The sequence below is a fragment of the Chiloscyllium plagiosum genome, unplaced genomic scaffold (assembly GCF_037043375.1).
Source record: "Chiloscyllium plagiosum isolate Xiang-an unplaced genomic scaffold, Cpla_swu_hap1 HiC_scaffold_40, whole genome shotgun sequence".
NCBI lineage: Eukaryota > Metazoa > Chordata > Chondrichthyes > Orectolobiformes > Hemiscylliidae > Chiloscyllium > Chiloscyllium plagiosum.
Window position 1 is genome coordinate 32,156,163 of NW_028270178.1, and position 267,414 is coordinate 32,423,576.

Sequence of the window (267,414 nt, forward strand, 5' to 3'; positions counted from 1 at the left end):
CACTGACCCTGCAACAGTGCGGTGCTCCCTCAGCACTGATTTTGCTGGTGGGGGTCGGTTTCAGCCTCCCATGTTAGATATTGCCATCCACATTTCTGCAGTCAGGGTCGGTGGGCTCTGTGTTGAATTTGTCAGTGAGCTCCGTCAGGCAGGTTTAATCTAACAGCCTGGCTGCCTTTTCCGGTCTCTCCACTGAACAAGCCTCCTTGGGATAGACTGACAGCTCCCTGTTCCTGGAGGGCTGGGAGATTTTCATTAAGATTCTGCCTGCGTTTCCCCTCTCTCTGTTCCCCCCTCTCTCTCTCTCTCTCTGTCTATCTCTGCCTCTTCCTCCCTTTCTCTCGCTCTCCTCTCTCTTCCCTCTCTCCATGGCGGCCAGTAAAACATTTGGATTGAAACCTGTGAAATTCCAGCTGGAACAAGCAAGCGAGTGGTTCATGATTGGATCGGAGGTAAAGGATCGCGTTTCTGTTGGTATTAAACATCACACAGGCAGGCAGTGAGGGAGGGAGGGAGGAAGAGAGAAGAGGAAGGATCTCCATGACCATTTTTGAGCCAGTGTGGAAAACAATGCCTGAGTTAAGCAGTGACAATGTGAGCTGCTTGCAGACCTTAAACCTGAATCTGGCCCCTTCTGCTGGTTTTGCCTGGGGCCGCCGCTAACTCCTGTGTGTCTTGTGTGTGTCTGTGGTTTTGTGTGACACGTTAAACAGAGGCCAGCTACAGGGATGGATCTGGGTCTGCGGTTCTCACCCTGTGCTGGTGCTGCTGCTGCTCCTGTGAGAGGAGGTGGGGGGGGGGGGGGGGGGGGGGTGGTGGGGGGGGGGGACTGTAACCCAGAGCTTTGTTTACTTCCATCCTCCTGCAACATTTCACTCTCCCTTTGCACTGGCTGTTAAAATCCCTTAACAAAACACCGGCTTCCTCTTCAATGGGCTCTGGCTGCAGATGGTCCCAGCTCAGGCTTTCTCTCTGACCCCTAAACGTTGCTGTCATTGTCCCCCGATTTGGTCGTTCTCTGTCTGTCAGGACCACTTTGTGTGTGTGTGTGAGAGGGAGTGTGTGTGTGTGAGAGAGAGGGAGACCATGCCTCTGTGTGTAGTAAGGTGTGTGTCTGTGTTGTTGTGTGTGTGTGTGTGTGTGTGTGAGCACGATGTGATGTGGCCGTGTGTGTGCAATATGTGTGTCTGTCTGTATATGTGTGTGTGTGTGAGAGAGAGAGAGAGAGAGAGAGAATGCCTCTGTGTGTGTGTGTTGTAATATGTGTGTGTCTCTCTCTGTGTCTGTCTCTCTTTCTCTCTGGTTGTTTTTTAGCCCAATGGTTTCAGGGGCCCCGATACACTGGAGATCTCTGTCTGTGTGAGATTGCGGCCTATCTTCCAGCTTCCACCCTCCTCCCCCAATGATACGACAGAGAGAAGCTGAACTGATACTGAAACAAGGAAGACTTGCGTTTGTATAGCACCTTATGTGATTGTTTTACAGCCAATAAGGTGCACACTTTAGAATGTGGTCACTGTTGTCAGAAATGGAACAGACCACAGGAGGACAGCAAGATCCCAAATGTTTGGTTGTGATCTGTTAGATTAGATTACTTACAGTGTGGAAGCAGGCCCTTCGGCCCAACAAGTCCATGCTGACCCGCCGAAGCACAACCCACCCAGACCCATTCCCCTACATTTACCCCTTCACCTAACACTACGGGCAATTTAACACGGCCAATTCACCTAACCTGCACATCTTTGGATTGTGGGAGGAAACCAGAGCACCCGGAGGAAATGGGGAGAATGTGCAAACTCCACATAGAGAGTCGCCTGAGGCGGGAATTGAACCCGGGTCTCTGGTGTGTGAGGCAGCAGTGCTAACCACTGTGCCACCGTGCCGCCCCTCTGTTTGTCTGTGAAGCTGATCGAGCAATTCAGGTTAAACAGCAAACAATGTGTAATCCTCATTCTTTCATTCAACATAATACCATGGATTCTTCTCATCCACAAGCAGTTTAACAGTTTAGAGACCACCAGGCTAGGCCGAGAGACCACCACACCAGGCCCAGGCCAGCACGCTAGGCTGAAACAACCACGCTAGGCCGAGAGACCGTCACACTAGGCCAAGAGACCATCACGCTAGACCAAGAGATCGCGAATCTGGCCAAGAGACTGCTATGCTAGGCCCAGGCCACCATGCTAGGTTGAGGGGCCATCACACTAGGCTGAGAGAACTCCACATTAAGCCAAGAGACCGCCACGCTAAGCCAAGAGACAGCCACACTAGGCCGAGAGACCACCATGCTAGGCCGAGTGGATACGTCACTGGGTCTGTGCTAAGGCTGGGAGATCGGGCCTGTGCTAAGGCTGGGAGATCAGGCCTGCGCTAAGGCTGGGAGATCGGGCCTGTGCTAAGCCTGGGAGATCGGGCCATGTGCTAAGGCTGGGAGATCAGGCCTGCGCTAAGGCTGGGAGATCGGGCCTGTGCTAAGGCTGGGAGATCAGGCCTGCACTAAGGCTGGGAGATCAGGCCTGTGCTAAGGCTATGAGATCGGGCCTGTGCTAAGGCTGGGAGATCAGGCTGGCGCTAAGGCTGGGAGATCGGGCCTGTGCTATGGCTGGGAGATCAGGACGTTGTTGAGAAGAAACGAGAGAGAAACAAAGAACCACAAGAGGGAAGAAAAATGAAACAGACAGCATCCTACTCTATGACACCCCTCCATGCCATAGATAACACCATCTATGTGTAGCAGCAAGGTCCGGAATCAGAGCGACACAGATTAAAAGATGATCTGCAAAAAAGCCAAAGGGAGGGAGGAAGAGGAAAACAAATGTTCATTTACGTTTACGGTAATTGTGGATCTGAAAGATACTGCCTGAAAGGGCAGTGAAAACAGATTCAGTCGGGACGCAGGGGAATGGGGTCGACCACACAGCAGCCCTGGAACGATGAGCTCCTTTTTTGTTGAACTAACTGTTGGAAATTACACAAATGGTTTGGGTGAACAGTCAGAAGGCCTGGCTGTTGGCACAGAGATCAGGAGGAAAGCGAATGGTGAAGGAAACAAACTGCCTCACACATTGCTAAAGGGCTAGGACATTGCTCAATGCAGAATTCTCATCATGTGCCTGGTTCCTCTTGTCATTTGGAGCATTGGGTTAGTTCTGATCAAGAAAGCTTACAGCATGTGGTCATCATAGTGAGGAGAATTAAATGCCAAGGTCATGCAGTTAAACGGGACGTTGGTGAGGTCACAGCTGGGGTACAGTATTGGTCTCCTTATTTAAAGAGAATGTAACTGCACTGGAAGCATTTCAGAGAAGGATTTCCACACTGACACATGGATGGGCAGGTTGTGTTATGAGGAAAAGATTGAACTGACTGGAATTGTATCCACTGGGGTTCTGAAGAGGAAAGTTGATGTAATTGAAAATATAAAGTCCTGACGGTCTTTCCAGGGGAGCAGCAGGAGGCCATTCAGCCCCTTCTCCTGTTTAATACGATCATGGCTGATCCCATCTTGGCCTCAACCCCGTCTCCCTGCCCATTGCTCCCTTTAACCCGTTACTCTAAACGTCTGTCTGTCTCCTCCCTAAATTTACTCCATGTCCCAGCACCCACCGTACTCTGGGATAATAAATGCCTCAGATTCACGAAACCATCGAGTGAATTAACCCCTCCTTGTCTCTGTTTCTAACCTGCTGCACCTTATCCTGAAACACTGACGTCTCGGTCTAGATCGTCCTGCGTGAAGGAACATAATGTCCGCCTCTGCTTGGTCAACCCCTCCTTTAGCATCTCATTGACTTCAGTTCCATCTCCGCCCATTCCTCTGAACGCCAGAGGGTGTCGAGCCAAACTGCTCAATCTCTCTCCGTAAGGCAAACCCCTCGCCTCTGGGACCGACTGAGGGAACCTCCTCTGAACCGCCTCCAGTACAACTCCATCCCTCCTCAAGTAAGGGAATCTGGAAAGGATGTTATGTCTTGAGGGAGAATCTATACCTTGGGAGCATGCTTTCCAAACATCGAAAATCAGGATAACCTTTTTTTTTGAAAATAGAGGGTCATGACCCCTCAGACTCTATTCCTCAAAAAGCTAAGACTTTGAATATTTTTCGGGCAGAAATAAATTGAATTTTGAGAAGCAGTGAGTTGGGGTGGGGGGAGATATTATTGGAGGGTGGAGACAGGAATTAGCTTTGATCTGATAAATGGGGAGAGCAGTCTGAGAGGTCAAGGGATCTACTTCTCCTAATTCATATGTTGGTAAATCATTTTATTACTTAATGTAGTGTCAGGGTCTGTTGTCACTATAACCCATTCAGTTTTGCTTTGTCAACAGTCACGGTGTAATTGAAGGCTCTGGCCATGGGGTGGTGCTATACAGCCAGCGTCTCTCACTTCCCTTGCACACATTCTCCTTATTTTGGGAACTGTCAGGCCATCCTACATCCTTCCACGGACTGAGGCGAACTCTCGGAAGCGTGGCGGCTTTCTTTTCCCCGCGCGGACGGACGCTTGCGAATGTTTTCTCTCTCTCTCTCTCTCTCTGACAGGTGGGAAATTACCTGCGCATGTTCCGGGGCTCGCTGTACAAGAAGTATCCATCCCTCTGGAGACGCCTGGCCACTGTCGAAGAGAGGAAGAAGATTGTTGCTTCGTCACACGGTGAGGGTGAGGAGTTTCTATTCCTCAGCTTCTTATCCTGGAACTGCTGCGGGATTCGGTCTGGCTCTTCCTCCCCCCCCCCCCACCCCATCTGCGGGATTTGGCCAGGATTCTCCAACACACTCCTTCAGACAGTGTCCATGTGACCTTGGTGTTGGGTGGTGGTGCATGTCATTCAGTCACAGGACCCTCTACGATTGAAAAATCCGAGTAACCAATGATGCATGTCTTTGCCTGCCCTCTCTAGATCATGGCTACACCACTCTGGCCACAAACGTTACCCTGCTACGTGCGACGGAGGTGGAAGAGATTCTGGAAGGCAACGATGAGAAGTATAAGGCTGTCTCCATCAGCACCGAGCCTCCGACGTACCTCCGGTAATAAAACCTACCTTGCGGGGTCTTGGTCCAGTCAGCTGCCTTCAAAATGGGGTGAGGGGGCTTCTCCCCACGGTCTTGGACAAACGGGGTGTGGTCAGAGGAGTGAGTAGGTTCGATAACCACCTCCTGCCTCTGAGCCTGCAGCTTGTAGATCAACGAGGTAAAAACGATGACTGCAGGTGCTGGAAACCAGATTCTGGATCAGTGGTGCTGGAAGAGCACAGCAGTTCAGGCAGCATCCAAGGAGCTTCGAAATCGACGTTTCAGGCAAAAGCCCTTCCCCGAAACGTCGATTTAGAAGCTCCTCGGATGCTGCCTGAACTGCTGTGCTCTTCCAGCACCACTAATCCAGAAGCTTGTGGATCAAGTCCCAGTCCAGCCCCTGCCAGGCCCCGGGATGGTGCATTGATATCAGGGGTTAACTCTCGATGTGGGAGATTCCAACGCACGCCAGTGGGAGGCAATGAGAGCCGTGGGGGGGTGGGGGGGGGGGGAATTCCTGGTACAATGGAGAGAATATCAGAGTCTCAAATTGAACTCTCATTCCACAATCTGGGGCCCGTGGCAGGATTCCCCCAAACATGACCCGGGTCTCTGCATTAACAGTCCAGCGATACCGCTAGGACATCGCCTCCCCCCTTGACCCAGGAGAAAGAGGGAGTGGACTGGATCTGTCGACTTTCTGGAGCTTAAACAATTGAGAGCTAATCCCATTGCAATGTATAAAACTGTGAATTTTTGACGGGTTACCTACCGTGATTCATGTCTGTCAGTCTTTCTCTCACTTTTTCTATGTTACTCTTTGTTTTTCTCTCTCTCTCTGTTTCTCCATCTGTCTTTCTCACTCACTCTGTGTTTCTCCATCTCTCTCTATGTTCTCTCTCTCGCCTTCTCTCCTTCCAAATCTTTCTCCCTCGCTGTCCATCTTTCTGGTGTTTCCTCCTTCTTGTCCCTGTCTGTCTGTCTCACTGTTTCTCGCCCTCTGTCTGTCACCCTCTCTCTGTCTCTCTCTCTCTCTCTCTCACACTTTACCTCTCCCTCTTTCTCCATCTGTTTCTCTCTCCTGATCTCCCTTTCTCCCCAGCCTTATTCTCTTTGGGCTCTTTATTTTTCTCTCTCTGTGACTATCTTCATCTCTCTCTCTCTCCCTCTTTCTTTACCTATCACAGTCTCAGCCTGCATCTCCCTCTCTCTCCGTCTGTGTGTCTTTAATTCTCAGTTTATCTCTCTCTTCATTTTCTGTCCCATCATCTCTCTTCCCCTTTCTCTCCACCTATCTCTTGCGTCCCTCACTATTTTCTCCACGACTAATGTTTCTATCAGTCCCTGTCTCTCTGTGTCAGGTTGTCTCTCTGTGTATGTCTCTCCCTCCCTCTCTTTCAGTCCTACTCTCTGTTTCTGTCAGACGCCCTCTCCCTTTCTGTCTGTCTCCCACTATCTCACTCTATTTTTTTCCTACTTTCCCATTACAGGGAACCAAAGTCGAAGAGAAATAACCAATGGGTTCCCACCCTACCCAACAGTTCACACCACTTGGACGCAGTGCCCTGTTCAACCTCTATCAACAGAAACCGCATGGGACGGGACAAGAAGAGGGTGTTCCCCCTCTGGTGAGTTCGGGCAGGTGGATACCCAGACGGCAAGTAACAGCAACTAGCAAAGAGGTGACACTGTCAGAGGGTCAATACTGAGGGTCAGTGCTGAGGGAACGCCGCACTGTGGAAAGGTCAGTGCTGAGGGAGTGCCACGCTGTCGGAGGGTCTCTAGTTTAAAGTGAGAAGGGAAAGCTTGAAAATGCACCTAAGGGGCAACGTTTTCATACAGAGGGTGGAGCGTGTATGGAATGAGCTGCCAGAGGAAGTGGCGGAGGCTGATACAATAGCAGCATTTGAAAGGGTATATGAATAGGAAGGGTTTCGAGGAATGTGGGCCAAGTGCAAGCAAATGGGACTGGATTATGTTCGGAAAACTGGTTGGCATGGACGAGTTGGACTGAAGGGTCTGTTTCTGTGCTGTACATCTCTGAGGCCTAAGTGAGGACTGCAGATGCTGGAAATCAGAGTCTAGATTAGAGTGGGGCTGGAAAAGCACAGCAGGTCAGGCAGCATCTGAGGAGCAGGAAAATTGACATTTTGGACAAAAGCCCATCTCTATGATTCTATGCCCTCTAGTTTTGGTCACCATACACTAGGAGAAAGGCCTTGTCTATTTACCCTATCCATGCCCCTCATGATTTTTATGAACCTCTGTATGATCACCCCTCAGCCTCTGATGCCCCCAGAGGCGAATGGTGCTGAACATTGTGCAATTGTCAGTGAAAATCCTCACTTCTGACTTTATGGCAAAGCAGCTGAAGATGTCTGGGGCACGGATTCTATCCTGAGGAACTCCTGCAGAGGTTTCCTGAAGCTGAGATGACTGACCTCCAACAACCACAATCATCTTCTGCTATGTAGTGTATGACTGCAACTGTGAGATTTTGACCCCCTGACCCCACAGTTTGACTTGGGCTCCTTGATGCCACATTCAGACAAGAACAGTCTCTTCCTCCTCCTTTCTCTGTCTCTCCTCTCTTGTGTCTGTCTCCTCTCCCTACCCTTTCTCCCTGTCTCATTTCCTCTCTCTCTCTTCCTCTCTGTATGCTCCTCGCTCTTTCCCCATCTATTCCTGTCTCTCCCCATTTTTCTCTGTCTTCCTCCTTCTGCCTCTCTCCATCATTTTCTTTCTGTCTTGCCCTCTTTCCCTTTCTCTCTCTCTCTCCACCTTTTTCTCTTTCTTCCTCTCTATTGCTGTCTCCTCTTCTCTCCCACTCTGTCTCTTGCCCTCTGTCTCTCCCAGTTCTTGTCTTCCCTAGTGTCTGTGTCCCTGTCCCCCTCTGTTCTTGCTGTCTTTCTGTTTCCGTCCCTCTCCCTCTCTCTCTCCCTATCCCTCTCTCTGTGTCTGTGTCTGTCTCTCCCTCTACACCCCGTCTCTCTGATTTCACCCTCTCTGTCTCTGTCCCTCTCCTTCTGTCTCTCTGTCTCTTTCTCCCATCTCTCTCCCGCTCTTTCTCTCTGTCTTTCACCTTCTGTCTCTCTTGCGTTCTCACGCTCTCTCCCTCTTCTCTCTCTCTATTCTCACCCCCTTTCTCTCTGTTTCTTGCCTTCTCTATGTACCTCAAACCCTCCCTTCCCTCTCTTGATGTCTTCCATCTCCCACCTTCTCTGTCTCCCCTCTATTTCCACACATCAGTCTCTCTGTTGGACTCTGTCTCTTATTCTCTCTTTGTCAACTCCGTTTCTGCAGTTTTGATGACCACGATCCTGCGGTTATCCATGAGAACGCCGCCCAGCCTGAGCTCCTGGTGCCGATCCGGTTGGACATGGAGATCGATGGGCAGAAGCTGCGGGACACCTTCACCTGGAACATGAATGGTAATGGGACTACAGTCCCAGCTCTGTCTGGGCCAGCACAGGGTGGGACAGGCCTTCCCAGCAACATTCACATATAACTGCCCCACTGCTGACTGTGACTCCGGGGAACTGGGGGGCAGTGAGCAAGCACTGGCAGCAGATTAAGGACTGATCGACAAATTCAGGGGATTCAAGGAGCAAATCAAAAGCATCCCTGCATGATTTGAGGCAGGTCATGCAGTAGACAGCTTCAAAAGGGACAACAGAACACAACAAACATGCACCCTGGATTATTAACCCAGTAACATTACCCGACGCTATTGTACCCTAGATTATTAACCCAATAACACAACCCTACACGGCTGTATCCTGCATTATTAACCCAGTAATATAACCCTACACTGCTGCACCCTGGATTATTAATGCAATAACATAACCCAACACTACGGTACCCTGGCTTATTGACCCAGTAACATAACCCTACACTGCTACACCTCTGATTATTAACCTAGTAACATAATCCGACACTACTGTACCCTGGGCTATTAAACCATCAACATAACCCTGAAACTGCTGTACCCGGGATTATTAACCGAGCAACATAACCAGACATTGCTTTATCCTGGATGATTAACCCAGTTACATAACCCTACACTGCTGTACATAGGATTATTAACCCCGTAATATAACCCTACACTGCTGTACCCTGGATTATTAATACAATAACATCACACCACACTACTGTACCCCGGATTGTTAAACCAATACCATAACCCTACACTTCCGCACCCTGGATTATTAACCTAGGGACATAACCCTACACTGCTGTACCCTGAATTATTAATGCAGTAGCATAACCCTACACTTCTGTACCCTGGATTATTAATACAATAACGCAACCCTGAACTGCTGCAACCTGGATTATTAACCCAGTAACATAATGCTACACGACTGTACCCTGATTTATTAACCCAGAAACGGTGGCACGGTGGCACAGTGGTTAGCACTGCTGCCTCGCAGCGCCAGAGACCCGGGTTCAATTCCCGCCTCAGGCGACTGACTGTGTGGAGTTTGCACGTTCTCATAATGTCTGCGTGGGTTTCCTCCGGGTGCTCCGGTTTCCTCCCACAATCCAAAGATGTGCAGGTCAGGTGAATTGGCCATGCTAAATTGCCCGTAGTGTTAGGTAATGGGTAAAATGTAGGGGTATGGGTGGATTGCGCTTCGGCGGGTCGGTGTGGACTTGTTGGGCCGAAGGGCCTGTTTCCACACTGTAATGTAATGTAATCTAATCTAATCTAATCTAAACATAATCCCCTGCAGTGCTGTATCCTGGATTGTTAGCGCAGTTACACAACCCTATATCAAGGTAATATAATGCTACACTACTGTGCCCTAGATTATTAACCCACCAACATAACCCTACACTACTGCACCCTGGATTATAAACCCAGTAACGTAACCTTATACTACTGTACCCTGGATTATAAACTTAGTAAAATAACTTTACACTGCTGCACCACGGATTATTAACATGGTAACATAACCCGACACTGTTGTACCCTGGATAATTAGCCCAGTAACATAACGCTATACAGTTGTAGTTGAAAAATGTGGTGCTGGAAAAACACAGCAGGCCAGGCAGCATCCGAGGAGCAGGAGAATCGATATTTCAGGCATAAGCCCTTCTTCAGGAATCGCTATATGATTGTACCCTGGGTTATTAACCAAGTAACATAATCCTACAGTGCTGTACCCTGGATTATTAATGCAGTAATATAATCCTACACTGCTGCACGTCGGATTATTAACCCAGTAACATAATCCTACAGTACAGTACCTGGATCATTAACTCAGTAACATAGCCCTACACTGCTGTACCCTGGATTATTAACCCAGTAACATAACCCAAAACTACGGTACCCTGGGTTATTGACCCAGTAATATAACCCTACACTGCTGTTCCTTGGATTATTAACCCAGTAACATAACCCGACACTATTGTACCCTGGATTATTAACCCAATAACACAACTTTACACAGCTGTACCCTGGATTATTAGCCAATCATATAACCCCACATTGCTGTACTCTAGATTACTAACCTAGTAACATACCCCTACACTGCTGCATCCTGTATTATTAACCCAGTAACATCACCCGACAGTACAGTACCCTGGAGTATTAACCCAATAACATAGCCCTACACTACTGTATCCTGGACTATTAAGATCGTATTATAACCCTGCACCACTGTACCCTGGACTATTCACCCAGTGACATTACCCTACAGTACTGTACCCTGGACTATTGACCCCCGAACATAACCCCACACTATTGTACTGTGGATTATTAACACAGAAACATAGCTCTACGCTACTGTACTCTGGATTATTAACCCAGTAACATAACCCTACATGGCTGTACCCTGGATCATTAAGAAGAAAGTGAGGTCTGCAGATGCTGGAGATCAGAGCTGGAAATGTGTTGCTGGAAAAGCGCAGCAGGTCAGGCAGCATCCAGGGAACAGGAGAATCGATGTTTCGGGCATAAGCCCTAGTTTATGCCCGAAACGTCGATTCTCCTGTTCCCTGGATGCTGCCTGACCTGTTGCGCTTTTCCAGCAACACATTTCCAGCCCTGGATCATTAGCCCAGTAACATAATGCTACACGACTGTATCCTGGATTATTAACCCAGTAACATAATCCTACAGTACTGTATCTGGATTATTTATCCAATAACATAACCCCACACAGCTGTACTCTGGATTATTAACCCAGTAACAATACCCTCCACGGCTGTAACCTGGTTTATTAACCCAGTAATATAAACTGACACTACGGTACCCTGGGTTATTAAACCAGCAACATAACCCTGAAAATGCTGTACCCAGGAATATTAACCCAGCAATATAACCCAACGTTGCTGTACCTTGGATTACTAACCCAGTCACATAACCCTACACCACTGTACCACGGATTATTAAACCAATAATATGACCCTACACTTCCGCACCCTGGATTATTAACCCTGTGACATTACCCTACACTACTGTACCCTGAATTATTAATGCAGTAACATAACCCTGCACTACTGTATTCTGAATTATTAACCCAGTAACATAACCCGACACTGCTGTACCCTGGATTATTAACCCAGTAACATAACCCGACACTGCTGTACCCTGGATTATTAACCCAGTAACATAACACGACACTGCTGCACCTTGTATTATTAACCCAGTGACATAATCCTACACTTCTGTACCCTGGATTATTAACCCAGTAACATAACCCTACTCTGCTGAACCCTGGATTATTAACTCAGTAACACAACCCAACACCATTGTACCCTGGATTATTAACCCACTAACATAACCTACACACTGTACCCTGGATTATTAATCCAATAACATAACCTTACACAGCTGAACCGTGGACTATTAACCTAATAACATAACCCCACATTGCCGTACCCGAGATTATTAACCCATTAACATAGCCCAACTCTGCTGCATCCTGTATTATTAACCCAGTAACATAACCCAACACTACGGTACACTAGATTATTGACCCAGTAACATAACCCTGCACTGCTACACCCGGGATTATTAACCCAATAACATAACCCCACACTGCTGTCCCCTGGGTTATTAACCCAGTAACACACCCCTACACTGCTGCATCCTGTATTACTAACCTAGTAACATAACCCACCATTATGGTACCCTGGATTATTGACCCAGTAACATAACCCTACACTGCTGTACCCTGGATTATTAACCCAGTAACAATACCCTACAAGATGTAACCTGGATTGTAGCTCGACACATTGTACCCTGGAGTATTAACCCAGTAACAACTCTATGTGGCTAGACCGTGGATTAATAACCCAGTTATTTAGCCCTACACATTGTACCCTGGATCATTAACCCAGTAACATAATCCTACACTACTGCACCCTGGATTATTATTTCAGTAAAATCGTCCAACACATTGTACCCTGGATTATTAACCCAGTAACATAACGCTACATGACTGTACCCTGGATTATTAACCCAGTAACATAATCCGATAGTACCATACCTGGATTATTGACCCAGTAACATAACCCTGCACTGCTGTACCCCGGATTTTTAACCCAGTAACATAACCCAACACTACGGTACCCTGGACTATTGATCCAGTATCATAACCCAACACTATTATACCCTGGATTATTAACCCAGTAACAATACTCTACACGCTGTATCCTGGATTATTAACCCAGTAACATAACCAGACACTATTGTACCCTGGCGCATTAACCCAGTAACACAACCTACACACTGTACCCTGGATTATTAACCCAAAAACATAACCCCACACTGCTGTACCCTCGACTTTTAACACAGGAACATACCCCTACACTGCTGCATCCTGTATTATTAACCCAGTAACAAAACCAAACACTACGGTACCCTGGATTATTGACTCAGTAACATATCCCTACACTGCTGCACCCCAGATTATTAACCTAGCAACATAATCCTACCGTACTGTACACTGGAGTATTAACATAGTAAAATAACACTACACCACTATACCCTAGATTATTAACACAGTAACATAACCCTACACTGCTGCACCCCAGATTATTAACCCAGTAACATAATCCTACATGACTGTACCCTGGATTATTAACCAAGTAACATAACGCTATATTACTGAACCCTGGATTATTAACCAAGTAATATAACCTACACTATTGTACCCTGGATTATTAACCCAGTAACATAGCCCTACACTACTGTACCCTGGATTATTAACACAGTAACATAACACTACACTATTGTATCCTGGTATATTAACCCAGTAACACAGCCCTACATGGCTGCAACCTGCATTATTAACCCAGTAAGATAACGCGACAGTACGGTACCCTGGGATATTAAACCAGCAACATAACCCTGAAACTGCTGTACCCGGGATTATTAGCCCAGCAACATAATCCTACATTGCTGTATCCTGGATTATTAACCCAGTCACATAACCCTACACTACTGTACCCAGGATTATTAACCCAGTAATATAACCATACACTACTGTACCCTGGATTATTAACACAGTAACATAGCCCTACACATTGTACTCTGGATTAATAACCCAATAACATAACCCTACACGGCTGTACCCTGGATTATTAGCCCAGTAACATAACGCTACACAACTGTATCCTGGATTATTAACCCAGTAACAATACCCAAAACGCTGTATCCTGGATTATTAACCAGTAATATAACCCAACACTATGGTACCCTGGAGTATTAACCCAGTAACATCACCCTACACTACTGCATCCTGTATAATTAACCCAGTAACACAACCCAACACTACGGTACCCTGGATTATTGACCCAGTGACATAACCCTACAAGGCTGCAACCTGGATTATTAACCCAATAACATAACCCCACTCTGCTGTACCCTATATTATTAACCCAGTAACATACCCCTACACGGCTGCTTCCTGTATTATTAACCTAGTAACATAACCCAACACTACGGTACCCTGGATTATTGACTCAGTAACAGAACCCTACACTGCTTTAACCTGGATTATTAACCCAGTAACATAACTGTACACAGCTGTACCCTGGATTATTAACCCAGTAACATAACCCCACAATGCTAGCCTAGATTATTAACCCAGTAACATATCCCTACACTGCTGTACCCTGGATTATTAACCCAGTAACATAACCCTACACGACTGAACCCTGGTTTATTAACCCAGTAATATAACCCTACACTGCTGTACCCTGGATTATTAATCCAGTAACATACCACAACACTACGGTACCCAGGATTATTGATCCGACACTGCTGCACCCTGGATTATTAACCTAGTGACATAATCCTACACTACTGTACCCTGGAATATTAACGCAGTAACACAACCCCTATACGGCTGCAACCTGGATTATTAACCCAGTAATATAACTCTACACGACTGTACCCTGGATTATTAGCCGAGTAACATAACGCTACATGACTGTACCCTGGATTATTAGCCCTGTAACATAATCCGACAGTATCATACCTGGATTATTGACCCAGTAACATAACCCTGCACTGCTGTAACCTGGATTTTTAACCCAGTAACATAACCCAACACTATTATACCCTGGATTATTAACCCAGTAACAATACTCTACACGCTGTATCCTGGATTATTAACACAGTAATATAACCAGACACTATTGTATCCTGGCGCATTAACCCAGTAACACAACCTACACACTGTACCCTGGATTATTAACCCAAAAACATAACCCCACACTGCTGTACCCTCGACTTTTAACACAGGAACATACCCCTACACTGCTGCATCCTGTATTAATAACCCAGTAACAAAACCAAACACTACGGTACCCTGGATTATTGACTCAGTAACATATCCCTACACTGCTGCACCCCAGATTATTAACCTAGCAACATAATCCTACCGTACTGTACACTGGAGTATTAACATAGTAAAATAACACTATAGTACTGTACACTGGATTATTAACTCAGTAACATAACCCTACACTGCTGTACCCAGGATTATTAACCCAGTAACATAACCCTACACTTCTGTACCCAGGATTATTAGCCCGGTAACATAACCCTACACTACTGTACCCAGGATTATTAGCCCGGTAACATAACCCTACACTACTGTACCCAGGATTATTAACCCAATAACATAACACTACACCGCTGTATCCTGGATTATTAACACAGTAAAATTACCCAATACCACTGTCCCCTGGACTGCTAACCCAATAACATAACCCGACACTGCTGTGCCCTGGATTATTAACCCAGTAGTATAACTCTACAATGCTGTACCTTGGATTATTAACCCAGTCATATAATCCGACACTACTATACCCTGGATTATTAACACAGTAACATAACCCTAAACTACTGTCCCCTGGAATATTAACCCAGTAACATAACCCTACACTGCTGTACCCTGGATTATCAACCGAGTCACATAACCCCAGATACTGTATCCAGGATTATTAACCCAGTAATATAATCCTACACTACTGTAACCTGGATTATCAACACAGTAACATCACACTACACTACTACACGATGGATTATAAACCCAGTAACATAACACTACACTACTATACCCTGCGTTATTAACCTGTAACATTATCCAACACTACTGTTCCCTGAAGTATTAATGCAGTAATATAACCCTGCACTACTGTACGCTGGATTATTAACCCAGTAACATAACCCTACACGGCTGTACCCTGGATTATTAACCTAGTAACATAATCCTACAGTACCGTACCCGGGATTATTAACCCAGTAACAATACCCTACACGCTGTATCCTGGATTATGAACCCAGTAACATAACCTGTCACTATCGTACCCTGAAATATTAATCCAGTAACATAACTCCACACTGCTGTACCCTGGATTATTAACCCAGTAACATAATCCTACACAACTGTCCCCTGGATTATTAACCCAGTAATATAACACTACACTACTGTCCCCTGGAATATTTACCCAGGGGACAGTACCTACATAACCCTACACTACTGTACCGTGGATTATCAACTGAGTCACATAACCCTAGAGACTGTACCCAGGATTATTAACCCAGTAATATAATCATACACTACTGTCCCCTGGGTTATTAACCAGTAACATAACCCTGCACTACTGTCCCCTGGATTATTAACCCAGTAACATAACACTACACAGCTGTACCCTGGTTTATTAGCCCAGTAATATAACCCTACACTACTGCACTATGGATTATAAACCCAGTAACATAACCCTATACTACTATAACCTGCGTTATTAACCCTGTAACATTCCCTAACTGTTCCCTGAAGTAGTAATGCAGTAATATAACCCTGCACTACTGTACACTGGATTATTAAGACAGTAACATAACCCTGAAACTGCTGTACCCTGGATTATTAACCCAGTAACATAACCCTACATTGCTGTATCCTGGATTATTAACCTTGTAACATAACCCTACATTACTGTATCCAGGATTATTAACCCAGTAATATAAGCCTACACTACTGTACCCTGAATTATTAATACAGTAACATTATCGTACACTACTGTACTATAGATTATTAACCCAGTAATATAACCCTACATGACTGTACACTCGATTATTAACACAGTAACATAACCCTACACTGCTGCACCCCAGATTATTAACCTAGTAACATAATCCTACACTATTGTACCCAGGATTATTAACCCAGTAACATAACACTACAGTACTGTACCCTGGAATATTAACCCTGCAACATAACCCCTGCACTGCTGTACCCTGGATTATTAACCGAGTTACACAACCCTACATCACTGTACCCTGGAATATTAACTCAGTAATATAATGCTACATTTCTGTATCCTGGATTATTAACCCAGTAACATAACCCTACGCTACTGCACTCTGGATTATAATCCCAGTAACATAACCCTATACTACTGTACCCTGCATTATTAACATAACCCTATACTACGGTACCCAGGATTATTAACCCAGCAATGTAACCATATACTACTGTACCCTAGATTAATAACCTAGTAACATAGCCCGACCCTGCTGCATCCTGTATTATTAACCCAGTAACATAACCCAACACTACGGTACCTTGGTTTATTAACACAGTAATATAACACTACTCTGCCATACCCTGCATTGTTAATCCAGTAACATAACCCTACACTACTGTACCCTGGACTATTAACCCCCAAACATAACCCTACATTACTGTACCGTGGATTATTAACCCAGTAACATAACCCTACACTACTGTACCCTGGATTATCAACACAGTAATATAACACTACACTACTGCACACTGGATTATTAACCCAGTAACATAGCCCTACGCTGCTGTATCCTAGACTATTGACCAAATAACATAACCCGACACTCTGCACCCTGGATTATTAACACAATAACATAACCCTACATTGCTGTACCCCGGATTATTAACCCTGTAACATAACCCTACACTGCTGTACCCTGGATTGTTATTAACACACACAACCTTTCATTACTGTCCCCTGGAGTATTAACCCAGTAATATAATACTACACTCCTGCTCTCTGGAGTATTAGCCCAGTACCATAACCCTACACTACTTACCCTGGATTATTAACCCTGTAACATAGCCCTACGCTGCTATGCCCTTGATTATTAATCCAGTAACATAGCCCTACACTGCAGCACGCTGAATTATTAACCCAGTAACATAACCCTACACTACTGTACCCTGGATTATTAACCCAGTAACATAACCCTACACTACTGTACCCTGGATTATTAACCCAGTAACATATCCCTACACTACTGTACCCTGGCATATTACCCCAGCCACACAGCCCTAAACAGCTGTAACCTGGATTGTTAACCCAGTAACATAACCACACACTACTGTCCCCAGGATTATTAACCCAGTAACATAACTCTACATAGCTGTCCCCGAGATTATTAACCCAGTCATATAACCCTACACTACTGTACCGTGGATTATTAACCCAATGACATAACACTACACCGCTGTATCCTGGATTATTAACACAGTAAAATTACCCAATACCACTGTCCCCTGGACTGCTAACCCAATAACATAACCCGACACTGCTGTGCCCTGGATTATTAACCCAGTAATATAACTCTACAATGCTGCATTATTAGCCCAGTAACATAACTCTACATAGCTGTCCCTGAGATTATTAACCCAGTCATATAACCCTACACTACTGTACCCTGGATTATTAACCCAGTAACAAAACCCTACACTGCTGTACCCTGGATTATAAACCCAGTAACATAACCCTGCACTGCTGCATTATTAGCCCAGTAACATAACTCCACACTACTGTACCCTGGATTATTATTAACACACACAACCTTACATTACTGTCCCTTCGAGTATTAACCCAGTAATATAATCCTAAACTTTTGCAGCCTGGAGTATTAGCCCAGTAACATAATCCTACAGTATTGTACCCTCGATTATTAACCCAGTAATATAATACTACACTACTGCTCCCTGGAGTATTAGCCCAGTACCATTACCCTACACTACCTATCCTGGATTATTAACTCTGTAACATAGCCCTACACTGCTGCACGCTGGATTATTAACCCAGTAACATAGCCCTACACTACTGTACCCTGGAATATTTACCCAGTAACATAACCCTACACGGCTGTAACCTTGATGATTAACCCAGTATCATAACCCAACACTGCAGTACCCTGGATTATTAACCCAGTAACATAATCCTACACTACTGTAGCCAGGATTGTCAACTGAGTCACATAACCCTAGATACTGTACCCAGGATTATTAACCCAGTAATGTAATCCTACACTACTGTAATCTGGATTATCAACGCAGTAACATAACACTACACGACTGTACCCTGGATTATAAACCCTGTAACATAATCCTATACTACTATACCCTGCGTTATTAACCCTGTAACATTATCCAACACTACCGTTCCCTGAAGTATTAATGCAGTAATATAACCCTGCACTACTGCACACTGGATTATTAAGCCAGCAACGTAACCCTGAAACTGCTGTACCCTGGATTATTAACCCAGTAACATAAGGGTAAAAACAATGACTGCAGATGCTGGAAACCAGAGTCTAGATTAGAGTGGTGCTGGAAAAGCACAGCAGTTCAGGCAGCATCCAAGAAACAGTAAAATCGACGTTGCAGGCAAAAGCCCTTCATCAGGAATACAGGCAGAGAACCTGTATTCTCTCCGCCCTTCAGGCTCTCTGCCTGTATTCCTGACGATTTTACTGCTCCTCGGATGCTGCCTGAACTGCTGTGCTTTTCCAGCACCACTCTAATCTAGACCCAGTAACATAACCCTACACTACTGTACCCAGGATTATTAACCCGGTAACACAACCCTACGCTACTGTACCCTGGATTATTAATACAGTAACATTATCGTACACTACTGTACTATGAATTATTAGCCCAGTAATATAACCCTACACTACTGTACCCTGGATTATTAATACAGTAACATTATCGTACACTACTGTGCTATGAATTATTAACCCAGTAATATAACCCTACACTACTGTACCCTGGATTATTAATACAGTAACATTATCGTACACTACTGTACTATGAATTATTAGCCCAGTAATATAACCCTACACTACTGTACCCTGGATTATTAATACAGTAACATTATCGTACACTACTGTGCTATGAATTATTAACCCAGTAATATAACCCTACATGACTGTACCCTCAATTATTAACCCAGTAACATAACCACACACTACTGTCCCCAGGATTATTAACCCAGTAACATAACTCTACATAGCTGTCCCCGAGATTATTAACCCAGTCATATAACCCTACACTACTGTACTCTGGATTATTAACCCAGTAACAAAACCCTACACTGCTGTACCCTGGATTATAAACCCAGTAACATCACCCTATACTACTGTACCCTGGACTATTAACCCCACAATAATAACCATATACTACTGTACCCTGGATGATTAACCTAGTAATATACCCTGACACTGCTGTATCCTGTATTATTAACCTAGTAACATAACCCAACACTACGGTACCCTGGAATATTAACACAATAATATAACACTACTCTGCCATACCCTGCATTATTAACACAGTAACATAACACTAAACTACAGTACCCTGGATTATTAACCCCACAATAATAACCATATACTACTGTACCCTGGATGATTAACCTAGTAATATACCCTGACACTGCTGCATCCTGTATTATTAACCTAGTAACATAACCCAACACTACGGTACCCTGGAATATTAACACAATAATATAACACTACTCTGCCATACCCTGCACTATTAACACAGTAACATAACACTAAACTACTGTACCCTGGATTATTAACCCAGTAACATAACCATACACTACTGCATCCTGGATTATTAGCAGAGTAAAATAACAGTACACTACTCTACCCTGGAATATTAACCCAGTTCTCACAACCCTAATCAACTGTAACCTGGACTTTTAACCCAGTAACATAACCACACACACTACTGTCGCCAGGATTATTAACCCAGTTACATAACCCTACACTATTGTACCCTGGATTATTAACACAGTAACATAACCCTACACTTCTGTACCCTGGATTATTAACCCAGTACCATAACCCTACATTCCAGCACGCTGGATTATTAACCCAGTACCATAACCCTACATTCCAGCACGCTGGATTATTAACCCAGTAACATAACCCTACACTAATGTACGCTGGCATATTAACCCATTCACACAATCGTAAACAGCTGTAACCTGGATTGTCAACCTAGTAACATAACCACACACTATTTTCCCCAGGATTATTAATCCAGTAACATAACTCTACACAGCTGTACCCTAGATTATTAATCCAGTAACATAACCTTACACGACTGCACCCTGGATTATAAACTCAGTAATATAACCCTACTACTATACCCTGCACTATTAACCCTCTGATATTATCCTACGCTACTGTACCCTGAAGTATTAATGCAGTAATATAACCCTACATTACTGTACGCTGGATTATTAACACAGTAACGTAATCCTATACTACTATTCCCTGCATTGTTAACCCTCTAACATTATCCTAAATTACTGTACCCTGAAGTATTAATGCAGTAATACAACCCTACACTACTGTACCCTGGATTATTAACCCAGTAATATAACCATACACGAGTGTAACCTGACTATTAACCTAGTAGTATAACCGTAAAGTACTGTACCCTGCAGTATTCACCCAGTAACATTACCCTACAGTACTGTACCCTAGATTATTAACACCCTGAAATAACCCTACACTCCTGCACCCTGGAGTATTAGCCCAGTAACATAACCCTATAGTACTCTACCCTGGATTATTAACCCTGTAACATAACCCTATACTGCTGTCACCTGGATTATTAACCCAGTAACATAGACAATAGGTGCAGGAGTAGGCCATTCTGCCCTTCGAGCCTGCACCACCATTCATTATGATCATGGCTGATCATCCTCAATCAGTATCCTGTTCCTGCCTTATCTCCATAACCCTTGATTCCACTATCCTTGAGAGGTCTATCAAACTCTTTCTTAAAAGAATCCAGAGACTGGGCCTCCACTGCCTTCTGGGGCAGAGCATTCCACACACCCACCACTCTCTGGGTGAACAAGTTTCTCCTCATCTCTCTCCTAAATGGCCTACCCCTTATTTTTAAGCTGTGTCCTCTGGTTCGGGACTCACCCATCAGCGGAAACATGTTTCCTGCCTCCAGAGTGTCCAGTCCTTTAATAGTCTTATACGTCTCAATCAGATCCCCTCTCAGTCTTCTAAACTCAAGGGTATACAAGCCCAGTCGCTCCAATCATTCAACATAAGATAGTCCCGCCATTCCAGGAATTGACCTCGTGAACCTACGCTGCACTCTCTCAATAGCCAGAATGTCTTTCCTCAAATTTGGAGACCAGAACTGCACACAATACTCCAGGTGCGGTCTCACCAGGACCCTGTACAGCTGCAGAAGAACCTCTTTGCTTCTATACTCAATCCCTCTTGTTATGAAGGCCAGCATGCTATTAGCCTTCTTCACTACCTGCTGTACCTGCATGCTTGCCTTCATTGACTGGTGTACAAGAACACCCAGATCCCTTTGTACTGCCCCTTTACCTAACTTGACTCCATTTAGGTAGTAATTTGCCTTGCTGTTCTTGCCACCAAAGTGGATACATTTATCCACATTAAACTGCATCTGCCATGCATCTGTCCACTCACCTAATCTGTCCAGGTCACCCTGTAATCTCCTAACATCCTCCTCACATTTCACCCTGCCACCCAGCTTTGTATCATCAGCAAATTTGCTAATGTTACTATTAATACCATCTTCTATATCATTAATATATATTGTAAAAAGCTGCGGTCCCAGCACTGATCCCTGCGGTACCCCACTGGTCACCGCCTGCCATTCTGAAAGGGAGCCGTTTATCACTACTCTTTGTTTCCTGTCAGCCAACCAATTTTCAATCCAAGTCAGTACTTTGCCCCCAATACCATGCACCCTAATTTTGCTCACTAACCTCCTATGTGGGACTTTATCAAAGGCTTTCTGAAAGTCCAGGTACACTACATCCACGGGATCTCCCTTGTCCATCTTCAGAGTTACATCCTCAAAAAATTCCAGAAGATTAGTCAAGCATGATTTCCCCTTCATAAATCCATGCTGACTCTGACCTATCCTGTTACTGCCATCCAGATGTGTCGTAATTTCATCCTTTATAATAGACTCCAGCATCTTTCCCACCACTGAGGTCAGACTAACTGATCTATAATTTCCTGCTTTCTCTCTCGCTCCTTTCTTAAAAAGTGGTATAACATTAGCCACCCTCCAATCCGCAGGAACTGATCCCGAATCTATCGCACACTGGGAAATAATCACCAACGCATCCACGATTTCTAGAGCCACCTCCTTCAGTACCCTGGGATGCAGACCATCAGGCCCCGGGGACTTATCAGCCTTCAGACCTAACAGTCTCTCCAACACCAAATCCTGGCAAATATAAATTCCCTTCAGTTCAGGTCCTTCAGCCACTGTTACCTCAGGGAGATTGCTTGTGTCTTCCCCAGTGAACACAGATCTGAAGTACCAATTCAACTCTTCTGCCATTTCTTTGTTCCCCGTAATATAATCCCCTGTTTCTGTCTTCAAGGGCCCAATTTTAGTCTTAACCATTTTTTTCCCTTTCACATATCTAAAAAAGCTTTTACTATCCTTTGTATTTTTGGCCCTACACTACTGTACCCTGGATGATTAACCAAGTCACATAACCCTACACTACTGTACCCTGGATTATCAACACAGTAACATCACACCACACTACTGGATTATTAAATCAATAACATAACTCTAAATTTCTGTACCCTGGATTATTAACCCAGTGACATAACCCTACACTACTGTACCCTGAATTATTAATGCAATAACATAACCCTACACTGCTATACCCTGGATTATTAACCCAGTAACATAACCCTATACTACTGTACCATGGATTATTAACGCAGTAACGTAACCTTAAACTACTGCACGCTGGATTTTAACCCAGTAACATAACCTTACACGACTGTACCCTTCATTATTAACCCAGTCACATAACATACTGGGCTGTACCGTGGATTGTTCATGCAGTTACATAACCCTACACGACTGTACCCTGGATTATTAACCCAGTAACATAATCTGATAGCACTGTACCCTGGATAATTAACACAGTAAAATTACCCGACACCACTGTACCCTGGATTACTAAACCAGTAACATGACCCTGAACTGCTGCAACCTGAACTATTAACACAGTAACATAACACTACAATACTATACCCTGTTGTGGTTCTGTTCGCTGAGCTGGGAATTTGTGTTGCAGACGATTCATCCCCTGTCTAGGTGACATCCTCAGTGCTTGGGAGCCTCCTGTGAAGCGCTTCTGTGATGTTTCCTCCGGCATTTGTAGCGGTTTGTACCTGCCGCTTCCGGTTGTCAGTTCCAGCTGTCCGCTGCAGGGGCCGGTATGTTGGGTCCAGGTCAATGTGCTTATTGATTGAATCAGTGGATGAGTGCCATGCCTCAAGGAATTCCCTGGCTGTTCTCTGTTATCGGAACTATTATCGGACAAGCCAAACAGAGATCAGCGAGGGAATTCCTAGAGGCATGGCACTCATCCACTAATTCAATCAATAAGCACATCAACCTGGACCCAATATATCGGCCACTGCAGCGGACAGCTGGAACTGACAACCGGAAGCGGCAGGGACAGGCCACTATAAATGCCGGAGGAAACATCACAGAAGCGCTTCACAGGAGGCTCCCAAGCACTGAGGATGTCACCTAGACAGGGGACAAAACATCTGCAACACAAATTCCCAGCTCCGCGAACAGAACCACAACAACGAGCACCCGAGCTACAAATCTTCTCACAAACTTTAAATACTGTACCCTGGATTATTAACCCAGTAACACAACCCTACTCTACTGTCCCCTGGATTATTAACCCAGTAACATAACCCTATACCCCTGTACCCTGGATTATTAACCCAGTAACATAACCCGACACCTCTGTACCCTGGATTATTAACCCAGTAACATAACCTACACTACTGTACCCTGGATTATTAACCCAATAACATAACCCTATACTACTGTATCCTGTTTTATTAGCAGAGTAAAATAACAGTACACTGCTCTACCCTGGAATATTAACCAGGTCTCACAATCCTAAACAGCTGTACCCTGGATTATTAACCTAGTAATATAACCACACACTACTGTTGCCAGGATTATTAACCCAGTAACATAACTCGACACAGTTGTACCCAGGATTATTAACTCAGTAACATAACCCTACACTGTTGTATCCTGGATTATTAACCCAGTAACATAACCCTACACTACTGTACCCTGGATTATTAACCCAGTAACATAACCCTACACTACTGTACCCTGGATTATTAACCCAGTCACATAACCCTACACTACTGTACCCTGGATTATTAACCCAGTATCATAACCCTACACTACTGTACCCTGGATTATTAACCCAGTCACATAACCCTACACTGTTGTATCCTGGATTATTAACCCAGTATAATAACCCTACACTACTGTACCCTGGATTATTAACCCAGTCACATAACCCTACACTACTGTACCCTGGATTATTAACCCAGTAACATAGTCCTACACTACTGTAACCTGGATTATCAACACAGTAACATAGGCCCTGAAGAAGGCCTTATGCCCGAAATGTCGAAGATTCCTGAAGAAGGGCTTATGCCTGAAATGTCGATTCTCCTGCTCCTTGGATGCTGCCTGACCTGCGCTTTTCCAGCAACACATTATTCATCAGTAACATAACCCTACACTACTGCACACTGGATTATTAACCAGTAACATAACCCTACACTGCTGAACCATGGATTATTAACCCAGTAACATAACCCTACACTGTTGTCCCCTCGATTATTAACCCAGTAACATAGCCCTACACTGCTGTCCCCTGGATTATTAACCCAGTAACATAGCCCTACGCTGCTGTACCCTGGATTATTAATTAAGTAACATAGCCCTACACTACTATACCCTGGATTATTAACCCAGTAACACAACCCTACAGTGCTGTACCCTGGATTATTAACCCAGTAACATAACCCTACCCTACCCTACTGCACCCTGGATTAATAACCCAGTAATTTAACAGTACACTACTGTACCCTGGAATATTAACCCAGTAACATAACTCTAAACTTCCACACCCTGGATTATTAACCCGGTGACATAACCCTACACTACTGTACCCTGAATTATAACGCAATAACATAACCCTACACTGCTATATCCTGGTTTATTAACCCAGTAACATAACCCGATACTACTGCACGTTGGATTTGAACCCAGTAACATAACCTTACACGACTGTACCCTCGATTATTAACCCAGTCACATAACCTACAGGGCTGTACCGTGGATTGTTCATGCAGTTACATAACCCTACATGACTGCATCCTAGATTATTAACCCAGTAACATAATCTGATAGCACTGTACCCTGGATAATTAACACAGTAAAATTACCCGACACCACAGCACCCTGGATTACTAAACCAGTAACATGACCCTGAATTGCTGCAACCTGGATTATTAACCCAGTAACATAACTACACTGCTGCACGCTGGAATATTAACCCAGTAACATAACCCAATACTGCAGTATCCTGGATTATTAACACAGTAACATAATCCGATAGCATTGTACCCTGGATAATTAACACAGTAAAATTACCCGACACCACTGTACCCTGGATTACTAAACCAGTAACATGACCCTGAACCCCTGCAACCTGCATTATTAACCCAGTAACATAACCCTACACTGCTGTACCCTGGATTATTAACCCAGTAACATAACCCTACACTACTGTATCCTGGATTATTAACCCAGTAACATAATCCAGGATACATTAGTATAGGGTTATTAGCAGAGTAAAATAACAGTACACTACTCTACCCTGGAATATTAACCCAGTCACACAACCCTAACCAGCTGTAACCTGGATTTTTAACCCAGTAACATAACCACACACTACTGTCGCCAGCATTATTAACCCAGTAACATAACTCTACACAGCTGTACCCTGGATTATTAACCCAGTCACATAACCCTACACTACTGTAACCTGGATTATTAACACAGTAACATAACCCTACACTACTGTACCCTGGATTATCAACCAAGTCACATAACCCCAGATACTGTATCCAGGATTATTAACCCAGTAACATAATCCTACACTACTGTAACCTGGATCCTCAACAGAGTAACATAACACTACACTACTGTACCCTGGATTATTAACCCAGTAACATAACTCTACACTATTGCAATATGGATTATAAACCCAGTAACATAACCCTATACTACTATAACCTGCGTTATTAACCTGTAACATTATCCGACACTACTGCTCCTTGAAGTATTAATGCAGTAATGTAACCCTGCACTACTGTACGCTGGATTATTAACCCAGTAACATAACTGTCCACGGCTGTACCCTGGATTATTAACCTAGTAACATAATCCTACAGTACCGTACCCGGGATTATTAACCCAGTAACAATACCTTACACGCTGTCTCCTGGATTATTAGCCCAAGAACATAACCTGACACTATCGTACTTTGAAGTATTAACCCAGTAACTTAACTCCACACTGCAGTACCCTGGATTGTTAACCCAACAAAATAATCCTATATAACTATACCCGGACCTATTAACCCAGTAACATAACATTGCACTGCTCCACCCTGGATTATTAACCCAATAATATAACCCTATAATGCTGTACCCTGGATTATTAACCCAGTGACAATACTCTACACTGCTGCACCCTGCATTAATCCAATAACACAACCCTACACTACTGTACCCTGGATTAATTACCCAGTAACATAACAGTACACTACTGTATCCTGGAATATTAACTCAGTAACATAACTCTAAACTTCCGCACCCTGGATTATTAACCCGGTGAAATAGCCCTACACTACTGTACCCTGATTTATTAACGCAATAACATTTTTTTAATAGATATGTTTATTAGAAATTTAACACTTTTACAAGTTTACAAAAATAAACAAAACTAACGCAATAACATAACCCTACACTGCTATACCCTGGATTATTAACCCAGTAACATAACCCTATACTACTGTACCGCGGATTATTAACGCAGTAACGTAACCTTAAACTACTACACGTTGGATTTGAACCCAGTAACATAACCTTACACGACTGTACCCTCGCTTATTAACCCAGTCACATAACATACAGGGCTGTACCGTGGATTGTTCATGCAGTTACATAACCCTACACGACTGTACCCTGGATTATTAACCCAGTAACATAATCCGATAGCACTGTACCCTGGATAATTAACACAGTAAAATTACCCGACACCACTGTACCCTGGATTACTAAACCAGTAACATGACCCCGAATTGCTGCACCTGGATTATTAACCCAGTAACATAACTACACTGCTGCACGCTGGAATATTAACCCAGTAACATAACCCAATAATGCAGTATCCTGGATTATTAACCCAGTAACATAACCCTACACCACTGTACCTTGGATTATCAACCGAGTCACATAACCCTAGATACTGTACCCAAGATTATTAACCCAGTAATATAATCCTACACTACTGTAACCTGGATCATCAACACAATAACATAACACTACACTACTGTACCCTGGATTATTAACCCAGTAACATAACCCTACACTACTGCACTATGGATTATAAACCCAGTAACATAACTCTACACTACTATACCCTGCATTATTAACCTGTAACATTATCCAACACTACTGTTCTCTGAAGTATTAATGCAGTAATGTAACCCTGCACTACTGTACGCTGGATTATTAACCCAGTAACATAACTGTCCACAGCTGTACCCTGGATTATTAACCTAGCAACATAATCCTACAATACCGTACCCGGGATTATTAACCCAGTAACAATACCCTACACGCTGTCTCCTGGATTATTAGCCCAGGAACATAACCTGACACTATCGTACCCTGAAGTAATAACCCAGTAACATAACTCTATACTGCAGTACCCTGGATTGTTAACCCAATAAAATAATCCTACACAACTATACCCGGACCTATTAACCCAGTAACATAACGTTGCACTGCTCCACCCTGGATTATTAACCCAATAATATAACCCTACAATGCTGTACCCTGGATCATTAACCCAGTAATATAACCCTACAATGCTGTACCCTGGATTATTAACCCAGTGACAATACTCTACACTGCTGCACCCTGCATTAATCCAATAACACAACCCCACATGACTGTACCCTGGATTAGTAGCCCTGTAACATCACCCTACACGAGTGTACCCTGGATTATTAACCCAGTAACATAACCCTACACTAGTGTAACCTGGATTATTAACCCTGTAACACAGCCCTATGCTGCTGTACACTGGAGTATTCACCTAGTAACATAACCCTACACTACTGTACGCTGGATTATTAACCCAGTAATATAAGCCTACACTACCCTGGATTATTAGCCCAGTAACATAATGCGACACCAGTATACCCTGGATTATTAACCCAGTAATATAACCATACACTAGTGTAACCTGACTATTAACCTAGTAGTATAACCGTAAAGTACTGTACACTGGAGTATTCACCCAGTAACATTACCTTACAGTACTGTATCCTAGATTATTAACACCCTGAAATAACCCTACACTCCTGCACCCTGGAGTATTAGCCCAGTAACATAACCCTATAGTACTCTACCCTGGATTATTAACCCTGTAACATAACCCTACACTGCTGTACCCTGGATTATTAACCCAGTAACATAACCCTATACTGCTGCACGCTGGATTATTAACCTAGTAACGTAACCCTACACTGCTGCACCCTGGATTATTAACCCAGTAACATAACCCTACACTACTGTACTCTGGATTATTATTAACACACACACCCTTTCATTACTGTCCCCTGGAGTATTAACCCAGTAATATAATCCTACACACCTACAGCATGGAGTATTAGCCCAGTAACATAATCCTACAGTATTGTACCCTGGATTATTAACCCAGTAAAATAATACTACACTCCTGCTCCCTGGAGTATTAGCCCAGTACCATAACCCTACACTACTTAACCTGGATTATTAACCTTGTAACATAGCCCTCCGCCGCTGTACCCTCAATTATTAACCCAGTAACATAACCCTAATGTACCCTGGCATATTAACCCAGTCTTCCTGAAGAAGGGCTCATGCCCGAAACATCGATTCTCCTGCTCCTTGGATGCTGCCTGACCTGCTGCACGTTTCCAGCAACACATTTTCAGCATATTAACCCAGTCTCACAACCCTAAACAGGTGTAACCTGGATTGTTAACCCAGTAACATAAGCACACACTACTGTCCCCAGGATTATTATCCCAGTAACATAATCCTACACTGCTGTACCCTGGATTATTAACCCAGTAACATAACCCTATGCTACTGTACCCGGATTATTAACCCTGTAACATAACCCTACTCTGCTGCACACTGAATCACTAACCCAGTAACATAACCCTACACTACTGTATCCTGGATTATTAACCCAGTAACATAACCCTACACTATTGCACTATGGATTATAAACCCAGTAACATAACCCTATACTACTATAACCTGCGTTATTAACCTGTAACATTATCCGACACTACTGCTCCTTGAAGTATTAATGCAGTAATGTAACCCTGCACTACTGTACGCTGGATTATTAACCCAGTAACATAACTGTCCACAGCTGTACCCTGGATTATTAACCTAGTAACATAATCCTACAGTACCGTACCCGGGATTATTAACCCAGTAACAATACCTTACACGCTGTCTCCTGGATTATTAGCCCAAGAACATAACCTGACACTATCGTACTTTGAAGTATTAACCCAGTAACTTAACTCCACACTGCAGTACCCTGGATTGTTAACCCAACAAAATAATCCTATATAACTATACCCGGACCTATTAACCCAGTAACATAACGTTGCACTGCTCCACCCTGGATTATTAACCCAATAATATAACCCTATAATGCTGTACCCTGGATTATTAACCCAGTGACAATACTCTACACTGCTGCACCCTGCATTAATCCAATAACACAACCCTACACTACTGTACCCTAGATTAATTACCCAGTAACATAACAGTACACTACTGTATCCTGGAATATTAACTCAGTAACATAACTCTAAACTTCCGCACCCTGGATTATTAACCCGGTGAAATAGCCCTACACTACTGTACCCTGATTTATTAACGCAATAACATTTTTTTAATAGATATGTTTATTAGAAATTTAACACTTTTACAAGTTTACAAAAATAAACAAAACTAACGCAATAACATAACCCTACACTGCTATACCCTGGATTATTAACCCAGTAACATAACCCTATACTACTGTACCGCGGATTATTAACGCAGTAACGTAACCTTAAACTACTACACGTTGGATTTGAACCCAGTAACATAACCTTACACGACTGTACCCTCGATTATTAACCCAGTCACATAACATACAGGGCTGTACCGTGGATTGTTCATGCAGTTACATAACCCTACACGACTGCATCCTAGATTATTAACCCAGTAACATAATCTGATAGCACTGTACCCTGGATAATTAACACAGTAAAATTACTCGACACCACTGTACCCTGGATAACTAAACCAGTAACATGACCCTGAATTGCTGCAACCTGGATTATTAACCCAGTAACATAACTATACTGCTGCACGCTGGAATGTTAACCCAGTAACATAACCCAATACTGCAGTATCCTGGATTATTAACACAGTAACATAACCCTACACCACTGTACCTTGGATTATCAACCGAGTCACATAACCCTAGATACTGTACCCAAGATTATTAACCCAGTAATATAATCCTACACTACTGTAACCTGGATCATCAACACAGTAACATAACACTACACTACTGTATCCTGGATTATAAACCCAGTAACATAACCCTACACTACTATACCCTGCGTTATTAACCTGTAACATTATCCGACACTACTGTTCTCTGAAGTATTAATGCAGTAATGTAACCCTGCACTACTGTACGCTGGATTATTAACCCAGTAACATAACTGTCCACAGCTGTACCCTGGATTATTAACCTAGCAACCTAATCCTACAATACCGTACCCAGGATTATTAACCAGTAACAATACCCTACACGCTGTCTCCTGGATTATTAGCCCAGGAACATAACCTGACACTATCGTACCCTGAAGTAATAACCCAGTAACATAACTCTATACTGCAGTACCCTGGATTGTTAACCCAATAAAATAATCCTACACAACTATACCCGGACCTATTAACCCAGTAACATAATGTTGCACTGCTCCACCCTGGATTATTAACCCAATAATATAACCCTACAATGCTGTACCCTGGATTATTAACCCAGTAATATAACCCTACAATGCTGTACCCTGGATTATTAACCCAGTGACAATACTCTACACTGCTGCACCCTGCATTAATCCAATAACACAACCCCACATGACTGTACCCTGGATTAGTAGCCCTGTAACATCACCCTACACGAGTGTACCCTGGATTATTAACCCAGTAACATAACCCTACACTAGTGTAACCTGGATTATTAACCCTGTAACACAGCCCTATGCTGCTGTACACTGGAGTATTCACCTAGTAACATAACCCTACACTACTGCACACTGGATTATTAACCCAGTAATATAAGCCTACACTACCCTAGATTATTAACCCAGTAACATAACTCTACACAGCTGTATCCTGGATTATTAGCCCAGTAACATAACGCGACACTAGTATACCCTGGATTAATAACCCAGTAATATAACCATACATGAGTGTAACCTGACTATTAACCTAGTAGTATAACCGTAAAGTACTGTACACTGGAGTATTCACCCAGTAACATTACCCTACAGTACTGTATCCTAGATTATTAACACCCTGAAATAACCCTACACTCCTGCACCCTGGAGTATTAGCCCAGTAACATAACCCTATAGTACTCTACCCTGGATTATTAACCCTGTAACATAACCCTACACTGCTGTACCCTGGATTATTAACCCAGTAACATAACCCTATACTGCTGCACGCTGGATTATTAACCTAGTAACGTAACCCTACACTGCTGCACCCTGGATTATTAACCCAGTAACATAACCCTACACTACTGTACCCTGGATTATTATTAACACACACACCCTTTCATTACTGTCCCCTGGAGTATTAACCCAGTAATATAATCCTACACACCTACAGCATGGAGTATTAGCCCAGTAACATAATCCTACAGTACTGTACCCTGGATTATTAACCCAGTAAAATAATACTACACTCCTGCTCCCTGGAGTATTAGCCCAGTACCATAACCCTACACTACTTACCCTGGATTATTAACCCTGTAACATAGCCCTCCGCTGCTGTACCCTCAATTATTAACCCAGTAACATAACCCTACTGTACCCTGGCATATTAACCCAGTCTTCCTGAAGAAGGGCTCATGCCCGAAACATCGATTCTCCTGCTCCTTGGATGCTGCCTGATCTGCTGCACGTTTCCAGCAACACATTTTCAGCATACTAACCCAGTCTCACAACCCTAAACAGGTGTAACTTGGATTGTTAACCCAGTAACATAAGCACACACTACTGTCCCCAGGATTATTATCCCAGTAACATAATCCTACACTGCTGTGCCCTGGATTATTAACCCAGTAACATAACCCTATGCTACTGTACCCGGATTATTAACCCTGTAACATAACCCTACTCTGCTGCACACTGAATGACTAACCCAGTAACATAACCATACACTACTGCACCCTGGATTATTATTAACACACACAACCTTACATTACTGCCCCCTGGAGTATTAACCCAATAATATAATCCTACACTCCTGCAGCCTGGAGTATTAGCCCAGTAACATAATCCTACAGTACTGTACCCTGGATTATTAACACAGTAATATATTACTACACTCCTGCTCCCTAGAGTATTAGCCCAGTATCATAACCCTACACTACTTACCCTGGATTATTAACCCTGTAACATAGCCCTACACTGCTGCACGCTGGATTATTAACCCAGTAACATAGCTCCACACTACTGTACCCTGGAATATTAACCCAGTCACACAACCCTAAACAGCTGTAACCTGGTTTGTTAACCCAGTAATATAACCACACACTACTGTCCCTAGGATTATGAACCCAGTAACATAACTCAGCATAGCTGTCCCCGGGATTATTAACCCAGTCATATAATTCTACCCTACTGTACCCTCGATTATTAACACAGTAACATAACCCCACACTGCTGTACCCTGGATTATTAACCAAGTCACATAACCCTACACACTGTACCCAGGATTATTAACCCAGTAATATAACCCTACACTATTGTAACCTGGATTATCAACATATTAACATAACACTTCACTACTGTCCCCTGGTTTATTAACCCAGTAATATAACTCTACACTACTGTACCATGGATTATTAACCCAGTAACATAACCCTACACTACTGTACCCGGGTTTATTAACCTAGTAACACTGCTTTCCCCTGGATTATTAACCCAGTAATATAACCCTACACTACTGCACCCTGGATTATTAACCCAGTAATATAACCCTACACTACTGTACCCTGGATTATTAACCCAGTAATATAACCCTACACTACTGCACCCTGGATTATTAACTCAGTAACATAACCCTACACTACTGTACACTGGATCATAATTATAGTAAAATAAAACCTGGAATGGCGCCTCTGCCTTCCCTCCTATGTGCCTTCGTATTCTTTTCAATCTCACATTGAGACAAATTGCCTGATCCGGGAATGTTGTGGGATTCTTGACATTGAGGGGGTCTTTGCCTCCAGATCTCGGTTTCCCTCGACCTCCCTCCCACTTTGACAGGCTCCTTTTCCCACTCTTTGTCCTTGGCAGAGAAGCTGATATCGCCAGAGATGTTTGCTGAGATCCTCTGCGACGACCTGGATTTGAACCCGCTGAACTTTGTGCCGGCTGTGGCCTCGGCCATTCGGCAGCAGGTGGAATCCTACCCCATGGACAGCATTCTGGAGGACCAGACCGACCAGCGAGTCATCATCAAGGCAAGTTGTAGGTCGCTGCTCCATCTCCCCGCGCCTTGTTGCACCATGCAATGGCAGCTGTGGTCTCCCTACACTCTCCACCCATTGCTCCAAACCAATTTCACAGCCGCCCTTTCGTTCCTTTCCATCCATCGTCTTGATTCTTCAATCGGCCATTTGTTTTGACTACTTGGGACAGGTGATTTAACACAGGGATTTTCGATCATACTGGTGCAGTTTGGAGTCCAAAGCTCACTCATCACACCAAAGTCTGAGTCAGAGCAGTTTCTGAACCTCTCCTCCTTTAGTGTGTTGGGCTTGTAAATATCTTGACTGTAGAGGCCGCAGATGGTTCTGACTTCAGTTCTTCTCATCTTTTTCAAGCATTTTTCCATCTGCTTCATTGCCTCTGTTTACATTTTAAAATATGAGGAACAGAACTGAAAGAAATTTGTTGTGGACATGTGAATACGGAAGTATGCACAGTAATTGCCAGACTGAGAAGGAGACTGTGACTGTGTAACTCCCAGTGTGATACAGAGACCAGAACTGTACACAGTGACTCCCAGTGCGATACAGAGACAGGAACTGTACACAGTGACTCCCAGTGTGATACAGAGACTGGAACTGTACACAGTGACTCCCAGTGTGATACAGAGACCAGAACTGTACACAGCGACTCCCAGTGAGATACAGAGACTGGAACTGTACACAGTGACTCCCAGTGAGATACAGAGACAGGAACTGTACACAGTGACTCCCAGTGTGATACAGAGACCGGAACTGTACACAGTGACTCCCAGTGTGATACAGAGACCAGAACTGTACACAGTGACTCCCAGTGAGATACAGAGACTGGAACTGTACACAGTGACTCCCAGTGAGATACAGAGACTGGAACTGTACACAGTGACTCCCAGTGTGATACAGAGACCGGAACTGTACACGGTGACTCCCAGTGTGATACAGAGACCAGAACTGTACACGGTGACTCCCAGTGTGATACAGAGACCGGAACTGTACACAGTGACTCCCAATGTGATACAGAGACCGGAACTGTACACAGTGACTCCCAGTGTGATACAGAGACCGGAGCTGTATACAGTGACTCCCAGTGTGATACAGAGACAGGAACTGTACACAGTGACTCCCAGTGTGATACAGAGACCGGAACTGTACACAGTGACTCCCAGTGTGATACAGAGACCAGAACTGTACACAGTGACTCCCAGTGAGATACAGAGACCGGAACTGTACACAGTGACTCCCAGTGTGATACAGAGACCGGAACTGTACACAGTGACTCCCAGTGTGATACAGAGACCGGAACTGTACACGGTGACTCCCAGTGTGATACAGAGACCGGAACTGTACACGGTGACTCCCAGTGAGATACAGAGACTGGAACTGTACACAGTGACTCCCAGTGTGATACAGAGACCGGAACTGTACACAGTGACTCCCAGTGTGATACAGAGACTGGAACTGTACACAGTGACTCCCAGTGTGATACAGAGACCGGAGCTGTACACAGTGACTCCCAGTGTGATACAGAGACAGGAACTGTACACAGTGACTCCCAGTGTGATACAGAGACCGGAACTGTACACAGTGACTCCCAGTGTGATACAGAGACTGGAACTGTACACGGTGACTCCCAGTGTGATACAGAGACTGGAACTGTACACAGTGACTCCCAGTGTGATACAGAGACTGGAACTGTACACAGTGACTCCCGGTGTGATACAGAGACAGGAAGTGTACACAGTGACTCCCAGTGAGATACAGAGAACTGGAACTGTAGACAGTGACTCCCAGTTTGATACAGAGACTGGAACTGTAGACAGTGACTCCCAGTGTGATACAGAGACCGGAACTGTACACAGTGACTCCCAGTGTGATACAGAGACAGGAACTGTACACAGTGACTCCCAGTGTGGTACAGGGACAGGAACTGTACACAGTGACTCCCAGTTTGATACAGAGACTGGAACTGTAGACAGTGAATCCCAGTGTGATACAGAGACTGGAACTGTACACAGTGACTCCCAGTGTGATACAGAGACTGGAACTGTGCACAGTGACTCCCAGTTTGATACAGAGACTGGAACTGTAGACAGTGAATCCCAGTGTGATACAGAGACAGGAACTGTGCACAGTGACTCCCAGTGTGATACAGAGACTGGAACTGTAGACAGTGAATCCCAGTGTGATACAGAGACTGGAACTGTGCACAGTGACTCCCAGTTTGATACAGAGACTGGAACTGTAGACAGTGACTCCCAGTGTGATACAGAGACTGGAACGGTACACAGTTTCTCCCAGTGTGATACAGAGACAGGAACTGTGCACAGTGACTCCCAGTGTGATACAGAGACAGGAACTGTACACAGTGACTCCCAGTGTGATACAGAGACCGGAACTGTACACAGTGACTCCCAGTGTGATACAGAAACAGGAACTGTACACAGTGACTCCCAGTGTGATACAGAGACAGGAACTGTACACAGTGACTCCCAGTGTGATACAGAGACAGGAACTGTAGACAGTGACTCCCAGTGTGATACAGAGACTGGAACGGTACACAGTTTCTCCCAGTGTGATACAGAGACAGGAACTGTGCACAGTGACTCCCAGTGTGATACAGAGACAGGAACTGTACACAGTGACTCCCAGTGTGATACAGAGACAGGAACTGTACACAGTGACTCCCAGTGTGATACAGAGACCGGAACTGTACACGGTGACTCCCAGTGTAATACAGGGACAGGAACTGTACACAGTGACTCCCAGTGTGATACAGAGACCGGAACTGTACACAGTGACTCCCAGTGTGATACAGAGACCGGAACTGTACACAGTGACTCCCAGTGTGATAGAGAGACTGGAACTGTACACAGTGACTCCCAGTGTGATACAGAGACTGGAATTGTACACAGTGACTCCCAGTGTGATACAGAGACTGGAACTGTAGACAGTGAATCCCAGTGTGATACAGAGACAGGAACTGTGCACAGTGACTCCCAGTGTGATACAGAGACTGGAACTGTAGACAGTGAATCCCAGTGTGATACAGAGACTGGAACTGTGCACAGTGACTCCCAGTTTGATACAGAGACTGGAACTGTAGACAGTGAATCCCAGTGTGATACAGAGACAGGAACTGTGCACAGTGACTCCCAGTGTGATACAGAGACTGGAACTGTAGACAGTGAATCCCAGTGTGATACAGAGACTGGAACTGTGCACAGTGACTCCCAGTTTGATACAGAGACTGGAACTGTAGACAGTGACTCCCAGTGTGATACAGAGACTGGAACGGTACACAGTTTCTCCCAGTGTGATACAGAGACAGGAACTGTGCACAGTGACTCCCAGTGTGATACAGAGACAGGAACTGTACACAGTGACTCCCAGTGTGATACAGAGACAGGAACTGTACACAGTGACTCCCAGTGTGATACAGAGACAGGAACTGTAGACAGTGACTCCCAGTGTGATACAGAGACTGGAACGGTACACAGTTTCTCCCAGTGTGATACAGAGACAGGAACTGTGCACAGTGACTCCCAGTGTGATACAGAGACAGGAACTGTACACAGTGACTCCCAGTGTGATACAGAGACCGGAACTGTACACAGTGACTCCCAGTGTGATACAGAGACCGGAACTGTACACAGTGACTCCCAGTGTGATAGAGAGACTGGAACTGTACACAGTGACTCCCAGTGTGATACAGAGACTGGAATTGTACACAGTGACTCCCAATGGGATAATCACCCTGAAAAAGTGTAGCAATATTCCTTGCATGCTTCAGCCAATGATCAGCACAGTTTATCCATTCAATTTTATATCTGTTGGAAAAATCTCGTTTATGGCAACCCAGGGATTTGAGGTGGGTTTGGGGTTTCACTGTTTGCGTGCTTAGGTGACAGAATATCTTCGCTGTTTGAGAAAGTAAGAGGGTGGCCTTGTATTGGCATCTTCCCATGTCTTGCTCCATCCCTGCAGAACCAGTGTTCACCAATCCCTCCACTCTGTCCTGTGAATGAATCTCCCTTAATCTTAGCACCGCCTGTCCCATCACCCTGCTCCGTCTCTCTCTGTCTGTCTCTCTCTCCCACAGCTCAACACGCACGTTGGGAATATCCTGCTGGTGGACCAGTTTGAATGGGACATGTCTGAGAGGGATAATTCGCCTGAGAAGTTTGCGTTGAAGCTGTGCTCGGAGTTGGGCCTGGGCGGGGAATTTGTCACAACCATCGCCTACAGCATCCGTGGACAGCTGAGCTGGCACCAGAGAACGTACGCGTTCAGGTCTGTTAGGGGTGGGAGTTTCGGTTCAGCAGGGGGATCCCGACAGCACAACCGGGAGGGTGCGGGTACAGGATATTGTCAGTGATTTTTGCCACAAACCTTTCATCCTCTGGGAGAACTTGGGTTGACATCAACCTGTCTCTCTCCTCTGCCTGCCTCAGGATTTCAGGAAACATGCATCGATACTGACCCACCAAAAGTACAGCACTCCCTCAGTACTGACCTTCAGACAGTGCAGCTCTCCCTTAGCACTGACCCTCTGAAAGCGTGTTGCTCCCTTAGTACTTACCTCCAACAATGCCGCACTCCCTCAGCACTGACCCTCCAACAGTACAGCACTCTTTCAGTACTGACTCTCCAGCAGTGCTGCACTCCCTCAGCGCTGACACTCTGACAGTACGGCACTCCCTCAGTACTGACCCTCTGACAGTATGGCACTCCCTCAGTGCTGACCCTCCAACAGTGCAGCGTTCCCTCAGGACTGAGTCTCTCTGGGTTGAGAGCACTGTGGTGGCACAGCCCCCCCCCCGAGTCATGGACGCTGGCATGAAATTACCAGCTACCAGGTGGGACTGTGAACTGAACTGCTGCTCTCACAAGCGTAAACCTACCTTGCCTGAATTGCAGTGGTCAGCGAGTTGCCATGTGGTCTTTGTGACCGCTTTGAGAATGGTCGGGAGACACCTGGGTCGTGGTGTGTTGAATTTGATTATCGATGTGGAAATATACTTTTTATATCCGGACTGGCTTCCCGTTCTGTCTCACCCAGCATTTGAAAATATTCCACCCTCGCCAACCCAACCTTCCCCTTCCACTTCACCTTCCCGATCCAAACCCACGTTTATTTTTCCAGTGAGAATCCGCTGCCGATCGTGGAGAGCGCCCTCCGGAACACCACGGATGCTGACCAATGGTGCCCCCTCCTGGAAACCCTGACTGATGCCGAGATGGAGAAGAAGATTCGCGATCAGGACAGAAACACCAGGTACAGCACGACCACCTGGAGTCCGAGGAACACCAGAATGCGGAACAGGAGTCGGCCGTTCGGCCCCTCGAGCTATGTCTGCCATTCAATAAAACCGTGGCTGATTTGATTGTGGCCTCAACTCCACTTTCCTGCTTGGCCCTCCCCCTCTGTGACCCTCGAGTCCTGTTGTCGATCACAAATCTGTCTCACTCAGTGTTGAATACATTCCGTGACCAAGCCTCCGCTGCTCATAGGCAGAGAGAAGTACACAGACTAATGACCTTCTGAGAGCATAAATTCCTCCTCATCTCTGTCTTAAATGGGGGAGCCCCAATTTTTAAGCTGTGTCCCCTCTTTTTAGAGTTCCCTATCCAAGGGAAAACGCCCTCTTGGCATCCAACAATAAACTGCTCAGAATCTTACATCCTTCACTGAGATCACCTCATTCTTAATTTCAGTGGATACATGCACAACATATCCTCATAAAAGACACCCCACATCAACCCAGTTGAGAGAATATTCCCTGAACTGCACATGCAATTGTACCCTTCTTATTAAAGTCCAGAGAGCAAAACTGTACACTCTACTCCAGATGTTGCATTACAAAGGCCGTGTACAGATGTGACAATACTTCCCTCCTTTTATACTCGATTTCCCCTTACAATAAAGGTCAAAATTCCATCTGGCTTCCTAATTACTTGCTGTACCTGCGTATTAACGTTGTTTTGGTACTTTATATACCAGGACACCCAGATCCCTTCGTTTGACAGACTCCCTCCATTTAAAAACAACAACAGTTTTGCTACTCTTCCTGCCAAAGTGTTCTCCCATATTTTCTCCATCTGTCAAATTTTGCCTTTTTTTTAAATATTAGATTCCCCACAGTGTGAAAACAGGACGTTTGGCACAACAAGTCCACACCGACCCACCCAGACCCATTCCCCTACTCTATATTTACCCCTGACTAATGTACCTAATACCATGGGCAATTTAACATGGCCAATTCACCTGACCTGCACATCTTTGGACTGTGGGAGGAAACCAGAGCACCCGGAGGAAACCCATGCAGAAACTTCACACAGACAGTCGCCCGAGGCTGGAATCAAACCCAGGTCCCTGGCACCGTGAGGCAGCAGTGCTAACCACTGAGCCACCTTTACACTTAAACTTATCTGTATCCCTCTGCTCAACTCTTTATTGTTATCTTTGCAATTTATCTTCCTGCCTCGCAGTGCAAAGTGAGTGGCTTCCCATCCACAGTCACACCATCAATTGTTCCCTCCTTGGTGTTACTGACACGCTAAATAAAAATTCACAGAATATAAACCCAATCAGTCACCAACAAATCCAATTGGAACTCAGGAGAAACTCCCTTTCCCAGAAAATCTGGGAATGTCATCACTCCCACAAGGAGTGGTTGGACTGAATGGTGTCTTTATTCATTCACGGAATATGGGTGTGAGTGGTTAGGCCAACAATTATTGACCATCCCTAATTCCCCTGGAGGAAGTGGTGGTGAAGTGTCTTCTTGAACCACTGCAGTCCACAGAGGGTAGGCACACCCTCAGTGCTGTTTAGGAAGGAAGTTCCAGGATTTTGACCCAGCGACACAGCATGAATGGCAATATAGCCCCAAGTCAGGATAGTTTGTGGCTTGGAAGGGAACCTGCAGGTGGTGTATCTGCTGTACTTGTCCCTCTGGATAGGAGAGGTCAGGGGTTTGGAAGATGCTGTCAAAAGAGGTTTGGGGAGTTGCTGCAGTGCATCTTGTACATAACACACACACTGCTGCCACTGGGCATTGGTGGTGGATTGGATGCCAATCAAGCAGGCAGGTTTGCCCTGACTGGTGTCGATATTGAGTCTTGTGGTGCTGCACTCATACAGGCAAGTGGGGTGTATTCCATCACACTCTTGACTTGTGCCTTGCAGATGAGGGACAGGGTTTGGGGGAGGAGTCAGGAGATGAGTTACCCTCTGCAGAATTCCCACCGTTTGCTTCTGTCGCCATATTATTCATATGGCCGGTCAGTGGTATAAACCCCCGAGATATTGATAGTGGAGGGGGAATGTACTGTTTGTTTGTGAGGATATGAAGGTGGTTGCTGGGTCAAAGTCTTGCTGAACGATTCTGTGCTTGTGTTTTGTTCTTGAAATCCTGCAGACGGATGCGACGCCTTGCCAACACTGCTCCCAGCTGGTAACCGGGGACTCTGCGCCTTCTGCCAGCTCTGTCACATCGTGGGACCGGGGTGGGGGGGGGGGGAAAGAGGGGGGAAGAGGGATGGGTGGGGTGGGGGGATTTGGCTAAGAACACGGGGTGGGAACCAGTGGAGTAACTGTTTGGTGTCGATCATTTCCACGGCTGCTACCGCCTTTCGCACTTTGGGAACTTGCGTTCCACGTTTTTCTTTTGTTCACTTTAATGGTCTCGTCATTAACTAGTCCTCATCAACAGCCAATTGACTTCGATTCCCTTCACCCCCTCCTCTCTTCCCCTGCCTCCAACTGGCTTGCCTGGTGGGTGTGTGGGGAGCCGAAACAGACGTGATTTGTATTCGTTCAGTAAACACTTGATGCTAAACCAATATACTTTTGTCATTGGGTCTTGTGTGGAAGGGGGTGAGTCAAAGGAACTGAGGCACAGCGACTGTAAAACCACCAAAGACACATCTAGTTCACAAGCAACCACACCCAGACAGGGCTCACACCCATCTATTGTTAAGGGACTGATACATTCACCAGCCCCTAATGGCAAAAAGGGGTGTGTGCTCGCTAAAGGAAAGGATGGGTTCCTCCCAGTGTCCTGGAGTCAATATTTATTCCTTAGCCAACACCTAAGAATGGACTTTCTGATCTCATTGCTCATTACCGTCTGTGGGATCTCGCTGTGCCCCAATTGGCAATTGCATTACCCACATCATAAAGGGTAACTATAATTCAGAAAATGCCTTTGGAATGTCACAAGGCGATCAACATTTTACATAAACAACAGACGCCATAGAGAGAGAGAGAGGGAGAGGGATCAGTTGAGGAGGATTGTGTGAGAAGGACAGAGAAATAACGGTGGAGAAAGGGAACAAGGAGAAAGGGAATGAGTGATACAGACAAAGCGACTAAAATGGGTTGGGAAGTGGGGATGGTCAAAAGTCACTGAATTATTCGGGTATCACTCTCGATCATATTGAAAGGCAGGACAGGCTTCACAGGCTAACAAACCTTAATTCTGTTTCGATGTTGCCAAGATAAGGAACTGGAGAACAGATTGACAGAGGGTGATCAGAGAGGCAGACATTACATTATCATCGATAATTTTGATGCAATTCATCCCAAATCTCATCAGGCAGTGGTTAACATTTGTAACCTGGAGGTGCAACAGCCGAATTTGGGACGGATGTGAATTTCCCAGGAAGAGGAGAGCACAGCATTGACCTATGACCTGCCAGCAAACTGGGCAATGACGACAGGCTCCAACATTGGAATGAACAAAGATTAAAGGCCACTGACCCAGCAATATATACTGTCCTGCAAACACTGACAAACTTGAACTGTCAGGCCAAAACTGACCCTTGATTCCAAACTAGTCACTCAGCACACCTGCTGGAAACTCCGTTCTTCCAAAAGTGGCCACTGACCAAGCTGACCCCTCACTCGTTATCTCAGCAAACTTAAGCAATCACCAAACCCACTTTTTTTCGGCAACTTGAACACCCAGACCCCTCCCTATCTCTGTAAACCCCTCCAGCCCCTACACCCCCTCCCTATCTCTGTAAACCCCTCCAGCCCCGACACCCCCTCCCTATCTCTGTAAACCCCTCCAGCCCCGACACCCCCTCCCTATCTCTGTAACCCCCTCCAGCCCCCACACCCCCTCCCTATCTCTGTAACCCCCTCCAGCCCCGACACCCCCTCCCTCTCTCTGTAACCCCCTCCAGCCCCGACACCCCCTCCCTATCTCTGTAACCCCCTCCAGCCCCGACACCCCCTCCCTCTCTCTGTAACCCCCTCCAGCCCCGACACCCCCTCCCTATCTCTGTAACCCCCTCCAGCCCCGACACCCCCTCCCTATCTCTGTAACCCCCTCCAGCCCCTACACACCCTCCCTCTCTCTGTAAACCCCTCCAGCCCCGACACCCCCTCCCTATCTCTGTAACCCCCTCCAGCCCCCACACCCCCTCCCTATCTCTGTAACCCCCTCCAGCCCCGACACCCCCTCCCTATCTCTGTAAACCCCTCCAGCCTCGACACCCCCTCCCTCTCTCTGTAACCCCCTCCAGCCCCGACACCCCCTCCCTCTCTCTGTAACCCCCTCCAGCCCCGACACCCCCTCCCTCTCTCTGTAACCCCCTCCAGCCCCTACACCCCCTCCCTATCTCTGTAGCCCCCCCTCCAGCCCCTACACCCCCTCCCAATCTCTGTAACCCCCCCTCCAGCCCCTACACCCCTCCCTATCTCTGTAACCCCCCCTCCAGCCCCTACACCCCCTCCCTATCTCTAACCCCCCTACACCCCCTCCCTACCTCTGTAACCCCCCTCCAGCCCCTACAACCCCTCCAGCCCCTACACCCCCACCCACCACAACACCCCCTCCCTCTCTCTGTAACACCCACCAGCCCTTACACCCCCTCCCTATCTCTGTAACCCCCCTCCAGACCCTATGCCCCCTCCCTATCTCTGTAACCCCCTCCAACCCCTACACCCCCTCCCTATCTCTGTAACCCCCTCCGGCCCCTACACCCCCTCCCTATCTCTGTAACCCCCCCTTCAGCCCCTACGCCCCCTCCCTATCTCTGTAACTCCCTCCCGCCCCTACACCCCCTCCCTATCTCTGTAACCACCTTCCAGCCCCTACACCCCCTCCCTAGCTCTGTAAGGCCCCTCCAACCCCAACACCCCCTCCCATTCTCTGTAAGTCCCCTCCAGCCCCTACACCCCCTCCCTATCTCTGTAACCACCCCTCTCCAGCCCCTACACCCCCTCCCTATCTCTGTAACCACCCCCCTCCAGCCCGTACACCGCCTCCCTATCTCTGTAACCCCCCTCCAGCCCCTACACCCCATCACTAGCTCTGTAAGGCCCCTCCAACCCCAACACCCCCTCCCTATCTCTGTAAGTCCCCTCCAACCCTTACACTCCCTCCCTATCTGTAATCCCTCTACAGCCCCAACACCCCCCTCCCTATCTCTGTAACCCCCTTCCATCCGCTCCCTATCTCTCTAACCCCCCTCCAGCCCCTACACCCCCTCCCTATCACTGCAATCCCACTCCCGCCCATACACCCCCTCCAGCCCTTACACCCCCACCCTCTCTCTGTAATTCCCACCAGCCCTTACACCCCATCCCTATCTCTGTAACCACCCCCCCCCAGCCCCTACACCCCCTCCCTATCTCTGTAAACCCCCTACACCCCCACCCGCGCCAACACCCCCTCCGTTTCTCTGTAACCCCCTCTAGCCGTTACACCCCCTCTCTCTCTCTGTAACACCCTCCAGCACTTACACCCCCTCCCTATCTCTGTTACCCCCCTCCAGCTCCTACACCCCCTCCCTATCTCTGTAACCCCCCCTCAAACCCCTACACCCCCTCCCTATCGCTGTAACCCCCCCTCCAGCCCCTACACCCCCTCCCTATCTCTGTAACCCCCTCCAACCCCTACACCCCCTCCCTATCTCTGTAACCCCCCCTCAAACCCCTACACCCCCTCCCTATCGCTGTAACCCCCCCTCCAGCCCCTACACCCCCTCCCTATCTCTGTAACCCCCTCCAGCCCCTACACCCCCTCCCTATCTCTGTTACACCCCTCCAGCTCCTACACCCCCTCCCTATCTCTGTAACCCCCCCTCAAACCCCTACACCCCCTCCCTATCTCTGTAACCCCCCTCCAGCCCCTACACCCCCTCCCTATCTCTGTTACCCCCCTCCAGCTCCTACACCCCTTCCCTATCTCTGTAACCCCCCCTCAAACCCCTACACCCCCTCCCTATCGCTGTAACCCCCCCTCCAGCCCCTACACCCCCTCCCTATCTCTGTAACCCCCCCTCCAGCCCCTACACCCCCTCCCTATCTCTGTTACCCCCCTCCAGCCCCTACACCCTCTCCCTATCTCTTTTACCCCCCTCCAACCTCTCCAGCCCCTACACCCCCTCCCTATCTCTGTTACCCCCCTCCAGCCCCTACACCCCCTCCCTATGCCCCTACACCCCCTCCCTATCTCTGTAACCCCCCCTCCAACCCCTACACCCCCTCCCTATCTCTGTAACCCCCCCTCCAGCCCCTACACCCCCTCCCTATCTCTGTAACCTCCCCTCCAGCCCCTACACCCCCTCCCTATCTCTGTAACCCCCCTCCAGCCCCTACACCCCCTCCCTATCTCTGTAACCCCCCTCCAGCCCCTACACCCCCTCCCTATCTCTGTAACCCCCCTCCAGCCCCTACACCCCCTCCCTATCTCTGCAATCCCCCTCCAGCCTCTACACCCCCTCCCTATCTCTGCAATCCCCCTCCCTCCCCTACACCCCCTCCAGCCGCGACACCGCCTCCGTCTCTGTAACCCCCTCCTGCCCTTACACCCCCTCCCTCTCTCTGTAATTACCACCAGCCCTTACACCCCCTCCCTATCTCTGTAACCTCCCCTCCAGCCCCTACACCCCCTCCCTATCTCTGTAAACCCCCTCCAGCACCTACACCACCACCCGCCCCAACACCCCCTCCGTCTCTCTGTAACCCCCTCTAGCCCTTACACCCCCTCCCTATCTCTGTAACTCTCCTCCAGCCCCCACACCCCCTCCCTATCTCTGTAACTCCCCACCAGCCCCCACACCCCCTCCCTATCTCTGTAACTCCCCTCCAGCCCCCACACCCCCTCCCTATCTCTGTAACTCCCCTCCAGCCCCTACACCCCCTCCCTATGTCTGTAACTCCCCTCCAGCCCCCACACCCCCCCTCCCTATCTCTGTAACCCCCTCCACCCCCTCCCTATCTCTGTTACTCCACTCCAGCCCCTACATCCCCTCCCTATCTCTGTAACTCCCCTCCAGCCCCCACACACCCTCCCTATCTGTGTAACCCCCCCCTATCTGTGTAACCCCCCTATCTGTGTTATCCCCCCTTCCTCCCTATCTGTGTAACCCCCCCATCTGTGTAACCCCCCCGTCTGTGTAACCCCCCTCCCTATCTGTGTAACCCCTCTATCTGTGTAACCCACGCCTCCCCTATCTGTGTAACCCACGCCCTCCCCCCTCCCTGTGTAACCCACGCCCCCCATCTGTGTAACCCACGCGCCCCCTATCTGTGTAACCCACGCCCCCCAATCTGTGTAACCCACGCCTCCCCTATCTGTGTAACCCACACCCTCCCCCCTCCCTATCTGTGTAACCCACGCCCCCCCATCTGTGTAACCCACACCCGCCTATCTGTGTAACCCACGCCCCCCACCATCTGTGTGACCCATGCCCCCCCATCTGTGTAACCCGGCTCCCCCCATCTGTGTAACCCACGCCCCCCCCATCTGTGTAACCCACGCCTCACTTATCTGTTTAACCCACGCCCTCCCCCCTCCCCCCTCCCCATCTGTGTAACCCACGCCCTCCCCCCTCCCTATCTGTGTAACCCACGCCACCCCATCTGTGTAACCCGGCTCCCCCCATCTATGTAACCCACGCCCCCCCCCATCTGTGTAACCCACGCCTCCCCTATCTGTGTAACCCACGCCCTCCCCCTCCCTGTGTAACCCACGCCCCCCATCTGTGTAACCCACGCCCCCCCCCATCTGTGTAACCCACGTCCCCCATCTGTGTAACCCACGCCCTCCCCCCTCCCTATCTGTGTAACCCACACCCCCCCATCTGTGTAACCCACGCCCCCCCTCATCTGTGTAACCCACGCCCCCCCCATCTGTGTAACCCACGCACCCCGTCTGTGTAACCTGGCCCCCCCCATCTGTGTAACCCACGCCTCCCCTATCTGTGTAACCCACGCCCTCCCGCCTCCCTATCTGTGTAACCCACGCCCCCCCATCTGTGTAACCCACGCTGCCCCCATCTGTGTAACCCACGCCCCCCCCCATCTGTGTAACCCGGCCCCCCCCATCTGTGTAACCCCCGTGCCCCCCCATCTGTGTAACCCATGCCCCCCCATCTGTGTAACCCCCGTGCCCCCCCATCTGTGTAACCCACGCCCTCCCCTCCCTATCTGTGTAACCCACGGCCCCCCCCATCTGTGTAACCCTTGCCCCCCCATCTGTGTAACCCCCGTGCCCCCCCATCTGTGTAACCCACGCCCCCCCCTCCCTATCTGTGTAACCCACGCCCCCCTCCCTATCTGTGTAACCCCCGCGCCCCCCACATCTGTGTAACCCACGCCCCCCCCATCTGTGTAACCCACGCCCCCCCATCTGTGTAACCCACGCCTCCCCTATCTGTGTAACCCACCCCCTCCCGCCTCCCCATCTGTGTAACCCACGCCCCCCCATCTGTGTAACCCACGGCCCCCCCATCTGTGTAAACCCACGGCCCCCCCATCTGTGTAACCCACGCCCCCCATCTGTGTAACCCACGGCCCCCCCAATCTGTGTAACCCACGCCCCCCCCTCATCTGTGTAACCCATGCCCTCCCGCCTCCCTATCTGTGTAACCCACGCCCCCCCATCTGTGTAACCCACGCCTCCCCTATCTGTGTAACCCACGCCTTCCCGCCTCCCTATCTGTGTAACCCACACCCCTCAATCTGTGTAACCCACGCCCTCCCGCCTCCCTATCTGTGTAACCCACGCCCCCCCATCTGTGTAATCCACGCCCCCCCATCTGTGTAAACCCACGGCCCCCCCCATCTGTGTAACCCACACCCCCCATCTGTGTAACCCACAGCCCCATCTGTGTAAATCCACGGCCCCCCCCATCTGTGTAACCCACACCCCCCATCTGTGTAACCCACAGCCCCCCCATCTGTGTAACCCACGCCCCCCCCCATCTGTGTAACCCACGGCCCCCCCCAATGTGTGTAACCCACACCACCCATCTGTGTAACCCCCGTGCCCCCCCATCTGTGTAACCCACGCCCTCCCCTCCCTATCTGTGTAACCCACGGCCCCCCCATCTGTGTAACCCTGGCCCCCCATCTGTGTAACCCCCGTGCCCCCCCATCTGTGTAACCCACGCCCCCCCCTCCCTATCTGTGTAACCCCCGCGCCCCCCACATCTGTGTAACCCACGCCCCCCCATCTGTGTAACCCACGCCCCCCCATCTGTGTAACCCACGCCCCCCCATCTGTGTAACCCACGCCCCCCCCATCTGTGTAACCCACGCCCCCCTCATCTGTGTAACCCACGCCTCCCCTCATCTGTGTAACCCACGCCCCCCCCCAATCTGTGTAACCCACGCCCCCCCTCATCTGTGTAACCCACGCCCCCCCCAATCTGTGTAACCCACGCCCCCCCCCATCTGTGTAACCCACGGCCCCCCCCATCTGTGTAACCCACGCCCCCCCCCAATCTGTGTAACCCACGGCCCCCCCCATCTGTGTAACCCACGGCCCCCCCCAATCTGTGTAACCCACGGCCCCCCCATCTGTGTAACCCACGCCCCCCCCCATCTGTGTAACCCACGTCCCCCCCCAATCTGTGTAACCCACGCCCCCCCCATCTGTGTAACCCACGTCCCCCCCCAATCTGTGTAACCCACGCCCCCCCCAATCTGTGTAACCCACGCCCCCCCCTCATCTGTGTAACCCATGCCCTCCCGCCTCCCTATCTGTGTAACCCACGCCCCCCTATCTGTGTAACCCACGCCTCCCCTATCTGTGTAACCCACGCCTTCCCGCCTCCCTATCTGTGTAACCCACACCCCTCAATCTGTGTAACCCACGCCCTCCCGCCTCCCTATCTGTGTAACCCACGCCCCCCCATCTGTGTAATCCACGCCCCCCCATCTGTGTAAACCCACGGCCCCCCCCATCTGTGTAACCCACACCCCCCATCTGTGTAACCCACAGCCCCATCTGTGTAAACCCACGGCCCCCCCCATCTGTGTAACCCACACCCCCCCATCTGTGTAACCCACAGCCCCCCCATCTGTGTAACCCACGCCCCCCCCATCTGTGTAACCCACGGCCCCCCCCAATGTGTGTAACCCACACCACCCATCTGTGTAACCCCCGTGCCCCCCCATCTGTGTAACCCACGCCCCCCCCTCCCTATCTGTGTAACCCCCGCGCCCCCCACATCTGTGTAACCCACGCCCCCCCATCTGTGTAACCCACGCCTCCCCATCTGTGTAACCCACGCCCCCCCCATCTGTGTAACCCACGCCCCCCTCATCTGTGTAACCCACGCCCCCCCCCAATCTGTGTAACCCACGCCCCCCCCTCCCTATCTGTGTAACCCCCGCGCCCCCCACATCTGTGTAACCCACGCCCCCCCCATCTGTGTAACCCACGCCTCCCCATCTGTGTAACCCACGCCCCCCCAATCTGTGTAACCCCCGCGCCCCCCCTCATCTGTGTAACCCACGCCCCCCCCATCTGTGTAACCCACACCTCCCCATCTGTGTAACCCACGCCCCCCCCCAATCTGTGTAACCCCCGCGCCCCCCCTCATCTGTGTAACCCACGCCCCCCCATCTGTGTAACCCACGCCCCCCCCATCTGTGTAACCCACGCCCCCCTCATCTGTGTAACCCACGCCCCCCCCAATCTGTGTAACCCACGCCCCCCCTCATCTGTGTAACCCACGCCCCCCCCATCTGTGTAACCCACGTCCCCCCATCTGTGTAACCCACGTCCCCCCCATCTGTGTAACCCACGTCCCCCCATCTGTGTAACCCACGTCCCCCCCCAATCTGTGTAACCCACGTCCCCCCCCATCTGTGTAACCCACGCCTCCCCATCTGTGTAACCCACGTCCCCCCCCCATCTGTGTAACCCACGCCCCCCCCCATCTGTGTAACCCACGTCCCCCCATCTGTGTAACCCACGTCCCCCCCCAATCTGTGTAACCCACGTCCCCCCCCATCTGTGTAACCCACGCCTCCCCATCTGTGTAACCCACGCCTCCCCATCTGTGTAACCCACGTCCCCCCACATCTGTGTAACCCCCGCCCTGTCCCTGCAAGCCCCGCCTCCTCCATCCTCGCGCCCTCCCCAGTGGGTCGGCGCGCGCGCGGGCGGGCGGACGGGCGGCGGTTGGCTCGGCTCGCGCTGCAGGCGTTGGCTTGTTGTTTGTTCGCGCGGGGGAGGTGGGGGTTGTCGGCGACGCGCGTGCGCTGTCGGTCGGAGCGGCCGTTTCGCTCGCGGCAGCGTGGGTCGGTTTGAAAAGAAGAGTCACGTGGGGGATGGGACGGGCTGGGCAGTCCGGCGGCGAAGGAGGAGGACGAGGAGGGGCATTGGTCTTGTTGGGAGGGGTCGGTGTCTGTCAAAATGTTGGACGGTTTTGGGCGGGCGAGCGAGCATGTGAAGTGTGGGGCTCCATGGGACATGTGGTGGTGGTGGTGGTGGTAAAACTTTGGTCAAGGGGCGTCAAATGGAGTGTGGAGAGGCAATGGTGCTTGAGGTTTGGGGCATGGGTCAAAGGGCATGGAGGGGTCAATGACAACTGAGGACAAGTTGGGGGTGTAGTGGAGCAGTGGCAATGTGGATGAGGGGTTAAAAAGTGGAGAGGGAGGTAAATGTGTCATGGGGGAACAATAGGATGTAAAAAGGAGAAGGGGGCAATGGAGAAGTGGGGGTTAGTGTGATTGAGCTGAGGGTGGTCAACACGGGAGGTTGATATGGCAGGAAGGGGTTATCGGGGGGGCAACGTGATGTAGGGGGGGTCACAGGAGTGAGGGGGCAGCGAGATAGTGTTTGAGTGGGTGTCGTCTATAAATTTGGAGAAGGCGGGGGTTGATGTGGGGAAGGCGTACCACGTGGTGAGGGTAGGTACGAGGGGAAAAGGGTGAAAGATGAGTTGGGGGGGCTTAGGGGGTGCATTTGAAATCGGGAAAGGGAGTAACATGGGAGGGAAGGAGGCAAGAGGTAATGGGATCAAATGGTGGCTGTACAGGGGTTAAAATGGGTGGAGGGAGGGATACAGTGGATGGAGGTGAAATGGAGAAAACGGTGTAAAATGCTCAGAAAAGGGGGGGAAGGAGTGCTGAAGAGAAAATTGTGAGTGAAATAGGGCTGAAATGGGAGGGGAGTTGGAAGTGAAATCGGGAAGAGAGAAGGGGTAAATAGGGACAGGAAAGGGTTTAATGGGAATGAGACATTTTCAAATAAGTAGAGCGAAAGGGGTAAATGGGAAGAGGAGTCAGATGTAAAGTGATGTGGGAAATGAATAAATGGGGAGGGGAGATAGTGAATTTGGAGGGTGGTTGGGGGTGTGTAATGATAAATGAAGAGGGGGGAAGTGAGTGAAATGGGATAGTAAAAAGCTGAAATGGCAGATGATCTGGAGTAATGGAGGAGGAGAGGGTTAAAAGCAAAGGGGAAGAAATGGATAAGACTAACGAGGAAGGATCATTTAAGGGAATGGCAAATGGGGCAATGAAACACCATGAAGAAATTGAAGGAGAGGATTAAAGGTTTTGGAGAAAAGGGGCTCGGGAGGGGAGAAGGCATTCAGAAAGATGGGGAGCAAGTTGTTACCAGGAAGGGAATGGAAGTGCCAGTGGAAAGCAAAAATGAGATGATAAAGGAAGGGAGTAATTGAGAAGTGAAGGAGACATTGTGGAAGGGTAGCAAGAAACAGTATGGGGAAAAAGGGAAGAGAAGAACAGTGTAAGTGAGAAAAAGGATGTGTAAAAGATAGGGTTGAAAAGGAATCAGAAAGTAGGATGGTGTAATAAAGGAGAATGTGGGGACCTGGAAAAAGGGCAGAGGAAGAGAGAAGGGAGTTGAATGGGCAGAGACGAGAAGGATGTAAGTGTGTAAGTGATGAGAGAGAGGTGAAGTGTAAGGGTAAAGATCGATGAAAAATAATCGGTATGAACTAAATCGGTGTGACTGACATGGGTCGGTCTTTTCATGATACCCCCTGACATGCTTTCTCGGTTTCTGTTTCAGGATTTCCATAGGCACAATTTGTGCTCCTCATTTACAGTGTTCTTGTTGCATCTTTCTCTCTTTTGCCTCTTTTATCTGCCAGCTTTTCCATTCCCTCCTCTATCTTTCCTGTTTATCCAAACAAAGGTCTGACTTTGACTATACTTCTAATCTTCCCAGCCGTTGGTGTGTGTCTCTGTCCTGCTGCATGGAATGTCTTCCAGTTTTCATGTGATTAATTCCTTCTGAGGAGAAGACTAAGGTACAGGAGAGGAATTAGGCCATTTGGCCCATACAATCGAAGATGATAAATGTTTCCAAATTCCATTCTCCTGCTTTCTCCCTGTAACCTTTGATTCGCTTACTAATCAAGAATCTATCTCTCTCTTAAATACATTCAATGGCTTCGCCTGTATAGGCTTTTGTGGCAATGAGTTCCACAGATTTAACACCCTTTAGTTGAAGAAATTCCTCCTCAGTTCCTTCACACTGACTGTGCCCTCAGGTCCTACTCTCTTCTAACATTTGCATGTCCAGTCAATCTAGGCCTCTCAGTGCCATGTAAGTTTCAATGAGACTCCCTCCCCCCCCCCCCAACTATCCTTGTAAACTCGATTAAGTACAAATCCAGAGTCCTTACCTGCACCTCAAATGACAAGCCATTCATTCCTGGGATCGTTCATATAAACCTCCTCTGGAACCCTCCAAGGCCAGCACATCTATCTTTAGATATGTGGCCCACTACTGCTCACAGTATTCCTCGTCCAGTCTGACCAGAGCCTTATATAGTCTCAGCAGTTCATCCCTGCTCTTGTATTCTGGCCGTCGAAATGAATGCTCGCATTGTATTTGTTTTCCTAACTGCTTGTCAACTTTAAGCGAATCGTGAACTATGACTCCTAAGTCCATTTGTGCTTCAGATTTCTAAAGCCTTTACCCATTTAGAAAATAGTCTATACCTCTATTTAAACCACACAACCTCACATTTTCCTACATTATATTTCAACTGTCCAATCCTCTTGCCCATACAAGTTTTTCTGAAACCTCTCAGATTCCTCAATGCTAACTGCCTGTCCCTTCACCTATATTTGTGTCATCTGCAAATTTAGCAATAATGCCCTGAGTTCCTTCATCCAGATTGCTAATATATAATGTGAATAGTTGACCCAACACTGACTCCTGCAGAAGTCCACTAGTCAATGGCTGCCATTCTGAAAAAAAAACCTTTATCTCAATTCTCTGCTTTCTGCCAGTGAGCCAATCCACTATCCATGCCAGTACCTTGCTTCTAGCATCCAAGGCTCTGATTTAGTAGCCTCCAGTACGGCACCTTGTCACAGTCCTTCTGGAAATCCAAATAGATCATGTCCACTGGCACTCTTTTGTCTAAATTTCTCATTACCACCTCAAAACATTTTAATAGATGTTCCAGAAATGACTTCCCTGTGGTGGAGTCATGCTGACTCAACCCTATTGTACCATGCACCTCCAAGTACTCCAAAATCTCATCCTTAATAATGGACTCTAAAGTCTTATCAACAACTGAGGTCAGGCTAAACAGATTATAATTTCTTCTGCTTCCCTTCCTTTTTAAAAAGGAGCTTTACATTAGCCATTTTCCAGTCCTTTGGGAGCCTTCCTGACTCCAGTAATTCCTAAGAGATCACCACCAATGTCTCCACGGTCTCCTCAGCTATCTCCTTCAAAACCCAGGGGTGCAGTCTTTCCAATCCAGCTGATCTATCCACATTCAGATCGCTCAGCTTTCCCAACTTTAATGATGGACCCTCACTTACCTTTGACCTCTGACTCTCATAAAATTCAGGTATGCCACTGGTGTCTTCCATGGTGAAAACTGATACAAAATACCTATTCAGTGCCTCCGCCATTTCTTTGTCCCTCATTACTACTTCTCCAGCCTCATTTTCCAGCAATCCAATGCCTTATGCCTTTTACCTTTTATATATCCAAAAAAATCCTGCAATTTTTTTTTATATTACTGGCTCGCTTGCCCTAATATTTCATATTCCCCACCCTTATTGCTTTACAAGTTGCCCTCTACTAGTTTTTAAAGATTGACCAATCTTCTGGCTTTCCACTAATCTTCACAACATTCTTTTGCTTTTCTGCTGTGCCTGACTTCTTTTGTCAGCCATGGTTGCCTGACCTACCATTAGTATATTTTTGTCTTCCTCTCCTTGGGATGAATTTCTGCTGTGCCTCCCAAATTATCTGCAGAAATTCCTGCCATTGCTGCTCCACCATCTTCCCTGCTAGGCTCCTCTTCCAATCAAGAAGAGAAAATGAGGTCTGCAGATGCTGGAGATCAGAGATGGAAATGTGTTGCTGGAGAAGCGCAGCAGGTCAGGCAGCATCTAGGGAACAGGAGAATCGACGTTTCGGGCATTAGCCCTTCTTCAGGAATGAGGAAAGTTTGTCCAGCAGGCTAAGATAAAAGATAGGGAGGAGGGACTTGGGGGAGGGGCGTCGGAAATGTGATAGGTGGAAAAAGGTCAAGGTGAGGGTGATAGGACAGATTGGGGTGGGGGCGGAGAGGTCGGGAAGAAGATTGCAGGTTAGGGAGGCGGTGCTGAATTTGATGGATTTGACTGAGACAGGCTGGGGGGAGGGGAAATGAGGAAACTGGTGAAATCCGAGTTCATCCCTTGTGGTTGGAGGGTTCCTAGCCGGAAGATGAGGCGTTCTTCCTCCAACCGTCGTTTCGCTGTGGTCTGACGATGGAGGAGTCCAAAGACCTGCATATCCTTGGTGGAGTGGGAGGGGGAATTGAAATGTTGGGCTACAGGGTGGTTGGGTTGGTTGGTCCGGGTGTCCCAGAGGTGTTCTCTGAAACGCTCCGCAAGTAGGCGGCCTGTCTCCCCAATATAGAGGAGGCCACATCGGGTACAGAGGATGCAATAGATGATATGTGTGGAGGTACAGGTGAATCTGTGGCGGATATGGAAGTTTCCTTTGGGGCCTTGGAGGGAGGTGAGAGGGGAGGTGTGGGCGCAAGTCTTGCACCTCCTGCGGTTGCAGGGGAAGGTGCCGGGAGTGGAGGTTGGGTTGGTGGGGGGTGTGGATCTGACGAGGGAGTCACGGAGGGAGTGGTCTTTACGGAATGCTGATAGGGGAGGGGAGGGAAATATATCCTTGGTGGTGGGGTCCGTTTGGAGGTGGCGGAAATGACGGCGGATGATGCGCTGTACATGGAAGTTAGTGGGGTGGTAGGTGAGGACCAGTGGGGTTCTGTCCTGGTGGCGGTTGGAGGGGCGGGGTTCAAGGGCGGAGGATCGGGAAGTGGAAGAGATGCGGTGGAGGGCATCGTCGATCACGTCGGGGGGGAAATTGCGGTCCTTGAAGAAGGAGGCCATCTGGGATGTGCGTGTTTGGAACTGGTCCTCCTGGGAGCAGATGCGGCAGAGTCGAAGGAATTGGGAGAATGGGATGGCATTTTTGCAGGGGGCAGGATGGGAGGAGGTGTAGTCCAGGTAGCTGTGGGAGTCGGTCAGTTTGTAGTAGATGTCCGTGTTGATTCGGTCGCCTGAGATGGAAATAGAAAGGTCGAGGAAGGGGAGGGAGGAATCTGAGACTGTCCAGGTGAATTTGAGGTCGGGGTGGAAGGTGTTGGTGAAGTGGATGAACTGTTCCACCTCCTCGTGGGAGCACGAGGCGGCGCCGATACAGTCATCGATGTAGCGGAGGAAAAGGTGGGGGGTGGGGCCAGTGTAGTTGCGGAAGATGGATTGTTCCACATATCCTACGAAGAGGCAGGCATAGCTGGGGCCCATGCGGGTGCCCATGGCTACTCCTTTCGTTTGGAGGAAGTGGGAGGATTGGAAAGAGAAGTTGTTCAGGGTGAGGACCAGTTCAGTCAGTCGAAGGAGGGTGTCAGTGGAAGGGTACTGGTCGGTACGGCGGGAAAGGAAGAAGCGGAGGGCTTTGAGTCCTTCGTGATGGGGGATGGAGGTGTACAGGGACTGGATGTCCATGGTGAAAATAAGGCGTTGGGGACCGGGGAAGCGCAAATCATGGAGCAGGTGGAGGGCGTGGGTGGTGCCCCGAACGTAGGTGGGGAGTTCTTGGACTAAGGGGGACAGGACGGTGTCAAGGTAGGCGGAGATGAGTTCGGTGGGGCAGGAGCAGGCGGAGACAATGGGTCGGCCGGGGCAGTCAGGTTTGTGGATTTTGGGCAGGAGGTAGAAGCGGGAGGTGCGGGGTTGTGGGACTATGAGGTTGGAGGCGGTGGATGGGAGATCCCCCGAGGTGATGAGGTTATGGACGGTCTGGGAGATGATGGTTTCCAATCAACTTTGGTAATCTCCTCGCTCATTATACTTACCTTTTACAGAAGTGCAATACTGTTATATCCGATTCCAGCTTCTGGGTAAATTCTATTATATTGTGGTCACCAACCCCAGGTGTTCTTTCACCTTAAGCTCCTAATCAAGTTTGCCTCATTACACATCACCAAATCCAGAATTGCCTGTTCCCTCATGGGCTGTGCCACAAGCTACTCCAAAAAACCCATCTCATTGACATTTCACAAATACTTTTTCTTGCAATCTGCTACCAACTTGATTTTCTCTGTTTATCTGCACATTGAAGTAGCCCATGAATATTGTAATTGTGTCTTTTTTGCATGGTTTCTCCATCTCCTGATTTGTTTTCTGCTCCACGCCCTGACTGCTGCTAGGAGACCAGTAAGTAACTCCCACCAGGGTCTTGTATCCTTTGCAGTTCCTCAACTCTACCTACACAGATTCGATGCCTTCTATTCTTATAAGGATCAGGGATGAGATATACATTCTTTCAAAGGGTTTTGGATTGTTTGCATTTCAGAGGTAGATGCTCAGTCACAGTATTCTGAGACTGTGACTCCACTTCCCCCTTTGTTCTAGACTCCCAAGTTGGGGAAGCTGCCTCTCAGCATCTGCCCTATCAAACCTTTGAAGAATTTCAGTGCGATCACTTCTCACTCTGCTGAACTCTACAGAATATAAGCTAATTCTGCTCAATGTGTCGTCATAGGACAGCCCTCCCATCCCTGAACATCTGTCAAATGTAGCTTTCGTACATTATCATGGTAAACTCTAATGCACACTTTGGGTACCCCCTGTAAATAGTGGCACACTGTAGAACCCTAATAAATACTGACATTCCCAGATCTCCCTTGTTAAAACTGACACACTCCCCCAGGGATCACTTTAAATACTGACAGACCTCCCTTGGGATCCTGGTAAATACTGACACACGCCCCAGGAAACCGCTGTAAATACAGTGCTGTTGACATGTTTCCCAGGAATCCCTCTAAATGCTATTGTGTTCTGCAGGAAATACTGACACACTCGCTTGGAAGCAAACCAAGCTGTAACAGTATTCTGTTCACCAAAGCCATATATAATTGCAGCAAAATATCCTTACTCTTTTGCAGCAACCCCTGAATAAAGTTGGCTGTACCACTTGCTTTTCTGATTGCTTGCTGTCACTTTAACTTTATATGATGCATTTATAATGATACCTAAATGGTTCTGAATATAGCATTTGCTCATCTGTAACCTTAATTCTAAAGTTATTCTGCTTTTCCATTCTTCATATTCCAATATTGGATATTCTGATTGAATATTCCGATCCAGCACCACCACCTTGTCCACTCACTGAACAGTATATCTTGGTGCCTGCTTTGTGTTGTCTTTGTAGCTTGTACTCCCACCTTGCATCATCCAGCAAATTTGGGTACTTTTCAGCCAGTCCTCTCATCTCTATGTTGTTCCTGTACATTGTAAGCAGCACTGACCCATGTATCAATTCACCAGTTATACCCTGCCATCCCAAAAATTAACCTTTGCTTTCTATCCTTAACTGGTTTATGAATTATGCAACATATTTTATTCCCCCCCCCCCCCCCCCCGGCCTCTTGTCATTCCAGCAAGAGAAGAGGAATAGGATTTAGCAATCGCTGTACCAAAGAGGTGGCATAGGGACCGGGGCTGAATGACCTTCATGTTCACTCACCACACAATGATTCTGATATATGGTGCCTCAGGCACTAGTTATCATTCTTATGACACATATCTGTTTAAAATTTCTGTCAGATCTCAAACCGTGACTTCACTCAAATGACGCTTTCCAGCTTTCAAAACTCTTCTTCTGGAATATTCTTTATAATCAGATTGTGCCTAATGGCCAGTCGGCCGTGAGTCTAAAAGCAGGCACCACTGCTGAAACCTACTACCAGTATTCCTTCAGGTATGCACATTCCAGCAAAATGTGGGTTGCCCTCAAAGGATGTCTTTTCATATTAGTATATGCCGTTAGCATTTCTGGATAACGTTGAATTCCTTTTGTTTATGTTTTGCTCAGGATCCCCTAATTATCTTGTGAAGAAAACAATCCATGTGTAGTTAATTCTCCAATAAATTGCAGATAACTAAAGTGAGGCCTTCAGCAAAAATGCCTGAGAGGAACCAGAATTTATTTACTAAACTTTTTAAGCAAAAAACCACAACCGTTCGGATGCAACCCAAGTCTGCGTCTCAGAGGTCCAATCAACAAAATGTTCACCATATGCATAAACATCGCATGTCATGGATCAGTTTGTCACGTTACAAAATGGCCCATTTAACCTTAATGGAACAATTACACACAGAGTTAAGAGATTTAGGTGTAAGTATTGACATCTTTCTGCCTGTTTTCTTCCCAAGTATATCGTCTCAGAAAAGTAATGTAAATTACATCAAGCAAGTGGCCTTTTGTTGGGAGGGTCAGTGCTAAGTGAGCACTGCATTGTCAGAAGGAGCGCTGTGTTAGAGGGTCAGTAGAAAGGGAACACTAATGAAGGAGGATCACTACTGAGGGAGTGTTACATTGTTGGAGTGTCAGGATTAAGGGAGTGCTGGGAGCATTGGGAATGCACTTTTTCTGTATTGTCTCAATGAGTGAGATTCAGTGGAGGAGAGAGAGACCATTGTTTCTCTTCCTCACTTTCCATTCCGTTTCACAGTATAACCTAACTCAGTAGGTAATGGAATTGCAGTTACCTTGAAAGGGGAATGTACCATCTTTATTTGTCAAAATTCATAGCTGAAGATCTTGTCATGGAAAAATCATGAAGTTTTTTCAGCTCCTTGATCTTTTGCTACTCAGTAACTGGTGTGTATCTTAATTCTATTGATCCACCTTGGTTTCACAAGGCTTAATCCTGTTGCTCATTAGAAATCTGTCAACCTCAGTCTTAAAAGTTTTCATTTGAGTGCCAACCTCAGGTTTTTGAAATCCATATTTCCATTATCATTTTATTGATGCCATTACCCTGAATGACTAATTTCAGATTTTAAAAGCAAAGCCCTTTCTTATGAATTGTTCCCTCACTCTTTATCAACTTTCCCAGCCCAGCCCCATCAGAGAAAAGTAATTTTTCTCTATTTATTCTATCACTCCAACTTTTTAAGCTAATTATAACACCCATTAATCTTCCACACGGAAGGTAAAGAAGAGCAATCTATTCAGAGATAGGTGTCCTTCTAGCCCCAACATCTTTGTGATGAATTCATACAACAATCCTGCAGAAATAATATATCTTTGATTATCAGAGCCCTAAACTGAAGACATTTTTCTACTCAGCAAGGATTGCTGACTAGAACCGTAGTGTCCCTATATCCCTTTGTGGTACAGCATCCCAGCCAGAGATTTTGGGGCTGATTTGCTTAGTCTTTTGTCTACTTTCTGCACATGTCACCTGTTGGTAGTGGTTATCAGTCATGTTCTGACATCAGTTTTGCACTGTAGATAGTCTACATCTCATAACTGTGTTCATTCTAAGCTTTTTCTTTCTCTGCAAACATTTGCCAATGTAGGCCATTGAGATCATGATCGGAATGATTCAGTTGATATTTGGCATTCCACTGATTTTTGCGGAAAGCTATTCATACCCTGCGATTATTGGAGCCCCCTGGTTTACAGGATTTTGGGTAAGTTTATTCCAAAAATTCAAATAAAACTTAATATGCGAAGATAATGGGGAGAGACAGGAAACTTTTTACTGTGAAATTCTCACCTCCCACACCTGGTACAGGTAATTAGAAATATTTAAGGGCCTTTCTTAGAAAGGACATGGATAAGATGGAAGTCTTATGAATAACATTTAAGACTGATGGCAATGAACATAAAATATTGCTGAATAAAGAGATATTTTGTTGAAGCTTTTCATCTTGTAGTCCTAAAAGATATTTGGCTGAACAGTATTGCAAATATACTGTATGAAAAAGAGCATTGATTGATTGGCATGTGGACTCATCTATAGAGGAAATGCCATGGAAAATGTAGTTGATGACTAGCAGTTAGAGTGATAGAGTTGTACGGCACGGAAACAGACCCTTCAGTCCAACTCATCCATGTTGACTGTAAACAAATAGAGTCCCATTTGCCAGTATTTGGCCCATGTCCCTCTAAATCCTTCCTATTCATGTACCTATCCAGATGCCTTTTAAATGTTGTACCAGCCTCCTCCACTACCTCTGGCAGCTCATTCTATACACACACCACCTTCTGCGTTAAAGTGTTGATCCTTGGCTCCCTTTTATATCTTTCCCTTCTCACCTTAATCCTATGCCCTCTCATTTTGGACTCCCCTACCTTGGGGAAAAGACCTTGACTATTCATCTAATCCGTGCCCTCATGATTTTATAAATCTGTACAAGCTCACCTCTCAGCCATTAATGCTCCAGGTAAAATAGCCCCAGCCTATTCAGCCTTTCCCTCTCGCTTAAATCCTCCAACCCTGGCAACATCCTTGTAAATCTTTTCTGAACTCTTTCAAGTTTAACACCATCTTTCCTAATAACAGGGAGACCGAATTGAGTGTAGTATTCCAAAAGCAGCCATACCAATGTCCTATACAGCTGCAACATGACATCCTAACTCAATGCACTGACCAAAAAAGGAAAGTGTACCAAATGCTGGCTTCATTACCCTGTCTACCTGTGATTCTGAGTTAATTGCTGAGTTTTGTTTAAATTTAAACCAGACTGGTTGACTCTGATTGGTCAAGGCATTGACTTGAGGTACAAACCAGAGAATGGGTGACACCTATTTTGGTAAGTTCAAACAGGCTCAAAATTTTCACTATCTCTGCAAAGAACAAGGGCTGATGTATTAATATATGTTGTTTCCTGTACACATAAGTTTTCTGCTTGGTGAGCCTAACTGACTAGTTTAAATTGGTAACAAACAGCTAGAAAATCTCAGCAGATCTGACAGGATCTTTGGAGAGAAAACAGAATCAATATTTCAGGTCCAATTTCTGCAGCTATTTTTTATTTTCAGATTTCCAGCATTAACAGTTCTTTGTTTTTCAGTCTTAAATTGATTATCACTGTAATTTTTAGTGCAGTCTGGCTATAATTTGTTAAATAAGCCTATTACAAAATCACGTCTAATGTTGTACACTGTTCTGAGTCTTGCAAGCACAAGTTGATTGGATATTGCCTACACCTTGCCTGTTGAGAACGACTGACAGGGCATGCTTTCATACAATCCACCAATGTTTGAGAAATACAGCCTATATACCTAGCATTATACAGGCACTGAATTTCATATATCACATTGCTTCTTTACGTGATGGACAAAACATGTTTTCTGTTAGCATCAAACATTATTCATGTTGCTATGGCATAGCTTGGCAGTTAACTATTGGCCATTGTCTAAGTTACACATTCATGGTCTCAAGGTGTTGCCATGCAGAGAGTCCCTTGCCAATCAACCAGTACTGTCTTTCTCATACAGTATAAAATACTATTCCGCCTTTCCATTTATATACTTGTTAATGTCCTGATGAGTTTAATGCAAAAAAACTTTGACAAAATGAGTCATTTTTCAGCAGTACTCAAGTGCTATAATACCAAACCACCAAAAATGGTACCACGATCCTTATATTCTTTCTTGCTCTCTCTCACCTCTACTTTCTCTCTGTAGATGCTGCAAGACCTGCTGAGTTTGTCCACAATTTTAGTTTTCATTTCAGATTTCCAGAATCTGCAGTTCTTCGATTTTCTTTTAATTGAGAGGGGACATGATGAGATTTGTAAAATTATGAGGGTCATAGAAAGGGTAGATAGGAAGATACCTTTCTGAAAATGTAACGCCACTGTTTTATAAAGGAGGTAGACAAAAGATGGGGAATTATAGGCCAGTTACCTTAACTTCTGTAGTGGGGAAAGTGCTTGAATCTATAAACAAGGAAGAAATAGCAAGACATCTAGATAGTTATCTGATTAGCCAGACACAGCAGGGTTCATGAAAGGCAGATCATGTTTAATTAATTTACTAGGATTCTATGAAGGCATTGAGTGTGGTGGATAATGGGAACCCAGTGGATGTGGTGTATTTAGATTACAAAAAGGCATTTGACAAAGGTGCCACACATAAGGCTGCTGCATAAGATACAGGTGCACAGTGTTACGGGCAGTGTGTTAGCATAGATAGAAGATGGGCTAACGAACAGGAAGCAAAGAGTGGGGATAAATGAGTGCCTTTCTGGTTGGCAATCAGTGACTAGTAGTGTGCCTCAGGGATTAGCAATTGTTTACAAATTACAAAGATGTTTTGGAGTTGGGGACCACATGAGGTGTGTCAAAGTTTGCGGATGACACTAAGATGAGTGGTAGAGAAAAGTCTGCAAAAGACTGACAGTTTGCAGAGGGATAGTTTAAATGAGCGGGCAAAGGTCTGGCAGATGGAATGCAATGTTGATAAATGTGAAGTCATCCATTTTGGTAGGAATAATGATAAAAGGGACTATTATTTGAATGGTAAAAAATTGCAGCATGCAGCTGTACAAAGGGACCTCGGTGTTCTTGTGCATCAAGGTTAGTTTGTAGGTGCAACAGATTATTAAGAAGGCAAATGGAATTCTGTCCTTCTTGCTAAAAGGATTGAGTTTATAAGCAGGGAGGTTATGTTGCAGCTGTATAGGGTGCTGGTGAGGTCACACCTGGAGTACTGTGTGGAGTTTTGGTCTCCTTGAGAAAGGATGTAATGGCACTAGAGGGGATGCAGAGGAGATTCACTAGGTTGATTCCAGAGTTGAGGGTGTTGGCTTACGAGAAGAGACTGAGTAGATTGGGTTATATTCATTGGAATTTAGAAGAGTGAAGGGGGATCTTATAGTAACATTTAAAATTATGAAGGGAATAGATGAGATAGAAGCAGGGAGAATGTTTCCACTGGCGGGTGAAACAAGAACAAGAGAGCAAAATCTTTAAAATTAAAAAGAGCAGCTTTAGGACTGAATTGAGGAGGAACTTCTTCACCCAGAGGGTTGTGAATCTGTGGAAGTGTCTGCCCAGTGAGGTAGTTGAGGCTTCCTCATGGCATGTTTTTAAGGCTAAGATAGATAATTGTTTGAGCAGTAAAGGAATTAAGGATTATGGTGAGAGGGTGTGTAGGTGGAGCTGAGGCCACAAAAAGATCAGGCATGATTTTATTAAATGACGGAGCGGGCTTAGGGGGCCAGATGGCCTGCTCCTGCTCCTGGTTCTTATGTTCTTTCCCCTTGATAGAGCAATCAGTGACCAGGGAGCATAGTTTTGAGGTAAGGGGCAGAAGGTGTCAAGATAGAAAGAAAAACGTTTTCATCCAGTGGGTTTGGGAATCTGGAACTCGCTGTCTATAAGGGTGGTAGAGGTAGAAATCCTCATAATATTTAAGAACTATTCAGATTATGTACACTTGTGATGTCTAGACATCCAGGACTATGGGCCAAGTGCTGGAAAATGGGATTAGAATAATTAAGTGGTTGTTTTTGAGTGGAGTGGATGCAATAGACGGATGGGCCTTTCTTTGTGCTCTATGACTGTAGTGTCTCATTTTTTCTTTGTAGAATAGATCAGTAGCCTTTGTGGTGTCTCTTCCTTTAGACTGAATCAGAGTCTCTATATTGCGCAGTAATTCATGTAACCTGGAGACTCAATTTCTCTGAGTTAGTTTAGTGCCTTCATGGTGTCACTTTAGATTAAATCGGAACCTCTCCATGGCATCTTTCTCTCTCTTTAGTCAGAAAGTGTCTATGGTCTTTCTCCCTCTAGTTGAGATCAATATCCTTCCTACATCTCTGTCCCTAGATTAGATCAGACTGTCTTGATAATACCTCTCTTGATTAGATGAGGCTCCTTCTATGGTGCCTTTGGAGATTAGATCTCTGAATGGTGTCTCTATAGATTAGATGAGGTTCCCTATTTGGTGTCTTTCTAAATTAGATCAGGCTCTATCTATGGTGTACCTCCTAGATTAGATTAGTACCTCTCTTGTGTCTTTATGGATGAGATTAGTGACTCTATTTTATTCTGCCCAGAGATTAGTTCACTAAATCAAATTGTGTCTCTTTTGCTTGGATCATTGTCCCCATGGTGCCTCTCTTTTTAGGCGAGATCAGATCAGTATTGCTGTATGATGTCTCTAATTAAACTGAGTGGGAGATATGCTGTGCCAGGAGGTTGCTGATTGTGTTTGAGAACAATCCTACTGCTGATGGCCCAAATACCTCATAGATGACCATTGTTGAGCTGTTGGACCTGATCACTTCTGTCCAATGTAGTGCCACATAACACGATGGAGGGTGCCCCCAATGTGAAGACAGGACTTCGCCTTCATACAGTTGGTGTGGTGGTCACTTTTCTGATACATTCATGCACCAGTGTATCATTGTAGGCAGCTTAGTATGAGTGAGGTCAAGCTTTCCCTCTTAATGGTTCCTCATCACCTGCTGCAGACCATGCCTAGTAGCTATGTCCTTTAGATTTTAGATTCAGATTTTAGATTTAGTCTTTATTGTTATGTGTACTCAAGTAAGAAGGTACAGGAATACGAGTGAACAATATTTTGATGTCACCATGCACAGCGCCATCTTAGGTACAAATACCTTGGTACAAAAACTTAAGAATGAGGTAGAAAGAAATAAGGAACGAAGTTAAAAGTTAAACATTACAGTCTTTCTTAGTATTAAATTGAAAATAAAGAAATCATGCTGAAAGTTCAACCATTGCAGTCTTTGTTGTGCTTAGCCATACTGGGACTGCACTTCCCACAAGGGCTCGATCTCCTCTGTTTTGACAAGCTTTCCCTGCGCTGGCTCGGTCTCCCCTGCTTTTGTCATCATTGCAAATGTTGAGGGAACTTCATCACTGTGGTGGGCTCACTCCTGGGATCTCAGACAGCCAAAGTCCTGATCCAGACTTTTAGCCGCTGCCACACACTGGACTGCCAAAGCCCTGATCCAGGACCCTTTGCTGGGCTGTGGCCTCACCTTCGGTCCGTGCACCAATCCTCAGTCTTGCCTTGGTCTGCATGTTGGGCACTGGGAACTTAACGTGAGTCCAGGTTCAGGCCCCCAGAGGTTGCCCCATACTGGACATGTAAGTGACCTCCAAATTCAACCAGCCCGATGCCACTCTCCAGAAGGTAAGCGAGTAGAAAGGAACTAAAATAAAATGAGAAAAGGAAGAGGAGGAGTGGATGGAATGGACAAGCCTATTTCGATGCCATCTTGCAGAAATGTGGAGCTGAACAACTGGGTCACTTGTGTTTCTATCACTGTGAGGTCTGGCAAGAAGAGATGAGCTGAACATTATTAAAATGGAGAAAAATTGCAGAAATCTGCAAAATAATGTTATTTCAGGCTCCTTGTGCATAAATATTAAGCTAGCAGACAAGTTCATCAGGTAAAATAGAAGGCAAGTCGAATGTTTTCATTTATTCTAAAGGGAATGGAGTATAAAAATAGCAAAGTATTGCAAAAGCTATCCAAGGTTCTCAGCAGACCACACCCAGAATATTGTAAACAATTTTGGTCCCCTTACCTAAAGAAAGGTACAATGATTGGAGGCAATCCAGTGATAGGTCTTAAGGCAAGGCTAGCATATATTGAGCATTTCGCATTGCCTGAAGGGCAATGAAGAGTCATTCACATTGCTCTGGGTCTGGAATCACATGTAGGCCAGTCCAGGAAAGGTAAGATAAGATTTCCTTACCTAAAGAGCATTAATGAACCAGACAGATCACTGATTAGATTAGATTACTTACAGTGTGGAAACAGGCCCTTCGGCCCAACAAGTCTACACCGACCCACCGAAGCGCAACCCCTACGTTTTGCCCCTTCACCTAACACTACGGGCAATTTAGCGTGGCCAATTCACCTAACCTGCACATTTTTGGACTGTGGGAGGAAACCGGAGCACCCGGAGGAATCCCACGCAGACACCACTATGTGCAAACTGCACACAGTCAGTCGCCTGAGGCGGGAATTGAACCCGGGTCTTGGGCGCTGTGCGGCAACAGTGCTAACCACTGTGCCACCGTGCCGCCCCCGGTTCTTGTTGGTTCCTTTACTAACTGCTGTACACCCTAATGCAGCTATGTCATTTAGTACCTCTTTTTAATTTCAGATTTTCATTAGTATTGTGGGATTCAAGCACATATACTCAGAACAATACTTTGAGAACTTTTCTCATTAACCTGTAGGATGTATGTATCGCTGGCTGGCCAGCATATATTACCCATCTCCAGTTAGCCCTTGAGACGGTGTTGGCGAGCTGCCTTCTGCAACTACTGCAGTTCACATGCTGTATGTTATTTAAAAATGCCCTTGGAGAGGGAATTCCAGGCTTTTGACAGCGATACTGAAGAAACGGTGATATATTTCCAAGTCAGGATGCTGAGTGACTTAGAGGGGATCTTGCTGGTACAGTTCCTATAATTCTGCTGCCTTGACTTTCTGGATGGAAGTGCTTGTGGATTTGGAAGATGCTGTCTATGGCCGTTTGATGAACTTCTGTAGTGTATCCTGTAGATGTTGATGCTGTTGAGGGTTGGTGGTGGATTGTGGATGTGGTGCCAGTCATGTGGTCTGCATTGTCTTGGATGGTGTCAAGCTTCTTGAATGTTGATGGAGGTGCACCCATCCAGGAAAGTGAGGAATATTCCATCACACTCCTGAACTTGTAGGTGGTGGACAGGTTTTGGGGAATCAGGAGGTGAGTTACTTGCTGCAGTATTCCTACCTCTGACCTGCTGTTTTAACCACTATTCATATGGTGAGTCTAGTTGATTTTTTAGTTAATGTGCCATCCCTGGATATTGGTAGTGAGTGATTCAGTAATTGTAAGGCTATTGAATATTACGGGTTGTGATTAGAGCCTCTCTCGTTGAAGATGCTTATTGCATGGCATTTGTGCGTGAAATAACTCGAGAGGCTGGTATCTTGTCACCAAGTCATCCCTTTATGTGAAGAGTCCTTGACATTGATCCAGCTCCCTCAGAGCCAGCTCTGAGTGAGCAGGATATCTGATATTTCTGTTCTTGTCTGGCACTCCTGGTCTTTTTTATTTCTTTTTAACCCCCACATTACTGCCTAACTGCGCTAGTGCTTTTTTTCCCAGCACCCATATTGTGTGTGTGCAGGTGTGATTCCTGTTCTTATCTGTCAGCTAGGGCTCCCTGATTGGACCTGTTAATCAGAGAAGTCATTTTCTCAAGGTCCCCCTGGTTCACCTTGTTACAATAACTACATCCTTCCTGTTTTGACTCTGAGGATATGGGTCAGTTCTTTTCTTTTGTAGCTCCTTCTGAGGTGTGTAGCACCAGGCCAGGTTCCTCCAACTGTGCCTCTGATACGGGTGGCATGTATTGCACAGTAGAAGAAATGCATTCTCCTGTTCAGGTGGCAAAGGTATCCAGGTGTTGATATCTGCTGTGTTCATCTCCGATTCCAAAGTATCTTCCATGCTTGATGGAGAGGAGAACCCATGGGTTCCTGAAGAGTCAAAAGGGCAGTCGAGGAGCCAGGCACATTTTGCTCCTGTAACATTTGCATTATTGCAGCTTTCATGTGATCCACATGTTTGTTTAGGACCATCACACCCACCCAAACTTTGAATGTCACTGGACCTGACCTTGCGCCTTCCATGCCTCTTACCCATGCGGGGTAACTCCCATGATTCCTACACCAAACTTCATCCCCTGCAGTGAACCATCTTTCTCACTTAGCTGAATCTTGTATCCAGCATAATAACATGCCATCCTCTATGGTGATCTGGTCTCACTGGGTCCAAAACATTTTAGTTCTAGTCATGATGTCCCTTTGGTTTCCCCTGTCTCCACCAGCTGTTTCAGTTTTGCCAGGACAAGACCTTTCTGCGTCCGAAGTGTGATTTTTCTTAACTGTGACAGGAAATGTTTCCAACTTGTAATTATACACACTTAGTATTAGAGTCTGCTGTTGAATTTGGCCTGAAACAATGGACAGTACTGTCTTAGCCCCTTTAAGTAGACCTAATAGGAGTTTATTGTCCATTATTACTACAAAATTACATCTGTAAAGGTTTTGGTCGAACTTTCTGATTTCAGATATGACTGCCAAATCTTCTTTCTCTATCTGGGTGTATTTACACTCTGCATTAGCCATTGGACTACCTATGAGCTAATACTACTGTAATGTTGTACAGGGAGGTATCGCATGTCAATACCAGATCTTTCTTGGGATCATACTGTACCAATATCCTGGAAAATGTTAGCAGTTTCTTTACTTCCCTGAAAGCTATGGCTTGACTACGTGACCATTTCTAAGTGGATCCTTTTATAAGAGTTGATGCAAAAATGCCAGGATGGAGGCAAGGTTCTGTATGAATTTTCACCAGTCCAAGGAAAGACCTAAGCTCTGGTACACACATGGGATCCAGGGAACCTTTGATCGTTCTCACTTTATCTTCCAACAGGTGTAACCCGGTCTTATTGACTCTGTAGCCCAAGTAAGTCACTTGGTGTCTGGAACATACCTTTTTCCCATCTAAAGTGTACACCAGTCTGGGTGAAATGCTCAAGAACTAGTCCAAGTTCTCTAATTGCTCCTTATTGGTCTTCTCCTGTTATTGGCACGTCACTTTGATAAATGGTGACCTAGAGTAGACATGGTAAAATGTTCTCCATTATCTGCTGAAAATTGCAAAGGCTAGCAATACCTGAAATGGCAATCTTTTGTATTTGTACAAACCCTTATGGGTGTTAATTGTAGCATACTTCTGGGATTCCTCATCTAACCACAATTGCTAATACACATGGCTCATGTGTAGCTTTGTTAAGATCAGCCCTCCCTCCCTCCCCCCCGCCCCACCACCAACCAGTTTTGAGAATAAGTCCTCTACACAAGGGACTGAGTATTTAAAGAACTGTGAAAAGCAGTGTACCATTTGTTTAAAATCCCCACAAAAGTGAACCGACCTGTCAAGCTTCACAATCAATATGATCGGTGCTGCCCATTCTGCAAACACTACTGGTTTGAGGATGTATTTGCTTCCCAGCCTTTTGATTTCTGCCTCTACTTTTGCCCGTAAGGCAAATGGTACTGGGCAGGCCTTACTAAGTTATGGAATTGCTTCCTGGTCAACACGTAAAGTAGCTTTAGCTCCATTAATAATCCCTAGACCTTCCTGCAAGTCTTTCAGAAATTTAATTATGGTTTCACTCAGGCAGCCATTTTCTAATCAAAAAATGTTGAGCCAATTTAAGTGAATCTTTCTCAGCCAATTTGCCTATCAGTGGTAATTAAACCAACTGCTTCTCATAAGAAACTGGAGCCAAAGTTGTACCCTTAATCTGTAAAGGTTCCCCAGTATATGTTCTCAGTCTAATTGAGGTCTTGCTCAAACTTAAGGGTTGGAGTTCAGATTGAATTTTGTTAAAGACCTAGAGTCCCTGTGTTCAGGATATGTCCTGAGTGTGGCTATGTAATTGCCTGTGCTCAGGTGGTGATCCCCATGCTCATTCAAACTAGCAAGGATGTATACATTCCGCCGGTAAGCCCTGCAACTCGGATGCTCCACTTGCTATATTTTCCAGTGATGAAGCCAGTTGGAGTGCTTGTTTAAAGTCGAGTTGGGCTCCAGTTAGTTGTCACTTTTGCATAGTTACATCATAATTTCACATACCAAACAGTGTCTCAGTATCTGATTAAGGGTTAAACCAAAATCAAAGTCACGTGCCTCTGCCAGTCATTTTAACCCAGTCAAAAATTCTGATACAGATTCCACTGGTGCTGGAATTGCTGAGTAGAAGTGATAATATCTCAAAATTAGAGGAGGCTTGGGATTGTCATATTTCTTAATTAAATTCGTCAACTCTTGATAGGTTTTAGTATCTGGTGCCTCAGGGAAATTTAGGCTCCTAATAACCGAAAAAGAATGCATTCTTTCCACATACTAGGCCCAGTCTTCAAAGTCAGGATTGAACGAGTCTAGCTTCCCAAATAATGGCATGATGCTAGAAATGCTTACCCCAATTCAAAGTCACCCTTTATTTACACTTGGAGAGTAAAACTCTCAGAGTGAATAGGATGTCTGACACTCCTGGTTTTTTTTTCCTTTTTTTTTACAGACCGCATTTTTTTTTGCTTTACTCCCACACTACCGCCGAACAGTGGTAGTGCTTATTTTTCCCAGCACCCATGTTGCGTGTGTGTGTGCATGTGTGAGACACAGTGAAAGACACAAGGTGTACAAATCTTCATTCAATTTCCACCACCAGGAAGAAAAACACCCAAGTCGCCAGTGACAAGCAGTGCCCTTCACATCAAAGCATAATGCTGTACGATCAAGCAGTGAAGGGGAGGGTAGAGATTAAATCAAAATAGAGTTGGAGGGGGAAATAATACACTCCACTCCCTGCGGTGCTGACCTCTCCCTGAACAGCTCAAGGGTATTGGTAGACACTGCGCGCTCCTTCTCCAGAGATACCTGGGCTCTAACATAACTGCGGAAGAGGGGCAGGCACTCAGCCCTAACGGCCATCTCCACGGCTCACTGCCTGGACCTGTTTATGACACTCCTGTTCTTTTTATTTCTTGCAGTACACATATACTGATCCAGCTCCCTCAGAGCCAGCTCTCAGAATCTCTTGACACTCCTATTTATTTATTTTTTAAAAATATTAACCCCCACACCTAACACTAATCTCCTACTTTTATTTTTTTAAATTTAACCCCCACACTACCGCCTAACTGCGGTAGTGCTTATTTTTTCTCCAGCAACCATGTTGTGTGTGTGTAGGTGTGAGACACAGTGAGAGACACAAGTTGTACGAATCTTTATTCAATTTCCACCACCAGGAAGATAGGAAAACACCCGAGTGGCCAGTGACAAGCACTGCCCTTCACATCAAAGGGCAATGCTATGTGATCAAAACAGTGAAGGGGAGGGCAGGGATTAAATCAAAATAGAGTTGGAGGGGGAAATAATGCACTCCATTCCCTGTGGCGCCTACCTCTCCCTGAACAACTCCAGGGTGTTGGTGGAGACTGTGTGCTCCTTCTCCAGGGACACCCAGGCTCTAACGTAACTGCAGAAGAGGGGCAGGCAGTCGGCCCTAACGACCCCCTCCACAGCCCGCTGCCTGGACCTGTTTATGACACTCCTGTTTTTTTTCTTTCTTAAAATCCATATGGACCCTCCGAAGAGCAACCCCACCCAGACCCATTCCCCTACATTCACCCCTGACTAATGCACCTAATACTACGGCCAATTACCTGACCTGTACATCTTTGGACTGTGGGAGGAAACCAGAGCACCCAGAGGAAACCCATGCAGACACAGGGAGAATGTGCAAACTCCACACAGACATTTGCCCGAGGCAGGAATTGAACCTGGGTCCCTGGCGCTGTGAGGCAGCAGTGCTAACCAATGAGCCTCTGTCGCCCGGCACTCCTGTTCTTTCTTCTTTTTTTTTCCTATTTATTTTTTTTCTTTTTTAATCCCTTGTTTCTTTTTTTCCCTAGTTTATTTTTTTTTGTTTTTTTTTAATTTTAACCCCCACACTACCGCCTAACTGCGATACTGCTTATTTTTCCCCAGCACCCATGGTGTGTGTGTGCAGGTGTGAGACACAGTGAAAGACACAAAGTGCACGAATCTTTATTCAAATTCCACCACCAGGAAGATAGGAAAACACCCGGGTGGCCAGTGACAAACACTGCCCTTCACATCAAAGGGCAGTGCTGTGTGATCAAAACAGTGAAGGGGAGGGTAGGGACTAAATCAAAATAGAGTTGGAGGGAGAAATGATGCACTCCACTCCCTGCAGCGCCCACCTCTCCCTGAACAACTCCAGGGTGTTGGTCGACACTGCGTGCTCCTTCTCCAAGGACACCCGGGCTCTAACGTACCCCCAGAAGAGGGGCAGGCAGTCGGCCCTAACGACCCCCTCCACAGCCCGCTGCCTGGACCTGTTGATGGCCAGTTTGGCCAGGCCCAGGAGCAGACCCACGAGGAGGTCTTCAGACCTGCCCTCCTTCCTCCGTACCGGGTGCCCAAAGATCAGGAGCGTGGGACTGAAGTGCAGCCAAAAACAGAGGAGAAGGTTTTTAAGGAAATCAAAAAGGGAGTGCAAACGCCCACACCCAATATATACATAGTCCACGGACTCCACAGCGCCACAGAACAAGCAGTTGGGCTGGGAGTCCGTGAACCACCGCAATCTGCGATTGCAGGGGACTGCTGCGTGCAGCACCCTCCACCCCAGATCCCCGAGAGAATGGGGGAGGACTCCCGCGTAGAGAGCCCTCCACTGGGGATCCCCACTGCCCGGTGGCGACACTCCTGTTCTTTTTTTTTAATTTTTTCTAAAACTGTTGGTTTTTTTTTTTGCAAAACCCTTTTTTTTATTTCCTGTTTTTTTTTAACCCCCACACAACCACCTAAGTGCGGTAGACACTCCTGTTATTATCTGTCAACCAGGGCTCCCTGACTGGACCAGATTAACAGCTTCAATCAGGGAACTCATTCTGTGAGGTCCACCTGGCTGACCTTGTTACAATCACTACTGTGTGGTATGAATTACTTGCCACTTGTCACCCCCAAGCCTGGATGTTGTCCAGGTCTTGTTGCATTTGGACGTGGTCTGCTCCAGTATCTGACAATGGCAAATGATGCTGAACATCGTGCAATTATCAGTGAACATGCCCACTTCTGTCTTTATGATGGAAGGAAGGAAAATTACTGGATCAGCTGAAAATGGTTGGACCTTGGACTGCGGAGGTCCCTGCGGAGATGTCCTGGTGCTGAATTAGCTGACCTCTGACAACCACAGTCATCTTCCTATGTGTCAGGTATGACTCCAGCCAATGGAGAGTTTTCCCCTGATGCTCATTGATTCCTGTTTTGCTAGGGCTCTGTGATGCAAATGCAGCCTTGATTTCAAGGTCTGTCACTCTCACCTCACCTCTGGAATTCAGCACTTTTGTCCATGTTTGAACCAAGCTGTAATGAGGTCAGGAACTGAATGGCTTAGTGGAATCGAAACTGGGTGTCAATGAGCAGATTATTGCTGAGCAGGTGCTGCTTGATAGCACTGTTGATAACACCTTTCATCACTTTAATGATAATTAAAAGCAGACTGATGGTGTGGCCATGGTCAGTTTGGATTTGTCCTGCTTTTAATGTACAGGACATATACTTCTAGTCCATAAGTAACATCTCTTCCACCTCCAGTAAGGCTTTAGCAGCTGCCACTGCCATATTTGTTAGGACAAAACCAAGTTGTCCTTTGATCCTTCATCATTTACTGTAACTCAATCCCAAATCCTATGTTTTTATTGCAAAATAGTGGATGGGCCTCAAAACTTTCTCACAACTCACTGGAGTAATGCGCTGTAAATCAAGACCCATTATTCCTGAAGTTGTTGCAAATGTAAACATTTGATTAAACCATTGAATTGCCCAATTCTATATCATTTCAGGGTATAAGAATATGCATGCCACTTTTTTTTCTGCAATGAGAAAGAACTGTTTTTAAAAAATGAATGATTCACGAGAATGGCTGCATAAAGTTACAGCAAAGAATTTCATACCTATTGAGAACTCTTGTGGCTGTAGATTTCTGCATATTACATAATTCAGGGTATAAGAATATGCACACAAGGTTTATTTTCTATTAACAAGGAAGTAACTATTGTAATTAAACATTTGAACCAATACTAAAAAAACACGTAGACAAGTTGAATTGATAATCCATAAATGTAAAGCTAAACTTCGCCCCTTTTTAAAAAAATCTTTTGCCTTTTTATTAAAAATTCACACTTACAGATAAATATACAAAACCAGGCTTGACATGAATAATATGGGTAGACAAAAAAAGTTAGTGAAACACTATTTAATACTACCACGTCTGATCTATTCATTGCCTCTGAAGATGATTTTTCCCTTTAAGTAGAATTTTCAGACTTAACAACTCACAGACCTATTTTGAACTTTGACAGTTGTGACTGTGGGTTCCTCCTATGTGACAATGATCAGGAGCCAAGGAGTTGTTTACAGGTGCAGGTGATTTATTTCCAGCTAACTGAGTTGCTTGGAGCTAGAGACAATTTATATAGATACAGGTGCAAAAGTGTGTGCAACTATTCTCTCTAGCGGAAGCTGCCTCTTCTCTGCAGTAAAATGCTCAGTTTAACATACAAACAGGGAACAAGAGTTCCCTGCACTTTGAGCACTTTGCACTCAGCACTTTGAGCTTGCTCCACCATTCAATAAATTGTGGCTGATCTGATTTAAACCTCAACTTTACACTCCCTAATAATCGTTCATTCCTTTCATCATAATCTGTTATTAAAACTTGTAGAAAGCAGTTACCTTTGTTGTAGCAGTTGCTGTGAGCTGTGACTTTTCAATTGCTAAGTCAGAGACATTTTCCAAGAGAATCAATCGTTTAACACTTCTTAGCAAGTAATTTCTTACAAGTGGCAGTTTTCAAAGAAGGACATCTGAATACCAAGGATCTGGCTGGCCAAAGAAGGATTATCTGAACATTGGAATCAGGAAGCAAAGACCACTGAACTGACTTCTCAGTTTTTTCTACTGTCTGCCAAAAATCAATTTCCCAATTTGTTTGTCACTGTGTTTGTAGAATTGGGAGTTTATAAGGATTAGAGTTTTGACTAGTAGTGCTATATATACCATTGGTTTATATCTGTTTACCTGCAGCTATAGTTTAATTACTTTTAATAAATAATAATGTTTGTTCAGTACAGAAACCTGTTCTTTGCTTTCTATCAATCTTGATCTGAAAGTCAGATAAACTGGGATACTGTGTGTACTTAAAAAAAACTTAATCGTTGCTATGACTCCAAGAATAATGGTGCTCTATTTATCTCATATGACTCTAGTGGGTTGTAACACTTATAAACATCATTTTATACTGTTTTCTTAGTTTAGAGCACTATGTTTTCGCATTTTTAGTCCACAGTCCAAAAAATAGAAGTGGTTGTAATAATAGATTCCTTCAGAATCTCAATTTTACTTCAAGATTATACCAGTATTTCTCTATGATGTCTGTGTAGATGATATCAGTAACAGTCTCTCTCTAGATTAAAACAGTATCACTCTGTGCTGTTTCTCTCTCTCTCTCTCTCTCTCTCTCTCCATATGAGCCTCTCTCTATTGTACTCTCCAGACTACCTCTATCTTAATTGTGTTTCATTATGCAATCAGTAACTCTATAATATGTCAATATGCCTTAAGTTATACAGATATTTCTCTATGGTATCTCTTAATATTATATATAGATTAGTATCTCCATATAGTCTTTTTGTCTCGTCTTCTCTATCTAGATTTGTTAAGACACACTCTCTAGTCCCTCTCTATCACTAGATTGACTTGGTCTCTGTATGGTGTAATTCCAGATTAGGTCAGTGTCTCGCTGTATTAGATCATTATTTCTCTTTCCCATCTCTAGTTTAAATCGATATCTCTGTATGTTGTCTAACCACTCTGAATAAGAAAAATCCCCCATAGCCCTTCTAAACCTCCAGCCTTTGCCTTAATCCCCCTGGCCATTGATCCCTCCATCAAGGGAAGAAGTTTCTTCCTATCAACCTGTATTATAATTTTATACATCTCAATCATATCTCTCCTTAGTCTCTTCTGCTCCAAGAAAATCAACCTCAGTCGAACCAATCTCTCTTTGTAACTAAAACTCTCCAGTCCAGATAATATCCTGGTGAATCTCTTCTGTATCCTCTCCAGTGCAATAGCCCTCCTATAATGTAGATTCCAGAACTGTGCACAATACTGTGACTTGACTAATGTTTTATACAGTTCCGTCATCTTCTCCCAGCTATTAAGTTCTCTGCCTCCGCTAATAAAGGCAGGTATCCCATATATCTTCTCAACCACTTCATCCACCTGACTTGCGACCTTAAAAGACAGGGGAGCATGCAATTTTCTTCTGATCCTCAGTGCTTCCCAAGGTCCAACCATTCTTAGTTTATTTCCTTGCTTTGTCGTCCTTTCCAAGCACCCCACCTCAGAGTTATCCAGGTTGAATTCCATTGCCTCTGATCAGCCTATCTGACCAGCCCCTCTGTATTCTCCTATCAGGCTATCCTCTCCACAATTTACCACCCCATAAATATTCTATCATCCACAAGTTTACTGATCAACCCTCCTACTAAACTGTTTACTTTTGAGTCGAAGCTATTTTTATATACACAGGACCTCCAATACTGATTTCTATGGAACCCCATTGGGCACAGGCTTCTAGATACAAAAACACCCCTCAACCATCACCACTCAACCAATTCTCTATCCAATTTGCCAAGTTTCCTGAGATCCGATGGACTCTTACTTTCACCACCCCATCAGTCTTCCACACATGACCTTATCAAAAGCTTGTTGAAGTCCAAGTGGATTACATCAGATACATTGCTGTCATCTATGCACCTAGTTATTTGTTTGAAACATTCAGTCAATTTGATCATGTCCTTTTAAAACTGTCAAGTTGGTCAGTCATGACCTCTTAATAAAACTATGCTGAGTGTTTTTGATTAACCCTGCCTCTCCAAGTGCAGATTAATTCTCTCCCTCAGAATTATCTCTCTAAATTAGATCAATATATTTCTATTGTTTCACTCTAGATTAGATTAGAGTCTCTCTATATGCCTGTCAAAAGTAGATCAGTGGCTCTCTATTGTATCTCTCTAGACTAGATCAGTATGTGTCTGTTGTGTTTTTCCAGAGTAGATCATTATCTCTCTATCTCTAGGTTAGATCAGTATCTCTCTATTATATCACTCTAGATTAGATCAGACTCTTTCTATAGTGTCTCCCTCTTTCTAGATTTGTTCAGAATGTCAATGTTGTGTTTCTCAAGGTAGTATGTCTGTAAATACTCTTTTCTATCGATAATATCAGTATCTCAATTGTGTCTCAAAATTTTATCACCTCTCCATGATATTTCTTTAGGTTAGATAAGTTTTTCTCTATTGGGTATCTCTGGATGAGTTATGGAGTGTTTCTAGATTGAAATTTTCGGTGAGGTCAGCATCTGCCTAAATTGTAGCTCTAGGTTTAGTTGAAATTACTTCACAGACCCTGCCCAAAGCTATCAGATCACCTGCTTTTATTAGATTTAATACTAGAACTGATTTTGGTGATGTGTATGCTAGATAATAAGTATTTGCTTCTGTTTTGCAGTATATGGTGGCAGGATCATTGACAGTTCATTTAATATATTCCAGAACCCCTGCCAGTGTAAGTATTTAATTAATGTACAGTCTCTGCTCCAAGATCTGTAACTTGTGTTAATATAATCCTCTCCAGACAACCTTCCACAAGCTTGTGACACTGTGCTGATGAAGGTATGTCTTTGTATGTTACTACTTCAACATTGGTGACTATCTTCAACTTCCAGGTCAGCCATATTTCTGTTCATTGATAAAGCTGTGTTAAATTTCCACTTCAAAAATTTGATAATAAAATTCAGGCTGATCCTGCTGCCTTTGCAGTATATAATGAGCATTTTACGGTTACAGTAATATTGAGGGGTTGCTGCATTGATGGAGGATCATTGCTTGGGGTGTGGTGCACTGTTGGTGGGTCGATACTGAGGGATGACTGCACTTTGGGGGGTCAGTACTGAGGGAATACCCCATTGTCAGAAGCTGTGTACTGAGGGTATATTGTAGAGCAAGAATTGCTGTTTCCCATGAAACTTTAACTGGAGGTCAGTTGTCTGTGCTGTTTGCGTACTTCCAGAGAAAATGCTGGACAAGTGTTCTGTCAGGTGACCTGAACTCAAAATCTCTACCCAAACCTGCATTCTGATATCCTGAACCAAGGACATCTCTAACTATTGCACAAATGCCACCCGGAATAACTGTGCTACCACTCCATCTTTGCTTGGCTTCCTACATTTTTTGAATGTCATGCCTTCAATTTTCAGAATTCAATTCTTCTTTTACGCAGGTATAGGGTGGATATTCCAGGAAAGAATCAGCCAGTCAAACCACATAGTTTTAAATAAAAGAGAATTTATTTACAGGAGAAAGTGAGGACTGCAGATGCTGGAGATCAAGAGTTGAGAGTGAAGTGCTGGACAAGCACAGCAGGTCAGGCAGCATCCGAGGAGCAGGAGAATCGACGTTTCAGGCACAAGCCCTTCATCAGGAATAGCAAGAGAACCCACTTCACCCCCTTTGTGAGCGTCACTTCCGTTGGTGACATCACTCCTGACCCTATAATCATGCCCACTCAAGTGACTGTCTCCGCCCCCACACCCAGCTCCAGCTCCACCCCAGATCCTAACCCCCAGCCCTGTCATGTCTTTACTATTCCCCAGATCTCACCCTCACTGAGGATGAACGTTCAGTCCTCAGCAAAGGCCTCATTTTCATCCCTGTATGCTTCTGCATTAATGAGTTTAACATGCATTGTGACCTTGAGCATTTCTTCCTCTGCCTTTGGGCCCACTTCTTCAATCAAGACTCCCGCCCTTCTCTCACCTTCAACACACCCTATCCACCTGGACACCTTGTACTAGCCTGTTACCTGCTCTTGATCTCTTAATTTCTAACTGCTGCCATGACATCGACCACCTCAACCTGTCCACCCCCCCCACCCACTCCAACCTCCCGCCCTCATAGCGTGCAGCCCTCCACTCCAACCTCAACCTCACCGTCAAACCCGTAGACAAGGTGGGGTGCTGTGGTAGTTTGCCGCACCGACCTCTACATAGCTGAAGCCAGGCGCCAACTCGCAGACACCTCCTCCAACTGTTCCCTCGACCATGACCTCACCTCTCATCACTAAACCATCATCTCCCAGACCATCCACAACCTCATCACCTCGGGATCTCCCATCCACAACGTCCGACCTCATCAGCCATTAACCCCGCACCGCCGGATTCTACCACCTTCAGAATTTATTTACAAGATTACTGAATGAAACGCAAACAAAAGAAAACAGAATACCGAGTAATGTATCCTATTCAAAACCCAACACATTACCCCAATGAATAATACTGTTCCCAATACTTGCAACAATCCCCATAAACACCCTTTGGCACAAAATGTAAAATCAAACACAGGTTCTTACAGGATAGAAGTCAAAGAGAGAGCACGAGCCTGGACCCTGCTTATTTGAGTCCAGCGCCTTTTTCCACCCTACTGTTAAAAACCAAACCAAACTAGAGAAAAGCTGAGCTGGGAGAACTGGCCACTCCTCTTTCATTGTACAAGTTTTTTTTATTTGGAAGCCTTCTGCCTGAGGTAGTCTCTGTTAGCTATTATCAAATTGGCCCTAAAACCTTTCAAACCCCCAGAGTCTGTGTCATTTATGACCTCTCTTTTTAAAAAAAATGCCAAGGACAGCAAAACCTTTATAAAAGAGCAGCTTCGTCCCAATATGTACAAATAACACAGGTCTCAACATTGATCCTTGCAGGACACCAATGGTCACAGACTTCCAGTCAGAAAAATACCCCTGCTCTGTCTTCTGTGGCCAAGCCAGTTTTGTACCTAACTTGCCATCTTGTCATGGATTCCATGTGACTCATGATAAATATTTTCAAATGCCAATACCCCTTCTTACTGTTGCACTGAATTTATCCTTTATTAACAATGCCACCTGATTCCAACCTCAGGCGACTGTGTGTGGAGTTTGCACATTATCCCAGTGTCTGCGTGGGATTCCTCTGGTTGCTCTGGTTTCCTCCCACAGTCCAAATATGTGCAGGTTAGGTGAATTGGCCAAGCTAAATTGCCCATAGTGTTAAGGGATGTGTGCATTAGGTGGATTAGTCTGAGGTAAATGTAGAGTAGTGGGGGAATGGGTCTGGATGGGTTGCTCTTCAGAGGGTTGGTGTGGACTTGTTGGGCTGAAGGGCTGGTTTTCACACTGTAGGGATTCTATGATCATGTCCTTTTCCAATTTGCCTGTCCTTCTTAAATATTGAAAACCCTTGTTTAGTCATTCACCAACATTAGTCATAAAGATGTACAGCATGTAAACAGACCCTTTGGTCTAACCTGTGACCAATCCCAACCCAATCTAGTCCCACCTGCCAGCACCTGGCCCATATCCCTCCAAACCCTTCCTATTCATACACTCATCCTTTTCGGAATGTAATTATCTTGTACTTGTTTACAACTATTTGCACTGTTAATTCATCTGCCTTAGGACTTGGAGGGGAACTTGCCCTGTATTTGCTGTCCTTATGAGTTTGGAATGTACTATTGAGGGAATGTTGTTGAGTTGTGACAGTGTACACTGTAAATGGTGCACACTGCTGTCACTCTGCACCAGTGGTGAAGGAGAAACTACAGTCTGACCCCAACGTCACATACATGCTGACCTCCCACCCCCAAGCAGCTACATGCTCATGTTTATTCAGTTAATTTTTCTATTGCTTATTGATAGACATCACTGGTGACACCAGCATTTATTGCCCATCCCAGAGGGCAGTTAAGATTCAACCATATTGCTGTGAGTCTGGAGCCGCATGTAGTTCAGACCTGGTGAGGATAGGAGTTTCCTTGCCTAAAGGGTATTAGTGAACCAGATGGGTTTCCTCTAACAGTGGTTTCATGGTTATCATTAGACACTTGATTCCAGCATTTTAGTGAATTCAAATTCCCCCGTCTGCCATGGCAGGATACAAACTCAGGTCCCCAGAACATTACCTGGGTCTCCTGATTAACAATTCAGCAATAATACCGCTAGGCCATTGCTGCCCCTTAGGCTGACCCCTAAGGCAATAGAGGTATGGTGTTCAGTCTTGCACGTCAGAGAAGATCCTTGACATGTTTGTGCAATGGCAACTAGGTTCTGCAGACAGCTCCCAGCCACCTGCACCACCATCCCCAACCCCAGCCCTACCTCATGGCTTATGACCTCTGCAAATCCTTCCAGATTTTCTTGCTTCGGTGCAGAGGTCTCCTTTACGTCCCAGGAAGATGATCTGTGTGGAGAAAAATATAATGGAAGTTGCTATTGAACTGTGGGACCACTTGAGATCTTCCCTCTGTCATGCTGCCAAGTATCTTTTATCTCGTGCTGCACTGTTTATGTTTCGGGAACCTCTCCCAGTAGCAGGTCAGAAACACTGTCTGGAGATCTTAAATTGATGATATAAATATGGTTACTTGGTAGCAAAAGGACTGAGGCAGTTTTCCGGTGATGGGCAACCTTATATGATACTGCCATCAAATTCAACCACTTCAGGTAAACAATGTGACCGGTGTGTCAGCCCCCAAATCAGTCCAGTGAATGATTGGCCACACTGTGGTTCTTCCAAGAACAGGGATTGGTGTTGGAGATCCCACTCCCACCTTTGCCTCTCTGCTGGCTCTTGTAAGATCCTGGTCAATGTTCCATTAAAGGTGTTGATTGCACATCAGTTGGCCAAATTTAAATGGGGTGTATCGCTGTTAACTTTGCATTGACCTTGCAAGCCAGAAGGAAGAGGACAGAAAGTGGTTTATCACATACTCTAAAAGATTCTGTACGGAATAAAAACTTACTTATTTCCTCAGTTATTGATATTGGTCTCCTGTTTATTCAGTTTTCCTTCTTTTTTTAGAGATGGGCGATACTCATGATCCATGTGATCACTGCACATTTTGCAGTAGCGGGATGTGTGATATTTAATCTCTCACTCTTTTACTTACCAACAATTCCATTCAACTTCTTTATGGTAAGTATCTTCTGTCTCACTGTCAAATTATGTATTAACAATGATGATCACTTACTGTGTCAGGGTGTGTTTATAGATAAAGATAATGATCATTTCATACTTAAATACATATTTGTACATTAATCATGATGGTCCCTTGTATCAGTGTGTATGTTTACAGACTAACTGTAATGATCATCAAATATGTTTACAGACCACAATAAAATGTGTATAATTTATTTAGGAAATTAGGAACAGGAGTAAGCCATTTGGCTTCTTGATCCTATTCTGCCATTCAGTGAGATCATGGTTGATCTGTAGCCTAACTCCATATATCTGCCTTTCCTGGCTTGAAAGTTTAGCAAACTAAACCCTTATCTGAGGTAACTTGTACTATAAACTGGTTTCTCAAATCAATACTGGTCTCTTCTGAACTGAACTGAAAACAAAGCTTACATGTTTACTTGCTCAATATAACCTGAAATTTCACATGCAGAAAGATAAAATGTTCTTTATTTCCCTGACATCAGATTATTGCAAATATTAGTGGGCGGCACGGTGGCACAGTGGTTAGCACTGCTGCCTCACAGTGCCAGAGACCTGTGTTCAATTTCCGCCTCAGGTGACTGACTGTGTGGAGTTTGCACGTTCTCCCCATGTCTGCGTGGGTTTCCTCCGGTTCTTCCCACAGTCCAAAGATGTGCAGGCCAGGTGAATTTGCCATGCTAAATTGCCCGTAGTGTTAGGTGAAGGGGTAAATGTAGGGGAATGGGTCTGGGTGGGTTGCGCTTCGTCGGCTCAGTGTGGACTTGTTGGGCCGAAGGGCCTGTTTCCACACTGTAAGTAATCTAATCAAAAAAATTAATGTCAAACAAGGAAATACTTACAGAGCACAGAATGGACTTTGTAGTTTGCATTGGTTTGTAGAATCCTTTGTCTGTCTACTTCCCATCAGCCCTCCTTCCTCCACTGACACCTTTTTCTTTTCCAAAAAGAGTTCATTCAACTGTTCCAGCTGCCCTCCCTCACAGTCAGCACTTACTGCTGGAGTCCCACAACTGCATGAGCTCCCCTGCTCAGTACTGTCCCTTCACTGTCGCTACCTGCTGTTGGAGGATTTGTTACACACTTGCCCTGCTTGAAACTGTCACGGAAAGTGCACATAGCATGCAGTGATCCTTTGCTAAACAGTTGCGCATGATGCTGAGAATGTTCAAATCCACATTAGTGACACTATTCTCTCCTTACATGTCGATCTGGGGGAAAATTGTAAGGGTTGGGTCATATTCAGCATTTGCTTGAGAAGAAAGTCTCAGCTTCTTATCTGGGTTGGTACCTTCCAAAGGATCTAGGCTGTGTAGTGGATCACCCAGGACACCCAAGTCTTATTGAATATTCCCCTCTTTCAATTTATATGTAATAATCTGCCTTCCTAGCTTTACTACCAAGGTGGATAACCTCACGTTTATCCACATTATGATGCATCTGCCATGCAATCACCTATTCACTTAGCTTGGCTATATCACACTGAAATTCTCTGCATCTTCCTTGTAGTTCACCCTGCCATCCAGCTTTGTGTCATCTGCAAAATCCTTGGTAATGGACTCCAGCATCTTACCCAGCATCACTGACATCAGACTCACTAGTCTGTAATCACTGTTTTCTTTGTACCACCTATTTTAAATAATGGGGTTACATTAGCTACCCTCCAATCTTCAGGAACTATTCCAGAGTCTAAAGAATCTTGGAAGATGACCACCAATGGATTCACTATTTCTAGGGCCACTTCCTTAAATGCTGTGGATTGTAGGTTATTAGGCCCTGGGAACTTATCCGCCTTCAATCACATCAGTTTCTCTAGTAAAATTTCTCTATCAAACAGACATGCTTCAGTTCCTCTTTCTCATTAAACCCTGTGTTCTCCATCATTTTTGAAACATAATTTGTGTCTTCCTTTATGAAGACACAACCAAAGTATGAATTTAGTTTGTCAGCCATTTCTTTGTTCCATATTATAAATTCCTCCATTTGTGATCATAAGGGACTTACATTAGTTTTCGTTAATCTCATTCTCTTTACGTGCCCACAGAAACTTTTATAGACAGTTCTTGTATTCTCTGCTATCTCGCTCGTACTTCATTTTCTTCTTCTTCATTCTTCTCAGACATTTTCTTTGCTGACCTAAACTGTTCCCAATCCTCAGATCAAATGTCTTACCAATTTCTATGGCTCTTTTTTGCATCCAGTACTATCTCTACTTTCCTCATAAGCCAGTGTTCTCTTTGCCCTCTTGTGTCAACCAGGATTAAAGAATTTTTGTAGTTCATTCATTTGCTCTTTGAATGTTTGCTATTGCTAATTATTCCTTTCAGTAACATCTCCCAGACTGTTGTAGCCAACTAATGGCGAAGACCCTCATTATTCTCCTCAATAAGATTCAGAATCAACTACCTCACTCTGTATCCAGATGAAGAATTCTATCATATTATGGCTGCTCATTTCCAAGGGCTCTCCCAACTACATATCCAAGTATTCCTTTCTCATAATACTCAGTCTAAAATGGCCTATTCTCTAGTTGGTTCCTCAACATATTGGTCCAGAAAGCCCTTTTGTATACACTCCAGGAATTCCTCTTTTATTTTATTGTGATTAATTTGAATCGCCCAATCAATGTGCAAATCAAAATCACCCATAATTACAAATGTTCCTTTACTGCATGCATTTCCGATTTCCTCTTTACCGACATCATCACTACAGTTTGGTGGTCGATATACCATTCCTACTAATGATGTTTGTCCCTTGGTATTTCTCAATTCTACCCACAGATTCTACACTGTTTAGGGTGGCACGGTGGCTCAGTGATTAGCACTGCTGCCTCACAGCACCAGGGACTCAGGTTCAATTCCAGCCTTGGTCGACTGTCTACGTGGAGGTTGCACATTCTCCTCATGTCTGCGTGGGTTTCCTCCGGGTGCTCCGGTTTCCTCCCCCAGTCTAAAGATGTGCAAGTCAGGTGAATTGGCCATGCTAAATTGCCCATAGTACTAGGTGCATCAGTCAGAGGGAAATGGGTCTGGGTGTGTTACTCTTTGGAGGGTCGGTGTGGACTGGTTGGGCCGAAGGACCTGTTTCCGCAATGTAGGCAATCTAATCTGTTTGAGCTAATATCTTTCCTCAGCATTGTATTTCTATAATTTTTGGCCAGTAATACAACTTCAGTGCTTTTTTCCTTTTTGTCTGTTCATCCTTATACCCCTGGATATTCAGTTCTCATCTTGCAGCCATGTCTCTATAATCCAAACTATATCACAATCATTCTTCAGGTCTCCTCTGTGCTGTGATTCAGTGTGGGAGTGGACTTCCACACAACATATATATCCCTGGATTCCAGAAGACTATAGGTATACCAGCAGAGTTAGGCAATTTGGCCTATTGAGTGTGCTGTGCTATTCGATCACAGTTGTTACGTTTCTCAACCCCGTTCTCCTGCATTCTCCCCGTAATCCTTGATCCTTGATCTTGGATCCTCTTCGTAATCAAGAATCTGTCTATCTCTGTCTTAAATACACTCAATGACTTGGCCTCCACAGATTAACCACCCTCTGGCAGAAGAAATTTTCTCCTCATCTATGTTCTAAAGGGTGACTCTGAGGCTGTGCTGTAAGGTTCCAGTCTCTCCTATTAGTGGAACATCCACTCTGTCCAAGCTTCTCAGCATTCTCTGTTTCATTGAGATCCTCTCTCATCCTTCTAAACTCCATCAAGTACAGACTCAGTCTACAATCACTCCTCATGTGACAAGCTGTTCTAATTGAATTTCTCTGGATGGTCAAAGTTTTGAAAAAGAAATTAAACTAACTTCTCCTCTACCATTTTTGCAGTATTTTTTCTCCAAAAGTACTGCTTCAGGAAACTTATCGAATCAGCCGTGATTTTTAAGAGACTGACTCCCATTCTTGGTTTTAGGTAAGGGGTATTACACACACTATTAAGACCTTGCCAGATGGTTCTTCAAAAGCTGCTATCAGGGTTAAAGGTGTAAATTAATACTTTGTATTTCTCCGCTTACAAAAGTCGACCACGTATTTGTGTAATCTTGGCTAATAAAAATGTTTTAACATTTAGCCTGTGTTTATCAAACATCTAAATGGTTTGTCATTAGTACTTTGACAGATAAAACTATCACTTGATGGAAGATTGTCAATTTCTGATCGTCTTGTGTTTGAGATGGTCTCCATTTTCTTATTGTCTTTCAAATAATAATACTCTGGTTTAGTTATGATTCAATTTCTAAGTAAGCTTTTCTGTATAACACTCAATTCAGGATTCACTGATTGTATTTCTGTTAAAGAGGATGGCTAAACATGTCAGCCTCATTCATTTACCTTCATCCCTTTTGTTTAAATTTTCAAAATTTGTTTCCAGTCACAGAATTTCTAAATCATCTGTTTTTTGATTGATTTCTCCTCTTCCTATACAATTCTTTGGGCATGAGATCTTGTCACTGCATAGTCAGGAATCAATCCAGAATATTGTTTCTATAACATCCCCTTTTCTTGAACTTCCCTCAGTGAGGTCTTTGCTTTTGGACCAGCCAGGTAATTTATCAAACTAAACTCAGTTTATTTCACTATTCCAAGTTCTCATTTTGCTTAAAGAATTCTTTAATCTAACTCCAGACTTATGCTACTAGTTTGAAACCTCCATGTATACTGCCAGTTAATATTTTCTTTTTCATCAATCCCACAAGAAGACAAATTGTATGATCAGCTGGCATCAGTAACCTTTAATGATCTTGTGTCTCACAGTATCTCTATTGGTTTACCTCCTTGATTTGACAAAGAAAACAACAATTCTTCTTTCGAAATAAAATATTCAGAACCTCCAGTGATATGATTCTTTACATCACAGAATCTTTTTTTAAAACTACCACCAGTAAATACCTTTGTAGCCAATCTAATATTTACAAGCAAAATTTACCATTATAGGTAATGCAAACTATAAAAGGTGAGGGAGGGAGAGAGGGAAGGGGCTTAATCAAAATGAAGTTAGAGGGGCTGAGAGTCTTCTTTTATGGGAGGGTCACTTTTTTTTATGTCTACCCAAAAATGTTATCTCACACAACTGAGTGACCTTCCCAACACCAAAATCACAATGTGTTTTTTTATTTAGCCTACTGACCACCACGAACAAAACAGCCATGTTACCAATTGAATATTTACAGGCAAAGGCCATTACGGACAATGCAAAGCATCAAAGGTGGGAATGGTTTAGGGAGAGTGGGAAGGGACTAAATCAAAATGGAGTTGGAGGGGAAAGGGTCTGTTTTACCTTATCTGTTCTACCCAGGAGCATTTTCACACACAACAGAGTGGCCATCCCACCACTAAAATCACTGAGTTTTTTTTTGGTTTGTTTTAAATCTACTGACCATCACCAATAAAAGACATGTAAAGCTAATTGGATATTTACAAGCGAAGCTCATTCTGTGCAATGCAAACCATAAAGATGAGCATGTTTGGGATAAGGAAGAGTGGGAAGGGACAAAATCAAAGTGAGTTGATGGGGAAAGGGTTTGTTTCTTTTTATTTAAATTGGTTTTCTAATCAAACTATTCAATGATATTATTACACACTTCTGGAGCAGATGGAACTTGAATCGTGGTCAGTTCTTTGATTTTTAATTTTTTTTCAATTTCACCTATTTTTCTAATCAGCATGTTCAGAGATGTTATTACACACCCCTGGTAAAGGTTGGACTTGAACTCAGTTCTCCCAGCCCAGGTGTAGGGACATTACCATTATGCCATAACAGGGCCAAATATCTTTTTGCCACCTTGTCTGCTCACAGCAGGAGATAAAAAGACACTATTACAATAATCATTAGGGACCTCAAACTGCAGGTGGACTGGAAAAATCAAGTCAGGAACAGATCCCAAGAAAAGGAATTCATGGAATGTCTGCAAGGTGTTTTTTTGGAGCAGCTTGTGGTAGAGCTCACGAGGGAACAAGCAGTTCTGGACTGGGTCATGCATAATGATGCAGAGAGAGCAGCAGCCAGGAGACCTTTACTGCAACTTCTGACCCTGTTGAGACTCTATCAGTAACTGATACTGAATCACAAAGCTAAATCCTGGTCTGTGGGAGCTGGCTGCACCCATCCAGGCTGCTTCTTTTGTTCCAAGAAAAGAACAAAAAACACTAGGACAAAATAACCTCTTAAAGCCACAGCATCATCACACCTCTTCCCTTAAAAAAATGAACCATCAATATACAAAGATGACTTAATTTTTAAAACCCTTTGTCTCACTCTATTAATACACTACAGTACATGTATATTACATGACTCTAACCATGCAAACATTCACTGCTACAATCTGTTTCGGTCCTTTTATTCCTGCCACTGAATGTCTCCGTCTTTTTTTGACAAATCGTGACAATGGGTCAACATATATATGCCACCATGTATATAATTTTCAAATTGAATGGCTGCAATAATAAGCTCCATTTAAAGAGTCTAGAATTTTTGTCTTTAAATTTCTCCAAGAACTTCGAATAATTATGATCTGTATATACAATTGTCTCAGGCAAATTAATGGCAATAAAAATGTTGAAATGTTGTTACATCAATACCAAGCTCCAATTCTCCTTTTCAATAGTGGAATATTTCCATTGACTATTATTCAGTTTTCTGGAAAAATACCCAATAGGTCTTTCTATCTTTATGGCAGAAGTGAGGATTGTAGATTTGCCGAAAACGTCGATTGTAGATGCTGGAAATCAGAGTCTAGATTAGAGTGGTGCTGGACAGGCACAGCAGGTCAGGCAGAATCCGAGGAGCAGGAAAATCGACGTTTCAGGCAAAAGCCCTTCATCAGGAATGAAGGCAGGGAATCTCCAGGGTGGAGAGATAAATGGGAGGGGTTGGGGCCGGGGAGAAGATAGCAAAGAGTACAATGGGTGGGTGGGGGTGGGGATAAGGGTGATAGGTCAGAGAGGAGGGTGGAGCGGATAGGTGGGAAGGAAGATTGGCAGGTAGGACAGGTCATGAGGATGGTGCTGAGCTGGAAGGTTGGAACTGGGGTAAGATGGGGGGAGGAGAAATGAGGAAACTGGTGAACTCCACGTTGATGCCCTGGGGTTGAAGTGTTCCGAGGCGGAAGATGAGGCATTCTTCCTCCAGGCATCTGGTAGTGAGCGAATGGCGGTGGAGGAGGCCCAGGACCGCATGTCCTTGGCAGAGTGGGAGGGGGAGTTGAAATGTTGGGCCACAGGGCGGTGGGGTTGAGTGGTGCGGGTGTCTCGGAGATGTTCGCTGAAGCACTGTGTGAGAAGGAGTCCAGTCTCCCCAATGTAGATGAGACCACATCGGGAGCAATGGACACAATAAGTGACACTGGTGGATGTGCAGGTGAAATTTTGATGGATGTGCAAAGTTCCTTTGGGGCCTTAGATGGAAGTGAGGGGGGTGGTGTGGGCGCAAATTTTGCAATTCCTGCGGTGACAGGGGAAATTGTGACCAACTTCGCCAGCACATTCCACCCCGACCTTAAATTCACCTGGACCATCTCTGACACCTTCCTCCCCTCCCTGGGCCTCTCCATCTCCATCAATGTCGACCGACTTGACACTGACATTTTTTTGCAAACTCACCGACTCCCACAGCTACCTGGATTACACCTCTTCCCACCCTACCTCCTGCAAAACTGCCATCCCGTATTCCCAATTCCTCCGCCTCTGCCGATTCTGCTCCCAGGAGGACAAGTTCCACCACAGAATCTACCAGATGGCTTCCTTCTTTAAAGACCGCAATTTCCCTTCCCACATGGTTGAAGATGCCCTCCAACGCATCTCATCCACATCCTTCACCTCTGCCCTAATAAGGACAGACCCCCCCACCCCCACCGGTCCTCACCTTCCATCCTACCAACCTTCACATAAATCGCATCATCTGCCGACATTTCCGCCACCTCCAAACGGACCCCACCACCAGGGTTATATTTCCCTCCTCACCCCTTTCCGCAAAGACCATTCCCTCTGTGACTACCTGGTCAGGTTCACACCCACAACAACCCACCCTCCTCTCCTGGCACCTTCCCCTGCCACCGCAGGAATTGCAAAACCTGCGCCCACAGCTCCCCCCCTCACCTCCATCCAAGGCCCCAAAGGAGCTTTCCACATCCATCAAAGTTTCACCTGCAAAGCCACCCTCCTCTCCAACCTATCATCTTCATCCCCAGCCCCATCCACCAATTGTACTCTTTGCTCCCTTCTCCCCAGCCCCACCCCCTTTCCATTTATTTCTCCACCTTGGAGGCTCCCTGCCTTCATTCCTGATGAAGGGCTTTTGCCCAAAACGTCGATTTTCCTGCCCCTCGGATGCTGCCTGACCTGTTGTGCTTTTCCAACACCACTCTAATCTTTCTATCTTCATATCAACTTCTTGCAAGAGTACAGCACTGACACCAATATCACTTGCCTTGGCAGTCCTCTGTCTGCTGAAATTTTCTGCATTTCTTCATTAGTGAGTTAGTGTAGTAACACACTGCTAAAATTTGTTGTGAACTTCCAAAAAAAAACCACTCAGTTTCAGGAATGATAGTACTGTCCTCTTCATTGCTGTTATGGGAAACTCCCCAGTAATATTTGTTTTCACATATTGTGGGGCCATCTGTACATGTCCGATAACATGGCCCAGGAATTGACTTGGACCTTTGCAAACTCACTTTTGGCCAAGTTTATCATCGAGCCTGCCTCCTGAAGTTGATCTAACAATTCCGATTGATGCTGCAGATGTTCCTTCCATATTTGACTAAAAATCACCAGGTCGTCAATGTATACATGCAATTGGGTAATCTAGAAATGACTTGGTTGCTAGTCTTTGAAATGTGGCTGGCACATTTTTCATACCAAATGGCATGACTCTAAATTGGAACAGTCCATTCGGTATCATGAAAGCCGAAATTGTCTCCACTCTTTCGGCTGAAGTTTTTGGCAGTATCTTCTGAGTAAGTTCAACTTTGAAACATAAGCTACTTGTCCCACCTTCTCAATACAGCCTTCCAAACATGGAATAGCTTATGAATCAGACTGCATTGACTTTGCGATAGCCCACACATAACCGTTGGATGCCATCTGATTTAGGCACCATTACTATGGGTGAACTTCATTTGCTGCAACTCACTTCAATTATTTTGTCATTGAGCATGCATTTAATATCTTTTTGGACCTATGCCAACTTTAACTTGGGTTAAGTCTCTTAGGATGTTGTTTAATTGGAACAGTTTTTCCTATCTCGACATCGTGTGTAATTAGGTTAGTACTTCCCTGAATATTCCCAAATATCCCCCTATGTGATTGTAACAACTCTTTCAGGTCATTTCGATTTTCCTCTGAAAGGTAACTCAATAATGTATTCCAATGTTTGAGAACTTTCTCACTGTCCAATTTAATTTGAGGAGTGGCCAATTCAGAAGCCTCTGAACTTGTTTTTCACTCTGAGTTGTGTCAAGTAACACATTCTCCTTTTAGAGTCATAGAGTCATCGAGATGTACAGCATGGAAACAGACTCTTGGGTCCAACCCGTCCATGCCGACCAGAAATCCCAACCCAATCTAGTCCCACCTGCCAGCGCCCGGCCCGTATCCCTCCAAACCCTTCCTATTCATATACCCATCCAATGCCTCTTAAATGTTGCAATTGTACCAGCCTCCACCACATCCTCTGGCAGCTCATTCCATACACGTTCCATCCTCTGCGTGAAAAAGTTGCCTCTTTGGTCTCTTTTATATCTTTCCTCTCTCACCCTAAACCTATGCCGTCTAGTTCTGGACTCCCCGACCCCAGGGAAAAGACTTTATCTATTTATCCAATCCATGCCCCTCATAATTTTGTAAACCTCTATAAGGTCACCCCTCAGCCTCCAACGCTCTAGGGAAAACAGCCCCAGCCTGTTCAGCCTCTCCCTGTAGCTCAGATCCTCCAACTCTGGCAACATCCTTGTAAATCTTTTCTGAACCCTTTCAAGTTTCACAACATCTTTCCGATAGGAAGGAGACCAGAATTGCACGCAATATTCCAACAGTGGCTTAACCAATGTCCTGTACAGCCGCAACATGACCTCCCAACTCCTGTACTCAATACTCTGACCAATAAAAGAAAGCAAACCAAATGCCTTCTTCACTATCCTATCTACTTGTGACTCCACTTTCGAGGAGCTACGAACCTGCACTCCAAGGTCTCTTTGTTCCCTCGGACCTTACCATTAAATGTAGAAGTCCTGCTAAGATTTGCTTTCCCAAAATGCAGCACCTTGCATTTATCTGAATTAAACTCCATCTGCCACTTCTCAGCCCATTTGCCCATCTGGTCCAGATCCTGTTGTAATCCGAGGTACCCCTCTTCACTGTCCACTACACCTCCAATTTTGGTGTCATCTGCAAACTTACTAACTATACCTGTTATGCTCGCATCCAAATCATTTATGTAAATGACAAAAAGTAGAGGGCCCAGCACCGATTTTTGTGGCACTCCACTGGTCACAGCCTCCAGTCTGAAAAACAACTCTCCACCACCACCCTCTGTCTTCTACCTTTGAACCAGTTCTGTATCCAAATGGCTAGTTCTCCCTGTATTCCATGAGATCTAACCTTGCTAACCAGTCTCCCATGGGGAACCTTGTCGAACGCCTTACTGAAGTCCATACAGATCACATCTACTGCTCTGCCCTCATCAATCTTCTTTGTTACTTCTTCAAAAAACTCAATCAAGTTTGTGAGACATGATTTTCCACGCACAATACCATGTTGACTATCCCAAATCAGTCCTTGCCTTTCCAAATCCTGTCCCTCAGGATTCCCTCCAACAACTTGCCCACCACCGAGGTCAGGCTCACCGGTCGAAAGTTCCCTGGCTTGTCTTTACCGCCCTTCTTAAACAGTGGCACCACGTTTGCCAACGTCCAGTCTTCCGGCACCTCACCTGTGACTATTGATGATACAAATATCTCAGTAAGAGGCCCAGAAATCACTTCTCTCTACTGAGGTAGTATGGGCTGAGATTAGAAACAGAGGAGAGGTCACACTGCTGCAAGTTTTTTATAAGCCTCCGCAGAGTTCCAGGGAGATGATCGGCAAAACGATTCTGGGTAGAAGTGAAAGGAACAGGGCGATCATTATGGAGTCTTTAACTTCCCCAACATTGGCTGGAAATGCTATAACACTAGTACTTGGATGGATCAGTTTTTGTCCAATGTGCGCAGAAGGTTTTCCTGACACAGTATTTCGAAGGGCCGACAAAAGGGGAGGACACACTGGATCTGGTGCTTGGTAATGAACCAGGCCAGGTGTTTGATTTAGTGGTAGGTGAGCACTTTGGAGAGAGTGACCATAATTCAGTTACATTTAGTTTAGTGATGGAAAGGGGTAGGTACATGCCACAGAGCAAGAGTTATCGATGAGGGAAGGGCAATTATAATGCGATTAGGCAAGGCTAAGGATGCATAGAATTGGGTAGCAAAATGCAGGGGATGGGGACAATTGAAATGTGGAGCTGGTTTAAGGAACAGATATTGCGTGTCCTTGATAGGTATGTCCCTGTGAGGCAAGGACGAGGTGATAAGGTAAGGGAACCGTGGTTTACGACAGAAATTGTATCTCTTGTTAAGCAGAAGAAGGAGGCTTATGTGACATTGAGGCGAGATGGTTCAGATGAGGCAATGGAGAATTACAGATTATCTAGGAAGGATTTAAAGAGAGATTTAAGAAGAGCAAAGAGAGGACATGAGTAGTCCTTAGCAGGTAGAATAAAAGAGAACCCACAAGCCTTCTATAGGTCTTAGCAAGTTTTGAGAAGATTTGTAGCTCAGGTTGAGGTTTTGGATGTAGGTTTGCTTGCTGAGTTGAAAGGTTCATTTCCAGCCATTTCGTTACCTTACGAGGTAACATCTTCAGTGGACCTCATGTGAAGCAATGCTGAAAATTTCTGCTTTCTATTTATATGTTTGTGTTTCTTTGGGTCGGTGATGTCATTTCCTGTGGTGATGCTATTTCCTGTAGTGAAGTCACTTCCTGTTCCTTTTCTCAGGGGACGGTAGATGGGGTTTAACTCGATGTGTTTGTTGATAGAGTTCCGGTTGGAATGCCATGCTTCTAGGACAATGAGCAGATAATACAGAAAATGAGTAAAACCAATGTCATTTACAAAATACCGTACAAGGACCGTAACAAACACTACATTGGGCAAACAGGCAGAAAACTAGCCACCAGGATACCTCAACATCAACTAGCCCCAAAAAGACATGACCTCTCTCACTAGTATCCTCACATACAGATGAGGAAGGACACCACTTCGACTGGGATAATACATCCATACTAGGACAAGCCAAACAAAGACATGCACGAGAATTCCTAGAAGCATGGCATTCCAACCGGAACTCTATCAACAAACACATCGAGTTAGACCCCATCTACCACCCCCTGAGAAAAGGAACAGGAAGTGACTTCACCACAGGAAATAATATCACCACAGGAAATGACTTAACCAACCCAAAGAAAACCAAACATATAAATAGAAAGCAGGAATTTTCAGCATTGTTTTGCAAGAGGTCCACTGAAGGTGTTACCTAGTAAGGTAATGAAACGTCTGGAAATGAATCTTTTAGCTCAGCGAGCAAACCTACATCTAAAGCTTTCTATAGGTATATAACGAATAAAAGGATGATTAGGGTAGGAATAGGGCCTTTCAAAGACAGAAGTGGGAAGTTGTGTGAACCATGTGGAGATTGGAGAGGTGTATATTTATAGACTAACAGTTTGGATGACTTGCTGTATCGGTGTTTATTTACAGACTAACAGTGATGATGACTTGCTGTATCGGTGTGTTGTTATAGACTGACAGTGATGATGACTTGCTGTATCGGTGTTTATTTATATACGAACACTGATGATGACTTGCTGTATCGGTATTTATTTATAGACTAACACTGATGATGACTTGCTGTATCAGTGTGTTGATACAGGCTAACAGTGATGATGACTTGCTGTATGAGTGTGTTGTTATAAACGAACAGTGATGATGACTTGCTGTATCGGTGTGTTGTTACAGACTAACAGTGATGATGACTTGCTGTGTCGGTGTGTTGTAGACGAACAGTGATGATGACTTGCTGTATGAGTGTGGTGTTATAGACTAACAGTGATGATGACTTTCTGTATCGGTGTGTTGTTATAGACTAACTGTGATGATGACTTGCTTATCGGTGTGTTATACACTAACAGTGATGATGACTTGCTTTATCGGTGTGTTATAGACTAACAGTGATGATGACTTGCTTTATCGGTGTGTTACAGACTAACAGTGATGATGACTTGCTGTATCGGTGTGTTGTTACAGACTAACAGTGATGATGACTTGCTGTGTCGGTGTGTTGTTACAGACTAACAGTGATGATGGCTTGCTTTATCGGTGTGTTATAGACTAACAGTGAAATTGACTTGCTCTATTGGTGTGTTGTTATAGACTAACAGTGATGATGACTTGCTGTATCGGTGTATTGTTATAGACTAACAGTGATGATGACTTGCTGTATCGGTGTGTTGTTATAGACTAACAGTGATGATGACTTGCTTTATCGGTGTGTTGTTATAGACTAACAGTGATGATGACTTGCTGTATCGGTGTGTTGTTATCGATTAACAGTGATGATGACTTGCTACATCAGTGTGTTGTTACAGACTAACAGTGATGATGACTTGCTTTATCGGTGTGTTGTTATCGACTAACTGTGATGATGACTTGCTGTATCGGAGTTTATTTATAGACTAACAGTTATGATGACTTGCTGTATTGGTGTTTATTTATAGACTAACAGTTATGATGACTTGCTGTATCGGTGTTTATAGACTAACAGTGATGATGACTTGCTGTATCGGTGTGTTGTTACAGACTAACAGTGATGATGACTTGCTTTATCGGAGTGTTATAGACTAACAGTGATGATGACTTGCTCTATTGGTGTGTTGTTATAGACTAACAGTGATGATGACTTGCTGTATCGGTGTGTTGTTACAGACTAACAGTGATGATGACTTGCTCTATCGGTGTGTAACAGACTAACAGTGATGATGACTTGCTGTATCGGTGTGTTGTTATAAACTAACAGTGATGATGACTTGCTGTATCGGTGTGTTGTTACAGACTAACTGTGATGATGACTTGCTATATCGGTGTGTTGTTATAGACTAACAGTGATGATGACTTGCTGTATCGGTGTGTTGTTGCAGACTAACAGTGATGATGACTTGTTGTATCGGTGTGTTGTTATAGACTAACAGTGATGATGACTTGCTGTATCGGTGTGTTGTTACAGACTAACAGTGATGATGACTTGCTGTATCGGTGTGTTGTTACAGACTAACAGTGATGATGACTTGCTGTATCTGTGTTTATAGACTAACAGTGATGATGACTTGCTACATCAGTGTGTTGTTATAGACTAACAGTGATGATGACTTGCTGTATCGGTGTGTTGTTATAGATTAACAGTGATGATGACTTGCTACATCAGTGTGTTGTAATAGACTAACAGTGATGATGACTTGCTGTATCGGTGTTTTGTTACAGACTAACAGTGATGATGACTTGCTGTATCGGTATGTTATAGACTAACAGTGATGATGACTTGCTGTATCGGTGTGTTGTTACAGACTAACAGTGATGATGACTTGCTGTATCGGTGTGTTGTTATCGACTAACAGTGATGATGACTTGCTACATCAGTGTGTTGTTATAGACTAACAGTGATGATGACTTGCTTTATCGGTGTGTCATAGACAAACTGTGATGATGACTTGCTGTATCGGTGTGTTGTTATAAACTAACAGTGATGATGACTTGCTGTATCGGTGTTTATTTATAGACTAACAGTTATGATGACTTGCTGTATCGGTGTTTATAGACTAACAGTGATGATGACTTGCTCTATCGGTGTGTTGTTATAAACGAACAGTGATGATGACTTGCTGTATCGGTGTGTTGTTACAGACTAACAGTGATGATGACTTGCTGTATCGGTGTGTTGTTATAGACGAACAGTGATGATGACTTGCTCTATCGGTGTGTTGTTACAGACTAACAGTGATGATGACTTGCTGTATCGGTGTTTATAGACTAACAGTGATGATGACTTGCTACATCAGTGTGTTGTTATAGACTAACAGTGATGATGACTTGCTGTATCGGTGTGTTGTTATAAACTAACAGTGATGATGACTTGCTGTATCGGTGTTTATTTATAGACTAACAGTTATGATGACTTGCTGTATCGGTGTTTATAGACTAACAGTGATGATGACTTGCTCTATCGGTGTGTTGTTATAAACGAACAGTGATGATGACTTGCTGTATCGGTGTGTTGTTACAGACTAACAGTGATGATGACTTGCTGTATCGGTGTGTTGTTATAGACGAACAGTGATGATGACTTGCTCTATCGGTGTGTTGTTACAGACTAACAGTGATGATGACTTGCTGTATCGGTGTTTATAGACTAACAGTGATGATGACTTGCTACATCAGTGTGTTGTTATAGACTAACAGTGATGATGACTTGCTGTATCGGTGTGTTGTTATAGACTAACAGTGATGATGACTTGCTGTATCGGTATGTTATAGCCTAACAGTGATGATGACTTGCTGTATCGGTGTGTTGTTACAGACTAACAGTGATGATGACTTGCTGTATCGGTGTGTTGTTATCGACTAACAGTGATGATGACTTGCTACATCAGTGTGTTGTTACAGACTAACAGTGATGATGACTTGCTCTATCGGTGTGTTGTTACAGACTAACAGTGATGATGACTTGCTGTATCGGTGTGTTGTTATCGACTAACAGTGATGATGACTTGCTGTATCGGTGTTTATTTATAGACTAACAGTTATGATGACTTGCTGTATCGGTGTTTATTTATAGACTAACAGTGATGATGACTTGCTGTATCGGTGTTTATAGACTAACAGTGATGATGACATGCTGAATCGGTGTGTTGTTATCGACTAACAGTGATGATGACTTGCTGTATTGGTGTGTTGTTATCGACTAACAGTGATGATGACTTGCTGTATCGCTGTGTTATAGACTAACAGTGATGATGACTTGCTACATCAGTGTGTTGTTATAGACTAACAGTGATGATGACTTGCTGTATCAGTGTGTTGTTATAGACTAACAGTGATGATGACTTGCTGTATCGGTGTTTATATATAGACTAACAGTGATGATGACTTGCTGTATGAGTGTGTTGTTATAGACTAACAGTGATGATGACTTGCTGTATGAGTGTGTTGTTATAGACTAACAGTGATGATGACTTGCTGTATCGGTGTGTTGTTATAGACTAACAGTAATGATGACTTGCTGTATCGGTGTGTTGTTATAGACTAACAGTGATGATGACTTGCTGTATGAGTGTGTTGTTATAGACTAACAGTGATGATGACTTGCTGTATCGGTGTGTTGTTACAGACTAACAGTGATGATGACTTGCTGTATCGGTGTGTTGTGAAAAACTAACAGTGATGATGACTTGCTGTGTCGGTGTGTTGTTACAGACTAACAGTGATGATGACTTGCTGTATCGGTGTGTTGTTATAGACTAACAGTGATGATGACTTGCTCTATCGGTATGTTGTTACAGACTAACAGTGATGATGACTTGCTGTATCGGTGTTTATAGACTAACAGTGATGATGACTTGCTACATCAGTGTGTTGTTATAGACTAACAGTGATGATGACTTGCTGTTTCGGTGTGTTGTTACAGACGAACAGTGATGATGACTTGCTGTATCGGTGTGTTGTTACAGACTAACAGTGATGATGACTTGCTGTATCGGTGTTTATTTATAGACTAACAGTGATGATGACTTGCTTTATCGATGTGATACAGACTAACAGTGATGATGACTTGCTTTATCGGTGTGTTATCGACTAACAGTGATGATGACTTGCTGTATCGGTGTTTATAGACTAACAGTGATGATGACTTGCTGTATCGGTGTGTTGTTATAGACTAACAGTGATGATGACTTGCTGTATCGGTGTGTTGTTACAGACTAACAGTGATGATGACTTGCTGTATCGGTGTGTTGTTACAGACTAACAGTGATGATGACTTGCTCTATCGGTGTGTTGTTACAGACTAACAGTGATGATGACTTGCTACATCAGAGTCTTGTTATAGACTAACAGTGTTGATGACTTGCTCTATCGGTGTGTTGTTATAGACTAACAGTGATGATGACTTGCTTTATCGGTGTGTTGTTATCGACTAACAGTGATGATGACTTGCTGTATCGGTGTTTATTTATAGACTAACAGTGATGATGACTTGCTGTATCGGTGTTTATCGACTAACAGTGATGATGACTTGCTGAATCGGTGTGTTGTTATAGACTAACAGTGATGATGACTTGCTTTATCGGTGTGTTGTTATAGACTAACAGTGATGATGACTTGCTGTATCGGTGTGTTGTTATAAACTAACAGTGATGATGACTTGCTGTATCGGTGTGTTGTTATAGACTAACAGTGATGATGACTTGCTGTATCGGTGTGTTGTTACAGACTAACAGTGATGATAACTTGCTGTATCGGTGTTTATTTATACACTAACAGTGATGATGACTTGCTGTATCGGTGTGTTGTTATCGACTAACAGTGATGATGACTTGCTGTATTGGTGTGTTGTTATCGACTAACAGTGATGATGACTTGCTGTATTGCTGTGTTATAGACTAACAGTGATGATGACTTGCTACATCAGTGTGTTGTTATAGACTAACAGTGATGATGACTTGTTGTATCGGTGTGTTGTTATAGACTAACAGTGATGATGACTTGCTGTATCGGTGTGTTGTTATAGACTAACAGTGATGATGACTTGCTCTATCGGTGTGTGACAGACTAACAGTGATGATGACTTGCTGTATCGGTGTGTTGTGAAAAACTAACAGTGATGATGACTTGCTGTATCGGTGTGTTGTTACAGACTAACAGTGATGATGACTTGCTGTATCGGTGTGTTGTGAAAAACTAACAGTGATGATGACTTGCTGTGTCGGTGTGTTGTTACAGACAAACAGTGATGATGACTTGCTGTATCGGTGTGTTGTTATAGACTAACAGTGATGATGACTTGCTCTATCGGTATGTTGTTACAGACTAACAGTGATGATGATTTGCTGTATCGGTGTTTATAGACTAACAGTGATGATGACTTGCTACATCAGTGTGTTGTTATAGACTAACAGTGATGATGACTTGCTGTTTCGGTGTGTTGTTACAGACGAACAGTGATGATGACTTGCTGTATCGGTGTGTTGTTACAGACTAACAGTGATGATGACTTGCTGTATCGGTGTTTATTTATAGACTAACAGTGATGATGACTTGCTGTATCGGTGTTTATAGACTAACAGTGATGATGACTTGCTACATCAGTGTGTTGTTATAGACTAACAGTGATGATGACTTGCTCTATCGGTGTGTTGTTCCAGACTAATAGTGATGATGACTTGCTGTATCGGTGTTTATAGACGAACAGTGATGATGACTTGCTGTATCGGTATGTTGTTATAGATTAACAGTGATGATGACTTGCTACATCAGTGTGTTGTTATAGACTAACAGTGATGATGACTTGCTGTATGGGTGTTTTGTTATAGACTAACAGTGATGATGACTTGCTGCATCGGTATGTTATAGACTAACAGTGATGATGACTTGCTGTATCGGTGTGTTGTTATCGACTAACAGTGATGATGACTTGCTGTATCGGTGTGTTGTTATAGACTAACAGTGATGATGACTTGCTTTATCGATGTGATACAGACTAACAGTGATGATGACTTGCTGTATCGGTGTGTTGTTATAGACTAACAGTGATGATGACTTGCTGTATCGGTGTGTTGTGATAAACTAACAGTGATGATTTGCTGTATCGGTGTGTTGTTACAGACTAACAGTGATGATGACTTGCTGTATCGGTGTGTTGTGAAAAACTAACAGTGATGATTTGCTGTATCGGTGTGTTGTTACAGACTAACAGTGATGATGACTTGCTGTGTCGGTGTGTTGTTACAGACTAACAGTGATGATGACTTGCTGTATCGGTGTGTTGTTATAGACTAACAGTGATGATGACTTGCTCTATCGGTATGTTGTTACAGACTAACAGTGATGATGACTTGCTGTATCGGTGTTTATAGACTAATAGTGATGATGACTTGCTACATCAGTGTGTTGTTATAGACTAACAGTGATGATGACTTGCTGTTTCGGTGTGTTGTTACAGACGAACAGTGATGATGACTTGCTGTATCGGTGTGTTGTTACAGACTAACAGTGATGATGACTTGCTGTATCGGTGTTTATTTATAGACTAACAGTGATGATGACTTGCTGTATCGGTGTTTATAGACTAACAGTGATAATGACTTGCTACATCAGTGTGTTGTTATAGACTAACAGTGATGATGACTTGCTCTATCGGTGTGTTGTTCCAGACTAACAGTGATGATGACCTGCTGTATCGGTATGTTCTAGACTAACAGTGATGATGACTTGCTTTATCGATGTGATACAGACTAACAGTGATGATGACTTGCTTTATCGGTGTGTTATCGACTAACAGTGATGATGACTTGCTGTATCGGTGTTTATTTATAGACTAACAGTTATGATGACTTGCTGTATCGGTGTGTTGTTACAGACTAACAGTGATGATGACTTGCTGTATCGGTGTTTATAGACTAACAGTGATGATGACTTGCTGTATCGGTGTGTTGTTATAGACTAACAGTGATGATGACTTGCTGTATCGGTGTGTTGTTACAGACTAACAGTGATGATGACTTGCTGTATCGGTGTGTTGTTACAGACTAACAGTGATGATGACTTGCTCTATCGGTGTGTTGTTACAGACTAACAGTGATGATGACTTGCTGTATCGGTGTTTATAGACTAACAGTGATGATGACTTGCTACATCAGAGTCTTGTTATAGACTAACAGTGTTGATGACTTGCTCTATCGGTGTGTTGTTATAGACTAACAGTGATGATGACTTGCTTTATCGGTGTGTTGTTATAGACTAACAGTGATGATGACTTGCTGTATCGGTGTGTTGTTATAAACTAACAGTGATGATGACTTGCTGTATCGGTGTGTTGTTATAGACTAACAGTGATGATGACTTGCTGTATCGGTGTGTTGTTACAGACTAACAGTGATGATAACTTGCTGTATCGGTGTTTATTTATACACTAACAGTGATGATGACTTGCTGAATCGGTGTGTTGTTATAGACTGACAGTTATGATGACTTGCTGTCTCGGTGTTTATTTATAGACTAACAGTGATGATGACTTGCTGTATCGGTGTGTTGTTATCGACTAACAGTGATGATGACTTGCTGTATTGGTGTGTTGTTATCGACTAACAGTGATGATGACTTGCTGTATCGCTGTGTTATAGACTAACAGTGATGATGACTTGCTACATCAGTGTGTTGTTATAGACTAACAGTGATGATGACTTGTTGTATCGGTGTGTTGTTATAGACTAACAGTGATGATGACTTGCTGTATCGGTGTGTTGTTATAGACTAACAGTGATGATGACTTGCTCTATCGGTGTGTGACAGACTAACAGTGATGATGACTTGCTGTATCGCTGTGTTATAGACTAACAGTGATGATGACTTGCTGTATCGGTGTGTTGTTATAGACTAACAGTGATGATGACTTGCTCTATCGGTGTGTGACAGACTAACAGTGATGATGACTTGCTGTATCGGTGTGTTGTGAAAAACTAACAGTGATGATGGATGACTTGCTGTATCGGTGTGTTGTTACAGACTAACAGTGATGATGACTTGCTGTGTCGGTGTGTTGTTACAGACAAACAGTGATGATGACTTGCTGTATCGGTGTGTTGTTATAGACTAACAGTGATGATGACTTGCTCTATCGGTATGTTGTTACAGACTAACAGTGATGATGATTTGCTGTATCGGTGTTTATAGACTAACAGTGATGATGACTTGCTACATCAGTGTGTTGTTACAGACTAACAGTGATGATGACTTGCTGTATCGGTATGTTATAGACTAACAGTGATGATGACTTGCTGTATCGATGTGTTGTTATAGACTAACAGTGATGATGACTTGCTTTATCGATGTGATACAGACTAACAGTGATGATGACTTGCTGTATCGGTGTGTTGTTATAGACTAACAGTGATGATGACTTGCTGTATCGGTGTGTTGTGATAAACTAACAGTGATGATTTGCTGTATCGGTGTGTTGTTACAGACTAACAGTGATGATGACTTGCTGTATCGGTGTGTTGTGAAAAACTAACAGTGATGATTTGCTGTATCGGTGTGTTGTTACAGACTAACAGTGATGATGACTTGCTGTGTCGGTGTGTTGTTACAGACTAACAGTGATGATGACTTGCTGTATCGGTGTGTTGTTATAGACTAACAGTGATGATGACTTGCTCTATCGGTATGTTGTTACAGACTAACAGTGATGATGACTTGCTGTATCGGTGTTTATAGACTAACAGTGATGATGACTTGCTACATCAGTGTGTTGTTATAGACTAACAGTGATGATGACTTGCTGTTTCGGTGTGTTGTTACAGACGAACAGTGATGATGACTTGCTGTATCGGTGTGTTGTTACAGACTAACAGTGATGATGACTTGCTGTATCGGTGTTTATAGACTAACAGTGATGATGACTTTCTACATCAGTGTGTTGTTATAGACTAACAGTGATGATGACTTGCTCTATCGGTGTGTTGTTCCAGACTAATAGTGATGATGACTTGCTGTATCGGTGTTTATAGACGAACAGTGATGATGACTTGCTGTATCGGTGTGTTGTTATAGATTAACAGTGATGATGACTTGCTATATCAGTGTGTTGTTATAGACTAACAGTGATGATGACTTGCTGTATGGGTGTTTTGTTATAGACTAACAGTGATGATGACTTGCTGTATCGGTATGTTATAGACTAACAGTGATGATGACTTGCTGTATCGGTGTGTTGTTATAGACTAACAGTGATGATGACTTGCTGTATCGGTGTGTTGTTACAGACTAACAGTGATGATGACTTGCTGTATCGGTGTGTTGTTACAGACTAACAGTGATGATGACTTGCTTTATCGGAGTGTTGTTACAGACTAACAGTGATGATGACTTGCTGTTTCGGTGTGTTGTTACAGACGAACAGTGATGATGACTTGCTCTATCGGTGTGTTGTTACAGACTAACAGTGATGATGACTTGCTGTATCGGTGTTTATAGACTAACAGTGATGATGACTTGCTACATCAGTGTGTTGTTATAGACTAACAGTGTTGATGACTTGCTCTATCGGTGTGTTGTTATAGACTAACAGTGATGATGACTTGCTTTATCGGTGTGTTGTTATCGACTAACAGTGATGATGACTTGCTGTATCGGTGTTTATAGACTAACAGTGATGATGACTTGCTGAATCGGTGTGTTGTTATAGACTAACAGTGATGATGACTTGCTTTATCGGTGTGTTGTTATCGACTAACAGTGATGATGACTTGCTGTATCGGTGTTTATTTATAGACTAACAGTTATGATGACTTGCTGTATCGGTGTTTATTTATAGACTAACAGTGATGATGACTTGCTGTATCGGTGTTTATAGACTAACAGTGATGATGACATGCTGAATCGGTGTGTTGTTATAGACTAACAGTGATGATGACTTGCTGTATCAGTGTGTTGTTATAGACTAACAGTGATGATGACTTGCTGTATCGGTGTGTTGTTATAGACTAACAGTGATGATGACTTGCTGTATCGGTGTGTTGTTACAGACTAACAGTGATGATGACTTGCTCTATCGGTATGTTTTTACAGACTAACAGTGATGATGACTTGCTGTATCAGTGTGTTGTTCCAGACTAACAGTGATGATGACTTGCTGTATCGATGTGTTGTTATAGACTAACAGTGATGATGACTTGCTGTATCGGTGTGTTGTTACAGACTAACAGTGATGATGACTTGCTCTATCGGTATGTTTTTACAGACTAACAGTGATGATGACTTGCTGTATCGGTGTTTATAGACTAACAGTGATGATGACTTGCTGTATCGGTGTTTATAGACTAACAGTGATGATGACTTGCTGTGTCGGTGTTTATAGACTAACAGTGATGATGACTTGCTACATCAGTGTGTTGTTATAGACTAACAGTGATGATGACTTGCTGTATAGGTGTTTATTTATAGACTAACAGTTATGATGACTTGCTGTATCGGTGTTTATAGACTAACAGTGATGATGACTTGCTGTATCGGTGTGTTGTTATAGACTAACAGTGATGATGACTTGCTGTATCGGTGTGTTGTTACAGACTAACAGTGATGATGACTTGCTGTATCGGTGTGTTGTTATAGACTAACAGTGATGATGACTTGCTGTATCGGTGTGTTGTTACAGACTAACAGTGATGATGACTTGCTCTATCGGTGTGTTGTTACAGACTAACAGTGATGATGACTTGCTGTATGGGTGTTTTGTTATCGACTAACAGTGATGATGACTTGCTGTATCGGTATGTTATAGACTAACAGTGATGATGACTTGCTGTGTCGGTGTGTTCTTATAGACTAACAGTGATGATGACTTGCTGTATCGGTGTGTTGTTATAGACTAACAGTGATGATGACTTGCTTTATCGATGTGATACAGACTAATAGTGATGATGACTTGCTTTATCGGTGTGTTATCGACTAACGGTGATGATGACTTGCTGTATAGGTGTTTATTTATAGACTAATAGTTATGATGACTTGCTGTATCGGTGTTTATAGACTAACAGTGATGATGACTTGCTCTATCGGTGTGTTGTTATAGACTAACAGTGATGATGACTTGCTGTATCGGTGTGTTGTTATAGACTAACAGTGATGATGACTTGCTGTATCGGTGTGTTGTTACAGACTAACAGTGATGATGACTTGCTCTATCGGTATGTTTTTACAGACTAACAGTGATGATGACTTGCTGTATCGGTGTTTATAGACTAACAGTGATGATGACTTGCTACATCAGTGTGTTGTTATAGACTAATAGTGATGATGACTTGCTGTTTCGGTGTGTTGTTACAGACGAACAGTGATGATGACTTGCTCTATCGGTGTGTTGTTATAGACTAACAGTGATGATGACTTGCTGTATGAGTGTGTTGTTACAGACTAACAGTGATGATGACTTGCTGTATCGGTGTTTATTTATAGACTAACAGTGATGATGACTTGCTGTGTCGGTGTTTATAGACTAACAGTGATGATGACTTGCTACATCAGTGTGTTGTTATAGACTAACAGTGATGATGACTTGCTGTATAGGTGTTTATTTATAGACTAACAGTTATGATGACTTGCTGTATCGGTGTTTATAGACTAACAGTGATGATGACTTGCTCTATCGGTGTGTTGTTATAGACTAACAGTGATGATGACTTGCTGTATCGGTGTGTTGTTACAGACTAACAGTGATGATGACTTGCTGTATCGGTGTGTTGTTATAGACTAACAGTGATGATGACTTGCTGTATCGGTATGTTATAGACTAACAGTGATGATGACTTGCTGTGTCGGTGTGTTCTTATAGACTAACAGTGATGATGACTTGCTGTATCGGTGTGTTGTTATAGACTAACAGTGATGATGACTTGCTTTATCGATGTGATACAGACTAATAGTGATGATGACTTGCTTTATCGGTGTGTTATCGACTAACGGTGATGATGACTTGCTGTATAGGTGTTTATTTATAGACTAATAGTTATGATGACTTGCTGTATCGGTGTTTATAGACTAACAGTGATGATGACTTGCTCTATCGGTGTGTTGTTATAGACTAACAGTGATGATGACTTGCTGTATCGGTGTGTTGTTACAGACTAACAGTGATGATGACTTGCTGTATCGGTGTGTTGTTATAGACTAACAGTGATGATGACTTGCTGTATCGGTGTGTTGTTACAGACTAACAGTGATGATGACTTGCTCTATCGGTGTGTTGTTACAGACTAACAGTGATGATGACTTGCTGTATCGGTGTGTTGTTATAGACTAACAGTGATGATGACTTGCTACATCAGTGTGTTGTTACAGACTAACAGTGATGATGACTTGCTGTATCGGTGTTTATAGACGAACAGTGATGATGACTTGCTACATCAGTGTGTTGTTATAGACTAACAGTGATGATGACTTGCTGTATCGGTGTGTTGTTATAGATTAACAGTGATGATGACTTGCTGTATCGGTGTGTTGTTATAGACTAACAGTGATGATGACTTGCTGTATCGGTGTGTTGTTATAGACTAACAGTGATGATGACTTGCTGTATCGGTGTGTTGTTATAGACTAACAGTGATGATGACTTGCTGTATCGGTGTGTTGTTATAGACTAACAGTGATGATGACTTGCTGTATCGGTGTGTTGTTATAAACTAACAGTGATGATGACTTGCTGTATCGGTGTGTTGTTATAGACTAACAGTGATGATGACTTGCTACATCAGTGTGTTGTTATAGACTAACAGTGATGATGACTTGCTGTATCAGTGTGTTGTTATAAACTAACAGTGATGATGACTTGCTGTATCGGTGTTTATTTATAGACTAACAGTGATGATGACTTGCTGTATCGGTGTGTTGTTATAGACTAACAGTGATGATGACTTGCTGTATCGGTGTTTATTTATAGACTAACAGTGATGATGACTTGCTGTATCGGTGTGTTGTTATAGACTAACTGTGATGATGACTTGCTGTATCGGTGTGTTTTTATAAACTAACAGTGATGATGACTTGCTGTATCGGTGTTTATTTATAGACTAACAGTGATGATGACTTGCTGTATCGGTGTGTTGTTATAAACTAACAGTGATGATGACTTGCTGTATCGGTGTTTATTTATAGACTAACAGTGATGATGACTTGCTGTATCAGTGTGTTGTTACAGACGAATAGTGATGATGACTTGCTGTATCGGTGTGTTGTTACAGACTAACAGTGATGATGACTTGCTGTATCGGTGTGTTGTTACAGACTAACAGTGATGATGACTTGCTGTATCAGTGTGTTGTTATAGACTAACAGTGATGATGACTTGCTGTATCGGTGTGTTGTTACAGACTAACAGTGATGATGACTTGCTGTATCGGTGTTTATTTATAGACTTACAGTGATGATGACTTGCTGTATCGGTGTGTTGTTATAAACTAACAGTGATGATGACTTGCTGTATAGGTGTTTATTTATAGACTAATAGTTATGATGACTTGCTGTATCGGTGTTTATAGACTAACAGTGATGATGACTTGCTCTATCGGTGTGTTGTTATAGACTAACAGTGATGATGACTTGCTGTCTGAGTGTGTTGTTATAGACTAACAGTGATGATGACTTGCTGTCTGAGTGTGTTGTTATAGACTAACAGTGATGATGACTTGCTGTATGAGTGTGTTGTTATAGACTAACAGTGATGATGACTTGCTGTATCGGTGTTTATTTATAGACTAACAGTGATGATGACTTGCTGTATCAGTGTGTTGTTATAGACTCACAGTGATGATGACTTGCTCTATCGGTGTGTTGTTATAGACTAACAGTGATGATGACTTGCTGTCTGAGTGTGTTGTTATAGACTAACAGTGATGATGACTTGCTGTATGAGTGTGTTGTTATAGACTCACAGTGATGATGACTTGCTGTATCGGTGTGTTGTTACAGACTAACAGTGATGATGACTTGCTGTATCGGTGTTTATTTAAAGAGTAACAGTTATGATGACTTGCTGTATCGGTGTGTTGTTATAGACTAACAGTGATGATGACTTGCTGTATCGGTGTGTTGTTACAGACTAACAGTGATGATGACTTGCTGTATCGGTGTGTTGTTACAGACTAACAGTGATGATGACTTGCTGTATCAGTGTGTTGTTATAGACTAACAGTGATGATGACTTGCTGTATCGGTGTGTTGTTACAGACTAACAGTGATGATGACTTGCTCTATCGGTGTGTTGTTACAGGCTAACAGTGATGATGACTTGCTCTATCGGTGTGTTGTTACAGACTAACAGTGATGATGACTTGCTACATCAGTGTGTTGTTATAGACTAACAGTGATGATGACTTGCTACATCAGTGTGTTGTTATAGACTAACTGTGATGATACTTCTCTCAGTATTTGCATTTACCACATAATTATTATCATCACTTTCTGAACCTGAAACTAAACTAACATGTGTCATTGTGGAACACGTTAAGTTTTTATGGTCGCTTCTGGCTTTAGTGTGTGTGGATCAAAATGGTGAAAATGCTAATTGCTTTTTATTGGTTCCTTTGGATGCAAATATTGAAGATCACAATTCAGCACACTTGATAAAATGTCAGATTTTTCTTTATCGTGATTAGAAGCTGAGAAGTTACTCCTGTTTCTCCCATGCAGGCAGCACCGATGATCAATGCAGCATTCCTCATGATCTTCTCTGTGGTGGAGTTTGTCATTTCTTGTTTAATTTGTTATCTTCATATCAAGCTGTTACGCTCCAGATGATGGTAAGAGTGCACCACACCTTAGGAAAACTGTCATGTTCATGTGTTGATTGGCTCGTCTGATATGACCGATTAGGAATTTTGGATAATACCAGATGATTGAAAATATTGTTTTCATCTTAATGGTGATTGGGGTTGAAAAGAGATGTTTAAATCATAGAAGTTCTGACACCCTCAGGGAAAATTGACACTCGAAGTTGGTTACTTAAAGGACTTGTGAAGCACGTTTTGTCCTAGAACTTTGAAAGAGTCAACATGTGCATGAGAATCAAAGCAGATTGTCCGAGCAAGAGTGGGCCTTTTAGCACATCAACCTTTCTTCAACATTCACTATGGTGTTTACTGATCCTCTATGTCAAGGTTATGCACCTGCTTTCCCCCTTAATGCCTTCCTGTAAAAGCACCTATTTGTTTCTTTACTATATTCAGTAGCTTGGTCTCCATAGCTGCCTTTTGGAGAGAATTCCAAACTTTCACTACCGTCTGAGTGAAGACATTTCTCATTTCAGTCATAAGTGGCCTACCCCACGTCATGATCCTTTTTCTCAAGAGCTCGTCAGCCAAGGAGAACATCATCTCTGCATCAAGTCCTATCAGCATTTCACTATTCAAATGTTGTCCTTGAGTGTTCTAAGCACCAGACCATGCAGACCTAATCTGGACAATCACTCCCTCTAAGGCAAGTTTTTTTTAAGACCAAAATTGCACACAATATTGTAAGTGTGGCTTCACTTCAGCTGTACTGTACAGCTACAGTTGTAACCTGCTCTTCTACTCAAGTCATCTTGCAATAATGGCAAAATCGGTATTGGACTTGCTAACTGATGGCTGCACTGGCATGCTTGCTTTCAGTGACAGGTGTATACAGACACTCAGGTCCCTTTTGTACATCAACATTTCCCAGTCTATAACCATTTAAATAATACTTTATTATTCTGTTTCTCCTACTGAAATGGATAACCTCACATTTGTTCACATTGTACTACATGTGCCTTGTAGATGTCTATCCCTTGATTATCTAAATTGCCTCAAAACCTCTTTGTGTCCTCCACACCAGTAATAATTCCTCATGTCATCAGCAATCTTGGAAATATTCTATTGGATTCCCTCATCTAAATTGTCAATATGTGGTGATCTACAAGCACTGATGTCAATGGTACTCCTATAGTCAATATTCAGTATGGTGAATATAGTGTGAAAGTGGAGTGTCAGAATATGAAAACAGGCCGCCCGGCTCAACTCGTCCATGCCAATCAAGTTTCTGAAATTGAATTTATCCCATTTACCTGCGGTTGGACCATATCCCTTTAAACCTTTCATATCCATGTACCTGTTGAAATGTCTTTTAAATGTTGTAATTGTGTCACCTCTATCACGTCCTCTGGCAGCTTATTCCATATACACATCATCCTCTGTGTGAAAAAGTTGCCTTTCAGATCCTTTTTGAATCTTTCCCCTCTCACCTTAAACCTCATTTAGTTTTGGACTCCCCTATCCTGGTAAAAGACCTCGGCTCTTTACCTTATCTATACCCTTCATGATTTTGCAAACTTATATGAGGTCACCCTTGCCCTCCTATGCTGCTTGGGAAAAGGTCCCAGCCTATTCAGCCTCTTATAATTCAAACCCTCCAGTCTCTGTAATTTTGTTGTAAATCTTGTTTTCACCTTTTCCAGTTTTATTCTATCCTTGCTATGGCAGGGTGACCAGAAAGTGGATAAATCACCTGGACCAGATGGACTACATCCAAGAGTTCTAAAGGAGAAAGCTGAAAAGTTAGCAGAGACATTAGTGGTGATCTTTCAGGGATAACTAGAGTCAGGGAGGGTTCCAGAGGACTCGAAAATCGCTAATGTGACACTCCTGTTTAAAAAGATGCTGAGGCAAAAGATGGAAAATTATAGACCAATTCGCCTAACCTCAGTTGTGCGTAAGATTTTGGAATCCGTTGTGAAGGATGAGATTCCTGAATACTTTGAAACATATGGTAAAATAGGGCAAAGTCAGCATGGTTTCATCAAGGGGAGGTCATACCTGACAAATCTGCTCGAATTCTTGGAGGAAGTAATGAGCAGGTTAGACCAAGGAGAGCCAACAGATGTTATCTACCTGGACTTCAAGAAGGCCGATGCTGCACAGGAGGCTACTGTGTAAGATAAGGGCCCAGTAAGGTAAGTGTTAGAGGCAAGGTGCTAGCATGGATAGAAGAATGGCTGTCTGGCAGAAAGCAGAGAGTGGGGATGAAAGGGTCTTTCTCAGGATGGCAGATGGTAACAAATGGTTCTGCAAGGGTCAGTGTTGGGACCAAAACTTTTCGCTTAATACAATAATGATCGAGATAAAGGAACTGAGGGCATTCTGGCTAAGTTTGCAGATGATACAAACGTAAGTACAGTGACAAGTAATATTGAGGCAGGGAGGCTGCAGAAAGATTTGGGCAGATTAGGAGAGTGAGCAAAGAAGTAGCAGATGGGGTACATCGTAGGAAAGTCTGAGGTCATGCACTTTGGTAAGAAAAGTAGAAATATGGGCTATTTTCTAAATGGGGAGAAAGTTCAGAAGTCTGAAGTATAAAGAGACTTGGGTGTTCCAGTCCAGGATTCTTTCAAGGTAAACTTGCAGATTGAGTCAGTAGTTAGGAAGGCAAATGCAATGTTGGCATTTATTTTGAGAGGACTTGAATATAAAAGCAGGGATGTACTTCTGAAGCTCCATTAGGCTCTGGTCAGGCCACATTTGGAGTACTGTGTGCAGTGTTGGGTCCCATATCTCAGGATGGATGTACTGGCCCTGGAGCATGTTCAGCGGAGATTCACAAGAATGGTCCCAGGAATGAAAAGCTTAATATATGAGGAACATTTGAGGACCCTGGGTCTGTACTTGATGAAATTTAGAAGGATTGCGGGGGGAGGTTTCTAATTGAAACTTACGGAGTACTGAACGGCCTGGCCAGAGTAGATGATGGGAAGATGTTTCCATTGGTAGGAGAGACTAGGACCCGAGGGTACAGCCTTAGAGTAAAGGGAAGACCTTTTTAGAACGGAGAAACTTCATGGAATTCATTGCTACTGGGGACTGTGGAGGCCAGGTCATTGAGTATATTTAAAATGGAGATAGGTATTTGATTGTCAAAGGGATCAAGGGTTATGGGAGAAAGCAGGAGTGAAGAAGGTTACCCCAGAGTACAACGGGATCTTGATCAGATGGGTCAACGAGCTCAGGAGTGATAGATGGAGTTTAATTTAGATAAATGTGAAGTGCTGCATTTTGGAAAGGCAAATCAGCAGGATTTATATACACTTAATGGTAAAGTCCTGGGGAGTGTTTCTGAACAAAGAGACCTTGGAGTGCAGGTTCATAGCTCCTTGAAAGTGGGTAGATAGGATAGTGAGGAGAAAGTGAGGTCTGCAGATGCTGGAGATCAAAGTTGAAACTTTATTGCTGGAACAGCACAGCAGGTCAGGCAGCATCCAGGGAAGGGCCTGTGCCCGAAACGTCGAATCTCCTGTTCCCTGGATGCTGCCTGACCTGCTGTGCTGTTCCAGCAATAAAGTTTCAGATAGGATAGTGAAGAAGGCATTTAGTACGCTTTCCTTTATTGGTCAGAGCATTGAGTATTGAAGTTGGGTGGTCATGTTGCAGCTGTACAGGATGTTGGTTATGCCACTGTTAGAATATTGTGTGCAGTTCTGGTATCCTCCTTATCGGAAGGATGTTGTGAAACTTGAAAAGGTTCAGAAAAGATTTACAAGGATGTTGCCAGGGTTGAAGGGTTTGAGCTGTGCCTGTTTTCTCTGAACATTGGAGGCTAAGGGGTGACCTTATTAGAGGTTTATAAAATCATGAGGCATTGATGGTATAAACAGACAAGGTCTTTTCCCTGGGATGAGGGCGTCCAGAGCTAGAGGGCATAGGTTTAGGCTGAGAGGGGAAAGATATAAAAAGGGACCAAAGGGACAACTTTTTCACACAGGGGGTGGTACATGTATGGAATGAGCTGCCAGAGGAAGTGGTGAAGGCTAGTTTTAGTTACAACATTTAAAGGGCATCTGCATGGGTACGTGAATAGGAAGGGTTTAGAGGGATATGAGCCGGGTGCTGGCAGGTGGGACTAGATTGGGTTGGGATATCTCGTCGGCATGGACAAGGTGGACCGAAGGGTCTGTTTCCGTGCTGTACATCTCTGTGACTCGATGAATGGGGTTGAGAAATGTATCAGCCATAATTGAATGGTGGAGCAGACTTGATGAGCTGAATGGCCTGATTTCTGCTCCAATGTCTTATGGTCTAATTATATGCAGTGCTCCATATGTGGCCTTACCAATGTCTTGAATAGCCATAACATGATGTCCCAGTTCCTGTATTCAGTGGTCTGACTGATTAAGGCAAGTGTGCCAAACACCTTTTTCACCACCCTACCTCCCTGTGATGCCACTTTCAAGGGATTATGTACCTGCACACCTCAGTCCCTCTGTTCAACAACACTCCCCAGGGACCTGACTTATCTTAACAAAATGCAACAACTTGCATTTATCTAAATTCAACTCTAATTTTGATTCCTTGGCCCACTGAACCAAGATCCCATTTGTACACTTAAAACACCTTCTTCATTGTGCACAATACCACCAATTTTGGTGTCATCCAAACTTACTAATTATGTCTCCTATGTTCTCATCCAAATCATTTATATAAATGATGAATAACAGTGGACTGAGCACCAATCCATGCGGCACACCACTGCTCACAGATCTCCAGTCTGACAATAACCTTCTACTACTACCTTGTGTCTCTTACCATCAAACAAATTTTGTATCCAACTGGCTAGCTCTCCCTGGATCCCACCTGATCTAACCTTACAAACCAGTCTACCATGCAGAACCTTGTTGAAGGCCTTGCTAAAGTCAATGTCACTGTTCTGTCTTCATCTCTGTTCTTGGTCACCTCTTCAAAAATGCAATCAAATTTGAGAGAGACAAATTCTCACTCACAAAGCCAAGCTGACTATCCCTAATCAAACCTTTCCTTTCCATATACATGCAAATCTTGTCTCTCAGAATCCCCTCCAATAAATTAGGCTCACTAAATCTGTGGATTCTTGACTTTTCTTTCATAGATAATGGCACAACATTCTCTCACTAGTTGCCTTTTGCCCTTAATAAATGACCCATTTATTCCTCCTCTACTAATCAATTCTCAGTCTATGATCTCCAGTCCTGTGTGTTTTATATTTGCATCCTAACCTGTCATTTGGGACTTTTAACTAAAAGCTTTCTGAAATCCAAATATACCGCATCCATTGGTACTGCCTTCTATTGGTTATGTTCTCAAAATCTTTCGTAGGTTTGTTAGACATGATTCCCTTTCACAAGTCTTTGCTTAGCTCCAGTTATATTTTCGAAGTGTCTGGTTATTGCATCCTTAATAATACATGATAGAATTTTGCCTCCTATCGAGATTGGGAGTTGTTATGGACCAAACCCCTCAAAACATAGGTGAGAAGGAAGATGGATGGGTCTTCAGTAAAATTCAATAAAACAGATGGTCTCAAATGCAATTCTAGCAGCAGGAAGAGGACTATGACACTGATTTCATCCTTTATTAACAACGCTTGCCACCTCCCTTTCATTTTACGTGTCTTTCCTAACTATTGAATGCCCTTGGATATTAAGTTCCCAGCCGTGGTCACCCAGCAGCCATGCTCTGTAATTACATTCATGTCACACCCATTCACAATTTTTTTTTGAAATGTTAATTTGTCCAAATAATTGCAAATAGGCCTCTTCAGTGTTATATCATAAAGTGATTCTTTATTGTACTTGGAATCAGAATAGTGGCTGAGAATAGCTCAGGGCTTGATGTTGTGTTGATGAAATGTTCTATTATAAACTTACAGGTCAATCCCTCAATACTTACTAAGCCTCCAGCATTTTCCCAGTTTAATCCCTGTATTCACTTAGCACATAGGGTCCAAACATTTTCCACGTCTGAACGTTATATTGGAATCGACTTTTGTTGGTCTTCTGTTGTAACCTGCTTTTATAGTGTATAGCTTATAGTGTCAGGCAGTGTAAAACATACACAGACTTAACACATCTTGAGTCTTAGCTCGCCCCTTTTCCCAGCCCTTGGTTGTACCAATGTCCTGTTGCATTCTTGTTTCCATAAAGTATCCCATTCAACCCAACATCAGCTTGGAAGCCACCTCCCCAGACTCCGAGTCCACTCCTCTCCCTCATTTCTGATATACAACAGAATTCTTCTGGACATTAAAATCTGTTTTCTGTTTCTTACAATTGTGTCTGCCACAACCACCTGATGAAGGAGCAGCGTTCCAAAAGCTAGAGCTTCCAATTAAACCTGTTGGACTATAACCTGGTGTTGTGTGATTTTTAACTTTGTACACCGCAGTCCAACACTGGCTCCTCCAAATCATGCTTTCCGTTTGTGCTCCAGAGTATCTCTGTGTACAAGACACTTCACCAAGGTTCCAACTCTTGCCACAGTCTATGCTGAATCTCTTGGTTTTTTTGGCTGATGTTACCGTCTCCTGTTAAAACCTGGGCTGAGCGTGAAGGTTTACATGTAAATAATTTCAGTGAATTATTCCAATCATTATAATTCAGCAGTCATCAGCAGAAAGGAAGGGCACCAAGATAATAAGTGGCAGTAAGTTTACATAAACCATGTCTTCAATTCTTCTACAGAGGGAGATTCGAGAGCTGAAAGCTGGAGAAGCTGTACAACTGTCATGCTTAACGGAGAACAGCAGACAGGCAGGAACCTGATGCAAAACTAAACACCACAACATTGATGATTTGATCTGGGTCTGGACAGCAGTGTTGGTTTCTCTGATGATGATCATACTGGCAATATATTACAGCACACTCGAACTTCTTGGTCCAGAGCTAGTAGAAATTAATGGCATTTTTGAGCAGAGATTGTCAAATGAGCTGGAGGTGCAGGCTGAAGACTGGCAGTACTCAGTAAGCATAGCCAATCAAAAAGCTCATCTTTCAATCCCAGAAGGTAGAGAAAATCATGTCAAATATGAAGTGTTCCACTCCATCACACCACCTTTGGGTTCAGTTCGGGTTCCCATTTTTCGCCGTTGATTAACTGTTCCCTGCTTGTTTTCACTCAGATCCATCTTTGGAGCGAGTACTTTCACTCCCTTCCCTCCCAAGTTTTCACTCTCCATTTGAAGAGTCAGATCTAGCCACAGAGAATAGAATCCTAGGATGAGTCAGGAACTCATGTACCCATGAGAACATCAAACTGCTTCTAATTCAGCACCATTGGTCTGGAGAATAGTAAATGTGGAAATTGTGATGGTGTTTGGCTAAGATTTGGCAGATATGGGGATCATCCGATCAGGGGGGTGCTTGTTGCTGATACTGGGTAATGAAAGGAGTGAGAGAGTCCTTTGTCTCTCTGTACTATCATCCCTCAAAAAGGAGCCACAAGGATGGTCTCCAGAAGGTCTCCATTTCACTTTGGGGATTCCTGTGGTATGAACATATTGCTCCAACATGACTGCTAAAACCCAAAAGGTTCTGAGGAGAGGGAGGGGCGCAAGTGGTGGAGAGATAATCATTGATCTGTTGACATTATATGGTTTTACCACAGTTATTTGTAGCTCCTGCAACAGGCAGTTCATTCTTTCAAATCAAGAGTGCCACTGTGCTGGCAGGAGGTAAACATCAGGCTGCAGGGGTACAACTGTTATCGACACACTGTCCATCCCAAGTAATTTGGGAAATTAGCCTCACACCAAAAAATATCTTTAAGAATCGTCTTCTGTTTATTGGACCCTGAAATGTCGAGCTAATCAATTTCCCCTGCCCCCACTTGTTCATATGTGTTCTTTGTAATAATTACTAATGTTAATTATATAATGCTGCCATGAAATAAACAGTAATACATTTAGAAACTAACTGCGACTGGACATAATTCAGCAGTATAGATCATTTAAGCTGTAAATCTGACCAATTATATAAGAAATAGGAGAAGGCCATTCAATATAGTGAGCTCTCAAATGAAGTGATTTTGAAAAAATGTGTTAACAATACTTTCCTTTTTGTGGATAACATTTTTTTAATTAAACTCTTAAAATCAACATTGTTTAGGTTACAGATCTTAAGAGGCTTCCCCTCCTAATTAAAAGATAGTTCATAAATCCAGTGTCACATGGCTGTCTCCTTTTTGGTTTAAAAGGAACCATTCTGTCTAATTGCAGAAAAGATGGGCGTAGGACATGGACCTTTATGTAGTAAATATCCCACCTGCAGGAGGGCACTGGTCACCCTTCATTTCCTCAGTAATTTCACCATCCATTCACGTGACCTCAACGCCCATTCAGCTTGGACATTGCACTGGAGAAGCAAATGCAAAGCCTTGGACATGGTGCAGTGACAGTTATCTTATTAAATCCATGTGCCTCTGGAGATCAAGAGAGTCATCCTGGCTCTTTAAGCAGTGGGAGGCCAACTTCAATTGTGAGTTACAGCTTTATGGGAACTTGCCACTAAAAGGATTAAATTGAAGCTAGTTTAGTATTATTTAATAAATACAGCTCAGTACAGTTTGAATGTGACCCCCTGCATACCCATTCCCAGCAGCCCTAGGTGCAGAGCAGCTCCTCAGATCCATAGTTGAGCTTATCCTGCGAGCTACAGGATGCTGCTGACGATTCAACACCAAGTGAGACAGTGGTGTAGTGATGATGCTTTTGGATTAATAATCCAGCAGTGTAACTAATGTTTAGGGTGCAGGTTCAAATCCCACAATAGAATCTTTTCAGAAACGCATCTGTTCATTAACGTCATTTCGGGAAGAAAATCTATTTCCCTTTACTGGAGACGCTGTGATATTTTTATCTCTTCACTGTCCTTTGAAATAGTGTGGCAGTACAAGGCATTAGAAATGGCCAACAAATGTTGGCCTTGCCAATGATGCTCATAACCCCTAAAAATAATTAATTTACATACCAAGGCACCTCTCATGAGTGATTATTGAACAAAATTCAAACCACTTAATTGGATCTGAGGACAGGTGACCAAAAGCTTGGTCCAAGAAGCTGAACTTTCAGCCTGTTGCTCTCCATTAGAACATTCATTAAAGTTTGATGAGAAGTTTCTGCCCTTGTGCCTCTGACATGTAAGGTCCATGCAAATTGAACAGCAACATGTCCCATTCACAAGTTCACTACTGGCCTGGAATCAGCATCTTTAATGGGAACACTGGTCAGGACTTTACAAGACCAGTAGGAAGACAAAGGGTGAGACTGGAAGCAATTATCAGAAGCCCACCCGCTCTATTCCTGTTCTCAGAAGAATCTGCTGCTGAGGGACTGAGTAGAGGGCAAGATCAGGTAACCTGGGCCCGTCTGATCTTCCCAGCTTTATCTTACCTTGAAAATCATGGATAATGAGTGTACAATGAAGGAACAAAACCAAAGAGGCGATGACAAATTCCAGTGCACACAGCATCATGAGGAAGAACACTAACACCAAAGGCCCCACCTATAAAACACAAAATGAGACATCCCATCCATACTCCAATCTTTATCAGTCTGAGACCTCAACTCTTCCACCTCGTTCCCTCAAAATTGCTGGACAACAAACCCACCTTAGCAACAGGTTTCATCACCAAACACCCTTTACCCCTTCCTCCAAACAACTATCTCTATCGTATTTCCAAGCAGTTGTTAATCCTTTTCTTATCTCCTAAGTATCTTCTCTCGCAACTTAATGCCCCCTTCCTTCTCAACACCGAATCTCTCAGCATTACTTTTGCAATATGGCTGAAGCATAACCTCATCAATTGAACACACACCCCAGTCCCTGTCACTTTCTTTTAACCCAAAGTGATGTCTATCTGTTCCCCTTACTCCCTGGCATGCTCTCCCTCTCTCTGTCTCACTCATCTTCCCTTGCAAGTACTTTCTCTGTCTCCAACACTAACAATGCAGAACGCAAAGTGGTATTTAAAGTGCATGGATGAAAGTAAAGGTAAGGCATAAAATAAAGGTCTTCTTTTGATTTTTATCTACCAAAGACATTTCACAAACACAGAAAAAGCAAAAGGTAAACTAAGGAAAGGACAGGGTTTAGCAGGGGACAGGAAGGGCTAGGATTTAACACTTTGAATGCAGATAGATCCCCATGACTAGATGGAATGCAGTCCAGGCTGTTTAGTGCAGCAAGATATAATGGAGGCTGTAACCACTGTTTTTCAATCCTGTCTACCTCCAGGTGAGGTGCCAGAAAACCAGATTACAGCTACCACTGCTTCAAAAGGGAGAAAGGGTCAGACTGAGTAACTGCAGACAGTGAGCCTAACTAATGGTGGGGAAAAATTATCACCGATTCCCTACAGCGTGGCAAGAGGCCATGTGGCCTATTGAATCGGTACCGACTCTCCAAAGAACATCCTGCCCACTGTAGGGTCAGGTCACGTGATGAGCTTCCATTGTGAGAATCTGTGGGAACAGAAGCCTAAAATCACTCAGACAAGAAATTTGGAATTACACTGCCCCACTATTTGATCATAAGTGAGGTGCACAGAATACAGATGAAGAATTAATTTAACTGAGTGGAGACAGAGTTCAAACTAATCAGCCAGAAGGCCTATAGCATTGCCTCAAGGAGCACATTGGAGCTGAATTCAGAGCCAACTTCTACCCTGGGCCAGAACGAGAAGTACTCATTGTACAAATTCATTGAAAAGTAATCTAAGGCAGGAGGTAGGCATGGCCTAGTATTTGTAATCACTGTTTCATGAACTTACAAGAAGCGTAAAATCTCAAACAGAAATTGTCAGAGAGACTGACAAAATCCGGCAGTGTCCATGGAGAAAGAAACATTTCAGTTCCATCAGAACTTGGTTTACTGCACTCAAAATGCTGATCCTGTTGTCTCTCTTGCTCCCTCTCCCTCCCCACAGATAGGGAAAGGATCAATCTCCATTTAGAAAAGCAACAGTTCTGTTAAAAGGTTGTGAGAGACTTAGCATTGAACGGTCTGTGGAGTTAACAATGAGAGTCAATGGGAAATGTGCAGTTGATCAATATTAACGTGGCTTTTGATGAAAGATTGGTCATGATAGTAAAAGCTCATGGGATCCAGGATGAAGCAGCCGGAGATGGTTGGACCTAGCATTATAAGGAAAGTGAGGAACAGTGGTGGCCCATCGATCACAGCAACCTTCCTTTGTGCCAGGTATGGCTCTGACCAGTGGAGAGTTTTCACACTGATTCCCATTGCGTTTGCTTTTGTTCGGGTTCCTCGATGCCATACTCAGTCAAATGCTGTATTGATGTCACAGGTCGTGACCTTCACTCCCACTCGAGTTCAGATCTTTGGCCTTTTTTTTAATAAAGCCAGCAGCTGAGTGGGCCTGAGCATCAGTGAACAGATTATTATTGAGTGCCACTTGATAGCAAGATCAACAAAGCCTCCATCTCTTTGTTGGTAATTGAAAATAGACTGGCAGTAATTGGCTAGGTTATATTGACCCTGATTTTTGTGGACAGGAATTTACTAGTAAATGCCAGAACAGCTTGGTGGTGGGGGTTGGAGCAGCCGGTGGTGGTGGGGGGTTTGGAGCAGCCAGTGGTGGTGCTAGTGGGTTGGAGCAGTCAGTGGTGGTGGGGGGTTTGGAGCAGCCAGTGGTGGTGCTAGTGGGTTGGAGCAGTCAGTGGTGGTGCTAGTGGGTTGGAGCAGCCGGTGGTGGTGCTAGTGGGTTGGAGCAGACGGTGGTGGTGGGGGTTGGAACAGTTGGTGGTGGTGCTAGTGGGTTGGAGCAGACGGTGGTGGTGGGGGGGTTTGGAACAGCCGGTGGTGGTGCTAGTGGGTTGGAACAGCCGGTGGTGGTGCTAGTGGGTTGGAGCAGACGGTGGTGGGGGGTGGGGGTTCGAGCAGCCGGTGGTGGTGGGGGGGTTTGGAGCAGCCAGTGGTGGTGGGTTGGAGCAGTCAGTGGTGGTGGTGGGGGGGGGGTTGGAGCAGTCGGTGGTGGTGGTGGGGGGGTTGGAGCAGTCGGTGGTGGTGGTGGTGGTGGGTTGGAGCAGAAGGTGGTGGTGGGGGGTTTGGAGCAGCCGGTGGTGGGGGGGAGGGGGGTTGGAGCAGCCGGTGGTGGGGGGGGGGGGAGGGGGGTTGGAGCAGCCGGTGGTGGGGGGGGGTTGGAGCAACCGGTGGTGGTGGGGGGGGGGGGGGGTTGGAGCAGAATGTGGTGGTGGTGGGGGGGGGGGGGTTTGGAACAGCCGGTGGTGGGGGGTGAGGGGATTTGGAGCAGCCGGTGGTGGTGGGGTTGGAGCAGAAAGTGGGAGGGGGGGGGGTTGGAGCAGAAGGTGGTGGTGGTGGGGGGGGTTTGGAGCAGCCGGTGGTGGGGGGGAGGGGGTTGGAGCAGAAGGTGGGGGGGGGGGGGAGTTGGAGCAGAAGGTGGTGGTGGGAGAGGGGGTGGTTTGGAACAGCTGGTGGTGGTGGTGGTGGGGGTGGGGTTTGGAGCAGCCGGTGGTGGTGGGTTGGAGCAGTTGGTGGTGGGGGGGGATGTTGGAGCAGTCGGTGGTGGTGGGGGGGGTGTTTGGAACAGCCGATGGTAGTAGTAGGTGAAGAGTTGGAGCAGCCGGTGTTGGAGCACAAGTACTCGGTACCACTGCCACTATTTATGGAGAGTGAATCAAACTGGTTGAAGCCTGGCATATGTGATTTTGGGGACATCAGAAGGGGATCTACTGAGCACTTCTGGCTGAGATGCTTTCAAAATATGCTCTGTCTTTTCCATTGATGTGGTGGGCTCCTTCACCATTGAAGGTGGGGACATTTGTGGGGTCACATCCTTCCGTGAGTTATTTAAAGTCCACCACCATTGACGACTCGATGTGGCAGGACTGCGGATCCACAGCTAACTGCTTCTGCTACTTGGCATGCAAGCAGTCCTGTGTTGTAGCTTCATCAGACTGACACTTTATCTTTAGGTCTGCCTGGTTTTGGCTGACTGGCCTCTTCATTGAACCAGGCTTTCTGCTAATAATACCTCGGGGGATATGCTCATCTGAGGTTACAGATTGCAGCTGAATACAACTGTACCACTACTGATGACATCTGTTCAAAGGCTGATCACAGTTAAGAGATACCCAGATCCCTTTAATGAATAAAGAAGATGGTAGCAGAGGGAGAGACTGCAAAATGGAGAGAACTGATAATAAGAATACTCAGCTGAGTGGAAGGGAAGAAATCTGAAAGTTATTTAGGTCATAAATTGTTTGCAAATGACTGTAAATTGAATATGGCTGCATACGTTCAGACACTATAATATGGGAAATGTAGTGGATGCTATTGGAATAAACACTTGGTTGTTAAAGTCAAATCTGGGATTGAGTTTGGAGACATTGTGGGAAATAACTGCTTGATCTCACTTCAGAGCACAGGCTCTCTGTTTACCCAATAGCGAATCTCAAGAGTCCGTGAAATGAAAGAAAAAAATGACATATGATGTTGTTGACATGGATTTTAAAGAAGTGTTCAACAAAGTCCAACATAAAAGGTCTGATGAACACAACTGCAGTTCATGGTTAGAAGAGGGACAGTGGTCAGTTTGGATAAAAATGGGGTTAAGGGCTAAATGCAGTAAGATGGGGAAAATGGTTAATTTTCTATCTGGCGCAACCCAAAGGAGACAAAAATATGTATAAAGAACATTTTAACATCCGACAGTGGTAATAATTTGGCAATTAGTGATGATGTATCAGTTCATTGCAACTGGACGCGGAGAGTCAAACAGAGGGAATTGAATATAGAGAAGTGTGGGGTGATACACTTAGGCAGGAGGGAAATGGAGATGAAGCACCAACTTTAATAGTACAGTGCCGAAGACAAAGTAACGAGCAGAGGGACAAGGGAGGGGCAATGTGCACAAAGATCATTGGAAACAGCAGGCTAGAGTGAGAGAGGAGGAAAGCAGGTGGGATTTGGGCCTCATGAATATGGGCTGTCTGCCTGTCTCCCTCCATCCCTGCTGCGTCTCTCCCTCTCTCTCCCTCTCACCCCCACCCTGCTCCTCTCTCCCTCCGTCCCCCCACCCTGCTCCTCTCTCCCTCTGTCCCCCCACCCTGCTCCTCTCTCCCTCCGTCCCCCCACCCTGCTCCTCTCTCCCACCGTCCCCCCACCCTGCTCCTCTCTCCCTCCGTCCCCCCACCCTGCTCCTCTCTCCCACCGTCCCCCCACTCTGCTCCTCTCTCCCACCGTCCCCCCACCCTGCTCCTCTCTCCCACCGTCCCCCCACCCTGCTCCTCTCTCTCCCCCCGTCCCGCCACCCTGCTCCTCTCTACCCCCGTCCCCGCACCCTGCTCCTCATTCCCACCGTCCCCCCAACCTGCTCCTCTCTCCCTCTGTCCCCCCACCCTGCTCCTCTCTCTCCCACCGTCCACCCACCCTGCTCCTCTCTCCATCCGTCCCCCCACCCTGCTCCTCTCTCCCTCCGTCCCCCCACCCTGCTCCTCTCTCCCTCCGTCCCCCCACCCTGCTCCTCTCTCCCTCCGTCCCCCCACCCTGCTCCTCTCTCCCTCCGTCCCCCCACCCTGCTCCTCTCTCCCTCCGTCCCCCCACCCTGCTCCTCATTCCCACTGTCCCCTCACCCTGCTCCTCTCTCCCACCGTCCCCCCACCCTGCTCCTTTCTCCCACCGTCCCCCCACCCTGCTCCTCCCTCCCACCGTCCCCCCACCCTGCTCCTCCCTCCCACCGTCCCCCCACCCTGCTCCTCTCTCCCCCCGTCCCCCCACCCTGCTCCTCTCTCCCTCCGTCCCCCCACCCTGCTCCTCTCTCCCTCCGTCCCCCCACCCTGCTCCTCATTCCCAACGTCCCCCCACCCTGCTTCTCTCTCCCTCCGTCCCCCCACCCTGCTCCTCTCTCCCCCCGTCCCCCCACCCTGCTCCTCTCTCCCTCCGTCCCCCCACCCTGCTCCTCTCTCCCACGGTCCCCCCACCCTGCTCCTCTCTCCCTCCGTCCCCCCACCCTGCTCCTCTCTCCCTCCGTCCCCCCACCCTGCTCCTCTCTCCCTCTGTCCCCCCACCCTGCTCCTCTCTATCACCGTCCCCCCACCCTGCCCCTCTCTCCCTCCATCCCCCCACCCTGCTCCTCTCTCTCCCCCCGTCCCCCCACCCTGCTCCTCTCTCCCCCCGTCCCCCCACCCTGCTCCTCATTCCCACCGTCCCCCCACCCTGCTCCTCTCTCCCTCCGTCCCCCCACCCTGCTCCTCTCTCCCTCCGTCCGCCCACCCTGCTCCTCATTCCCACTGTCCCCCCTCCCTGCTCCTTTCTCCCTCCGTCCCCCCACCCTGCTCCTCTCTCCCACCGTCCCCCCACCATGCTCCTTTCTCCCTCCGTCCCCCCACCCTGCTCCTCTCTCCCACCGTCCCCCCACCCTGCTCATCTCTCCCACCGTCCCCCACCCTGCTCCTCTCTCCCCCCGTCCCCCCACCCTGCTCCTCTCTCCCTCCGTCCCCCCACCCTGCTCCTCTCTCCCTCCGTCCCCCCACCCTGCTCCTCTCTCCCTCCGTCCCCCCACCCTGCTCCTCTCTCCCTCCGTCCCCCCACCCTGCTCCTCATTCCCTCCGTCCCCCTACCCTGCTCCTCTCTCCCACCGTCCCCCCACCCTGCTCCTCTCTCCCACCGTCCCCCCACCCTGCTCCTCTCTCCCTCCGTCCCCTCACCCTGCTCCTTTCTCCCTCCGTCCCACCACCCTGCTCCTCTCTCCCCCCGCCCCCCCACCCTGCTCCTCTCTCCCCCCGCCCCCCCACCCTGCTCCTCTCTCCCCCCGTCCCCCCACCCTGCTCCTCTCTCCACCTGTCCCCCCACCCTGCTCCTCTCTCCCTCCGTCCCCCCACCCTGCTCCTCTCTCCCACGGTCCCCCCACCCTGCTCCTCTCTCCCTCCGTCCCCCCACCCTGCTCCTCTCTCCCTCCGTCCCCCCACCCTGCTCCTCTCTCCCTCCGTCCCCCCACCCTGCTCCTCTCTCCCACGGTCCCCCCACCCTGCTCCTCTCTCCCCCCGTCCCCCCACCCTGCTCCTCTCCCTCTCACCCCCACCCTGCTCCTCTCTCCCACCGTCCCCCCACCCTGCACCTCTCTCCCACCGTCCCCCCACCCTGCTCCTCTCTCCCTCCGTCCCCCCACCCTGCACCTCTCTCCCTCCGTCCCCCCACCCTGCTCCTCATTCCCACCGTCCCCCCACCCTGCTCCTCATTCCCACCGTCCCCCCACCCTGCTCCTCATTCCCACCGTCCCCCCACCCTGCTCCTCTCTCCCTCTGTCCCCCCACCCTGCTTCTCTCTCCCTCTGTCCCCCCACCCTGCTCCTCTCTCCCTCCGTCCCCCCACCCTGCTCCTCTCCCCCATCGTCCCCCCACCCTGCTCCTCTCTCCCACCGTCCCCCCACCCTGCTCCTCTCTCCCACCGTCCCCCCACCCTGCTCCTCTCTCTCCCCCCGTCCCCCCACCCTGCTCCTCTCTCTCCCCCCGTCCCCCCACCCTGCTCCTCTCTCCCTCCGTCCCCCCACCCTGCTCCTCTCTCCCTCCGTCCCCCCACCCTGCTCCTCTCTCCCACCGTCCCCCCACCCTGCTCCTCTCTCCCACCGTCCCCCCACCCTGCTCCTCTCTCCCACCGTCCCCCCACCCTGCTCCTTTCTCCCTCCGTCCCCCCACCCTGCTCCTCTCTCCCCCCGTCCCCCCACCCTGCTCCACTCTCCCTCCGTCCCCCCACCCTGCTCCTCTCTCCCTCCGTCCCCTCACCCTGCTCCTCTCTCCCACCGTCCCCCCACCCAGCTCCTCTCTCCCACCGTCCCCCCACCCTGCTCCTCTCTCCCACCTTCCCCCCCACCCTGCTCCTCTCTCCCACCGTCCCCCCACCCTGCTCCTTTCTCCCTCCGTCCCCCCACCCTGCTCCTCTCTCCCCCCGTCCCCACACCCTGCTCCTCTCTCCCTCCGTCCCCCCACCCTTCTCCTCTCTCCCACGGTCTCCCCACCCTTCTCCTCTCTCCCACGGTCCCCCCACCCTGCTCCTCTCTCCCTCCGTCCCCCCACCCTGCTCCTCTCTCCCTCCGTCCCCCCACCCTGCTCCTTTCTCCCACCGTCCCCCCACCCTGCTCCTCTCTCCCTCCGTCCCCCCACCCTGCTTCTCTCTCCCTCCGTCCCCCCACCCTGCTTCTCTCTCCCTCCGTCCCCCCACCCTGCTCCTCTCTCCCCCCGTCCCCACACCCTGCTCCTCTCTCCCTCCGTCCCCCCACCCTTCTCCTCTCTCCCACGGTCCCCCCACCCTGCTCCTCTCTCCCTCCGTCCCCCCACCCTGCTCCTCTCTCCCTCCGTCCCCCCACCCTGCTCCTCTCTCCCTCCGTCCCCCCACCCTGCTCCTCTCTCCCACCGTCCCCCCACCCTGCTCCTCTCTCCCTCCGTCCCCCCACCCTGCTCCTCTCTCCCTCCGTCCCCCCACCCTGCTCCTCATTCCCACCGTCCCCCCACCCTGCTCCTCTCTCCCTCCGTCCCCCCACCCTGCTCCTCTCTCCCTCCGTCCCCCCAACCTTCTCCTCTCTCCCACGGTCCCCCCACCCTGCTCCTCTCCCTCCGGCCCCCCACCCTGCTCCTCTCTCCCACCGTCCCCCCACCCTGCTCCTCTCTCCCTCCGTCCCCCCACCCTGCTCCTCTCTATCACCGTCCCCCCACCCTGCTCCTCTCTCTCCCCCCGTCCCCTCACCCTGCTCCTCTCTCCCTCCGTCCCCCCACCCTGCTCCTCTCTCCCTCCGTCCCCCCACCCTGCTCCTCTCTCCCTCCGTCCCCCCACCCTGCTCCTCATTCCCACTGTCCCCTCAACCTGCTCCTCTCTCCCACCGTCCCCCCACCCTGCTCCTCTCTCCCTCCGTCCCCCCACCCTGCTCCTCTCTCCCTCCGTCCCCCCACCCTGCTCCTCTCTCCCTCCGTCCCCCCACCCTGCTCCTCTCTCCCTCCGTCCCCCCACCCTGCTCCTCTCTCCCTCCGTCCCCCCACCCTGCTCCTCTCTCCCCCCGTCCCCCCACCCTGCTCCTCTCTCCCCCCGTCCCCCCACCCTGCTCCTCTCTCCCCCCGTCCCCCCACCCTGCTCCTCTCTCCCTCCGTCCCCCCACCCTGCTCCTCTCTCCCACGGTCCCCCCACCCTGCTCCTCTCTCCCTCCGTCCCCCCACCCTGCTCCTCTCTCCCTCCGTCCCCCCACCCTGCTCCTCTCTCCCTCCGTCCCCCCACCCTGCTCCTCTCTCCCACGGACACCCCACCCTGCTCCTCTCTCCCCCCGTCCCCCCACCCTGCTCCTCTCTCCCTCCGTCCCCCCAACCTGCTCCTCTCCCTCTCACCCCCACCCTGCTCCTCTCTCCCACCGTCCCCCCACCCTGCTCCTCTCTCCCTCCGTCCCCCCACCCTGCACCTCTCTCCCTCCGTCCCCCCACCCTGCTCCTCTCTCCCACCGTCCCCCCACCCTGCTCCTCTCTCCCTCCGTCCCCCCACCCTGCTCCTCATTCCCACCGTTCCCCCCACCCTGCTCCTCTCTCCCTCCGTCCCCCCACCCTGCTCCTCATTCCCACCGTCCCCCCACCCTGCTCCTCATTCCCACTGTCCCACCACCCTGCTCCTCTCTCCCTCCGTCCCTCCACCCTGCTCCTCATTCCCACCGTCCCCCCACCCTGCACCTCATTCCCACCGTCCCCCCACCCTGCTCCTCTCTCCCTCCGTCCCCCCACCCTGCTCCTCTCTCCCTCCGTCCCCCCACCCTGCTCCTCTCTCCCACCGTCCCCCCACCCTGCTCCTCTCTCCCACCGTCCCCCCACCCTGCACCTCTCTCCCTCCGTCCCCCCACCCTGCTCCTCTCTCCCACTGTCCCCCCAACCTGCTCCTCTCTCCCACCGTTCCCCCACCCTGCACCTCTCTCCCTCCGTCCCCCCACCCTGCACCTCTCTCCCTCCGTCCCCCCACCCTGCTCCTCTCTCCCACTGTCCCCCCAACCTGCACCTCTCTCACACCGTCCCCCCACCCTGCACCTCTCTCCCTCCGTCCCCCCACCCTGCTCCTCTCTCCCACTGTCCCCCCAACCTGCTCCTCTCTCCCACCGTCCCCCCACCCTGCTCCTCTCTCCCACCGTCCCCCCACCCTGCTCCTCTCTCCCACCGTCCCCCCACCCTGCTCCTCTCTCCCGCCGTACCCCCACCCTGCTCCCCTCTCCCTCCGTCCCCCCACCCTGCTCCTCATTCCCACCGTCCCACCACCCTGCTCCTCTCTCCCTCCGTCCCCCCACCCTGCTCCTCATTCCCACGGTGCCCCCACCCTGCTCCTCATTCCCACCGTCCCCCCACCCTGCTCCTCTCTCCCTCCGTCCCCCCACCCTGCTCCTCTCTCCCTCCGTCCCCCCACCCTGCACCTCGCTCCCTCCGTCCCCCCACCCTGCTCCTCTCTCCCACCGTCCTCCCACCCTGCTCCTCTCTCCCACTGTCCCCCCACCCTGCTCCTCTCTCCCACCGTCCCCCCACCCTGCTCCTCTCTCCCACCGTCCCCCCAACCTGCTCCTCTCTCCCACCGTCCCCCCACCGTGCTCCTCTCTCCCACCGTCCCCCCCACCCTGCTCCCCTCTCCCTCCGTCCCCCCACCCTGCTCCTCATTCCCTCCGTCCCCCCACCCTGCTCCTCATTCCCACCGTCCCCCCACCCTGCTCCTCTCTCCCTCCGTCCCCCCACCCTGCTCCTCTCTCCCTCCGTCCCCCCACCCTGCTCCTCTCTCCCACCGTCCCCCCAACCTGCTCCTCTCTCCCTCCGTCCCCCCACCCTGCTCCTCATTCCCACCGTCCCCCCACCCTGCTCCTCTCTCCCACCGTCCCCCCACCCTGCTCCTCTCTCCCACCGTCCCCCCACCCTGCTCCTCTCTCCCACCGTCCCCCCTCCCTGCTCCTCTCTCCCACCGTCCCCCCAACCTGCTCCTCTCTCCCTCCGTCCCCCCACCCTGCTCCTCTCTCCCACCGTCCCCCAACCTGCTCCTCTCTCCCTCCGTCCCCCCACCCTGCTCCTCATTTCCACCGTCCCCCAACCGCCTCCTCTCTCCCTCCGTCCCCCCACCCTGCTCCTCATTCCCACCGTCCCCCCACCCTGCTCCTCTCTCCCACCGTCCCCCAACCTGCTCCTCTCTCCCACCGTCCCCCCACCCTGCTCCTCATTCCCACGGTGCCCCCACCCTGCTCCTCATTCCCACCGTCCCCCCACCCTGCTCCTCTCTCCCTCCGTCCCCCCACCCTGCTCCTCTCTCCCTCCGGCCCCCCACCCTGCTCCTCATTCCCACCGTCCCCCCACCCTGCTCCTCTCTCCCACCGTCCCCCCACCCTGCTCCTCTCTCCCACCGTCCCCCAACCTGCTCCTCTCTCCCACCGTCCCCCCACCCTGCTCCTCTCTCCCTCCGTCCCCCCTCCCTGCTCCTCTCTCCCACCCTGCTCCTCTCTCCCACCGTCCCCCCACCCTGCTCCTCTCTCCCACCGTCCCCCCACCCTGCTCCTCTCTCCCACCGTCCCCCCACCCTGCTCCTCTCTCCCACCGTCCCCCCACCCTGCTCCTCTCTCCCTCCGTCCCCCCACCCTGCTCCTCTCTCCCTCCGTCCCCCCACCCTGCTCCTCTCTCCCTCCGTCCCCCCACCCTGCTCCTCTCTCCCTCCGTCCCCCCACCCTGCTCCTTTCTCCCTCCGTCCCCCCACCCTGCTCCTCTCTCCCTCCGTCCCCCCACCCAGCTCCTCTCTCTCCCACCGTCCCCCCACCCTGCTCCTCTCTCCCTCCGTCCCCCCACCCTGCTCCTCTCTCCCTCCGTCCCCCCACCCTGCTCCTCTCTCCCTCCGTCCCCCCTCCCTGCTCCTCTCTCCCACCCTGCTCCTCTCTCCCACCGTCCCCCCACCCTGCTCCTCATTCCCACCGTCCCCCCACCCTGCTCCTCTCTCCCACCGTCCCCCCACCCTGCTCCTCTCTCCCACCGTCCCCCCACCCTGCTCCTCATTCCCACCGTCCCCCCACCCTGCTCCTCTCTCCCACCGTCCCCCCAACCTGCTCCTCTCTCCCTCCGGCCCCCCACCCTGCTCCTCATTCCCACCGTCCCCCCACCCTGCTCCTCTCTCCCACCGTCCCCCCAACCTGCTCCTCTCTCCCACCGTCCCCCCACCCTGCTCCTCTCTCCCACCGTCCCCCCACCCTGCTCCTCTCTCCCTCCGGCCCCCCACCCTGCTCCTCATTCCCACCGTCCCCCCACCCTGCTCCTCTCTCCCACCGTCCCCCCACCCTGCTCCTCTCTCCCACCGTCCCCCCACCCTGCTCCTCTCTCCCACCGTCCCCCCACCCTCCTCCTCTCTCCCACCGTCCCCCCACCCTGCTCCTCTCTCCCACCGTCCCCCCACCCTGCTCCTCTCTCCCACCGTCCCCCCACCCTGCTCCTCTCTCCCTCCGTCCCCCCACCCTGCTCCTCTCTCCCTCCGTCCCCCCACCCTGCTCCTCTCTCCCTCCGTCCCCCCACCCTGCTCCTCTCTCCCTCCGTCCCCCCACCCTGCTCCTCTCTCCCACCGTCCCCCCACCCTGCTCCTCTCTCCCACCGTCCCCCCACCCTGCTCCTCTCTCCCTCCGTCCCCCCACCCTGCTCCTCTCTCCCTCCGTCCCCCCACCCTGCTCCTCTCTCCCACCGTCCCCCCCACCCTGCTCCTCTCTCCCTCCGTCCCCCCACCCTGCTCCTCATTCCCTCCGTCCCCCCACCCTGCTCCTCTCTCCCTCCGTCCCCCCACCCTGCTCCTCTCTCCCACCGTCCTCGCACCCTGCTCCTCTCTCCCCCCGTCCCCCCCCCTCCCTCCGTCCCCCCACCCTGCTCCTCTCTCCCACCGTCCCCCCACCCTGCTCCTCTCTCCCCCCGTCCCCCCCCTCCCTCCGTCCCCCCACCCTGCTCCTCTCTCCCTCCGTTCCCCCCTCCCTGCTCCTCTCTCCCACCCTGCTCCTCTCTCCCACCGTCCCCCCACCCTGCTCCTCTCTCCCACCGTCCCCCCACCCTGCTCCTCTCTCCCTCCGTCCCCCCACCCAGCTCCTCTCTCTCCCACCGTCCCCCAACCCTGCTCCTCCCACCCCCCGTCCCCCCACCCTGCTCCTCTCTCCCACCGTCCCCCAACCCTGCTCCTCCTTCCCACCGTCCCCCCACCCTGCTCCTCTCTCCCTCCGTCCCCCACCCTGCTCCTCATTCCCACCGTCCCCCCCACCCTGCTCCTCTCTCCCCCCATCCCCCCACCCTGCTCCTCTCTCCCTCCGTCCCCCCACCCTGCCCCTCTCTCCCACCGTCCCCCAACCTGCTCCTCTCTCCCACCGTCCCCCCACCCTGCTCCTCTCTCCCTCCGGCCCCCCACCCTGCTCCTCATTCCCACCGTCCCCCCACCCTGCTCCTCTCTCCCACCGTCCCCCCAACCTGCTCCTCTCTCCCACCGTCCCCCCACCCTGCTCCTCTCTCCCTCCGTTCCCCCCTCCCTGCTCCTCTCTCCCACCCTGCTCCTCTCTCCCACCGTCCCCCCACCCTGCTCCTCTCTCCCTCCGTCCCCCCACCCTGCTCCTCTCTCCCTCCGTCCCCCCACCCTGCTCCTCTCTCCCTCCGGCCCCCCACCCTGCTCCTCTCTCCCTCCGGCCCCCCAACCTGCTCCTCATTCCCACCGTCCCCCCACCCTGCTCCTCTCTCCTTCCGGCCCCCCAACCTGCTCCTCATTCCCACCGTCCCCCCACCCAGCTCCTCTCTCCTTCCGTCCCCCCACCCTGCTCCTCTCTCCCTCCGTCCCCCCACCCTGCTCCTCTCTCCCTCCGGCCCCCCACCCTGCTCCTCTCTCCCTCCGGCCCCCCACCCTGCTCCTCTCTCCTTCCGGCCCCCCAACCTGCTCCTCATTCCCACCGTCCACCCACCCTGCTCCTCTCTCCCTCCGTCCCCCCACCCTGCTCCTCTCTCCCTCCGGCCCCCCACCCTGCTCCTCTCTCCCTCCGGCCCCCCAACCTGCTCCTCATTCCCACCGTCCCCCCACCCTGCTCCTCTCTCCTTCCGGCCCCCCAACCTGCTCCTCATTCCCACCGTCCCCCCACCCTGCTCCTCTCTCCCACCGTCCCCCCCACCCTGCTCCTCTCTCCCACCGTCCCCCCACCCTGCTCCTCTCTCCCACCGTCCCCCCACCCTGCTCCTCTCTCCCTCCGTCCCCCCACCCTGCTCCTCTCTCCCTCCGTCCCCCCACCCTGCTCCTCTCTCCCTCCGTCCCCCCACCCTGCTCCTCTCTCCCTCCGTCCCCCCACCCTGCCCCTCATTCCCACCGTCCCCCCACCCTGCTCCTCTCTCCCACCGTCCCCCCACCCTGCTCCTCTCTCCTTCCGTCCCCCCACCCTGCTCCTCATTCCCACCATCCCCCCACCCTGCTCCTCTCTCCCTCCGTCCCCCCACCCTGCTCCTCTCTCCCTCCGTCCCCCCACCCTGCTCCTCATTCCCACCATCCCCCCACCCTGCTCCTCTCTCCCTCCGTCCCCCCAACCTGCTCCTCTCTCCCTCCGTCCCCCCACCCTGCTCCTCTCTCCCACGGTCCCCCCACCCTGCTCCTCTCTCCCTCCGTCCCCCCACCCTGCTCCTCGCTCCCTCCGTCCCCCCACCCTGCTCCTCTCTCCCTCCGGCCCCCCACCCTGCTCCTCTCTCCCTCCGGCCCCCCAACCTGCTCCTCATTCCCACCGTCCCCCCACCCTGCTCCTCTCTCCTTCCGGCCCCCCAACCTGCTCCTCATTCCCACCGTCCCCCCACCCTGCTCCTCTCTCCTTCCGTCCCCCCACCCTGCTCCTCTCTCCCTCCGTCCCCCCACCCTGCTCCTCTCTCCCTCCGGCCCCCCACCCTGCTCCTCTCTCCCTCCGGCCCCCCAACCTGCTCCTCATTCCCACCGTCCCCCCACCCTGCTCCTCTCTCCTTCCGGCCCCCCAACCTGCTCCTCATTCCCACCGTACCCCCACCCTGCTCCTCTCTCCCACCGTCCCCCCCACCCTGCTCCTCTCTCCCACCGTCCCCCCACCCTGCTCCTCTCTCCCACCGTCCCCCCCACACTGTGTATCTCTCTCTCTCTCTCGCTCCCTCTCACTTTGTCCCCCAGGCTGTCTCTCCTCTCCCACCGGTCACCCACGCTGCATCTCTCTCTCTCTCCCTCTGTCCCCCACACTGTGTCTCTCTCTCTCCCTCCGTCCCCCACGCTGCGTCTCTCTCTCTCTCCCTCCGTCCCCCACACTGCGTCTCTCTCTCCCTCCGTCCCCCACGCTGTGTCTCTCTCTCTCTCCCTCCGTCCCCCACTCTGCGTCTCTCTCTCTCTCCCTCCGTCCCCCACGCTGCGTCTCTCTCTCCCTCCGTCCCCCACACTGTGCCTCTCTCTCTCCCTCCGTCCCCCACACTCCCTCTCTCTCTCCCTCCGTCCCCCACGCTGCGTCTCTCTCTCTCTCTCTCTCTCCCTCCGTCCCCCACACTGCGTCTCCCTCTCCCTCCGTCCCTCACGCTGCGTCTCTCTCTCCCTCCGTCCCTCACGCAGCGTCTCTCTCTCCCTCCATCCGTCCCCCACGCTGCGTCTCTCCCTCTCCTTCCGTCCCTCACGCTGCGTCTCTCTCTCCCTCCATCCGTCCCCCACACTGCGTCTCTCTCTCCCTCCGTCCCCCACGCTGTGTCTCTCTCTCTCTCTCTCTCTCCCTCCGTCCCCCACACTGTGACTCTCTCTCTCTCTCCCTCCGTCCCCCACACTGTGACTCTCTCTCCCTCCGTCCCCCACGCTGCGTCTCTCTCTCCCTCCGTTCCCCACACTGTGACTCTCTCTCTCTCTCTTTCCCTCCGTCCCCCACTCTGTGTCTCTCTCTCTCTCCCTCCGTCCTCCACACTGTGTCTCTCTCTCTCCCTCCGTTCCCCACGCTACATCTCTCTCTCTCCCTCCGTTCCCCACACTATGTCTCTCTCTCTCCCTCCGTCCCCCACACTGCGTCTCTCTCGCTCTCTCCCTCCGTCCCCCACGCTGCGTCTCTCTCTCTGTCCGTCCCCCACGCTGCGTCTCTCTCTCTGTCCGTCCCCCACGCTGCGTCTCTCTCTCTCTCCCTCCGTCCCTCATGCTGCGTCTCTCTCTCTCTCCCTCCGTCCCCCACGCTGCGTCTCTCTCTCTCCCTCCGTCCCCCACGCTGCGTCTCTCTCTCCCTCCGTCCCCCACACTGTGACTCTCTCTCTCTCTCCCTCCGTCCCCCACACTGTGACCCTCTCTCTCCCTCCGTCCCTCACGCTGCGTCTCTCTCTCCCTCCGTCCCCCACACTGTGACTCTCTCTCTCCCTCCGTCCCCCACGCTGTGTCTCTCTCTCTCCCTCCGTCCCCCACGCTGTGTCTCTCTCTCTCCCTCCGTCCCCCACACTGTGACTCTCTCGCTCTCTCCCTCCGTCCCCCACACTGTGTCTCTCTCTCTCTCCCTCCGTCCCCCACTCTGCGTCTCTCTCTCTCTCCCTCCGTCCCCCACACTGCGTCTCTCTCTCTCTCTCCCTCCGTCCCCCACGCTGCGTCTCTCTCTCTCTCCCTCCGTCCCCCACGCTGCGTCTCTCTCTCTCTCTCCCTCCGTCCCCCACGCTGCGTCTCTCTCTCTCTCCCTCCGTCCCCCACGCTGCGTCTCTCTCTCCCTCCGTCCCCCACACTGTGCCTCTCTCTCTCCCTCCGTCCCCCACACTCCCTCTCTCTCTCCCTCCGTCCCCCACGCTGCGTCTCTCTCTCTCTCTCCCTCCGTCCCCCACACTGCGTCTCCCTCTCCCTCCGTCCCTCACGCTGCGTCTCTCTCTCCCTCCGTCCCCCACGCTGCGTCTCCCTCTCCCTCCGTCCCTCACGCTGCGTCTCCCTCTCCCTCTGTCCCCCACGCAGCGTCTCTCTCTCCCTCCATCCGTCCCCCACGCTGCGTCTCTCCCTCTCCTTCCGTCCCTCACGCTGCGTCTCTCTCTCCCTCCATCCGTCCCCCACACTGCGTCTCTCTCTCCCTCCGTCCCCCACGCTGTGTCTCTCTCTCTCCCTCCGTCCCCCACACTGTGACTCTCTCTCTCTCTCTCTCTCTCCCTCCGTCCCCCACACTGTGACTCTCTCTCTCTCTCCCTCCGTCCCCCACACTGTGACTCTCTCTCCCTCCGTCCCCCACGCTGCGTCTCTCTCTCCCTCCGTTCCCCACACTGTGACTCTCTCTCTCTCTCTTTCCCTCCGTCCCCCACTCTGTGTCTCTCTCTCTCTCCCTCCGTCCTCCATGCTACATCTCTCTCTCTCCCTCCGTTCCCCACACTATGTCTCTCTCTCTCCCTCCGTTCCCCACGCTGCATCTCTCTCTCTCCCTCCGTTCCCCACACTGTGACTCTCTCTCTCTCTCTCTCTCCCTCCGTTCCCCACACTGTGTCTCTCTCTCTCCCTCCGTCCCCCACACTGCGTATCCCTCTCTCTCTCCCTCCGTTCCCCACACTGTGTCCCTCTCTCTCCCTCCGTCCCCCACACTGCGTCTCTCTCGCTCTCTCCCTCCGTCCCCCACGCTGCGTCTCTCTCTCTGTCCGTCCCCCACGCTGCGTCTCTCTCTCTCTCCCTCCGTCCCTCATGCTGCGTCTCTCTCTCTCCCTCCGTCCCCCATGCTGCGTCTCTCTCTCTCCCTCCATCCCCCACGCTGCGTCTCTCTCTCTCTCCGTCCCTCCGTCCCCCACGCTGCGTCTCTCTCGCTCTCTCCCTCCGTCGCCCACGCTGCGTCTCTCTCTGTCCGTCCCCCACGCTGCGTCTCTCTCTCTCTCCCTCCGTCCCCCATGCTGCGTCTCTCTCTCTCCCTCCGTCCCCCATGCTGCGTCTCTCTCTCTCTCTCTCCCTCTCTCTATCCCTCCATCCCCCACGCTGGGTCTCCGTCTCCCTCTACCTCCGTCCCCCACTCTGTGTCTCTCTCTCTCCCTCCGTCCCCCACACTGTGTCTCTCTCTCTCTCCCTCCGTTCCCCACACTGCGTCTCTCTCTCTCTCCCTCCGTCCCCCACACTGTGTCTCTCTCTCTCTCCCTCCGTTCCCCACACTGCGTCTCTCTCTCTCTCTCCCTCCGTCCCCCACACTGTGTCTCTCTCTCTCTCTCTCCCTCCGTCCCCCACGCTGTGACTCTCTCTCTCTCCCTCCGTCCCCCACTCTTTGTCTCTCTCTCTCCCTCCGTCCCCCACTCTGTGTCTCTCTCTCTCCCTCCGTCCCCCACGCTGCGTCTCTCTCTCTCTCCCTCCGTCCCCCACGCTGCGTCTCTCTCTCCCTCCGTCCCCACACTGTGCCTCTCTCTCTCCCTCCGTCCCCCACGCTGTGTCTCTCTCTCTCTCCCTCCGTCCCTCACGCTGCGTCTCTCTCTCCCTCCGTCCCCCACGCTGCGTGTCTCTCTCCCTCCGTCCCCCACGCTGTGTCTCTCTCTCTCTCCCTCCGTCCCTCACGCTGCGTCTCTCTCTCTCCCTCCATCCGTCCCCCACACTGCGTCTCTCTCTCCCTCCGTCCCCCACGCTGTGTCTCTCTCTCTCTCCCTCCGTCCCCCACACTGTGACTCTCTCTCTCTCTCCCTCCGTCCCCCACACTGTGACTCTCTCTCTCTCTCCCTCCGTCCCCCACACTGTGACTCTCTCTCTCTCTCCCTCCGTCCCCCACACTGTGACTCTCTCTCCCTCCGTCCCCCACGCTGCGTCTCTCTCTCTCCCTCCGTTCCCCACACTGTGACTCTATCTCTCTCTCTTTCCCTCCGTCCCCCACTCTGTGTCTCTCTCTCTCCCTCCGTCCTCCACGCTACATCTCTCTCTCTCCCTCCGTTCCCCACACTATGTCTCTCTCTCTCCCTCCGTTCCCCACACTATGTCTCTCTCTCTCCCTCCGTTCCCCACACTGTGTCTCTCTCTCTCCCTCCGTTCCCCACACTGTGACTCTCTCTCTCTCTCTCTCCCTCCGTCCCCCACTCTGTGTCTCTCTCTCTCCCTCCGTCCCCCACACTGTGTCTCTCTCTCTCCCTCCGTTCCCCACACTGTGTCTCTCTCTCTCCCTCCGTCCCCCACACTGCGTCTCCCTCTCTCTCTCTCTCTCCCTCCGTTCCCCACACTGTGTCCCTCTCTCTCCCTCCGTCCCCCACGCTGCGTCTCTCTCTCTCTCTCTCCCTCCGTCCCCCATGCTGCGTCTCTCTCTCTCTCCCTCCATCCCCCACGCTGGGTCTCCGTCTCCCTCTACCTCCGTTCCCCACACTGTGTCTCTCTCTCTCCCTCCGTCCCCCACACTGTGTCTCTCTCTCTCTCTCCCTCCGTTCCCCACACTGCGTCTCTCTCTCTCTCCCTCCGTCCCCCACACTGTGTCTCTCTCTCTCTCTCCCTCCGTTCCCCACACTGTGTCTCTCTCTCTCTCTCCCTCCGTTCCCCACACTGTGACTCTCTCTCTCTCCCTCCGTCCCCCACACTGCGTCTCTCTCTCTCTCTCCCTCCGTCCCCCACGCTGCGTCTCTCTCTCTCTCCCTCCGTCCTCCACGCTGCGTCTCTCTCTCCCTCCGTCCCCCACACTGTGCCTCTCTCTCTCCCTCCGTCCCCCACACTCCCTCTCTCTCTCCCTCCGTCCCCCACACTCCCTCTCTCTCTCCCTCCGTCCCCCACGCTGCGTCTCTCTCTCTCTCCCTCCGTCCCCCACACTGCGTCTCTCTCTCCCTCCGTCCCTCACGCTGCGTCTCTCTCTCCCTCCGTCCCCCACGCTGCGTCTCTCTCTCTCTCCCTCCGTCCCCCACACTGCGTCTCTCTCTCCCTCCGTCCCTCACGCTGCGTCTCTCTCTCCCTCCGTCCCTCACGCTGCGTCTCTCTCTCCCTCCGTCCCCCACGCTGCGTCTCCCTCTCCCTCCGTCCCTCACGCTGCGTCTCCCTCTCCCTCTGTCCCCCACGCTGCGTCTCTCTCTCTCCCTCCATCCGTCCCCCACGCTGCGTCTCTCTCTCTCCCTCCGTCCCTCACGCTGCGTCTCTCTCTCCCTCCATCCGTCCCCCACGCTGCGTCTCTCTCTCCCTCCGTCCCCCACGCTGTGTCTCTCTCTCTCTCCCTCCGTCCCCCACACTGTGACTCTCTCTCTCTCTCTCTCTCTCCCTCCGTCCCCCACACTGTGACTCTCTCTCACCCTCCGTCCCCCACGCTGCGTCTCTCTCTCCCTCCATCCGTCCCCCACACTGTGACTCTCTCTCTCTCTCTCCCTCCGTCCCCCACACTGTGACTCTCTCTCCCTCCGTCCCCCACGCTGCGTCTCTCTCTCCCCCTCCGTTCCCCACACTGTGACTCTCTCTCTCGCTCTTTCCCTCCGTCCCCCACTCTGTGTCTCTCTCTCTCTCCCTCCGTCCTCCACGCTACATCTCTCTCTCTCCCTCCGTTCCCCACACTATGTCTCTCTCTCTCCCTCCGTCCCCCACGCTGCGTCTCTCTCTCCCTCCATCCGTCCCCCACACTGTGACTCTCTCTCTCTCTCTCCCTCCGTCCCCCACGCTGCATCTCTCTCTCTCCCTCCGTCCCCCACACTGTGTCTCTCTCTCTCCCTCCGTCCCCCACACTGCGTCTCTCTCGCTCTCTCCCTCCGTCCCCCACGCTGCGTCTCTCTCTCCCTCCGTCCCCACACTGTGCCTCTCTCTCTCCCTCCGTCCCCCACACTCCCTCTCTCTCTCCCTCCGTTCCCCACGCTGCGTCACTCTCTCTCTCCCTCCGTCCCCCACACTGCGTCTCTCTCTCCCTCCGTCCCCCACGCTGCGTCTCCCTCTCCCTCCGTCCCTCACGCTGCGTCTCCCTCTCCCTCTGTCCCCCACGCTGCGTCTCTCTCTCCCTCCATCCGTCCCCCACGCTGCGTCTCTCTCTCCCTCCATCCGTCCCCCACGCTGCGTCTCTCCCTCTCCCTCCGTCCCTCACGCTGTGTCTCTCTCTCCCTCCATCCGTCCCCCACACTGCGTCTATCTCTCCCTCCGTCCCCCACGCTGTGTCTCTCTCTCTCTCCCTCCGTCCCCCACACTGTGACTCTCTCTCTCTCTCTCTCTCTCTCCCTCCGTCCCCCACACTGTGACTCTCTCTCTCTCTCCCTCCGTCCCCCACACTGTGACTCTCTCTCCCTCCGTCCCCCACGCTGCGTCTCTCTCTCCCTCCGTTCCCCACACTGTGACTCTCTCTCTCTCTCTTTCCCTCCGTCCCCCACTCTGTGTGCCTCTCTCTCTCTCCCTCCGTCCTCCACGCTACATCTCTCTCTCTCCCTCCGTCCTCCACGCTACATCTCTCTCTCTCCCTCCGTTCCCCACGCCGCATCTCTCTCTCTCCCTCCGTTCCCCACACTGTGTGTCTCTCTCTCCCTCCGTTCCCCACACTGTGTCTCTCTCTCTCCCTCCATCCCCCACACTGCGTCTCCCTCTCTCTCTCCCTCCGTTCCCCACACTGTGTCCCTCTCTCTCCCTCCGTCCCCCACACTGCGTCTCTCTCGCTCTCTCCCTCCGTCCCCCACGCTGCGTCTCTCTCTCTGTCCGTCCCCCACACTGTGTCTCTCTCTCTCTCCCTCCGTTCCCCACACTGCGTCTCTCTCTCTCTCTCCCTCCGTCCCCCACGCTGTGACTCTCTCTCTCTCCCTCCGTCCCCCACTCTGTGTCTCTCTCTCTCCCTCCGTCCCCCACTCTGTGTCTCTCTCTCTCCCTCCTTCCCCCAAGCTGCGTCTCTCTCTCTCTCCCTCCGTCCCCCACGCTGCGTCTCTCTCTCTCTCCCTCCGTCCCCCACGCTGCGTCTCTCTCTCCCTCCGTCCCCACACTGTGCCTCTCTCTCTCCCTCCGTCCCCCACACTCCCTCTCTCTCTCCCTCCGTCCCCCACGCTGCGTCTCTCTCTCTCTCCCTCCGTCCCCCACACTGCGTCTCCCTCTCCCTCCGTCCCTCACGCTGCGTCTCTCTCTCCCTCCGTCCCCCACGCTGCGTGTCTCTCTCCCTCCGTCCCCCACGCTGCGTCTCCCTCTCCCTCCGTCCCTCACGCTGCGTCTCCCTCTCCCTCTGCCCCCCACGCTGCGTCTCTCTCTCCCTCCATCCGTCCCCCACGCTGCGTCTCTCCCTCTCCCTCCGTCCCTCACGCTGCGTCTCTCTCTCTCCCTCCATCCGTCCCCCACACTGCGTCTCTCTCTCCCTCCGTCCCCCACGCTGTGTGTCTCTCTCTCTCCCTCCGTCCCCCACACTGTGACTCTCTCTCTCTCTCCCTCCGTCCCCCACACTGTGACTCTCTCTCTCTCTCTCCCTCCGTCCCCCACACTGTGACTCTCTCTCCCTCCGTCCCCCACGCTGCGTCTCTCTCTTTCCCTCCGTCCCCCACGCTGTGACTCTCCCTCCCTCCCTCCGTCCCCCACACTGTGACTCTCTCTCTCTCTCCCTCCGTCCCCCACACTGTGACTCTCTCTCTCTCTCCCTCCGTTCCCCACACTGTGACTCTCTCTCTCTCTCTTTCCCTCCGTCCCCCACTCTGTGTCTCTCTCTCTCTCCCTCCGTCCTCCACGCTACATCTCTCTCTCTCCCTCCGTTCCCCACACTATGTCTCTCTCTCTCCCTCCGTTCCCCACACTATGTCTCTCTCTCTCTCTCCCTCCGTTCCCCACACTGTGTCTCTCTCTCTCTCTCCCTCCGTCCCCCACACTGTCTCTCTCTCTCCCTCCGTTCCCCACACTGTGACTCTCTCTCTCTCTCTCTCTCTCCCTCCGTCCCCCACTCTGTGTCTCTCTCTCTCCCTCCGTCCCCCACACTGTGTCTCTCTCTCTCCCTCCGTTCCCCACACTGTGTCTCTCTCTCTCCCTCCGTCCCCCACACTGCGTCTCCCTCTCTCTCTCTCTCTCCCTCCGTTCCCCACACTGTGTCCCTCTCTCTCCCTCCGTCCCCCACACTGCGTCTCTCTCGCTCTCTCCCTCCGTCCCCCACGCTGCGTCTCTCTCTCTCTCTCCCTCCGTCCCCCATGCTGCGTCTCTCTCTCTCTCCCTCCATCCCCCACGCTGGGTCTCTGTCTCCCTCTACCTCCGTCCCCCACACTGCGTCTCTCTCTCTCCCTCCGTCCCCCACACTGTGTCTCTCTCTCTCCCTCCGTTCCCCACACTGTGACTCTCTCTCTCTCTCTCTCTCTCCCTCCGTCCCCCACTCTGTGTCTCTCTCTCTCCCTCCGTCCCCCACACTGTGTCTCTCTCTCTCTCCCTCCGTTCCCCACACTGCGTCTCTCTCTCTCTCCCTCCGTCCCCCACACTGCGTCTCTCTCTCTCCCTCCGTCCCCCACACTGTGTCTCTCTCTCTCTCTCCCTCCGTTCCCCACACTGTGACTCTCTCTCTCTCCCTCCGTCCCCCACGCTGCGTCTCTCTCGCTCTCTCCCTCCGTCCCCCACGCTGCGTCTCTCTCTCCCTCCGTCCCCACACTGTGCCTCTCTCTCTCTCCCTCCGTCCCCCACACTCCCTCTCTCTCTCCCTCCGTCCCCCACGCTGCGTCACTCTCTCTCTCCCTCCGTCCCCCACACTGCGTCTCCCTCTCCCTCCGTCCCTCACGCTGCGTCTCCCTCTCCCTCCGTCCCCCACGCTGCGTCTCCCTCTCCCTCCGTCCCTCACGCTGCGTCTCCCTCTCCCTCTGTCCCCCACGCTGCGTCTCTCTCTCCCTCCATCCGTCCCCCACGCTGCGTCTCTCCCTCTCCCTCCGTCCCTCACGCTGTGTCTCTCTCTCCCTCCATCCGTCCCCCACACTGCGTCTATCTCTCCCTCCGTCCCCCACGCTGTGTCTCTCTCTCTCTCCCTCCGTCCCCCACACTGTGACTCTCTCTCTCTCTCTCTCTCCCTCCGTCCCCCACACTGTGACTCTCTCTCTCTCTCCCTCCGTCCCCCACACTGTGACTCTCTCTCCCTCCGTCCCCCACGCTGCGTCTCTCTCTCCCTCCGTTCCCCACACTGTGACTCTCTCTCTCTCTCTTTCCCTCCGTCCCCCACTCTGTGTCTCTCTCTCTCTCTCCCTCCGTCCTCCACGCTACATCTCTCTCTCTCCCTCCGTCCTCCACGCTACATCTCTCTCTCTCCCTCCGTTCCCCACACTGTGTCTCTCTCTCTCCCTCCGTCCCCCACGCCGCATCTCTCTCTCTCCCTCCGTTCCCCACACTGTGTCTCTCTCTCTCCCTCCGTCCCCCACACTGTGTGTCTCTCTCTCCCTCCGTCCCCCACACTGTGTGTCTCTCTCTCCCTCCGTTCCCCACACTGTGTCTCTCTCTCTCTCCCTCCATCCCCCACACTGCGTCTCCCTCTCTCTCTCTCCCTCCGTTCCCCACACTGTGTCCCTCTCTCTCCCTCCGTCCCCCACACTGCGTCTCTCTCGCTCTCTCCCTCCGTCCCCCACGCTGCGTCTCTCTCTCTGTCCGTCCCCCACGCTGCGTCTCTCTCTCTCTCCCTCCGTCCCCCATGCTGCGTCTCTCTCTCTCTCCCTCCATCCCCCACGCTGGGTCTCCGTCTCCCTCTACCTCCGTTCCCCACACTGTGTCTCTCTCTCTCCCTCCGTTCCCCACACTGTGTCTCTCTCTCTCCCTCCGTTCCCCACACTGTGACTCTCTCTCTCTCTCTCTCTCCCTCCGTCCCCCACTCTGTGTCTCTCTCTCTCCCTCCGTCCCCCACACTGTGTGTCTCTCTCTCTCCCTCCGTTCCCCACACTGTGTCTCTCTCTCTCTCTCCCTCCGTTCCCCACACTGTGACTCTCTCTCTCTCCCTCCGTCCCCCACACTGCGTCTCTCTCTCTCTCTCCCTCCGTCCCCCACGCTGCGTCTCTCTCTCTCTCCCTCCGTCCCCCACGCTGCGTCTCTCTCTCCCTCCGTCCCCCACACTGTGCCTCTCTCTCTCCCTCCGTCCCCCACGCTGCGTCTCTCTCTCTCTCCCTCCGTCCCCCACGCTGCGTCTCTCTCTCTCTCCCTCCGTCCCTCACGCTGCGTCTCTCTCTCCCTCCGTCCCCCACGCTGCGTCTCCCTCTCCCTCCGTCCCTCACGCTGCGTCTCCCTCTCCCTCTGTCCCCCACGCTGCGTCTCTCTCTCCCTCCATCCGTCCCCCACGCTGCGTCTCTCTCTCTCCCTCCGTCCCTCACGCTGCGTCTCTCTCTCCCTCCATCCGTCCCCCACGCTGCGTCTCTCTCTCCCTCCGTCCCCCACGCTGTGTCTCTCTCTCTCTCCCTCCGTCCCCCACACTGTGACTCTCTCTCCCTCCGTCCCCCACGCTGCGTCTCTCTCTCCCTCCGTTCCCCACACTGTGACTCTCTCTCTCTCTCTTTCCCTCCGTCCCCCACTCTGTGTCTCTCTCTCTCTCCCTCCGTCCTCCACGCTACATCTCTCTCTCTCCCTCCGTTCCCCACACTATGTCTCTCTCTCTCGCTCCGTCCCCCACGCTGCATCTCTCTCTCTCCCTCCGTTCCCCACACTGTGTCTCTCTCTCTCTCCCCCTCCGTTCCCCACACTGTGACTCTCTCTCTCTCTCTCCCTCCGTTCCCCACACTGTGACTCTCTCTCTCTCTCTCTCCCTCCGTCCCCCACTCTGTGTCTCTCTCTCTCCCTCCGTCCCCCACGCTGCATCTCTCTCTCTCCCTCCGTTCCCCACACTGTGTCTCTCTCTCTCTCCCCCTCCGTTCCCCACACTGTGACTCTCTCTCTCTCTCTCCCTCCGTTCCCCACACTGTGACTCTCTCTCTCTCTCCCTCCGTCCCCCACACTGTGACTCTCTCTCCCTCCGTCCCCCACACTGTGACTCTCTCTCCCTCCGTCCCCCACACTGTGTCTCTGTCTCTCTCTCTCTCTCTCTCCCTCCGTCCCCCACTCTGTGTCTCTCTCTCTCCCTCCGTTCCCCACACTGTGACTCTCTCTCACCCTCCGTCCCCCACACTGTGACTCTCTCTCACCCTCCGTCCCCCACACTGTGTCTCTCTCTCTCCCTCCGTTCCCCACACTGTGTCTCTCTCTCTCCCTCCGTCCCCCACACTGTGACTCTCTCTCTCTCTCTCACCCTCCGTCCCCCACACTGTGACTCTCTCTCACCCTCCGTCCCCCACACTGTGTCTCTCTCTCTCCCTCCGTCCCCCACTCTGTGTCTCTCTCTCACCCTCCGTCCCCCACACTGCGTCTCTCTCTCTCCCTCCGTCCCCCACACTGTGTCTCTCTCTCTCCCTCCGTTCCCCACACTGTGACTCTCTCTCTGTCCGTTCCCCACGCTGCGTCTCTCTCTCTCTCCCTCCGTCCCCCACACTGCGTCTCCCTCTCTCTCTCTCCCTCCGTTCCCCACACTGTGTCTCTCCCTCTCTCCCTCCGTCCCCCACACTGCGTCTCTCTCTCACCCTCCGTCCCCCACTCTGTGTCTCTCTCTCACCCTCCGTCCCCCACTCTGTGTCTCTCTCTCTCCCTCCGTCCCCCACACTGTGTCTCTCTCTCTCCCTCCGTTCCCCACACTGCGTCTCTCTCTCTCCCTCCATCCCCCACGCTGGGTCTCCGTCTCCCTCTACCTCCGTCCCCCACACTGTGTCTCTCTCTCTCCCTCCGTTCCCCACACTGTGACTCTCTCTCTCTCTCTCCCTCCGTCCCCCACTCTGTGTCTCTCTCTCTCCCTCCGTCCCCCACACTGCGTCTCTCTCTCTTCCTCCGTTCCCCCACGCTGTGACTCTCTCTCTCCCTCCATCCCCCACGCTGCGTCTCTCTCTCTCTCTCCGTCCCCCACGCTGCGTCTCTCTCTCTCTCCCTCCATCCCCCACACTGCGTCTCTCTCTCCCTCCGTTCCCCACGCTGCATCTCTCTCTCTCTCCCTCCGTCCCCCACACTGCGTCTCTCTCGCTCTCTCCCTCCGTCCCCCACGCTGCGTCTCTCTCTCTGTCCGTCCCCCACGCTGTGTCTCTCTCTCTCTCCCTCCGTCCCCCATGCTGCGTCTCTCTCTCTCTCCCTCCATCCCCCACGCTGGGTCTCCGTCTCCCTCTACCTCCGTTCCCCACACTGTGTCTCTCTCTCTCCCTCCGTTCCCCACACTGTGACTCTCTCTCTCTCTCTCTCTCTCTCCCTCCGTCCCCCACACTGTGTCTCTCTCTCTCCCTCCGTCCCCCACACTGTGTCTCTCTCTCTCTCCCTCCGTTCCCCACACTGCGTCTCTCTCTCTCTCCCTCCGTCCCCCACACTGTGTCTCTCTCTCTCTCTCTCTCCCTCCGTTCCCCACGCTGTGTCTCTCTCTCTCCCTCCGTCCCCCACACTGTGTCTCTCTCTCTCTCCCTCCGTTCCCCACACTGCGTCTCTCTCTCTCTCTCTCCCTCCGTCCCCCACGCTGTGTCTCTCTCTCTCCCTCCGTCCCCCACACTGTGTCTCTCTCTCTCTCCCTCCGTTCCCCACACTGCGTCTCTCTCTCTCTCCCTCCGTCCCCCACACTGTGTCTCTCTCTCTCTCTCTCTCCCTCCGTTCCCCACACTGTGACTCTCTCTCTCTCCCTCCGTCCCCCACACTGCGTCTCTCTCTCTCTCTCCCTCCGTCCCCCACGCTGCGTCTCTCTCTCTCTCCCTCCGTCCCCCACGCTGCGTCTCTCTCTCCCTCCGTCCCCCACACTGTGCCTCTCTCTCTCCCTCCGTCCCCCACACTCCCTCTCTCTCTCCCTCCGTCCCCCACACTGCGTCTCCCTCTCCCTCCGTCCCTCACGCTGCGTCTCTCTCTCCCTCCGTCCCTCACGCTGCGTCTCCCTCTCCCTCTGTCCCCCACGCTGCGTCTCTCTCTCCCTCCATCCGTCCCCCACGCTGCGTCTCTCTCTCTCCCTCCGTCCCTCACGCTGCGTCTCTCTCTCCCTCCGTCCCCCACGCTGTGTCTCTCTCTCTCTCCCTCCGTCCCCCACACTGTGACTCTCTCTCTCTCTCTCTCTCTCTCCCTCCGTCCCCCACGCTGCGTCTCTCTCTCCCTCCGTTCCCCACACTGTGACTCTCTCTCTCTCTCTTTCCCTCCGTCCCCCACTCTGTGTCTCTCTCTCTCTCCCTCCGTCCTCCACGCTACATCTCTCTCTCTCCCTCCGTTCCCCACACTATGTCTCTCTCTCTCCCTCCGTCCCCCACGCTGCATCTCTCTCTCTCCCTCCGTTCCCCACACTGTGTCTCTCTCTCTCCCTCCGTTCCCCACACTGTGTCTCTCTCTCTCTCTCCCTCCGTTCCCCACACTGTGTCTCTCTCTCACTCTCCCTCCGTCCCCCACTCTGTGTCTCTCTCTCTCCCTCCGTCCCCCACACTGTGTCTCTCTCTCCCTCCGTTCCCCACAGTGTGTCTCTCTCTCTCTCTCCCTCCGTTCCCCACACTGTGACTCTCTCTCTCTCTCTCTCTCTCCCTCCGTCCCCCACTCTGTGTCTCTCTCTCTCCCTCCGTCCCCCACTCTGTGTCTCTCTCTCTCCCTCCGTCCCCCACGCTGCGTCTCTCTCTCTCCCTCCGTCCCCCACTCTGTGTCTCTCTCTCTCCCTCCGTCCCCCACGCTGCGTCTCTCTCTCTCCCTCCGTCCCCCACACTGTCCCTCTCACCCTCCATCCCCCACACTGTGACTCTCTCTCACCCTCCGTCCCCCACACTGTGTCTCTCTCTCTCCCTCCGTCCCCCACACTGTGACTCTCTCTCTCTCTCTCTCTCTCCCTCCGTCCCCCACACTGCGTCTCTCTCTCTCCCTCCGTCCCCCACACTGTGTCTCTCTCTCTCCCTCCGTCCCCCACACTGCGTCTCCCTCTCTCTCTCTCCCTCCGTTCCCCACACTGTGTCCCTCTCTCTCCCTCCGTCCCCCACACTGTGTCTCTCTCTCTCCCTCCGTCCCCCACACTGCGTCTCCCTCTCTCTCTCTCCCTCCGTTCCCCACACTGTGTCCCTCTCTCTCCCTCCGTCCCCCACGCTGTGTCTCTCTCTCTCCCTCCGTCCCCCACGCTGTGTCTCTCTCTCTGTCCGTCCCCCACGCTGCGTCTCTCTCTCTCTCCCTCCGTCCCCCACACTGCGTCTCCCTCTCTCTCTCTCCCTCCGTTCCCCACACTGTGTCCCTCTCTCTCCCTCCGTCCCCCACACTGCGTCTCTCTCTCTCCCTCCGTCCCCCACACTGTGTCTCTCTCTCTCCCTCCGTTCCCCACACTGTGACTCTCTCTCTCTCTCTCTCCCTCCGTCCCCCACTCTGTGTCTCTCTCTCTCCCTCCGTCCCCCACACTGTGTCTCTCTCTCTCCCTCCGTTCCCCACACTGCGTCTCTCTCTCTCCCTCCGTCCCCCACGCTGCGTCTCTCTCTCTCCGTCCCCCACGCTGTGTCTCTCTCTCTCTTCCTCCGTTCCCCCACGCTGTGACTCTCTCTCTCCCTCCATCCCCCACGCTGCGTCTCTCTCTCTCTCCGTCCCTCCGTCCCCCACGCTGCGTCTCTCTCTCTCTCCCTCCATCCCCCACACTGCGTCTCTCTCTCCCTCCGTTCCCCACGCTGCGTCTCTCTCTCTCTCCCTCCGTCCCTCACGCTGCGTCTCTCTCTCTCCCTCCGTCCCCCACGCTGTGTGTCTCTCTCTCTCCCTCCGTCCCCCACTCTGCGTCTCTCTCTCTCTCTCCCTCCGTCCCCCACGCTGTGTGTCTCTCTCTCTCCCTCCGTCCCCCACTCTGCGTCTCTCTCTCTCTCTCCCTCCGTCCCCCAGACTTTGTCTCTCTCTCTCCCTCCGTCCCCCACGCTGTGTCTCTCTCTCTCCCTCCGCACCCAAGCTGTGTCTCTCTCTCTCCCTCCGTCCCCCACGCTGTGTGTCTCTCTCTCTCCCTCCGTCCCCCACTCTGCGTCTCTCTCTCTCTCTCCTCCTCCGTCCCCCGGACTGTGTCTCTCTCTCTCCCTCCGTCCCTCATGCTGCGTCTCTCTCTCTCCCTCCATCCCCCACGCTGCGTCTCTCTCTCTCTCTCTCTCCCTCCGTCCCCCACTCTGTGTCTCTCTCTCTCTCTCTCTCTCTCCCCCTCCGTCCCCCACGCTTTGTCTCTCTCTCTCCCTCCGTCCCCCACGCTGTGTCTCTCTCTCCCTCCGTCCCCCACGCTGCGTCTCTCTCTCTCTCTCTCTCTCTCTCCCTCCGTCCCCCAGACTGTGTCTCTCTCTCTCCCTCCTTCCCCCACGCTGCGTCTCTCTCTCTCTCTCTCTCTCTCCCTCCGTCCCCCACGCTGTGTCTCTCTCTCTCCCTTCGTCCCTCATGCTGCGTCTCTCTCTCTCCCTTCGTCCCTCATGCTGCGTCTCTCTCTCTCCCTCCGGCCCCCACGCTGCGTCTCTCTCTCTCTCCCTCCGTCCCCCACGCTGTGTCTCTCTCTCTCCCTCCGTCCCCCACGCTGCATCTCTCTCTCTCTCTCTCCCTCCTTCCCTCACGCTGCGACTCTCTCTCTCTCTCTCTCTCCGTCCTCCACGCTGCGTCTCTCTCTCTCTCTCCCTCCGTTCCCCACACTGTGACTCTCTCTCTCTCTCTCCCTCCGTCCCCCACACTGCGTCTCTCTCTCTCTCTCCCTCCGTCCCCACGCTGCGTCTCTCTCTCTCTCCCTCCGTCCCCCACGCTGCGTCTCTCTCTCCCTCCGTCCCCCACACTGTGCCTCTCTCACTCCCTCCGTCCCCCACACTCCCTCTCTCTCTCCCTCCGTCCCCCACGCTGCGTCTCTCTCCCTCTCCCTCCGTCCCCCACACTGCGTCTCCCTCTCCCTCCGTCCCTCACGCTGCGTCTCTCTCTCCCTCCGTCCCCCACGCTGCGTCTCCCTCTCCCTCCGTCCCCCACTCTGTGTCTCTCTCTCTCCCTCCGTCCCCCACTCTGTGTCTCTCTCTCTCCCTCCGTCCCCCACGCTGCATCTCTCTCTCTCCCTCCGTTCCCCACACTGTGTCTCTCTCTCTCCCTCCGTTCCCCACACTGTGTCTCTCTCTCTCTCTCCCTCCGTCCCCCACACTGTGTCTCTCTCTCTCTCCCTCCGTTCCCCACACTGCGTCTCTCTCTCTCCCTCCGTCCCCCACGCTGCGTCTCTCTCTCTCCGTCCCCCACGCTGTGTCTCTCTCTCTCTTCCTCCGTTCCCCCACGCTGTGACTCTCTCTCTCCCTCCATCCCCCACGCTGCGTCTCTCTCTCTCTCCGTCCCTCCGTCCCCCACGCTGCGTCTCTCTCTCCCTCCGTCCCCCACGCTGCGTCTCCCTCTCCCTCCGTCCCCCACTCTGTGTCTCTCTCTCTCCCTCCGTCCCCCACTCTGTGTCTCTCTCTCTCCCTCCGTCCCCCACGCTGCATCTCTCTCTCTCCCTCCGTTCCCCACACTGTGTCTCTCTCTCTCTCTCCCTCCGTCCCCCACACTGTGCCTCTCTCTCTCCCTCCGTTCCCCACACTGTGTCTCTCTCTCTCTCTCCCTCCGTCCCCCACACTGTGACTCTCTCTCTCCCTCCGTTCCCCACACTGTGTCTCTCTCTCTCTCTCCCTCCGTCCCCCACACTGTGACTCTCTCTCTCCCTCCGTTCCCCACTCTGTGTCTCTTTCTCTCCCTCCGTCCCCCACTCTGTGTCTCTCTCTCTCCCTCCGTCCCCCACTCTGTGTCTCTCTCTCCCTCCGTCCCCCACACTGTGTCTCTCTCTCTCCCTCCGTTCCCCACACTGTGACTCTCTCTCTCTCTCTCTCCCTCCGTCCCCCACACTGCGTCTCTCTCTCTCCCTCCGTCCCCCACACTGTGTCTCTCTCTCTCCCTCCGTCCCCCACACTGCGTCTCCCTCTCTCTCTCTCCCTCCGTTCCCCACACTGTGTCCCTCTCTCTCCCTCCGTCCCCCACACTGTGACTCTCTCTCTCCCTCCGTCCCCCACTCTGTGTCTCTCTCTCTCCCTCCGTCCCCCACGCTGCATCTCTCTCTCTCCCTCCGTCCCCCACTCTGTGTCTCTCTCTCTCCCTCCGTCCCCCACGCTGCATCTCTCTCTCTCCCTCCGTTCCCCACACTGTCTCTCTCTCTCTCTCCCTCCGTCCCCCACACTGTGTCTCTCTCTCTCTCCCTCCGTTCCCCACACTGTCTCTCTCTCTCTCTCCCTCCGTCCCCCACACTGTGTCTCTCTCTCTCTCCCTCCGTTCCCTACACTGTGACTCTCTCTCTCTCTCTCTCCCTCCGTCCCCCACACTGCGTCTCTCTCTCTCCCTCCGTCCCCCACACTGTGTCTCTCTCTCTCCCTCCGTCCCCCACACTGCGTCTCCCTCTCTCTCTCTCCCTCCGTTCCCCACACTGTGTCCCTCTCTCTCCCTCCGTCCCCCACACTGTGACTCTCTCTCTCCCTCCGTCCCCCACTCTGTGTCTCTCTCTCTCCCTCCGTCCCCCACTCTGTGTCTCTCTCTCTCCCTCCGTCCCCCACACTGTGACTCTCTCTCTCCCTCCGTTCCCCACACTGTGTCTCTCTCTCTCCCTCCGTCCCCCACACTGTGTCTCTCTCTCTCCCTCCGTCCCCCACACTGCTTCTCTCTCTCTCCCTCCGTCCCCCACACTGTGTCCCTCTCTCTCCCTCCGTTCCCCACACTGTGTCTCTCTCTCTCCCTCCGTCCCCCACGCTGCGTCTCCCTCTCTCTCTCTCCCTCCGTCCCCCACACTGTGTCCCTCTCTCTCCCTCCGTCCCCCACACTGTGTCCCTCTCTCTCCCTCCGTCCCCCACGCTGCGTCTCCCTCTCTCTCTCTCCCTCCGTCCCCCACGCTGTGTCTCTCTCTCTCCCTCCGTCCCCCACACTGTGACTCTCTCTCTCCCTCCGTCCCCCACACTGTGACTCTCTCTCTCCCTCCATCCCCCACGCTGCGTCTCTCTCTCTCCCTCCATCCCCCATGCTGCGTCTCTCTCTCTCCCTCCATCCCCCACGCTGGGTCTCCGTCTCCCTCTACCTCCGTCCCTCACGCTGCGTCTCTCTCTCTCCCTCCGTCCCCCACGCTGTGTCTCTCTCTCTCTCCCTCCATCCCCCACGCTGTGACTCTCTCTCTCTCTCTCCCTCCGTCCCCCACGCTGTGTGTCTCTCTCTCTCCCTCCGTCCCCCACACTGCGTCTCTCTCTCTCTCTCCCACCGTCCCCCAGACTTTGTCTCTCTCTCTCCCTCCGTCCCCCACGCTGCGTCTCTCTCTCTCTCTCCCTCCGTCCCCCACTCTGCGTCTCTCTCCCTCTCTCCCACCGTCCCCCAGACTTTGTCTCTCTCTCTCCCTCCGTCCCCCACACTGTGACACTCTCTCTCTCTCCTACCGTCCCCCAGACTTTGTCTCTCTCTCTCCCTCCGTCCCCCACACTGTGTCTCTCTCTCTCCCTCCGTCCCCCACGCTGCGTCTCTCTCTCTCTCTCCTACCGTCCCCCAGACTTTGTCTCTCTCTCTCCCTCCGTCCCCCACGCTGTGTCTCTCTCTCTCTCCCTCCGTCCCCCACGCTGCGTCTCTCTCTCTCTCTCCCTCCGTCCCCCACGCTGTGTCTCTCTCTCTCTCCCTCCGTCCCCCACGCTGTGTCTCTCTCTCTCCCTCCGCACCCAAGCTGTGTCTCTCTCTCTCCCTCCGCACCCAAGCTGTGTCTCTCTCTCTCCCTCCGTCCCCCACTCTGCGTCTCTCTCTCTCTCTCCTCCTCCGTCCCCCGGACTGTGTCTCTCTCTCTCCCTCCGTCCCTCATGCTGCGTCTCTCTCTCTCCCTCCATCCCCCACGCTGCGTCTCTCTCTCTCTCTCTCCCTCCGTCCCCCACTCTGTGTCTCTCTCTCTCTCTCTCTCTCTCTCCCTCCGTCCCCCACGCTTTGTCTCTCTCTCTTCCTCCGTCCCCCACGCTGTGTGTCTCTCTCTCTCCCTCCGTCCCCCACGCTGCGTCTCTCTCTCTCTCTCTCTCTCTCCCTCCGTCCCCCACGCTGTGTCCCTCTCTCTCTCCCTCCGTCCCCCACGCTGCGTCTCTCTCTCTCTCTCTCTCTCTCTCTCCCTCCGTCCCCCAGACTGTGTCTCTCTCTCTCCCTCCTTCCCCCACGCTGCGTCTCTCTCTCTCTCTCTCTCCCTCCGTCCCCCACGCTGTGTCTCTCTCTCTCCCTTCGTCCCTCATGCTGCGTCTCTCTCTCTCCCTCCATCCCCCACGCTGCGTCTCTCTCTCTCCCTCCATCCCCCACGCTGCGTCTCTCTCTCTCTCTCCCTCCGGCCCCCACGCTGCGTCTCTCTCTCTCTCCCTCCGTCCCCCTCGCTGTGTCTGTCTCTCTCCCTCCGTCACCCACGCTGCATCTCTCTCTCTCTCTCTCTCCCTCCTTCCCTCACGCTGCGTCTCTCTCTCTCTCTCTCTCTCCGTCCTCCACGCTGCGTCTCTCTCTCTCTCTCTCCGTCACCCACACTGCGTCTCTCTCTCTCTCTCCCTCCGTCCCCCACACTGTGACTCTCTCGCTCTCTCCCTCCGTCCCCCACACTGTGCCTCTCTCGCTCTCTCCCTCCGTCCCCCACACTGTGACTCTCTCTCTCTCTCCCTCCGTCCCCCACACTGTGCCTCTCTCGCTCTCTCCCTCCGTCCCCCACACTGTGCCTCTCTCGCTCTCTCCCTGCGTCCCCCACACTGTGACTCTCTCTCTCTCTCCCTCCGTCCCCCACACTGTGACTCTCTCTCTCTCTCTCCCTCCGTCCCCCACACTGTGACTCTCTCTCTCTCCCTCCGTCCCCCACACTGTGACTCTCTCTCTCTCTCTCCCTCCGTCCCCCACACTGTGCCTCTCGCTCTCTCCCTCCGTCCCCCACACTGTGACTCTCTCTCTCTCTCCCTCCGTCCCCCACACTGTGACTCTCTCTCTCTCTCTCCCTCCGTCCCCCACACTGTGACTCTCTCTCTCTCTCCCTCCGTCCCCCACACTGTGACTCTCTCTCCCTCCGTCCCCCACACTGTGACTCTCTCTCCCTCCGTCCCCCACACTGTGACTCTCTCTCTCTCTCCCTCCGTCCCCCACACTGTGACTCTCTCTCCCTCCGTCCCCCACACTGTGACCCTCTCTCTCCCTCCGTCCCCCACGCTGCGTCTCTCTCTCTCTCTCCCTCCGTCCCCCACACTGTGACTCTCTCTCTCTCTCTCTCCCTCCGACCCCCACGCTGTGTCTCTCTCTCTCTCCCTCTCTCCGTCCCCCACGCTGTGACTCTCTCTCTCTCTCCCTCCGTCCCCCACACTGTGACTCTCTCTCTCTCTCCCTCCGTCCCCCACACTGTGACTCTCTCTCTCTCTCCCTCCGTCCCCCACACTGTGCCTCTCTCTCTCTCTCCCTCCGTCCCCCACACTGTGACTCTCTCTCTCTCTCCCTCCGTCCCCCACACTGTGACCCTCTCTCTCCCTCCGTCCCCCACACTGTGACTCTCTCTCTCTCTCTCCCTCTCTCCGTCCCCCACACTGTGACTCTCTCTCTCTCTCCATCCGTCCCCCACACTGTGACTCTCTCTCTCTCTCTCCCTCTCTCCGTCCCCCACACTGTGACTCTCTCTCTCTCTCCATCCGTCCCCCACACTGTGACTCTCTCTCTCTCTCTCTCCCTCCGTCCCCCACACTGTGACTCACTCTCCCTCCCTCCGTCCCCCACGCTGTGACTCTCTCTCTCTCTCCCTCCGTCCCCCACACTGTGACTCTCTCTCTCTCCCTCCGTCCCCCACGCTGTGACGCTCTCTCTCTCTCCCTCCGTTCCCCACACTGTGACTCTCTCTCTCTCTCTCCCTCCGTCCCCCACACTGTGACTCTCTCTCTCTCCCTCCGTCCCCCACACTGTGACTCTCTCTCTCTCCCTCCGTTCCCCACACTGTGACTCTCTCTCTCTCTCTCCCTCCGTCCCCCACGCTGTGTCGCTCTCTCTCTCTCTCCGTCCCCCACACTGTGACTCTCTCTCTCTCTCTCCCTCCGTTCCCACACTGTGACTCTCTCTCTCTCTCTCCCTCCGTCCCCCACGCTGCGTCTCTCTCACTCTCTCTCCCTCCGTCCCCCACACTGTGACTCTCTCTCTCTCCCTCCGTCCCCCACGCTGCGTCTCTCTCTCTCCCTCCATCCCCCACACTGTGACTCTCTCTCTCTCTCTCTCCCTCCGTCCCCCACACTGTGACTCTCTCTCTCTCCCTCCGTCCCCCACACTGTGACTCTCTCTCTCTCCCTCCGTCCCCCACACTGTGACTCTCTCTCTCTCTCCCTCCGTCCCCCACACTGTGACTCTCTCTCTCTCTCTCTCCCTCTGACCCCCACACTGTGACTCTCTCTCACTCTCTCTCCCTCCGTCCCCCAGACTGTGACTCTCTCTCTCTCTCTCTCCCTCTGACCCCCACACTGTGACTCTCTCTCTCTCTTCCTCCGTCCCCCACACTGTGACACTCTCTCTCTCTCTCCCTCCGTCCCCCAGACTGTGACTCTCTCTCTCTCTCTCTCCCTCTGACCCCCACACTGTGACTCTCTCTCTCTCCCTCCGTCCCCCACGCTGCGTCTCTCTCTCTCCCTCCATCCCCCACACTGTGACTCTCTCTCTCTCTCCCTCCGTCCCCCACACTGTGTCTCTCTCTCTCTCCCTCCGTCCCCCACACTGTGACTCTCTCTCTCTCCCTCCCTCCCCCACACTGTGACTCTCTCTCTCTCCCTCCGTCCCCCACACTGTGACTCTCTCTCTCTCCCTCCGTCCCCCACACTGTGACTCTCTCTCTCTCTTCCTCCGTCTCCCACGCTGTGACTCTCTCTCTCTCCCTCCGTCCCCCACACTGTGACTCTCTCTCTCTCTCTCTCTCCCTCTGACCCCCAACACTGTGTCTCTCTCTCTCTCCGTCCCCCACACTGCGTCTCCCTCTCTCTCCGTCCCCCACACTGCGTCTCTCTCTCTCCCTCCTTCCCCCCACACTGTGACTCTCTCTCTCTCTCTCCCTCCGACTCCCACACTGTGACTCTCTCTCTCTCTCCCTCCGTCCCCCACGCTGTGACTCTCTCTCTCTCCGTCCCCCACACTGTGTCTCTCTCTCTCTCTCTCCCTCCGTCCCCCACACTGTGACTCTCTCTCTCTCTCCCTCCGTCTCCCACACTGTGACTCTCTCTCCCTCCGTCCCCCACACTGTGACTCTCTCTCCCTCCGACCCCCACACTGTGTCTCTCTCTCTCTCTCCCTCCGTCCCCCACACTGTGACTCTCTCTCTCTCTCCCTCCGTCCCCCACGCTGTGACTCTCTCTCTCTCTCCGTCCCCCACACTGTGTCTCTCTCTCTCTCTCTCCCTCCGTCCCCCACGCTGTGACTCTCTCGCTCTCTCCCTCCGTCCCCCACACTGTGTCTCTCTCTCTCTCTCCCTCCGTCCCCCACACTGTGACTCTCTCTCTCTCTCTCTCCCTCCGTCCCCCACGCTGTGCCTCTCTCTCTCTCTCCCTCCGTCCCCCACACTGTCTCTCTCTCCCTCCGTCCCCCACACTGTGACTCTCTCTCTCTCTCCCTCCGTCCCCCACACTGTGTCTCTCTCTCCCTCCGTCCCCCACACTGTGTCTCTCTCTCCCTCCGTCCCCCACACTGTGACTCTCTCTCCCTCCGTCCCCCACACTGTGACTCTCTCTCTCTCTCCCTCCGTCCCCCACACTGTGACTCTCTCTCCCTCCGTCCCCCACACTGTGACTCTCTCTCCCTGCGTCCCCCACACTGTGACTCTCTCTCTCTCTCCCTCCGTCCCCCACACTGTGACTCTCTCTCCCTCCGTACCCCACACTGTGTCTCTCTCTCCCTCCGTCCCCCACACTGTGTCTCTCTCTCCCTCCGTCCCCCACACTGTGACTCTCTCTCCCTCCGTCCCCCACACTGTGACTCTCTCTCTCTCTCCCTCCGTCCCCCACACTGTGACTCTCTCTCTCTCTCCCTCCGTCCCCCACGCTGCGTCTCTCTCTCTCCCTCCGTCCCCCACACTGTGACTCTCTCTCTCCCTCCGTCCCCCACACTGTGACTCTCTCTCTCTCTCTCCCTCCGTCCCCCACACTGTGACTCTCTCTCTCTCTTCCTCCGTCCCCCACGCTGTGACTCTCTCTCTCTCTCCCTCCGTCCCCCACACTGTGACTCTCTCTCTCTCTCCCTCCGTCCCCCACACTGTGACTCTCTCTCTCTCTCCCTCCGTCCCCCACACTGCATCTCTCCCTCTCTCTCTCCCTCCGTCCCCCACGCTGCGTCTCTCTCTCTCTCCCTCCGTCCCCCACGCTGCGTCTCTCTCTCTCCCTCCATCCGTCCCCCTTACTGTGACTCTCTCTCTCTCTCTCCCTCCGTCCCCCACACTGTGACTCTCTCTCTCTCCCTCCGTCCCCCACACTGTGACTCTCTCTCTCTCTCCCTCCGTCCCCCACACTGTGACTCTCTCTCTCTCCCTCCGTCCCCCACACTGTGACTCTCTCTCTCTCCCTCCGTCCCCCACACTGTGACTCTCTCTCTCCCTCCGTCCCCCACGCTGTGACTCTCTCTCTCTCTCCCTCCGTCCCCCACACTGTGACTCTCTCTCTCTCTCCCTCCGTCCCCCACACTGTGACTCTCTCTCTCTCTCTCCCTCCGTCCCCCACGCTGTGACTCTCTCTCTCTCCCTCCGTCCCCCACACTGTGACTCTCTCTCTCTCCCTCTGACCCCCACACTGTGACTCTCTCTCTCTCTTCCTCCGTCCCCCACGCTGTGACTCTCTCTCTCTCTCTCTCCCTCCGTCCCCCACGCTGTGACTCTCTCTCTCTCCCTCCGTCCCCCACACTGTGACTCTCTCTCTCTCTCCCTCCGTCCCCCACGCTGTGACTCTCTCTCTCTCCCTCCGTCCCCCACACTGTGACTCTCTCTCTCTCTCCCTCTGACCCCCACACTGTGACTCTCTCTCTCTCTTCCTCCGTCCCCCACGCTGTGACTCTCTCTCTCTCTCTCTCCCTCCGTCCCCCACGCTGTGACTCTCTCTCTCTCCCTCCGTCCCCCACGCTGTGACTCTCTCTCTCTCTCTCCCTCCGTCCCCCACGCTGTGACTCTCTCTCTCTCTCTCCCTCCGACTCCCACACTGTGACTCTCTCTCTCTCCAATTCTCCGTCCCCCACGCTGTGACTCTCTCTCTCTCCCTCCGTCCCCCACGCTGTGACTCTCTCTCTCCATCCCCCACACTGCGTCTCTCTCTCTCTCACTCCGTCCCCCACGCTGCGTCTCTCTCTCTCTCCCTCCATCCCCCACGCTGTGACTCTCTCTCTCTCTCCCTCCGTCCCCCACACTGTGACTCTCTCTCTCTCTCCCTCCGTCCCCCACACTGTGACTCTCTCTCTCTCTCCCTCCGTCCCCCACACTGTGACTCTCTCTCTCCATCCCCCACACTGCGTCTCTCACTCTCTCACTCCGTCCCCCACGCTGTGACTCTCTCTCTCTCTCCCTCCGTCCCCCACACTGTGACTCTCTCTCTCTCTCTCTCCCTCCGTCTCCCACGCTGCGTCTCTCTCTCTCCCTCTCTCCGTCCCCCATGCTGTGACTCTCTCTCTCTCTGGCTCCGTCCCCCACGCTGTGACTCTCTCTCTCTCCCTCCGTCCCCCACACTGGGTCTCTTTCTCTCGCTCCGTCCCCCACACTGTGACTCTCTCTCTCTCTCTCCCTCCGTCCCCCACACTGTGACTCTCTCTCTCTCTTCCTCCGTCCCCCACGCTGTGACACTCTCTCTCTCTCTTCCTCCGTCCCCCACACTGTGCCTCTCTCGCTCTCTCCCTCCGTCCCCCACACTGTGCCTCTCTCTCTCTCTCCCTCCGTCCCCCACACTGCATCTCTCCCTCTCTCTCTCCCTCCGTCCCCCACGCTGCGTCTCTCTCTCTCTCTCTCTCCCTCCGTCCCCCACGCTGCGTCTCTCTCTCTCCCTCCATCCGTCCCCCACACTGTGTCTCTCTCTCTCCCTCCGTCCCCCACACTGTGACTCTCTCTCTCTCTTCCTCCGTCCCCCACGCTGTGACTCTCTCTCTCTCTCTCCCTCCGTCCCCCACACTGTGACTCTCTCTCTCTCTCTCCCTCCGTCCCCCACACTGTGACTCTCTCTCTCTCCCTCCGTCCCCCACACTGTGACTCTCTCTCTCTCTCCCTCCGTCCCCCACACTGTGACTCTCTCTCTCTCTCCCTCCGTCCCCCACACTGTGACTCTCTCTCTCCATCCCCCACACTGCGTCTCTCTCTCTCTCACTCCGTCCCCCACGCTGCGTCTCTCTCTCTCTCCCTCCGTCCCCCACACTGTGACTCTCTCTCTCTCTCTCTCCCTCCGTCTCCCACGCTGCGTCTCTCTCTCTCCCTCTCTCCGTCCCCCACGCTGTGACTCTCTCTCTCTCTCCCTCCGGCCCCCACGCTGTGACTCTCTCTCTCTCCCTCCGTCCCCCACACTGTGTCTCTTTCTCTCCCTCCGTCCCCCACACTGTGACTCTCTCTCTCTCTCCCTCCAACCCCCACACTGTGCCTCTCTCTCTCTCTCCCTCCGTCCCCCACACTGTGCCTCTCTCTCTCTCTCCCTCTGTCCCCCACGCTGTGACTCTCTCTCTCTCCCTCCGTCCCCCACACTGTGTCTCTTTCTCTCCCTCCGTCCCCCACACTGTGACTCTCTCTCTCTCTCCCTCCGTCCCCCACACTGTGTCTCTCTCTCTCCCTCCGTCCCCCACGCTGTGACTCTCTCTCTCTCTCCCTCCGGCCCCCACGCTGTGACTCTCTCTCTCTCCCTCCGTCCCCCACACTGTGTCTCTTTCTCTCCCTCCGTCCCCCACACTGTGACTCTCTCTCTCTCTCCCTCCAACCCCCACACTGTGCCTCTCTCTCTCTCTCCCTCCGTCCCCCACACTGTGCCTCTCTCTCTCTCTCCCTCCGTCCCCCACACTGTGCCTCTCTCGCTCTCTCCCTCCGTCCCCCACACTGTGCCTCTCTCGCTCTCTCCCTCCGTCCCCCACACTGTGCCTCTCTCTCTCTCTCTCCCTCCGTCCCCCACACTGTGACTCTCTCTCTCTCTCCCTCCGTTCCCCACACTGTGCCTCTCTCTCTCTCTCCCTCCGTCCCCCACACTGTGACTCTCTCTCTCTCTCCCTCCGTTCCCCACACTGTGACTCTCTCTCTCTCTCCCTCCGTCCCCCACACTGTGCCTCTCTCTCTCTCTCCCTCCGTCCCCCACACTGTGCCTCTCTCTCTCTCTCTCCCTCCGTCCCCCACGCTGCGTCTCTCTCTCTCTCTCCCTCCGTCCCCCGCGCTGTGACTCTCTCTCTCTCTCCCTCCGTCCCCCACGCTGTGACTCTCTCTCTCTCTCCCTCCGTCCCCCACGCTGTGCCTCTCTCTCTCTCTCCCTCCGTCCCCCGCGCTGTGACTCTCTCTCTCTCTCCCTCCGTCCCCCACACTGTGCCTCTCTCGCTCTCTCCCTCCGTCCCCCACACTGTGCCTCTCTCTCTCTCTCTCCCTCCGTCCCCCACGCTGTGACTCTCTCTCTCTCTCCCTCCGTCCCCCACACTGTGACTCTCTCTCTCTCTCCCTCCGTCCCCCACGCTGTGACTCTCTCTCTCTCTCCCTCCGTCCCCCACGCTGTGACTCTCTCTCTCTCTCCCTCCGTCCCCCACGCTGTGACTCTCTCTCTCTCTCCCTCCGTCCCCCACGCTGTGACTCTCTCGCTCTCCCTCCGTCCCCCACACTGTGCCTCTCTCTCTCTCTCCCTCCGTCCCCCACACTGTGTCTCTCTCTCTCTCTCCCTCCGTCCCCCACACTGTGTCTCTCTCTCCCTCCGCCCCCCACACTGTGTCTCTCTCTCCCTCCGTCCCCCACACTGTGTCTCTCTCTCCCTCCGTCCCCCACACTGTGACTCTCTCTCCCTCCGTCCCCCACACTGTGACTCTCTCTCCCTCCGTCCCCCACACTGTGACTCTCTCTCTCTCTCCCTCCGTCCCCCACACTGTGACTCTCTCTCTCTCTCCCTCCGTCCCCCACACTGTGACTCTCTCTCCCTCCGTACCCCACACTGTGTCTCTCTCTCCCTCCGTCCCCCACACTGTGTCTCTCTCTCCCTCCGTCCCCCACACTGTGACTCTCTCTCTCTCCCTCCGTCCCCCACACTGTGACTCTCTCTCTCTCTCCCTCCGTCCCCCACACTGTGACTCCCTCTCTCCCTCCGTCCCCCACACTGTGACTCTCTCTCTCTCTCTCTCCGTCCCCCACACTGTGACTCCCTCTCTCCCTCCGTCCCCCACACTGTGACTCTCTCTCTCTCCCTCCGTCCCCCACACTGTGACTCTCTCTCTCTCTCTCTCCGTCCCCCACACTGTGACTCTCTCTCTCTCTCCCTCCGTCCCCCACGCTGCGTCTCTCTCTCTCCCTCCGTCCCCCACACTGTGACTCCCTCTCTCCCTCCGTCCCCCACACTGTGACTCCCTCTCTCCCTCCGTCCCCCACGCTGCGTCTCTCTCTCTCCCTCCGTCCCCCACGCTGCGTCTCTCTCTCTCCCTCCGTCCCCCACACTGTGACTCCCTCTCTCCCTCCGTCCCCCACACTGTGACTCTCTCTCTCTCCCTCCGTCCCCCACACTGTGACTCTCTCTCTCTCTCTCTCCGTCCCCCACACTGTGACTCTCTCTCTCTCTCCCTCCGTCCCCCACGCTGCGTCTCTCTCTCTCCCTCCGTCCCCCACACTGTGACTCCCTCTCTCCCTCCGTCCCCCACACTGTGACTCCCTCTCTCCCTCCGTCCCCCACGCTGCGTCTCTCTCTCTCCCTCCGTCCCCCACGCTGCGTCTCTCTCTCTCCCTCCGTCCCCCACACTGTGACTCTCTCTCTCTCTTCCTCCGTCCCCCACGCTGTGACTCTCTCTCTCTCTCTCCCTCCGTCCCCCACACTGTGCCTCTCTCTCTCTCTCCCTCCGTCCCCCACACTGCATCTCTCCCTCTCTCTCTCCCTCCGTCCCCCACGCTGCGTCTCTCTCTCTCTCTCTCTCCCTCCGTCCCCCACGCTGCGTCTCTCTCTCTCCCTCCATCCGTCCCCCACACTGTGACTCTCTCTCTCTCCCTCCGTCCCCCACACTGTGACTCTCTCTCTCTCCCTCCGTCCCCCACACTGTGACTCTCTCTCTCTCTCTCCCTCCGTCCCCCACACTGTGACTCTCTCTCTCTCCCTCCGTCCCCCACACTGTGACTCTCTCTCTCTCCCTCCGTCCCCCACACTGTGACTCTCTCTCTCTCTCCCTCCGTCCCCCACACTGTGACTCTCTCTCTCTCTCTCCCTCCGTCCCCCACGCTGTGACTCTCTCTCTCTCCCTCCGTCCCCCACACTGTGACTCTCTCTCTCTCCCTCCGTCCCCCACACTGTGACTCTCTCTCTCTCTCCCTCCGTCCCCCACACTGTGACTCTCTCTCTCTCTCTCCCTCCGTCCCCCACGCTGTGACTCTCTCTCTCTCCCTCCGTCCCCCACACTGTGACTCTCTCTCTCTCTCTCTCTCCCTCTGACCCCCACACTGTGACTCTCTCTCTCTCTCCCTCCGTCCCCCACGCTGTGACTCTCTCTCTCTCTCTCTCCCTCCGTCCCCCACGCTGTGACTCTCTCTCTCTCCCTCCGTTCCCCACACTGTGACTCTCTCTCTCTCTCCCTCCGTCCCCCACACTGTGACTCTCTCTCTCTCCCTCCGTCCCCCACACTGTGACTCTCTCTCTCTCTCCCTCCGTCCCCCACACTGTGACTCCCTCTCTCTCTCTCCCTCCGTCCCCCACACTGTGACTCTCTCTCTCCATCCCCCACGCTGCGTCTCTCTCTCTCCCTCCGTCCCCCACGCTGTGACTCTCTCTCTCTCCCTCCGTTCCCCACACTGTGACACTCTCTCTCTCTCCCTCCCTCCGTCCCCCACACTGTGACTCTCTCTCTCTCTCCCTCCGTCCCCCACGCTGTGACTCTCTCTCTCTCTCTCCCTCCGTCCCCCACACTGTGACTCTCTCTCTCTCCCTCCGTCCCCCACGCTGCGTCTCTCTCTCTCCCTCCATCCCCCACACTGTGACTCTCTCTCTCTCCCTCCGTCCCCCACACTGTGACTCTCTCTCTCTCTCTCTCCCTCCGTCCCCCACACTGTGACTCTCTCTCTCTCCCTCCGTCCCCCACACTGTGACTCTCTCTCTCTCTCTCTCTCCCTCCGTCCCCCACACTGTGACTCTCTCTCTCTCTCCCTCCGTCCCCCACGCTGCGTCTCTCTCTCACTCTCTCTCCCTCCGTCCCCCACACTGTGACTCTCTCTCTCTCCCTCCGTCCCCCACACTGTGACTCTCTCTCTCTCCCTCCGTCCCCCACACTGTGACTCTCTCTCTCTCTCTCCCTCCGTCCCCCACACTGTGACTCTCTCTCTCTCTCTCTCTCCCTCTGACCCCCACACTGTGACTCTCTCTCTCTCTTCCTCCGTCCCCCACGCTGTGACTCTCTCTCTCTCTCTCCCTCCGTCCCCCACGCTGTGACTCTCTCTCTCTCTCTCCCTCCGACTCCCACACTGTGACTCTCTCTCTCTCCAATTCTCCGTCCCCCACGCTGTGACTCTCTCTCTCTCCCTCCGTCCCCCACGCTGTGACTCTCTCTCTCTCCCTCCGTTCCCCACACTGTGACTCTCTCACTCCGTCCCCCACGCTGCGTCTCTCTCTCTCTCCCTCCGTCCCCCACGCTGCGTCTCTCTCTCCCTCCATCCCCCACGCTGTGACTCTCTCTCTCTCTCCCTCCGTCCCCCACACTGTGACTCTCTCTCTCTCTCCCTCCGTGCCCCACACTGTGACTCTCTCTCTCTCTCCCTCCGTCCCCCACACTGTGACTCTCTCTCTCTCTCCCTCCGTCCCCCACACTGTGACTCTCTCTCTCCATCCCCCACACTGCGTCTCTCACTCTCTCACTCCGTCCCCCACGCTGTGACTCTCTCTCTCTCTCCCTCCGTCCCCCACACTGTGACTCTCTCTCTCTCTCTCTCCCTCCGTCTCCCACGCTGCGTCTCTCTCTCTCTCTGGCTCCGTCCCCCACGCTGTGACTCTCTCTCTCTCCCTCCGTCCCCCACACTGGGTCTCTTTCTCTCCCTCCGTCCCCCACACTGTGACTCTCTCTCTCTCTCTCCCTCCGTCCCCCACACTGTGACTCTCTCTCTCTCTTCCTCCGTCCCCCACGCTGTGACTCTCTCTCTCTCTCTCCCTCCGTCCCCCGCACTGTGCCTCTCTCGCTCTGTCCCTCCGTCCCCCACACTGTGCCTCTCTCTCTCTCTCCCTCCGTCCCCCACACTGCATCTCTCCCTCTCTCTCTCCCTCCGTCCCCCACGCTGCGTCTCTCTCTCTCTCTCTCTCCCTCCGTCCCCCACGCTGCGTCTCTCTCTCTCCCTCCATCCGTCCCCCACACTGTGTCTCTCTCTCTCCCTCCGTTCCCCACGCTGTGACTCTCTCTCTCTCTCTCCCTCCGTCCCCCACACTGTGACTCTCTCTCTCTCCCTCCGTCCCCCACACTGTGACTCTCTCTCTCTCTCTCCCTCCGTCCCCCACACTGTGACTCTCTCTCTCCCTCCATCCGTCCCCCACACTGTGTGTCTCTCTCTCTCTCTCTCTCCCTCCGTCCCCCACGCTGCGTCTCTCTCTCTCCCTCCATCCGTCCCCCACACTGTGTCTCTCTCTCTCCCTCCGTCCCCCACGCTGTGACTCTCTCTCTCTCTCTCTCCCTCCGTCCCCCACACTGTGACTCTCTCTCTCTCCCTCCGTCCCCCACGCTGTGACTCTCTCTCTCTCCCTCCGTCCCCCACACTGTGACTCTCTCTCTCTCCCTCCGTCCCCCACGCTGTGACTCTCTCTCTCTCCCTCCGTCCCCCACGCTGTGACTCTCTCTCTCTCCCTCCGTCCCCCACACTGTGACTCTCTCTCTCTCTCCCTCCGTCCCCCACACTGTGACTCTCTCTCTCTCTCCCTCCGTCCCCCACACTGTGACTCTCTCTCTCTCTCCCTCCGTCCCCCACACTGTGACTCTCTCTCTCCATCCCCCACACTGCGTCTCTCTCTCTCTCACTCCGTCCCCCACGCTGCGTCTCTCTCTCTCTCCCTCCATCCCCCACGCTGTAACTCTCTCTCTCTCTCCCTCCGTCCCCCACACTGTGACTCTCTCTCTCTCTCTCTCGCCCTCCGTCTCCCACGCTGCGTCTCTCTCTCTCCCTCTCTCCGTCCCCCACGCTGTGACTCTCTCTCTCTCTCCCTCCGGCCCCCACGCTGTGACTCTCTCTCTCTCTCCCTCCGTCCCCCACACTGTGACTCTCTCTCTCTCTCTCCCTCCGTCCCCCACGCTGTGACTCTCTCTCTCTCTCCCTCCGTCCCCCACACTGTGACTCCCTCTCTCTCTCTCTCTCTCCCTCCGTCCCCCACACTGTGCCTCTCCCGCTCTCTCCCTCCGTCCCCCACACTGTGCCTCTCTCTCTCTCTCTCCCTCCGTCCCCCACACTGTGACTCTCTCGCTCTCTCCCTCCGTCCCCCACACTGTGACTCTCTCTCTCTCTCCCTCCGTTCCCCACGCTGCGTCTCTCTCTCTCTCTCTCCCTCCGTCCCCCACACTGTGACTCTCTCGCACTCTCCCTCCGTCCCCCACACTGTGCCTCGCTCTCTCTCTCTCTCCCTCCGTCCCCCACGCTGTGACTCTCTCTCTCTCCCTCCATCCCCCACACTGTGCCTCTCTCTCTCTCTCTCCCTCCGTCCCCCACACTGTGACTCTCTCTCTCTCTCTCCCTCTCTCCGTCCCCCACACTGTGACTCTCTCTCTCTCTCCCTCCGTTCCCCACACTGTGACTCTCTCTCTCTCTCCCTCCGTCCCCCACACTGTGCCTCTCTCGCTCTCTCCCTCCGTCCCCCACACTGTGCCTCTCTCTCTCTCTCCCTCCGTCCCCCACACTGCATCTCTCCCTCTCTCTCTCCCTCCGTCCCCCACGCTGCGTCTCTCTCTCTCTCTCTCCCTCCATCCCCCACGCTGTGCCTCTCTCGCTCTCTCCCTCCGTCCCCCACGCTGTGACTCTCTCTCTCTCTCCCTCCGTCCCCCACGCTGTGACTCTCTCTCTCTCTCCCTCCGTCCCCCACGCTGTGACTCTCTCTCTCTCTCCCTCCGTCCCCCACGCTGTGACTCTCTCGCTCTCTCCCTCCGTCCCCCACGCTGTGACTCTCTCTCTCTCTCCCTCCGTCCCCCACACTGTCTCTCTCTCCCTCCGTCCCCCACACTGTGTCTCTCTCTCCCTCCGTCCCCCACACTGTGTCTCTCTCTCCCTCCGTCCCCCACACTGTGACTCTCTCTCCCTCCGTCCCCCACACTGTGACTCTCTCTCTCTCTCCCTCCGTCCCCCACACTGTGACTCTCTCTCCCTCCGTCCCCCACACTGTGTCTCTCTCTCCCTCCGTCCCCCACGCTGTGTCTCTCTCTTCCTCCGTCCCCCACGCTGTGACTCTCTCTCCCTCCGTCCCCCACACTGTGACTCTCTCTCCCTCCGTCCCCCACACTGTGACTCTCTCTCTCTCCTCCGTCCCCCACACTGTGACTCTCTCTCTCTCCCTCCGTCCCCCACACTGTGACTCTCTCTCTCTCTCCCTCCGTCCCCCACACTGTGACTCTCTCTCTCTCTCCCTCCGTCCCCCACGCTGTGACTCTCTCTCTCTCTCCCTCCGTCCCCCACACTGTGACTCTCTCTCTCTCTCCTCCGTCCCCCACGCTGCGTCTCTCTCTCTCCCTCCGTCCCCCACGCTGCGTCTCTCTCTCACTCTCTCTCCCTCCGTCCCCCACACTGTGACTCTCTCTCTCTCTCCCTCCGTCCCCCACACTGTCTCTCTCTCTCTCTCTCTCCCTCCGTCCCCCACACTGTGACTCTCTCTCTCTCTCTCCCTCCGTCCCCCACGCTGTGACTCTCTCTCTCTCTCCCTCCGTTCCCCACACTGTGACTCTCTCTCTCCATCCCCCACACTGCGTCTCTCTCTCTCTCACTCCGTCCCCCACGCTGCGTCTCTCTCTCTCTCCCTCCGTCCCCCACACTGTGACTCTCTCTCTCTCTCTCCCTCCGTCCCCCACACTGTGACTCTATCTCTCTCTCCCTCCGTCCCCCACACTGTGACTCTCTCTCTCTCTCCCTCCATCCCCCACACTGCGTCTCTCTCTCTCTCTCTCCCTCCGTCCCCCACGCTGTGACTCTCTCTCTCTCTCCCTCCGTCCCCCACACTGTGACTCTCTCTCTCTCTCTCTCCCTCCGTCTCCCGCGCTGCGTCTCTCTCTCTCCCTCTCTCCGTCCCCCACGCTGTGACTCTCTCTCTCTCTCCCTCCGTCCCCCACGCTGTGACTCTCTCTCTCTCCCTCCGTCCCCCACACTGTGTCTCTTTCTCTCCCTCCGTCCCCCACACTGTGACTCTCTCTCTCTCTCTCCCTCCGTCCCCCACACTGTGACTCTCTCTCTCTCTTCCTCCGTCCCCCACGCTGTGACTCTCTCTCTCTTTCTCCCTCCGTCCCCCACGCTGTGACTCTCTCTCTCTCTCTCCCTCCGACTCCCACACTGTGACTCTCTCTCTCTCCAATTCTCCGTCCCCCACACTGTGACTCTCTCTCTCTCCCTCCGTTCCCCACACTGTGACTCTCTCTCTCCATCCCCCACACTGCGTCTCTCTCTCTCTCCCTCCGTCCCCCACACTGTGACTCTCTCTCTCTTCCTCCGTCCCCCACGCTGTGACTCTCTCTCTCTCCCTCCGTTCCCCACACTGTGACTCTCTCTCTCCATCCCCCACACTGCGTCTCTCTCTCTCTCACTCCGTCCCCCACGCTGCGTCTCTCTCTCTCTCCCTCCATCCCCCACGCTGTGACTCTCTCTCTCTCTCCCTCCGTCCCCCACACTGTGACTCTCTCTCTCTCTCCCTCCGTCCCCCACACTGTGTCTCTCTCTCCCTCCGTCCCCCACGCTGTGTCTCTCTCTTCCTCCGTCCCCCACGCTGTGACTCTCTCTCTCTCCCTCCGTTCCCCACGCTGTGACTCTCTCTCTCTCTCCCTCCGTCCCCCACACTGTGACTCTCTCTCTCTCTCCCTCCGTCCCCCACGCTGTGACTCTCTCTCTCTCTCTCCCTCCGACTCCCACACTGTGACTCTCTCTCTCTCCAATTCTCCGTCCCCCACACTGTGACTCTCTCTCTCTCTCTCCCTCCGTCCCCCACGCTGTGACTCTCTCTCTCTCTCCCTCCGTTCCCCACACTGTGACTCTCTCTCTCCATCCCCCACACTGCGTCTCTCTCTCTCTCACTCCGTCCCCCACGCTGCGTCTCTCTCTCTCTCCCTCCATCCCCCACGCTGTGACTCTCTCTCTCTCTCTCCCTCCGTCCCCCACACTGTGTCTCTCTCTCTCTCTCCCTCCGTCCCCACACTGTGACTCTCTCTCTCTCTCCATCCGTCCCCCACACTGTGACTCTCTCTCTCTCTCCCCTCCGTCCCCCCACACTGTGACTCTCTCTCTCTCTCCCTCCGTCCCCCACACTGTGACTCTCTCTCTCTCTCCCTCCGTCCCCCACACTGTGACTCTCTCTCTCTCTCCCTCCGTCCCCCACACTGTGACTCTCTCTCTCTCTCCCTCCGTCCCCACACTGCGTCTCTCTCTCTCTCACTCCGTCCCCCACGCTGTGACTCTCTCTCTCTCTCCCTCCGACCCCACGCTGTGACTCTCTCTCTCTCCCTCCGTCCCCCACACTGTGTCTCTTTCTCTCCCTCCGTCCCCCACACTGTGACTCTCTCTCTCTCTCTCCCTCCGTCCCCCACACTGTGACTCTCTCTCTCTCTTCCTCCGTCCCCCACGCTGTGACTCTCTCTCTCTTTCTCCCTCCGTCCCCCACGCTGTGACTCTCTCTCTCTCTCTCCCTCCGACTCCCACACTGTGACTCTCTCTCTCTCCAATTCTCCGTCCCCCACGCTGTGACTCTCTCTCTCTCCCTCCGTTCCCCACACTGTGACTCTCTCTCTCTCCATCCCCCACACTGCGTCTCTCTCTCTCACTCCCGTCCCCCACGCTGCGTCTCTCTCTCTCTCCCTCCATCCCCCACGCTGTGTCTCTCTCTCTCTCTCCCTCCGTCCCCCACACTGTGACTCTCTCTCTCTCTCCCTCCGTCCCCCACACTGTGACTCTCTCTCTCTCTCCCTCCGTCCCCCACACTGTGACTCTCTCTCTCTCTCCCTCCGTCCCCCACACTGTGACTCTCTCTCTCTCTCCTCCGTCCCCCACACTGTGACTCTCTCTCTCTCTCCCTCCGTCCCCCACACTGTGACTCTCTCTCTCTCCCTCCATCCCCCACACTGCGTCTCTCTCTCTCTCACTCCGTCCCCCACGCTGTGACTCTCTCTCTCTCTCCCTCCGTCCCCCACACTGTGACTCTCTCTCTCTCTCTCTCCCTCCGTCTCCCGTGCTGCGTCTCTCTCTCTCCCTCTCTCCGTCCCCCACGCTGTGACTCTCTCTCTCTCTCCCTCCGTCCCCCACGCTGTGACTCTCTCTCTCTCCCTCCGTCCCCCACGCTGTGACTCTCTCTCTCTCCCTCCGTCCCCCACACTGTGTCTCTCCCTCTCCCTCCGTCCCCCACACTGTGACTCTCTCTCTCTCTTCCTCCGTCCCCCACGCTGTGACTCTCTCTCTCTTTCTCCCTCCGTCCCCCACGCTGTGACTCTCTCTCTCTCTCTCCCTCCGACTCCCACACTGTGACTCTCTCTCTCTCCAATTCTCCGTCCCCCACGCTGTGACTCTCTCTCTCTCCCTCCGTTCCCCACACTGTGACTCTCTCTCTCCATCCCCCACACTGCGTCTCTCTCTCTCTCACTCCGTCCCCCACGCTGCGTCTCTCTCTCTCTCCCTCCATCCCCCACGCTGTGACTCTCTCTCTCTCTCCCTCCGTCCCCCACACTGTGACTCTCTCTCTCTCTCCCTCCGTCCCCCACACTGTGACTCTCTCTCTCTCTCCCTCCGTCCCCCACACTGTGACTCTCTCTCTCCATCCCCCACACTGCGTCTCTCACTCTCTCACTCCGTCCCCCACGCTGTGACTCTCTCTCTCCCTCCGTCCCCCACACTGTGACTCTCTCTCTCTCTCCCTCCGTCCCCCACGCTGCGTCTCTCTCTCTCCCTCCGTCCCCCACGCTGTGACTCTCTCTCTCTCCCTCCCGTCCCCCACACTGTCTCTCTCTCCCTCCGTCCCCCACACTGTGACTCTCTCTCTCTCCCTCCGTCCCCCACACTGTGACTCTCTCTCTCTCTCCCTCCGTCCCCCACACTGTGTCTCTCTCTCCCTCCGTCCCCCACACTGTGTCTCTCTCTCCCTCCCGTCCCCCACACTGTGACTCTCTCTCCCTCCGTCCCCCACACTGTGACTCTCTCTCTCTCTCCCTCCGTCCCCCACACTGTGACTCTCTCTCCCTCCGTCCCCCACACTGTGTCTCTCTCTCCCTCCGTCCCCCACGCTGTGTCTCTCGCTTCCTCCGTCCCCCACGCTGTGACTCTCTCTCCCTCCGTCCCCCACACTGTGACTCTCTCTCTCTCTCCCTCCGTCCCCCACACTGTGACTCTCTCTCCCTCCGTCCCCCACACTGTGACTCTCTCTCTCCCTCCGTCCCACACACTGTGACTCTCTCTCTCTCCCTCCGTCCCCCCACACTGTGACTCTCTCTCTCTCTTCCTCCGTCCCCCACGCTGTGACTCTCTCTCTCTTTCTCCCTCCGTCCCCCACGCTGTGACTCTCTCTCTCTCTCTCCCTCCGACTCCCACACTGTGACTCTCTCTCTCTCCAATTCTCCGTCCCCCACGCTGTGACTCTCTCTCTCTCCCTCCGTTCCCCACACTGTGACTCTCTCTCTCCATCCCCCCACACTGCGTCTCTCTCTCTCTCACTCCGTCCCCCACGCTGCGTCTCTCTCTCTCTCCCTCCATCCCCCACGCTGTGACTCTCTCTCTCTCTCCCTCCGTCCCCCACACTGTGACTCTCTCTCTCTCTCCCTCCGTCCCCCACACTGTGACTCTCTCTCTCTCTCCCTCCGTCCCCCACACTGTGACTCTCTCTCTCCATCCCCCACACTGCGTCTCTCACTCTCTCACTCCGTCCCCCACGCTGTGACTCTCTCTCTCCCTCCGTCCCCCACACTGTGACTCTCTCTCTCTCTCCCTCCGTCCCCCACGCTGCGTCTCTCTCTCTCCCTCCGTCCCCCACGCTGTGACTCTCTCTCTCTCCCTCCGTCCCCCACACTGTCTCTCTCTCTCCCTCCGTCCCCCACACTGTGACTCTCTCTCTCTCCCTCCGTCCCCCACACTGTGACTCTCTCTCTCTCTCCCTCCGTCCCCCACACTGTGTCTCTCTCTCCCTCCGTCCCCCACACTGTGTCTCTCTCTCCCCTCCGTCCCCCACACTGTGACTCTCTCTCCCTCCGTCCCCCACACTGTGACTCTCTCTCTCTCTCCCTCCGTCCCCCACACTGTGACTCTCTCTCCCTCCGTCCCCCACACTGTGTCTCTCTCTCCCTCCGTCCCCCACGCTGTGTCTCTCGCTTCCTCCGTCCCCCACGCTGTGACTCTCTCTCCCTCCGTCCCCCACACTGTGACTCTCTCTCTCTCTCCTCCGTCCCCCACACTGTGACTCTCTCTCCCTCCGTCCCCCACACTGTGACTCTCTCTCTCCCTCCGTCCCACACACTGTGACTCTCTCTCTCTCCCTCCGTCCCCCACACTGTGACTCTCTCTCTCTCTCCCTCCGTCCCCCACACTGTGACTCTCTCTCTCTCTCCCTCCGTCCCCCACGCTGTGACTCTCTCTCTCTCTCCCTCCGTCCCCCACACCGTGACTCTCTCTCTCTCTCCCTCCGTCCCCCACGCTGCGTCTCTCTCTCTCCCTCCGTCCCCCACGCTGCGTCTCTCTCTCACTCTCTCTCCCTCCGTCCCCCACACTGTGACTCTCTCTCTCTCCCTCCGTCCCCCACACTGTGACTCTCTCTCTCTCTCCCTCCGTCCCCCACACTGTCTCTCTCTCTCTCTCTCCCTCCGTCCCCCACACTGTGACTCTCTCTCTCTCTCCCTCTGACCCCCACACTGTGACTCTCTCTCTCTCTTCCTCCGTCCCCCCACGCTGTGACTCTCTCTCTCTCTCTCCCTCCATCCCCCACGCTGTGACTCTCTCTCTCTCTCTCCAATTCTCCGTCCCCCACGCTGTGACTCTCTCTCTCTCCCTCCGTTCCCCACACTGTGACTCTCTCTCTCTCTCTCTCCCTCCGTCTCCCGTGCTGCGTCTCTCTCTCTCCCTCTCTCCGTCCCCCACGCTGTGACTCTCTCTCTCCATCCCCCACACTGTGACTCTCTCTCTCTCACTCCGTCCCCCACGCTGCGTCTCTCTCTCTCTCCCTCCATCCCCCACGCTGTGACTCTCTCTCTCTCTCTCCCTCCGTCCCCCACACTGTGTCTCTCTCTCTCTCTCCCTCCGTCCCCCACACTGTGACTCTCTCTCTCTCTCCCTCCGTCCCCCACACTGTGACTCTCTCTCTCTCCCTCCGTCCCCCACACTGTGACTCTCTCTCTCTCTCCCTCCGTCCCCCACACTGTGACTCTCTCTCTCTCTCCCTCCGTCCCCCACACTGTGACTCTCTCTCTCTCCCTCCGTCCCCCACACTGTGACTCTCTCTCTCTCTCTCCCTCCGTCCCCCACGCTGTGACTCTCTCTCTCTCTCCCTCCGACCCCACGCTGTGACTCTCTCTCTCTCCCTCCGTCCCCCACACTGTGTCTCTTTCTCTCCCTCCGTCCCCCACACTGTGACTCTCTCTCTCTCTCTCCCTCCGTCCCCCACACTGTGACTCTCTCTCTCTCTCCCTCCGACCCCACGCTGTGACTCTCTCTCTCTCCCTCCGTCCCCCACACTGTGTCTCTTTCTCTCCCTCCGTCCCCCACACTGTGACTCTCTCTCTCTCTCTCCCTCCGTCCCCCACACTGTGACTCTCTCTCTCTCCAATTCTCCGTCCCCCACGCTGTGACTCTCTCTCTCTCCCTCCGTTCCCCACACTGTGACTCTCTCTCTCCATCCCCCACACTGCGTCTCTCTCTCTCTCACTCCGTCCCCCACGCTGCGTCTCTCTCTCTCTCCCTCCCATCCCCCACGCTGTGACTCTCTCTCTCTCTCCCTCCGTCCCCCACACTGTGACTCTCTCTCTCTCTCCCTCCGTCCCCCCACACTGTGACTCTCTCTCTCTCTCCCTCCGTCCCCCACGCTGCGTCTCTCTCTCTCCCTCCGTCCCCCACACTGTGACTCTCTCTCTCTCTCTCTCCGTCCCCCCACGCTGCGTCTCTCTCTCTCCCTCCGTCCCCCACACTGTGACTCTCTCTCTCTCTCCCTCCGTCCCCCACACTGTGACTCTCTCTCTCCATCCCCCACACTGCGTCTCTCTCTCTCTCACTCCGTCCCCCACGCTGTGACTCTCTCTCTCTCTCCCTCCGTCCCCCACACTGTGACTCTCTCTCTCTCTCTCTCTCCCTCCGTCTCCCACGCTGCGTCTCTCTCTCTCCCTCTCTCCGTCCCCCACGCTGTGACTCTCTCTCTCTCTCCCTCCGTCCCCCACGCTGTGACTCTCTCTCTCTCCCTCCGTCCCCCACACTGTGACTCTCTCTCTCTCTCTCTCCCTCCGTCCCCCACGCTGTGACTCCCTCTCTCTCTCTCTCTCCCTCCGTCCCCCACACTGTGCCTCTCTCGCTCTCTCCCTCCGTCCCCCACACTGTGCCTCTCTCACTCTCTCCCTCCGTCCCCCACACTGTGCCTCTCCCTCTCTCTCTCCCTCCGTCCCCCACGCTGCGTCTCTCTCTCTCTCTCTCCCTCCGTCCCCCACACTGTGCCTCTCTCGCTCTCTCCCCTCCGTCCCCCACACTGTGCCTCTCTCTCTCTCTCCCTCCGTCCCCCACACTGCATCTCTCCCTCTCTCTCTCCCTCCGTCCCCCACACTGTGCCTCTCTCGCTCTCTCCCTCCGTCCCCCACACTGTGCCTCTCTCGCTCTCTCCCTCCGTCCCCCACACTGTGCCTCTCTCTCTCTCTCTCCCTCCGTCCCCCACGCTGTGTCTCTCTCTCTCTCTCTCCCTCCTTCCCCCACACTGTGCCTCTCTCGCTCTCTCCCTCCGTCCCCCACACTGTGACTCTCTCTCTCTCTCTCCCTCCGTCCCCCACACTGTGACTCTCTCTCTCTCCCTCCGTCCCCCACACGGTGACTCTCTCTCTCTCTCCCTCCGTCCCCCACACTGTGACTCTCTCTCTCTCTCTCCCTCCGTCCCCCACGCTGTGACTCTCTCTCTCTCCCTCCGTCCCCCACACTGTGACTCTCTCTCTCCATCCCCCACACTGCGTCTCTCTCTCTCTCACTCCGTCCCCCACGCTGCGTCTCTCTCTCTCTCCCTCCATCCCCCACGCTGTGAATCTCTCTCTCTCCCTCCGTCCCCCACACTGTGACTCTCTCTCTCTCCCTCCGTCCCCCACACTGTGACTCTCTCTCTCTCCCTCCATCCACCACACTGTGACTCTCTCTCTCTCCCTCCGTCCCCCACACTGTGACTCTCTCTCTCTCCCTCCGTCCCCCACACTGTGACTCTCTCTCTCTCTCCCTCCGTCCCCCACACTGTGACTCTCTCTCTCTCTCTCACTCCGTCCCCCACGCTGCGTCTCTCTCTCTCTCCCTCCATCCCCCACACTGTGACTCTCTCTCTCTCTCTCTCTCCCTCTGACCCCCACACTGCGTCTCTCTCTCTCTCCCTCCGTCCCCCACGCTGTGACTCTCTCTCTCTCTCTCTCCCTCCGTCCCCCACGCTGTGACTCTCTCTCTCTCTCTCCCTCCGACTCCCACACTGTGACTCTCTCTCTCTCTCCAGTTCTCCTTCCCCCACGCTGTGACTCTCTCTCTCTCCCTCCGTTCCCCACACTGTGACTCTCTCTCTCTCTCCCTCCGTCCCCCACACTGTGACTCTCTCTCTCTCTCCCTCCGTCCCCCACACTGCGTCTCTCTCTCTCTCACTCCGTCCCCCACGCTGCGTCTCTCTCTCTCTCCCTCCATCCCCCACGCTGTGACTCTCTCTCTCTCTCTCCCTCCGTCCCCCACGCTGCGTCTCTCTCTCTCCCTCTCTCCGTCCCCCACGCTGTGACTCTCTCTCTCTCTCTCCCTCCGGCCCCCACGCTGTGACTCTCTCTCTCTCCCTCCGTCCCCCACACTGTCTCTTTCTCTCCCTCCGTCCCCCCGTCCCCCACACTGTGACTCTCTCTCTCTCTCTCCCTCCGTCCCCGTGACTCTCTCTCTCCCTCTCTCCCTCCGTCCCCCACACTGTGACTCCCTCTCTCTCTCTCTCTCCCTCCGTCCCCCACACTGTGCCTCTCTCGCTCTCTCCCTCCGTCCCCCACACTGTGCCTCTCTCGCTCTCTCCCTCCGTCCCCCACACTGTGCGTCTCTCTCTCTCTCTCCCTCCGTCCCCCACGCTGTGCCTCTCTCGCTCTCTCCCTCCGTCCCCCACGCTGTGACTCTCTCTCTCTCTCCCTCCGTCCCCCACACTGTGACTCTCTCTCTCTCTCTCTCTCCCTCCGTCCCCCACACTGTGACTCTCTCTCTCTCTCCCTCCGTCCCCCACGCTGTGACTCTCTCGCTCTCCCTCCGTCCCCCACACTGTGTCTCTCTCTCTCTCTCCCTCCGTCCCCCACGCTGTGACTCTCTCGCTCTCCCTCCGTCCCCCACACTGTGTCTCTCTCTCTCTCTCCCTCCGTCCCCCACACTGTGTCTCTCTCTCTCCCTCCGTCCCCCACACTGTGCCTCTCTCTCTCTCTCCCTCCGTCCCCCACACTGTGTCTCTCTCTCTCCCTCCGTCCCCCACACTGTGCCTCTCTCTCTCTCTCCCTCCGTCCCCCACACTGTGTCTCTCTCTCCCTCCGTCCCCCACACTGTGTCTCTCTCTCCCTCCGTCCCCCACACTGTGACTCTCTCTCTCTCTCCCTCCGTCCCCCACACTGTCTCTCTCTCTCCCTCCGTCCCCCACACTGTGTCTCTCTCTCCCTCCGTCCCCCACACTGTGTCTCTCTCTCCCTCCGTCCCCCACACTGTGACTCTCTCTCTCCCTCCGTCCCCCACGCTGTGACTCTCTCTCTCTCTCCCTCCGTCCCCCACACTGTGACTCTCTCTCTCTCTCCCTCCGTCCCCCACACTGTGACTCTCTCTCTCTCTCCCTCCGTCCCCCACACTGTGCCTCTCTCTCTCTCTCCCTCCGTCCCCCACACTGTCTCTCTCTCCCTCCGTCCCCCACACTGGGACCCTCTCTCTCTCCCTCCGTCCCCCACACTGTGACTCTCTCTCTCTCTCCCTCCGTCCCCCACACTGTGTCTCTCTCTCTCCCTCCGTCCCCCACACTGTGCCTCTCTCTCTCTCTCCCTCCGTCCCCCACACTGTCTCTCTCTCCCTCCGTCCCCCACACTGGGACCCTCTCTCTCTCCCTCCGTCCCCCACACTGTGACTCTCTCTCTCTCTCCCTCCGTCCCCCACACTGTGCCTCTCTCTCTCTCTCCCTCCGTCCCCCACGCTGTGACTCTCTCGCTCTCTCCCTCCGTCCCCCACGCTGCGTCTCTCTCTCTCCCTCCGTCCCCCACACTGTCTCTCTCTCCCTCCGTCCCCCACACTGTGTCTCTCTCTCCCTCCGTCCCCCACACTGTGACTCTCTCCCCCTCCGTCCCCCACACTGTGACTCTCTCTCTCTCTCCCTCCGTCCCCCACACTGTGACTCTCTCTCCCTCCGTCCCCCACACTGTGTCTCTCTCTCCCTCCGTCCCCCACGCTGTGTCTCTCTCTTCCTCCGTCCCCCACGCTGTGACTCTCTCTCCCTCCGTCCCCCACACTGTGACTCTCTCTCCCTCCGTCCCCCACACTGTGACTCTCTCTCACTCTCTCTCCCTCCGTCCCCCACACTGTGACTCTCTCTCTCTCCCTCCGTCCCCCACGCTGTGTCTCTCTCTTCCTCCGTCCCCCACGCTGTGACTCTCTCTCTCTCCCTCCGTTCCCCACGCTGTGACTCTCTCTCTCTCTCCCTCCGTCCCCCACACTGTGACTCTCTCTCTCTCTCCCTCCGTCCCCCACGCTGTGACTCTCTCTCTCTCTCTCCCTCCGACTCCCACACTGTGACTCTCTCTCTCTCTCCAATTCTCCGTCCCCCACACTGTGACTCTCTCTCTCTCTCTCCCTCCGTTCCCCACACTGTGACTCTCTCTCTCCATCCCCCACACTGCGTCTCTCTCTCTCTCACTCCGTCCCCCACGCTGCGTCTCTCTCTCTCTCCCTCCATCCCCCACGCTGTGACTCTCTCTCTCTCTCTCCCTCCGTCCCCCACACTGTGTCTCTCTCTCTCTCTCCATCCGTCCCCCACACTGTGACTCTCTCTCTCTCTCCCTCCGTCCCCCACACTGTGACTCTCTCTCTCTCTCCCTCCGTCCCCCACACTGTGACTCTCTCTCTCTCTCTCTCCCTCCGTCCCCCACACTGTGACTCTCTCTCTCTCTCTCTCTCTCTCCCTCCGTCCCCCACACTGTGACTCTCTCTCTCTCTCCCTCCGTCCCCCACGCTGTGACTCTCTCGCTCTCCCTCCGTCCCCCACACTGTGTCTCTCTCTCTCTCTCCCTCCGTCCCCCACGCTGTGACTCTCTCGCTCTCCCTCCGTCCCCCACACTGTGTCTCTCTCTCTCTCTCCCTCCGTCCCCCACACTGTGACTCTCTCTCTCTCTCTCTCTCCCTCCGTCCCCCACACTGTGCCTCTCTCTCTCTCTCCCTCCGTCCCCCACACTGTGTCTCTCTCTCTCCCTCCGTCCCCCACACTGTGCCTCTCTCTCTCTCTCCCTCCGTCCCCCACACTGTGTCTCTCTCTCCCTCCGTCCCCCACACTGTGTCTCTCTCTCCCTCCGTCCCCCACACTGTGACTCTCTCTCTCTCTCCCTCCGTCCCCCACACTGTCTCTCTCTCTCCCTCCGTCCCCCACACTGTGTCTCTCTCTCCCTCCGTCCCCCACACTGTGTCTCTCTCTCTCTCTCCCTCCGTCCCCCACACTGTGACTCTCTCTCTCTCTCCCTCCGTCCCCCACACTGTGACTCTCTCTCTCTCTCCCTCCGTCCCCCACACTGTGACTCTCTCTCTCTCTCCCTCCGTCCCCCACACTGTGCCTCTCTCTCTCTCTCCCTCCGTCCCCCACACTGTCTCTCTCTCCCTCCGTCCCCCACACTGGGACCCTCTCTCTCTCCCTCCGTCCCCCACACTGTGACTCTCTCTCTCTCTCCCTCCGTCCCCCACACTGTGTCTCTCTCTCTCCCTCCGTCCCCCACACTGTGCCTCTCTCTCTCTCTCCCTCCGTCCCCCACACTGTCTCTCTCTCCCTCCGTCCCCCACACTGGGACCCTCTCTCTCTCCCTCCGTCCCCCACACTGTGACTCTCTCTCTCTCTCCCTCCGTCCCCCACACTGTGCCTCTCTCTCTCTCTCCCTCCGTCCCCCACGCTGTGACTCTCTCGCTCTCTCCCTCCGTCCCCCACGCTGCGTCTCTCTCTCTCCCTCCGTCCCCCACACTGTCTCTCTCTCCCTCCGTCCCCCACACTGTGTCTCTCTCTCCCTCCGTCCCCCACACTGTGTCTCTCTCTCCCTCCGTCCCCCACACTGTGACTCTCTCCCCCTCCGTCCCCCACACTGTGACTCTCTCTCTCTCTCCCTCCGTCCCCCACACTGTGACTCTCTCTCCCTCCGTCCCCCACACTGTGTCTCTCTCTCCCTCCGTCCCCCACGCTGTGTCTCTCTCTTCCTCCGTCCCCCACGCTGTGACTCTCTCTCCCTCCGTCCCCCACACTGTGACTCTCTCTCCCTCCGTCCCCCACACTGTGACTCTCTCTCACTCTCTCTCCCTCCGTCCCCCACACTGTGACTCTCTCTCTCTCCCTCCGTCCCCCACACTGTGTCTCTCTCTCCCTCCGTCCCCCACGCTGTGTCTCTCTCTTCCTCCGTCCCCCACGCTGTGACTCTCTCTCTCTCCCTCCGTTCCCCACGCTGTGACTCTCTCTCTCTCTCCCTCCGTCCCCCACACTGTGACTCTCTCTCTCTCTCCCTCCGTCCCCCACGCTGTGACTCTCTCTCTCTCTCTCCCTCCGACTCCCACACTGTGACTCTCTCTCTCTCCAATTCTCCGTCCCCCACACTGTGACTCTCTCTCTCTCTCTCCCTCCGTCCCCCACGCTGTGACTCTCTCTCTCTCTCCCTCCGTTCCCCACACTGTGACTCTCTCTCTCCATCCCCCACACTGCGTCTCTCTCTCTCTCACTCCGTCCCCCACGCTGCGTCTCTCTCTCTCTCCCTCCATCCCCCACGCTGTGACTCTCTCTCTCTCTCTCCCTCCGTCCCCCACACTGTGTCTCTCTCTCTCTCTCCCTCCGTCCCCCACACTGTGACTCTCTCTCTCTCTCCATCCGTCCCCCACACTGTGACTCTCTCTCTCTCTCCCTCCGTCCCCCACACTGTGACTCTCTCTCTCTCTCCCTCCGTCCCCCACACTGTGACTCTCTCTCTCTCTCCCTCCGTCCCCCACACTGTGACTCTCTCTCTCTCTCCCTCCGTCCCCCACACTGTGACTCTCTCTCTCTCTCCCTCCGTCCCCCACACTGCGTCTCTCTCTCTCTCACTCCGTCCCCCACGCTGTGACTCTCTCTCTCTCTCCCTCCGACCCCATGCTGTGACTCTCTCTCTCTCCCTCCGTTCCCCACACTGTGACTCTCTCTCTCTCTCTCCCTCCGTCCCCCACACTGTGACTCTCTCTCTCTCTTCCTCCGTCCCCCACGCTGTGACTCTCTCTCTCTTTCTCCCTCCGTCCCCCACGATGTGACTCTCTCTCTCTCTCTCCCTCCGACTCCCACACTGTGACTCTCTCTCTCTCCAATTCTCCGTCCCCCACGCTGTGACTCTCTCTCTCTCCCTCCGTTCCCCACACTGTGACTCTCTCTCTCTCCATCCCCCACACTGCGTCTCTCTCTCTCACTCCGTCCCCCACGCTGCGTCTCTCTCTCTCTCCCTCCATTCCCCACGCTGTGTCTCTCTCTCTCTCTCCCTCCGTCCCCCACACTGTGACTCTCTCTCTCTCTCCCTCCGTCCCCCACACTGTGACTCTCTCTCTCTCTCCCTCCGTCCCCCACACTGTGACTCTCTCTCTCTCTCCCTCCGTCCCCAACACTGTGACTCTCTCTCTCTCTCCCTCCGTCCCCCACACTGTGACTCTCTCTCTCTCCCTCCATCCCCCACACTGCGTCTCTCTCTCTCTCACTCCGTCCCCCACGCTGTGACTCTCTCTCTCTCTCCCTCCGTCCCCCACACTGTGACTCTCTCTCTCTCTCTCTCCCTCCGTCTCCCGTGCTGCGTCTCTCTCTCTCCCTCTCTCCGTCCCCCACGCTGTGACTCTCTCTCTCTCTCCCTCCGTCCCCCACGCTGTGACTCTCTCTCTCTCCCTCCGTCCCCCACACTGTGTCTCTCTCTCTCCCTCCGTCCCCCACACTGTGACTCTCTCTCTCTCTTCCTCCGTCCCCCACGCTGTGACTCTCTCTCTCTTTCTCCCTCCGTCCCCCACGCTGTGACTCTCTCTCTCTCTCTCCCTCCGACTCCCACACTGTGACTCTCTCTCTCTCCAATTCTCCGTCCCCCACGCTGTGACTCTCTCTCTCTCCCTCCGTTCCCCACACTGTGACTCTCTCTCTCCATCCCCCACACTGCGTCTCTCTCTCTCTCACTCCGTCCCCCACGCTGCGTCTCTCTCTCTCTCCCTCCATCCCCCACGCTGTGACTCTCTCTCTCTCTCCCTCCGTCCCCCACACTGTGACTCTCTCTCTCTCTCCCTCCGTCCCCCACACTGTGACTCTCTCTCTCTCTCCCTCCGTCCCCCACGCTGCGTCTCTCTCTCTCTCTCCCTCCGTCCCCCACACTGTGACTCTCTCTCTCTCTCCCTCCGTCCCCCACGCTGCGTCTCTCTCTCTCCCTCCGTCCCCCACGCTGTGACTCTCTCTCTCTCCCTCCGTCCCCCACACTGTCTCTCTCTCCCTCCGTCCCCCACACTGTGACTCTCTCTCTCTCCCTCCGTCCCCCACACTGTGACTCTCTCTCTCTCTCCCTCCGTCCCCCACACTGTGTCTCTCTCTCCCTCCGTCCCCCACACTGTGTCTCTCTCTCCCTCCGTCCCCCACACTGTGACTCTCTCTCCCTCCGTCCCCCACACTGTGACTCTCTCTCTCTCTCCCTCCGTCCCCCACACTGTGTCTCTCTCTCCCTCCGTCCCCCACGCTGTGTCTCTCTCTTCCTCCGTCCCCCACGCTGTGACTCTCTCTCCCTCCGTCCCCCACACTGTGACTCTCTCTCTCTCTCCCTCCGTCCCCCACACTGTGACTCTCTCTCCCTCCGTCCCCCACACTGTGACTCTCTCTCTCCCTCCGTCCCCCACACTGTGACTCTCTCTCTCTCCCTCCGTCCCCCACACTGTGACTCTCTCTCTCTCTCCCTCCGTCCCCCACACTGTGACTCTCTCTCTCTCTCCCTCCGTCCCCCACGCTGTGACTCTCTCTCTCTCTCCCTCCGTCCCCCACACTGTGACTCTCTCTCTCTCTCCCTCCGTCCCCCACGCTGCGTCTCTCTCTCTCCCTCCGTCCCCCACGCTGCGTCTCTCTCTCACTCTCTCTCCCTCCGTCCCCCACACTGTGACTCTCTCTCTCTCCCTCCGTCCCCCATACTGTGACTCTCTCTCTCTCTCCCTCCGTCCGCCACACTGTCTCTCTCTCTCTCTCTCCCTCCGTCCCCCACACTGTGACTCTCTCTCTCTCTCCCTCTGACCCCCACACTGTGACTCTCTCTCTCTCTTCCTCCGTCCCCCACGCTGTGACTCTCTCTCTCTCTCTCCCTCCGTCCCCCACGCTGTGACTCTCTCTCTCTCTCTCCAATTCTCCGTCCCCCACGCTGTGACTCTCTCTCTCTCCCTCCGTTCCCCACACTGTGACTCTCTCTCTCTCTCTCTCCCTCCGTCTCCCGTGCTGCGTCTCTCTCTCTCCCTCTCTCCGTCCCCCACGCTGTGACTCTCTCTCTCCATCCCCCACACTGTGACTCTCTCTCTCTCACTCCGTCCCCCACGCTGCGTCTCTCTCTCTCTCCCTCCATCCCCCACGCTGTGACTCTCTCTCTCTCTCTCCCTCCGTCCCCCACACTGTGTCTCTCTCTCTCTCTCTCCCTCCGTCCCCCACACTGTGACTCTCTCTCTCTCTCCTCCGTCCCCCACACTGTGACTCTCTCTCTCTCCCTCCGTCCCCCACACTGTGACTCTCTCTCTCTCTCCCTCCGTCCCCCACACTGTGACTCTCTCTCTCTCTCCCTCCGTCCCCCACACTGTGACTCTCTCTCTCTCTCCCTCCGTCCCCCACACTGTGACTCTCTCTCTCTCTCCCTCCGTCCCCCACACTGTGTCTCTCTCTCTCTCTCCCTCCGTCCCCCACACTGTGACTCTCTCTCTCTCTCCCTCCGTCCCCCACACTGTGACTCTCTCTCTCTCCCTCCGTCCCCCACACTGTGACTCTCTCTCTCTCTCCCTCCGTCCCCCACGCTGTGACTCTCTCTCTCTCTCCCTCCGACCCCACGCTGTGACTCTCTCTCTCTCCCTCCGTCCCCCACACTGTGTCTCTTTCTCTCCCTCCGTCCCCCACACTGTGACTCTCTCTCTCTCTCTCTCTCCCTCCGTCCCCCACACTGTGACTCTCTCTCTCTCTCCCTCCGACCCCACGCTGTGACTCTCTCTCTCTCCCTCCGTCCCCCACACTGTGTCTCTTTCTCTCCCTCCGTCCCCCACACTGTGACTCTCTCTCTCTCTCTCCCTCCGTCCCCCACACTGTGACTCTCTCTCTCTCCAATTCTCCGTCCCCCACGCTGTGACTCTCTCTCTCTCCCTCCGTTCCCCACACTGTGACTCTCTCTCTCCATCCCCCACACTGCGTCTCTCTCTCTCTCACTCCGTCCCCCACGCTGCGTCTCTCTCTCTCTCCCTCCATCCCCCACGCTGTGACTCTCTCTCTCTCTCCCTCCGTCCCCCACACTGTGACTCTCTCTCTCTCTCCCTCCGTCCCCCACACTGTGACTCTCTCTCTCTCTCCCTCCGTCCCCCACGCTGCGTCTCTCTCTCTCCTTCCGTCCCCCACACTGTGACTCTCTCTCTCTCTCTCTCCGTCCCCCACGCTGCGTCTCTCTCTCTCCCTCCGTCCCCCACACTGTGACTCTCTCTCTCTCTCCCTCCGTCCCCCACACTGTGACTCTATCTCTCCATCCCCCACACTGCGTCTCTCTCTCTCTCACTCCGTCCCCCACGCTGCGTCTCTCTCTCTCTCCCTCCATCCCCCACGCTGTGACTCTCTCTCTCTCTCCCTCCGTCCCCCACACTGTGACTCTCTCTCTCTCTCTCTCCCTCCGTCTCCCACGCTGCGTCTCTCTCTCTCCCTCTCTCCGTCCCCCACGCTGTGACTCTCTCTCTCTCTCCCTCCGTCCCCCACGCTGTGACTCTCTCTCTCTCCCTCCGTCCCCCACACTGTGACTCTCTCTCTCTCTCTCTCCCTCCGTCCCCCACGCTGTGACTCCCTCTCTCTCTCTCGCTCTCCCTCCGTCCCCCACACTGTGCCTCTCTCGCTCTCTCCCTCCGTCCCCCACACTGTGACTCTCTCTCTCTCTCTCCCTCCGTCCCCCACACTGTGACTCTCTCTCTCTCTCTCTCCCTCCGTCCCCCACGCTGTGACTCCCTCTCTCTCTCTCGCTCTCCCTCCGTCCCCCACACTGTGCCTCTCTCGCTCTCTCCCTCCGTCCCCCACGCTGTGCCTCTCTCTCTCTCTCCCTCCGTCCCCCACACTGTGACTCTCTCCCTCTCTCTCTCCCTCCGTCCCCCACGCTGCGTCTCTCTCTCTCTCTCTCCCTCCGTCCCCCACGCTGCGTCTCTCTCTCTCTCTCTCCCTCCGTCCCCCACACTGTGCCTCTCTCGCTCTCTCCCTCCGTCCCCCACACTGTGCCTCTCTCGCTCTCTCCCTCCGTCCCCCACACTGTGCCTCTCTCTCTCTCTCCCTCCGTCCCCCACGCTGTGTCTCTCTCTCTCTCTCTCCCTCCGTCCCCCACGCTGCGTCTCTCTCTCTCCCTCCATCCGTCCCCCACACTGTGACTCTCTCTCTCTCTCTCCCTCCGTCCCCCACACTGTGACTCTCTCTCTCTCTCCCTCCGTCCCCCACACTGTGACTCTCTCTCTCTCTCTCCCTCCGTCCCCCACGCTGTGACTCTCTCTCTCTCCCTCCGTCCCCCACACTGTGACTCTCTCTCTCCATCCCCCACACTGCGTCTCTCTCTCTCTCACTCCGTCCCCCACGCTGCGTCTCTCTCTCTCTCCCTCCATCCCCCACGCTGTGAATCTCTCTCTCTCCCTCCGTCCCCCACACTGTGACTCTCTCTCTCTCCCTCCGTCCCCCACACTGTGACTCTCTCTCTCTCCCTCCATCCCCCACACTGTGACTCTCTCTCTCTCCCTCCGTCCCCCACACTGTGACTCTCTCTCTCTCCCTCCGTCCCCCACACTGTGACTCTCTCTCTCTCCCTCCGTCCCCCACACTGTGACTCTCTCTCTCTCTCCCTCCGTCCCCCACGCTGCGTCTCTCTCTCTCTCCCTCCATCCCCCACACTGTGACTCTCTCTCTCTCTCTCTCTCCCTCTGACCCCCACACTGCGTCTCTCTCTCTCTTCCTCCGTCCCCCACGCTGTGACTCTCTCTCTCTCTCTCTCCCTCCGTCCCCCACGCTGTGACTCTCTCTCTCTCTCTCCCTCCGACTCCCACACTGTGACTCTCTCTCTCTCTCCAGTTCTCCGTCCCCCACGCTGTGACTCTCTCTCTCTCCCTCCGTTCCCCACACTGTGACTCTCTCTCTCTCTCCCTCCGTCCCCCACACTGTGACTCTCTCTCTCTCTCCCTCCGTCCCCCACACTGCGTCTCTCTCTCTCTCACTCCGTCCCCCACGCTGCGTCTCTCTCTCTCTCCCTCCATCCCCCACGCTGTGACTCTCTCTCTCTCTCTCCCTCCGTCCCCCACGCTGCGTCTCTCTCTCTCCCTCTCTCCGTCCCCCACGCTGTGACTCTCTCTCTCTCTCTCCCTCCGGCCCCCACGCTGTGACTCTCTCTCTCTCCCTCCGTCCCCCACACTGTGTCTCTTTCTCTCCCTCCGTCCCCCCGTCCCCCACACTGTGACTCTCTCTCTCTCTCTCCCTCCGTCCCCCACGCTGTGACTCTCTCTCTCTCTCTCTCCCTCCGTCCCCCACACTGTGACTCCCTCTCTCTCTCTCTCTCCCTCCGTCCCCCACACTGTGCCTCTCTCGCTCTCTCCCTCCGTCCCCCACACTGTGCCTCTCTCTCTCTCTCTCCCTCCGTCCCCCACGCTGTGCCTCTCTCGCTCTCTCCCTCCGTCCCCCACACTGTGACTCTCTCTCTCTCTCTCTCTCTCTCCCTCCGTCCCCCACACTGTGACTCTCTCTCTCTCTCCCTCCGTCCCCCACGCTGTGACTCTCTCGCTCTCCCTCCGTCCCCCACACTGTGCCTCTCTCTCTCTCTCCCTCCGTCCCCCACACTGTGTCTCTCTCTCTCCCTCCGTCCCCCACACTGTGCCTCTCTCTCTCTCTCCCTCCGTCCCCCACACTGTGTCTCTCTCTCCCTCCGTCCCCCACACTGTGTCTCTCTCTCCCTCCGTCCCCCACACTGTGACTCTCTCTCTCTCTCCCTCCGTCCCCCACACTGTCTCTCTCTCTCCCTCCGTCCCCCACACTGTGTCTCTCTCTCCCTCCGTCCCCCACACTGTGACTCTCTCTCTCCCTCCGTCCCCCACGCTGTGACTCTCTCTCTCTCTCCCTCCGTCCCCCACACTGTGACTCTCTCTCTCTCTCCCTCCGTCCCCCACACTGTGACTCTCTCTCTCTCTCCCTCCGTCCCCCACACTGTGCCTCTCTCTCTCTCTCCCTCCGTCCCCCACACTGTCTCTCTCTCCCTCCGTCCCCCACACTGGGACCCTCTCTCTCTCCCTCCGTCCCCCACACTGTGACTCTCTCTCTCTCTCCCTCCGTCCCCCACACTGTCTCTCTCTCCCTCCGTCCCCCACACTGGGACTCTCTCTCTCTCTCTCTCCCTCCGTCCCCCACACTGTGACTCTCTCTCTCTCTCTCTCCCTCCGTCCCCCACGCTGTGACTCCCTCTCTCTCTCTCGCTCTCCCTCCGTCCCCCACACTGTGCCTCTCTCGCTCTCTCCCTCCGTCCCCCACACTGTGCCTCTCCCTCTCTCTCTCCCTCCGTCCCCCACGCTGCGTCTCTCTCTCTCTCTCTCCCTCCGTCCCCCACACTGTGCCTCTCTCGCTCTCTCCCTCCGTCCCCCACACTGTGCCTCTCTCGCTCTCTCCCTCCGTCCCCCACACTGTGCCTCTCTCTCTCTCTCCCTCCGTCCCCCACGCTGCGTCTCTCTCTCTCTCTCTCCCTCCGTCCCCCACGCTGCGTCTCTCTCTCTCCCTCCATCCGTCCCCCACACTGTGACTCTCTCTCTCTCTCTCCCTCCGTCCCCCACACTGTGACTCTCTCTCTCTCCCTCCGTCCCCCACACTGTGACTCTCTCTCTCTCTCCCTCCGTCCCCCACACTGTGACTCTCTCTCTCTCTCTCCCTCCGTCCCCCACGCTGTGACTCTCTCTCTCTCCCTCCGTCCCCCACACTGTGACTCTCTCTCTCCATCCCCCACACTGCGTCTCTCTCTCTCTCTCACTCCGTCCCCCACGCTGCGTCTCTCTCTCTCTCCCTCCATCCCCCACGCTGTGAATCTCTCTCTCTCCCTCCGTCCCCCACACTGTGACTCTCTCTCTCTCCCTCCGTCCCCCACACTGTGACTCTCTCTCTCTCCCTCCATCCCCCACACTGTGACTCTCTCTCTCTCCCTCCGTCCCCCACACTGTGACTCTCTCTCTCTCCCTCCGTCCCCCACACTGTGACTCTCTCTCTCTCCCTCCGTCCCCCACACTGTGACTCTCTCTCTCTCTCCCTCCGTCCCCCACGCTGCGTCTCTCTCTCTCTCCCTCCATCCCCCACACTGTGACTCTCTCTCTCTCTCTCTCTCCCTCTGACCCCCACACTGCGTCTCTCTCTCTCTTCCTCCGTCCCCCACGCTGTGACTCTCTCTCTCTCTCTCTCCCTCCGTCCCCCACGCTGTGACTCTCTCTCTCTCTCTCCCTCCGACTCCCACACTGTGACTCTCTCTCTCTCTCCAGTTCTCCGTCCCCCACGCTGTGACTCTCTCTCTCTCCCTCCGTTCCCCACACTGTGACTCTCTCTCTCTCTCCCTCCGTCCCCCACACTGTGACTCTCTCTCTCTCTCCCTCCGTCCCCCACACTGCGTCTCTCTCTCTCTCACTCCGTCCCCCACGCTGCGTCTCTCTCTCTCTCCCTCCATCCCCCACGCTGTGACTCTCTCTCTCTCTCTCCCTCCGTCCCCCACGCTGCGTCTCTCTCTCTCCCTCTCTCCGTCCCCCACGCTGTGACTCTCTCTCTCTCTCTCCCTCCGGCCCCCACGCTGTGACTCTCTCTCTCTCCCTCCGTCCCCCACACTGTGTCTCTTTCTCTCCCTCCGTCCCCCCGTCCCCCACACTGTGACTCTCTCTCTCTCTCTCCCTCCGTCCCCCACGCTGTGACTCTCTCTCTCTCTCTCTCCCTCCGTCCCCCACACTGTGACTCCCTCTCTCTCTCTCTCTCCCTCCGTCCCCCACACTGTGCCTCTCTCGCTCTCTCCCTCCGTCCCCCACACTGTGCCTCTCTCGCTCTCTCCCTCCGTCCCCCACACTGTGCGTCTCTCTCTCTCTCTCCCTCCGTCCCCCACACTGTGCCTCTCTCGCTCTCTCCCTCCGTCCCCCACGCTGTGACTCTCTCTCTCTCTCCCTCCGTCCCCCACACTGTGACTCTCTCTCTCTCTCTCTCTCTCTCCCTCCGTCCCCCACACTGTGACTCTCTCTCTCTCTCCCTCCGTCCCCCACGCTGTGACTCTCTCGCTCTCCCTCCGTCCCCCACACTGTGCCTCTCTCTCTCTCTCCCTCCGTCCCCCACACTGTGTCTCTCTCTCCCTCCGTCCCCCACACTGTGTCTCTCTCTCCCTCCGTCCCCCACACTGTGACTCTCTCTCTCTCTCCCTCCGTCCCCCACACTGTCTCTCTCTCTCCCTCCGTCCCCCACACTGTGTCTCTCTCTCCCTCCGTCCCCCACACTGTGACTCTCTCTCTCCCTCCGTCCCCCACGCTGTGACTCTCTCTCTCTCTCCCTCCGTCCCCCACACTGTGACTCTCTCTCTCTCTCCCTCCGTCCCCCACACTGTGACTCTCTCTCTCTCTCCCTCCGTCCCCCACACTGTGCCTCTCTCTCTCTCTCCCTCCGTCCCCCACACTGTCTCTCTCTCCCTCCGTCCCCCACACTGGGACCCTCTCTCTCTCCCTCCGTCCCCCACACTGTGACTCTCTCTCTCTCTCCCTCCGTCCCCCACACTGTGTCTCTCTCTCTCCCTCCGTCCCCCACACTGTGCCTCTCTCTCTCTCTCCCTCCGTCCCCCACACTGTCTCTCTCTCCCTCCGTCCCCCACACTGGGACCCTCGCTCTCTCCCTCCGTCCCCCACACTGTGACTCTCTCTCTCTCTCCCTCCGTCCCCCACACTGTGCCTCTCTCTCTCTCTCCCTCCGTCCCCCACACTGTGACTCTCTCTCTCTCCCTCCGTCCCCCACGCTGTGACTCTCTCTCTCTCTCCCTCCGTCCCCCACACTGTGACTCTCTCTCTCTCTCCCTCCGTCCCCCACACTGTGACTCTCTCTCTCTCTCCCTCCGTCCCCCACACTGTGACTCTCTCTCTCTCTCCCTCCGTCCCCCACACTGTGCCTCTCTCTCTCTCTCCCTCCGTCCCCCACACTGTCTCTCTCTCTCCCTCCGTCCCCCACACTGTGTCTCTCTCTCCCTCCGTCCCCCACACTGTGACTCTCTCTCTCCCTCCGTCCCCCACGCTGTGACTCTCTCTCTCTCTCCCTCCGTCCCCCACACTGTGACTCTCTCTCTCTCCCTCCGTCCCCCACACTGGGACTCTCTCTCTCCCTCCGTCCCCCACACTGTGTCTCTCTCTCTCCCTCCGTCCCCCACACTGTGACTCTCTCTCTCTCTCCCTCCGTCCCCCACACTGTGACTCTCTCTCTCTCTCCCTCCGTCCCCCACACTGTGACTCTCTCTCTCTCCCTCCGTCCCCCACACTGTGCCTCTCTCTCTCTCTCCCTCCGTCCCCCACACTGGGACTCTCTCTCTCTCCCTCCGTCCCCCACACTGTGACTCTCTCTCTCTCTCCCTCCGTCCCCCACACTGTGTCTCTCTCTCTCCCTCCGTCCCCCACACTGTGACTCTCTCTCTCCCTCCGTCCCCCACGCTGTGACTCTCTCTCTCTCTCCCTCCGTCCCCCACACTGTGTCTCTCTCTCTCTCCCTCCATCCCCCACACTGTGACTCTCTCTCTCTCTCCCTCCGTCCCCCACGCTGCGTCTCTCTCTCTCCCTCCGTCCCCCACACTGTGACTCTCTCTCTCTCTCCCTCTGTCCCCCACGCTGCGTCTCTCTCTCACTCTCTCTCCCTCCGTCCCCCACACTGTGACTCTCTCTCTCCCTCCGTCCCCCACGCTGCGTCTCTCTCTCTCCCTCCATCCCCCACACTGTGACTCTCTCTCTCTCTCCCTCCGTCCCCCACACTGTGACTCTCTCTCTCTCCCTCCGTCCCCCACACTGTGACTCTCTCTCTCCCTCCGTCCCCCACGCTGCGTCTCTCTCTCTCCCTCCATCCCCCACACTGTGACTCTCTCTCTCTCTCCCTCCGTCCCCCACGCTGCGTCTCTCTCTCTCCCTCCGTCCCCCACACTGTGACTCTCTCTCTCTCCCTCCGTCCCCCACACTGTGACTCTCTCTCTCTCTCTCTCTCCCTCCGTCCCCCACACTGTGACTCTCTCTCTCTCCCTCCGTCCCCCACACTGTGACTCTCTCTCTCTCTCTCTCCCTCCGTCCCCCACACTGTGACTCTCTCTCTCTCTCCCTCCGTACCCCACGCTGTGACTCTCTCTCTCTCCGTCCCCCACACTGTGACTCTCTCTCTCTCTCTCTCCCTCTGACCCCCACACTGTGACTCTCTCTCTCTCTCTCTCCCTCCGTCCCCCACACTGTGACTCTCTCTCTCTCCCTCCGTCCCCCACACTGTGACTCTCTCTCTCTCTCTCCTCCCTCCGACCCCCACACTGTGACTCTCTCTCTCTCTTCCTCCGTCCCCCACACTGTGACTCTCTCTCTCTCTTCCTCCGTCCCCCACACTGTGACTCTCTCTCTCTCTCTTCCTCCGTCCCCCACACTGTGACTCTCTCTCTCTCCCTCCGTCCCCCACACTGTGACTCTCTCTCTCTCTTCCTCCGTCCCCCACACTGTGACTCTCTCTCTCTCTCTCCCTCCGTCCCCCACACTGTGACTCTCTCTCTCTCCCTCCGTCACCCACACTGTGACTCTCTCTCTCTCTCTCTCCCTCCGTCCCCCACACTGTGACTCTCTCTCTCTCTCTCTCTCTCTCCCTCTGACCCCCACACTGTGACTCTCTCTCTCTCTTCCTCCGTCCCCCACACTGTGACTCTCCCTCTCTCTCTCCCTCCGTACCCCACGCTGTGACTCTCTCTCCCTCCGTCCCCCACACTGTGTCTCCCTCTCCCTCCGTCCCCCACGCTGTGACTCTCTCTCCCTCCGTCCCCCACACTGTGACTCTCTCTCCCTCCGTCCCCCACACTGTGTCTCTCTCTCGCCCTCCGTCCCCCACACTGCGTCTCCCTCTCCCTCCGTCCCCCACACTGTGTCTCTCTCTCTCTCTCTCTCTCCCTCCTTCCCCCCACACTGTGACTCTCTCACTCTCTCTCTCCCTCCGTCCCCCACACTGTGACACTCTCTCTCTCTCTCTCCCTCCGACTCCCACACTGTGACTCTCTCTCTCTCTCTCTCTCCCTCCGTCCCCCACGCTGTGACTCTCTCTCTCTCCCTCCGTTCCCCACACTGTGACTCTCTCTCTCTCCCTCCGTTCCCCACACTGTGACTCTCTCTCTCTCTCTTCCTCCGACCCCCACACTGTGACTCTCTCTCTCTCTCCCTCCGTCCCCCACGCTGCGTCTCTCTCTCTCTCTCTCTCTCTCCCTCCGTCCCCCACGCTGCGTCTCTCTCTCTCCCTCCATCCGCCACGCTGCGCCTCTCTCTCTCTCTCACTCCCTCCGTCCCCAACGCTGCGTCTCTCTCTCTCTCTCCCTCCATCCCCCACGCTGCGTCTCTCTCTCTCTCTCCACCCGTCACCCACGCTGCGTGTCTCTCTCTTCCTCCGTCCCCCACACTGCGCCTCTCTCTCCCTCCATCCCCCACGCTGCGTCTCTCTCTCTCTCTCCACCCGTCACCCACGCTGCGTGTCTCTCTCTTCCTCCGTCCCCCACACTGCGTCTCCCTCTCCCTCCGTCCCCCACACTGTGACTCTCTCTCTCTCTCTCTCTCTCCCTCCTTCCCCCCACACTGTGACTCTCTCTCTCTCTCTCCCTCCGTCCCCCACACTGTGACACTCTCTCTCTCTCTCTCTCCCTCCGACTCCCACACTGTGACTCTCTCTCTCTCTCTCTCCCTCCGTCCCCAACGCTGCGTCTCTCTCTCTCTCCCTCCGTCCCCCACGCTGCGTCTCTCTCTCTCTTCCTCCGTCCCCCACGCTGCGTCTCTCTCTCTCCCTCCGTCCCCCACGCTGCGTCTCTCTCTCTCTCCCTCCGTCCCCCACACTGCGTCTCTCTCTCTCTCCCTCCGTCCCCCAGACTGCGTCTCTCTCTCTCCCTCCGTCCCCCACACTGTGCCTCTCTCTCTCCCTCCGTCCCCCACGCTGCCTCTCTCTCTCTCTCCCTCCGTCCCCCACGCTGCCTCTCTCTCTCTCTCCCTCCGTCCCCCACGCTGCGTCTCTCTCTCTCCCTCCGTCCCCCACACTGCGTCTCTCTCCCTCCGTCCCCCATGCTGCGTCTCTCTCTCTCTCTCTCCCTCCGTCCCCCACGCTGCGTCTCTCTCTCTCCCTCCGTCCCCCACGCTGCGTCTCTCTCTCTCTCTCCCTCCGTCCCCCACGCTGCGTCTCTCTCTCTCTCCCTCCGTCCCCCACACTGCGTCTCTCTCTCTTCCTCCGTCCACCACACTGCGTCTCTCTCTCTCTCCCTCCGTCCCCCACGCTGCGTCTCTCTCTCTCCCTCCGTCCCCCACGCTGCGTCTCTCTCTCTCTCCCTCCGTCCCCCACGCTGCGTCTCTCTCTCTCTCCCTCCATCCCCCACACTGCGTCTCTCTCTCTTCCTCCGTCCCCTACGCTGCGTCTCTCTCTCTCCCTCCGTCCTCCACGCTGCGCCTCTCTCTCTCTCCCTCCGTCCCCCACGCTGCGCCTCTCTCTCTCTCCCTCCGTCCCCCACGCTGCGTCTCTCTCTCTCTCCCTCTGTCCCCCACACTGTGACTCTCTCTCTCTCTCTCCCTCTGTCCCCCACGCTGTCTCCCTCTCCCTCCGACCCCACGCTGTCTCCCTCTCCCTCCGACCCCACGCTGTCTCCCTCTCCCTCCGTCCCCCACGCTGTCTCCCTCTCCCTCCGTCCCCCACGCTGTCTCCCTCTCCCTCCGTCCCCCACGCTGTCTCCCTCTCCCTCCGTCCCCCACGCTGTCTCCCTCTCCCTCCGTCCCCCACGCTGTCTCCCTCTCCCTCCGTCCCCCACAGTGTCTCCCCTCTCCCTCCGTCCCCCACACTGTGACTCTCTCTCTCTCTCTCCCCCCGACTCCCACACTGTGCCTCTCTCTCTCTCTCTCCCTCCGTCCCCCACACTGCGTCTCTCTCTCTCTCTCCCTCCGTCCCCCACGCTGTGACTCTCTCTCTCTCTCTCCCTCCGACTCCCACACTGTGACTCTCTCTCTCTCCATCCCTCCGTCCCCCACACTGTGACTCTCTCTCTCTCCCTCCGTCCCCCACACTGTGACTCTCTCTCTCTCTCCCTCCGTCCCCCACACTGTGACTCTCTCTCCCTCCGTCCCCCACACTGCGTCTCTCTCTCTCCCTCTCCCTCCGTCCCCCACACTGTGTGTCTCTCTCTCCCTCCGTCCCCACACTGTGTGTCTCTCTCTCCCTCCGTCCCCCACACTGTGACACTCTCTAGCTCCGTCCCCCACACTGTGACTCTCTCTCTCTCTCTCCCTCCGTCCCCCACACTGTGTGTCTCTCTCTCCCTCCGTCCCCCACACTGTGACACTCTCTCCCTCCGTCCCCCACACTGCGTCTCTCTCTCCCTCCGTCCCCCACACTGTGTCTCCCTCTCTCTCCCTCCGTCCCCCACACTGTGTCTCCCTCTCTCTCTCTCTCCCTCCGTCCCCCACGCTGCGTCTCCCTCTCTCTCTCTCCCTCCGTCCCCCATGCTGTAACTCTCTCTCTCCCTCCGTCCCCCACGCTGTGTGTCTCTCTCTCCCTCCGTCCCCCACACTGTGACACTCTCTCCTTCCGTCCCCCACACTGCGTCTCTCTCTCCCTCTGTCCCCCACACTGTGTCTCCCTCTCTCTCTCTCCCTCCGTCCCCCACGCTGCGTCTCCCTCTCTCCCTCTCCCTCCGTCGCCCATGCTGTGACTCTCTCTCTCTCCATCCATCCCCCACACTGTGACTCTCTCTCTCTCTCTCTCTCTCCCTCCGTCCCCCACGCTTCGTCTCCCTCTCCCTCCGTACCCCACGCTGTGACTCTCTCTCTCCCTTCATCCCCCACACTGCGTCTCTCTCTCTTCCTCCGTCCCCCACGCTGCGCCTCTCTCTCTCTCCCTCCGTCCCCCAAGCTGCGTCTCTCTCTCTCTCTCTCCCTCCATCCCCCACACTGCGTCTCTCTCTCTCTCCCTCCGTCCCCCATGCTGCGTCACTCCCTCTCCCTCCGTCCCCCACGCTGCGTCTGTCTCTCTCCCTCCATCCCCCACTCTGTGCTCTCTCTCTCCCTCCGTCACCCACGCTGCGTCTCTCTCTCCCTCTGTCCCCCACACTGTGTCTCTCTCTCTTCCTCCGTCCCCACACTGCGTCTCTCTCTCTTCCTTTGTCCCCCACACTGCGTCTCTCTCTCTCCCTCCGTCCCCCACACTGCGTCTCTCTCTCTTCCTCCGTCACCCACACTGTGTCTCCCTCTCTCTCTCTCCCTCCGTCCCCCACGCTGCGTCTCCCTCTCTCTCTCTCCCTCCGTCCCCCATGCTGTAACTCTCTCTCTCCCTCCGTCCCCCACACTGCGTCTCTCTCTCTTCCTCCGTCACCCACGCTGCGTCTCTCTCTCTCTCTCTCTCCCTCCGTCCCTCACGCTGCGTCTGTCTCTCTCCCTCCGTCCCCCACGCTGTGACTCTCTCTCTCTCCCTCCGTCCCCCACACTGCGTCTCTCTCTCTCTCCCTCCGTCCCCCACGCTGCGTCTCTCTCTCTCCCTCCGTCCCCCACGCTGCGTCTCTCTCTCCCTCCGTCCCCCACGCTGCGTCTCTCTCTCTCTCCCTCCGTCCCTCACGCTGCGTCTCTCTCTCTCTCCCTCCGTCCCTCACGCTGCGTCTCTCTCTCTCTCCCTCCGTCCCCCACGCTGCGTCTCTCTCTCTCCCTCCGTCCCACACGCTGCGTCTCTCTCTCCCTCCGTCCCCCACGCTGCGTCTCTCTCTCTCTCCCTCCGTCCCTCACGCTGCGTCTCTCTCTCTCTCCCTCCGTCCCCCACGCTGCGTCTGTCTCTCTCTCCCTCCGTCCCCCACGCTGTGTCTCTCTCTCTCCCTCCGTCCCCCACGCTGTGTCTCTCTCTCTCCCTCCGTCCCCCACGCTGTCTCTCTCTCTCCCTCCGTCCCCCACGCTGTCTCTCTCTCTCCCTCCGTCCCCCACGCTGTCTCTCTCTCTCCCTCCATCCCCCACGCTGTGTCTCTCTCTCTCCCTCCGTCACCCACGCTGCGTCTCTCTCTCTCTCCCTCCGTCCCCCACACTGTGTCTCTCTCTCTCCCGCCATCCCCCACGCTGCGTCTCTCTCTCCCTCCGTCCCCCACACTGTGTGTCTCTCTCTCCCTCCGTCCCCCACACTGTGACACTCTCTCTCTCTCTCCCTCCGTCCCCCACACTGTGACTCTCTCTCTCTCTCTCCCTCCGTCCCCCACACTGTGTGTCTCTCTCTCCCTCCGTCCCCCACACTGTGACTCTCTCTCTCTCTCTCCCTCCGTCCCCCACACTGTGTGTCTCTCTCTCCCTCCGTCCCCCACACTGTGACACTCTCTCCCTCCGTCCCCCACACTGCGTCTCTCTCTCCCTCCGTCCCCCACACTGTGTCTCCCTCTCTCTCTCTCCCTCCGTCCCCCACGCTGCGTCTCCCTCTCTCTCTCTCCCTCCGTCCCCCATGCTGTAACTCTCTCTCTCCCTCCGTCCCCCACGCTGTGTCTCTCTCTCTCCCTCCGTCCCCCACACTTCGTCTCCCTCTCCCTCCGTCGCCCATGCTGTGACTCTCTCTCTCTCTCCATCCATCCCCCACACTGTGACTCTCTCTCTCTCTCTCTCTCCCTCCGTCCCCCACGCTTCGTCTCCCTCTCCCTCCGTACCCCACGCTGTGACTCTCTCTCTCCCTTCATCCCCCACGCTGCGTCTCTCTCTCTCCCTCCATCCCCCACGCTGCGCCTCTCTCTCTTCCTCCGTCCCCCACGCTGCGTCTCTCTCTCTCCCTTCATCCCCCACACTGCGTCTCTCTCTCTTCCTCCGTCCCCCACGCTGCGCCTCTCTCTCTCTCTCCCTCCGTCCCCCAAGCTGCGTCTCTCTCTCTCTCTCTCCCTCCATCCCCCACACTGCGTCTCTCTCTCTCCCTCCGTCCCCCATGCTGCGTCACTCCCTCTCCCTCCGTCCCCCACGCTGCGTCTGTCTCTCTCCCTCCATCCCCCACTCTGTGCTCTCTCTCTCCCTCCGTCCCCCACGCTGCGTCTCTCTCTCCCTCTGTCCCCCACACTGTGTCTCTCTCTCTTCCTCCGTCCCCACACTGCGTCTCTCTCTCTTCCTTTGTCCCCCACACTGCGTCTCTCTCTCTCTCCCTCCGTCCCCCACACTGCGTCTCTCTCTCTTCCTCCGTCACCCACGCTGCGTCTGTCTCTCTCCCTCCGTCCCCCACACTGTGACTCTCTCTCTCCCTCCGTCCCTCACGCTGCGTCTGTCTCTCTCCCTCCGTCCCCCACGCTGTGACTCTCTCTCTCTCCCTCCGTCCCCCACACTGCGTCTCTCTCTCTCTCCCTCCGTCCCCCACGCTGCGTCTCTCTCTCTCCCTCCGTCCCCCACGCTGCATCTCTCTCTCCCTCCGTCCCCCACGCTGCGTCTCTCTCTCTCTCTCCCTCCGTCCCCCACGCTGCGTCTCTCTCTCTCCCTCCGTCCCTCACGCTGCGTCTCTCTCTCTCCCTCCGTCCCCCACACTGCGTCTCTCTCTCTCTCTCCCTCCATCCCCCACGCTGCGTCTGTCTCTCTCTCCCTCCGTCCCCCACGCTGTGTCTCTCTCTCTCCCTCCGTCCCCCACGCTGCGTCTCTCTCTCTCCCTCCGTCCCCCACGCTGTGTCTCTCTCTCTCCCTCCGTCCCCCACGCTGTCTCTCTCTCTCCCTCCGTCCCCCACGCTGTGTCTCTCTCTCTCCCTCCGTCCCCCATGCTGCGTCTCTCTCTCTCTCTCTCTCCCTCCGTCCCCCACGCTGCGTCTGTCTCTCTCTCCCTCCGTCCCCCACGCTGTGTCTCTCTCTCTCCCTCCGTCCCCCACGCTGTGTCTCTCTCTCTCCCTCCGTCCCCCACGCTGTGTCTCTCTCTCTCCCTCTGTCCCCCACGCTGTCTCTCTCTCTCCCTCCGTCCCCCACGCTGTGTCTCTCTCTCTCCCTCCGTCCCCCATGCTGCGTCTCTCTCTCTCTCTCTCTCCCTCCGTCCTCCACGCTGCGTCTGTCTCTCTCCCTCCGTCCCCCACACTGTGACTCTCTCTCTCTCCCTCCGTCCCTCACGCTGCGTCTGTCTCTCTCCCTCCGTCCCCCACGCTGTGACTCTCTCTCTCTCCCTCCGTCCCCCACACTGTGACTCTCTCTCTCCCTCCGTCCCTCACGCTGCGTCTGTCTCTCTCCCTCCGTCCCCCACGCTGTGACTCTCTCTCTCTCCCTCCGTCCCCCACGCTGCGTCTCTCTCTCCCTCCGTCCCCCACACTGTGTCTCCCTCTCTCTCTCTCCCTCCGTCCCCCACGCTGCGTCTCTCTCTCTCTCCCTCCGTCCCCCACGCTGCGTCTCTCTCTCCCTCCGTCCCCCACGCTGCGTCTCTCTCTCTCTCCCTCCGTCCCTCACGCTGCGTCTCTCTCTCTCCCTCCGCCCCCCACACTGCGTCTCTCTCTCTCTCTCCCTCCGTCCCCCACGCTGCGTCTGTCTCTCTCTCCCTCCGTCCCCCGCACTGTGTCTCTCTCTCTCCCTCCGTCCCCCACGCTGTCTCTCTCTCTCCCTCCATCCCCCACACTGTGTCTCTCTCTCTCCCGCCATCCCCCACGCTACGTCTCTCTCTCTCTCTCCCTCCGTCCCCCACGCTGTGTCTCTCTCTCTCCCTCCGTCCCCCACGCTGTGTCTCTCTCTCTCTCCCTCCGTCACCCACGCTGCGTCTCTCTCTCTCTCTCTCTCTCCCTCCGTCCCCCACGCTGCGTCTCTCTCTCTCCCTCCATCCGCCACGCTGCGCCTCTCTCTCTCTCTCACTCCCTCCGTCCCCAACGCTGCGTCTCTCTCTCTCTCTCCCTCCATCCCCCACGCTGCGTCTCTCTCTCTCTCTCCACCCGTCACCCACGCTGCGTGTCTCTCTCTTCCTCCGTCCCCCACACTGCGCCTCTCTCTCCCTCCATCCCCCACGCTGCGTCTCTCTCTCTCTCTCCACCCGTCACCCACGCTGCGTGTCTCTCTCTTCCTCCGTCCCCCACACTGTGACTCTCTCTCCCTCCGTCCCCCACACTGTGTCTCTCTCTCGCCCTCCGTCCCCCACACTGCGTCTCCCTCTCCCTCCGTCCCCCACACTGTGACTCTCTCTCTCTCTCTCTCTCCCTCCTTCCCCCCACACTGTGACTCTCTCTCTCTCTCTCCCTCCGTCCCCCACACTGTGACACTCTCTCTCTCTCTCTCCCTCCGACTCCCACACTGTGACTCTCTCTCTCTCTCTCTCCCTCCGTCCCCAACGCTGCGTCTCTCTCTCTCTCCCTCCGTCCCCCACGCTGCGTCTCTCTCTCTCTTCCTCCGTCCCCCACGCTGCGTCTCTCTCTCTCCCTCCGTCCCCCACGCTGCGTCTCTCTCTCTCTCCCTCCGTCCCCCACACTGCGTCTCTCTCTCTCTCCCTCCGTCCCCCAGACTGCGTCTCTCTCTCTCCCTCCGTCCCCCACACTGTGCCTCTCTCTCTCCCTCCGTCCCCCACGCTGCCTCTCTCTCTCTCTCCCTCCGTCCCCCACGCTGCCTCTCTCTCTCTCTCCCTCCGTCCCCCACGCTGCGTCTCTCTCTCTCCCTCCGTCCCCCACACTGCGTCTCTCTCCCTCCGTCCCCCATGCTGCGTCTCTCTCTCTCTCTCTCCCTCCGTCCCCCACGCTGCGTCTCTCTCTCTCCCTCCGTCCCCCACGCTGCGTCTCTCTCTCTCTCTCCCTCCGTCCCCCACGCTGCGTCTCTCTCTCTCTCCCTCCGTCCCCCACACTGCGTCTCTCTCTCTTCCTCCGTCCACCACACTGCGTCTCTCTCTCTCTCCCTCCGTCCCCCACGCTGCGTCTCTCTCTCTCCCTCCGTCCCCCACGCTGCGTCTCTCTCTCTCTCCCTCCGTCCCCCACGCTGCGTCTCTCTCTCTCTCCCTCCATCCCCCACACTGCGTCTCTCTCTCTTCCTCCGTCCCCTACGCTGCGTCTCTCTCTCTCCCTCCGTCCTCCACGCTGCGCCTCTCTCTCTCTCCCTCCGTCCCCCACGCTGCGCCTCTCTCTCTCTCCCTCCGTCCCCCACGCTGCGTCTCTCTCTCTCTCCCTCTGTCCCCCACACTGTGACTCTCTCTCTCTCTCTCCCTCTGTCCCCCACGCTGTCTCCCTCTCCCTCCGACCCCACGCTGTCTCCCTCTCCCTCCGACCCCACGCTGTCTCCCTCTCCCTCCGTCCCCCACGCTGTCTCCCTCTCCCTCCGTCCCCCACGCTGTCTCCCTCTCCCTCCGTCCCCCACGCTGTCTCCCTCTCCCTCCGTCCCCCACGCTGTCTCCCTCTCCCTCCGTCCCCCACGCTGTCTCCCTCTCCCTCCGTCCCCCACGCTGTCTCCCTCTCCCTCCGTCCCCCACAGTGTCTCCCCTCTCCCTCCGTCCCCCACACTGTGACTCTCTCTCTCTCTCTCCCCCCGACTCCCACACTGTGCCTCTCTCTCTCTCTCTCCCTCCGTCCCCCACACTGCGTCTCTCTCTCTCTCTCCCTCCGTCCCCCACGCTGTGACTCTCTCTCTCTCTCCCTCCGACTCCCACACTGTGACTCTCTCTCTCTCCATCCCTCCGTCCCCCACACTGTGACTCTCTCTCTCTCCCTCCGTCCCCCACACTGTGACTCTCTCTCTCTCTCCCTCCGTCCCCCACACTGTGACTCTCTCTCCCTCCGTCCCCCACACTGCGTCTCTCTCTCTCCCTCTCCCTCCGTCCCCCACACTGTGTGTCTCTCTCTCCCTCCGTCCCCCACACTGTGACACTCTCTAGCTCCGTCCCCCACACTGTGACTCTCTCTCTCTCTCCCTCCGTCCCCCACACTGTGTGTCTCTCTCTCCCTCCGTCCCCCACACTGTGACACTCTCTCCCTCCGTCCCCCACACTGCGTCTCTCTCTCCCTCCGTCCCCCACACTGTGTCTCCCTCTCTCTCCCTCCGTCCCCCACACTGTGTCTCCCTCTCTCTCTCTCTCCCTCCGTCCCCCACGCTGCGTCTCCCTCTCTCTCTCTCCCTCCGTCCCCCATGCTGTAACTCTCTCTCTCCCTCCGTCCCCCACGCTGTGTGTCTCTCTCTCCCTCCGTCCCCCACACTGTGACACTCTCTCCTTCCGTCCCCCACACTGCGTCTCTCTCTCCCTCTGTCCCCCACACTGTGTCTCCCTCTCTCTCTCTCCCTCCGTCCCCCACGCTGCGTCTCCCTCTCTCCCTCTCCCTCCGTCGCCCATGCTGTGACTCTCTCTCTCTCCATCCATCCCCCACACTGTGACTCTCTCTAGCTCCGTCCCCCACACTGTGACTCTCTCTCTCTCTCCCTCCGTCCCCCACACTGTGTGTCTCTCTCTCCCTCCGTCCCCCACACTGTGACACTCTCTCCCTCCGTCCCCCACACTGCGTCTCTCTCTCCCTCCGTCCCCCACACTGTGTCTCCCTCTCTCTCCCTCCGTCCCCCACACTGTGTCTCCCTCTCTCTCTCTCTCCCTCCGTCCCCCACGCTGCGTCTCCCTCTCTCTCTCTCCCTCCGTCCCCCATGCTGTAACTCTCTCTCTCCCTCCGTCCCCCACGCTGTGTGTCTCTCTCTCCCTCCGTCCCCCACACTGTGACACTCTCTCCTTCCGTCCCCCACACTGCGTCTCTCTCTCCCTCTGTCCCCCACACTGTGTCTCCCTCTCTCTCTCTCCCTCCGTCCCCCACGCTGCGTCTCCCTCTCTCCCTCTCCCTCCGTCGCCCACGCTGTGACTCTCTCTCTCTCCATCCATCCCCCACACTGTGACTCTCTCTCTCTCTCTCTCTCTCCCTCCGTCCCCCACGCTTCGTCTCCCTCTCCCTCCGTACCCCACGCTGTGACTCTCTCTCTCCCTTCATCCCCCACACTGCGTCTCTCTCTCTTCCTCCGTCCCCCACGCTGCGCCTCTCTCTCTCTCCCTCCGTCCCCCAAGCTGCGTCTCTCTCTCTCTCTCTCCCTCCATCCCCCACACTGCGTCTCTCTCTCTCTCCCTCCGTCCCCCATGCTGCGTCACTCCCTCTCCCTCCGTCCCCCACGCTGCGTCTGTCTCTCTCCCTCCATCCCCCACTCTGTGCTCTCTCTCTCCCTCCGTCACCCACGCTGCGTCTCTCTCTCCCTCTGTCCCCCACACTGTGTCTCTCTCTCTTCCTCCGTCCCCACACTGCGTCTCTCTCTCTTCCTTTGTCCCCCACACTGCGTCTCTCTCTCTCCCTCCGTCCCCCACACTGCGTCTCTCTCTCTTCCTTCGTCACCCACACTGTGTCTCCCTCTCTCTCTCTCCCTCCGTCCCCCACGCTGCGTCTCCCTCTCTCTCTCTCCCTCCGTCCCCCATGCTGTAACTCTCTCTCTCCCTCCGTCCCCCACACTGCGTCTCTCTCTCTTCCTCCGTCACCCACGCTGCGTCTCTCTCTCTCTCTCTCTCCCTCCGTCCCTCACGCTGCGTCTGTCTCTCTCCCTCCGTCCCCCACGCTGTGACTCTCTCTCTCTCCCTCCGTCCCCCACACTGCGTCTCTCTCTCTCTCCCTCCGTCCCCCACGCTGCGTCTCTCTCTCTCCCTCCGTCCCCCACGCTGCGTCTCTCTCTCCCTCCGTCCCCCACGCTGCGTCTCTCTCTCTCTCCCTCCGTCCCTCACGCTGCGTCTCTCTCTCTCTCCCTCCGTCCCTCACGCTGCGTCTCTCTCTCTCTCCCTCCGTCCCCCACGCTGCGTCTCTCTCTCTCCCTCCGTCCCACACGCTGCGTCTCTCTCTCCCTCCGTCCCCCACGCTGCGTCTCTCTCTCTCTCCCTCCGTCCCTCACGCTGCGTCTCTCTCTCTCTCCCTCCGTCCCCCACGCTGCGTCTGTCTCTCTCTCCCTCCGTCCCCCACGCTGTGTCTCTCTCTCTCCCTCCGTCCCCCACGCTGTGTCTCTCTCTCTCCCTCCGTCCCCCACGCTGTCTCTCTCTCTCCCTCCGTCCCCCACGCTGTCTCTCTCTCTCCCTCCGTCCCCCACGCTGTCTCTCTCTCTCCCTCCATCCCCCACGCTGTGTCTCTCTCTCTCCCTCCGTCACCCACGCTGCGTCTCTCTCTCTCTCCCTCCGTCCCCCACACTGTGTCTCTCTCTCTCCCGCCATCCCCCACGCTGCGTCTCTCTCTCCCTCCGTCCCCCACACTGTGTGTCTCTCTCTCCCTCCGTCCCCCACACTGTGACACTCTCTCTCTCTCTCCCTCCGTCCCCCACACTGTGACTCTCTCTCTCTCTCTCCCTCCGTCCCCCACACTGTGTGTCTCTCTCTCCCTCCGTCCCCCACACTGTGACTCTCTCTCTCTCTCTCCCTCCGTCCCCCACACTGTGTGTCTCTCTCTCCCTCCGTCCCCCACACTGTGACACTCTCTCCCTCCGTCCCCCACACTGCGTCTCTCTCTCCCTCCGTCCCCCACACTGTGTCTCCCTCTCTCTCTCTCCCTCCGTCCCCCACGCTGCGTCTCCCTCTCTCTCTCTCCCTCCGTCCCCCATGCTGTAACTCTCTCTCTCCCTCCGTCCCCCACGCTGTGTCTCTCTCTCTCCCTCCGTCCCCCACACTTCGTCTCCCTCTCCCTCCGTCGCCCATGCTGTGACTCTCTCTCTCTCTCCATCCATCCCCCACACTGTGACTCTCTCTCTCTCTCTCTCTCCCTCCGTCCCCCACGCTTCGTCTCCCTCTCCCTCCGTACCCCACGCTGTGACTCTCTCTCTCCCTTCATCCCCCACGCTGCGTCTCTCTCTCTCCCTCCATCCCCCACGCTGCGCCTCTCTCTCTTCCTCCGTCCCCCACGCTGCGTCTCTCTCTCTCCCTTCATCCCCCACACTGCGTCTCTCTCTCTCTCTCTCCCTCCATCCCCCACACTGCGTCTCTCTCTCTCCCTCCGTCCCCCATGCTGCGTCACTCCCTCTCCCTCCGTCCCCCACGCTGCGTCTGTCTCTCTCCCTCCATCCCCCACTCTGTGCTCTCTCTCTCCCTCCGTCACCCACGCTGCGTCTCTCTCTCTCTCTTTCTCTCTCCGTCCGTCCCCCACGCTGCGTCTCTCTCTCCCTCTGTCCCCCACACTGTGTCTCTCTCTCTCCCTCCGTCCCCCACGCTGTCTCTCTCTCTCCCTCCGTCCCCCACGCTGTGTCTCTCTCTCTCCCTCCGTCCCCCACGCTGTCTCTCTCTCTCCCTCCATCCCCCACGCTGTGTCTCTCTCTCTCCCTCCGTCACCCACGCTGCGTCTCTCTCTCTCTCTCCCTCCGTCCCCCACACTGTGTCTCTCTCTCTCCCGCCATCCCCCACGCTGCGTCTCTCTCTCCCTCCGTCCCCCACACTGTGTGTCTCTCTCTCCCTCCGTCCCCCACACTGTGACACTCTCTCTCTCTCTCTCTCCCTCCGTCCCCCACACTGTGACTCTCTCTCTCTCTCTCCCTCCGTCCCCCACACTGTGTGTCTCTCTCTCCCTCCGTCCCCCACACTGTGACTCTCTCTCTCTCTCTCCCTCCATCCCCCACACTGTGTGTCTCTCTCTCCCTCCGTCCCCCACACTGTGACACTCTCTCCCTCCGTCCCCCACACTGCGTCTCTCTCTCCCTCCGTCCCCCACACTGTGTCTCCCTCTCTCTCTCTCCCTCCGTCCCCCACGCTGCGTCTCCCTCTCTCTCTCTCCCTCCATCCCCCACACTGCGTCTCTCTCTCTCCCTCCGTCCCCCATGCTGCGTCACTCCCTCTCCCTCCGTCCCCCACGCTGCGTCTGTCTCTCTCCCTCCATCCCCCACTCTGTGCTCTCTCTCTCCCTCCGTCCCCCACACTGCGTCTCTCTCTCCCTCCGTCCCCCACACTGTGTCTCCCTCTCTCTCTCTCCCTCCGTCCCCCACGCTGCGTCTCCCTCTCTCTCTCTCCCTCCGTCCCCCATGCTGTAACTCTCTCTCTCCCTCCGTCCCCCACGCTGTGTCTCTCTCTCTCCCTCCGTCCCCCACACTTCGTCTCCCTCTCCCTCCGTCGCCCATGCTGTGACTCTCTCTCTCTCCATCCATCCCCCACACTGTGACTCTCTCTCTCTCTCTCTCTCCCTCCGTCCCCCACGCTTCGTCTCCCTCTCCCTCCGTACCCCACGCTGTGACTCTCTCTCTCCCTTCATCCCCCACGCTGCGTCTCTCTCTCTCCCTCCATCCCCCACGCTGCGCCTCTCTCTCTTCCTCCGTCCCCCACGCTGCGTCTCTCTCTCTCCCTTCATCCCCCACACTGCGTCTCTCTCTCTTCCTCCGTCCCCCACGCTGCGCCTCTCTCTCTCTCCCTCCGTCCCCCAAGCTGCGTCTCTCTCTCTCTCTCTCCCTCCATCCCCCACACTGCGTCTCTCTCTCTCCCTCCGTCCCCCATGCTGCGTCACTCCCTCTCCCTCCGTCCCCCACGCTGCGTCTGTCTCTCTCCCTCCATCCCCCACTCTGTGCTCTCTCTCTCCCTCCGTCACCCACGCTGCGTCTCTCTCTCTCTCTTTCTCTCTCCCTCCGTCCCCCACGCTGCGTCTCTCTCTCCCTCTGTCCCCCACACTGTGTCTCTCTCTCTTCCTCCGTCCCCACACTGCGTCTCTCTCTCTTCCTTTGTCCCCCACACTGCGTCTCTCTCTCTCTCCCTCCGTCCCCCACACTGCGTCTCTCTCTCTTCCTCCGTCACCCACGCTGCGTCTGTCTCTCTCCCTCCGTCCCCCACACTGTGACTCTCTCTCTCCCTCCGTCCCTCACGCTGCGTCTGTCTCTCTCCCTCCGTCCCCCACGCTGTGACTCTCTCTCTCTCCCTCCGTCCCCCACACTGCGTCTCTCTCTCTCTCCCTCCGTCCCCCACGCTGCGTCTCTCTCTCTCCCTCCGTCCCCCACGCTGCATCTCTCTCTCCCTCCGTCCCCCACGCTGCGTCTCTCTCTCTCTCTCCCTCCGTCCCCCACGCTGCGTCTCTCTCTCTCCCTCCGTCCCTCACGCTGCGTCTCTCTCTCTCCCTCCGTCCCCCACACTGCGTCTCTCTCTCTCTCTCCCTCCATCCCCCACGCTGCGTCTGTCTCTCTCTCCCTCCGTCCCCCACGCTGTGTCTCTCTCTCTCCCTCTGTCCCCCACGCTGTGTCTCTCTCTCTCCCTCCGTCCCCCACGCTGTGTCTCTCTCTCTCCCTCCGTCCCCCACGCTGTCTCTCTCTCTCCCTCCGTCCCCCACGCTGTGTCTCTCTCTCTCCCTCCGTCCCCCATGCTGCGTCTCTCTCTCTCTCTCTCTCCCTCCGTCCCCCACGCTGCGTCTGTCTCTCTCTCCCTCCGTCCCCCACGCTGTGTCTCTCTCTCTCCCTCCGTCCCCCACGCTGTGTCTCTCTCTCTCCCTCCGTCCCCCACGCTGTCTCTCTCTCTCCCTCCGTCCCCCACGCTGTGTCTCTCTCTCTCCCTCCGTCCCCCATGCTGCGTCTCTCTCTCTCTCTCTCTCCCTCCGTCCTCCACGCTGCGTCTGTCTCTCTCCCTCCGTCCCCCACACTGTGACTCTCTCTCTCTCCCTCCGTCCCCCACACTGTGACTCTCTCTCTCCCTCCGTCCCTCACGCTGCGTCTGTCTCTCTCCCTCCGTCCCCCACGCTGTGACTCTCTCTCTCTCCCTCCGTCCCCCACACTGTGACTCTCTCTCTCCCTCCGTCCCTCACGCTGCGTCTGTCTCTCTCCCTCCGTCCCCCACGCTGTGACTCTCTCTCTCTCCCTCCGTCCCCCACGCTGCGTCTCTCTCTCCCTCCGTCCCCCACACTGTGTCTCCCTCTCTCTCTCTCCCTCCGTCCCCCACGCTGCGTCTCTCTCTCTCTCCCTCCGTCCCCCACGCTGCGTCTCTCTCTCCCTCCGTCCCCCACGCTGCGTCTCTCTCTCTCTCCCTCCGTCCCTCACGCTGCGTCTCTCTCTCTCCCTCCGCCCCCCACACTGCGTCTCTCTCTCTCTCTCCCTCCGTCCCCCACGCTGCGTCTGTCTCTCTCTCCCTCCGTCCCCCGCACTGTGTCTCTCTCTCTCCCTCCGTCCCCCACGCTGTCTCTCTCTCTCCCTCCATCCCCCACACTGTGTCTCTCTCTCTCCCGCCATCCCCCACGCTACGTCTCTCTCTCTCTCTCCCTCCGTCCCCCACGCTGTGTCTCTCTCTCTCCCTCCGTCCCCCACGCTGTGTCTCTCTCTCTCTCCCTCCGTCACCCACGCTGCGTCTCTCTCTCTCTCCCTCCGTCCCCCACGCTGCATCTCTCTCTCTCTCTCTCCCTCCGTCCCCCACGCTGTGTCTCTCTCTCTCCCTCCGTCCCCCACGCTGTGTCTCTCTCTCTCCCTCCGTCACCCACGCTGCGTCTCTCTCTCTCTCCCTCCGTCCCCCACGCTGCGTTTCTCTCTCTCCCTCCATCCCCCACGCTGTCTCTCTCTCTCCCTCCGTCCCCCACGCTGCGTCTCTCTCTCTCTCTCTCTCTCCCTCCGTCCCCCACACTGCGTCTCTCTCTCTCTCTCTCCCTCCGTCCCCCACACTGCGTCTCTCTCTCTCCCTCCCTCCGTCACCCACGCTGCATCTCTCTCTCTCTCTCTCTCTCCCTCCGTCACCCACGCTGCGTCTCTCTCTCTCTCTCCCTCCGTCACCCACGCTGCATCTCTCTCTCTCTCTCTCTCTCCCTCCGTCACCCACGCTGCGTCTCTCTCTCTCCCTCCGTCACACACGCTGCATCTCTCTCTCTCTCCCTCTCCCTCTGTCCCCCACACTGCGTTTCTCTCTGTCTCTCTCCCTCTGTGCCCCACGTTGCATCTCTCTCCCTCCGTCCCCCACGCTGCGTCTCTCTCTCTCTCTCCGTCCCCCACACTGTGTCTCTCTCTCTCTCTCTCCGTCCCCCACACTGTGACTCTCTCTCTCCCTCCGTCCCCCACACTGCGTCTCTCTCTCTCTCTCTCTCCGTCCCCCACACTGTGACTCTCTCTCCCTCCGACCCCCACACTGTGACTCTCTCTCTCTCTCTCTCCCTCCGTCCCCCACACTGTGACTCTCTCTCTCCCTCCGTACACCACGGTTCGTCTCCCTCTCCCTCCGTCCCCCACACTGCGTCTCTCTCTCCCTCCGTCCCCCACACTGCGTCTCCCTCTCTCTCTCTCTCTCTCCCTCCGTCCCCCACGCTGTCTCCCTCTCCCTCCGCCCCCCACGCTGTCTCCCTCTCCCTCCGTCCCCCACGCTGTCTCCCTCTCCCTCCGTCCCCCACGCTGTCTCCCTCTCCCTCCGTCCCCCACGCTGTCTCCCTCTCCCTCCGTCCCCCACGCTGTCTCCCTCTCCCTCCGTCCCCCACGCTGTCTCCCTCTCCCTCCGTCCCCCACGCTGTCTCCCTCTCCCTCCGTCCCCCACGCTGTCTCCCTCTCCCTCCGTCCCCCACGCTGTCTCCCTCTCCCTCCGTCCCTCACGCTGTCTCCCTCTCCCTCCGTCCCCCACGCTGCGTCTCTCTCCCTCCGTCCCCCACACTGCGTCTCTCTCTCTCTCTCTCTCCCTCCGTCCCCCACACTGCGTCTCTCTCTCTCGCTCTCCCTCCATCCCCACGCTGCGTCTCTCTCTCTCCCTCCGTCCCCCACGCTGCGTCTCTCTCTCTCCCCCCGTCCCCCACACTGTCTCACTCTCCCTCCGTCCCCCACGCTGTCTTTCCCTCCCTCCGTCCCCCACGCTGCGTCTCTCTCTCTCCCTCCGTCCCCCACACTGTCTCACTCTCCCTCCGTCCCCCACGCTGTCTTTCCCTCCCTCCGTCCCCCACGCTGTCTCCCTCTCCCTACGTCCCCCACGCTGTCTCCCTCTCCCTCCGTCCCCCACGCTGCGTCTCTCTCTCTCTCTCTCTCCCTCCGTCCCCCACGCCGCGTCTCTCTCTCTCCCTCCGTCCCCCACGCCGCGTCTCTCTCTCTCCCTCCGTCCCCCACGCTGCGTCTCCCACGCTGCGTCTCTCTCTCTCCCTCCGTCACCCACACTGTGTCTCTCGCTCTCCCTCCGTCCCCCACGCTGTCTCCCTCTCCCTCCGTCCCCCACGCTGTCTCCCTCTCCCTCCGTCCCCCACGCTGTCTCCCTCTCCCTCCGTCCCCCACGCTGTCTCCCTCTCCCTCCGTCCCCCACGCTGTCTCCCTCTCCCTCCGTCCCCCACGCTGTCTCCCTCTCCCTCCGTCCCCCACGCTGTCTCCCTCTCCCTCCGTCCCCCACGCTGTCTCCCTCTCCCTCCGTCCCCCACGCTGTCTCCCTCTCCCTCCGTCCCCCACGCTGTCTCCCTCTCCCTACGTCCCCCACGCTGTCTCCCTCTCCCTCCGTCACCCACGCTGCCTCTCTCTCTCCCTCCCTCCGTCCCCCACGCTGCGTCTCTCTCTCTCTCTCCCTCCGTCCCCCACACTGCGTCTCTCTCTCTCTTCCTCCGTCCCCCACACTGCGTCTCTCTCTCTCTCCCTCCGTCCCCCACACTGCGTCTCGCTCTCTCCCTCCGTCCCCCACACTGTGTCTCTCCCTCTCTCCCTCCGTCCCCCACACTGTGTCTCTCCCTCTCTCCCTCCGTCCCCCACACTGTGTCTCTCTCTCTCCCTCCGTCCCCCACGCTGCGTCTCTCCCTCTCCCTCCGTCCCCCACGCTGCGTCTGTCTCTCTCCCTCCATCCCCCACTCTGTGCTCTCTCTCTCCCTCCGTCACCCACGCTGCGTCTCTCTCTCTCTCTCTCCCTCCGTCACCCACGCTGCGTGTCTCTCTCTCCCTCTGTCCCCCATGCTGCGTCTCTCTCTCCCTCTGTCCCCCACACTGCGTCTCTCTCTCTTCCTTTGTCCCCCACACTGCGTCTCTCTCTCTTCCTCCGTCCCCCACACTGCGTCTCTCTCTCTCCCTCCGTCCCCCACACTGCGTCTCCCTCTCTTCCTCCGTCCCCCACACTGCGTCTCCCTCTCTTCCTCCGTCACCCACGCTGCGTCTCTCTCTCTCTCTCTCCCTCCGTCCTCCACGCTGCGTCTCTCTCTCTCTCTCTCTCCCTCCATCCCCCACGCTGCGTGTCTCTCTCTTCCTCCGTCCCCCACACTGCGTCTCTCTCTCTCTCCCTCCGTCCCCCACACTGTGACTCTCTCTTCCTCCGTCTCCCACACTGCATCTCTCTCTCTCTCCCTCCGTCCCCCACACTGTGACTCTCTCTCTCCCCCGTCACCCACACTGCATCTCTCTCTCTCTCCCTCTGTCCCCCACACTGCGTCTCTCTCTCTCTCCCTCCGTCCCCCACACTGTGCCTCTCTCTGTCCCTCCGTCCCCCACACTGTGCCTCTCTCTCTCCCTCAGTCCCCCACGCTGCGTCTCTCTCTCCCTCCGTCCCCCACACTGTGTCTCTCTCTCTCCCTCCGTCCCCCACACTGTGCCTCTCGCTCTCCCTCCGTCCCCCACCCTGCGTCTCTCTCTCTCCCTCCGTCCCCCACGCTGCGTCTCTCTCTCCCTCCGTCCCCCACGCTGCCTCTCTCTCTCTCTCTCTCTCTCTCTCCCTCTGTCCCCCACGCTGTGTCTCTCTCTCTCTCCCTCCGTCCCCCACGCTGTGTGTCTCTCTCTCTCCCTCCGTCCCCCACGCTGCGTCTCTCTCTCTCCGTCCGTCCCCCACGCTGTGTCTCTCTCTCTCTCCGTCCGTCCCCCACGCTGCGTCTCTCTCTCTCTACCTCCGTCCCTCACGCTGCGTCTCTCTCTCTCTCTACCTCCGTCCCCCACGCTGTGTCTTTCTCTCTCCCTCCGTCCCCCACGCTGCGTCTCTCTCTCTCCCTCCGTCCCCCACACTGTGCCTCTCGCTCTCCCTCCGTCCCCCACACTGTGCCTCTCGCTCTCCCTCCGTCCCCCACCCTGCGTCTCTCTCTCTCTCCCTCCGTCCCCCACGCTGCGTCTCTCTCTCCCTCCGTCCCCCACGCTGCGTCTCTCTCTCTCCCTCCCTCCGTCCCCCACGCTGCGTCTCTCTCTCTCCCTCCGTCCCCCACACTGCGTCTCTCTCTCTCCGTCCGTCCCCCACGCTGCGTCTCTCTCTCTCTCTCCCTCCGTCCCCCACGCTGCGTCTCTCTCTCTCTCCGTCCGTCCCCCACGCTGCGTCTCTCTCTCTCCCTCCGTCCCCCACGCTGTGTCTTTCTCTCTCCCTCCGTCCCCCACGCTGCGTCTCTCTCTCTCCCTCCGTCCCCCACACTGCGTCTCTCTCTCTCCGTCCGTCCCCCACGCTGCGTCTCTCTCTCTCTCTCTCCCTCCGTCCCCCACACTGCGTCTCTCTCTCTCTCCGTCCGTCCCCCACGCTGCGTCTCTCTCTCTCCCTCCGTCCCCCACACTGCGTCTCTCTCTCTCCGTCCGTCCCCCACGCTGCGTCTCTCTCTCTCTCTCTCCCTCCGTCCCCCACACTGCGTCTCTCTCTCTCTCCGTCCGTCCCCCACGCTGCGTCTCTCTCTCTCTCTCCCTCCGTCCCCCACGCTGCGTCTCTCTCTCTCTCTCTCCCTCCGTCCCCCACGTTGCGTCTCTCTCTCTCTCTCTACCTCCGTCCCCCACACTGTGTCTCTCTCTCTACCTCCGTCCCCCACGCTGTGTCTCTCTCTCTCTCTCCCTCCATCCCCCACACTGTGTCTCTCTCTACCTCCGTCCCCCACGCTGTGTCTCTCTCTCTCTCCCTCCGTCCCCCACACTGTGTCTCTCTCTCTCTCCCTCCGTCCCCCACGCTGCGTCTCTCTCTCCCTCCCTCCATCCCCCACACTGCGTCTACCTCTCCCTCCGTCCCCCACGCTGTGTCTCTCTCTCCCTCCCTTCATCCCCCACACTGCGTCTCTCTCTCTCTCTCTCTCCCTCCGTCCCCCACGCTGCGTCTCTCTCTCTCTCTCCCTCCGTCCCCCACGCTGTGTCTCTCTCTCTCTCCCTCCGTCCCCCACGCTGCGTCTCTCTCCCTCCATCCCCCACGTTGTGTCTCTCTTTCTCTCTCTCCCTCCCTTCATCCCCCACGCTGCGTCTGTCTCTCTCCCTCCATCCCCCACACTGTCTCTCTCTCTCTCTCTCCCTCCATCCCCCACGCTGCGTCTCTCTCTCTCTCTCTCTCCCTCTGTCCCCCATACTGCATCTCTCTCTGTCTCTCTCCCTCTGTCCCCCACGCTGCATCTCTCTCCCTCCGTCCCCCACACTGCGTCTCCCTCTCCCTCTGTCCCCCACGCTGTGTCTCTCTCTCTCTCCGTCCGTCCCCCACGCTGCGTCTCTCTCTCTCTACCTCCGTCCCTCACGCTGCGTCTCTCTCTCTCTCTACCTCCGTCCCCCACGCTGTGTCTTTCTCTCTCCCTCCGTCCCCCACGCTGCGTCTCTCTCTCTCCCTCCGTCCCCCACACTGTGCCTCTCGCTCTCCCTCCGTCCCCCACACTGTGCCTCTCGCTCTCCCTCCGTCCCCCACCCTGCGTCTCTCTCTCTCTCCCTCCGTCCCCCACGCTGCGTCTCTCTCTCCCTCCGTCCCCCACGCTGCGTCTCTCTCTCTCCCTCCCTCCGTCCCCCACGCTGCGTCTCTCTCTCTCCCTCCGTCCCCCACACTGCGTCTCTCTCTCTCCGTCCGTCCCCCACGCTGCGTCTCTCTCTCTCTCTCCCTCCGTCCCCCACGCTGCGTCTCTCTCTCTCTCCGTCCGTCCCCCACGCTGCGTCTCTCTCTCTCCCTCCGTCCCCCACGCTGTGTCTTTCTCTCTCCCTCCGTCCCCCACGCTGCGTCTCTCTCTCTCCCTCCGTCCCCCACACTGCGTCTCTCTCTCTCCGTCCGTCCCCCACGCTGCGTCTCTCTCTCTCTCTCTCCCTCCGTCCCCCACACTGCGTCTCTCTCTCTCTCCGTCCGTCCCCCACGCTGCGTCTCTCTCTCTCCCTCCGTCCCCCACACTGCGTCTCTCTCTCTCCGTCCGTCCCCCACGCTGCGTCTCTCTCTCTCTCTCTCCCTCCGTCCCCCACACTGCGTCTCTCTCTCTCTCCGTCCGTCCCCCACGCTGCGTCTCTCTCTCTCTCTCCCTCCGTCCCCCACGCTGCGTCTCTCTCTCTCTCTCTCCCTCCGTCCCCCACGTTGCGTCTCTCTCTCTCTCTCTACCTCCGTCCCCCACACTGTGTCTCTCTCTCTACCTCCGTCCCCCACGCTGTGTCTCTCTCTCTCTCTCCCTCCATCCCCCACACTGTGTCTCTCTCTACCTCCGTCCCCCACGCTGTGTCTCTCTCTCTCTCCCTCCGTCCCCCACACTGTGTCTCTCTCTCTCTCCCTCCGTCCCCCACGCTGCGTCTCTCTCTCCCTCCCTCCATCCCCCACACTGCGTCTACCTCTCCCTCCGTCCCCCACGCTGTGTCTCTCTCTCCCTCCCTTCATCCCCCACACTGCGTCTCTCTCTCTCTCTCTCTCCCTCCGTCCCCCACGCTGCGTCTCTCTCTCTCTCTCCCTCCGTCCCCCACGCTGTGTCTCTCTCTCTCTCCCTCCGTCCCCCACGCTGCGTCTCTCTCCCTCCATCCCCCACGTTGTGTCTCTCTTTCTCTCTCTCCCTCCCTTCATCCCCCACGCTGCGTCTGTCTCTCTCCCTCCATCCCCCACACTGTCTCTCTCTCTCTCTCTCCCTCCATCCCCCACGCTGCGTCTCTCTCTCTCTCTCTCTCCCTCTGTCCCCCATACTGCATCTCTCTCTGTCTCTCTCCCTCTGTCCCCCACGCTGCATCTCTCTCCCTCCGTCCCCCACACTGCGTCTCCCTCTCCCTCTGTCCCCCACGCTGCGTCTCTCTCTCTCTCACTCCTTCCATCCCCCACGCCGTGTCTCTCTCCTTATCTCTTTCCTACAATCCTGCCAATGTAACTCACACATACCATGTACTTACAATGAAAAAGTTGGATTCCAATAGTGGCATCATGTAGAGGGAGACAAAATAAGCTCCTGCACCAATCACAGCTGCAATCGTGCTTACCATGTGCATCAATAATATCACTTGCTTCTGTAAGAAATTTAACAAAGGTGTTAAACAGATGGTCCCTTTTTTCCTGAAAGCTGTTCCTTTTCTCATGGAGACTGTGTCCTTGGGTTTTCTCAGAGGGGTAATAAACCGCTCCCTGCTCCAATTAGACTGGTTAATGGGTATTGAGAGGCCTTTTTGTTTATATGTCAACAGATGAGACTTCAGGCCAATGTGGTCATGTTTTGGAAGTGACTTGTACAATGAAAGGGGAGTGGGCAGCTCTCTCGCTGAGCAGTTCAGTCCAAAACAAGTGAGGAGTTCAACAGTGAGCTGTGTGGAAACTCCCTCTCCTTCTGCCCTTCTAACTTCAACCTGTAAGCATCTGTTCCATTTTTTAGACTGTTTTTTGAGGGTGTTTGTTTATGGGACTGCTGTGTATATTCGGGACAGCATAAGTTCTGTCGGGGCTCTTTATTCTGTTCTTTGTGTTTATTTGTGTAATTTTGTGAATACATTTTTAGCTGTTTTAAAACCTGGTAGTCAACTTCTCTAACTGACTCCAGGTAACGTTCACTGTCCACTTACTGAAACAAATGGCAAAGTTATGGTCTGGGGCTGCCTGCTTAAGATGGTTTGAGTGGTCTGGCCTAGTCCATAACACAGGTCATGCAGCAATGCCTGGGCTGACGAATCCCATCGGAGCCGAGTGTCCCTGTGTCTTAAGGAACTTCCCACTTGCCTCCCACTCCATAGCACCATGGAGTCCCGTCCTAGGCTGAGGCAGCTCCTTGCTTGGATACCCAGTGACTGCAGCTCCACAGCATCGTGATTAACTCTCCTCCTACCCATGGAAGCCGCTGAGCTCCCGAGGAGGTACAGGAAACTGTGTGCACCAATGCCTTCTCACAGCAAGCGAAGACACAGAAAACAAACATCAGCAACCACAGACATTCTCAAAAACAAATGCTCAGAATACTTACAAGATGGGTATTGGATGTGTTTATAATGTCAACCAGCAGCGATCCTGATATGATATACTGGGGAGAAAAAAGTACATTGTATGAGAAATACTTCCAATGTTTTGATTCAACTACTCTCTACTGCTCTTTATTCTCCACAAGTCTCTTCCCAATCTGTCAGCCTCATCTCCGCCTTTCACTGTGCCCCTTTGTCCCCTTTTCTTTTCCATTGGGATATCTTGAAAAGTATCCGTACTACCGAGGGAAAGATGCTGGATGCTTTAAAATGCATAAAGGTGGATAAATCCCCAGGAACTGATCAGGTGTATCCCAGAACATTTGGGAATCTCGGGAGGAGATTGCTGGCCCCATGCTGAGCTACTTGTATAGTCAATAGACATGGGTGAAGGACCAGGAAACTTGAAAGTGGAGTCGCAGGTAGATAGGATAGTGAAGGCGGCGTTTGGTATGCTTTCCTTTATTGGTCAGAGTATTCAGTACAGGAGTTGGGAGGTCATGTTGCGGCTGTACAGGACATTGGTTAGGCCACTGTTGGAATATTGCGTGCAATTCTGGTCTCCTTCCGATCGGAAAGATGTTGTGAAACTTGAAAGGGTTCAGAAAAGATTTACAAAGATGTTGCCAGGGTTGGAGGATCTGAGCTAGAGGGAGAGGCTGAACAGGCTGGGGCTGTTTTCCCTGGAGCGTCGGAGGCTGAGGGGTGACCTTATAGAGGTTTATAAAATCATGAGGGACATGGATAGGGTAAATAGACAAAGTCTTTTCCCTGGGGTCGGGGAGTCCAGAACTAGAGGGGCATAGGTTTAGGGTGAAAGGAGAAAGATATAAAAGAGACCTAAGGGGCACAAAAGGTGGTACGTGTGTGGAATGAGCTGCCAGAGGATGTGGTGGGGGCTGGTACAATTACAACATTTAAGAGGCATTTGGATGGGTATATGAATAGGAAGGGTTTGGAGGGATATGGGCCGGGTGCTGGCAGGTGGGACTAGATTGGGTTGGGATATCTGGTCAGCATGGACGGGTTGGACCGAAGGGTCTGTTTCCCTGCTGTACATCTCAACGACTCTCTGATTCTATGGAGGGTGGTAATGTGGTGCCATTATTTCAGAAAGGTTTATAAAATCAAGAGGGTCATGGATAGGGTGAGTAAGGTTTTTTTCCCAGGGTAGAGGTGACCAAAACTAGAGGGCATAGGTTTAAGGTGAGGGAGAAAGATTTAAAGGGGACCTGAGAGGCAACTTTTTCACACAGAGAGTGGTACATGCGTGGAATGAGCTGACAGAGGAAGTGGTGGAGGCTGGTACAATTACAACATTTAAAAGGAATCTAGATGGGTATATGAATAGGAAGGGTTTTAGACTCCCCGTACCCAGGGAACAGGCTTTGTCTGTTTATCCTATCCATGTCCCTCATGATTTTATAAACCTTTATGAGGTCACCCCTCAGGGGATATGTGCCAAGTGCTGGCAAATCTGGTCAGCACAGGCACGTTGAAACAAAGGTCCGTTTCATGTTTATAACATGATGACTCTAAGTATTCATCTAAATGTCTTGATTTGGTTTATTATTATCACATACCAAGTGAAAAGTATTGTTTTGTGTGCTAACCAGGCAAATTAGACTTGACCTAAGTATATCAGGGTAAGAGAACAGAATGCAGAATACAGAGTTACAGCTACAGAGAAAGATCAACTCTAATATAAGTGAGGTCCATTCATAACAGCGGGAATGAAGCTGTTCTTCAAACTGTTTGCACGTGCTTTCAAATTTTTGTATCTTCTGCCTTATGGGAGAGGGTGGGAGAGGTCTAGAACTATATTGGCTGATTTCCCGAGGCAGCAGACCTTCCAAGATAATTGGCAGGTGTCAGCCTGACACTTGCTGTGGTAGTGAGTTCCATATTCTCACCACCCTCTGGATGCTTGTGCTGAATTCCCTCTGGGATTTATGCAGTCATCCCGTATTTATATTTCTCCAGTTTTCGATTACCTCTTAAGTGGAAATGTTATCTTTACGTCTGTACATAAAGCTAAGTCCCATAGATGTTGAAAATCTGCAATGAGTGTAGGAAATGCACGCACTACTCAGCAAGGAAACAATGGTGCCGTGGGAATGTCTCTGGGCCAATTATCCAGAGGCCCAAGCTGCGGATATACCAGGGCAGCTGCTGAAATCCAAATTCAACTAACTAATAAATCTGGAATTGGAAGAAGTCACAGTAAGATTGTCAATAATTGTCATAAAACCCCCCCAAACCCCTGATCTGGCCAGTGGATTATGCCTCTGACTATGGATCAGAAGACTGTGGATTTGACTTTCACGGTAGCTCAGTGGTTAGCACTGCTCACCAGTAGCAGCGCTCGAGACCCTGGTTCGATTCCACCCTCAGGTGACTGTCTGTGTGTAACTTACGTGTTCTCCCCATGTCTCTGATGGGTTTCCTCTGGGTTTCTCCCACAGTCCATGGATGTGCAGATTAGGTGGATTGGCCATGGGACATGCAGGGTAACAGAGACTCGGTAGAGGGTGGGAGGCTCTTTGGTAGGTCGGTGGAGGCATGATGGGCCAAATGGCCTACTTCCACTGTCGGGACTCTGTGATTCTTTTAGAATTAAACAAATGTCCCTCCCGTAAGGAAATCTGACTGACAGTTAGCTCCAGTTCCATGCAATGAGGTTAATTTTCAACTACTTTCTGAAATGCCCCAGCAGATCTCTCCATTTCAGGGGAATTAAGGCATCCATACCCTGTGAAATAAGGGCAAAGAGATGGGTTTGGGCCTACGGAAACAACCGACCTCTCCGTGTTCTTGAAGCAGCCATTGAATCACCTCTCTGCCTGTCTTCTCTTTTCTGGAGAAAGGCCCATGAGTCTGTTCGATTGTTACCAACAGCTGTGCTCTCTCAGCATAAAATCTAAATTATTTTAATAATGACAGGGATGATAATGTTCCAACAGCTTTTAGATTAGATTCCCTACAGTGTGGAAACAGGCCCTTCGGTCCAACATCGACCCTCTGAAGAGTAACTCACCCAGTCCCATTTCCCTCTGACTAATGCACCTAACACTACAAGGAATTCAGTATGGCCAATTCATCTGGCCTGCCCATCTTCGGACTGTGGGAGGAAACCCGCACAGACACAGGGACAGCATGCAAACTCGACACAGACAGTCTCCCGAGGCTGGAATCGACCCTGAAACCCTGGTGCTGTGAGGCAGCAGTGCTAACCACTGTGCCACCCATGAATTTTACCCAACAGGCATCCTACACACTGCTTCAGGACAACGTCCCAAATTCTCAATACTGGTAGAAATAAAATCCTGGTCTCAGAAGGTATGAAGACAGATTGAGTACGATGGGCCGATAATCCTCAGAGTTCAGAAGCACGGCAGGTGATCTCGCTGAAGTTCACAAACCCCTTTAAGAGTAAGGGTGAATGATGGAGAGTCTAGAACGGGGACAGGGAATTGCAACCAGTTGTACATCTCTCTCAAGGTCTGAGTTGGAACACATCAGCATGCAGAAAGCCTAAAAGAGATTGAGTTGAGGAGCCGCATTCGTCTTATTTTTAGTGATGGGAAGCAAAGCCAATCATGACACTGCATTTCAACGGAATATTTCACCGAAAGAAAACTAGATTGGAATGTCTTTTTTTATGAAGGTTTCCATTTCAAAGGTGAGAAATGTTGACAAGCTGCGAGTGGAGGGTGGCAGCGTCACAGTCTCAAATTCAGGTGATGACCATTCCCCACCGAGATTATTTCTTTCCTCGGAAAGTATTGAAAATTTGGCATTTTAGAGTCCGGGGAGCAGTGGAGGGAATTGAGGAACACAGAAGTGATCAGGGAAACAGATTACAGGGAAAGGATTAAACATGGTCAGACTGAATGACATGTCAGGCCAAAGCGATCAAACAGCCTTGTTCTCCTCTATCTTCTGATGAATCTCCTTGGATCATGTTATTTATGAAAAATATTTATATCCAACTGAACATACCCAAATTCCTGTCCACCAGGGAACGCCAATGAGAACAGCAAAGACATAGCTTTCTACAAAATTCAGAGGAAGACCGAACACTACCTGAATGATTCCAATCATGATCTCAGTGATCTGTAACACAAGACAAACATGATTTCAACGAGAATGATGTTCCACAAACATTAATCTGTTCAGCCCCGTTTCACCCCGCCAGATTCCTGATGAAGGGCTTGTGCCTGAAACGCCGCTTGTCCTGCTCTCCAGATGCTGCCTGACCTGCTGCGCTTTTCCAGCGCCACACTCTCGACTGTGATCTCCAGAATCCGCAGTCCTCACTTTCTCCTAGTACCACAACATACCAGGTTAAGAAAGTTTCTGGGTGAAAAAGGTGGTGAATATAATACTGAGTGTCTAAATGTGCAAAAAGGAAATGCACAGGCTTTGCTTGAAACAAAAATAGGGCACTCCCTCAGCACTGACCATCCCACAGTGGAGCACTCCCTCAGCACTGACCCTCCGACAGTGCGGCCCTCCCTCAGCACTGACCCTCCCACAGTGCGCCACTCCCTCAACACTGACCCTCCGACAGTGCGGCGTTCCCTCAGCACTGACCCTCCGACAGTGCGGCACTCCCTCAGCACTGACCCTCCGACAGTGCGGCACTCCCTCAGCACTGACCCTCCGACCATACGGCGCACCCTCAGCACTGACCCTCCGACCGTGCGGCTCTCCCTCAGCACTGACCCTCCGACAGTGCGGCCCTCCCTCAGTACTGACCCTCCGACAGTGCGGCCCTCCCTCAGCACTGACCCTCCTACAGTGCGGCTCTCCCTCAGCACTGACCCTCCGACAGTGCGGCCCTCGCTCAGCACTGACCCTCCGACAGTGCGGCCCTCGCTCAGCACTGACCCTCCGACAGTGCGGCACTCCCTCAGCACTGACCCTCCGACAGTGCGGCCTCCCTCAGCACTGACCCTCCGACAGTGCGGCCCTCCCTCAGCACTGACCCTCCGACAGTGCGGCCCTCCCTCAGCACTGACCCTCCGACAGTGCGGTTCTCCCTCAGCACTGACCCTCCGACAGTGCGGCACTCCCTCAGCACTGACCCTCCGACAGTACGGCCCTCCCTCAGCACTGACCCTCCAACAGTGCAGCATTCCCTCAGTCCGGCCCCTGTGACAGTGCCACATTCCCTCCGTCTGACCCTGTGCCAGTGCAGCATTCCCTCAGTCCAGACCCTGTGACAGTGTAGCATTCCCTTAGTTCGGACACTGTGACAGTGCAGCATTCCCTCAGTCCAGCCCCCGTGACAGTGCAGCCCTCAGTCCGGCCCCCGTGACAGTGCAGCATTCCCTCAGTCTGACCCCGTGACAGTGCAGCATTCCCTCAGTCTGACCCCGTGACAGTGCAGCATTCCCTCAGTCTGACCCCGTGACAGTGCAGCATTCCCTCAGTCTGACCCCGTGACAGTGCAGCATTCCCTCAGTCCGGCCCCCGTGACAGTGCAGCATTCCCTCAGTCTGACCCCGTGACAGTGCAGCATTCCCTCAGTCCGGGCCCCGTGACAGTGCAGCATTCCCTCAGTCCGGGCCCCGTGACAGTGCAGCATTCCCTCAGTCCGGACTCCGTGACAGTGCAGCATTCCCTCAGTCCGGACCCCGTGACAGTGCAGCATTCCCTCAGTCTGACCCCGTGACAGTGCAGCATTCCCTCAGTCCGGACCCCGTGACAGTGCAACATTCCCTCAGTCTGACCCCGTGACAGTGCAGCCCTCAGTCCGGACCCCGTGACAGTGCAGCATTCCCTCAGTCTGACCCCGTGACAATGCAGCATTCCCTCAGTCTGACACCGTGACAGTGCAGCCCTCAGTCCGGCCCCCGTGACAGTGCAGCATTCCCTCAGTCTGACCCCGTGACAATGCAGCATTCCCTCAGTCTGACACCGTGACAGTGCAGCCCTCAGTCCGGCCCCCGTGACAGTGCAACATTCCCTCAGTCTGACCCCGTGACAGTGCAGCCCTCAGTCCAGCCCCCGTGACAGTGCAGCATTCCCTCAGTCTGACCCCGTGACAGTGCAGCATTCCCTCAGTCTGACCCCGTGACAGTGCAGCATTCCCTCAGTCCGGCCCCCGTGACAGTTCAGCATTCCCTCAGTCCGGCCCCCGTGACAGTTCAGCATTCCCTCAGTCCGGCCCCCGTGACAGTGCAGAATTCCCGCAGTCTGACCCCGTGACAGTGCAGCATTCCCTCAGTCTGACCCTGTGACAGTGCAGCCCTCAGTCTGACCCTGTGACAGTGCAGCATTCCCTCAGTCTGACCCCGTGACAGTCCAGCCCTCAGTCCGGACCCCGTGACAGTGCAGCATTCCCTCAGTCCGGCCCCCGTGACAGTGCAGCATTCCCTCAGTCTGACCCCGTGACAGTGCAGCCCTCAGTCTGACCCCGTGACAGTGCAGCCCTCAGTCCGGCCCCCGTAACAGTTCAGCATTCCCTCAGTCCAGCCCCCGTGACAGTGCAGAATTCCCTCAGTCCGGACCCCGTGACAGTGCAGCATTCCCTCAGTCCGGTCCCTGTGACAGTGCAGCATTCCCTCAGTCCGGCCCCCGTGACAGTGCAGAATTCCCTCAGTCCGGACCCCGTGACAGTGCAGCATTCACTCAGTCCGGACCCCGTGACAGTGCAGCATTCCCTCAGTCCGGACCCCGTGACATTGCAGCATTCCCTCAGTCTGACCCCGTGACAGTGCAGCATTCCCTCAGTCTGACACCGTGACAGTGCAGCATTCCCTCAGTCTGGACCTCGTGACAGTGCAGCATTCCCTCAGTCTGACCCCGTGACAGTGCAGCCCTCAGTCCGGCCCCCGTGACAGTGCAGCATTCCCTCAGTCTGGACCTCGTGACAGTGCAGCATTCCCTCAGTCTGACCCCGTGACAGTGCAGCATTCCCTCAGTCCGGACCCCGTGACAGTGCAGCATTCCCTCAGTCTGACCCCGTGACAGTGCAGCATTCCCTCAGTCCGGACCCCGTGACAGTGCAGCATTCCCTCAGTCCGGACCCCGTGACAGTGCAGCATTCCCTCAGTCCGGACCCCGTGACAGTGCAGCATTCCCTCAGTCCGGACCCCGTGACAGTGCAGCCCTCAGTCCGGACCCCGTGACAGTGCAGCATTCCCTCAGTCTGACCCCGTGACAATGCAGCATTCCCTCAGTCCGGCCCCCGTGACAGTGCAGCATTCCCTCAGTCTGACCCCGTGACAGTGCAGCATTCCCTCAGTCTGACCCCGTGACAGTGCAGCATTCCCTCAGTCCGGCCCCCGTGACAGTGCAGCATTCCCTCAGTCTGACCCCGTGACAGTGCAGCCCTCAGTCCGGACCCCGTGACAGTGCAGCATTCCCTCAGTCTGACCCCGTGACAATGCAGCATTCCCTCAGTCTGACCCCGTGACAATGCAGCATTCCCTCAGTCCGGCCCCCGTGACAGTGCAGCATTCCCTCAGTCTGACCCCGTGACAGTGCAGCATTCCCTCAGTCCGGCCCCCGTGACAGTGCAGCCCTCAGTCCAGCCCTCGTGACAGTGCAGCATTCCCTCAGTCTGACCCCGTGACAGTGCAGCCCTCAGTCCGGCCCCCGTGACAGTGCAACATTCCCTCAGTCTGACCCCGTGACAGTGCAGCATTCCCTCAGTCCGGCCCCCGTGACAGTGCAGCATTCCCTCAGTTTGACACCGTGACAGTGCAGCCCTCAGTCCGGCCCCCGTGACAGTGCAGCATTCCCTCAGTCCGGCCCCCGTGACAGTGCAGCATTCCCTCAGTCTGACACCGTGACAGTGCAGCCCTCAGTCCGGCCCCCGTGACAGTGCAACATTCCCTCAGTCCGGCCCCCGTGACAGTGCAACATTCCCTCAGTCTGACCCCGTGACAATGCAGCATTCCCTCAATCTGACACCGTGACAGTGCAGCCCTCAGTCCGGCCCCCGTGACAGTGCAGCATTCCCTCAGTCCGGCCCCCGTGACAGTGCAGCATTCCCTCAGTCCGGCCCCCGTGACAGTGCAGCATTCCCTCAGTCTGACCCCGTGACAGTGCAGCATTCCCTCAGTCTGACCCCGTGACAATGCAGCATTCCCTCAGTCTGACCCCGTGACAGTGCAGCCCTCAGTCCGGCCCCCGTGACAGTGCAACATTCCCTCAGTCCGGCCCCCGTGACAGTGCAGCATTCCCTCAGTCCGGCCCCCGTGACAGTGCAGCATTCCCTCAGTCCGGCCCCCGTGACAGTGCAGCATTCCCTCAGTCTGACCCCGTGACAATGCAGCATTCCCTCAGTCTGACACCGTGACAGTGCAGCCCTCAGTCTGACCCCGTGACAGTGCAGCCCTCAGTCCGGCCCCCGTGACAGTGCAGCATTCCCTCAGTCTGACCCCGTGACAGTGCAGCATTCCCTCAGTCTGACCCCGTGACAGTGCAGCCCTCAGTCCGGCCCCCGTGACAGTGCAGCATTCCCTCAGTCTGACCCTGTGACAGTGCAACATTCCCTCAGTCTGACCCCGTGACAATGCAGCATTCCCTCAGTCCGGCCCCCGTGACAGTGCAGCATTCCCTCAGTCTGACCCCGTGACAGTGCAGCATTCCCTCAGTCTGGCCCCCGTGACAGTGCAGCATTCCCTCAGTCTGACCCCGTGACAATGCAGCATTCCCTCAGTCTGACCCCGTGACAGTGCAGCCCTCAGTCTGGCCCCCGTGACAGTGCAGCATTCCCTCAGTCCGGCCCCCGTGACAGTGCAGCATTCCCTCAGTCCGGCCCCCGTGACAGTGCAGCATTCCCTCAGTCTGACCCCGTGACAGTGCAGCATTCCCTCAGTCTGACCCCGTGACAGTGCAGCATTCCCTCAGTCTGACCCCGTGACAGTGCAGCATACATTCCATCCAATTTAAAAGTAACAGGCATGCCATGCATTTCTGGGGGCCCAACTGGAAACTTCCACCATAAGAGGGCTCGGAATGTTTGAGTGTGTTTAGAGGCTGTCAAGATTTCTTGTTCCTAATTATTTAAACTGTTACGGGGATAGGGTGAGCAAAACACAATGAAGTGTTCCTTCAGCGAGGATTGTATTAAATGGTGGAATAGCCTCAAAACGTTGACTGGCTTCTTCCTGTTCCTGTGCATTGGCTCATGGAGTAGTGCAGCCAGATTCTCAGTGTATACTTGTTGCCTGGATTGTAACCGGACTGAGGGGGAGATGCGAGAAACATCAGTTCAGTGATAGCAGTAGCTTTACGTGCTGTTAAGTACCACGGCAAGAAACAATTAGTCTTACACCAAATATTTTCAGCTCCCTGCTGACAAAGAAGCTTACACGCCTGAGATAGGTCCCCTCTTCCTCAATTGAATCAATATAGAGGATGGGCTCATCTCCAATTCCTAATGGCTAGAGAGAAAAAAAGAGACCTTTAGTAAACAACACCCGAGACCACCACAGAGTTTTACAAGCTAGCTCAGGAGACTGAGGAGAACATCACTCACACGCGGGAATGGATAAAAATGCAATAAACACTTGGCACCCAGCAGGTCTCTGCAAACAGTCATGTACGGAGTGAACAGAGATTATTTCATTTTCAACAGTAATACAAGATGACAAAAACACAGGAGAGAAGCCATATACATCTGCCTTCCAAATATCGCCATGTCATCATTGCATTCACTTCAGAACTTTGGACATAAACTAATGTTATGCATCACCACAGACAACAGCAGTGCGGCGCTCCCTCAGCACTGACCCTCCGACAGTGCGGCCCTCCCTCAGCACTGACCCTCCGACAGTGCGGCCCTCCCTCAGCACTGACCCTTCAATAGTGCGGCACTCCCTCAGCACTGACCCTCCGACAGTGCGGCCCTCCCTCAGCACTGACCCTCCGACAGTGCGGCGCTCCCTCAGTACTGACCCTCCGACAGTGCGGCGCTCCCTCAGTACTGACCCTCCGACAGTGCAGCCCTCCCTCAGCACTGACCCTCCGACAGTGCGGCGCTCCCTCAGCACTGACCCTCCGACAGTGCGGCGCTCCCTCAGTACTGACCCTCCGACAGTGCAGCCCTCCCTCAGCACTGACCCTCCGACAGTGCGGCCCTCCCTCAGTACTGAACCTCCGACAGTGCGGCACTCCCTCAGCACTGACCCTCCGACAGTGCGGCCCTCCCTCAGTACTGACCCTCCGACAGTGCAGCCCTCCCTCAGCACTGACCCTCCGACAGTGCGGCCCTCCCTCAGTACTGACCCTCCGACAGTGCGGCCCTCCCTCAGTACTGACCCTCCGACAGTGCAGCCCTCCCTCAGCACTGACCCTCCGACAGTGCGGCCCTCCCTCAGTACTGACCCTCCGACAGTGCGGCACTCCCTCAGTATTGCCCCTCCGACAGTGCTGCCCTCCCTCAGCACTGACCCTCCGACAGTGCCCATTCCCTTAGCACTGACCCTCCGACATTGCAGCCCTCCCTCAGCACTGACCCTCCGACAGTGCGGCGCTCCCTCAGCACTGACCCTCCCACAGTGTGGCCCTCCCTCAGCACTGACCCTCCGACAGTGCGGCACTCCCTCAGCACTGACCCTCCCACAGTGCGGCCCTCCCTCAGCACTGACCCTCCGACAGTGCGGCCCTCCCTCAGCACTGACCCTCCGACAGTGCTGCAATCCCTCAGCACTGACCCTCCGACATTGCAGCCCTCCCTCAGCACTGACCCTCCCACAGTGCGGCCCTCCCTCAGCACTGACCCTCCGACAGTGCGGCCCTCCCTCAGCACTGACCCTCCGACAGTGCTGCAATCCCTCAGCACTGACCCTCCGACATTGCAGCCCTCCCTCAGCACTGACCCTCCGACAGTGCGGCGCTCCCTCAGCACTGACCCTCCGACAGTACGGGACTCCCTCAGCACTGACCCTCCGACAGTACGGGGCTCCCTCAGCACTGACCCTCAGACAGTGCTGCACTCCCTCAGTACTGACCCTCCGACAGTGCTGCACTCCCTCAGCACTGACCCTCCGACAGTGCGGCACTCCCTCAGTATTGCCCCTCCGACAGTGCTGCACTCCCTTGTATTACCCCTCCGACAGTGCGGCGCTCCCTCAGCACTGACCCTCCCCGCCCTCAGCACTGACCCTCCGACAGTGCTGCACTCCCTCAGTACTGACCCTCCGACAGTGCTGCCCTCCCTCAGTACTGACCCTCCGACAGTGCCCATTCCCTCAGCACTGACCCTCCGACAGTGCCCATTCCCTCAGCACTGACCCTCCGACAGTGCGGCTCTCCCTCAGCACTGACCCTCCGACAGTGCCCATTCCCTCAGCACTGACCCTCCGACAGTGCGGCCCTCTCTCAGCACTGACCCTCCGACAGTGCGGCGCTCCCTCAGCACTGACCCTCCGACAGTACCGGACTCCCTCAGCACTGACCCTCCGACAGTGCTGCACTCCCTCAGTATTGACCCTCCGACAGTGCTGCACTCCTTCAGTATTGACCCTCCGACAGTGCTGCACTCCCTCAGTACTGACCCTCCGACAGTGCTGCCCTCCCTCAGTACTGACCCTCCGACAGTGCCCATTCCCTCAGCACTGACCCTCCGACAGTGCCCATTCCCTCAGCACTGACCCTCCGACAGTGCGGCTCTCCCTCAGCACTGACCCTCCGACAGTGCCCATTCCCTCAGCACTGACCCTCCGACAGTGCGGCGCTCCCTCAGCACTGACCCTCCGACAGTGCGGCCCTCCCTCAGCACTGACCCTCCGACAGTGCGGCGCTCCCTCAGCACTGACCCTCCGACAGTACGGGACTCCCTCAGCACTGACCCTCCGACAGTGCTGCACTCCCTCAGTATTGACCCTCCGACAGTGCTGCACTCCTTCAGTACTGACCCTCCGACAGTGCGGCACTCCCTCAGTATTGCCCCTCCGACAGTGCTGCACTCCCTCGTATTACCCCTCCGACAGTGCTGCACTCCCTTGTATTGCCCCTCCGACAGTGCTGCAATCCCTCAGCACTGACCCCCCGAAAGTGCTGCAATCCCTCAGTACTGAACCTCCGACAGTGCTGCACTCCCTCGTATTACCCCTCCGACAGTGCTGCACTCCCTCGTATTGCCCCTCCGACAGTGCGGCCCTCCCTCAGCACTGACCCTCCGACAGTGCGGCCCTCCCTCAGCACTGACCCTCCCACAGTGTGGCCCTCCCTCAGCACTGACCCTCCGACAGTGCGGCACTCCCTCAGCACTGACCCTCCCACAGTGCGGCCCTCCCTCAGCACTGACCCTCCGACAGTGCGGCCCTCCCTCAGCACTGACCCTCCGACAGTGCTGCAATCCCTCAGCACTGACCCTCCGACAGTGCGGCCCTCCCTCAGCACTGACCCTCCGACAGTGCGGCCCTCCCTCAGCACTGACCCTCCGACAGTGCGGCCCTCCCTCAGCACTGACCCTCCGACAGTGCGGCCCTCCCTCAGCACTGACCCTCCGACAGTGCGGCACTCCCTCAGCACTGACCCTCCGACAGTGCGGCACTCCCTCAGCACTGACCCTCCGACAGTGCGGCACTCCCTCAGCACTGACCCTCCGACAGTGCGGCACTCCCTCAGCACTGACCCTCCGACAGTGCGGCACTCCCTCAGCACTGACCCTCCGACAGTGCGGCACTCCCTCAGCACTGACCCTCCGACAGTGCGGCACTCCCTCAGCACTGACCCTCCGACAGTGCGGCACTCCCTCGTATTGCCCCTCCGAAAGTGCTGCAATCCCTCAGTACTGAACCTCCGACAGCGTGGGGCTCCCTCAGCACTGACCCTCCGACAGTGTGGGGCTCCCTCAGCACTGACCCTCCGACAGTGCGGCACTCCCTCAGCACTGACCCTCCGACAGTGCCCACTCCCTCAGCACTGCACCTCCGACAGTGCGGTCCTCCCTCAGCACTGACCCTCCGACAGTGTGGGGCTCCCTCAGCACTGACCCTCCGACAGTGCCCATTCCCTCAGCACTGACCCTCCGACAGTGCGGCCCTCCCTCAGCACTGACCCTCCGACAGTGCGGCGCTCCCTCAGCACTGACCCTCCGACAGTATGGGGCTCCCTCAGCACTGACCCTCCGACAGTGCTGCACTCCCTCCGTACTGACCCTCTGACAGTGCTGCACTCCCTCCGTACTGACCCTCCGACAGTGCTGCACTCCCTCAGTACTGACCCTCCGACAGTGCTGCACTCCCTCAGTACTGACCCTCCGACAGTCCTGCACTCCCTCAGTACTGACCCTCCAATAGTGCAATGCTCATCAGCACTGAGCCTTCGACAGTGCAGCTCTCCATCAGTACTGACACTCCGACAATCCAGCACTCCCTCAGCACTGATCTTCCGACAATGTGGTACTCCCTCAGTACTGACGGTCTAACAGTGCCGCGCTCCCTCAGTCCTGCCCCTCTGACAGTGCTGCACTCCCTCAGTATTGCCCCTCCGACAGTGCTGCACTCCCTCGTATTACCCCTCCGACAGTGCTGCACTCCCTCGTATTACCCCTCCGACAGTGCTGCACTCCCTCGTATTGCCCCTCCGACAATGCTGCAATCCCTCAGCACTGACCCCCCGAAAGTGCTGCAATCCCTCAGTACTGAACCTCCGACAGTGTGGCACTCCTCAGTATTGCCCCTCCGACAGTGCTGCACTCCCTCGTATTACCCCTCCGACAGTGCTGCAATCCCTCAGCACTGACCCTCCGACAGTGCGGCACTCCCTCAGCACTGACCCTCCGACAGTGCGGCACTCCCTCAGCGCTGACCCTCCGACAGTACGGCACTCCCTCAGCGCTGACCCTCCGACAGTACGGCACTCCCTCAGCGCTGACCCTCCGACAGTGCGGCGCTCCCTCAGCACTGACCCTCTGACAGTGCAGCGCTCCCTCAGCACTGACCCACCGACAGTGCGGCACTTCCTCAGCACTGACCCTCCGACAGTGCGGCACTCCCTCAGTACTGACCCACCGACAGTGCGGCACTCCCTCAGTACTGACCGTCCAACAGTGCGGTGCTCCCACAAAACCTGGTGAGGCGTATCTGCAGCTTGTTCGAGTTGGAATCTCAAGTTTGAATCTCAAACCCACAACATTCTGACTCAGCACTGAGATAATCCATTACCCACAGAGACATTGCTAATATGACTTATGTTTCTATCAAAGCATTCATCACATCTCAAAGGCCTTACACCGGGCTGTGAATCACTATCAGTGTAAACTCGCTGCTGTAATATTGTGAAACATCACAATGTGCCCCTCGCTGTTTGTGGGATATGCACAGTGGTACACAAATATCTGAAAGATGTTTTCACTCGCCTGCTGGAATTGTGGTACAGTCATTGATTAAGATGGCAGTGTTCCGAACCCAATGTGTTGTCACTGCGCGTTTTTGGTTTGTTTTTCCATTATGCTTACACCTTCTTCGTTTTATATTAAAAAGAAAAATGGGATATCTGGTATTGGTGAACTTGCTCTGGCCTAAACCAAAAGGAACCAGAACAGTTGATGGTTGTATGCTCAGTCAGGGATGATAGGGGGTGTCAGCACTTGACTGTGGTGTGTGTGTAACTACCGGTTATCAATGGAGGAAGTGAGGACTGCAGATGCTTGATATCAGAGCTGAAAATGTGTTGTTGGAAAAGCGCAGCAGGTCAGGCAGCATCCAAGGAGCAGGAGAATCGACGTTTCGGGCATGAGCCCTTCTCATGTCTGAAACATCGATTCTCCTGCTCCTTGGATGCTGCCTGACCTGCTGCACTTTTCCAGCAACACATTTTCAGCTACCAGTTATCAATGGTGTTGGGAGTTTAATGATGCACAAGTGAAATAAAATTCTGACTAGAAAACTAATCGCTGCTCTCTGTCTAATCTCTGGTATTTAAAGGGCAGCTTCAGTTGAAAAGTTACCATTGCCATAACAATTCGAAAATGGCTTAGATGCCATAAGTTGGAACTCTGGAAACAGCAGTCCCAGTTTAAGAGAACTGATGGAAGTCGATACCAGTGAGACTGATTGCAGAACCAGTCTTTAACAACATTCGTTCTGGACTCCAACCGTTAGGTTTGGATAAGAACCTGTCCAGGCTGAGAACTTGTACCAGAGAATCTTTGCAGATGAAGGGCACCACTTCGGTTCCGGGTTTTTCTGAGAAGCATCTGGTGCTTATAGTAAAAGGCTCGGGCCTCTGCTGGATGGGGTGAAGTTGGTTGAGGACGGTTCACCGTGATTGGATCCAGTGTGAGGGAAGTCCCAATTAGATACCTGGAAGTTGTTCACAAAGGTCTCGGGACTATCACAGGAGCCAAGGCCACCTTGCAGACCGCCCAGTCTGCAACCCCATAGTTCTGCAAGACCCACCCAGTGCCATTTGCCTTGTGTGCAAACGTCGAGGCAGAAGCCAGAGGCTGGGAAGTAAAGGAATCATTAAACCGGTTTGCAGAATGGGCAGCACCAGCCGTATCGATTGTGAAGGCCGACAGGTCAGTTTGCCAAGCAAGCAGCAAACCACCTCTCGCAGCTCTTTAAATGGCCAGTCCCTCGTATCGAGGACTTGTACACAAAACTGGTGGGGAGCGGCTGGCTGTTCTTCATGAAGCTGGACATCAGCCATGCCTACCTGTAACTGGCACTAAATGAGGAGTCCCAGAAGTATACCACAATTTATATCTAACATACAAGACTGTCATTTGGAGTACCATCAGCCTGCTCTCTTTTCCAGTGGACAATGGAGAAAAGTTTTACAAGGGCTACCCCAGGGTGCCATCTGTTTGGATGATGTGCTAATAACTGGGAAGACCAATAGAAAGCACTTAAAGAACTTGAATGTCGCGCTTAAACAGTTCTCCCAGGCAGGTGTCCACCTTAGAAGGGAAAATGTGTGTTCCAGGCACCCCAAGTGACCTACTTGGGCTACAGTGTCAACAAGACCAGGTAATATCTGTTGGAAGAGAAACGGAGGACGATTGAAGGTGCCCTGGCTCCCACGTCTATACTGGAGCTTTGGTCTTTCTTTATTACAGGAGATTCATATGTAACCTGGCCTCGACCTTGGCACCCTTACACCTGCTATTGGAAACGGTCGTGTAGCCAAGGATAGGCTGGGGCTACTTTCCCTGGAGTGTTGGAGGCTGAGGGGTGACCTTACAGACGTTTATAAAACCATGAGGGGCATGGATAGGATAAATAGACAGGGTCTTTTCCCCTGTATGGGGAAGTCCAGAACTAGAGGGCATAGGCTGAGGGTGAGAGGCAAAAGATATAAAAAATACCTAAGCGACACAGTTTTCACACAGAGGGTGGTACGTGTATGGAATGGGCCGGTACAATTACAACATTTAAAAGGCATCTGGATGGGTATATGAATAGGAAGGGTTTGGAGGGATATGGGCCGGGTGCTGGCAGGTGGGACTAGATTAATTTAACTTATCTGATGAGCGTGGACAAGTTGGACTGAAGGGTGTGTTTCCGTGCTGTACATCGTCATGACTCAAAGTAGCCTTTCAGGAAGTGAAAAAGTAGCTTATCATCGTCTAACGTATTGGACCACTACAATCCCAAACAAGAGGTATTGCTGACATGCGATGCCTTCGGGTAATGTTGGCTCAGCAGTGGGCCAATGGATAGGAATGCTCAATACCATTCCATCTGACTGACACCCCAGACAGAGAAGGGACGTTTGTCAATCAGCTTTGGAGTGAGAAAGTTCCACCAATACCTTTACCGACGTCTATTTGTAACAGTAACGGACTACAAACCCCTGCCAGGGCTATGAAAGAAGACAGGGCCATGCCACCCATATCTTCTGATCAAATTCAGTGGTGGGCCCTCATCCTCTGTGTGTACAATTACAAGTTGGAACATTGCCTTAGAGCCCACGTGGCAAACATAGGTGCCTTGAGCTTCCTCCCACCGGCAGGTACCCCACCACTGGTGCCTCTCCTGGAAGGGTGCGTTGTGAACTTTCTGGACACCATTCTGGTCACCGCTGACAACATCCGACTGTGGACACAAAACTAAACCAGCTGGTGGTGATGGGGGAAACGGAATGGCCATCACAACCAGGACTGAAACCTTTCTGCACCCACCGAGATCAGATCATGGCAGAGAACAGCATATTATTACGAGGCGCAAAAGTGCTTGTCCCAAGCAAAGGTCACCACCAGTTACTGGCTGAATTCCACCAGGGTTATCCAAGGGTTTCCAAGATGAAGATGCTGGAGACAGGTTATGTCTGGTGGCCTGGACTGGATAGCGACATAGCTGCATTGGCAGGGCAGTGCTCAGAGTACCAACAAGGATAGACATTACCGCCAGTGGCTCCCTCACATTTGTGGGAATGGCCAGGAAAACCCTGGTTTTGGTTACTGTCCTTGGGTCATTCTGGAGCCCATTTGTTCAGCCCAAGACAAAGTGTGTGCATGTGTATAGAGTTCATTCATCAAACTCAGGGGTGATACGTGGGCATCGATCACGGTACATGGACGCCCGGAAACACTGAACATGGCAATGGGACATCATTTAACAGCAGGGAATCTGAACATTTCCTAATGGCATTCAGCATATCAGGACAGCTCCATACAATCCATCATCCAATGGTTTGGTGGAAACAGCAGTCCAAACATTTAAGGCTGGCTTAAAGAAGCCGCCTACAGCTTCACTCTATACCAAACTGTCCCTGTTGGTGTTTAATTACAGGAATAACTGCAGCAGGGTGCTGATGGAGAGAAGACGCAACACCAGGTTCGACCTTATATTCCAGCACCTGCTGGTGGGAGGCTGAAATGGCATCAGGAACACCAATGCCGGCCACATGCCTCCTCCAAGTGAGAGCGGGGACAAACTTTGGTGTCAAAACCATGGGAACGGCTCCTGCATGAGTGTGATGCGAGGTTAACACGAGGTCAGATTCCGTGACACACAAGATTGAGGTAGGTGAAGCCATCCTGAACATGTGGTCACATGAGAGCTGCTCCCTCACAAACGTGGCAGCAGCAAGACATACCCTGCCCCTCTGAACAGCCAGAAAGGTGGTCAGAAACTGTGGGCTCTCCCCCTCTGTCCAGCATCGTAGAATCCTCAGAGCTTGGGATGGATGCAGCCTCAATACCACTGCTGCCTGAAAAAAAGAGGAGGACTTTCTTCCAAAATGCTCCTGGTGCAAGAGTCAGGCTACGGTCTGGTACACATTGTCCATATCTGAGTTAGAGTCCATGTGCTGTGCACATGTAAATAAAGGGTGACGTGGTGACGGATACCGGCCTCTATGGAGCAATCGAGGGAAAACGAGAAAGTCATAAAGACGAGGAATCAGCAAGCCTCTCCATGCACTGAAAGACCAGAACCCCTCACTACCAAGTAGAATTCAGCTTGGTCAATGAGAGACAGTGGATACAATGTTCCAAGAGAGGAATGGAAGACAAGAATTCAACGAGAATTTCCAAGGTTATTCAGAGTCTTGGGTAAATTTAAGCAGGAATACTGCATACCTCTGAAATAAGGTGCTAAACCCATCCATTATACACACCAAGAAAAAAAATCCAAATCAACTATCAGAAAAGGGGAAACTTTAGTTAGACACCATGGTAAAATGCGGGTCATATCACAGTAACAGAACTAACAAAGTGATGCTCGGGACTGGTAATAACTAACAAATAAAATGGAGAACTATGACTGAATGTGGCTCAGTGGTTAACGCTGCTGCCTCACAGCACGAGGGACCTGGGTTCGATACCAGCCTCGGGTGACTGCCTGTGTGGAGTTTGCACGTTCTCCCTGCGTCTGCGTGCATTTTCTCCAGTTTCCACCCACAGTCCAAAAGATGTGCAGGTTAGGGTGGATTGGCCGTGCTAAATTATCCCATAGTGTTCAGGGGTGTGCAGGTTAGGGTGGATTGGCCGTGCTAAATTGTCCCACAGTGTTCAGGGATGTGTAGGTTAGGGTGGATTGGCCGTGCTAAATTGTCCCATAGTGTTCAGGGATGTGCAGGTTAGGGTGGATTGGCCGTGCTAAATTGTCCCATAGTGTTCAGGGATGTGTAGGTTAGGGTGGATTGGCCGTGCTAAATTGTCCCATAGTGTTCAGGGATGTGTAGGTTAGGGTGGATTGGCCGTGCTAAATTGTCCCATAGTGTTCAGGGATGTGTAGGTTAGGGTGGATTGGCCGTGCTAAATTGTCCCATAGTGTTCAGGGATGTGTAGGTTTGGGTGGATTGGCCGTGCTAAATTGTCCCATAGTGTTCAGGGATGTGTAGGTTAGGGTGGATTGGCCGTGCTAAATTGTCCCATAGTGTTCAGGGATGTGCAGGTTAGGGTGGATTGGCCGTGCTAAATTGTTCCATAATGTTCAGGGATGTGTAGGTTAGGGTCGAATGGCCGTGCTAAATTGTCCCATAGTGTTCAGGGATGTGCAGGTTAGGGTGGATTGGCCGTGCTACATTGTTCCATAGTGTTCAGGGATGTGCAGGTTAGGGTGGATTGGCCGTGCTAAATTGTGCTATTGTGTTCAGGGATGTGTAGGTTAGGGTGGATTGGCCGTGCTAAATTGTCCCATAGTGTTCAGAGATGTGTAGGTTAGGGTGGATTGGCCGTGCTAAATTGTCTCTTATAGTTCAGGGATGTGCAGGTTAGGGTGGATTGGCCGTGCTAAATTGTCCCATAGCGTTCAGGGATGTGTTGGTTCGGTTGGAATGGCTGTGCTAAATTGTCCCACAGTGCTCAGGGATGTGTTGGTTCGGTTGGAATGGCTGTGCTAAATTGTCCCACAGTGCTCAGGGATGTGTAGGTTAGGTTGGATTGGCTGTGCTAAATTACCCCATAGTGTTCAGGGATGTGTAGGTTAGGGTGGATTGGCCGTGCTAAATTGTCCCATAGTGTTCAGGGATGTGTAGGTTAGGGTGGATTGGCCGTGCTAAATTGTCCCATAGTGTTCAGGGATGTGTAGGTTAGGGTGGATTGGCCGTGCTAAATTGTCCCATAGTGTTCAGGGATGTGTAGGTTAGGGTGGATTGGCCGTGCTAAATTGTCCCATAGTGTTCAGGGATGTGTAGGTTAGGGTGGATTGGCCGTGCTAAATTGTCCCATAGTGTTCAGGGTTGTGTAGGTTAGGGTGGATTGGCCGTGCTATATTGTCCCATAGTGTTCAGGGATGTGTAGGTTAGGGTGGATTGGCCGTGCTAAACTGCCCCATAGTGATCAGGGATGTGCAGGTTTGGGTGGATTGGTCAGGGGTAAATGTAGGGTAATGGGTGTGGGTGGGATACTCTTTGGAGGGTCTGTGTGGACTTGTTGAACCGAAGGGCCTGTTTCCACACTGTGGGGATTCTAAATAAAGAAGTGAAAACCGATGTCCAATTTTGTCAGTCAACAACAGTTTGGGCAGATCAATGAAGAGCATGCTCTTTACCGAATTAACATGCAAACAGCATATTTTGACAGATACCCCAAGACTACAAGCCATTTGTTACATGGACAATACCTTCAGGCATGGCAGACCAGAAAGGAACATGATTAGAGAGTTAGAAAAGTGTTACAAACATTATATAATGCAAGCCTTGACTTCAACAGGAAATGTCATTTCTGAAGGACAATTATGTTTGAGGATGTATAATACAACAAGGTATTAACAAGGATTCCAGCAAGTCGAGTACCAAAATACCGAAATGATGCACAGTTCTTCAGCATGGCACACCAATTGATAAACTTCATCCCAAATTTAGCCAGTCTCATTCATCCCATACAAAAGCTTTTGAGGAAAGGCCAGTAATGATACTGAAGTCAGGAACAGACAACAGCTTTTCAGCAGATTAAGCTGCATTCCTCAGATTTATTATCTCACTATAATCCACTTAATTATCATAATGATTACAGATGCCATCCACAAAAGCCAGGAGCAATTCTCATTCTGGAGCAGAATAATGGTACCAGGAAGCCTGTATACTCACACTTGACAGCATTAATAGAAACTGAACTGAGAGATAATCCAACTGAAACAGGTGCATTTGTTGTTACATGGGGATGTGGATGATTTGCAGACTACCTCATGGTAGTCACTGAGACTCAGTACAGAAATATAGAAAATAGGAGTAGGCCATTCGGCCCCTTGAGCCTGCTCTGCTATTCATTATGATCATGGCTGATCATCTGACTCGACAGCCTGTTGCTGCATTTCCCCATATCCTTTGATACCTTTTGTCACACGTGTTCTATCCAACTCCTTCTCAACACAGTCCTGTACACTTACAGCAAGACATTCATTCCCCTTGTACTTGAACCTTCTTGCTATGGAGGCCAACATACCATTTGCCTTTTTGGTCACCTGCTGCACCTGCATGCTTACCTTCAGAGACTGGGGTGGGGTGGATAGGGTGGGTAGGTTGGGGTGGGGGGGATACAATAGACTCTTGCCCTTTCCCCATTACTTTCCCCAACACTGCAGCTCTCCCTCGGCTTCCCTTTCTATCGCACCATTCACGACACCTCAAGGTCCTTTCCACCTCACCTTCTGTGAAGATTCGGGTTTCCAGCTGGCCTGCAAAGAAATAACCAGAATGATTTTGGGTGAGCTGTCTCTGCGGTTCATAGAAATTAATACCAGCAGATGCTAAGAATACAACGGTTCAGGACACAGTGAAGATATAGCGCCACCTGTAGGTCACAGACTGGAAGGACAGCATTACCTGTTCAGTGCCAAAAATCAGGAGAAATGGTTCACTGACCAGTCAAGCAACAGCCTGACATATGGCACTCAAGGAACCATACCTCACAAAGTCCTGGGCGGTATCGTCATCGTCCCTTGTCATGTATAGTCACAGCAGAAGGGCAGACACAGCAGAGGTGGCACTACAGTGGTATATAATTGGAAAGGGTTCACCCTGGGAGTCCTCAGCACCGAAGCTGGACCCCAAGAAGTCTCATGGCTTCAGGTCAAACATGATCAAGGAAATCTCCCAACTATCAACTACCAATCTCTTCCCCCCTCCCCATTTAAGCTGCCGAAGTAGTATTCCATGTTGAATATCAGTTGAAGGGGAGTAGAGGGCACCAAAGGCACAGAATGTACTCTGGGTGGAGGCTTTAATATTGTGATGAAGGTGCAGGGGTGTACTGTACCTTTAAGAGAGTTGAAAAGCTAGCAAGGACTGCCAAAGCACACAGAGTCCTGAACAAGGTAATAATGTGACACTTGGTAAAAACAAATAGTGGCAGCTGGGTTTCCATGCCACAAAACAAATTCAAATTTGGCCAATCAGTTTAGATTATACCCCAAGATACCAAAACTCAATCAAACTTGAATTGAGTATTTTGATAATATTAAAACCACTGAAACAATCCAATGTTTTTGGGGGTATAAAACCAGACATTTTGAAGAGTTAGAGGGAGAACTGCCACAGACCAGCAAACATAGACTGCTGGGGCTGAAGAGCTCTCTGAAAGGTACCTGTCCATAAGAACTTTGGACAGAACATCGAAACCAACCTGTAGAGAATCTACAAAGGAGAATCGGCAAAGCTGACTAGTTTTGAAACTTTTTTGTAAATCTTTTTTATTATTTTTATTGGACTTTTTTATTGGACTAGTATTGTAGAACGGAAAGTAAAAGGTTTTGAGAGGAATTGTAAATCGTTGTTGGTTTTAATATTCTCTGTTGGATTTAATGAATAAAGTTGTTAATTTTTACTTTAAATAGTGACCTCTGGGATGGTTCTTTGCCTCTCGAATTTTAACATTACAGCACGGGGTGAATATTTTTGTGTTGCTTTTTAAATTAGCTGGGGGGGGGTTTCGCCGTGTCGTAACAATCTATCGCCAGGGTAGTTCAGTAGCACCATGACCGATCAGGAAGAACACAATACATTACATACCTGCGGCAGGTGGTGAGGAAATGAGAGAAATCAGAAGTGGACAGAGTGTCATGTGCACAGATCATATCTTCTTATTTTTCTGTAGTTTTGGTTGTGACTGAAATGGGAAAAGGACTTTTAAAATTAAGCATTGTGGGAGGATTTGTTGCACTCTCGACTCAAACTCATTGTAAGGAGAAAGTAAGGACTGCAGCTGCTGGAGATCAGAGTCAAGAGTGTGGTTATGCCAGAAATGTCGATTCTCCTGCTCCTCAGATGCTGCCTGACCTGCTGTGCTTTTCCAGCACCACACTCTCAACTCAAACTCATTGTAAGTCACATTACCTTGTTCAAGCAGCAAGGGAGGTTGTGTACAAAGTGAGATTCAGCTGGCAATAAGTAACAAAAACAGAAATTGTTGGAGAAACTCATCGTAGTGGGCAGCCTATCCCCAGAAATGGAAACAGAGATGTTGAGGAAGGGAAGGGAAGGGAAGGGAGGAGTCAGACATGGATCAAGTGAAGGTGAGTGCGAAGGGAAAACAAAGTTTACATTTTGAGACCAGTGGTCTTTTTCCAGAATTGGAAAGATATTTATACTGTTGACCGGGGTGAAGGTGTCAGGCAGGAGGAGAGGAAGCCCAGTGGAAAGAGGAAAAAACTGGGCAGATTGTTCACAGTGAGCCAGATGACTGCACAAGTGAAATGGGGACCATGAGGAGGCCAAAAGCAACCTATTTCATGACAGAACCTGGGACTCAGGGGGATGGGTAATATACATGGGAGATGTTCAGGCTCTTAAATTGTTAAACTCAGTGTTGAATCTTGAAGGCAGCACGGTCCCAAAGCAGAAGATGAGGTATTATTCTTCCAGCTTACTTATGGCATCCACTGGAGCACTGCACATGCCCTGAAATAGAACCTTTAGCATGGTGGGCCTTTGAGGGGACAGGCAGTGTGATGAAATGTAGTTACAGATCTCCAGCATCTGTTTTATTTAACTGACTGGTATGTGGAGTTGTGACCAATTATGGGTGTTAAGAGCAATCAGCCTGACAACAAATATCTCGGTGGCTGCTGGGTGACTAAACAGCTTGAGAAAAGATCTGGAAGGTCAGAAAATCTTGGTAAGAAAAATAGTCATCTCAGTGAAGGATGTGAACAATGAACAGTATTTCCAACTGCCCACAGAACTAACTTTTGTTTTGCCTGTATGTGTAGTTTAGTAGATTTTATAAGGGGATTCGGGTTTTAACTTGAACAGTTATATGTCCTTCTCCTTTAACTCCTCTCACTTTCTTCAGGTCAGAGAGGTGGCTGTGGACACCTGCATGGACTCCAGTTGTGTCTCCTTGTGGGATACATGCAATATTCCTTGTTTCAGACCAACTCCGGCTCCAATCCACAACTCTTTCTCCATGACATGTTGCTTCCCTCTCTCGCCCTGAATTGGAAAGCTTCCAATTTCCATCCAGCCCTCAGGACTGAATATCAAGTTCAATGATTTTAGGGCATGAGCACCTTACCCCAACCCCCACACACCAGGCCTTGTCATCACATGGGCTGCTCCCACAGTGAAGCCATTGTTAGCCACTAATGGTCGTCACTAGGAGCTACTGATTCTCCCATGTTGACCTTTACAGCTTCCGTCCTCTGACCAACTGTTTTCCTCTCACTCTGGGCTCTATCTCCTCCTACTGTTTATCCCTCCAACCCCTCCCCTACCCACAAATCTTTCCTCACTAAAATCCATTCTGAAGAATCCATTGACCCAAAATGTTGACTCTACTTCCTCTTCACTGCCAGACTTGCTGTGTTTTCCAGCAATTTCTGTCTTTGACAGTAATATGGCAACAGCTCGTAGTTATGAACATTAAATTTTGTAAAGTACAGAAAATTAGTTAGCATAGTCTGATAAACTGAGTCTAGAAATGATTTGGAGGTGCCTGGGTTGGACTGGGGTGTGAGCTGAAAATGTGTTGCTGGAAAAGCGCAGCAGGTCCGGCAGCATCCAAGGAACAGGAGAATCAACGTTTCAGGCATAAGCCCTTCTTCAGGAATCTTTTTTGCAGAGATGAGTTCGGTGGGGCAGGAGCAGGCTGAGACAATGGGTCGGCCGGGGCAGGCAGGTTTGTGGATTTTGGGCAGGAGGTAGAAACGGGCGGTGCGGGGTTGTGGGACTATGAGGTTGGAGGCGGTGGATGGGAGATCCCCCGAGGTGATGAGGTTCTGGATGGTCTGGGAGATGATGGTTTGGTGGTGGGAGGTGGGGTCATGGTCAAGGGGGCAGTAGGAGGAGGTATCCGCGAGCTGGCATTTAGCCTCAGCGGTGTAAAGGTCGGTGCGCCAAAGTACTACTGCGCCTCCCTTGTCTGCTGGTTTGATAGTGAGGTTGGGGTTGGAGAGGAGGGAATGGAGGGCTGCACGTTCCAAGGGTGAGAGGGGTGGAGTGGGTGAGAGGGGTGGAGTGGGTGAGAGGGGTGGAGAGGTTGAGGCAGTTAATGCAGTTGGCTATGAAGAGATCGAGGGCAGGTAAGAGGCCAGCACGGGGTGTCCAGGTGGATGGGGTGTGTTGGAGGCGGGAGAAGGGGTCGTCAGAGGGTGGGCGAGAGTCTTGGTTAAAGAAGTAGGCACGGAGGCGAAGGCAGCGGAAGAATTGTTCGATGTCTCGCCGCATGTTGAACTCATTAATCCGAGAGCATAGGGGAATGAAGGTTAGGCCTCTACTGAGGACTGATCTTTCATCCTCAGAGAGGGGTAGTTCTGGAGGGATGGTGAAAACACGGCAGGGCTGGGAGCTAGGACCTGGTGTGGGGCTGGAGCTGGGAGTGGGGGCGGGGACGGAGATCAGCGTGGGGGCGGGGTTAGACGTGACGGTGGTCGATGTGGGGGCGGGGTTAGGCATGGTGACGGAGATCGGCATGGGGGCGGAGACACATGCGGTGTTGTGGTCGTGCAGGTTAGTGATGTCACTGGGGGCGGAAGTGGCTGTGGCGACGTCCGAGACAGTGTTATTCCCGATAGCCACGGGGGCCGCGAATCTGTCGGCGATGGTCTTCCTGGCGATCGTGGAGGCGGTTGTCTGGGCGGCGATCGCGGAGGCTGCGAGGTTGATGGGGGCGGAAGTAACGTCATGGTCCGTGGCGGCGGTTGTTGCCGCGGGCGATGTGGTAGACGCGTGGTTAATGGCGCCGGAACGATTTCGGAGGCCGATGGAAGATTCTGGAACAGTTGAGGAACCCAGAGTGTGGGGGTAAGTACATGAAAGTTTTTGGTACTTACTGTCTTTAATTTCCGATATGGCTAGGAAGAACTGTTTGTTTAGTTTATGGATCCTTCTGTGGATGAAGAACAGGAGAGGTCCTTTACAGGTCTGTGAGAGTGTTGTCCTGAGCTGGGGTAGGTCGAGTTGCAGGGAATGTAGGTAGCGGCACATGGCTGCAAGCATGGAGCGGAGGATCCGGAGGGAGGTCTGTTGCTGGAGGCTTCGGATTTGTTGTAGGTACTGGTTGTCCTGGTTGGGTCCAAATTTTGTTGGTCTGAACGTAGTCCAGAGTCCGTGCGGGATCAGTCCGTTCCGTAGGCAGGTGCTGAGGAAGGAGATGTGGCTGTGGTAGCGAGTCTGTTTGAGAACGTGGCTGAAGAGCGTCAGGGCAGAGGAGATGACCTGGGGGGTGCAGTGAGAGAGGGACTCACTGAAATCCTTGTAGAGGGAGGAGGAGAGCTTCTTCAAGGAAGGCATCCTTGTAAGAGGATTCGCAGTAGGTTAAAATCAACTAGGAGAAAGTGAGGACTGCAGATGCTGGAGATCAGAGCTGAAAATGTGTTGCTGGAAAAGCGCAGCAGGTCCGGCAGCATCCAAGGAACAGGAGAATCGACGTTTCGGGCATAAGCCCTTCTTCAGGAAGGGGTTCAGGAAGCCCTTCTTCTTCGGGCTTATGCCCGAAACGTCGATTCTCCTGTTCCTTGGATGCTGCCGGACCTGCTGCGCTTTTCCAGCAACACATTTTCAGCTCTGATCTCCAGCATCTGCAGTCCTCACTTTCTCCTTGGACTGGGGTGTACAAAGTTAAAAATCACACAACACCAGGTTATAGTCCAACAGATTTATTTGGAGGCTCTAGATTTCAAAGCGCTGTTTCCTTATTAGGTGGTTGAGGAGCACAATCACACGACAGACTTTATAGCAACGAGATTGCAGTGTCATGGAATGTCATATTAAACAAATTTAACTTGAGTCTTTCATCTTTTAGAATGGTCATGTTAGTTTCAGTTCCTTTGATCCATCAAACAGATCATTGTTTACAGCAAACTACCTGGCTTTCAGCACAACACCATCCAACCCTGTCATGGCAAACGCCGCAACACAAGTCAGAGTGTCCACATGGATACCACAATTACACATGGGGACACAACCCACTATGTGGCAGGTTCTCAGGGGATCGGCCAACATTGTCTATCTCATACGCTGCAGGCAAGGATGCCCTGAGGCATGGTACATTGGTGAGAATGAGCAGAGGCTGCAGCAACGGATGAATGGACACTGCACAACAATCAACAGGCAGGAGCGTTCCCTCCCAATCGGAGAACATTTCAGCAATCCAGGACATTCGAGCTCGGACCCTCGGGTGACTATCCTCCAAGACGGACTTCGGGTCAGGCAACAATGCAAAGTAGCCGAGCAGAGGCTGATAGCCAAGTTCGGTACCCATGGGGAAGGCCTCAACCAGGACCTTGGATTCATGTCGCACTACAGGTGACCCCATTGTTCTCACTCACACACGCACACAAGCCCCCGCAGACGCTCTCTCATACAAAAGCTCTCTCTCATACGATCACACATACCCTCTCATATACTTGCACATACACACTCACTCTCACAGACACTCACACCCCACCTACCCCCCAACACACACACCCATATAAATTTTAGGGGTGAATCTGTACTTGCAGAATTACATTTTATTTGCTCAATAACTGCATAAATCCATGTCAAATGTTGTAAATCCCACTTTAGAAAAAGAATCAGTCTGACCTAACACTGGGACACAGACAGACTTTAACTTCACACCTTCAATGCATTATCTGAGCTGAGATGGCACCTATTGTTAACAGCTATCTCGAGAATGTAATTTTAACAAAGTTCTGAGATTTACATATGAAGGAACCAAAACTAACATGACCACTCTAAAAGATGAAAGACTCAATTTGTTTAATATGACATTCCATGACACTGCAATCCTGTTTCTTTGACTCTGCTCCTCAACCACCTGATGAAGGAGCAGCGCTCTGAAAGCTCGATTCAAATAAACCTGTTGGACTATAAGCTGGTGTTGTGTGGGTCTAAAAGAACAGGTAAATTGAGCAATTTTGTGTACTCTCATTAAATCTTTAGCTTTTGTGGCGACTCTGAAAATAGCAGGTTTTGTTTTGCAGCATTAAGCCAGTTTTGAAACAACAGACAATGAGGATTTACGGGTGGTATAAGTAAACAGCACAGACGAAGGGGAAAGCCAGATTCTGTGCTGCATTTTAAAATGGTACTGAAGATGACAAAGGGCTTCCTGCAGGTGACAGAGTAGACCCAAAAATCCTAAGTGACCTTTCAAAATCCAAGTGAATTGAACTGGCAGGTAAACCAAAGGCACCATGACCTGACAGAGCTCACAGGGCAGAAATCATCATGAAACTGGCACAGAACTTGGCTTTAGTAGAAATACAAGAGAAATTAGGTACCCCACTTCAGAATCAGGTAGTATTAGGTACTGCTTAAAGCATCTTGAGAAATGAAAGAGCTGCAGATGGGGAAGCCTGAAAGGGAGATGGATTCTAAAGGCAGAAAAGCGCAGCAGGTCAGGCAGCATCCAAGGAACAGGAGAATCGACGTTTCGGGCATAAGCCCTTCTTCCTGAAGAAGGGCTTATGCCCGAAACGTCGATTCTCCTGTTCCTTGGATGCTGCCTGACCTGCTGCGCTTTTCCAGCAACACATTTTCAGCTCTGATCTCCACCATCTGCAGCCCCCACTTTCTCCTCTAAAGGCAGAAAGCCATGTAAAAGGATAATAACAAGAATTTTAAAAACTACAATTAGAAATGCAAGAGAGAGAGAACGCAAGAGGATATGAACACAAGTTTAAAAAGATACAGCTCAAATAGGAGACAAGAGACGCTAATGCAAGCACTGATGGGAAGAATATGAATTATAATTTGAAGACTGGGAAGGAAATAATTACATTTGCACAGGCCCTACCAATCTTTAAGGTAAAGGATGTGGAGGTATTCTTCATGTCATTTGAGAAAATAGCAAGGCAGAAGGAGACTTTACATTGCTTGTGCAGAGTATGTTGACAGGTAGAACACAGGAATGTTATGCTTTCCTGTCAGTGAACGTTTCTCAGAATGATGCTGGTAAAAACAAACTGCACTGGCTGCATGTGATAGTGCCTGAGGCATCTCAGCACAGGGTCTGAAGCTCTCAGAGATTATTCTCAGAGCGAGTCGGAAATCTCACCAACTTCCAAATAATAAGAATCCGTATTGAGGACTAGACTATTGTAACTGTTAGACAGCCAACAATAACAATTGATAAGGAATATAAAACTAAATCTTTTTTCTCGTCATCCTCAAATGTGGAAGACATTAAAAATGGGAGACTGAAAGGAAACCGGGCAGCAAGGTGAACAAATGGATGGATGGATGGATGGATGGGAATGCCTCAGGAAGGTCAATACTGAGGGTGGAAATGAAGATCGAAAGCAAACTTGACCCTCCGACAGGGCGACCCTCCCTCAGCACTGACCCTCCGACAGTGCGGCCCTCCCTCAGCACTGACCCTCCGACAGGGCGGCCCTCCCTCAGCACTGACCCTCCAATAGGGCGACCCTCCCTCAGCACTGACCCTCCGACAGTGCGGCCCTCCCTCAGCACTGACCCTCCGACAAGGCGGCCCTCCCTCAGCACTGACCCTCCGACAGGGCGACCCTCCCTCAGCACTGACCCTCCGACAGGGCGACCCTCCCTCAGCACTGACCCTCCGACAAGGCGGCCCTCCCTCAGCACTGACCCTCCGACAGTGCGGCCCTCCCTCAGCACTGACCCTCCGACAAGGCGGCCCTCCCTCAGCACTGACCCTCCGACAGTGCGGCCCTCCCTCAGCACTGACCCTCCGACAGTGCGGCCCTCCCTCAGCACTGACCCTCCGACAGTGCGGCACTCCCTCAGCACTGACCCTCCAACAGTGCGGCCCCCGCTCAGCACTGACCCTCCGACAGGGCGGCCCTCCCTCAGCACTGACCCCCCGACAGTGCGGCACTCCCTCAGTACTGACTCCCCGACAGTGCGGCGCTCTCTCAGTACTGACTCCCCGACAGTGTGGCACTCCCTCAGCACTGACCCTCTGACAGTGTGGCCCTCCCTCAGCACTGACCCTCCGACAGTGCGGCCCTCCCTCAGCACTGACCCTCCGACAGTGTGGCACTCCCTCAGCACTGACCCTCCAACAGTGCAGCGCTCCCTCAGCACTGACCCTCAGACAGTGCGGCACTCCCTCAGCACTGACCCTCCAACAGTGCAGCACTCCCTCAGCACTGACCTTCCCACAGTGCAGTGCTCCCTCAGCACTGACCTTCCCACAATGCAGCACCCTCTCAGTAGACCCTCCGACAGTGCAGCACTCCCTCAGTACTGACCCAGACTGTGCAGTACTCCCTCAGTACTGAATCTCCGACAGCGCGGCACTCCTTCAGTGCTGGCCCTCCAATATTGTTGTGCTCCCTCAGTACTGATTCTTTGGCAATTCAGACCAGTTGGACATTAAAAGTAATTTCCTCATACCTGATTCTCTTGTGGACTTGCTTCACTCAAATCAGCCTGGAAAGAAAGAACCAGAACGTTTCTATATTAGCTCTGTTTGTTGGATGTCAAGGAGAAAGTGAGGTCTGCAGATGCTGGAGATCCAAGTTGAAACTTTATTGCTGGAACAGCACAGCAGGTCAGGCAGCATCCAGGGAACAGGAGATTCGACGTTTCGGGCACAGGCCCTTCTTCAGGATTCCTGAAGAAGGGCCTGTGCCCGAAACGTCGAAACTCCTGTTCCCTGGATGCTGCCTGACCTGCTGTGCTGTTCCAGCAATAAAGTTTCAACCTTGTTGGATGTCAAGCATAATAATATATTCGGCACCAGCGCAAATGCTTAGGACCCTCCGATAGTGCGGAACTCCCTCAGCACAGACCCTCCCACAGTGCACAGGCTCCCTCAGCACTGTCCCATCTACAGTGCGCATACTCCCTCAGCACTCACCCTCCCGACAGTGTGGCGCTCCCTCAGCACTGACCTTCCCACAGTGCGGCATTGCCTCAGCACTGACCCTCCGACAGTGTAGCATTCCCTCATCACCAATCCTCTGACACTGCAGACCTCCCTCAGCACTGACCCTCCGACAGTGCAGCATTGCCTCAGCACTGACCCTCTGACACTGCAGACCTCCCTCAGCACTGACCCTCCGACAGTCCGGCACTCCCTCAGTACTGACCCTCCGACAGTGCAGTTCTCCCTTAGCACTGACCGTCCGAGAGTGCAGCGATCCCTCAGTACTGACCCTCCGACAGTGCAGTTCACCCTCAGCACTGACCCTCCGACAGTGCGCATACTCCCTCAGTAATGACCCTCCCGACAGTGCGGCCCTCCCTCAGCACTGACCCTCCCACAGTGCGGCGCTCCCTCAGCACTGACCCTCCGACAGTGCGCATACTCCCTCAGTAATGACTCTCCCGACAGTGCGGCCCTCCCTCAGCACTGACCTTCCGACAGTGCGGCGCTCCCTCAGCACTGATCTTCCCTCACTGTGCATGCTCCCTCGGCACTGACCCTCCCGACCGTGCGGCGCTCCCTCAGCACTGACCTTCCCACACTGTGCATGCTCCCTCGGCACTGACCCTCCCGACAGTGCAGCGCTACCTCAGCACTGACCTTCCCACAATGTGGCACTCACTCAGCATTGACCTTCCCACACTGCGCATGCTCCCTCAGCACTGACCCACCAACAGTGTGGCGCTCCCTCAGTACTGAACTTCCCACAATGCAGCACCCTCTCAGTAGACCCTCCGACAGTACAACACTGCCTCAGTACGGATCCAGACTGTGCAGCACTCCCTCAGTACGGACCCAGATTGTGCAGTACTCCCTCAGCACTGACCCAGATTGTGCAGTACTCCCTCAGCATTGACCTCCCCCGGGCTATAACTCTAACCAGAAACATCACCTCCATCAAAACTGCGTCCACTCTGTCCAAATATTTTATACATTTAAAGACCTCCATCAGGTCGTTGAGATGTACAGCATGGAAACAGACCCTTCGGTCCAACCCGTCCATGCCGACCAGATATCCCAACCCAATCTAGTCCCACCTGCCAGCACCCGGCCCATATCCCTCCAAACCCTTCCTATTCATATACCCATCCAAATGCCTCTTAAATGTTGTAATTGTACCAGCCTCCACCACTTCCTCTGGCAGCTCATTCCATACCCATACCACCCCCTGTGTGAAAAGGTTGCCCCTTAGGTCCCTTTTATATCTTTCCCCTCTCACCCTAAACCTATGCCCTCTAGTTCTGGACTCCCCGACCCCAGGGAAAAGACTATCTATTTAACCTATCCATGCCCCTCATAATTTTGTAAACCTCTATAAGGTCACCCCTCAGCCTCCGATGCTCCAGGGAAAACAGCCCCAGCCTGTTCAGCCTCTCCCTGTAGCTCAGATCCTCCAACCCTGGCAACATCCTTGTAAATCTTCTCTGAACCCTTTCAAGTTTCACAACATCTTTCCGATAGGAAGGAGACCAGAATTGCACACAATATTCCAACAGTGGCCTAACCAATGTCCTGTACAGCCGCAACATGACCTCCCAACTCCTGTACTCAATACTCTGACCAATAAAGGAAAGCATACCAAACGCCTTCTTCACTATCCTACCTACCTGTGACTCCACTTTCAAGGAGCTATGACCCTGCACTCCAAGGCCTCTTTGTTCAGCAACACTCCCTAGGACCTTACCATTAAGTGTGTAAATCCTGCAAAGATTTGCTTTCCCAAAATGCAGCATCTCGCATTTATCTGAATTAAACTCCATCTACCACTTCTCAGCCCATTGGCCCATCTGGTCCAGATCCTGTTGGAATCTGAGGTACCCCTCTTCACTGTCCACTACACCTTCAATTTTGGTGTCATCTGCAAACTTATCAACTATACCTTTTATGCTCGCACCCAAATCATTTATGTAAATGACAAAAAGTAGAGGACCCAGCACCGATCCTTGTGGCACTCCACTGGTCACAGGCCTTCAGTCTGAAAAACAACCCTCCGTCACCACCCTGTGTTTTCTACCTTTGAACCAGTTCTGTATCAAAATGGCTGGTTCTCCCTGTATTCCGTGAGATCTAACCTCCCATGGGGAACCTTGTCGAACTGAAGTCCATATAGATCACATCTATGGCTCTGCCCTCATCAATCCTCTTTGTTACTTCCTCAAAAAACTCAATCAAGTTTGTGAGACATGATTTCCCACGCACAAAGCCATGTTGACTATCCTTGCCTTTCCAAACACATGTACATCCTGTCCCTCAGGATTCCTTCCAACAACTTGCCCACCAACGACGTCAGGCTCACTGGTCTCTAGTTCCCTGGCTTGTCCTTACCACCCTTCTTAAACAGTAGCACCACATTAGCCAACCTCCAGTCTTCCTGCACCTCCCCTGTGACTATCGATGATACAAATATCTCAGCAAGAGGCCAGCAATCACTTCTCTAGCTTCCACAGAGTTCTAGGGTACACCTGATCAGGTCCTGGGGATTTATCCACCTTTACAAGTTTCAAGGCATCCAGCACTTTCTCCTCTGTAATATGGACATTTTGTAAGATGTCACCATCTTTCATATCCTTTTCCACAGTAAATACTGATGCAAAATACTCATTTAGTGTCTCCCCCAATTTCTGCGGCTCCATACAAAGGCTGCCTGGCTGATCACTGAGGGGCCTTATTCTCTCTCTAGTTATCCTTTTGTCCTTAATGTATTTTAAAAACCCTTTGGATTCTCCTTAATTCTATTTGCCAAAGCTATCTCATGTCCCCGTTTTGCCCTCCTGATTTCCCTCTTAAGAGGGGTACCTCAGATTTCCCTCTTATACTCCTATTTCCTTTATACTCTTCTAAGGATTCACTCCATCCATCCTGTCTATACCTGACATTTGGTTCCTTCTTTTTCTTAACCAAACCCTCAATTTCTTTAGTCACCGAGCATTCCCTATACCTACCAGCCTTTCCTTTCACCCTGACAGGAATATACTTTCTCTGGATTCTCGTTATCTCATTTCTGAAGGCTTCCCATTTTCCAGCCACCCCTTTACCTGCGAACAACTGCCCCCAATCAGCTTTTCAAAGTTCTTGCCTAATAGTGTCAAAGTTGCCTTTCTCCATTTTTGAACTTCAACGTTTAAATCTAGTCCATCCTTTTCCATCACTATTTTAAATCTAATAGAATTATGGTCACTGACCCCAAAGTGCTCCCCCCACTGACACCTCAGTCACCTGCCCTGCCTTATTTCCCAAGAGCAGGTCAAGTTTTGCACAGTCTCTTGTAGGTACATCCATATACTGAATCAGAAAATTGTCTTGTACACACTTAACAAATTCCTCTCCACCTAAACCCTTAACACTATGGCAGTCCTAGTCTATGTTTGGAAAATTAAAATCCCCTACCATAACCACCCTATTATTCTTACAGATAGCTGAGATGTCCTGCTCCTCAGATGCTGCCTGACCGTCTGTGCTTTTCCAGCATCACCCTTTTTTGACTCTCATTTCCATCTTGCCCTTCTATCCCTCAGTACATCCCAATGCCTGGGGACATGGGTCTTTGTTATCCTGCAGACACAATTATAATGTGACTGCGTAGCAGGATGCTACAAACAGCAGCATGACAAATAAAGTTCTGCGTATTTTCCGAAAGCGGTGAGGAAAGGTACACTATTCTGATTCAGTGAAGCCATTTCTACTCACGTTCTCCTCCTGGCTCATCTTGACTACTGGCCTCGAGTCAACCTGGAAGAAAATCACCAGAATATTTTGGCGTTAACCGTGACACTGTTGTTGGGATGGAAATTGAAACCAGGAGTTGTTGATGCAGTGGTTCAGGACAGTGAGGCTATGGCGCTGAATGTTGATCACAACCAGAAACTACAGTGATAGCTGTTTCCCCATAATAATTGTTCAAATTGAGACAGCGAGACCGAACCATGTAGATGCCCCAGAGTACAACGGGACCTTGATCAGATAGGAAAATGGGCCAAGGAGTGGCAGATGGAGTTTAATTTAGATAAATGTGAGATGCTGCACTTTGGAAAGGCATATCAGAGCACAACTTACACACGGAAGGTCCTGGGGCAGTGATGGATCACAGTTCCTTAAAAGTGGAGTCACATGTAGACAGGGTAGTGAAGGCGACATTTGGTGCACTTGCCTTGAGTACTGGAGTTCAAAGGTCAGGTTGCTGTACAGGACATTGGTTCGGCCACTTTTGGAATGCCATGTTCAATTCTGGTCTCTCTGCTGTTGGAAAGATGTTTTTAAACTTGAAAAGGTTCAGAAAGGTTTTACAAGCATGTTGCCAGGATTGGAGGGTTTGAGCTATAGGGACAGGCTGATCAGGCTGGGGCTGTTTTCTCTGGAGCATTGGAGGCTGAGGGGTGACCTTGTAGAGGTTTACAAAATCATGAGGGGCATGGATAGGGTAAATAGACAAAGTCTTTTCCCAGGGATTGGGGAGTCCAAAGGTAGAGGGCATAGGTTTAGTGTGAGAGGGGAAGGATATAAAAGGAATCTAAGGGGCAACGTTTTCACGCAGAGGGTGGTACATGTATGGAATGAGCTGTCAGAGGAAGTGGGTGGAGGCTGGTACAATAATAAAACATAAAAAGAATCTAGATGGGTATATAAATGGGAAGGGTTTAGAGGGATATGGGCCAAGTGCTGGCAAATAACTAGATTAATTTAGGATATCTGGTCAGAACAGAAGAGTTGGACCGAAGGGTCTGCTTCCACGTCTTACATTTATATGATGTAGTGACTGCTGAAACAAAAGTTTAATAGCATAGGAGGAGATTATTCAGCTCAATTTCTTTGTCATTGTCTCTTGGAGCTTTCTAACGCACATCTGAAGCTATTGCCTTGACAGTGACCCTTCTCAATTACCCTTCCCCACCACTAGTCAATCACCATTCCATTTAGCTATCTATATTTATCTTTCCCCTCAACCCTGCTCCCTTCATTCCTTTTCCCCTCACTTGCCTGAAAGTCAACTCTCATTTCATCCACCTACCCCTTCATAATGCGCTCCCCCCTCCCCTATATCCCCACCTCCCCAAACCCCTTCATTCCCCCACTCATCGTCCTTTCACTTTCTGTCCCCTTCACTTTTGCCCCTAACTCACCTCCCAACTTTCCTTCAGCCATAAGACCATAAAGACATGGGACTCCAAATTGGGCCATTCAGCCCATCGAGTCTGCTCTGCCATTCCATCCTGGCGGATAAGTTTCTCAACCCCATTCTCCCGCTTCCTCCCCATAACCCTCGATCCTCTTGATAATCAAGAACCTATCAATCTCAGTCTTAAATATACTCAATGACCTGGCCTCCACAGCATTCCATCGCAGTGAATTCACCACTGGCTGGCTGGTGAAGTTTCTCCTATCTCCGTTCTAAAAGGTCTTCCCTTTAATGTAATGCTGTGCTGTCAGGTCCTAATCTCTCCTACCAACGGAAACATCTTCCCAACGTTTGTTCTCTCTCTCTCTCTCACTCTCACTCTCACTCTCTCTCACTCTCACACACACACCCTGCCCCATCCAGACTCCTCACTCTCTCCACACCCCCCTCCTCTGGACCCACTCTGCCCAGTCATCACACCAACCTATCCCTCACACAACTCCGTGAACCCCATCCCTCCTTCCCTGTCCCGACCATTCACTCACTCACTCACTCACTCCTCTGCCCGTCCCCAAATCCCTACCACGACCACATCCCAGAACCCCCTCCACTCCCCACCCCATCTCCTCACACACACTCTAAACCCCTTCCCCCATTCTCCCTCGTGCACATCCCTCCCCATTCACTCCATTCCCCTACCAGCTCCTCAGGCCCCACTCCCACCCATATCTCCTATTCATCCCACTCCTCTTGCCCCCTTTCTCTTCCTCTCTCACTTACACTCCCCATTCCCTCTGTCCCATTCGCCTACCCCTATGCTACTCTCTTGCCCCACATTCCTGTCTCCCCCTCCCTCCCTTTCCCTTTACCCCATCCCTCTTTCCCTTACACTCCCTTCCCACTTCCCCCATCCCTTTGCTGCCTCCCTTCCCTCTTGCCAATTTTCCCTCTCCATCCCCTCTCCTCCATTCCCCATCTTCTCTCCTATTTCCCTTCCCCTTCCCTCACCTTCCTTCCCTTCCAACCTATCCCCATGACCTATCTTCCCCCCACCACACCTTCGCCCACCTTTCCCACTCCACCCACTTTCCCACCTGTACCCTTCCCCCCTCACTGTTCCCACTTCCCCCCTTTCCTGCTTCCCCACTTCCCAGCAACCCCCATTCCCACTACAACCACTTTCCCACTCCCTTCTACTTTCCCAATCCCGTACCACCTTTTCCCCACCCCACTCATTCCAAACTTCCCCCTTCATTCCCACCTTCCGCACCCATTCATTCCCACTGTCACACCACCCCCTCATTCCCGTCACCCCACCCCTCATTCCCACCTTCCCCCACCCCCCCCCTCATTCCCACATTCCCTCCATCGCCCCTCCTTCCCACCTTCCCCCACCCCACTGATTCCTTCCTCATTCCCACCTTCCCCTCCCCTTCCCACCTTCCCCCACCCCCCATTTCCACCTTCCTCTCTCCTTCCCACCTTCCCCCACCCCCCTCATTCCCACCTTCCCCTCTCCTTCCCACCTTCCCCCACCCCACTGATTCCTTCCTCACTCCCACCTTCCCCTCTCCTTCCCACCTTCCCCCACCCCCCTCATTCCCATCTTCCCCCACCCCCCTCATTCCCACCTTCCCCTCTCCTCCCCCCTCCCCCCCCCATTCCTCCCCCCTCCCCCCCCACATTCCTCCCCCCCTCCACATTCCTCCGCCCTCCCCTCCCCCCCCACATTCCTCCCCCCTCCCCTCCCCCCCCACATTCCTCCGCCCTCCCCTCCCCCCCCACATTCCTCCCCCCTCCCCTCCCCCCCCCCATTCCTCCCCCCTCCCCTCCCCCCCCCCATTCCTCCCCCCTCCCCTCCCCCCCCCACATTCCTCCCCCCCCACATTCCTCCCCCCCATTCCCCCCCCCCACATTCCTCCCCCCTCCCCCCCCACATTCCTCCCCCCTCCCCCCTCCCCCCCCCACATTCCTCCCCCCTGCCCCCTCCCCCCCCACATTCCTCCCCCCTCCCCCCCCCACATTCCTCCCCCTCCCCTCCCCCCCCCACATTCCTCCCCCTCCCCTCCCCCCCCACATTCCTCCACCTCCCCTCCCCCCCCCACATTCCTCCCCCCTCCCCCCCCACATTCCTCCCCCCTCCCCCCCCACATTCCTCCCCCCTCCCCCCCCACATTCCTCCCCCTCCCCTCCCCCCCCCACATTCCTCCACTCTCCCCCCCCCCCCCCACATTCCTCCACCCTCCCCTCCCCCCCCCACATTCCTCCCCACATTCCTCCCCCCTCCCCTCCCCCCCCACATTCCTCCCCCCTCCCCTCATTCCCCCCCATTCCCCCTCCCATTCCCCCCCCCTCCATTCCCCCCCCCTCATTCCCCCCCCTCCATTCCCCCCCCCCTCATTCCCCCCCATTTCCATTCCCCCCCCCCATTTCCCCCCCCCATTCCTCCCCCCCCCCATTTCCCCCCCCATTCCCCCCCCCCCCATTTCCCCCCCCATTTCCTCCCCCCCCCATTCACCCCCCTCATTCCCCCCCTCATTCCCCGCCCCCACATTCCCCCCTCATTCCCCCCCTCATTCCCCCCCCATTCTCCCCCCCATTCCCCCCTCATTCCCCCCCCTCCCATTCCCCCCTCTTTCCCCCCTCCCATTCCCCCCTCTTTCCCCCCCTCCCATTCTCCCCCCCTCCCATTCCCCCCTCATTCCCCCCCATTCCCCCCCTCCCATTCCCCCCCTCCCATTCCCCCCTCATTCCCCCCCCCCTCCCATTCCCCCCTCATTCTCTCCCCCCCCATTCCCCCCCCTCCCATTCCCCCCCTCCCATTACCCCCTCACTCGCCCCCCCCATTCCCCCCTCACTCCCCCCCCTCCCATTCCCCCCTCATTCCCCCCTCACTCCCCCCCCCCATTCCCCCCTCATTCCCCCCTCACTCGCCCCCCCCATTCCCCCCTCACTCCCCCCTCACTCCCCCCCTCTCCCCCCCTCATTCCCCCCCCTCCCATTCCCCCCCTCCCATTCCCCCTCATTCCCCCCCCCTCCCATTCCCCCCTCATTCCCCCCTCATTCCCCCCCCTCCCATTCCCCCCCTTCCATTCCCCCCTCATTCCCCCCCCTCCCATTCCCCCCTCATTCCCCCCCCTCCCATTCCCCCCTCATTCCCCCCCCTCCCATTCCCCCCCCCTCCCATTCCCCCCCTCCCCCCCTCCCATTCCCCCCTCACTCCCCCCCCATCCCATTCCCCCCTCACTCCCCCCCTCCCATTCCCCCCTCACTCCCCCCCTCCCATTCCCCCCCTCACTCCCCCCCCCTCACTCCCCCCCTCCCATTCCCCCCTCACTCCCCCCCCCTCCCATTCCCCCCTCACTCCCCCCCCTCCCATTCCCCCCCCTCCCATTCCCCCCTCACTCCCCCCCCTCCCATTCCCCCCTCACTCCCCCCCTCCCATTCCCCCCTCATTCCCCCCCTCCCATTCCCCCCTCATTCCCCCCCCTCCCATTCCCCCCTCATTCCCCCCCCTCCCATTCCCCCCTCATTCCCCCCCCCTCCCATTCCCCCGCCCCTCCCATTCCCCCTCATTCCCCCCCCTCCCATTCCCCCCTCATCCCCCTCCCCTTCCCATTCCCCCCCCTTCCCATTCCCCCCCCTTCCCATTCCCCCACCTCCCATTCCTCCCCCTCCCATTCCCCCCTCATTCCCCCCCCTCCCATTCCCCCCTCATTCTCCCCCTCTCCCCCCCCTCCCATTCCCCCCCTCATTACCCCCCCTCCCATTCCCCCCTCATTCCTCCCCCTCCCATTCCCCCCTCATTCCCCCCCCTCCCATTCCCCCTCATTCCCCCCCTCCCATTCCCCCCTCATTCCCCTTCATTCCCCCCCCCTCCCCCCTCATTCCCCCCCCCTCCCATTCCCCCCTCATTCCCCCCCTCCCATTCCCCTCCCTGCCATTCCCCCTCATTCCCCCCTCATTCCCCCCCCTCCCATTCCCCCCTCATTCCCCCCCCTCCCATTCCCCCCTCATTCCCCCCCCTCCCATTCCCCCCTCTCCCATTCCCCCCTCATTTCCCCCTCATTCCCCCCCCCATTTCCCCCTCATTCCCCCCCCTCCCATTCCCCCCTCATTCCCCCCCCATTCCCCCCCCCATTCCCCCCTCATTCCCCCCTCCTATTCCCCTCCCCCTCCCATTCCCCCCTCATTCCCCCCCCTCCCATTCCCCTCCCCCCCCCATTCCCCCCTCATTCCCCCCCCCCATTCCCCCTCATTCCTCCCCCCCCCATTCCCCCCCCATTCCCCCCCCATTCCCCCCTCATCCCCCCCCCACATTCCCCCCTCATTTCCCCCCCCCATTTCCCCCTCATTCCCCCCCCCATTCCCCCCTCATTCCCCCCCCATTCCCCCCCCATTCCCCCCCTCCCATTCCCCCCTCATTCCCCCCCTCCCATTCCCCCCTCATTCTCCCCCCCATTCCCCTCACCCCTCCCATTCCCCCCTCATTCCCCCCCCATTCCCCCCCTCATTCCCCCCTCATTCCCCCCCCCCATTCCCCCCTCATTCCCCCCCCCATTCCCCCCTCATTTCCCCCCCCATTCCCACCTCATTTCCCCCCCCCCATTCCCACCTCATTTCCCCCCCATTCCCCCCTCATTCCCCCCCCTCCCCCCTCATTCCCCCCCCCCCATTCCCCCTCATTACCCCCCCTCCCATTCCCCCCTCATTTTCCCCCTCCCATTCCCCCCTCATTCCCCCCCCTCCCATTCCCCCCTCATTCCCCCCCCTCCCATTCCCCCCTCATTCCCCCCCCTCCCATTCCCCCCTCATTCCCCCCCCTCCCATTCCCCACCCATTCCCCCCTCATTCCCCCCCCTCCCATTCCCCCCTCATTACCCCCCCTCCCATTCCCCCCTCATTTTCCCCCTCCCATTCCCCCCCCTCCCATTCCCCCTCATTCCCCCCCCCTCCCCCCTCATTCCCCCCCGTCCCCCTCATTTCCCCCCCCCCTCCCATTCCCCCCTCCCATTCCCCCCTCATTCCCCCCCCTCCCATTCCCCCCTCATTCCCCCCCTCCCATTCCCCCCTCATTCCCCCCCCCTCCCATTCCCCCCTCATTCCCCCCCCTCCCATTCCCCCCTCATTCCCCCCCCTCCCATTCCCCCCTCATTCCCCCCCCTCCCATTCCCCCCTCATTCCCCCCCCTCCCATTCCCCCCTCATTCCCCCCCTCATTCCCCCCCCTCCCATTCCCCCCTCATTCCCCCCCTCCCATTCCCCCCTCATTCCCCCCCCTCCCATTCCCCCCTCATTCCCCCCCCCTCCCATTCCCCCCTCATTCCCCTCCCTGCCATTCCCCCCTCATTCCCCCCCTCCCATTCCCCCCTCATTCCCCCCCCCCTCCCATTCCCCCCTCATTCCCCCCCCCTCCCATTCCCCCCTCATTCCCCCCCCTCCCATTCCCCTCCCTGCCATTCCCCCCTCATTCCCCCCCCTCCCATTCCCCCCTCATTCCCCCCCCCTCCCATTCCCCCCTCATTCCTCCCCTCCCATTCCCCTCCCCCCTCCCATTCCCCCCTCATTCCCCCCCTCCCATTCCCCTCCCCCTCCCATTCCCCCCCATTCCCCCCTCATTCCCCCCCCCCTTCCCCCCTCATTCCCCCCCCCATCCCCCCCTCATTCCCCCCCCCATCCCCCCTCATTCCCCCCCCCACATTCCCCCCCCATTCCTCCCCCCCTCATTCCCCCCCCACATTCCCCCCTCATTTCCCCCCTCATTCCCCCCTCCCATTCCCCCCCTCCCATTCCCCCCTCATTCCCCCCTCATTCCCCCCCCTCCCATTCCCCCCTCATTCCCCCCTCATTCCACCCCCTCCCATTCCCCCTCATTCCCCCCCCCCTCCCATTCCCCCCTCATTCCCCCCCCCTCCCATTCCCCCCTCATTCCCCCCCCTTCCATTCCCCCCTCATTCCCCCCCTTCCATTCCCCCCTCATTCCCCCCCCTCCCATTCCCCCCTCATTCCCCCCCCTCCCATTCCCCCCTCATTCCCCCCCCCTCCCATTCCCCCCTCATTCCCCCCCCCCTCCCATTCCCCCCTCATTCCCCCCCCCTCCCATCCCCCCCTCATTCCCCCCCATTCCCCCCCTCATTCCCCCCTCATTTCCCATTCCCCTCCCATTCCCCCCTCATTCCCCCCCCTCCCATTCCCCCCTCATTCCCCCCCCTCCCATTCCCCCCTCATTCCCCCCTCATTCCCCCCCCTTCCATTCCCCCCTCATTCCCCCCCCTTCCATTCCCCCCCCTTCCATTCCCCCCTCATTCCCCCCCTCCCATTCCCCCCTCATTCCCCCCCCCTCCCATTCCCCCCTCATTCCCCCCCCCTCCCATTCCCCCCTCATTCCCCCCCCCTCCCATTCCCCCCTCATTCCCCCCCATTCCCCCCCTCATTCCCCCCTCATTCCCCCCCATTCCCCCCCTCATTCCCCCCTCATTCCCCCCTCATTCCCCCCCCCCCTCATTCCCCCCTCATTCCCCCCCATTCCCCCCCTCATTCCCCCCCTCATTCCCCCCCCCCCATTCCCCCCCTCATTCCCCCCTCATTCCCCATTCCCCCCCCATTCCCCCCTCATTTCCCTCCCCCCATTCCCCCCTCATTCCCCCCTCATTTCCCTCCCCCCATTCCCCCCTCATTCCCCCCTCATTTCCCTCCCCCCATTCCCCCCTCATTTCCCCCCCCCCATTCCCCCCTCATTTCCCCCCCCCCATTCCCCCCTCATTTCCCCCCCCCCATTCCCCCCTCATTCCCCCCTCATTTCCCTCCCCCCCATTCCCCCCTCATTCCGCCCCCTCCCATTCCCCCCTCATTCCCCCCCTCCCATTCCCCCCTCATTTCCCCCCTCCCATTCCCCCCTCATTTCCCCCCCTCCCATTCCCCCCTCATTCCCCCCCCTCCCCCCCCCCTTTCCCCCCCCTTCCCCCTTCCCCCCTCCCCCCCCTTTCCCTCCCCCCCCCCTCCCCCCCCTTTCCCTCCCCCCCTCCCCCCCCTTTCCCTCCCCCCCCCCCCTTTCCCTCCCCCCCTCCCCCCCTCCCCCCTCCCCGCCCTTCCCTCCCCCCTCCCCCCCCTCCCCCCCCTTTCCCTCCCCCCCCTCCCCCCCTTTCCCTCCCCCCCTCCCCCCCCCTCCCCCCTCCCCGCCCTTCCCTCCCCCCTCCCCCCCTTTCCCTCCCCCCTCCCCCCCCCTTTCCCTCCCCCCTCCTCCCCTTCCCTCCCCCCTCCCCCCCTTTCCCTCCCCCCTCCCCCCTTCCCCTTCCCCCCCCCCATTTCCCCCTCATTCCCCCCCCCATTTCCCCCTCATTCCCCCCCCCACATTCCCCCCTCATTCTCCCCCCCCCCACATTCCCCCCTCTCCCCCCCCCACATTCCTCCCCCCCCCACATTCCCCCTCCCCCACATTCCCCCTCACATTCCCCCTCTCTCCCCCTCCCCCACATTCCCCCTCACATTCCCCCTCACATTCCCCCTCACATTCCCCCTCCCCCACATTCCCCCTCACATTCCCCCTCCCCCACATTCCCCCTCACATTCCCCCTCCCTCCCCCCCCCCACATTCCCCCTCTCTCCCCCCCCCCACATTCCCCCTCTCTCCCCCCCCCACATTCCCCCTCTCCCCCCCCCCCCACATTCCTCCCCTCCCCCCCCCACATTCCTCCCCTCCCCCCCTTCCCCCTCCCCCCCCACATTCCTCCCCTCCCCCCTTCCCCCTCCCCCCCCCCACCCATTCCCCCCCCTCCCCCCCCACCCATTCCACCCCTCCCCCCCCCCATTCCTCCCCCCCCCATTCCCCCCCCTCCCCCCATTCCCCCCCATTTCCCCCCCCTTCCCCCCCCATTCCCCCACCCCCCTCCCCCCCTCCCCCTCCCCCCCCATTCCCCCCCCATTCCCCCCCATTCCCCCCCCCCATTCCCCCCCCTCCATTCCCCCCCCCCATTTCCCCCCCTCCCATTCCCCCCCCTCCCATTCCCCCCCCTCCCCCCCTCCCCACCCCCCATTCCCCCCCCCCCATTCCCCCCCCCCTCCCCCCCTCCCCACCCCCCATTTCCCCCCCCCCTCCCCACCCCCCCCCTCCCCCCCTCCCCACCCCCCATTTCCCCCCCCCTCCCCTCCCCCCATTTCCCCCCCCCTCCCATTCCCCCCCCTCCCATTCCCCCCCCTCCCCCCTCCCCACCCCCCATTTCCCCCCCCCCCAATCCCCCCCTCCCCACCCCCCATTTCCCCCCCCCCCACCCCCCATTTCCCCCCCCATTCCCTCCCCCCCCATTTCCCCCCCCTCCCTCCCCCCTCCCATTTCCCCCCCCCCTCCCTCCCCCCTCCCATTTCCCCCCCCCCTCCCTCCCCCCTCCCATTTCCCCCCCCCTCCCTCCCCCCTCCCATTTCCCCCCCCCCTCCCTCCCCCCTCCCATTTCCCCCCCCCTCCCTCCCCCCTCCCATTTCCCCCCCCCTCCCTCCCCCTCCCATTTCCCCCCCCCTCCCTCCCCCCTCCCATCCCCCCCCCCCCTCCCTCCCCCCTCCCATTTCCCCCCCCCCTCCCTCCCCCCTCCCATTTCCCCCCCCCCTCCCTCCCCCCTCCCATTTCCCCCCCCCCTCCCTCCCCCCTCCCATTTCCCCCCCCCCTCCCTCCCCCCTCCCATTTCCCCCCCCCCTCCCTCCCCCCTCCCATTTCCCCCCCCCTCCCTCCCCCCCCCATTCCCCCCCCCCCCCTCCCCCCCCCATTTCCCCCCCATTCCCCCCCCCCCATTTCCCCCCCCCCACCCCCCCCCATTCCCCCCCTCCCCCCCCCATTCCCCCCCCCCCTCCCCCCCCCCATTTCCCGCCCCCTCCCCCCCCCCATTTCCCCCCCCTCCCCCCCCATTCCTCCCCCCCCATTTCCCCCATTCCCCCCCCCATTTCCCCCATTCCCCCCCTCCCCCCCCATTTCTCCCCCCCCCTCCCCCCCCATTTCTCCCCCCCCCTCCCCCCCCCATTTCCCCCCCCCTCCCCCCCATTTCTCCCCCCCCTCCCCCCCCCATTTCCCCCCCCCTCCCCCCCCATTCCCCCCCCTCCCCCCCCATTTCCCCCGCCCCTCCCCCCCCATTTCCCTCCCCCCTCCCCCCCCATTCCCCCCCCTCCCCCCCCATTTCCCCCGCCCCTCCCCCCCCATTTCCCTCCCCCCTCCCCCCCCATTTCCCCCGCCCCTCCCCCCCATTTCCCTCCCCCCCCATTTCCCCCCCTCCCTCCCCCCCCCCATTTCCCCCCCTCCCTCCCCCCCCCATTTCCCCCCCTCCCCCCCCCATTTCCCCCCCCCCCCATTTCCCCCCCTCCCTCCCCCCCTCTCCCCCCCCCATTTCCCCCCCCTCCCTCCCCCCCCCATTTCCCCCCCCTCCCTCCCCCCCCCATTTCCCCCCCCTCCCTCCCCCCCCCATTTCCCCCCCCTCCCTCCCCCCCCCATTTCCCCCCCCTCCATTTCCCCCCCTCCCCCCCCCCATTTCCCCCCCTCCCTCCCCCCCCATTTCCCCCCCTTCCCTCCCCCCCTTCCCCCCCTCCCTCCCCCCCCCATTTCCCCCCCTTCCCTCCCCCCCCCATTTCCCCCCCTCCCTCCCCCCCCCCATTTCCCCCCCTCCCTCCCCCCCCCATTCCCCCCCCTCCTTCCCCCCCCAATTCCCCCCCCCCATTTCCCCCTCTCTCCCCCCCCCCTTCCCCCCCCCCCCCAATTCCCCCCATATCCCCCCCCTCCCATTTCCCCCCCTCCCATTCCCCCCCCTCCCATTTCCCCCCCTCCCATTTCCCCCCCCCCCTCCCTTTCCCTCCCCCCCCCTCCCATTTCCCCCTCCCCCCCCCATTTCCCCCCCCTCCCATTTCCCCCTCCCCCCCCATTCCCCCCCCCATTTCCCCCCCCCCTCCCATTTCCCCCCTCCCCCCCATTCCCCCCCCCCTCCCATTTCCCCCCCCCCTCCCATTTCCCTCCCCCCCCCATTCCCCCCCCCTCCCATTTCCCTCCCCCCCCCCATTCCCCCCCCCCCATTTCCCCCCCTCCCTCCCCCCCCCCATTTCCCCCCCTCCCATTTCCCCCCTCCCTCCCCCCCCCCCATTTCCCCCCCCCTCCCATTTCCCCCCCTCCCATTTCCCCCCCTCCCTCCCATTTCCCTCCCTCCCATTTCCCCCCCTCCCTCCCATTTCCCCCCCTCCCTCCCATTTCCCTCCCCCCCCCATTTCCCCCCCCCCCCCATTCCCCCCCCCCCCCATTCCCCCCCCCCCATTTCCCCCCCTCCCTCCCCCCCCCCCCATTTCCCCCCCTCCCTCCCCCCCCCCCCCATTTCCCCCCCCCTCCCATTTCCCCCCCCTCCCTCCCCCCCCCCCCATTTCCCCCCCCTCCCATTTCCCCCATTTCCCCCCCCCTCCCTCCCCCCCCCATTTCCCCCCCCCTCCCTCCCCCCCCCATTTCCCCCCCTCCCCCCCCCCCATTTCCCCCCTCCCTCCCTCCCCCCCCCCCCCATTTCCCTCCCTCCCTCCCCCCCCCATTTCCCCCCCCCTCCCTCCCCCCCATTTCTCCCCCCCCTCCCTCCCCCCCCCCCTTCCCCCCCTCCCTCCCCCCCCCCCTTTCCCCCCCTCCCTCCCCCCCCCTTTCCCCCCCCCTCCCCCCCCCTTTCCCCCCCCCCTCCCCCCCCTTTCCCCCCCCCCTCCCTCCCCCCCATTTCTCCCCCCCTCCCTCCCCCCCCCTTTCCCCCCCTCCCTCCCCCCCCCCTTTCCCCCCCTCCCTCCCCCCCCTCCCTTTCCCCCCCCCCTTTCCCCCCCTCCCTCCCCCCCCCCATTTCCCCCCCTCCCTCCCCCCCCCCATTTCCCCCCCTCCCTCCCCCCCCCCATTTCCCCCCCTCCCTCCCCCCCCCCATTTCCCCCCCTCCCTCCCCCCCCCCATTTCCCTCCCTCCCCCCCCCCATTTCCCCCCCTCCCTCTCCCCCCCCCCATTTCCCCCCCTCCCTCTCCCCCCCCCCATTTCCCCCCCTCTCCCCCCCCCCCATTTCCCCCCCCCTCTCCCCCCCCCCCATTTCCCCCCCCCATTTCCCCCCCCCATTTCCCCCCCATTTCCCCCCCTCCCCATTTCCCCCCCATTTCCCCCCCCCCAATTTCCCTCCCTCCCCCCCCCCCCCATTTCCCCCCCCTCCCCATTTCCCCCCCATTTCCCCCCCCCCAATTTCCCTCCCTCCCCCCCCCCCCCATTTCCCCCCCCATTTCTCCCCCCCCCCATTTCCCCCTCTCCCCCTCTCCCTCCCTCCCCCCCCTCCCCCCCCCCCTTTCCCCCCCTCCCTCCCCCCCCCAATTTCCCTCCCTCCCCCCTCCCATTCCCCCCAATTTCCCCCCCCCCCCCATTTCCCCCTCTCCCCCATTTCCCCCTTTCCCCCCCCCCCCATTTCCCCCCCCCCCCATTTCCCCCTCTCCCCCCCCCCCCCCCCATTTCCCCCCCCCCCCCATTTCCCCCTCTCCCCCCCCCCCCATTTCCCCCCCCCCCCCCATTTCCCCCCCCCCCCATTTCCCCCTCTCCCCCCCCCCCCATTTCCCCCTCTCCCCCCCCCCCCCATTTCCCCCTCTCCCCCCCATTTCCCCCTCTCCCCCCCCATTCCCCTCCCCCTCTCCCCCCCCATTCCCCTCCCCCTCCCCATTCCCCTCCCCCTCCCCCTCTCCCCCCCTCCCCCCCCTCTCCCCCCCCCCTCTCCCCCCCCCTCTCCCCCCCCTCTCCCCCCCCCTCCCCCTCTCCCCCCCCATTCCCCTCCCCCTCTCCCCCCCCATTCCCCTCCCCCCTCTCACCTCTCCTTCCCTCTGGGGGTCTGGGGGACCCTCTGTCTGGGGGTGGGTTTTTGGGGGGGGCGGTGATTGACGTTTGCGAGACCCCGCCCTTTTCAGCCTCGTGCCTCACATTCTCAACCGCCACCGCCCGGCACGCGGCCGTCAGCGTCCAACCGCGTGCGCGGCGCGCCGGCTACCCGCCTGCGCAGAGCCCGTCGCAACGGCGGAGTGCCGTGTACCCGCATGCGTTTAGTCCCGTCCGAGCCGGCGATCCCGTCCGAGCCGGCGATGCGCCGGACCACCGCATGCGCAGAGACTGTCGCAACTCCGGAGTGCCGTGTATCCGCATGCGTATCGCGCATCCCAGCCGCCGGGCAACCGCATGCGCAGAGCTGGTTTCAGTGAGAGTGAGCAACAAGAGGACCAGGAAGTTGTTGATGGAACTTGGAGCAAGCATTTTTGAAACTTTATCTCAGGAAAAGGGGTAGTGCCCAGATCTTCCACCTCAAAACACTTCAACCCCAGGGCATCAATGTGGGCTACACCAGTTTCCTCATTTCCCCTCTCCCCACCTCCAACCTTCCAGCTCAGCACCTCCCTCATGACCTGTCCTACCTCCCACCTATCCACTCCACACTCCCCTCTGACCTATCACCTTTACCCCCACCCCCATCCACCCATTGCACCCTCACCTACCTTCCTCCCAGCCCAACCCTCCCCTCCCACCCCCAAGGCTCCCAGCCTCATTCCTGATAAAGGGCTTTTACACGAAACATTGATTTTCCTGCTCCTCACCTGCTGTGCTTTTCCAGCACCACTCTGATCTTGACCCTGGTTTGAATCCTGCCATGGCACATGTGAGCTCAGTAAAACCTGGAATTAAGTCTAATGATGACCGTACGTCAACTGTTGGAAAAACCCATCTGGTTCACTAATGTCCTTTAGGGAAGCAATCTGCTGTCCTTACCTGGTCTGGCCTACATGTGCCTCCAGACCCACAGCCATGCGGTTGACTCTTAACTGCGGGATGGCCAATAAATGCTTGCTTGGCTACCGATAGTTTCGTCCCATGAATGAACGAAAAAGGGACTGGACGAGGTTACAGAGATAGGGAGAGGGTGTAGGGGAATTAGGGGGTTACAGAGATAATGAGGGGGGTGTAGGGGCTGGAGGGTGTTACAGAGATAGGGAGGGGGGTGTAGGAGCTATAGGGGGTTACAGAGATAAGGAGGGGATGTAGGGGCTGGAGGGGGTTACAGAGATAGGGAGAGGGTGTAGGGGCTGGGGGGGGTTAAAGAGATAAGTAGGGGCTGGAGGGGGTTACAGAGATAGGGAGGGGGGTGTAGGGGCTATAGGGGGTTACAGAGATAAGGAGGGGATGTAGTGGCTAGAGGAGGTTACAGAGATAGAGAGGGGGTGTAGGGGCTGGAGGGGGGTTACAGAGATAGGGAGGGGGTGTAGTGGCTGGAGGAGGTTACAGAGATAGGGAGGGGGTGTATGGGCTGGAGGGGGTTACAGAGATAAGGAGGGGATGTAGGGGCTGGAGGGGGTTACAGAGATAAGGAGGGGATGTAGGGGCTGGAGGGGGTTACAGAGATAGGGAGGGGGTATAGGGGCTGGAGGAGGTTACAGAGATAGGGAGGGGGTATAGGGGCTGGAGGAGGTTACAGAGATAGGGAGGGGGTGTAGGGGCTGGAGAGGGTTACAGAGATAGGGAGGGGGTGTAGGGGCTGGAGGAGGTTACAGAGATAGGGAGGGAGTGTATGGGCTGGAGGGGGTTACAGAGATAGGGAGGGGGTGTAGGGGCTGGAGGGTGTTACAGAGATAGGGAGGGGGTGTAGGGGCTGGAGGGGGTTACAGAGATAGGGAGGGGGTACATGGGCTGGAGGGGGTTACAGAGATAGGGAGGGGTATAGGGGCTGGAGGAGGTTACAGAGATAGGGAGGGAGTGTACGGGCTGGAGGGGGTTACAGAGATAGGGAGGGGGTGTAGGGGCTGGAGGGGGTTACAGAGATAGGGAGGGTGTGTAGGGGCTGGAGGGGGTTACAGAGATAAGGAGGGGATGTAGGGGCTGGAGGGGGGTTACAGAGATAGGGAGGGGGTGTAGGGGCTGGACGGGGTTACAGAGATAGGGAGGGGTTGTAGGGGCTGGAGGGGGGTTACAGAGATAGGGAGGGTGTGTAGGGGCTGGAGGGGGGTTACAGAGATAGGGAGGGGGTGTAGGGGCTGGAGGGGGTTACAGAGATATGGAGGGGGTGGAGGGGGTTACAGAGATAGAGAGACGATGGTGGTGAGCTGCCTTTTTGAAACGCTGCAGTCCACCTGCTGTGGGTTGACCCACAATGCCATTAAGCATATTTAATGATGACAAATAGTAATTCTTCTTAAATATGTAAAACTGGCCCACGTTTTCTGTCAACCTGGTCCAAAAAGACAGGCAAATGGGGAATTTGCTGTACTTTCCAAAACCTTTTAACTTTTGTGATGGCTCTGGGAACAGCAGGGCCTTCCCTTCAGCGTGCTAACCCAGTGAGGGCTCACAAGCATTTTCTTCTCATTTTGTCTCGAGCGGGTTAAGTGCGATAAATGGTCTGTTTCTAAAAGATGTCTCAAGGAAACCTGTTTGCTTGTGTCTTGTCGAGTCACGATGTGTCAGCAGTAAAACAGTCATTGAATTGGTAAGCATATCCTATTGAAAAGAAATAATGCTGCGGTCACACGAGGGCTAGCTGGTTAATGGTTATCTGCAGACAAGGGCTGGTGGGTGGCACTGGCTTTGTGGAGAATGAAGAAGGCGATTAGGTTGGGGGAGGGTGCGGTGTTGTAGACATGGTATGGATGGGCTTGCCGTTAAATACAAGTGGAGACCTCACTGAAATAGTTTCTGTGGTTACTCACGTTCCAACCTCGACCTACGACCGTGGGTTCCTTTTTATTTATTCTTCCATTGGGTGTTGCTGCCTAAGCCTGCATTTGTTTTAAACCACTAGAGAAGGTGGTGGTGAGCTGCTTTCTTGAATCACTGTCGTCCATGTGCTGTAAGTTGACCAACAACTACATTAGGGAGGGAATCCCAGGATTTGACCCAGTGACACTGCAGGGACGGCGACAGTAATTCCAAGTCAGGACAGCGGGTAGCTTGGAGAGGAACTTGCAGTGGGGGCGGGGGGGGGATGTTGTTCCCATGTATCTGCTGTCCGTGTCCATCAAGACGGTAGGGGTCACAGATCCGAAATCTGTTATCAAAGGGTCCTCGGTGAGTTGCCGCAGTGCCTCTTGTAGGTGTCCCACTCTGTTACGGGGAAGCGATGAGGAAGGGAGTGCCATTTGAAGCTGTTCGATGACAAGTCTATCAAGCAGGTTTGCTTCATCCTGGATGTACACAAGTTGCTTGATGTTATTGAAACCGCAGCCACCCAGGCCAGTGGGGAGTGTTCCATCACACTCCTCACTTTCGGACAGGCCATAGGGAGTCAGGAGGTAAACTAGTCACCTCTGAATCCCCTACCTCCGACCTCACTTTGTAGTGACAGAATTTATTTGGTTGATCCTGCTCAGGTCCCAGTGGATTGTAAGTGACAGGTGTCGTGGAGAAAATGTAGAGCATCACCAGGAGACGCAGAGAGTTCTTCAAGAAGTAGGTCTTTTATTTGCAAACAAAAAAACCATGACACTGAGAAAGCAGATTCTCAAATGTCCCCGACCCTCATGGTCCATGGATTTTTATTTTTTTAAATCATGTTTCTGTGAGTTTATCAGCATGTCCAACTATATTAATCAAAATACCTCACTCTAGCTACACAATAAACCAGTGATGTTAGTTCCCATTACCTCTTTAGTTGTACATTCTACTTAATGTTACTCTAATGTCACGGTTAGATATTTATTATCACCTCTGCTCCAGTAATCTTCCATTCCAGACTAACCTGTCATGATAGATATTTAGCTATTCCATCTATTACAATAGTCTCCAGTCTCAAGCTGACTCTGCTAACTATTAATTAGATATTTAACGTCATGTCCCAAATATTTATGGCCCCAATCTTGTCATAATGACACTTAACAGGGAAACTAGCTCTACTAACTGTTATCTCATCTCGCCATAGGGACCTTTCAGCCTTAACCTTACTCTGCTCAATTCCACTATTCTTATCCCATCCTGCCTTCCACAGACCACAGATTGCCAGTGGGCTTCATGCTTTAACCTTTCCCATGCTTTCATATTCTTTATGTCCCATTAGGATGTTAATTTGCAGCATGAGTCTCCTGGGGTCAAGTTTCAGGCCCCCAACCCGAGTCTCTAGTAGTAGGAATTAATGTCAGAGATCACATGACACTGCCCTTTGGATGACTGTACTGACCAGGTAAATACAACACAGGTGAGCACTTCCTCAGGGCCTATCGGCGCAGCAGCAAGTGAATGCCCTGTTGTTGCCATCAGAATCGTTTCGTTTGAGTGGGTGTGATAAAGATTCAAAGTCCCAGCAATGAGGGATTTCAATCACATGGAGAGGTTCAGCTGTTCAAAGGCACAGGGGAGAGGGAGAAAATGTTCGCAGTGGCAGAACGGGTGAGTAAATAA

General features: G+C 53.3%; 3 protein-coding genes across 6 annotated transcripts; 2 read left to right on the forward strand and 1 right to left on the reverse strand.

The window, feature by feature from the left end:
* The first annotated feature begins 244 nt into the window (after positions 1-244).
* LOC122544063 (SWI/SNF-related matrix-associated actin-dependent regulator of chromatin subfamily B member 1-like) lies at positions 245-42,331 on the forward strand. Of its 3 annotated transcripts, XM_087981754.1 has the most exons (9): positions 249-452; positions 4,544-4,655; positions 4,903-5,032; positions 6,508-6,645; positions 8,321-8,448; positions 34,643-34,809; positions 38,915-39,105; positions 39,959-40,090; positions 42,237-42,331. In XM_087981754.1, exons 1-9 carry the CDS (start codon positions 369-371, stop codon positions 42,274-42,276), a joined length of 1,122 nt encoding a protein of 373 aa, XP_087837880.1. In that variant the 5' UTR covers positions 249-368; the 3' UTR covers positions 42,277-42,331. The 3 variants fall into 3 exon arrangements, with proteins under 3 accessions (XP_087837879.1, XP_087837880.1, XP_087837878.1); XM_087981753.1 differs by lacking the exon at positions 42,237-42,331 and having other exon boundaries at positions 245-452; positions 38,915-39,093; positions 39,959-40,245; XM_087981752.1 differs by lacking the exon at positions 42,237-42,331 and having other exon boundaries at positions 39,959-40,245.
* A 9,077-nt stretch (positions 42,332-51,408) lies between these two features.
* On the forward strand, positions 51,409-119,235 carry LOC122544113 (uncharacterized). 2 transcript variants are annotated; one of them, XM_087981520.1, is made up of 8 exons: positions 57,339-57,403; positions 59,183-59,336; positions 59,451-59,753; positions 60,944-61,057; positions 78,596-78,652; positions 82,980-83,093; positions 110,667-110,776; positions 117,478-119,234. In XM_087981520.1, exons 3-7 carry the CDS (start codon positions 59,541-59,543, stop codon positions 110,772-110,774), a joined length of 606 nt encoding a protein of 201 aa, XP_087837646.1. In that variant the 5' UTR covers positions 57,339-57,403; positions 59,183-59,336; positions 59,451-59,540; the 3' UTR covers positions 110,775-110,776; positions 117,478-119,234. The 2 variants fall into 2 exon arrangements, with proteins under 2 accessions (XP_087837647.1, XP_087837646.1); XM_087981521.1 differs by lacking the exons at positions 57,339-57,403; positions 59,183-59,336 and adding an exon at positions 51,409-51,466 and having other exon boundaries at positions 117,478-119,235.
* Positions 119,180-236,292, reverse strand: LOC122547517 (uncharacterized). The gene is made up of 7 exons (XM_087981717.1): positions 236,212-236,292; positions 223,996-224,106; positions 218,705-218,818; positions 214,708-214,764; positions 213,653-213,766; positions 120,183-120,294; positions 119,180-119,297 (listed from the first exon to the last, which is right to left on the reverse strand). Exons 1-7 carry the CDS (start codon positions 236,290-236,292, stop codon positions 119,263-119,265), a joined length of 624 nt encoding a protein of 207 aa, XP_087837843.1. The 3' UTR covers positions 119,180-119,262.
* Positions 236,293-267,414: the final 31,122 nt, after the last annotated feature.

Bases quoted from the DNA above. Each gene is read 5' to 3' on its own strand.
- LOC122544063 (XM_087981752.1), top strand. From the start codon at position 369: ATGGCGGCCAGTAAAACATTTGGATTGAAACCTGTGAAATTCCAGCTG. The intron at 8,449-34,642 runs GTAATGGGACTA...TGTCCTTGGCAG, and splicing joins CTTCACCTGGAACATGAATG to AGAAGCTGATATCGCCAGAG. The intron at 34,810-38,914 runs GCAAGTTGTAGG...TCTCTCCCACAG, and splicing joins ACCAGCGAGTCATCATCAAG to CTCAACACGCACGTTGGGAA.
- LOC122544113 (XM_087981521.1), top strand. From the start codon at position 59,541: ATGCCTGAGAGGAACCAGAATTTATTTACTAAACTTTTTAAGCAAAAA. The intron at 59,754-60,943 runs GTAAGTATTGAC...TTGCCAATGTAG, and splicing joins CAGAGTTAAGAGATTTAGGT to GCCATTGAGATCATGATCGG. The intron at 78,653-82,979 runs GTAAGTATTTAA...TTCTTTTTTTAG, and splicing joins ATTCCAGAACCCCTGCCAGT to AGATGGGCGATACTCATGAT.
- LOC122547517 (XM_087981717.1), bottom strand. From the start codon at position 236,292: ATGAACCGCAGAGACAGCTCACCCAAAATCATTCTGGTTATTTCTTTG. The intron at 218,819-223,995 runs GTAAGACTAATT...CTTGTGTTACAG, and splicing joins GGGAGCTGAAAATATTTGGT to ATCACTGAGATCATGATTGG. The intron at 213,767-214,707 runs GTAAGTATTCTG...AATTTCTTACAG, and splicing joins ACACATCCAATACCCATCTT to AAGCAAGTGATATTATTGAT.